This window comes from Antechinus flavipes, chromosome 2 (assembly GCF_016432865.1).
Source record: "Antechinus flavipes isolate AdamAnt ecotype Samford, QLD, Australia chromosome 2, AdamAnt_v2, whole genome shotgun sequence".
In the NCBI taxonomy this organism is placed as follows: Eukaryota; Metazoa; Chordata; class Mammalia; order Dasyuromorphia; family Dasyuridae; genus Antechinus; species Antechinus flavipes.
The window spans coordinates 373,512,783-373,794,141 of NC_067399.1; the positions used below are offsets into that span (position 1 = coordinate 373,512,783).

A 281,359-nucleotide genomic window follows, 5' to 3' on the forward strand; every position below is an offset into this window, starting at 1 on the left:
TATATTATATCTATTATATTTCCCGACTAAGCATAATACCTTGAACATAATAAACAACTAAATTGTTAAAGTGAATTTGAATTGAATAAAGTGCTTACTGTGAGAAATAAATACAGCTTTTTATGTGTGCACCTAATCTCTCCACTAGACTAAACTTTAATTGCTCTGAACCTATTTCCTCTACTATAGAATGGGATTAATCATATTTGCACCATATGTCTTCTAGAATTATTGTGAAGAATGTCCTTTTTAAGGAAACATAAACTGCCGTTGCTGTTGTTAATTCATCTTTGCATTCCCCAGAATTTCCAACCCAGTTTTTTGCAACCCATGGTTTTGCAAAATGACAGAAGCTCCATAAACCTTTGTTGATTTTGTTGAATTTAAAGTAAAGCACCAGCAGATGGCACCAAAGGTTAGCACTTATTTGGAATATTAAGTGGAGAAGTCCAACAATCCATTTCAAACCTGAGCCCTTCACTTGCAGTAAACAAAGATTCTCTTTGTTAGTGTATTTTCTTTTCTTTCATCCATGGTCTTTTCTCGCTCTTGTCATTTCTTCTTGTTTTCTTTGAAAGATTGTAATTTTTCTTCTTTTGTTCCTGCGTATTTCTACCACAGACAGAAAAGGGCCATCAAGATACTACTTTAGCTTATTCATTCATTTAGTCATTGGGAGGACAGTAATTTACTTATTTTGACAGTAATTTATTAAGTACCTTATTGTGTGTATACGATAAGAGGGACACAAAATTTGGAGATAAAAGGCGCTTGCTCTCATGAAGTTTGAGGAAAGGTACATAATACAAATATAATTATAATGCATAATTTTATGGGAATAGTGTATTGGAGAGGCACAAAATAAAGTGCTCTGTAAGGTCTTGAAATCTAGGGCTAGCTGAAAATATAGTAAACATTCTGAAGAATCCAGGAGTAATTTAAATATGAACATGGGGCAGCTAGGTGGCACAGTGGATAGAGCACCAGCCCTGAAATCAGGAGGACCTGAGTTCAAATGTGACCTCAGATATTTAATATTTCCTAGCTGTGTGACCCTGGGCAAGTTACTTAACCCAAATGCCTGGGGGCAGGGGGGAGTGAATATAAAGGATGCTTAGAATCTTTTACTATATCCATGAAGTCAGGGGTATGATTTTCCTCCTCCTTTCCTCCTTTACCCCCTACATTGAGAAGGCACATGTGAAGTTATACAAAACATTTCATAAAAATTATGTTGCAAAAGAAAACATAGTATTGGTCTACCTGCCATCTGGGGGAAAGAGGGGAAAAATTGGAACAAAAGGTTTTGCAAGGGTCAGTGCTAAAAAATTACCCATGCATATATCTTGTAAATAAAAAGCTATAATAATAATAATAAAAGAAAACATAGATTCCCCCCTAAAAATCCTTAAGAAAAATAAAAATTTTAAAAGTATGTTTCGATCTATATTCTAATACAATCAGTTCTTTCTCTAGATAGGGGTGGCATTTTTTCATCTTAAGTCCTTCAGAGTAATTTTGGATCATTGTATTGCTAAGAATAGCAAATTCATTCACAGCCAATCATACCACAATATTGATATTACTTTGTAACAATATATTTCACTTTGCATGAGTTTATGATGGGCTTTGAAGATTTTTATTTTTTTTATTTTTTTATTATAGCTTTTAATTTTACAAAACATATGCATGGGTAATTTTTCAACACTGACCCTTGCAAAACCTTCTGTTTCAAAATTTCCCCTCCTTTCCCCCACCCCTCCCCTAGATGGCAGGTAATCCAATACATGTTAAAATATATGTTAAATGCAATATATGTATGTGTGTGTGTGTATATATATATATGTTTATATATGCACACACACACATATACATACAGTTATCTTGCTGCACAAGAAAAATCAGATCTACAAAGAAAAAAAAAAAACCTGAGAAGGAAAACAAAAATGCAAGCAATAACAGAAAGAGTGAAAATGCTGTGGTCCACATTCAGTTCCCATAGTCCTCTCTCTGGGTATAGATGGCTCTCTTCATTACTGAACAACTGGAACTGATCTGAATCAATTGATTGTTGAAGAGAGCCATGTCCATCAGAATTGATCATTATATAGTCTTGTTGCCGTGTACAATGATCTCCTGTGTAACTTTGAATCAGTTCAAATGATGGGCTTCTACTCAGTTTCCAGTTTCTTGCCACTATGAAAAAGGCTGCCACAAACATTTTTGCACATATGGGTTCCTCTCCCTCTTTTAAGTTCTCTTTGGAATATAATCCCAATAGAAACACTGCTGGATCAAAGGGTATGCACAGTTTGATAACTTTTTGAGCATAGTTCCAAATTGCTCTCCAGAACGGTTGGATCCGTTCACAGTTCCACCAACAATGTATCAGTGTCCCAGTTTTCCCACATCCCCTCCAATATTTGTCATTATCTTTTCCTGTCATTCTAGCCAATCTTGACAGGTGTGTAGTGGTATCTCAGAGTTGTCTTAATTTGCATTTCTCGATCAATAGTGATTTGGAATACCTTTTCATATGGACTAGAAATAGTTTCAATTTCTTCATCTGAAAATTGTTTGTTCATATCCTTTGACCATTTATTAAATGGAGAATGGCTTGATTTCAATGAGGCCTTTATCAAAATCTTTGAATGTAAAAATGTTTTCCCATTTTATTGCTTTCTGAAGATTTTTCTAAGATCATTCTGCTCATCATTTTTTCCTCAGTAGTATTTTATTTTTCCAAATATACATAAATACAGTTTTTGACATCTACTTCGGTAAGATTTTGTGTTCTTAATTCTGCTCCCTCCCTCCTTTCCCCAAGACAGCAAACGTTCTGATTTAGATTAAACTTGTACAGTCTTTTCAAACATATTTCTATATTTGTCATGTAACACAAGAAAAAACAGACCCATGGAGGTTGGAGATGGGAGGGAAAGCACGAGAAAGAAAAAGCAAACATGCAAACAAAAAGGTGAAAATACTATGCTTAGGATCCACATTTAGTCGCCATAGTTATCTTTCTCTAGATATGGATGGCATTTTCCATCTCAAGTGTATTGGAATTGTCTTGAATCATTGCACTGCTGAGAAGAGCTAAGCTCAAGATCAAGATTATGTGGTGATCAACTGTGTTGGAAGAACATAATCCCATGGAGAAACATAAGGTTTTGCAAAAGCAAATGTTGAAAATTATTTTGAAAATAAAAAGCTTTAATTAAAAAAAAAAAAAAAAGAATGCACAGTTTTATAAGTGCTTTAGGCATAGTTTCAGATTGCTCTCCAAAATGGTTAGATCATTTCACAACTCTATCAACAATGCATTAATGTCCCAGTTTTCCCACATCCCTTCCAACATTTATCATTATCTTTTCCTATCATCTTAGCCAATCTGAGACATGTGAGTTGGTACTTCAGCTGCTTATCATTTCATATACAACAATGATATTCTATCACAATCGTATACTACAATTTATCCATCCATTCCCCAATTGATGAGCTTTCCTTAAATTTTCAGTTCTTTGCCCTGAGCAAAGAGCTGTTATGAATATTTTTAAACATATATGTCCTTTTCCTTTAAAAAAAAAAAATCTCTTTTGGGATATATGCTTAGTGGTGGTATTGTTAGGTCAAAAGGTATGTATGCATGATGTTATAGTGCTCTGGACATAATTCCAAATTGATCTACAGAATGGTTGAATGAGTTCACTACTCCATCAACAATGCATTAATATCTCATTTTTTCCTACATTCCCTCCAACATTGGTCATTTCCATTTTTCAATTTAACAGGTATCTCAGAATTGTTTTAATTTGCATTTTTCCAATCAATAATAAGTTAGAGCATTTTCTCATATGGTTATAGACAGCTTTGATTATTTCATCTGAAAACTATTCATATCTTTTAATCATTTATCAATTGGGAATGACTTATTTTTATACATTTGAGTCAGTTCTTTACATGTTTGAGAAATGAGGCCTTTTCAAAGAAACTTGCTTCAAACGTTTTTTCATATTTACTATTGTTAACTATATTTTCCTTCATACTATTTCCCCCTGTGTATTCTATTTCTCTCACCTTTTACCCTGATGCCCCTTAAAATGTTTTGCTTCTGACTATTCCCTATTCCAATCTGATCTCTCTTCTATCACAACTACCACTACCTCATCCCTTTCCCTGTCTACTTTCCTGTGGGGTAAGATAGATTTCTATACCCAATTGAGAGTGTATGTTATTACTTCTTTGTGCCAATTATGATGAGAGTAAAATTTACTTACTCCCTTTTGCCTCCCTCCTCTTCCCCTCTACTATAAAAGTTTTGTCTTGCATCTTTAATGTGAGATAATTTACCCCATTTTACCTCTCCCTTTTCCTTCTCCCAGTACATTCCTCTGTCACCCCTTAATTTTATTTTAGATATCATCCCTTCATATTCAACTCAAACCCACACTCTCTATCTATACTCATATATTAGGGCAGTATGTAATTGCCCTAATAAGAAAGTTCTTATGAGTAACAAGTATATTCCCATATAGAAAAGCAAATAATTAACCTTATTAAGTCCCTTATGATTTCCCTTTCTTGTTTATATTTCTCTTGAGTCTTATATTTCAAAGTCAAATTTTCTATTCATCTCTGAATGCTTGAAAGATCTCTTCTTCATTAAATATCTATTTTTTTCCCCTGAGGGATTTTACTAAGTTTTCCTAGGTAAGTGATTCTTGATTGTAATACCAGCTCCTTTGCTCTCTGGAATACTATATTCCAACACTCCAATCCTTAGAAGCTGCTAAATCTTGAATTATTCTCACTGTGGCTCCACAATACTGGTATTGTTTCTTTCTGGTTGCTTGCAATATTTTCTCCTTGACCTGGGAGTTCTTGAATTTGACTATAATATTCCTAGGAGTTTTCATTTTGGGATCATTTCCACAAGGCAATTAGTGGATTCTTTCCATTTCTATTTTACCCTCTGGTTCTAGAATATCAGGCTATCTTCCTTAATAATTTCTTAAAGATGATGTCTAGGCTCTTTTTTTGATCATGGCTTTCAGATTGTCCAATAATTTTAAAAATTATATCTCTTAGATCTATCTTCCAGATCAGCTGTTTTTCCAATGAGATATTTCACATTGTCTTCTATTTTTTTCATTCTTTTGGTTTTATATCTTGATTTCCACAAAGTCACTAACTTTCATTTGTTCAATTCTAATTTTTAGGGAATTACTTTTTCCAGGGAACCTTTGCACCTCTCTTTCCTTTTGGCCAATTCTACATTTTAAGGAGTTTTTTCTTCAGTTAATTTTTGTGCTTCTTTTTCCATTTGGCCAAATCTAATTTTTAAGGCATTCTTCTCCTCATTGATTTTTTTTTTTTTTACCTCTTTTACATGACTTAGGTTCTTAAGGTATTATTTTCTTCAGTTTTGTGTGTGCCTGTCTTTTACCAAACTGTTATCTCTTTTTTCATGATTTTCTAGCATCACTTATATTTTCCTTCCCAATTTTTCCTCTAACACTCTTACTTGATTTTCAAAATTTTCAAAAAAATTTTCAAATTCTCAAAAGCTTTTTCATAGCCTAAGACCAACTGATAATTTTCTTGGAGACTTTGGATGTAGATGTTTTGACTTTGTTATCTTCTTGTGTTTTGTGTGTGTTTTGAACTTCCCTGTCACGATAGTAACTTTTTATGGTCAGATTTTTTTTTCTGTTGTTTGGTCATTTTACTATCCTATTTTTTGACTTTTAACTCTTCATAAAAGTGAGGTTCTGTTTTCAGGGTGGAGAATGCACTGTTCCCAGGTTCAGGGATTTTGTGAAGCTGTTTTCAGAGGTAATTCTGGGGCCTATAAATTTTCAGTTCTTCCAAGGTGGTATAATCTAAACTAATCTAAGCAGAAGAGTTTACTATTCTCTTGCCTGTATTCTTGTGAGTGACCCCAAGCACTCTTGTCTGCTCTGGAATTATGAGGATGGTCCATGCTCCACTGTGGCTACGAGCTTTGGTTCCTCCTTGTGCCAGGACTCATCCCCAACCCCCCAGGACTTCAACCTGGATCCAAACATAATAATAGAATCCTGCCTCAGTACTAGCAAAGAAACCTCCTGTAATCTCTTTCTGACCCATTGCAATACATTGTATGCAAATATTTCTGACTAATGGTAGCCATGGTGGGCAGAAGGCCTATGAAGAGGAAAAAGTTGAAAAGGGAAGGAAAAAAGGGACACTTGATTAATTTATTGTTTGCGTAAAAGGAATAAAAGTTCTATTTAATAGATTTACAGTTTCGGATGCAATAATATTTTTTCCTATTCTACTATGTTTGGAAATGCTTGTTTGATTCTTAAGTTTAGAATATAAATAAATTCCAAATGAGTTCATGATTTGGACATAAAGGATGATATTATAAGCAAATTAGGAGAATAAGGGATAATCTACCTCTCAGATCTGTGGAGAAGGAAGGAATTTTTGGTCAAAGAACTAGAGAACATTATGAAATGCAAAATGGATAATTCTGACTATATTAAATTTAAAAGATTTGGTATAACAAAAATAATGTGGCCCAAATTAGAAGGGAAGCAGAAAACTGGGGGAAACTTTTTTATATCTAAGGGTTCTTATAATGTCTGGGCTACCTCTCTAGAGAGCCTCAGGATCAGTCAAAGTCCTTAGTAAAAATGTTCTTGGTTGGTTTTCTGGAGGTCTTGGGAGCAGCCTTTGTTTCAGTAGATTAATCACCACCAGAACAGTCAGGTGTTAAAAGTCCAGATCCTTTATTATCTCCTTCACAATCTAGTTTCCTTGCCTGGGGCCCAGCTAGCTTTCTTGAGAGCCTTTCAGACCAGCCTTGGTCTCAGTGGGGAAAGTGCAGGAGGACAGGCCTGCCACCACGATGGTGTGAGGTGGAGTGAATGTCTCTCCTTGGCTCCGAGAGCTTGAGCTCCCACCTCCAGTCCACTTGTCTTCTCTGGTCTCTGACCAAAGTCCCAGCTTATATACTCTGCACTGAGTATAAATCAATCATTATATTACTAGGAAACCATTATTTATTGTAAGATTAAATCAATCATACTGAACTAGAGAACTATTAAGTACCATGTTAAACTAGATAATCATTGTCTTTATCAGTTCCACTGACTTAACACCTTGTAAGAATCCTTGTTTTAAGTATAGAAGTTCTGGCTCATAGCATCTCCTGCTTTCTTTTGTTTTAGAACATAAGGTGGTCACACCCTCCCTGACTTCTCAAGGAGGTGAGAACCCAAAAAAAAGGAGGTGAAGTGAAGGAGGCAGGCAAGCTGCCACATGGCTTGCCAAATGTGAATGCTAGACTCTGGAGTCTGGAGTCCTCTCTCCTCATCATACTGCAGCCAAAAGACTCTGATCTCTCTCCTTCAACCCTCCCATCCTTGCCTACGATTACCTCCCCACCATCACATTCAGCAAGCTGCCAATTGTGAGGAGAACTATCACATCACCATATCATCTAAGTATATGTTTATAGAATCATTGTCTCACATTGAGTACATAATTAGCTTTAAGTGCTCTGCTATCTTAGATTCAAGTACACCTTTTCAGAGTTCTTATCCTCTACATGTTCTGATAAAGACCTCATTTTTAAAATGTATATAAAATTGACTCAAATTTATAAGAATAAGCCATTCTCCAATTAATAAATGGTCAAAAGATTTGAATAATTTTCAGATGAAGAAATTGAAACTATTTGTAGCCACATAAAAAGGTGCTCCAAATCACTACTGATCAGAGAAATGCAAATCAAGACAACTCTGAGATACCACTACACATCTGTCAGATTGGCTAAAATGATAGGAAAAGATAATGACGAATATTGGAGGGGATGTGGGAAAACTGGGACACTGATACATTGTTGGTGGAGTTGTGAATGGATCCCACCATTCTGGAGAGCAATTTGGAACTATGCTCAAAAAGTTATCAAACTATTCATACCCTTTGATCCAGCAGTGTTTCTATTGGGATTATATTCCAAAGAGAACTTAAAAGAGGGAGAGGAACCCATATGTGCAAAAATGTTTGTGGCAGCCCTTTTCATAGTAGCAAGAAACTGGAAACTGAGTGAATGCCCATCAATTGGAGAATGGCTGAATAAGTTATGGTATATAAATGCTATAGAATATTCTTGTTCTGTAAGAAACGACCAGCAGGATGATTTCAGAGAGCCTTTGGAGAAGCCTACATGAATTGATTTTAAGTGAAATGTGCAGAACCAGGAGATCATTATACATGGCAACAACAAGACCATATGATGATCAATTCTGACAGATATGGCTCTCTTCAACATTGAGATGATTTGAACCAGTTCCACTTGTGCAATGATGAAGAGAGCCATCTACACCCACAGAGAGAACCATGGGAACAGAGGGTGGAACACAGCATAGCATTCTCACTCTCTCTGTTGTTATTTGCATGCATTTTGTTTTTTTTCTCAGTTTTTCTTTTTCTTCCTTCTTTTTCTTGTGCAACTGGATGGCTGTGTGAATATGTATACACATATTGGATCTGGTATGTATTTTGGCATATTGGGCATATATTGGACTGCCTGCCAGGTGGGAGAGGGGATGGAGAGAAGAACGGGAAAATGCAGGGTCAATTTTGGAAAAATTACCCATACATATTTTTTGTGAATAAAAAGCCTTAATTAAAAAAAATATGTGCAGAAGAATTGCACATGTTTAACATATATTGGATCACTTGCTGTCTAGGGGTTGGAGTGAGGGGAACAGAGAAAAATTTGAAACACAAGATTTTGCAAGGGTAAATGTTGAAAACTATCATTGCATGTACTGTGAAAATAAAAGGCTAATTCAAACATTACTATGAAATGTCTCAGATAATAATTATGCTAACCTGATACTTTCAAATTCTGCAGACAAGCCACATTTTTAGCCATCTCCTGTAATAAAAATCATTCATTATATTAAGACATACAAACTTTCTGTTTTACCTTTGATTCAACTTGGTTCTCTTATGAATTGGACTTCTTTCAAACAAATAAAGAGTATAGAAATTTCATGTCTTTTTTTCTTTAGGAGTTCCTTCTCTCCTCTAATTTCTTTGCTTCTAAATAAAGTCTCTTTATCACAGTTTTTGACTAATGTTGAATTATTGATTTGGTTCTTTGTGCTATTGTAACTCCTTGCATTATCTTGATCTGTTGGAGTTTGCTTGTTGATTAAGGTTTTTCAATGATTTCTGACATAAATTTTTTGTTTCCAGAAAAAAGGCTATTATTTAAAAAATTAAAAAGGAATATATATAAATTTTTAAAAAGAAATTGAGATAGATGACCATCATTTGGGAAATGGACAAACAAGTTGTGATATATAATTGTAATGAAATACTACTGTGCTGTAAGAAATGATAAGCTGGTTGTTTTGGAAAAACATGAAAAGATTTGTATGAAATAATGAAAAGTGAAATGAGTAGAACTAAGAGAATGATGTGCATAGTTTGTAAGTAGTATCTTATTTTTCCAAATATATGGAAAGATAGTTTTCAACATTCACCTTTGCAAAATCTTGTGTTCCAAATTTTTCTCCCTCTGTTCCCCTCCCCCTTTCCTTAGACAGCAAGTAATACAATATATGTTAAACATGTGCAGTTCTTCTATACATATTTCCATATTTATCATGCTATGCAAGAAAAATCAGGAATGATATATATAATTAATGAGCAACATTATTCAAAGAATGACTGTGAACAACCAAGTTACACAATACTCCAATTGATGAGGTTTAGGTTTAGGGGACCAAAATGAAATTAGGGTTTCTGGTGGTCAGAGAGTTAAATGACAAGGGCTAGTGGCAGGTTTGGGGTTCAGGGAGCCAAATGGAGAGGTTTGGCTCCCCTGCACCCCCTTGGGATTCAGCACAAGAGTAGGGAGTTTTGGGGACTACCTTCTGGCATCGCAGAGGTTCTCTGTAAAGGAATTTACAGATCCGAAAACTTAGATTGATTAAAAGGGTTTATTGTGGGGATTGGAAGTAAGGTTAAAGTCTAGTTAGGGAAATATGTGAGGATAAAGAGAGGATGGCACTGGAAAAGAATATTATTTCAGTGGACAGATCTATGGAAAATGGAGTTTTGCACTGAGAATGCAGTTTTCAGTGGACAGAAAGTCCTGACAATAAAGGAAACTGCCAAGGTTCATCTGCAAAGACCTTAGTTGATGGAAGCTCATTATATTGCTTGTCTTGGTGGGGACTGGGAAATCCTAGCAGATCATCAGAATGGGGGCTGGGACAAGCAGAGCAGATCAGAACTCGTGGGGGCTGGGAGAGTCCAAGTTGGCTCAGATCCGGTGGGGGCTGGGACAAGTCCAGATCTCCTATTGGAATTGAAAGGGATGCTTTTGACCAGGATTTGTGAATCAAAGGCCCTGAATCCTGGACTGAAATGTCTCAGTCAGAAGGGGCTAGGAATCTGAAAGGAATCATAGATCAATAGGAAATACAGTTTCTTAAAGGGACCACAACCTGCTTCAAAATCAACTATAAAGGATCTATGAAGGATCCTGATATGAAGGAACTGATCAACAGAACCATATATAGTATGGTTTTACATATATTTATAAATCTTTCTCAAATAGTGACTGTCTCTAGTAGTGGATAGGGAGAGAGAAAGGGAGATAGTTTGGAACTTAAAATGTAACAAAAAATTAATAAAATTTTAAAAGTAACTGGAAAATGTTGTGGTGTCTTTTAAGGGCTCAAAGAATATGAACCCTTTGATCTCAGAAGTGAGATGAATGAGGTGGGAGATTCATAGAGTGTAAAAAGAGCTCTAGTTTATTATGCCATACAGCCTTGTTGATATACATTTTTGCAAGCATGACCAGTGCATGGACAGTAGATAATGCTCAGTCACCATTCAGAGAAGCAGCTTTGTGTATGCATGGTATCTGCCAATGGGAGGAGAGCCAATCCAGCAATCCAGCAGCTCGCTCACAGGTGAGAGGCCTTATTCAGGCATTCCTGTTCACATAGCCACTGGCTGTGACCCTCGACTTACATTTGTTCGCACGATCACAAATCAATGCTTCTTGCTCAAGAACAGTGTTTCTGCAATGTGGCAGAAAACTTAGTGTGCATCAAAGGTTGAGGTGGCCTCGGTACTCACTCTCAGCAGGGTCCATACCCTTGCAGGAAAATAGTTTTTTGTATATTGTATTTTTTAATAATTTGCCCTGTGTTATTTTTTTATACTATTTTAATTCTCCACTCTCCCCCACCCCTATACATGTCAAGACATTAATTTTTATAAGATTTTGAGTTCCAAATTTTTCTTCCTTCTCCTTTCCTGCCATCTTCCTAAAATGGTAGGTATTTTCATATAGATTATACATATGCTATCATGTAAAACATATTTCCATGTTAGTCATAATTGTGAAAAAAAATCAAAAGAAAAAACATGAAAAAAATGAAATGAAAAACATGCTTTCATCAGCATTCAGGCTCCATAGTTCTTTCTCTGGATGTGGATGGCATTTTCATTTGCATATCTTTTTTATTTGTCTTAGATCATTGTGCTGCTGAATAGAGCTAAGTAAATCATAGTTGATCATCATACAATGTTGGTAAGAGTTGTACAATATTTTCCTGATTCTGCTCATTTCACTTTACATTAGTTTGCACAAGTCTTTCCAGGTTTTTCTGAAATCTGCCAGAAATTTTCTGAAATAATCTGTTATTATACAATAGTATTCCATTCCATTACATATACCACAATGTGTTCAGCCATTTCCCAGTTGAAAGATATCCTCTCAATTTCCAATTTTTACCACCAGGAAAAAGATGACTTAATATTTTTATATATGTAAGTTCTTTTTTTCTTTTTCATGATCTTTTTGTGATACAGACCTAATTATAGTGTTGGATCAAATTGTATACAAAGTTTGTTTGCCTTTTAGACATAGTTTCAAACTGTTTTCCAGAATGTTTGGATCAGTTCACAATTTCATTAACAATGCATTACTGTCCTAATTTTCCCATATCTTCTTGAACATTTAACATTTTCCTTTTCTATCATATTAGCCAATTTGATAAGTGTACCTCAGAGTTGTTTTAATTTGCGTTTCTTTAATCAAATTGATTGAGAGAACTTCTTCATCTGCCTGTAGATAGTTTTGATTTCTTCATCTGAAGATTGCCTGTATATATTCTTTGATCATTTATCAATTGGGGAATTACTAATATTCTTATACATTTGACTCAATTCTCTTTATATTTTAGAAATGAAACCTTGATCACACCCACTTGCTGTAAAAATTGTTTCCCAGCTTTCTGCTTTCTTTCTAATCTTGTTTGCATTGATTTTGTTTGTGCAAAAGCTTTTTGATATAATATAATCAAAATTATCTATGTGACATTTTATAATGTTTTCTATAGCTTGTTGATCACGAATTCTTTCTTTCTCCATAGAGCTGTCAGTAGACTATTCCTTGCATTTCTAATTTGCTTCTGGTGTCACACTTTACATCTAAATCATGTATACATTTTGACTTTATCATGATATATGCTGTAAGATGTTTGTCTATACGTAATTTGTGCCCTATTGTTTTCTAGTTTTCCCAGAAATTTTTGTCAGAGAGTGAGTTTTTAATCCCAAATCCTGGCATGTTTGGGTTTATGAAACACAAGATTACTATGTTCATTTACTATTGTGTCTTGTGTACTTTATTTGCTCCACTGATCCACTGCTCTATTTCTTAGCCATTAGAATATAGTTTTGATAATTACTGCTTTGTTTGTTTAATATTTTATTTTTTAATTTTTTAAATTTTTAAATATTTTTCCAATTACATGTAAAATTGTTTTTTTAATTTGTTTTTAAAATGTTGAGTTTCAAATTCACTCTTCCTCCCTTTATAGCCCCACTTCCCCTATTAAGAAGGCACATGTGAAGTTATGCACATTTTCGTGAAAATCATGTTGTGAAAGAAAATATAGAGGTCACCTCCTCCAGGGAAAAAAAAACCCTCAAGAAAAATAAAGTTTTAAAAAAAAGTATTATTGACTCTGTATTCAGACACAATCAGTTCTTTCTCTGGGTATGGATAGCAATTTTCAGCATAAGTCCTTCAGATTTATTTTGGATCATTGTATTACTGAGAATAACAAAGTTATTCATAGCCAATCATCTTATGTTACTGTTGTTACTTTATACACAGTACATTTCACCTTGTATAAGCTCATGGAAGTCTTCCCATGTTTTTATGAGACATTCTGCTTATCATTTCTTATAAAACAACAGCATTCAATCATAATCACTTATCACAATTTATTCAGCCATTCCCCAGTTAATGGACATCCCTTCAATTCCCAATTCTTTACCCTGACATAAATATTTTTGTATATATAGATCCTTTTCATTTCCTTTTTTTCTTTTCTCTTTTGGGACACGTGCCTAATGGTGGTATTGTTAGATCAAAGGGTATGTGTGATTTTATAGCCCTTTGAATACAGTTATGATATAGTTTGAAATCTAGACTACTTTTCTTTGTAATTTTTTTCATTATTTTCCTTGTTATTCTTGATCTTTTGTTCTTCCAAATGAATTATGTTGCTATTTTTCCTAGCTCTGTAAAATAATTTTTGGTAGTTTGAGTGGTATGTCTAAATAAGTAAATTAACTTAGGTACAATTGTCATTTTTATTATATTGGCTCAACCTCCCCATAAATAATTGATATTTTCCTAATTGTTTAGATCTAACTTTATTTATGCAAAAATTGTTTTGTAATTGTGTTCACATAATTCTTGGATTTATCTTATCAGATAGATTCCCAAGTATTTTATATTGTTTACCATTATTTTATCTTTATCACGAATAAAATAATTTTTAACATTTATTTTTATAATATTTTGACTTTCTAATTTTTTCCTTCTTCCCTTTCTTCCATTCTATCTCTGCAAAGTGGCAAGCAATCTGATATATAGGTTATACACACACACACACACACACACACACACACACACGCAATCATGTAAACATATTTTTACATTAGTCATGTTATGAATAAAGAAACAGAATAAAAAGCAAGTACCAAAAAAAAAAAAAAAAAGACAATCCCAAAAGCAAAAATAGTAAACTTTGATCTGCATTCAGACTATATAGTTTTTTCTCTGGAGGGTAACATTTCCTAATATGTCTTTTGGAATTTTCTTGGATCATTGTGTTGCTGAGAAAAGCTGAGTTAATCATAGTTGATCATCCCACTATGTTGCTGTTACTGTGTACAATGTTCTTCTGGTTCTATACTCTTCACTCAGCTTCTTGTTTTTCAAGGTTTATCTGAACTCCACCTGCTCATCATTTCCTATAGCATAATAGTGTTCCATTGCATTCATATATCACAACTTGTTCAGTCATTCCCCAATTCATGGACATTCCCTCAATTTCCAGTTTTTTGCCACTACAAAAAGAGCTACTATAAATATTTTTTGTACATGTAGGTCATTTTCCCTTTTTTATGCTCTCTTTGGGATATAGACACGATAGTAGTATTGCTGAATCAAAGGAAATACACAGTTTTATTCCCTTTGGGCAATTCCAAATTGCTCTTTAGAATGATTGGATCAGTTCACTATTCCACCAACGATGTAGTTGTGTTCCAATTTTCAAGCAGTTTTTTAGTTGATTCTCTAGGACTCTCTAAATATAGCATTATGTCATCTGCAAAGAGTGATAGTTCTAATTTCTTCAATTTGTTTTTCTTCTCATTACTAAAGCTTATCTAGTACGATATTGAATAATAGTGGTGATAATAGGTATCCTTGTTTCACCCCTGATCTTATTGGGAAAGTTCCTAGCTTATCCCCATTAATAATGCTTGCTGATGGTTTTAGATATTATTTATCATTTTAAGAAAAGCTCCATTGATTCCTATGCTCTCTAGTATTTTTAATAGGACTGGATACTGTATTTTGTCAAAAACTTTTTCTGAATCTACTAAGATTATCATATTAATTCTTTTGATTTTGTTTTTGATGAGTTATTAAATTTTCTTAATTTGTTATTGCATTTTCCTGCATTCCTGGGATAAAACTTAGTTCGTTATAATATATAATCCTCCTGATAAATTATTGTAATTTCTTTGCTTGCATTAATTTAGTTTTTTGTAGTGATATTCATTAGGGAAATTGGTTTATAATTTTCTTTCTCTGTTTTGGCTCTCCTTGGTTTAGGTATTATCACCATAGTTGTTTGGTAGCACTCCTTCTTTGCTAATTTTTCCAAATAATTTATGTAGTATTGAAATTAATTGTTCTTTAAATGTTTGGTAGAATTCACTTGTAAATCCATCTGGCCCTAAAGATTTTTTCTATGGGAGTTCATTGATGGTTTGTTCAATTTCTTTCTCTAAAATGGGGTTATTTGAATCTGAGTAATTTATACTTTTGTAAATATTCATCCATTTCACTTAAATTGTCAAATTTTTTGGCATATAATTGAGCAAAATAGTTCCAAAATATTGCATTAATTTCCTCTTCATTAGTAGTGGATTCAACATTTTCATTTTTGATATTGGTATTTTGGTCTTTTTTTTTTTTAATCAAAATTTATCTATTTTGGTGGATTTTTTCAATTTTTTTTCTAATTTGGTAGTTAATTTAGGATTTTTAATTTGATCTTTTTCTAGCTTTTTTTTTTTTTTATTTGCATGCTCAATTCATTGTTCTGTTCTTCAACTCCTTATCTAATAGGATAGTTCTGGAGAAAGGGTTTTTTAAAGCTTAAAGTGCTATATAAAAGTGAACATGGGGATGCAATTATATAACTTAAAGGAAGGCAGAATAAATGTCTCTAGCTTCTTCTCTCCATCCTTCTTCAAGGAAACTAAATTCTGTGAGGAAAGAAAGCCAAAGATTGGGGCTAGAAGCTTAGCCATTCTGCTCTCCTCAGAGAGAGAAAAAGGTACCAGGCTAGAATTATATCTATTTCTTCTCTTAATTATTGTTGCTCTAGAATATGTAGTTTTCAAGTTTAAACTAATTTTCTGGTTGCTATTCATTAATGGGGAAAGGAAGATGCAAGCTTTATATCAAAGATTTGACTTTTCAGTTGTCTGATTCTTCCTGATTCCATTTGTGATTTTCTTGGCAAAGATACTGGAATGGTTTCTCATGTCCTTCTCCATCTTATTTTACAGATGAGAAACTGAGGCAAACATGATTCAGTTACTTGACCAGAGTTAAACTCTAAACACCTAAGCAATCTTGAGCCTGGTTCTGGGGATTTCTTTTTATTTGTTTCTCTTTTGAGTATAGATGATTGAGTAGCAGTCCTGAACTGTATGTTTCCAGCGTTGGGGGGAAGCCTTTTGAACTGGAGAGTTCTTGATGCTTAGTGCGGCTGCACTTTGGGAGGAGTACCCAGCAGTGAGATGAAGACTAAGCAATCTTCTTCCTGCTACTTCATCTTATATTCTAAGTTAAATCAGAAACTGAAAAATTATAGAGGAACTCAGTTCTATTAGACATAATTCTCTCTGACAAAAGAAAATCAAAGAACAACAGAAATAAGTTTCTCCAGTCACTCAAAAACGAAATAAAAATATGTCCAGAACAAACTAGAGGCTGGGTGAGGGACCTTACCAGGGTAGCTGGAAATACTCATGATAAACAGACCTCAGGCCAATGGGCACTGAAAAAGGATCCACAAAAGGGAAAATAAAAGTAAATAAAAGAAAATACTAAATAATGAAGAAATGCTATGTATTAAGAGAGCCAAAAAGAGGTAATCACTGATGAAAATAGCAATTCCACAATAATCATTAGCAGAGCTATAGAAAATAAATGTCTTTACTACAAGAAAGTATTTAGAAAAATTAGGTCAAGAGATTAAAAAAAAATGAAATTGAAATGGTAATAAGCAGTCTGGAGGGAAAAAATGGAAGCCTAATAAATAACAGTATGGAAGGTGGCAAATCTTTCCCAGCTAATAAACTCCCTGAAAAACAAAATGGAATAATCAAAATTCAATTATTGCAAGAAACAAGAAATATTACAAGTTAAAAGATTGACAAAATAAAATAAAATATAATTTATTAAAAACAAACAAACACAACAACTGGAGGGTGGGTTGAAGAAAGAAACTAAGAATTGCTAGACCATTTAAAATGACTGAGTAGGTGATCTTGAAGTCAACCTTGTGACTTGGAGATGCTGAGAGGTTCATTTATAGAAACCACAAATGAACAAAAGATTTAGAACCATATTTCAGGATATCCAAAATAAAACTGCCCTAGCCTATTAGAACCAGAGAACAAAGTGAAAATAAAAAGAATCCATTAATCACAATCTAAAAGAAATCCTGAGCTTAATGTACCCAGAAATTGCATAGTCAAATTGCAATTTCCAGGTCAAAGAAAAAGGGCTTCAAGCAGCCTGAAAGAGTTCAAACACTAAAGAACTGCACTCTAGGTCATATAAGTCTGCTATGCATTTTAAAATTGACACACTCTTCTTTCTTTTTTCATATTATCAAGAATCTTCTCCCACTCATCAAACCATTCCCCTACCTTCCCAAGTGGGGGGAAGACTTCAACCTCAATTGTAACAAGTTAATATAGTGATGTAAAATGGCCATTTTCAAAATTATAAGTTTCATTCTGCATGAAAATACCAGTATTTCCACTAATCTCCCAACAACTGTCATTTTACTTTTTTTTTTTAATCTTTGCCAATCAGATTAATATGAAATAGAACCTCAGAGTTGTATTTAACTTGCATTTAAAAAATTTTTCATATAGTTGTTGATAGCATTTCTTCTTTTGAGAACTGCCTATTCATGTTCTCTAAACATTTATCTCTAGGGAAATGACATTTGTAATTATATATTTGAATCAGTTCCCTACAAATCTTGGCTATCAAACATTATTAGACATTAAGCAGAGAAACAATTGTAAAGATTTTTTTCCCAGTGAACTTTTTCCCTTCTGATTTTAACTGCATTGATTTTGTCTATGGAAAAAATTTTCACTTTAACATAATCAAATTTGTTTATCTCTCCTAATATTTCTATCTCTTGTTTTATTAAGAAGTCTCCGTCTGTTGATAGATGTCATGGCTACCTCCTTCCAATCTCTTCTAATTTATTTATTTAACTATCTAAAGCATATATCCATTTGGAGGTTAATTATGATATACAGCATGAGATGTTAGTCTAAACCTAATTTCTGCCTAATTGCCTTCCAGTTTTCTCAGAACTTTTTTGTTGAATAGTCCATCTTTATCTCTGTAGTTGGTGTCTTTGGGTTAATCAAATACAATGTTACTATAATCATTTGCTTTGAAAATGTTTTTCCTCTATTGGATTATTTGCTGTCTAGGAAAGGAGAAAAATTTGGACACAAAGTTTTACAAGAGTGAATGTTAAAAACTATTTTTACATGTATTTTGAAAAATAAAAGCTTTTATTATTTTTTTAAAAGAAAGAAAATGTATTCTAAATTTGTGCCATTATTTTTTAGTCTGTACTAATTAATTTCAATGATTATTTCTCAGCAGTTTAAGATAAGATATTGCCATATCTCTTTCTTTCTTACTCTTACTCCCATTCTTAACCTTTAATTCCTCTAAATTAATTTCACAGAGGATTAAAACAAAAAAGACAAAGACAGTCCCTGACCAAAGGCAGCTTACTTTTTAATGGGGGCGATAACAAGCAAATAAATAAATGCAAAGCAAGCTATATAAAGGTTAAATATAAAATGGTTAACAAAGGAAAGGCACTAGAATTTAGAAGGCTTGGGGAAGGCTTCCCTTAGGAGTAAGATTTTAGTTGGGATTTAAGGAAGTCAGCGAGTCTGTAGTGAAAATGGAGAAGAGAGAATATTCCTGGTATAGGGAACAGCCAGAGAGAATGCCCAGAGCTGAGAGATTTGGAACATCCAGGAGGCCAGTGGTATGAAATCAAAGACTGGGGAATGCTAGGGTATAAGGTATAAGATTAGATAGATAAGACAGCTAAATTAGATTGTGATTTGTCCTTCTTCCTTGAAGAGAACCACTGACACCAGGAGGGTGATGTCTTGACTTGCAAGTGAATTAAATTTTAAAGGGGCTGGGCAGTGCAACTAAATTACACAGTAGACCCAGTAATAGGCCTGGAGTCAAGAAATTTCATCTTCCTGAGTTCAAATCTGACTTCAAATACTTACTAGCTATGTGACTCTGAGCAAGTCACTTAACCCTGTTTGCCTCAGTTCCTCATCTGTAAAAAAAGCTGGAGAAGAAAATGACAAATCATTCCGGTATCTCTGCCAAGAAAACCCCGAAAGGGGCCACAAAGTTTGAGAACTTGACTGAAAAACAACTCAGCAGAAGAGCTAGGCTATGAAGAGCTTTGATTGCCAAATAGAATATTTTATATTTTCTCCTGAAGGCAAGAGAAAGCCAAAAGCCAAAAAAAAAAAGAAGTACCTGAAGCAATCAAGAAAGGACTGAGTGACTTCAAATCCATCCTCAGACCCTTAACATTTCCTAGTTGTCCTGGCCACCCTAGTTGCCTCACCAAATGATAATAATAATAACAAATAAAATAAAAATTTAAAAGATGGATCAATAAGGGAAACCCAAGGCTGATAACTAGGAAATGATGATAAGGAGGATTTTCTTTTTTGGCTATTAATGCTGAATGTCCTATAGTGTCTCATTTTATTCTAATATCAGCCCTAAAATTCCTGGGGACTGGCTTGAATCAGACCTCAGCCAGAACACCAGATTTAAGGGGAAATTTTTCTGTTGCTATCATTGTTAATATTTTTTCACTAAATGCTTTTGCTTTGAACTAATTGTGTCTCAATGAATGGAATAAGAAGACCTGAATTCAAATGTGGTCTCAAGACACTTACTAGCTGTGTGATCTAGGTAAATGACTTAAGCCTGTTTGCCTCAGGCTTGTCATATGCAAAATACATTGGAGAACGAAATGATAAACCACCCCTGTATCTTTGAGAAGAAAACTTCAAATAGAATCACAAAGGGACACTACTGAAATAACTGGCCAACAACAAATTGTGTTCTCTGGCTAACTAATAAAGTAAAAATATTAGTGGGAGCTTGTGAGTAATAGCTTTTAGTGAGTGGATGTTTTTTGATGGGAAAATACATGAAAGGGGGGGAAAGGGGTGTCCCCAGGTGAAAATTCTTAGGAGACAGAGCTACTAGTGTACTATATCACCCAGCTTTTTACACTATACTTCATGACCTCATATGATGTTTGTATCCCCTTGATTCCCTGTGGTGATGAGGTTAGTGGCAAGCTGAGGATTGTTGAAATCTCCTCTGGGCAGCCTGCAGGTTCAAAGTGAAAGAATTCACTTATCCCGAATTATTAATTGCAAAAATGAAAGTTTATTGTTGGATAGAAACTAGTTTGCTAAGAGACTGACTTCTATAGTGGCAAAGTCCTATTAGGAAAATGGAGTCTGGCACTGAGAAGAGAATGCCTTCTCAGCGAGCAGGGTCCTAGCAAACTGCTTGGGCTTCTGCAAGGAGTGAGTTTAAGAAAACCTGTTATATGGGTAACTCATGGTGGGTAGCTGAGACAGTCTGAGATGATCAGACCAGGATTTCTCAAATGAAAGAGAATTTAGAATTTCAAAAGGATTAATGAGAGTTGATATCCCCTTGAATAGTGTTGCTTCTCTCATCCTAGGAGAATGGGTCCTCTCTCTAGACTCCTTGGAGCCTGGGAGATCCTGATTTCTGAGATCAAAAAGGGAATACAATTTTAATTTTAAAGGGAACACAGTTTCAATAAAGGGATCACAGTTTCAGAGTAATAATCTTAAAGGGAACACAGTTTCAGTAAAGGGAATAGCTTCCCTCTCACTTCACATATGGGCTCTCCTAACTGAATGTGGGGGGTCATAAAATTATGATTTGTCTTTTCTTTAAATTAATAGCATTATTTTTCTATTTTCAACATTCATCTTTGCAAAACCTTATATTTCAGTTTTTTTCTCTTTCTCCCACCTCTTCCCTCTCCTAGACAAGAAGCAATCTGATATAGGTTAAACATGTGCAATTCTTCTAAACATTTTAATCATGTTTTATTATCAGCAAATATTTGATTTACATACCTATATACCCAGATTGTGTAAAAATTTCTTGAGTGAAAAATCTCATGACAAGAGGGAAATTTTTTAAGAAGTCCTGGTCTAATGGATGTAGGGCTGGGTTTAAAATCAGGAAGACCTGGTTTAAATTTTCTCTTCAGATAAATATTAGCATTATGAAATTGACCATCACTTGACCTACTAATTTCCTAGGTAAGGGGAGAAGTGGCAAAAAAGATTGTTGAACGTCAGAGTTCCATAGCATGGAATGTCCTACACCAGTAAAAGAGAATAATATTTATTGAGAGCTAATTATATGTTCATATGACATTTCCTCTCACCTGATTGGCTTCCATATGAGACTAGATATTTATTACATGCCTACTATATGTGAAACCATGTAGAACTGAGAATGGAAATGTCATTATAACTAGCCCATAAGAGAAATGGCATTTCCTCTTTGTTACCTCTCTTTCTCTTGATCCAAGAATCTAGAATAAACCCCAAGAAACTAGTTCCCTATTTCCTGTCCTCTGTGTCCTATTCTGGTCCCTCAAGGACTAACAATATTCCTCAGGAAAAATTCTTTTGTGAATTCAAAAGTCCTAATATCCAAAGGGCATCCTCCAGTACAAAAGTTTCTTGAAGTCTATCCTTACTCCCACTCTATTTTTCTAGCTTTTCTCATGTTGTGGTTCCTTCACTGTTTTTACCAAGCTTCGTATAGTGGACAGTGCTCTGAATTTATGACTCTGCTACTTGTTTACCCAAAATTAAGAGCTTTCCCTGAACCTCAGCTGTAAATAAGTATAATAATTTCTAATAAGGAAACAACAGATAAGAAAATGTTACTCAAATGAAAACATGCAAATGAAAGATATTATCGAAATAGAGAGAATTTGAGAAGTGCCATTAATCTGCTGGACTGAGGCACTTTCCAATGTTCAAGTGAATTTTTGCTTGAGCTGAGCAATTATCCAGGTAACTAAGAAGAGCTTTATGAGGACTGGCTGTATTAACTAAGACACAGAGCGGCTTGATATACCAAACATCCTTTACAGCGACCAAGAGTAAAACCAGCTGGAAGTATATATCAGCTTTGAAGCAAACCCTGAAATATTTGGTGACTTGTGAACTTTAAGATCTTCCAAGATTTTCCTGACTGTAAGTTAAGGATCTCTTGGATACATCCTGATTTATGGTTTATGGAAACAACTTTATCTCCAGAGACTCCCTAACTTTGGTTATGGGACTCACAGTTTTTGCTCCTGTTTTTGGAGACATCTCCTTATCAAGCCTTGAATCCTGGTCTTCTTACCAACAAGAATACTTTCTGATTTGTGTATCAAAGAGCCTTAACTCTGACACCTAGAATTCCTCATCCCTTCACCCTCTCCCCTAGAAGATGGGGCCTTATTGACATTCCTTTCTAAGTCCATCTTTCCATCTTTTCCCCTTACCTTTATTTGTTTAAAAGGCATACATATTTTTCCCAGTCATCATCATCAAGTACCCATAAGCATGTATGGGTTCTCCCCCCCCCCCCACCCCGTTTAATAAAAACCTTTCTTTACTTTCCCAGGTACCATCTTCCTCTGGGGGGAATTAAGAGAAAAGGGAGAATTAAATCTTGACAACTAGTATTTGTGTTCTCTAGATATTTCCCCTTTTGAGGAAAGAGAGGTGTACATTTCCTCAAAAGAGCATCTGCTTCAGTTTATATCATAAACATGTATTCTTCCAGGTAAGCACTATGTGCACTGGCTTCTTATCAAAGGGTATGCTCCTGATTGGTCTTCAAATGACCCTTTGACTCGGAGTTGTTTCAAAAATGATCAAAAGTTGAGGCAGGAAAAGCCACACACTTAGGTAGACTATAAAAGTTTTACAAAAGGCCTGACTCCTTCTCTTTTCTATTCTACCTGGTTTGGGACACAAACTTCTCCTGAAGTTCCAACAAGAATTGAGAAGGGGATTTTCTAATGAGCACTTAAAGGAGTCTTTTTTTCTCCCTGTGGTAAAGGAAAAGAATAGCTATCTTTTAATAGCTATCTACTTTGTACACTGAGTATCTTTTCTAGAAGAGACTGTAATTCTACTTTGGAGAAAATCTCCCTACTCTTTTCCTATAAAATGCAAACTCCTCGAGGTCAGAAACGGATTCATTTTTATCTATGTTCCCAGTAGCCTAACACAGTCCTGGCATATAGCAGGCACTTAATAATACTGATTATTGGTTGATTGTCTACTTTTTCTCTACCCTAGGAAGGTTCAATTTCTTCCAGTCATTTCCTGCCAATTTTTTTTTCAAGTCTGTTTATATTTTTATAATAGTCTTTTACTCTTCACTATATACTATCCTCTTTCTTATGTCTTCGATAATTTTGGGATCCCTGTGAGAAATGAATGGACATTTGTTTTCCAGTTACAAAAACTAAATTGGAGAAAGGAAACTTAAATCAAAAAACTGAAACTTACAAGGATATCAAGGAATAATCAAGGGTGGAGTGTATCTTCCTCCAAAAGAATGTAAACTCCTTGGGGGCAAAGACTGACTTTTGTAATCAGTGGTGGTAACCTGAGATCTGAAAAGAATCTTTTGTTCTTTACCTTTAACTCTCCTCTGTTACCCTTCCCCCTTCTAGAATGGAAGCTCCTTGGGAGCAGGGACTGGCTATGTAATGAGGGTTGGAGATTCATGTCATGTAACTTCTGTAACATCTAATTAATGGGGAATCGGGAGAGGAATTTGTATTTCAGGGCAGGAAATAAAATGAAGCCTTTGGAGTCCCAAAGGTATGTAGGGACCCATTCTTGCCAGAATACAAAATGAATCTTTCCTGCATTCATCAGTGAGTCAATGGAATTCTTGGTTAGATATTTTGTTTCTTACGGGTCCCTGTCCAGAATTGGTTGGGGATGAATGGGATTGAATAGAAGGTAGAAAGGTATAATAGTATAGTGGATAGAATGCTGTATTTGGAATCAAAATCTTAGTTTCATTCTCGCTCCTGAACCTAAATAGTCGTGTGATTCTGGACAAGTCAATTAACCCGAGTTTCAGTTTCCTCTTCCATAAAATGGGAATAATAATATAAACTATTTTACAGGGTTGTTATTAGGATCAACTAAATGTATGTAAAGCAGTATATAAATGTTAACTATTATTAAAGATAAACAGACTTGTTTTCCAAATCCCAGAATATTATAACTAGGAGTACTTCTTGATATTAGAAGGATTATGTTTTAGAAAAAAGAAATAATACATTTTCTAGTATAGAATAAAAATAGGAAATTCACTATTTTGAGAGGTTATACAAATTAGAAATAGGAAAAGCTTCAAAAAAGATTTTGATAAGTTCATAGATGTTCTTCTATAATTGCAAAACTGTGAGATAATTATAATCTGACAAATGTAAATTGATTTGGTTTCCTCCTTTGCAAAATAGAGCTTAATAACGACAAGCCATTTCACAGGGTGAATACAAAGTATTATAAAGCTTTTTGACAGTATACTTTTGTTTGAATGATAGAATCAAAAACAACATTGAAACCTGTTAGATTCAAAAAAGATTTAAATATATTTCATAGATGTTCTTAGGACAACTTAAAGATCATAAAATCTTATTGTAATTTGACAAATCATATCATTTCATATTATGACGATGCTCTTCTCTGCAAAACAGGAATAAAACAATGCTAATCTATTCTATAGATTGTGTGCAGCCTAGCATGAGCTTCAGAGCAGTAGGACATTTGGACAACTACTTGATCTGGCATCAATGCCATTCTTTCCAGGAAGTCCTCCTGGTCAACTATAATTACCCTACCCCCTCATATTTCACACAGCATTTTGTACATCACCTTTAACTTACATACTGGGCTTAATTATATGTTCCAGCTATCTCTTCCTGTTTTGTTCCTTTTAAACTGTAAGTTCCCTGAGGTCAGGAACACTGTTTTATCTAAAACCTTTATACCTTGTACTTATGCCAAACACCAAGTCTGAACACAGACAATAAATAGTTGTTGGATTAGAACCAAGGGCCTTAAAAGCCTACAGGCTCCCACCAGACTTTCTGAGTAGAGGAGTAGAAGAAACTCATCCACCATTAATCAATTCAGTTTGATTCATTTCAATTCAATAAGCACTAAGCATTATACTTCCCTTTTTCCCTCTGATTTTCAAGATGTCCCCTTTAGCTTTTGCTAAAAGCTTTAGCTTTTGAAGCTATTGAGAGAAAACACTTAGAATATAGATGATTTGAGATAGGGCACAAGTATTTTTAATTGGGAGATGGGAAAAAAAACCTCAAAAGATATGCACTTGAAATCCTTTCCACATCCCCATCCCCCCATCCAAAAGCTGGCTAGCAGAACCGAACAAAAACACAAATTAAACTTGAAAATTACATGAGAATAGAATGTAAGGTCTATTTAGAATATAATCTGTGTGGCCAATTTTATGCAAATACATTCAGGCGTTCTCTGAAGGAGTTTTCACTTTAAGCATTGTCAGGCACCTAGGATTTTTACATACAGAACAAGTTTAATTGCTTTTTCTGTGGGTAGCAATTAAAATTCACTTATGTATTATCATTGTATTCAGTCTTAGCGTTTTCTTACTTCACGTAGCTCCTCCAAATATGTTAACACAGAAAAGAAATGGAACAGCCATTAGATATCATTTCCCAACTTGTCATTTTACAGGCAGGAAACAACATGTAGGAAGTTTTATAGGATAGATAACCCTTCCTTTCTTTCCTCAAATTCTATCAAACTCAGTTTTAGTTTTACATTTTAGTTCTATGTATCTATATTGTCTAAAATTATTTTTATTTATTTATTGGCTTTGGGGATAAATGCTTTAAAAATCTATTTGGAAAATCTTTTCAGATTGTAACTTTTTTATTCTTAATATCCACATCTATAAAATGGTGTACAATAAGGCTATCTGCCATATGTAGCACAGATATATCATTTTGTGACTTGAAAGGGGTCAGATAGCATTTTCTTTAATTCCCTCTCCCAGACTCCACCTTGAGACTTTAATTCCTGCCAGGAGGGAAAACAGGAGATTGAAGTCAGAAGCTCTTCTCAGAGAGAAAGAAAGGGTACCAAGTTAAAATTATACTTATCTGCTCCCTTAAATGTACACTAAAAAATTAGTGTAGTGGGTGAAAGATAAAATGCCTGAAGAAAACAAAGATTCTATCTTCCAAGTATATTGATTGATAAAATAATGCATGTCAATTGTCCAACAAATCAAAACCAGATCCTTTCCTCAACTTAGGGCTAGACCTCAAATACAGACTTATACATTGAAAACTACCTTAAATACAGAGAAGACAGACTTATACATTGAAAACAATTAATAAAATAAAAATAATTAATTAAAAGGAAAAATACAAAATTAAGAATCTGATTTCTATTTGGAAGAAAGATTAGAGACTTTCCAAATTGGGAGGAAGAGCAAGAACAGTGTAATTCCCTAAATTCAGTAAAAGATATGTGTCATTACATTACCCCAAGGATCAGTAAACAATGAAAGGAAGATGGAAATAATAGTTGATTGATCAGTATGGGATGAGTTTTCAGATAAAACACACGGGTTACCTGAGATATAAATTGTCAGAAAACTTGCAGCCATCTTTGTATCCTAAGTTTCTGATCAACATAAATAGCAGGTAGGAGTGGTCCAATTTCCCAGCTACACAGTATTAGTTTCAAACAGTAAAATAAAATTTACTCTGTTTCTATAATTGAGTAAAATTTTCTCACAGGATAGAATTTGGACTAGATTCATAATTAAATAGAAAGGGAACTGAGATAGCTCCAGAATTGAGCTGCAACATGGAGTCAGTTGCCACAATTAACTACTTGCTGTCCTAACCCTCTAATTTTCTCATTATTTGGAGGTGTGGTTTTCAGGTTCAAGATTAATTTCTGGATGCTGTTCAGTAATGGAGAAAGAAGGACTTGAGTTTTATATCCAAGGTTTGACACCCTTCCCATCAAATACCAGTTCCACAATGAATATACATAGTGGATAACAAAGAAACCCATTTATTCAAGTCAATAATAAAACTAAAATCCAATTATATATATATATATATATATATATATATATATACCAGACAATACAAAATGTCCCATTGGGGAATGTGGGGATTAAAATTACCCAACCTACAAGAAAAACTACTGAGGCAGAGCTCTGAGCCAATGGCACTTTATTAAAGGATTCATAGTTCCCCCTAATGAAGGGAACCTCAGATCTTCCTCATGATCTGAGATAGTCCCTTATTTCAAGACCTTAGTTTATAGGTTCGATACCTGTGAGGGATGTAGAAGACTCTTACCTAAAATGACTACTCAGAGATCACTCAGTAGAAGGCAGAAAAGTTGTTTATTGAAAACCTCTGGAGGATGAGCCATCCCATCAGGAGATAAGAAAGAGAAAGCTCGCGGTAGGAGGACTAAAGAAGTAGTAAAGATATATAGCTTTTATACAAGAAATTACATCACAAGTAAGAAGCATTGAGAAGGGGAGGGGGAGATTGGAATGGAAGGTTTCTGTTTCCCCGAAATCTCCTGATTTCTAGGAAACAGAAAGTCAGGCCTTCAGGCTTAAATAAGCAGATAGTGGTTTAGCTAATAGATTAAATATCGATAAATGTCAAATACCAATAAATGTCATCAGCTCAGGTTAAGTAAATATGTTTCTAGCTGGCCAAAGCTCAAGTTAATATGAGCCAGCACATATTATACAGGTCATGGGGGAAACACAGAAATAATAAAATACAGAAAAAGAATTCATACATTTCTGTAAGTTCTTCACCTTATCTCTATTCCCCACAACTCCCCCCTTCTAATAGGTAACTGATTTTTATCATATTTCTACGAAGAACTTACATACTGCTTAAAATCAGTTATCATATCTATACATTGCTTGTCAAGTTCACCATCAAGATCATCCCTCCCTAATACATTCCAGCCTTTTCTCTGAAGAATCATCATTTTAATAGCATCTCCTGTATGCAATATTTTGATAGGAATCATTGAACTATTTTGGTTACTAATGTAATTATACAGGGTAGACATAGTGGCAACAGGATAATACCACTGATTGCAATAAGTTCATACCATAAAAATTGCTTCCACCAACTATCTTAGAAACAGTTATCACAGAACAGATTGGCATTTGGCAAACATAAAAATACAAAGATAAATAAAGATGACAATCTAGGGAAACTGAAGCACAACATTACACACTCTCCTTCTGAATATTTGAATTATTGAATTACCTCCCCTAGATACCTGGGAGATCTTAGCACCATAATTTTGACCAATCCAATGTGAGGCAAATAAGTCAAAATGAAACTAGAAAATGCAAGGACTTATGGCAAGGACAAGTCTCTTCCTGACAACACCAGAATTATCAGCAGTACAAAGGCCCTCATCTCAGCCAGAGAATCCAATTTGAGATGGACAGTTCATTGTTTTAGGTGGTCTTCAGTCATTTGTGCACTTAACTCAGCTTCGGCTTATATAGGGAGTAGCAGTGCTCAAGACAGTCATGCTGCCCACTCAGAGGGGCACCCCACTCCAGGGGAGAAGGGTGAGGCTTGGAGTAGCTCCACCTGTCCCCACCCAGAGGGACATACAGGGCTGCTACTAGAATACAGATTTCTGAGCAGAGCTTTCAGAGCATGCACAGTTAGACCATGAAGCCAGGCAAACCCCAAACTTTAGAGGCTTGATCTCAAAACTACAATGTTTTTGAAAATGCTGAGATACCAATTTAAAAAACTGGGGTTACAGGGTTGAAGATTGCCAGTCCCAAGACAGGTGTATATATCTTGGAGATTTCCTAAAAACAAAATAGTCCCCAAACTGCCAGGGCAATTCCACAGAATAAGGGGTTTCAAAACTAAAGCATAGTAAAAAACAATAAAGGACTGCTTAAGGACTTCCAATTCAATCTGAACTGAAGATATAGGGGGTAGGGCAGAAGTACCTAAGGCAAAGTCAACAGAAAACTAAGGGTTCCCACTCTTTTAGGTATTTTGAGAAAAAGCCACCAGTTTCCCTAGTTCCCTATCTCTTCCTCTCCTTTTTTTTTTTCCTCATGGAAAGGAATCATCCAAAAAAAAAAGTAAATAGTCAAATAACCATCCACATATAAATCCCAAGAGTGAATTAAAGTTCCAAACATAACAGACTAGTACAGGAGTTTCCTAAAAAAATAAAATAAAATAAAATACCTCAAACAATTACATATTCTGAAGTGAAGATAGATATTATAAACATATTATAACTTCCTTAACAGCAACAGTTACCAATTTTAATAATTTCTGTCCCAAATCTTAAACATATAGTAATGTTTGCATTTTTTTCTAACTCTAGTTTTTCTAACTCTAGTAATAGAGGTGTAATTTTAACAATAATTCATCAACCACTTTCCCACTTCCCCCATATCAGTCCAATTTACATCAGGAGCACGGGTGATGGTCTCGATCTTAGTTGCTTCGGGCTGAGAAATGGGGGAAGTCTCTCAATCCATGTGGAGGGGGTGTGTGTGGTGTCATTCTACGCTTCAGATGGGCCAATCCATGTCTCAGAAGAGGTTCAATAATCTATAATTTGACCAAAATCTAGAACAACAAAAAACCAAATCTAACAAGGTTAGAACAGTCTGGAGCTGCAACAACATGTGGGGAGGCCAGTATAGATTGGCCAGCAGTTGCTATATGAAGGAACAAGTTTGCTTCACAGGACAAGCAGACAGCTATAGTCCCAATAAATAGCAGTTAGGTTTCACAGACCATTGTTAATTGTACTCTTATCATTCAGAAACATTTTAAAAACAAAACACAAATATCCAGTAACAGACAGATGACCAGGCTAAGTACTTATTTGTCTAAGTATTTAGGATATAATGATTACATATATAACCAAATCGGAAACAGTGAGGTATGACATACTTGAATTGCATTAACAATTCTTATTAACTATTGTTCTGATCATAGAAATCAGTCACAGGAGGAAAAAATGCAAGAACAAAACTATAACATAATATAAGCAGTTAAAACTCAATCTTCAGCACATCAGAGAGTGGAGTTTTAAAATAGCATTAATTACAAGTCCAAAGAATTTTATCTCCAAAGTTTCAGATAAATCCCAAATAGTTATTTACCATGACCTTATATCAGTAACAGTAAGAAATTTATCCCAGAAAATTCACACAATTCTTACATACCCAAGTAGATGCTGAATCTTGAGTAAATTGAATATTATACCAACCATTTTGCTTTTAAAATACCCAATACACAGAAAAATCCCAAACTACATATTGTTCACAACAAAAACATTTTCAAAAAGAAAAGGCAAAAATTATTATCCTTAGAGTCCCATTCAGATAATTGGCATCAATACAGTTAATTAAAACTTCCTATTTTCACATAAAAAGATTCTGAAAAGTTCTTGAAAACATCAATTAAGCTTTTTGAAATAACTCTTTCAAACTATATAACACATTTCTGATCATATTCTTTAATATTCATAAGCATTATGTATCTAAAGAAACAAATATTCAATCAATTAATATCTTGTAAGAGCAGCTTGTCTCTTTAAATAACCGTTTGTTTTCTTCAGCCAAAGGAACCAAGCGGCTGCCGCTTTCCACTGTTGCTCTGCTGCTCTCCCTCCTTCTCCCCTCCCCTCGCAAAAACACATCCCGTCTCACAGCCCTCTCTCTGTGACTACCCTTTCCAACCAGTTCCTTCTTTTTCCCTCTGATTTCTTCTTGAAATCATTTGCTTCTACTAATCAATCTTTCTTAAATCACCTTCATTCTCCTGTCCCATCTCTCTGTCTCTCTCCTACCAATGCCTACTTGCTCAAACCTTTTCCAAAATACTTCTGACTAGATATTCTATTTAAATTATTAATTGCTTTTGTAAATCAATGTCTTTTCCCTTGTCTTTAAATCATCTTTTTTTTTAAACTTTAAATTTCAAGATTCACAATTAATTTTGAATCAAATTTCATAAAACTTATAATATAGTTTACAAATTACCCAATACTTTTAAAAAGCAACATACCATTTAAATAGGGAGATACAAACACGAACTCCCCCATAAGGTAAGCTACTGCCATTTTGTTTAATAACCTATATTTCTAATTTAAAGTCCAACCAAATAATAAAAAAAGAAAAGTTTTTCTCTTCAGATGTAAAGGCCACAATATTCAAAAAAATTCTTAAGATTTTACACTCAAAATAAATCTAACATGTGCAAGGCAACAGTAAAATTATTTCCCCCAATTTCAATTTTATTTCAATTTCAAAATTATAGTACCTCTTTAAAATATAGTAAATTCCCAAAACTCTTAATCAAATATTACAAACAATTACCCAGTTTAGTCTTCTTAAACTTTCTGTTCTCTAATTCCATGAAGGAAAACTTATTAATAATGATTTTTCTTTCTTCTCCTGGAAAAAAAATTTTTTTTTTCTTTAGAAGTATGCCTAATTTTCCTACAGGTCCAACAGGTCAGAATGCCCGTGTTCAACTATTTACCTCTCTTACTCTATTTTTATTCCTCCCTTTCAATATCTGCAGTTTCTTATTTCCAGTCTTAAATTTTCCCATCTTAACACACACACCAATTTAAAGTTATTTTAAATTTAATCAGTAGTTTAGTTTGTGAAATTTCCTAAAATCTACCTAGATATTTCATTCAAAAGTCTTTTCTTCAGTAATCAGGAAAGAGTTAAGCACCAATCCTTGCTTTACCTTGAGAATTCTTTTCTCTGGCTGAGTCCTGATAACAGGCTCCTTGTTTATAGGAGTGATAGCCACTGTTCTTCTATTTTCTCAAAACTTTCCAAACTTTCAATCTATGTTTTTATTGTTTTTTTTTTTCCTTCTTTCCCCTTTCCTGCAAAGCCACTGCCAGAGACAGGGAGAGGAAAAGAAAAAAGATTTTCTTTTCTTGGGAAGCCCAAAACTAGTTCCCAACTTACATTCTGAAGCACTCTGAAAGAATACCACTTCCCACAATTCAACCTGATATTTTTCTAAGCCTGTAACACAGAGGCTGAATTCTTATCTCTTACGAGCTTGCTAATTTTTAACAAAAAACAAAAGTAATGCAAAGCAGACATACACACAGACATTCACAAAACTCTATTTTCACCTTTTACATACAGATTTAAGTCTGATATACCCAAATAGTCCTGGGATATACATCCTCCCAGTTTTCTTCCCTTTTATATCTGGGAAGTTCATTCTAGTCTTGAATTCTCTAGCTAACGTCCTGATACAAAGTTTTGGAGTGCTTCTATAGCACCTTGGACCCAATCCAGGTGTTGGCAGAGACCCTATGTTACCCTCACGCCCCAACAGCCATCCGAGAGCCTCCTTAGGAAAAGTCCTTTATTGTTGGGGTCAATAGCAGTCCACACCAAAAATAAATTTAAGAGGGCTAATCCCTCAGGGTCTCCCTCGACCCAGCCAATAAACCCCCAGACTTCCCAAGAGCTTTACCTCGAGAACATATATTTCTTTTCAGGCTGCAAATGCCGGCTATCAGGACTCTACTTCCTTCAATCTTCAATTCTGCGTTCCACTGAGTATCCCTGCCTCGGGTCATTGTCTAAGAGGGTAGGGAGACTGCTCACCTAGAGCCAGAGACCGTGGAGAAAACTACTCCGTGGGCGCCTGCCCCTGTTTGGGGTACACATAGCCGTCTCCCCCAAAGACCCCATCCCGGATGAGCCCCCAACTGTGAGGGATATAGAAGACCCTTACCCAAAATGACTACTCAGAGATCACTCAGTAGAAGGCAGAAAAGTTGTTTATTGAAAACCTCTGGAGGATGAGCCATCCCATCGCGAGATAAGAAAGAGAAAGCTCGTGGTAGGAGGACTAAAGAAGTAGTAAAGATACATAGCTTTTATACAAGAAATTACATCACAAGTAAGAGAGCATTGAGGAGGGGAGAGGGAGGCATCTAATTGATTGTTGCTATTAGGAGAGATTGGAATGGAAGGTTTCTGTTTCCCGGAAATCTCCTGATTTTTAGGAAACAGAAAGTCAGGCCTTCAGGCTTAATCAAGCAGACAGTGGTCCAGCTAATAGACTAAATATCGATAAATGTCAAATATCAATAAATGTCATCAGCTCAGGTTAAGTAAATATGTTTATAGCTGGCCAGGCTCAAGTTAATATGAGCCAGCACATATTATACAGGTCATAGGGGAGACACAGAAATAATAAAATACAGAAAAAGAATTCATACATTCCTGTAAGTTCTTCACCTTATCTCTATTCCCTACAATACCCAAATATGCAAAAGAAGCATGGTAAAATACAGAATCTCATTGGTTGATGGACCTTGTTTTTGAGGGCTAAGCACATATATCAGCAGGGATATCATAGGTTGGGTGAAGCATGAGGCAAATTCACTGACAAAGTGGTCATAAAGTGGTCACTTGCTCATATTGGACAAGAGAAAAAGTTCTGGAAGTATAAAAATAAATTGGAGGACTTTCCATGTCACCTTGGCCATAAAAGGCTTGATCACCATGCATAGGAAAAACCAGGGTAGAGGTCTCTGGTTACCTTCCTATGATTATACAGAACTTATAATCACTACTGAATGGGACCAGGTGGAAGATTTCTCAAAGTCTATGAGATGGAGTGGCTCAGACCCTAGGCCTAAGTTTTAGGAAATCACATGATCCCTATTCTCAGAGAGCTGTAGGGCAGAAAAGATAAGACCCTAGGACTAAGCTTCAGGAAGTTACATGACCCATAGGAAGTAGACAACACTGCTGACTATTGGTCAATAGTTACTTCCTTTTCAATCCATCCAATAAATACAAGTCTTTTGCTGTTTTAACCATCCACTATTTTCAGTTCTTCATGATTGGAAGATTGGAACTGAAGGGCTCTGAGTCTACTCAGCTGATGTGTTTGGACCTCTCCTTGCAAGGATTGAATAAATGCTTTCTGTTTGTATCTGAAGATGCCTCTGAGTAGTTAATTTGGGTAAGGATAGGATCTAGCATCCATCCCACCCACAACCCCTATAGAATCACAGTAAATTGATTAATACTGATTGGAATAGAGTAGGGGTCCAAATGAATAATTTCTCACAGGAGTGAGATATTAATTTTCACCAAGGAGAAAAGAATCCCATATCAGTTGGCTTTGGGACTTTGGAACTTTTGAGTTACAATAGTAATGATGCTGTTCAGAGAATTTTCAGGGTCCTTGTTAGCCACTGCCCAAATAAGCCAGCAAAAGTTTTGGACAAACAAGAAAACTGTAATTTATTTATCCATTCAAGTGGATACTTATTAGTAAATAATGAGCATTTATGTCTCACGGATCTGCAGATGATATATATGTTGCTCATATATATTATACATATATTAAATTATGCATTGGACACAAATATGTCATGTATATTTACAAATATATATATGTGAATGTGATGAGGTCTTCAGTGGCAAGCAGAGGAATTGATAAAAATTAATCCCTGAAGCAGGCAGGGAGAGCCAGAAATCAGTTTAGTTCCCTAGTCCTGTAATGCCAGAGAAACTGAGACAAGACAGAGATTAGTTTTTAATATTTTAATAGTGGAGAATTTGGTCTAGCCAGTTGAACAGGACTCATGTACAAAAGATTCAACCTTTTAATTAAGGCACAGACCTTTTATATGTTCTTTTAGCTACATAGGATATATGGCCTGAGTAAGGAAGATAAGGAGGGGGCAAGGATACTGAATGGGGGGCAAGCCATAATTTTAGGGAAGGATTATAACTTAGTCCTGACAGAATGGGGGTCAAAATAAGAATTGACCTAGAGCGGAAGATAGCTAGACAAGGGGCAATATCCAAAAGGAGGGGAAATCATCCCAGCAGGCATTTGAGATAAGCCATCTGGAGTTTTATGACTCTGTGGCATTTCAGGGCCTCCAGTCCTAATGGCAAGGAACAAAGGACTGGGGCTATAATGATTTTGTTCAGGGCATAATAATTCAGGGAAACTGAGGCATAATAGTCCCACCTTTGGGAAGGTGATCCAGTCTGAAATCCATGTCATGTCCAAATCCCTGGGATCTATTCTCTGTAGAGGTCTGGAGCAGTCTCACCTTGCCATACCCTGTCAGAAATCCCAGTCATGTACCTGCGGTTAAATTTTCCCTGTAAAATTTGCATATGGGTCATATACCAATCTTCTTTATCAGTCATTTAGCTAATCAGCATTTCTTAAATTTTACTATTCATCTTACTGGACAAGATAAGAGAATGGTGTCTTTTCTTGGAACTATTCTGTGATGTGAGTTTTCTTTTGTAATCATAATGTAGTTAGAGGGAAAGGGAGAGAGTCAAAGGAAATTGTGTCAAAAATGCATAACTCAGAATGAGAAAGAAATATAACAGTATTTTAGGATAAAAAATAAATTAGTTATGTTTTCTTCAAAATCCTTTTTCAACTATATATTTTACAGGGTTGTAGTAGAAAGAGAAAACTAGAACAAAATGAGATACTTGTGGACTATCTAACAATTAAGAAGAGAATGTTTACTTAACCATAGCACTGAAAGACTATTCAATACAGCACCAATTCATTTTTGTGTAGCTTCCCCCTCAGTACCTTTGGCATTGGTGATGGTGCATCAGTATGAATGGGAACTCCTGACTTGGTTTGCTGGCTTTTATATTCTGAGAAGGGAAGGGAACAGAAACTAGCATTTAAGCAACTACTATATGCCTAGTACTGTGCTAAACACTTTATAAATATTATCTCATTTGTCTCTCATAAATTCTATGGAGTAGATGCTATTATTATTTTCTTTTCACAGTGGAGATAAACAAAATTTTATGATTGTTGAAAGACAGGAATTTGAGATTTTTTTCAGCATCAATTTGACCACATTGATTGAAGTCAGTTGTGGAAGACTGAAATGGCAATAAGCAATAAGGTTCTCTAAGAAAGATAGATTGTGCTCCTTTACCTTCTTGGTGGGAAAGTTCTAAAGGTCTTCTAAAAGACATTTCACTACTTAAATCTTAGGCCTTTTAATAGACAACCTTGGGATATTGCCTGGAAAAAGCAGTATCTGAGGAGAAAAAGAAAAACTAAAAGACAAATATAGGAAAAAATACAATAAGAACTGTAATGATCAACTGAAGGTGTGACAGAATAGGACCATAGTTAATAGGCTTCCCCTTCTTATTTCAGAGGGATTGAATCTCAAGATTGTGACCATGATAGCCAGATGGTAGCTGAGACTTGGGTCTTTGCTGTTCACAGTAGGACTCCTGCTACTAAGTGCTCCTGCCCATTTCAGTGCCCATTCCGAGGGGCTCATGTCACTACCTTCTCTTACAACTGGGGCCCACACCATTTCCTGAAACCCTTGTTCAGGGTTCTGGCACAGAGGGAAAGTTCTCAGGCCCTGGCTTTAAGAGTTTCCGTTCCAGCTTGAAGAGGGGAGATGGAAAAGTCTGATCCCATTTCAGGTTGCTGAAGGAAAAATCTCTAGGGAGGCATAGAGGAGTGGAGAAATCATCCTGCTGGCTATTCTTCAGAAAGTTTCCTGATAGATAAGATCCCCCCACACTCTTTCTTGGGTGAGCTGAGTTATCTCATTCCCAATAAGAGAGCTTCTTCATTCTGTATTATTTCCTCTTTTGTTATGATTTGGATAAATTTCTTTGCTAATCTTTATGTGTGTTCATTGTGAAACTGGTATTTGGTGATCAATCCTTGGGTATAGATTTTAGGTTTCTTCCCTCTTCCCCCAAAATGACAAAAGGATCAGAAGTTAGCTCAAACCTGATCATAGTGCCCAGAAGAATAATATATAAGGTAGTAGAAGATAAACTTCTAGCCTAATATCCCCCTCTCTCTGAGGAAAGCAAAATGGCCTCCTATCCCAACTTCCTTCTTCCCCTCCTGGCAGGAATTAGAGAAAGGTAGGAGGAAAAGAAATGTCTATTCTGCCTCCTATGCTACACAACAGCGCTCACTACATGGAGCCTTACTATACGTATGATGCCCATTTTACTTTCCTATACATTTATTTAGCAAAACAACAAATATAGTGGAGTAAAAAATGTTTAAATAAGCTAGTCCCTATTCTTAAGAAGTTTATAGCCTAATAAGGGGAAAACATGCTAAGAAAGCTAGTTATGATACAAGACAGCTTATTATAGTGTATATTAGAGAGTTTTAATATCTTATTTGAGGTCTGAAATGTGAAGATCATTACCTACTGGGGCAAAGTTAGAAGGGTTTCTTGGAATAAGTAGCATATGAGTTTAGCTTTGAAGGCCAGGTAAGAAGGCAATAACTGTGTAGCCCATGGCTCACTGCCATCTAAGCTCTGGACTCACATGAATTTGGTCCAAATATTGGGGCAAAAAATAAAGACTTATTTGTTCAGTACATTGTCCTACCTAGAGTTTATTCTGGACAATCTTTAAAAATAGCTCATGTCTTAGTTTCTACAAATAAGAGAGTCTTTTTTATTTCATCTCTGGTAAATGTAAAAGATGTAAAGCACTTGCATGAACTCAAAAGGAGATACTGATAACATATAAAGCATTCATTTTAGTTCCTCATAGAAGGAATTGAATTTAGGAAAGCCATTAGGTCAGCATTTGTATCCTGGTGAATCCAAAGTTCTATCATATATATAGTCTTTCCCAGGCTCATACCATAGCCTGTTCTCCACTTGAAAGAAAAATATACTGTGGAGCTGCTAGATGGCACCCCTATTCCCAGCAAACCTATACTGTTTGAATAATTTACTTTTTTTCTAGCTAAAATGGTTGAATCAGCAGTACAGCACAGCTCCTATTACTCCAAGAAAGATTTTTTTTCTTTTAAAATACCAGAGTGAGTAAATTATCTAGCAGGAAAAAGTGCCTTCTGTGCCAGAGTTTGTGAACACTATGAAAGGGATACAGCCAAGAAAAGCCCTAGACTAGACATACAATGCATGGAAGGCTACCAGTGTGGGATACTTGAAGTCTGTAGCTATCTTATTTTGAATATTTCAAGGGCAGCAATCACATTGAGTTCTAAATCACATCACCTCCTAGTATTAAGAAAGTTAGTAGTTGGCTGGGCTAAGCTGCCCCTGATATTCTTGAAAATAGTGCTTGGTACTCAGAAGTAGCAGTTGCAGGACCATAGTTAACAAAAATGAGAACCAAACAAAGCCCTATTCTTCTCTGTTGAAGTGCTTAGAGCATGGTTGATACAAAATTCCAATTCAGAAGTAAAGCTATAAAAATAAGTAAACAGAAGATATCAGTGATTAAAAAAAAAAATCAATGATTAAGGGATGCTGAAAACACAAACCCAGAAGAAAATAAAACTCCACAACAACTAAAAGACAAACTTCAAACAAGAACAAAGTTTGGCCACAAGATTTAACAATATTTTTGAAAGACAGGTAGGAAAAGTTTAAAAATGATATTATAAATTAAATAAAAGCTCAAGAGAAAAGAATGGAAGGAGATTAAATACTAGAATATAAGAGTTTGTAAACTTTATCTAAGTAACAGATTCCCTGGAGATTCAAATGGACCAAACAAATGGCTTCATAAGAGAAAAAAAAAAAAACTAGAAATAAAGCAAAAGATAGAAAAAATAAAAGAATATATGAGAAAGTTATTGTCAAAAACAACTGATTTGGAAATGTATTACAGAGCAATCATTTAAGAATCAATAAACTAGTACCAAATAATACTCAATATTTGAATAGATTGAATTGCAAATTATTCCTGAAGAAAATAAAAAACAATTAAACTGCTGAAGGAATAGTCTGTACTTATGGCCGGGCTATGCCAATGTAATAAAAATGATAATACTATGAAAGTTAATTTATACTTTTAATGATATATCAAGCAAACTGTCAAAGGAATATTTTATAGAATTCAATATTATAATGACAAAATTCATTTGGAGGAACAAAAGATCTAGAATATCAAAGGAAATGAGGAAAAGAGATAGCTATGAAAGAAGAATAGCATTTCTAGATCTCAGACTATATTAAAGATCATATCACACACACACACAAACTAGAAGAGAAGCAAAACTTTCACAACTATCGACAAAAGATATGTTGTTTTTTGGTTTTGATTTTTGGTTTTTGCCTTTTACCTACTTTAGCAAGAGCTTGAAATAACTGCATCAAAACAAAAACAAAAGCATCTAAAATACATTTATAAATAATCTTTGAAAGTAGTGGGTAAACAAGTTCATTCTAGAAATGGATTATTCAGGGGGGTTAAAAATATTATATGTATTCATATGCATTTTGTTAAAAATAACACTCTTGACACTGAAAATCAGACATTAAGGAAATTTTATTAAAGAAAAATCTTAAGGAATCATCTTAAAGCTTCTGGACAAAAGTGGGCCCCACTCCTCTTCAGGAAGAGGGAACTCTAAGTACAGAAATGGGGGAACCTTTGTACCTGCTAGTGTGATACAGCTCCTCCTTTCAGAGGAGGGGTTGGTCCTTTTTATCCAGATTACAGTCTTTCTGGTATGCCCACTACTTTCCCCTTAATATGTATAAAACATGGCCCCCATCATACATCCCATGTTCAAAAATGGCAGAAAACTCCTCCTCTGGGGTGTGTTGTTTAATATTCAATTAGCCTATTAAGCAGGCACAGTAATGATTTGGTCAAGTCAGGTCATTGACCCCAACTAGTTTGGTCTGGATAGGCAATTATCTTAAATTTATGGTTTTCTCAAAACCACAAGACTCATTCTGATTGGCTGAATCCACCTGTGCCTTCCTAGCCCCCCAATTTCTTGTTTGCTCAAGGCTTCTATTGATCACTTAATTGTTCTGTGAATCCTAATCTACCTTAACCTCTCACATTCTGAAAATCTCTTGGAAGGTGGTACCCACTATCCCAATCCCACACTACCTCAATGCTTGTAACACTATGGAAACCCAACTTTTCAGCATTTTTCACACATTTTAACTATTTAACCTTTACTTTAAACCAAGGGTCCTCAAACTATGGCCTGTGGGCCAGATGCAGCAGCTGAGGATGTTTATCCCCCTCACCCAGGGCTATGAAGTTTCTTTATTTAAAGGCCCACAAAACAAAGTTTTTGTTTTTACTATAGTCAGGCCCTCCAACAGTCTGAGGGACAGTGAACTGGCCCCCTATTTAAAAAGTTTGAGGACCCCTATGGGAAAACCCTTACTTCCATTTAAACTCCAACGGCCTCTTATATGTTTATATGTTTACCTCCTACTTTTCTGGGCTCCTTACAAGTTATTTCCCTCCTACCGCTCAGGTTTATCTGATGTGACATTTTCAGTTCTATGTCTCTCAAGTGGCCATCTTCTGTAATGGGAAAACTTTTTCTTCTCACTTTGGCTTTTGGAATTCCTGTCTTCCTCAAAGACTCAGCTCAAGTGCCTATTTGTACCTGAAGCTTAAAAGATATAATGTTAACAATAACAACTATTGGAATCTTTACAAATTGCTAACTCATTAGAGTTGATAGATTATTGATCTGATCTTACAAGGAGATGTTTTGGGCTAGAACCTGAAACAAGGTACTAAGTAGAACTAATTGATACAATGCTTGTGTTCACACCTTTACTCATTGGAGTTCACACGTTTGGAAGATTTCAGGGTTTAGAGATATCTGAATTCACACCTCCCTTGAAGCTCTTAGGGCCAGAGAGCACTATGGGAGAAAACCCAGAATCCTGCTCTCTGATATATAAGAAGAAAGCAGAGGCCCAGTGACAAGAGTTCAGCTGAATTAGATTGGAGAGGAGCAGGCTGGGACAGACACAGAGCACTCTGGGAGATTGAGAGCCAGAAGCCCTCTCTCAGAGGCGAGAGAGATTCATTCCATTTTCCACTTGGGTGGCTGGTGGCTAAAGAAAGCAGAGGCAGAAGCAAAGGACAATCTGCAAGAGCTCTTGGAACCAAGCAGAGAGATAGGCCTCAACTAACTGGGCTATTTTGGAAGGAGAAAATAAACATTTGCATTTAATCACCTGGCTGCATTTTGAGGTGATTATTACTTTCAACTGCAACTAAGGCTGCCTCCAGAAAACCTCCCCAAGAAACCTGCCTTCTCCCAGAGACCCATCTAATATTTTAAAGAAGAAGATCACCACAAACAACAAAAAAGAATAGAAGCAATTATAAAAGATACAATAAATAATTTTGATTACATGAAATTGAAATGCATCTGCATAAATAAAATGAATGGATTTACAAAAAAAAAAAAAAGGAAATGATCCAATGGGGGAAAAAATCTATATCAAAAATTTTAAATAAGGGTCTGATATCTGAAATATAGACAATTAACATGCATGTGTGTGAATAATATAGACACTCAACATGCATGTGTGTGAACAAAACTCATTCCCAATTTTAAAGAGATCAAAGAATGTGAACAAAGAATTCTCAATAGTTGCAAATTATTGTTGTGGTTCATCTTTTGTTTTGAAGAGGACCAATGACATCACAAAGTAATGTCTTGACTTGCAGGTGAATTGGATTTAAGAGAAGCAGAGTTATACAAAGTAATCATCAAAATCTAGTGATAAAACAAAAGTCGGGACAATTGGCAATGGCCCAGGATGCAATGGATGACCTGATACATGACCAATTTATAAGTGCTCTACAGAGCTCGCTGCAGCTATCTTCATGGTTGCTGGAATAAATTGTTCTCATTAGTCCATTCTGCAGGTAGGGAAGTGAGGGGGGAAGTCTTCCCATGCTTGGAGTAAACAGCTTCCTAACTTTGTTATGAGTTTAAGGTCTATTGATTACCCTCAAAGTATTTTAGCTTGTATACTAAGAGAGTTTTACCAGGATATTTCATTTGCATATGAGCTTTTTGGAGCCACAGAAAGCAAGGTAGCACAGTGAATAGAGCACTGGAGTCAGGATGATTCATTTTCCTGGTTGCCTCAGTTTCCTCATCTATAAGCTAGAGAAGGAAATGGTAAACCATCTTTGCCAAGAAAACCCAAATTGAGTCATGAAGAGTTGGACATGACTGAAATAAGACTGAATAATATAAAAGAATGCTTCAAATCACTAATAATAAGAGAAATGCAAATCAAAACAACATTGAGGATTCACCTTATACCCAACAAATTGACAAAAGATGACAAAGAAAATAAGTAACTTTGATGTGTTGGGGAAAGTTGCTGTTGCATTGTTGTTTTAGCTGTAGAATCATTGCAGAACCTTTTAGGAAAAAAATTTGTAGTTATGCAAAAAAGGTGTCTAAAAAAGTCCATATCTTATAATCCAGAGTTCCAACTGCTGGACATAACTCTAGGAGGTCATTGACAAAACAGAGTCCCCATTTACAACAAAATATTTGTACCAGTCCGTGTGTGTGTGTGTGTGTGTGTGTGTGTTGATTGTACTTTGTTGTTGAAGAAGACAAAAATGACATTATTATGTTGAAGTCAAGATATAGTGTGTCTGAAGCAGACAATTTTTAAGACATCTTTTCTAGTGCATTCCTCATGCTAGAAGGTGAGCAAATAAAGGCCTACTCAAGCTGATTTCAGAAAAGTTTGGAAAGGCTTACATGAACTGATGCTGACTGAGTAAAGTGAGCAGAACAAAGAGAACGTTGTACAGAGAAACAAGAAGATTATGTGATGGACTTGGCTGTTTTCAACAATGAAATGTGTCAAGGCAGTTCCAATAGACTTGTAATGGAAAATGTATCCAAAGAGAGAACTATGGAGACCAAATGTAGAAGGAAGCATAGTGTTTTCATCTTTTATTGTTGTTGTTTGTTTCTTTCTTTCTCGTGTTTTTTTCCCTTCTGATCTGACTTTTCTTGTGCAACATGACAAATATGGAAATATGTTTAAAAGAATTGCACATATTAACCTATATCATTGCCATATGCCCCTCTTGGGAAGGAAAAAAAAAAGGAAGGATGAAGGAATGAAGGGAAAGAGAATAATTTGGAACACAAAACCTTATAAAAATGAATGTTGAAAACTATCTTGAAATATATTTGGGAAAATAAAATATTAGTGAGGTGGGGGAAAAAAGGCTGCTCAACCAGTTGACTGCAACTGTTCCTTCAGTCTAGTGAGATGATTCTATGGTCTGGACTGCCTTTGTGGGTTTATGACTCCCAGTGTGGCCAAACCTTAATTCTTTGTCACTTGCTTGTTGCCACAAGACTTTGAGGTAGGTAAAAATGGTAAGATGATATGAGTGAATCTCTTGATTCATACATAAATTGGAATTAAGTGAAGCATAATTGCATGAAGTTGAAATCATCAGTTCAGTCTCTCTTCCAGAATTATCAGAATCCAGGGACAATACAAATTCAAGATGACTGGTGATGGCCCATGAAACAGTACATGACTTGGGCATCTTCAATGTTTGATCAAGCTCTAAGCTCTTCACAGCCCTTCTTCAGCAGTTTTCATAGCCATTGGAACAAATTTTTCTGAACAGCTCATTTCCCTGGGGGAAGTCTTCATGAACCTCGGGTAGAAATTGCATTAACTTACCAATCAGTCTGAGATCCCTCAGTTCCCCTCAACCTGATTTATCCCAACTAACAAAATGGTTTACTAGGTTTGGCTGCTACATTTGCTACAGCTTCTTGGAGCCGCCATTGAGAGTTGGATGAGTCAGTTTGTCATCAAAAGTGGATGAACAGCTTTTAAAAAGGCTCAAAAGCCTTCACAGTAGAGGTATTTATCTTCCTTCCCTTTTATTGTGGTTGCAAAGAACTTAAAAAAAAATAGATGTTCGTCAATTAAGGAATAGCTAGACAAACCATGATACAGGTGTAGCAAGGCTTTTCTGTACAGGGTTAAATCATTTAAGATGGAAACACTGGTATGGGAGATAAAAGGAATTTGCTTCTGGGAGGAAACACCCTGAGTTTCCCCTATCATATGAAAGGGAAAAGGCTCTTTCCACTGGGGACATAGCCAGAGAGAACAATTTGAGGCTTTAAAATTACCAGACTGGAACAGTCTCTGACTTTCCAAGTATATTAAGGAGAAGGTTCTGTCTACCCATAACAAAGGTACAATGAACTAAAGTGTACCTTCCTCTTTTCCTTCTTTTAGGTCCTGTGGCCCTAAGCATCAGAGTCATTTGTCCTTTTCAGTTCTAGGTACAACTAGTGGAGTCCACAGACCTAGGAGTTGCTACCACTCCAAGGGAGAAACCTTCCTGGTACCGACACACAGAGCCATGGGCTTTAGACTTGGGATTTGGTAGGATTATACTATATAGGAAGTGAGTTAAACTATGAATCTAATTACCCTCCCATTCTTAAGAGTTGAGTAAAGTGGGAATTATACCTTCAGAAATGGAAAGCTGGGAATATTGCTTTGTAAAAGCTATTCTGACTGTTAAGTGGTTAAAGAGAATTGAGGGTTCAGGGGACCTCTAAATTTGGGGAAGCACTGTCATGAGGGAATGGCAGAGAGATTAGATACATTCATACTCTTTAAGGACACTAGAAAACCCTGGGGGAGGAGTGACATGTAATAGAACTAGCTCTCAGGCAGTGGAAGGCAGGATGTTCTCTGTTATATAGAATGTAATGTTCATTCAAATTAATTCATAACCTAAGTCTCTCTTATTTTTCCAGTCATCTTACACCTTACTTCCTGAGAAATACTTTTCAATCCAGTGATACTGGTTTCTTGGCCATTCCACAAACAAAACTCTCCATCTTTTGGCTCCAGGCAGTTTCTCTGGCAGTCTACCACACCTAGAATACCCTTCCTCCACTTGGAAAACTAACCTCCCTGGCTTCCCACTGTCTGCAGCAATTCTTTCCTACCCCTCTTCATTCCAGTGCTTTCCCTCTGTTGATTGTTTCCTATTTATCTCATATATAGCTTACTTGCATATTGTCTTCCCCATTAGATTGTTTCTTTTGCAATTAGCACTGTGTGGGACAAGACCACCGCTAAATAAAGTAAGGAGATTTCTCAAGGTAAAAGCAGAAAATAATTTTATTACGATCTTGTGAGAAAGGATGTCTCCCTTCCAACAAGCCAGTTAAGCAAGGAGAGGCAAGGCCCAGTTAACAGACAAGAATTATAGAGGCGCCTGGGCTAACACTCCCTATAGGCTGGATCTTTGTTCTGATTAGCCAGGATAAATGACCTCACATTCTAAGTCATAAATGAGGAAAAACTTCCAACCCAACATCTTTAGGATGACTAAATTACTTTATATGGGAGTTTCATTGCCAAGATGGCCCCAACTTCCTCTCCCAAAGAAAAGGTCCCAGTCCTTGTAAACCACGTGATCTCTGGAGAAAGAAACCCGGCCCTGGGGCACAGCCGACCTTCACCCAATTTTTAGAACACTATCTTGTGAGATAGCTTTCACAGTTCACTTAATTCAGCACTGTGCCTGGCACAGAGATAGGGCAGTTGATGTTTACTGACTGGCTAGGTCAGTAAACTTATGTATGGTGTAAGAAATTACAAATATGATGAACACAGTGAAGCATAAAAAGACTTAGATTGAACTAGTAATGCATAGGTAAATAAGCCCAAGAAAGATTACAATGAGTCACCACAAAACCATTGAAAATCAATGTTGCAAAATTATGAGGAAGCATAGCTCCAAAGAAAAAATTATGAGAAGACATTTTCTCCCACTCCTTTACAGAGATAAAAGGATCATGGGTGTGAATCACTCTAAATATTTTCGGATTTTTTCTTTTGATGTATTGGTTTGATTTTGTCAAATTTTTTTTGAGCCTTGGTTTTTTTTTTTTTTTTAATTAAAAAATATTTATTTTTATATGGGATGACTCAAAGAGGGAAAAGAGTATGGAAGTATATAAAATATATAAAAAGACAATTTTTATTTTCTATAGAAAGTATTTTTCTAGAAGTACTGAGAAATAATATTTCTCTATCTAGGAAAGTGAGTAGAGTAAAAGCTAAAATTTTTCCCAGGGAAATTAATTAAGAAGATAACCAAATTCCACCTAAATGAAATAACCCATCTAAAAGCAGTGTCCTGGTTTACATCCAAAGTTAAGATCACTGACCTTCAAGAAATTCTTTTCAGTTCTTAAGGAGTGTAATATGGGAAATAGAGTGGGTTAATATTCTAGAAGGATAAGTCTGAACTTACGTTTTAACATATTATGATCTTTTTCTTGTTCAAAATTTCTATAAATGCTGCTTAGAATTGTTTTGAAGCAGAGAGGTCATAGGAGACTGTTATTTTAGATATCTCTCTTCAAGATAGAAATGACTTGGATATAGTTTAATAACAAGTTAAATAAAATTTATTCTGGCTAACTTGAGCCAAAAAAAAAAGTACATATTAATACTATTTTTGTCTTCATCAAAGGAGAAAGATACAGGGGAAAATTTAAGTGATGTAAAAACAAAAGCTATTTGTGAAAGTTTTAAAGAATCACTAAACTATCTGAAAGCCATAACAAAAAAGAAAACCTAGATACATATCCAAAACCATAACTGAAAAACATCCCAAGTATTTTAAAGTAAAAATAGAAAAAAATCCACATTTCACCTCCAAAAAGATCCCTCAAAATGAAAATTCCCAAGGATGTCATATGAAAACATAGAGCTTTCAAGTTAAAAAGAAACGAAAAGCAATCACAAAGAGCTCAAATATCAAGGATCTTCAATGACCTACTATTATAATAGAGAGGAAAGTTTAAAATATAACATTCCAAAAGGCAAAACATAAAATGCTACAATCAAATAAACTTGTCCTATAAAAACAGAAAATATCAAACTATAAAGAAGATGATTTTTAAGCATTTCTGAGCAAAAGACTAAAGCCGAATAGAAAATTTTAAATGCAAACACAGTAATCAAGAGAATCTCAGAGAAGTAAATACATCTGAGTAATTAGAAGGGACTATACAATTATGAAGTCCTTATGTTCTCATGAAAAAGTACAAATATATGCTGTTTCAGAACTTTAAGATCATCAAAGGTCATATATTGATTGACCTCTGAAGATTGATTCCATCTCTCAATTTCATTCTTTTTTCACTGTCTGTCTCTCCTCAATTCTGCCTCCCAGTTTTGTTTTTTTTTTTAACTCAGCTCAAATCTCACTTTCTTCAAAAGGCTTTTCTTGGTTTCTCCTACACTTGACCCTGCTAATGCCTTTCCGTTTATATTATTAATATTATACATACATATGTTGTATGTACATAGTTATTTATGTATTGTTTCCTAAATTAGAATGTGAGCTTCTTGAACACCAGAACCATGTTTTTGGAGTTTTTGTATCTTAGTACTTAGCACAAGGATTTGCACATAGTAATTTCTTAATAATTACTTATTGATTAATTGACAAAGAGTGTAAGGTATTTATATTTTGTTTTTATGATTTTGAGGAAAGAAAAGGAGGTAGAGAAGGGAGTATAGTAGAGAGTAGAGGAGGAAGAACGGGGTGAAAGTTTCACATAAGGAGCAGACTATATAAACTTGGAAGAAAGGATGACTGGAGCAGATGTTTTGCTTTCATTTTACTTTCATTTCAATCTGAGAAAGGGAAAGCTGAATGTATACACACATAAAGTCTGATATTGAAATACATTAAACTCAGTGAGCAAATTGGTGGGAATAGGAAAAAGAAAGGTGGAGTGGCTTAAGAATGAGAGAAGAAAGATAAGATTAAAACTATATGATTTAAATATAAAGGGTGATATCTCAAGCAAATTAGTAGAACAAAGAATAGTTGGAAAAGGGAAGAATTTTTTTAACCCAGTAAGATATAGAGAGCATTAGAAGATATAAAATAGATAATTTTGATTCTATTAAATTTAAACATTTTTGCACAAACATTACCAATGAACCAAGATTAAAAGGAAAGCTGAAAGTCGGGAAACAGTTTTTATAGCAAATACCTGAGAAAGATCTCATTTCTCAAATATACAGAGAAAAGAGTCAAATTGCTCAAAAGATATAACAGGCAGTTTTCTGATGAGGAAATCAAAGCCATCTATATTCATATAAAAATGCTCTAAATCATTATTGATTAGAAAAATGCAAATTAAAACAATCTTGAGGTACCACTTCACACCTATCAGATTGGCTACTATGTTAGAAAAGGAAAATGATATATGTTGAAGAAGATGTGGGAAAACTGGGACACACTATCAAACCATTCTGGAAAAGAAGTTGGAACTATGCTCAAAGGGCAATCAAACTACATACTCTTTGAGCCAGCAGTGCCACTACTAAGTTTGAATGCCAAAGAGATCATTAAAAAGAGAAAAGGCGATACATATATAAAAATACTTACATATTTATAGCATTTCTTTTTGTGATGGCAAAGAACTGAAAATTGAGGAGATGCCCATCAGTTGGCAAAAGTATATGAATATAATAGAATGCTATTACCTTATAATAGCAGATTTTTAGAAAAAACCTGGAAAGACTAACAAGAACTAATGCAAAGTGAAGTGGAGGAGCAGAACCTGAAGAAGAGTTTACATAGTAACAGCAATCTTTTATGATGGTCAACTATGAATGACAGCTCTTTTTAGCAATACAATGATTCAAGATAATTCTAAAGGACTCATCATGAAAATTGCTATTTACATCCAGAGGAAGAACTAATAGATTTTGAATGTAGATTGAAGTATATTATCAATAAATGGGTAAGGCCTCAGTCAGACTGAGACCAGTTGAAGACCTGAGCTTAAAAAGTCAAGGTCCCCCATTTCATCCAGAACATCTCCAATCATCTTGATCTATATCTTGATCCTACATGACACTGAAAGTGAGGCAGATGACTTTGTGCAGCTCTCCCTTACTCAAATCAATACACTTGCATGTCATGGCATCACCTCCCTAATATCATGGTCCTCTTCAAAAAACAAAGGATAACAAATAACAATGTCACTATATTTTATGTGTGAATTTTTTCCTTTTGTTCTGTTTCTTTTTTCAAATAACTATTATGGAGATATGTTTTATGTGATTACTCATATACAATCTATATCAATTTGCTTTCCATTTTAGGGAGGAGTTAAGGGAAAGGGAAGGGAGAAAAATATTAAAAAGTGGAATGTAATTGGAAAAAACTAAAATACTTTTTTAAAAGTAAGATAGAATTTTTGGGAGATTAAGTAGAAAAAAAACAAACCTTAATTTTGGAGGGTGGTTGATGAAGATTTAAGAAAATAAAGATAAGAATCTGTGATTAGAATTTAGTTTAGGGGAAGAAAAAAGAAACAGTAAAATGGAAACAGATTGCTTTATAATTAGAGATCACTAGTGCAACATGTTTCCCTTTTCCAGCCTTCTTTGGAAAGATAAGGGTAGAAGGTAAAAAGAAAAAGGCATAAAAGAATTGAATGAAGGGATATATATAATTAATTATCACAACCAAGAATGTGAATCATATGAACTCACCTTTAAAAAGCAGAATAGATGCCTAAAGGGCTATCAAACTGTGTATATCCTTTGATCCAGCAGTGTTTCTACTAGGCTTGTATCCCAAAGAGAACATAAAAAAAGGGAAAAGGACTCACATGTGTAAAAATGTAGCAGCTCTTTTTTGTAGTGGCAAGGAACTGGAAATTGAGAAGATATCCATCATTTGGGGAATGGCTAAATCAGTTATGGTATATTAATTTAATAGAATATTATTGTTCTATAAGAAATGACCAGCAGGATGATTTCAGAAAGGCTTGGAGAGATTTACATGAACTGATGCTAAGTGAAGTGAGTAGAACTAAGAGAACATTGTACACAGCAACAAGAAGTTTATGTGATGATCAATTCTTTTTTTTTATTAAAGCTTTTTATTTTTCAAAACATATGCACAGATAATTCTTCAACATTAATCCTTGAAAAACCTTATGTTTCAATTTTTCCTCCCTTTCCCCTACCTTCTCCCATAGAGGGCAAGTAATCCAATATTTGTTAAACATGGTAGAAGTATATATGTTAAATCCAAAATATGTATACATACTTATACAATTATCTTGTTCCACAAGAAAGATCAAATCAAACTGGAAATAAAAATGAGAAAGAAAATAAGATGCAAGCAATCAACAACAAAAAGAGTGAAAATACTATATAGTTATTCACATTCAGTACCCACAGTGCTCCTCCTAGATGCAGATGGCTCTCTCCATGACAAATCTATTGGAGTTGGTCTGAATCACATCATTGAAAAGAGCCAAATCTATCACAGTTGATTATTACATAATCTTGTTCAGCCATTCCCCAACTAATGGACATTCTCTCTGTTTTAAATTCCTTGACACTAAAAAAAGGGCTGTTACATTTTTGTACATATCATTTCCCTCCCTTTTTTTAATTAAAATTTTTACTTTCAAAACATATGCATAGATAATTTTCAACATTCACCTTTGCAAAACCTTGTGATCTAAATTTTTTTCACTTCCTTCCCTCTAGCCACTAATCCAATCTATATGTTAAACATATGCAATTCTTCTACACATATTCCCACAATTATCATGCTGTACAAGAAAAATCAAATCAAAAAGGAAAAAAAATTATTATCTTTTCCTGTCATTTTAGTCAATCTTACTTGCATTGTTCTATCAATGGTGGTTTAGAGCATTTTGGAAAAAAGGAAATGTTAGGAAATTATGATATTCAAAATTTATTAGGGAAGAAGGAAAGAGAAAAGAAGGAAGGGAAGAAAAAGAAAGGAAGGAAAGAAGGAAGAAAGGAAGCAGAGAGGAAAGAAAGGAAGAAGAGAAGAAGAGATAGAAGGAGGAAGGGAGGAAAGAAGAAAAGAAGGAATGGAGGAAACATAAATTAAGTATGTGATACTAGGTCCTGTGTTAAGTACTGGGGATACAAAAACAAAAAGAAAAATGGTCACGTTTCTCAATGAGATTATATTCTCATTCTCTCTCTCTCTCTCTTTCTCTCAGAGGTTTTTATTTATAAAGCATATGCATGGGTAATTTTCCAACACTGACCCTTTTTTTTTTTAATTTTTATCACATTTTATTTTATTTTATTATTTTTTTTTTAAATTTTATTTTATTTAATAATAACTTTGTATTGACAGAATCCATGCCAGGGTAATTTTTTACAACATTATCCCTTGCACTCGCTTATGTTTCATTTTTTCCCTTCCCTCCCTTCACCCCCCCCCCAAGATGGCAAGCAGTCCTATATATATTAAATATGTTGCAGTATATCCTAGATACAATACATATTTGCAGAACCAAACAGTTCTCCTGTTGCACAGGGAGAATTGGATTCAGAAGGTAAAAATAACTCAGGAAGAAAATCAAAAATGCAAATAGTTCACATTCGTTTCCCAGTGTTCCTTCTTTGGGTGTAACTGTTTCTGTCCATCATTTATCCATTGAAACTCAGTTAGGTCTCTTTGTCATAGAAATCCACTTCCATCAGAAAACATCCTCATACAATATCGTTGTTGAAGTGTATAATGATCTCCTGGTTCTGCTCATCTCACTTAGCATCAGTTCATGTAGGTCTCTCCAAGCTTCTCTGTATTCATCCTGTTGGTCATTTCTTACAGAACAATAATATTCCATAACATTCATATACCACAATTTACTCAACCATTCTCCAATTGATGGGCATCCATTCATTTTCCAGTTTCTAGCCACTACAAACAGGGCTGCTACCAACATTTTGGCACATACAGGTCCCTTTCCTTTTTTTAGTATCTCTTTGGGGTATAAGCCCAATAGAAACACTGCTGGATCAAAGGGTATGCACAGTTTGATAACTTTTTGGGCATAATTCCAGATTGCTCTCCAGAATGGTCCAACACTGACCCTTGCAAAATCTTGTGTTCCAAATTTTCTCTTCCTTTCTTTTCCTTTTCTTCCTTTCTAATTCCCTCCCCTAGATAGCAGGTAATCTAATACATTTTAAATATGTTAAAATATATGTTAAATCCAACATATGTTTTTATACAATTTTATACAATTATCTTGCTGCACAAGAAAAATCAGATCAAGAAGGGGAAAAAAAAAAACTGAGAAAGAAAACAAAACGCAAGCAAACAACAGAAAGCATGAAAATACTATGTTGTGGTCCACATTCTGTTCTCACAGTCCTCTCTCTGAGTGTAGATGGCTCTCATCATCACAAGATCATTGGAACTGGCCTCAATCATCTCATTATTGAAAAGAGCCATTTCCATCAGAATTGATCATTATATAATCTTGTTACCACGTATAATGATCTCCTGGTTCTGCTCATTTCACTTAGCATCAGTTCATGTAAGAAGGAGATTATATTCTCATAGGAGAAGACCATTTACAAAAAGGGAAAGGGGAAAGAAGGGATAATGGTATCAATGGGGGGAAAGGCGCAGAGCAGGGCATGGTTTTAAAGTCCAGAAAGTCATAAGCAGAGCTGGAAAATAATGCAGATGAACTGGCCTGAGTCCCTCCACAGAAATGGAATCTCCAGGAGACACTTATCAATAGGAGGAGGTGAGTAGGATGCAGCCCCACCTAGAGATATTCCAACGTGAGAAGGTTACAAGGAATGTTGTATTTCTGGGAGGAAGGGTCCTAGGTGCTAAGAAAGTAAATGAAATGGACTATATTAGGTATTAAGTACAGATACAAAGGAGCAGCTAAGTGGCTAGAATGCTGGGCTGGGAACAAGAAACACTCCTCTTCCTGAGTTCAAATCCAGCCTTAGACATATACTAGCTGCGTTATTTTGGGCAAGTCACTTAACTCTGCTAGTTTCTTCATCTGTGAACCACTGCAGCACCTTTGTCAAGAAAACCATGATCACACACTAGGAAGGTTAATTGGGTAGCAGTGTAAAGGGAAAAGACTAGAAACAAGTGGACTAGATGGGATACTAATACAGAATACTAGGTAAGAATTATGACATTCTGGGTGTGGTTGGCAGAGAAAGAATGACACCTCTATGAAGTTACTCCCCGGAGAAGGGCACTCAGTTAAGCCTAGATGTCCCACCATCTGTGGAAGTCCCTCTTTTTCTTCCTACTGTGGGTAGCTTAAGTTTCCCCTATAAATCTGTCCATAGCTCATGCTATCTTTGCTGAGCCCCTTTGGGTCAGTCTACCATGGCACTCTACTTTGTGTTGTTTCTCCTCTAATCCTCCACTTTGTCTTATGGTGTCTTTCTCCTTATAGCTAACTTAACTCTTTTAGGATGCTAAATCTTTTTCAGGATTTAATTGCTAGTTAAGGACATGCCCCAACTTCATGGGTATTCCCTTTCTCCTAGTTAATTATAAGTTCCACTAGGGAACTTGCCTTTTCCATCATCAATTATTAAAACCCTTTCCTTATTATGTGATCTCCCAACCCTATTTCAAATTTACCATTCCTAGTATCTCTTCATTTTGTCTGTAACTTCTTCTCAATAAACCTACTTTTTGCCAAAGAGAATGGCCAGTGGGAATTCTTCATATGACCAAACTCCACCATCTGGTGCATATCATTCAGTATCTACAACCACAACATTTGATGCCTTCAAACACATCCAGAACAGACAATGTTATAAACACAAAGTGAATGGAAAGACATTGAGGAAGCAGAAATAAGGCTTGGCAACTGAGTAAATGTGGAATATAAAGGACATGGAGGAGACAAACAACAGTTGCAAGGTATATGGTCTGAGAGACTTGGAGAACAGATTTCAATAAAGTTTGATTTAATTCAGTTAAACAAATATTAGGAGCCTATTGAGTGCAAGGTACTATGGTGGGAGCTGAGGAAACAAGGTGAAAATGTGTGAGCTTACAACTTTCCAGAGAAAACTATATATGCAGAGGTAGATATTATATAAGATTAATATAAGGTACAGTACAATTCAATAAACAAGCATTTATTAAGTGTCTTCCCTGCATAAGGTGAGGAGCAATATGTTGTAATGGTTAGAGAGGTAGATAGAATTCGGGTGACCTGCTTTGAACACATCACAGCTACTGATCAAAGACAAGTCAATTTTCTAAGATTCTTAAGTTGCTTCCTATAAAGATACATATACAAAATATTTCACCAGAGAACATAGAAAAGGATTCATTTGGGGCTAAATTTTGAAAAGAGCTAGAGATTTCAGGAGTTTGAAGTGAGGAGGGAGAATATTCAAGGAAACTAAGTCATAGTTGAAAATCATAGAAGTGAGAGGCATTATATAATGTATGGGCAACAGCAATCAATCAACACGTTAAAAGATTACCATGGCCCAGGAATTATGCTAAGTACTAGGTATACAAAGGAAAATCAAGTAGTACTTCCCTCAAGAAGCACTATATTTTCATGGGAGACACAGAACATACAAATTAAAACATACAAGACAAAAACAGAGAAGATGAAAGATCATCTTAGAGTCAGAAGATCAGGAGGGGCCTGAAGGAGCTTATGTGTGAGTCAATTCAAATAAACGAGAAATTATTAAATATCTATTATGTGCCAGGCACTATGCTAAGCAAGGCAGAAAATGATTCCTGCCCTCCAAGGGCTCACAATCTAATGGAGCAGACAATATGCAAATAATTATTTATAAACACAATGTGTGTGCGAGATAAATTAGAGATGATCAACAGAAGGAAGGCAATGTTAAGGAGGAAACTGAAAAGAATTCTTATAAAAGGCAGGATTTTATCTGAAAGGAAGTCTGTCTCATTTATTTCTCAGGAAACCTGGGAAGCCAGGAGACAGATGAAGAAAGAGAGAATTCTACACATGGGTCAGGCAATAAGTATTTTATTAAGCACTTACTATGTGCCAGGCACTATACTAAATGCTGGGGATATAAAAATATTATCTAGTATTTTATAGCTCTTTAAAGTTTGCAAAGCATTTCACAAATGTTATCTCACTTGAGCCTAACAACAATTCAAGAAAGTAGTTGCTGTTGTTATCTTCATTTTACAGATAAAAAGGTTCTGATTCAGAACCTTTTGTCCAACGGTGTTTACACAACTAGTGTGTCTGAGATCTCATTTGAATTCAGATTTTCCTGCCTTTAGTCTAATGTTTTATCCATTGTCACTGAACAAAAAAGCATTCCCTTCTCTCAAGAAGTTTACTTCTTATGATAACACATAAAAGTGGAGTAGGAAAAGGGAAAGCATCTGAATGAAGAATCTGGGGAGTTACAAGTTCAGCTGGAAGAATTAAGCATGGGCAGTCCGGGGCCCAATCTCCAAAATAAAGGAAAACACCATTCCCCCAACAAAGGAACTCACCATTGGGAAAAGGATATCAACATGTTTCATGATAAGATTATTCCAGGCAGTGAGGGAAGTTCCAGGGTGAAAAGCAGTTAAGTTATGGTGCCAAAGTTCAGAAAAAGGGAGTCAGTGGAAAAAGTCAGATAAAAATTTCAGGGGAGTCAGGTGTCTTATTTGAGGAACAATCCAGTATTGATGGATCACAGACTACCTGAAGAGAAATATGGTTTAAAAGACTGGAAAGGTAGGAAGAAACCAAGTTATAAGAACTTTAATGTCAACCAAGGTTTTTACATCTTGGAGGCGATAGAGATAGAGATAGTAGAGGATACTAGAATTTATCCATTGGGAGTTTATCCACAGTCAAACCTTAACTTTAAGAAGCTCAATTTAAACAATTGAATGGAGAAAAAAAGGCATGTAGAGATTTGAGGAAGCCTTAAAGGGGGCAAAGGATTCTAAGAGGCAGCAGTTTGGAAAGAGAAAAGTCAATGAAAAGGTATGGAGAGAGTAAATGGAGTAATAAATCCAAGGAAAAGAAAGTGTGACTAAACAGTAGAATACATGAAGCAAAGTAAAATATAAGAAAAATGGAAAAGAATTGGAAAAGGTCAGATTGTAGAAAGCTTTAAATTCTAAACAGAGGGCTTTATATTTTATTCTAGAGATGATTAGGAGCTGCTGAAGCTTGTTGATTAGGGCAGAAAAGTGATCTGATCTGATCCCTGATTTAGGTAAAACTCTGGGTACTGTGGGGAGGATGGATTGAAGCAAGAGATGAGGCAGGAAGACCAATTAAATGGCTACAGCAATAGTGCAATTGAAAGGCTCTTAAGTGGGGCTATGTGAGTGGAGAAAAAGGATGGAAGAAATATTGTAGAGAAAAAAATGACAAGATTTGGTAACCTGTTGAATATTTGGAGTGAGAGGAGTTAAAGATGACATTGAGCTTTCAAACCTAGATGACTAAAATTATGATGTATCCTTAATACAATAGAAAAATTCAGAAGAAAAGATGAGTTGAGGGTCAGGGAGAAGATGGTAACTAGTTCTGCTTAGGATATATTCAATTTTGCTGAGTGAAGTGAGTAGAGTCAAGAGAACATTGTACACAGCAACAAGAAGATTATGCAATGATCAATTCTAATGGATGTGGCTCTTCTCAACAGTGATGTGGTTCAGGTCAATTCCAATGGACTTATGGAGAGAGCCATCTGCATCCAGAGAGAGAATTGTGGGGACTGAATGTGGATCACAATATAGTATTTTCACTTTTTTTTTTTTTGTTTTGCTTTTTGTTTTCTTTCTCTTTTCACCTTTTTGATTTGATTTTTCTTGTGCTGCAGGAAAATCGTGGAAATGTGTTGAATTGCATCTGTTTAACATATATTGAATTGCTTGCTGCCTAGGGGACGGGTGAGGAGAAGGGAGAGAAAAAAAATTTGGAACTCAAGCTTTTGCAAGGATGAATGGTGAAAACTATCTATGTGTGTATTTTGAAAATAAAAAGCTAAAAGAAAAGATATATCCAGTTTAAAATGCCTATGGGACATCCAGTTCAAAATGTTCAATGGACAGTTGGGGTTATGGGACTAGAGAGCCTAGAATTAGATAAACAGAACTAGAAATCATTTGCAAAGAGATGGTAATTGAACTAATGAGAGCTGAAAACAACACTAAAAGAGATGCTATAAAGAGAAAAGAGTAAAAAGAGGTCAAGTTAGACCTTGGGGGAAAATCCATATTCAAGTGGGTGTAACCTGAATGAAGATAAGGAAGATGCAAAGAAAAAGAAGTGGTCTCACTGATAGGTGAAACTGGAGAGGCTAGAGTCATAAAAACTCCGAAAGAAAGACACAGAAAAGCAAAAGTCCATCCCTTCCTAGAGGAGCTGGTAGTCTAATGGGGGAGACAAGTGATTACATACTAACGAGATATATACTGAATAGGAAATAATTAACCAGCAACTAAATGGCTTAGTGAATGGAGTGCAAGGGTCTGGAGTCAGGAAGACCTGACTCTGTGACCCTAGGCTGTCACTCTGCCTTAATCCTCTGGAGAAGGAAATAACAAATCACTCCAGTATCTTTGCCAAGAAAACCTCATGGACACTATGGTCCAGGGGATCATGAAGAATTGGACACAAGTGAACAACAACAATCAACAGAGGAAAGGCACTAGAATCAAGAGGGATTTCTGTTGAAGCTTTTTTGGGGATTTTAGCTGAGATTTGAAGGAAGTCAGGGGAGGCAAGAGGCAAGGAGGGAGAACATTCCAGGCATGGGGGACACTCAGTGAAAATGGCCAGAGTCCAGAAATAGAATGTTTTGTTCTAGGAACAGTGAGGAGGCCAGTGTCACTAGATTGTAGAGTACATTGTTTGGGGGAGAAGGGGAGGAAGGGAGAGGGAAGGTATGGTTAAAAGCTGAGAAACTGGAAAGGTCAGAGAACATTACAAAGTGCTTTGAATGCCAAACAGGATTTTATATTTCATCCTGAAAGTGATGGGAAGTTACTGATGTGCTAGTAAATGTTTTAACAACCAAGCTTTCTGAAAATACAGAATAGAAATTTACTTTTTAATCTGCCTTGCTATCATTTTCTCCATCACTTTCTTAAGCTTAAATAATCAACACAACAATAAATCAAGACCTGAGTGTAGTGTTTGCTGATTTATAAGATTTAACTGCTCTTACTGAAAATTTAACAATTGATTTCAGCATTCCTCTGAATCAGAAGTGTATGCATGGGAGCTGACCTTTAGAAGCAGGAGGGATATCTCCTCATCAGAGACCAAATGCAGGAGATTGGGGGAGATGATGTCAGCAACTATGCCAATTTGGTTGCAGCTTAATGTGGCTGGGGGAAATTATGGAGATAGATCAGTGTGGAAAGAGGATGAAACCCATTTGTTAAGGAATCTAAATGTCAAAACAGACGTGTTTATACTTTATCCAGAAGACAAAATGAGTCACCGAAGCTTTCTGAGCAGGGAAGGGACATGGTCATACTTGTGCTTTCCGAATATCAATTTGGTAGCTGTCTGGAAGATTAAAAAGGAGAGAAAGTGGAATCAGTAAAATAATCAGGAAATAATTGCAATAGTCCAGGTTAGAGTTGATAAGAGTCTTACCTAGAATGGTACTATATGACTGGAAAGAAAGATAGGGATTCAAGAGATTTTTTTTAATTATTAAAGCTTTTTATTTTTCAAAACATGCATAGACAATTCTTCAACATTAGTTCTTGCAAAACCTTGTGTTCCAATTTCCCACACCTTCCTCTGTGCCCTCCCCTAGATGGCAAGTAGTCCAACATATGTTAAATATTGTAGAAATATATGTTAAATCCAATATATGCATACATATTTATACAATTATCATGCCACACAAGAAAAATCAAATCAAAGCAGGTTTTAAAGAGAGAGAAGCAAAATAAAATGCAAACAAGCAACAACAAAAAGAGTGAAAATGCTACATTATGAGCCACATTCAGTTCCCATGTTTCTCTTTCTGTGTGTCAATGTCTGTCTTCATCACTGAACAATTGGATCTGGTTTAAATCATCTCACCATAACCATGTCCATTAGAATTGATCATTGTATAATCTTGTTGCCATGTATAATGATCTCCTGGTTCTGATCACTTCACTTAGAATCATTTCTTGTAAGTCTCTCCAAGCCTCTGAAATCATCATGCTGGCCATTTCTTATAGAACAATAATATTCCATTACATTCATATAACATATTCATATACCAATTCAGCCAATCTCCAACTGATGGGCATCCATTTAGTCTCCAGTTTCTAGCCACTACAAACGGGGCTGCCACAAACATTTTTGCACATTTGAGTCCTTTTCCCTCCTTTAAAATCGCTTTGGGATATAAGCCCAGTAGAAACACTGCTGGATCGAAGGGTATGTACAGTTTGATAACTTTTTAAGAACAGTTCCAAATTGCTCTCCAGAATGGTTAGATCCTCAAGAGATATTTTTAAGGTATATTTGGAAACTGATGGAAAATTGGGGGACTGAGGAAGAGCAAAGGATAACACAGAGGCTGTGATCTAGTTGATGAAGGATTGCTGAAAGTGGGGAAAGCATTTTTTATCTGGTTTGGAACAATCATCCTAGGCAAATTTGAGGAGGGAAGCAAGGATAAGTAAAAGACAAGCTTAATTTTAAGACATGTTGAATGAAAGTAATTATAGGGATTCTATAAAGTTAAACTGTTTACATTCCCATATAGGAAAATGATACATGTAACTCCTAAAAATTTTAACAGTATTAGGGCAGTATTATGCTGGAATGATCTCAAAAAAAAAAAATTAGGGGTGAGGAAGAAGGAAGCACTGAGAGAATGAGGAAGAGAGAAGTAAAAATGGGGAAATTTTCTCACATAAAAGAGGGGAAAATGAGGAGGAGGGGAGAGGGAGTCGAGAAGAAGGACAATGTCTAAACCTCATTCTCAATGGAATGGGTTCAAAGAGGGAAGAATATATACACACACACTCAGCTGTATGTATATATGTGTGTGTGTGTGTGTGTGTGTAATTTGCCCAATAGGGAAATAAGAGAGTAAGGGGATAAGAGATACAAGAGAGGGGATGATAAAAGGGAATGCAGATTAAGGGAGGCAATGGTCAGAAGCACGAGAAATCACCTCATATGTATCAGAAATGACAAATGTTGGAGGGGATGAGGGAAAATAGGTACATTAATAAGCTGTTGATAGAGTACTGAACTAGTCCAACCATTCTGGAGAACAATCTAGAACTATGTGCAGAGAGCTATAAAACTGCATATTCTTTGAACAGCAATACCATTGTATCCCTAAGAGATCAAAGAAAAATGGAAGGGACATATAGTAAACAAATAGCAGCATTTTTTGTGGTGGCAAAGAATTGGAAATTAGGGGGATGCTCATTAACTGGGAAAAGGCTGAACAAGTTGTGACATATGATTACGTTGGAATACTCTTGTGCTGTGGGAAATGATGAGGAGATAGTTTCAGGAAAACATAGTAAGACCTATTTGAATTGATGTAAAAGGAAGTGAGAACTGGAAAATAATTTTTTAAAGTTAATTTTTAATACATATTATTTTATGAATTATGTTGGGAGAGAAAAATCAGGGCAAAAGGGAAAAACCATAGAGAGATTTAAAAACAACAACAACAGAAAACCAGAAGTGAGCATAGAATGTGTTAATTTACATTCAGTCTCCTTAATTTTTTCTCTGGTTACAGATGTCATTTTCTGTCCAAAGTCTATTGGGAAGAGCCAAGCCTTTCACAGTTGATCACTACATATTCTTGCTGTTATTGTGCACAATGTATTCCTGGTTCTACTTATTTCACTTAGTATAAGGTCATGTAAATCTTTCCAGGCCTTTATGTAATCAGCTTATTCATGTTTTTAAAGAACAATTATATTCTGTTATCTTCTTCATGTACCACAACTTGTTCAGCCATTTCCCAATTGATGGGCATGCACTCCTTTTCTAATTCTTTGCTATCACAAAAAGCTGCTATAAACATTTTTGCACATGTGGGTCTTTTTTCCTGCTTTATGATTTCCTTGGGATATAGACTGAAGAACTGGGAAATCATTGTGCACAGTAACAGCAATGTTGGAAAGATGATCAGCTGTAAAAGACCTGTTTACTTTATCAATACAATGGTCCAAGACAATTCCAAGGTTGCGGGATTCATGATTTAAAAAAAAAAAAATGCTACCTACCTCCAAAGAGAAATTAATGAATTGAGTGCAGATTGAAATATAATTTTCTCACTTTTTTGTGATTCGGCTGATATGGAAATATTTCTGCATGCTTTCACATAAGCAGTTCATTTACTGTTTGCTTTCTCAGTGAGTGGGGGAGGGAGTGAATCTGAAACTTAAAAGAATGTTTAAAATATATATATATTTTAAAATAAATGAAGGTTTGTATTTTAAAATTTTATTTTTAGACATGTTGTTTGAGATGCCAGCTGGGCATTCAAGTGGAAATATTCATCTGCTGGAAATGGGAGTTCTGGGGAAAGATGGGGGTGGACATATAAACTTGGGAGGTCAGCTGCATGAAGGTGATAATTGAAGGCTTGGAAGTGGGTCAGATACTCCCAAAGAGTATGGAGGGTATTGTGCAATACCCACGTTTAAAAGATGGGAGGAAGAAGATGAGAGGGTAAAAAGAGACAGGATACTTAGAAGATTGGTGATGTGGGGAAAAACATTAGATTTGAAACCGAGGACCTGGGGTGGCCATAGGAAGTGAATTCCTTTTCCTGGGCCTCAGTTTCTTCATCTGTAAAATGGGGGCAAAGGGAACTAACCAAAAATCCAAGGTTCCTTCCAGTTCTAAATCTATTGAAGATTTGTGAGCAGAGGCGGGACAAGACTGACTGCCTGCGAGGAAGATTAATCTAACAGCAACGTTTTAGAGAGGTGGAGAGAAAAGAAGACAAGACGATTTGCGATTCGCGGGGAGGCATGGCAACAGCACAAACCAGCCCCTGCGGGCCCGACAGAGGCAGAGGCAGGACGCAGGAGGAGGCAGTTGCTCGACCTCGCTCAGCGCGCGCACCCCCGCTCTATCTTCTCCAGTCTTAGTAGCTGTCCTCGCGCCCGCGCGCAGTCAGTTGGGGTTTGGTTCGGTGGGCAGCCGAGAAGGAGAGGAAGATGGGATCACGCTAAGCCAGCACTACCCCGCCACCCCCACCCTAGCCCAACATCCCTTCTCCACCTCTTCCTCCATAGCCCGCAGTGGGGGAGGGGACTGAGGGGGAAAGGGACTGGGGGGGGGAGAGGGAGAAGGAGGAGATAGAAAAAACTAGGGTTTGGGCGGAGAAAAGGCGGAGCCTCGCTGCGGGGCGGGGGGTCCGCGCACCTCTGCGCACGCGCGGCGGGCCGCGGCGGTTGGGGAGGGCTCGAGAACTCTCTTCCGGAAGGTTCCGGAGGCTTCTGGAAAAGGCGCTGCTGAGGCGGGGAGTGCCCGACTCTATATAAGGAACAGGCGGGGGCGACCGCGCGCCAGTTTGCTCTTCTCTCCTCTTGCTGCCAGCTGAAGCCTTTGGGCTCCTGCTCTCGCCGTCACGGTAAGATCCCCGCGGCCCTCTACTCCCAGAACATGGACCTGGGCGTGGGCACACCGGTCCTTCCCGCGGCCGGGACTCCGCGAGGAGGGGGGCGGAAAACAACCCTGGGTTCGGGGTCGCCTAGGATGCCAGAGAAGAGGTCCCTGGCCTCCTTTCTCCCTTCAGGGCCGGAGGGCTCGGGGACAGACGTTGAGGACCCCCTCTTTTCCCTTCCCATCCCTTTTGCCCTCCCTCGCCTCCCCCACTGCTTTTACACCCTCCCCCATTTACTGTAATTTAAACAAGGCAAACGCCTCCGGACAATCTTGGGGGTTAGGGTAAAAAATGGTGGGGGTTGACTCCTCCAAATCCCAAGGAGGTTGCCCGAGGATTGGGGGGGCAGAGGAGCCTGGGGCGCGCCGCCGCCCCCGCCCGCGGGGCTGCTCTCGGGCGGGGCACCTGCGTCTGAGTCGGGGCTGGGGTAAGGGGGCGCTAGGAATATCTCTAAACTCAAGCCCTTTTTATAAATTAATGGGGGAGATGGGACTATTTACTGCGGATTTGCCTGATGATTTCCTTGTTAATAGATTGAGGTTGGGATCTTTGTGGAACGTGTGCTGTGCCTGGTCGTTCTTTATCCGATTCCCTCCCCCCACGTAATTTCATTCACCCCTCCCCCCATATTGTAAGCTTTAGGAAATGTGGAATTTAGGTTTAACCTCTTCCTATCTGTTCCCAAATTAACAGGTGCTTTAATCATTAGATACTTTAATGGAATGGGAGTGAATTCTTTATCACCATTTGAGAATTCAGGGTTTCTGTTTTATTTCTTTGCCCTAGCACTCTTTATAGAGGACAGATTATCTTAATGAGATGAGCCTTCTAGTGTTAATCTGGCTGGGGAGGTGGTAGTCTCTTAAATAAAGAATGAGATGCAATTGAATCAGTCAGCGTTCCCTGTTTGAAGTGTTCCCCGTGAAGCCTCAATTAAGTCATAATAACTTCGTTCCCAATGAATTAGTCTTAATTTTGTTTTCTACCATAGTCAGTAGTTTATTTCCTTTAATCTGTTAAGAAACCTGTATAAAAAAAATTCAAATTTAAAAATCTTTTAAAGTCATAGGCATTGGTGTTATTTTACTAACTGGTAACAATATTCTGTAGATGCCTGAGGAAACACAGACCCAGGACCAACCCATGGAGGAGGAGGAAGTGGAGACTTTTGCCTTTCAGGCAGAAATTGCTCAGTTGATGTCTTTAATCATTAATACATTCTACTCTAATAAAGAGATCTTTCTGAGAGAGCTAATTTCAAATTCATCTGATGTAAGTTTTTATTTTCTGTTTTTGAAATTGGATTTAGTTCCAGTATGGCTGTTTCAATTCATGGTTTAAATTTTTAAACCTTTTTCTTGATTAGGCCCTGGACAAAATCAGATACGAGAGTCTGACAGATCCAAGTAAACTAGACTCTGGCAAAGAGCTGAACATTAGTATCATTCCAAACAAAGATGATCGCACCCTTACCATTGTGGATACTGGTATTGGAATGACCAAAGCTGATTTGATCAACAATCTGGGTACAATAGCAAAGTCTGGAACCAAAGCTTTTATGGAAGCATTACAAGCTGGTGCAGATATCTCTATGATTGGTCAGTTTGGTGTTGGTTTTTATTCTGCCTATCTGGTTGCTGAGAAGGTGACTGTGATCACTAAACATAATGATGATGAACAATATGCCTGGGAGTCTTCAGCAGGAGGATCATTCACTGTCAGGACTGATATAGGTATGTACTTTGAGGCTTTTATTTTGTAAAATTTAAGACAAACTCAAAATAAGTAAATGGATCAATTTCTCTTATATGCAGAGAGGGAAAACATTCTGGAACCAGTGGCAAGAAGGGGATCAAAATCCCTCCTTTGAAACTATTTGACCGTGGGCAAATTAATTAGAATTTCAGCTATGAAATATGGGACATGACTGGACTTAAGTAGCTTTTTTGAAGTTTCTTCTGGCTAGATGTAAGATAATATGAGTGATAGTCTAAGAAATAAAAACTGAGTTTTGTAGCAAGAAAGCATTGGATATGTGCCCCATGACAAGTATGATTTCTTTCTCTAAAAGAACTACCTCAATATAATTTTTTATGGTAAATGCAATACTGTTACTTATTATAGTAGGTTAAGAAGAAAACCTTCATTAGAAATTTTGTGGTTAATACTCAAATGATGAAATTTCAACAAATAGCTTTTCAGCGCATTATATATTAAATGAGCTGCTTAATTGAATTGAGGTATTGTTTCACCAAGTATTAAAGGATTTTCAAAATCTATGAAAATAGCTCATTACTTCACTTAATGGGTTGAGATTAGAAAATTCTGAATCTGACATGTTTCACACATGCATTTTTTCCTTTTTCCAGGTGAACCTATGGGTCGTGGAACAAAAGTAATTCTGCATCTGAAAGAGGACCAAACTGAGTACTTGGAAGAAAGAAGAATAAAGGAAATTGTGAAGAAACATTCTCAATTTATTGGTTATCCAATTACACTTTTTGTAAGTTTTAAAATAATATAATTCCGAATTGAAATTCTCAGCTGATTAATGTATAGATTGTTGCTTGTTAACCCTTATTAACTAGCAGAGGTTGCAAAAAGGAGTGATATTTTATGAATTTTACTTTTTGTTTTGATAATTGCCTCTTATAATTTGTGTAATAAAAAGCTAAGACTTGTGATATTTACATAACTTGGTAGTTCTCTTAAAGCTTGTATTTTTCATTGTAGCTTATTCGTTCTCATACCGTAGTGTGTGCAGATAATATCTGTAAGTGGACCTGGGGCTGTTAGAAAATAGATATATTAAATATTTATAGCCAAAGAGTTGAGCCACTTTATTTCAGTACTTGATTGACAAGCTCCCTAAATAACTGTTGCAAGCATTAAAATAACCATTTGTACCTTCTTTTTGAAGGTGGAGAAAGAAAGGGATAAAGAAGTCAGTGATGATGAAGCAGAGGAAAAAGAAGAGAAACAGGAGAAGGAAAAAGAAGAAAAGGAGTCTGAAGACAAACCAGAGATAGAAGATGTTGGTTCTGATGAAGAAGAAGAAAAAAAAGATGGTGACAAGAAGAAGAAAAAGAAGATTAAAGAAAAATATATTGATCAAGAAGAGCTTAACAAAACAAAGCCAATCTGGACCAGAAATCCTGATGATATTACTAATGAGGAATATGGTGAATTCTATAAGAGCTTGACAAATGATTGGGAAGATCATTTAGCTGTGAAAGTAAGTTTTAATTAAATAATTTTCCCCAGGAATTAGTAATAGGCACTTAAGAAACAATTTATTTGTAGCTCTTGCATATACAGTATTTTAAGTATATACATGTAATATAAATGTGTAATATGTTTTACAATATGGAGCACAATGGTGGAGAAATTGAAAAAGATCTGTATGCACCTTAAATCGAAGAATTAGTTGTGTTTAGGTTCTGATGAAGCTTTTAAAAATTTGTTTTAGCACTTCTCAGTGGAAGGACAATTGGAATTCCGGGCCCTTCTCTTTGTTCCAAGACGTGCCCCCTTTGACCTGTTTGAAAATAGAAAGAAAAAGAACAACATCAAATTGTATGTGCGCAGGGTTTTCATCATGGATAACTGTGAAGAACTGATCCCTGAATATTTGAGTAAGTAAAAGGAGGGGAAAGGAAACAAATGATACTTTATCTCAGGTGCCAATTGATCTCACTACAACCCTTCTAGAGAGGTAGATAAACCACTTTTTACAAGATACTAAGGCAAGCAGACTAAGGTCACAACTATAAGGCTGTAAAGAACTCTTGAGGTCTTCAGGGAAGACCGCCTTAATGCTGTTTTATCTGTTAATTATCTTCTTTATTTTAAAATGTACATCTGCTTATTTAGAGGACATTGTGTTTGTCTCAGTATTTGTATTTTAAGGCTAATTATTGCAACTTGTTTCAGATTTCATCAGAGGAGTAGTGGACTCTGAAGATCTTCCTCTAAATATTTCACGTGAAATGCTGCAGCAAAGCAAGATTCTCAAAGTGATTAGGAAGAATTTGGTTAAAAAATGCTTGGAACTCTTCACTGAATTGGCAGAAGATAAAGAGAATTACAAAAAGTTTTATGAGCAGTTTTCTAAAAACATTAAGGTTAGTTAACTTTTTTGATCAGCTTATTCTTTCTGCTATTAAGCTTGAAAGTTTCTCAAGCTTTGTTTGTTTTTCCAGCTTGGAATACATGAAGACTCTCAGAACCGAAAGAAACTTTCAGAATTGTTGAGATACTATACTTCTGCTTCTGGTGATGAGATGGTTTCTCTTAAGGACTATTGCATGAGGATGAAGGAAAATCAAAACATATTTATTATATTACTGGTAATTCTGTTAACATTGCTATTTAACTTATTTTGTTTTTATAATCTGTTTTGGCAGCACTATCGTTGTTAATCTCTCAATAAGTTATTTCTCTCTTTGAGTAATTTAGGAAAAGAGATTCTTAATTGGAATTGAATTTTTTTTTTAAACTGATTTTTAAAGGCATTCTTGCCAAATCTGAATGACAAAATTCTAGTAGGCATTATTGTGAAGACTAGATTAGGATCAAGAGAAATTTGAACTGTTAGTGATGGATTAAACAAATGAGATTTAATAGGAAAAAATGTTTAAAAAACCACTCATTTAAAGAAATATAAGCTGGGAGTATATGCAAGGTGTGTGTAATAGGATTGAAGAAACAGGGAAGAATATTGCAGATTGAAAGTTTTGGGTATCAAAAATTTTAAATCCTAGTTAGTTCAGCATATACCACATTTTAGGGAAAATATCTGGAATACATCCAGAGGAATTGGATAAGTCAAAGTGGTGAAAGATTCAACCATATGACTTTAAAAATGAACATGCTCTAGCAGTTTTTATATAAGTGGACTGGACTGTTTTACTTGGGCTCTATTTTGCATACCTGGAAGTAATCAAAATATTTTTGAATAGCTTTTATCAGGCTTTTTCCCATTAATTACGGGAAGGGTCTTCATTAAAAGGCTGGTAGAAAGGGTGACTTTTAGTCAGTTTAAATGCCATAATGGTAAGATTCTAAAAATTGGAACAAAAGCATAGGAAATGAAAGCACAAACATGAGAACTAGAATATTCTATATCATGTATGAATTTGTTTTTTCAGGTGAAACTAAGGACCAAGTGGCTAATTCAGCTTTTGTTGAACGTCTTAGGAAGCATGGTTTAGAAGTAATATATATGATTGAACCTATTGACGAGTATTGTGTGCAACAGCTAAAGGAATTTGAGGGCAAGACTTTAGTGTCTGTAACCAAAGAGGGTTTGGAACTCCCAGAAGATGAAGATGAAAAAAAGAAGCAGGAGGAAAAAAAGGCAAAGTTTGAAAATCTTTGCAAAATTATGAAAGATATCCTGGAAAAAAAAGTTGAAAAGGTATGGAAGATCTGTTTACTTGAACATATAGCTATATTTATTAAACCTGAATTAGGATTGTGTTTAAAATAATGTGGTAGTCTCATAAGTTGTATAATATTAAAACTAAATGTCCTGAATGTTTTGTTTTCTAATTGGAAAATTTGACTTAAAATTTCAGGTTGTAGTATCAAACCGATTGGTTACTTCCCCATGCTGCATTGTCACAAGCACATATGGCTGGACAGCAAACATGGAAAGAATAATGAAGGCTCAGGCACTAAGAGATAACTCAACAATGGGTTACATGGCAGCAAAGAAACACTTGGAGATAAACCCTGACCATTCCATTATTGAAACTCTACGGCAAAAGGCAGAAGCTGACAAGAATGATAAATCAGTTAAAGATCTGGTCATCTTACTGTATGAAACTGCGCTGCTGTCTTCTGGGTTCAGTTTGGAAGATCCCCAGACGCACGCCAATCGAATCTATAGGATGATCAAACTTGGTCTCGGTAGGTTGATGAGGCTTGCAGGGGAGTGAATTACTCAAATTATAAAGATATTTAACAAGTTCTAAAATTGGGTTTTCTTTTTGACTTTTAAATAGGAATTGATGAGGATGATTCAACAACTGAAGAAACCAATGCAGCTATAACTGAGGAAATGCCACCTCTTGAAGGAGATGATGATACATCGCGCATGGAAGAAGTGGATTAAAAGCATTCCAATACACGAAACTAGCATGTTTCCTAGACTAGTCTGAATAAGTTATTTTGTATAAGGTGTTGAGAAAATACTTGATGTCTTCATTCCCTCTGATGTATATTTTCAGATATGTTCTCTTTATTTTTGTTAAATCACTTTTTAAAAAATGTATGGCATGAACATGCTATTTAAGGGGAAATTTAGGTTTCTTTTCCCTTCTAAGTATAATCAATACTGTGATACCTTAGACATACAAGCAAGAACTAGTAATCATTGTAGTTTACTTTGGTTTTATTTTAGGGAGGGAGAAACAATACCCTTAATATATGTCCAAATATTGTAATCTAATGTTAACTCACTAACACACTCTTGTGGTCTGATAACAGTATGTAGCTATCAGAAAGCCGAATAATGGAATTGAATTACTCCTTGGTCTCTAAAATACACTGTTTTTGAGGTATCTTTAAAATGTTTATAAAATTGTCTTTCTTTTATATACTTAAAAGAATTGAGTTGCATTCTATTCCATCCATTTTTTGCATGTATGAACCCTGAAGTCTAGGAAAATAAAGTGTTAACACCAAGAAACTGTGGGAGTAACCTTAGTTTTCCAAAGTTAGAGTTTTGAGTATATTTGTATCATACTGCATTCTTAAACTGAACAAATATGCATATCACATTTTAAAATTTCATTGGCAAAAATGAGGATATACTTGTGAGGTAAGAAGTAGTCAGATTGTTCTATTAAGAGATTGGAGTAAATAACTTTAAGCCCTTTGATGTGGAGTGTTCTGTTATTCCAAGCTCATAATAGAGTTCACACAAAAGCTGTAACTAGTTAAATCATCCTCCCTCCCCCTAAAAAAGCTTTATTTTGGTATTACTTGACAAGTATTGAAATTTAACACATTTGTTAAATTTGACTTGTCTATTTTTATAGCCCTAATGATGCTGTATATCATCATCTAAGTTACAGAACAATTTGTGCAGAAAGAAGGTATTTTATTTACTAAGTGGAAATGGATTATAAGAAATATGGTTCAATTTTAAGACATGGAGGGGAAATGGAATTTTTAGGGTTTCATTGAATCTTCTAATGACTTTAGGTTTATTTATGTTTAACACCAACACTAAATAGTAAATTAGAAGCAAAGTTAATTGCTACAATCTAGGGTTTGCATCTTTAGCGGTCTGAGGGACTAAAGTTAAAATTTGGGACTTTGTAGTAACATTCAGTCTATTGGTAATGCATTTTCTTTAGCACAACATGGTATACTTAAAGATTTGTATCTGAAGCCATGAATTAGTGTTTAAGGTGGGATTTTTTTTTTTAATAGCAATGAGTGCTAAAAGATTTTGTAGAGCTAAGCTAGTCTGATGGTTTATAAACCTGATAGTGGAATTGGGGCTTATATTATGTACAGAGAATACAGATGCAGGCAGAGTTCAGTATGATTCTGTTTTGGTTACTTACTCTACAGTGGAACCTTGACAGCATAAAAGGCATTAAACTTGAAAACAAATGCATCTGTCCATGTGACTTCTAACTGCTTAAAAAAATCTAAACTCAAAATAATTATAAAATCAGGTTCATTACTAAATTCCTTTGCTGAGTTTATATAGCCTATGATGAATAACATTAGCTTGGTGTCCAATATGAACCTTGATTAAGAAATTTATAAATACAACTTGAATTAAAGTAGTGGTATCTTAATTTTTACTGAAATATCTTTGATCACTTTGGTTTGTTTTTCGGCAAATAATTGCCTGTTACTTAGCTCTTGGTGCTTATAACTGCCCCATGAAAGGATTTACCCTTTTATTTGCAGATAAATATTAGGTGAGCTATTCAAACCTGAGCACTTTTAATGCATGTTGCTCACTCTTCGATGGGTCTGTCTTTCCATCTTTGCTTTATTCTATATTCTCTTGATGGGCAATCCTTCAGAACACTTCCGAGTCAGTTTATAAGCGTGTTCAAGGGTAAATGTAAGGGAGTAGATGATTTTTTAGTTTCTGTTCCAAAACTATTAAATGCAAACTTAACACTGATTTTTTAATTTGTTTTTAGTATGCTTTTTTTATGAATAACTGGGAAAAATCCATAGGAGATTTTTAAAAAATGTTGATCTTGGCCATATTTCCCTATGTTAGAAAAACTTAGTTTGAACTAATAGGGTAGATAATCCATAGCTGGGTGAAAAAATTTTGTCAACTTAATGCAAGATTAAATTGGGCTGCCAGAGAAATCAGAATTTGACCTTTTAGATCCATCCATTAGGGAAATATGCTGAATTAGTAAATTGGCTGTTGGGGAGAAGATCATCAAAAGATGGGTTAATTTCAGTAGACAGCTTTTGTACCTCGTAACTGAGCTCTTTACAAGATTATAAGACTTCATGTTTCCTGGTGTACACCTTAGCTTTCTTTACTCATTAGGATAAAAAATGCAAAACCTACTCCAAATTAAATACCAGGTTTAAAAACCATATCCAGAGCCTGAAAGGAAGGGGGGGGGAGGTGTATAGGGAAGGTGGTGGGAAATGGAACCTCTAGAAGCCATTATATATGATCAACTTGGATGAGGGAGACAATGCAGGAGACTAAATGAAAAGGTTGGAAGAGATGGGTGGTACTAATCTATAAAGGTAAGCTGAGAGTCCCCTGGTAAAATATGACCTTATCTGCCAAAAAAATTACTTTGGATTATAGTGTGAAGGGGGACCAAATGGAGGAAGGTGGAGCCAGGAAGACCTATTGCTCATGAGTTTTAAGTGAATAGAACATGATTACTCCTCTTTAAGGAATTTAAAAGAGGACAATCTAGAAAAATAAGCCAAGTATCCAGAAGGAAGTGACGAGATCAGACAGTGAAGATAATTTGGCAAAGGAGAGCAAAGAACGGAGATCAATGGGATAGAAAGGTCAAAGGTTTTAGTTGAGGGAACCTGATCACGATTTTAGAATTAGCACCCTAAATATATCCTACAGATCATTTAACTCTTATTCTGTGAGAGACTAAAGCTCAGACAAATATCTTGTTATTTAAAGCCAGATAAGGCAGAGACAGTTTCCAACCTATGTCTCTGTTTCAAGATATCAAAGGAATAGAATAACATTTCATGAAAAGGGAAATGATTGCTGAAATAAGGTTCTGGGGGAGGTTGGAGATGAATTAACATTAATATAGAACGTTTTAGAATTTACAAAACTTTGCATAAGTAATGTTTACATACAAACACTTTGATACTCAGAACCCTGAGTTCTTTTATTAAATTTCCCTGTTAAAACAGGACCAAAAATGATAGTGACCAGACAAGGGCACAACTATTTTGTGGTGGGATTGAGAGCTTTCTTGACTTCTAATTGTGACTCTGAATCACAATGCCTTTCAAAAAAGATTAGAACTAGAAAGCTACAGAGAAGCAAATTTTGATTCCCTAAAAATGAGTTATCTAAAAGAAGAGCTATCTTGACATATCACTGGTAGTCTTGATGCAGAAGCTGGATCATTTTTCTGGGTAAGTTGTAGGGAAATTCCTTTTCAAATACAATCTCTAGTAGATGGCTTCTGTGGTTCCTATTAACAGATTCTGTGATTCTATTTCTCAGAAGAGGAAAGAAAGGAAATAAAACTGAGGAGTAATGGAGGTGGAATTGAGGAATGTAATGGAATAAAGAGATGTAAATACTCGATAGGATTTTTAAAAATCACTTTTACAAACCATTGAAGTCCCAACTCTCAGTTTCTGGGATCATGTGATTTAGATGCACATAGGAAAAATTGAACATTTTAGTAGTCTACAAGTTCATTATGAGCCATTTTAGTGCAATATGGCAGACAAAATGTCATTCAACATTTCCTTATCGTGTACAAGACATTGCAAGATAGAAGATAAAAATGAGAATTCATCCACTGAAGGAACTTATATTTTTACCAAATTGGAAGATAAGGTAAAATCTGAAAAAAGTTTCCATTAAATGGTGGTTAGAAACCAAATTCAAAAGATTGAGGGGTGAATGGTTTAAGAGGAAGTGGAAATAGCTGAGTGTAACCTAAGTTTAGCACTAAAAGGTAGAAAACAATAGCTTAAAAGGAAAATGGGTCAAGTGAAAGGTTATGGTTTTTAAAAATGGGGAGGTATGATTTTAGGCAGTTCTGAAAAGTCATTAGGAAGAGACTGACACGAGAGAAAATAGGGAGGTCAAGCTTTTGGAAATTAAGAATGCTCCTTTCTCCTTGGCCCATCTCATACTCAAAAACGGGGATGAAGTAGCAGGGAATGATTAAATTTGACTTCAATTCCTGGCAAAATTTTTAAAAGTATTTTTAGACATAGTGAACATCTACAAAAGGAAGCAGCTTGGTTAAACATTGAAGAAGCTTACCATCCACTAATAGCCTGACTTTTTTCTTGCCATTGAACTTTTATGACTGGAAGAAAGGGTTCAGCTGTCTTTGCCTCACTTAAGTCTGATTCACGAGTCCAGATATCACCTGTGAGATCATTGATCCTCTTTGAAAATGAAGGACAAACAATAATAGCATGGTACAGATTACAATCTTGAAATTGCATGTGTTTAACATGTTGGATTGTTTGTTGTCTAGGGGAGGGGTTGGAGGGAGTAAGGGAGAAAAACTTGGAACACAGGGTTTTGCAAGGGTGAATGTTGAAAACTGCATGTATTTTGGAAATTAAAAACTTAAGATTACAATCTTTATAATGTAAAAACCATACATATAAATTTTTTTATTTAAAAAGTACTGAACTAATACATGGATCATATGAATTTATTTGTAGAAAATGACAGATTTATGATTTCAGTTTTGGACAAGTTCATCACCATAAGATTACAATCTTGACATAAGATGCCAGTTTATGTGATACAGCAACCAAAATAACCTAATGTGTTCTTGGGTTACATTAAGAGAGAAATTGTGTCCAGAATCATGGAGATGACAAGTTGCACTGAATATTCTATCAGGGGAGTCTAACTAGGATGGTCATACCAATGAATCTCATTCACAGGAACTGGAAATATTTAGTTTAGAGAAGAGAATATTTAAGTGAGAGAATAACAGCATGAGAATTAGGATAATCAATTATTCAAAAATTATGAAATGCCTGCTAAATGACAGATATTGTTTTAAGCAGTGGGGCTACAAAGAAAGGCAATAGACAATACTGCTTTCAAGAAGCTCAGTATTAAGAGGGAAGGCATTGTGCAAAAAAAAAAAAAAAAAAAAAGAAAAGAATAAATTAGGGGCAATCAAAATAGGGAAGGCATAGATTATCATATGAGAGAATGAATTGGATTTGATCTGCATGGTCCCAGGGAGCAGAATAATGAACACTGCATGAAAGTTGCTGAGAGACAATAGGTTTTGTACGTTAGGGAAGAAATACTAATAATTAGTTGTCCAAAATTGGAATGGGCTGCATTAAGAAGTCTTCTTATCAGAAAAGGTGAAATTAGATCATTCTTCTGGAAAGTTGTTCAGAGGATTCCTTTTCAAGCACAGTTTCTAGTAGATCTAGTAAATCTAGTTCTGTCCTCCTTATTAACTCCCCCCATCCCCCGAGGCAATTGGGGTTAAATAACTTGCCCAAGGTCACACAGCTAGGAAGTGTTAAGTGTCTGGAAGCCAGATTTGAAGTCAGGTCTTCCTGACTTCAGAGCTGGTGTTCTAGCCATTGTAGAACCTAGCTGCCCCCTCCCTTTTAACTCTTGAGAGTCTATGATGCTAGTTATCTCTCTTGACAGGAGGGAAAGAGTGTGGAGATAATACTAAGAAGTAGTGAGGAGAGGAGGAGATAACTTGAGGAATGAAATTTGATAAAGATTAATGTAAATAATTCTAGGACAATTATTTAATTTAACAATCAATTGACAAGCCTTGTCAAAAAAGGAAATGGGGTTAGAAGACTATAACCTTTTCTCTATGGAGTCATTGCTGCCTCTTTGTGATGACTGCTTTCACAATCTCTCCTAGAAGTTTCACTTACCAAGGGAATGCTGGATAATCCCCTTAAGAGATAATCAAGGTGATTCCTAATACACAGTTGGACTAAGTAGCCTGAGATTCTGTGTCTTTGATTATGGGTAAAAATACAGAGAGATTTAAAAAAAATTATTATGTCCTTTTATTTGCAAAACATATGCATGGATAATATTTCTTTTTTTTTTTTAAATAAGTTTTTATTGATAGAACCCATGCCAGGGTAATTTTTCACAGCATTATCCCTTGCACTCACTTCTGTTCCGATTTTTCCCCTCACTCCCTCTACCCCCTCCCCCAGATGGCAAACAGTCCTTTACATGAATAGGTTACAGTATATCATGGATAATATTTCAACATTGACCCTTGCAAAACTTTCTGTTCCAAATTTTCCTCTCCTTCCCTCCACCCCCTCCCCTAGATAACAGGCAGTCCAATACATGTTAAATATGTTAAAGTATATGTTAAATACAATAAATGTATACATATTTATACACATCTTGCTGCACAAGAAAAATCAGATCAAGAAGGAAGGAAAAAAACTGTGAAAGAAAACAAAAATGCAAGCAAACAATAATAGAAAGAATGAGAATGCTATGTTATGGTCCACACTCGTTTCCCACAGTACTTTCTCTGGGTGTAGATGCCTCTCTTCATTACTGGATAATTGGAACTGGCATCAATCTCCTCACTGTTGAAGAGAGCCACATCTATCAGGATTGATCATCGTATAATATTGTTGTTGCAGTGTATAATGATCTCCTGGTTCTGCTCATTTCACTTAGCATCAGTTCATGTAAGTCTCTCCAAGCCTCTCTCTGTATTCATTCTGCTGGTCATTTCTTACTGAACAATAATATTCCATAACATTCATATACCACAGTTTATTCAGCCATTCTCCAATTGATGGGCATCCACTCGATTTCCAGATTCTAGCCATTACAAACAGGGCTGCCACAAACATTTTGTCACATACAGGTCCCTTTCCCTTCTTTAATATCTTTTTGGGATATAAGCCCAGTAGTAACACTGCTGGATCAAAGGGTATGCACAGTTTGATAACTTTTTGAACATAGCTCCAAATTGCTCTTGAGAATGGTTGGATTTGATTATAATTCCACCAACAATGCATCAGTGTCCCAGTTTTCCCGCATCCCCTCCAACATTCATCATTATCTTAGCTAATTTGAGAGGTGTGTAGTGGTATCTCAAAGTTGTTTTAATTAATGCAGAAAGATTTTGAAGTATAGAGAACAGAAAATGAGGGACCTCATAACAAATGGCCTTGATTTTCTTAGGAAAGTAGTAGACTAGAGTAGTTGACAAGCTCATTCTATATGGAAGTAGGTGGGGGAAAGGGGGAAAAAAGGAGGTGAGGCTAATAGAAGGGAAGGAACAAGTAGTAGGGGAAACGGGTAAGAAAGTAGGAGCTGAAAAAGCAGAGGACAGATTGACGGAGGTGGTTAGAAGCAAAGCACTGGTGAGGAGAGAGGGAGAAAGGAGAGAGAAAAGTATAACTTGGGAAAAGTCAGATAGTGGGAAATACAGACTTAATAATTTTAACTATGCATGTGAATGAGACAAACTCTTCCATAAAATGGAAGCAGATAGCAGACTGGATTAAAAAACAGAATTTTAAAATATGTTGTTTACAAAAAACACATTTGAAGCAGATAGATACATACAGAGGAAAGGTAAAAGGCTGGAGTAGAATCTATTATATTTCAGCAGAAGTAAAAAAAAAAAAAAAAAAAAAAAAACCAGGGATAATGATCCTGATCTCAGATCAAACAGAAGCAAAAATAGACCTAATTAAAAGAGTTAAGGAAGGAAACTACATCCTGCTAAAGGGTAATAGATAATGAAGTAATATCAATACTAAACATATATGCACCAGGTAGTTTAAGCATCCAAATTCCTAGAGGAAAAGTTAAGAGCAAGAACTAGAAAGCAAAACTATACTAGGAAGGGATCTCAATGTCCTTCTTTTGGAACTAGATAAATTGAATCACTAAATAAACAAGAATAGTAGACATTTGGTCAGCACAGTGACTACTGGAGTCAAGAAAATCTGAGCTCAGATCTCAAATTTGGCTAGCTGTATGACCTTGAGCAAATCACTTAACCCTTTTTGTCTCAGTTTCCTCATCTGTGAAATGAGCTGGAGAAGGAGATCGCAAACCACTCCAGTATCTCTGCCAATTACATTCATAAAGAGTGGGATGTGACTAAAATGACTGAATAGCAATAAGATGTAGAACTCTTTCTCTCTGATTTTTGTTTTGCTGTTGACTTGAATAAATGTGTTCTATGAAATCCAACCATGAGGGGAGGTCCCAATTCAAGGGGCATAGAGTTCCTTTGTTAATCCTTGCTTTCTACCTCTAGATTCATGCTCATCTACTCACCCAAACCGGTTATCCAGTTTATGTCATAAGGAAAAGTACCACAAAGGGGTCCTGGTTGGTTTAGGGCCAGGGCAAACAAGCCTGAATTCTGGAAAGATTACCCTGGCAGCAAGCAGAGAATAATGAATCAATCACACTTTAATAAGGCACTGAGAGTAAGAGGCAGATAATTTTAGGACTTCACTAGGAAAGCTCAGGGAACTAGGATGGGAGAAGGGGGCAGATAGTTCAAAGAGACAGCAGAGTGGGATATTTAAGAGACAATGTAATTTCAGATTTTCTTAGAGAACTCTCAAGTAGTAATGGACTTGGAACAGTTGGAGAAGCGCTTTGAGGGACAGAGTTTTGAAGTCCCACTTCTCTGAGTGAGGTTTGAATGGGATTTGTGCTTTTAAGTGGGAATTCCCTTTTGTTTGTGGTGTTTTTCCCTCCAACAGCTCTTTGTACACATTAATAAGCCCTGAGTCTAGTCATTCTTCACCCAGTCTCCTACAAAAATCCTGAACTCTTAACAGGCTCACTCTCCTCTGCAGTCCTACTCCCCTGATCTTAGCCCTGAACACCAATTTTCTTCATCATCCTCATTCTTATAGCTCAGCTCCTAACATTGCTATAGCTAGCTTTTTTGCCTAGTGCTCAGCTTGATCACCATCTTTCATTCTCCAGCAAATGACACTTTTCATCTCCTCCACAGGACCAGTTTTCTAGCATCTGGCTGTTATGGAAAGATTATTCTAGAGCTGTGTCACCACTTGCTAGACAAGTCTATACCTCATAAATAGACCTGGCTAGAGTGTCTCCATTTCTTAAAAATCTGGACAATTGTGGTCTTTTAAAATTTATTTTTATTGAAATTTTTTTATTTTCAAAACATATGCAAGGATAATTTTTTCAACACCGACCCTTGAAAAACCTTGTGTTCCAGTTTTCATCCCACCCCTCACTCAAATGGCATGTAATTCAATATATATTAAACATAGTAAAACTATATATTAAATCCAAAATAGGCATACGTATTTATATAATTATCTTGCTGCACAAGAAAAATCAAATCAAAAAAATTTTTTTAAATGAGAAAGAAAATAAAATTCAAGCAAACCACAATAAAAAGAGTGAAATGCTATGTTATGCTCCACCCTCAATTTCCACAGTCCTATCTCTGGGTATAAATGGTTCTCATTATCACAAAATCATTGGAACTAGTTTGAATCCCCTTATTGTTGAAGAGAGCCATGTCAGACGATCAGAACTGATCATCGTATACTCTTATTGCCGTGTATAATAATTTCCTACTTCACTTCGAATCAGTTCATGTAAGTCTCTCCGGTCCTCTCTGAAATCATCCTGCTGATTCTTATAGAACAATAATATTCCATAATATCATAAATTAGTCAGCCATTCTCCAACTGATGGGCATCCAAGCAATTTCCAGTTTCTAGCCACTACGAAAAGGGCTGCCACAAATGTTTTTGCACATGTGCATCCCTTTTCCTCCTTTAAGATCTCTTTGGGTAGCAGTAATAACACAGCTGGGTCAGAGTATGCACAGTTTGATAGCTTTTTGAGTAGAGTTCCAAACTGCTCTCCAGAATGGTCTCCATTTTAAAAATACCAGTTTTTGTGCACTAACTACATTGTCAGTCCTGGTTCTCCCCCCTAAAAGGACCCCGGGGGATTGGGGGGGGGGGAAGAATGCTACGAGGAAGCTCCCCTCCTGCGCGGTTCAAACGCATGTTTCCAGTTTTATGCTGATTAGGTTTGTTGATTTATTTATTTACATATCAGGTATACTGATTTATTTGCTTTCCCTTCCCCCCAAAGCTCACTAGGTAGGTTTCTCCCCCGGTGTCCACACTTTCCGTAGCAAGGCAGGGAAATTCAAATTACTTTAGGGCTTCACTAAAGGTCCACACAAGGGAGGGGGGAGAAGAACTGGAAGCTTTTGGCACAGATATCTATGGTATGAGAGACAGATTTAAAATATCAACACAGATTTTGTTTCTTTAAAAAAAACAACCCAAAGATTATTATGGACAGAGCACAGATATTCACCAGATATCTATACGTACGCATCCGAGATCCTTCCTCCTGCTCCCTCTACCCCCAGCTCGCAGGAAGGATGGTGAAGTACCTATACACGTGATTCTGAGACCCCCTCATTGGATGGCCTTAATTTTCTCAGTGAAGTAGCTACCTTAGTTGGCTGTGAGAAAGAGAATGGAGAGAGGAAAAAAAGGTTAGAACCATTATTTTTCCAGAGGACTGATAATGAGATGTTGAATTGATTAAAAGACAGAATAGAACAGGTTATAGGTATGGAAGGAGGCATGTATTGGCAGATAAGATCGATGCCTTTATCGTGCATTAATGTATTTGTTTTGTTACAAGTTAATTTTATGGGGGAGGGGCATGGGAAATGACTGTGATATTTTTTAAAAAATCAACAAAATAATTTTTTAAAAACCCAGGTATTGTGGAAAAAATAAGTTATGAAGCTAATAAGTGCAGACTACAGGAATTTGTCCTTGAGAAATCGCAAAGTTCCTTTAATCACCCCAGATTTCTCCCTGAAACAAAGGTCAATCTTTTTCTCCCCTCCTGAATTTCAATATTCTGCCTGTTATTGCATGGCTATGAGTAATGGAAGACTGTGGAGGCGGAAGACGTCCCAACGAGATTAAGGTCCCCCTTGGTCGGTGTCGCGGGTTTGGCGAAAGAATTCGCTCACTCAGTTTGTCTCCGCGTTTTCCAGGAGCAAAGATTTAACCCCAGACTAATTCCGGGAAATTTAGCCCAGAGTCGGAATCAAGGAGATAACCGGGCTGTCTGTGGAAGCTGAAGTTCCAAGGGAAGCTAGCTAAGGGTCCCAATCGAGGAGATACTTTTGTAGGAAAGAGAAACAAAAGATTTGGTCGACATGCTAATATTATGGTGTGGAGGGACGAGGGAGGAATGGGCGGGGCAGTTCCCTCACTAAGAAGGGTCAGCTTTGCCTGTGGGACTCCCACAAGGCAGCCTTAGGGTGTCTTAGGAATTGCTGCGTTCTCACACCAAATCACTGCGCTCCCCCAAGAATTTTGTGTGATCCCCGTGGAGGGGTTGTGTGGTGGGTGGGAACAGGTCATGTAACACATTGCGATGACGAAGAAGAAAGGAGGTTTTTTAATATTGATCAAAATGTATAAAGCAAAAAGAAAACGAGGGAGGGATCACCAATGGTCAGTCTGTGAGGACTCCGCTGTCACAGTCATATTGTCCAGAGAAAGCTAAGAAAGCCCCAGCCTGTCGTATAGATCCCCATTTAGGCGGGACACAGGTCAGAGTCCCAAAGCAAAGGAAGGATTAAGTATTTACTATCTGCCAGGCACTGCTTATTATCTCATTGGAGAGAGCCATCTGCATCCAGAAACGGATTGTGGGGATTGGATGTGGATCACAGCATAATGTTTTCACCATTTTTGTTGTTTTTACTTGCTTTTTGTTTTCTTTCTCATTTTTTCCCCTTTTTTAGCCTGATTTTTCTTGTGCAGTATGATAATTGTGGAAATAGGTATAGAAGTGGGCATGTTTAACATGTATTGGATTATTTGCAGTCTAGGGGAAGGAGTGGGGGGAAGGGAGGGAGAAAATATTTGGAATAAGGTTTTGCGAGGATCAATGTTAAAAACTATCTTTGCATATATTTTGTCTTTTTTTTAATTTAAATTTTATTTTATTTAATAATAACTTTGTATTGACAGAATCCATGCCAGGGTAATTTTTTACAACATTATCCCTTGCACTCGCTTATGTTTCGATTTTTCTCCTCCCTCCCTCCCTCCACCCCCTCCCCCAAGATGGCAAGCAGTCCTATATATGTTAAATATGTTGCAGTATATCCTAGATACAATACATCTTTGCATATATTTTGAAAATAAAATGCTATTATTTAAAAAAATAAACAATATTCTCCAGGAGGAAAAAATGTCATTTGACCTTCACAACAACCTGTGGGAATTAAACTGAGGCGCACACAGAAGTTAAATGGTTTACAGCTGGTAAATACCTGAGGCTGAATTTGAACTCAAGTTTTCCTGACTCTCTGTAATCTTATCCACTGTGTCTCCTAGCCCTGAGTTCTGATCTACATCACCAGTAGTTGGGAATATTTACACTGATAAAATCATATATCCTTCTGACTCTTTGAGTATAAGGATTGCCAATTAGCAGGGATGACACAATTGAAATCATATACCATGAATGTGTAATGAATGGGTGAATTTGGTTTGATTTTATGCCTTTCCTAAACTGTTTTCAGCAGCTTGGGAACAAAAACTGAAAGATTGGCTGCTAGGACTTTAATAATAAAACGTAGTCATCATTTATTTAAGATTTGCAAAGCATTTTACAAATATGATTGATCCCATTTGATCCTCAAAACAACCCTGGGAAATAGATAGTATTATCTCCATTTTACAGATATGGAAACAGGCATACTTAGGATCAATGACTTGACTAGGGTCACACAATTAGTCCATTTCTGAAGCAAGATTTGAACTCAAATCTTCCTGACTTCATATTTAGCACTCTGCATTGTACCACATAACTACCTTATACTTACTCATAAATATAAGTTAAAAAGCTCACTTGCCTAAGTATGGGATGTGGCTGAGTCTGATACTCAAGAAAATGGCGAGGTTCAGAGGATGTTTTCTGGGTCCCTTTTGTGGCTGACCTTGCCACACAAGGTCATCAGTCAGCCTGCTCTGGAATAGTCACACCTAAGGCGTTAGCAGTTTGTGGCTGAGTCTTATGCATATGTATTTTTAGGGATTCACAATACAGGGGAACACAAACATAAATACACAGGTAACTTTCCTTATCAGTTTTCCACAACATTCCATTTCATCATTTTGATCAAATATTCAGCCCTAGAACCATTAAGGCTCAGCTCAGGAAAAGGACTCCAGATATGTTCAGGATCATTCTTTTTTTTTTTTTTAATGTGAAATTTTTATGTTTATTTTTTTTCCAAAACAGTTTTGTAAAAGCAAAATTGTAAAAACAATTTTTTAACATTTATTTTTTTAAATTTGAGTTCCAAATTCTCGCTAATCCCACAAATACAATCATGCAAAATTTCCATATTAGCCATGTTGTGAAAGAAAATATAAAAAAACCTCAAGAAAAATGAACATTTTTTCAAAGTATGTTTCAATCTGTATTATGGATAGAAACAGCAATAGCTACCTTTCTTCTCCCTCAGTTCAAGTGCTTTGCTTCCTTAATTGTAATCACAGGAAGGGGAAGAGGGGGAAGAGACTTGGTTTAAGAATAATTCCTGTATGATAATTGTGGAAATATGTATAGAAGAATTGGACATGTTTAACATATATTGAGTTGCTTGCTGTCTAGGAGAGGAAGTGGGGGGGAGGGAGAAAAAAGTTTGGAACACAAGGTTTTGCAGGGGTGAATGTTGAAAACTAAAAAGCTAAAAAATAAAATAAACATAAACATAAAAAATAAAAACAATTCCTGGGAAAATAAGAATTTGGGGCTAGAAGAGATCAGTCAACATTTATGAAGCATTACTATGTATCCAGGACTGTGCTGAATATAAGATTATTATGATCTTTTAGGTATTAGAAAATCCAATTTATTAATTAGGGAATGTTAATAAATTAAATTGCCCAGGACAAGGTAATGGTTCAGTTCTACATACTCTTTATTGCCAGGATCACATAGAGCACTCTGCTAGTATTTTCTACTGTTCTCCCACATAAGCTTTCTTTATTGTAATCAATCCCAGTCTTTTTTTTTTTTTAATTAAAAAATTTTTTTATTATAGCTTTTTATTTGCAAGATATATGAATGGGAAAAAAATGAAAAAAAAAGATATATGAATGGGTAATTTTTCAGCATTGATAATCGCAAGACCTTTTGTTCCAACTTTTCCTCTCCTTCCTCCCACCCCTTTCCCCAGATGGCAGGTTGACCAATACATGTTAAATATGTTGAAGTATAAGTTAAATACAATATGTGTACGCATATTCAAACAGTTATTTTGTTGTACAAAAAGAATCAGACTTTGAAATAATGTACAATTAACCTGTGAAGGAAATCAAAAGTGTAGGAGGACAAAAATAGAGGGATTGGGAATTCTATATAGTGGTTCATAGTCTTCTCCCAGAGTTCTTTTGCTGGGTGTAGCTGGTTCAGTTTATTACTGTTCTATTTGATTCATCTCATTGTTGAAGAGGGCCATGTCCATCAGAATTGATCATCATATAGTAATCAATCCCAGTCTTATCACTCTCTCTAGAATACAACACATATATTTCCTTTTAAAAAAATTAATGTTTTTTATTAAAAAACCATGTTAATCACCAATATAAACAACAACCAAATTTGCTTAGGAACCATTTACCCTCAATCAGTTTTAATTCATAACTTTTTCATGACTTTTTAAAGTCATCCCCTCTAGTATTCCATCAAGATTTTTTGATCCATTTATTTTCATTTACTTTTCTTCACATCTCAAGCAACTTGAAGACTGATAGGTTTGGATTTTTTGTTTATTTGTTTTTTTTTTTTTTTCTGAGCATGATTTTTGTTGAAGACATAGTAGGGAGCCAATAAATATTTGTTAAAGTTTGTTAAAATATTTGATAAATACTAGCCAACATCATCTTTTTTAAAAAAAATTTTAATAGCTTTTTAATTACAAGTTATATGCATGGGTAATTGACAGTTGCCAAACCTTTTGTTCCAATTTTTCCCCTCCTTCCTCCCACTCTCTCTCCAGATGGCAGGATGACCAATACATATTAAATATGTTAAAGTATAAATTAAATACAAAATAAGTATACATATCCAAACCATTATTTTGCTGTACAAAAAGAATCAGACTCTGAAATGTTGTACAATTAGCCTGTGAAGGAAATCAAAAATGCAGGTGGGCAAAAATATAGGGATTGGGAATTCGACATAATGGTTCTTAGTCATCTTGCAGAGTCTTTCGCTGGGTGTAGCTGGTTCAGTTCATTACTGCTCCATTGGAACTGATTTGGTTCATCTCATTGCTGAAGATGGCCAGGTCCATCAGAATTGATCATCATATATACTACAACATATCTAACATATATAGGACTGCTTGCCATCTAGGGGAGGGGGTGGAGGGAGGGAGGGGAAAAATTGGAACAGAAGCGAGTGCAAGGGATAATGTTGTAAAAAAAATCACCCTGGCAAGATTCTGTCAATATAAAGTTATTATTAAATTAAAAAAAAAAGAAGAATTGATCATCATATAGTATTGTTGTTGAAGTATATAATGATCTGGCCCTGCTCGTTTCACTTAACATCAATTCATGTAAGTCTCTCTAGGTCTTTCTGAAATCATTCTGTTGGTCATTTCTTACCGAACAATAATATTCCATATTCATATACCACAATTTATTCAGCCATTCTCCAGTTGATGGGCATCTGCTCAGTTTCTGGCCACTACAAACAGGGCTGCCACAAACATTTGGCACATACAGGTCCCTTTCCCTTCTTTAGTATCTCTTTGGGGTATAAGCCCAGTAGAAACACCAATGGATCAAAGAGTATGCACAGTTTGATAACTTTTTGAGGATAGTTCCAAATTACTCTCCAGAATGGTTTAGCCAACATCATCTTAAAGATGCAGCATTACATCTGAAAAGGATTTAAAATTGGCCTCATTTAATTTAGTTTTGATCCCTCATCAATAGGGAGCAACAGGGAATCATTGGCTGAATCAAGTTTCAATTCCTTTGCTGTTGTTATTCAGTCATTTTTCAGCCATTTCCAACTCTTCATGTACCCATTTGGTACTTTCTTAGCAAAGATACTGGAATGGTTCATCATTTAATTCTCCAGTTCATTTTACAGATAAAGAAATTGAGGCAAACTTGTCCAGGTCACACAGCTAGTAAATGTCTGAGGCCACTTTTGAACTTAGAGCTTCCTGACTTCAGGCGCTGTGCTCTATCCATCAGGCCATCTTAGTTGACTATATACAACCTTATCTCCCTCCATTCATAGGACCATCAATCTGAGTTGGAAAGGAGGACATCTGAAGTCATCTCATCATAGCTGATAATAATAGCTAATATTTACATAATGCTTTAGAGATTACAAAGTGATGTAGGTGACGGAGACATCAAAAGTTGAGGTTCAATCATGTAAAGAATTCACAATGACCATTCTCTTTTTTTCTATTTTTTATTGAAGCTTTTTATTTTCAAAACATATGCATAGATAATTTTCAACATTCATCTTTGCAAAATCTTGTGTTCCAAACTATTTTCTCCCTCCCTTCCCCCATCCCCATCCTCTGGATGGCAAGTAATACATTATATGTTAAACATTTACAATTCTTCTATACATATTTCCACAGCTATCCTGCTGCACAAGAAAAATCAGATCAAAAAAGGAAAAAAATTGAGAAAGAAAATAAAATGGAAGCAAATCACAATAACAAAAAAGAAAATATTATATTGTAATCCACAGTCCTTCTCTCTGGATGCAGATGCCTCACTTCATCACAAGCCCTTTGGAACTGGACAATGGCCATTCTCTTCGGTAAAAGGTAGATTTATTTAGGGAAGAGCTTGGTCTGGTACAAATAGCTATGCTATTCTTTGTAACAATTTGAGTATCCTAATTATCAAAGCTGCTTTGAAAGAAATTTCTCTTCTGTTACACTCATTGGGTCTCATATCTCAGGAGGGAATCTATCTACCTATACACATGTGATGTGGGTGATGTTGACACCAGATAATGGTAGGCACCAAAAGGTGGGATTTGATCATGTGAAGAATTTACAATGAACATTCTCTTTGGGAAAGGTAGATTTATTTAGATTTATTGAAATAGGTTTCAGGGGCAGCTGGATGGCTCAGTGGAAAGAGTACTAGCCCTGAAGTCAGGAGGATCTGAGTTCAAATCTGCTCTCAGACACTTAATACTTCCTAGCTGTGTGACCCTGGGCAAGTCACTTAACCCCAAGTGCCTCAGGGGAAAAAAAGTTTCAGACACAATGAAGGAATACAAAGAAATCAGGAATGGTAAATATGAAATAGAGTGGGAGAGCATATGGAATTTGTTTTTCAGTGGAACTCACAGTTATCCAGTGAAAAGAGAGTTCCCCATGACTCTCTTTTCACTGGATAACTGTGAGTTCCACTGAAAAACAAATGAAAAACCCATGAGGTTGGGCGTGCCCTTAGCTGGCAGGCTAAATCCTCAAAGGGACTGAGCACCCTGAAAAAGTTACTTTTAAGGAGCAGAAGTGGGATGGAAAGCATAGTGGAGTTAGGGGAGATACCGTATGGCATGGAGTAAGGGGAAAGATACCATAAAGTAGAGTGTCCTAGTGGACAGACCCAAAGAAGGGCAGCAGGTATGGATGGTCCAGTAGATTTTACAGGAAAAATTTAACCTCAGGGACATGACTGGGATTTGACAGGGCATGGCAAGATGAGACAGTTTGAGACCTTTATTGAGAGTGAGTCCCAGGGATTTCACATGACTTGGATTTCAGACTGAATGACCTCCCCAAAGGGTGGGACCAGGGAACTAAACTGATCTCTATCAGTGCCTTCTCCCTGCCTGCCTCAGTCCTTAGTTTTTCTTAGTCCAACATATCATTCAAGACCTCATCACAGAGCTCACCACAAACCAGTGAAATAGCTATTATTATATCTCCTTTAAAAAACAAAAAAAACAGACCGAGGGAGGATAAGTGTGACTAGCTCATGGTCACATAGCTTCTTAGTGTCTGAGACTCCAGGTGTAGCTGTTTACACTATAGTACCTAACACTTCCTAGTAACAGGACTATGGATCTAAACAGCTGAAAGGTCTGTGTCAAATGTCATCTAATTCAATCTCTTCAATTTTCAAATGAGGAAATTGAGGGGTCAACAGATCATAACTTGCCCATTGATTTCTCTTCCCCCTGTCCTATGATGCTTCTGCCTTAGTTTCCTTATCCGCACAATGTGGTTCTTGATATACTATGTACCTCAAAAGAATGTCATGGAGAAAGTGTTATGCCTCAGTTTTCCTGCCTCAGTTTCCCTGAAGTGTTCTGCCTCGGTTTCCCTGAATTGTTCTATCTCAGTCTCCCTGATGGCAACCCCCTTACTGGCCATCAGGATTGAGAAAATTAGGATGGGGAGCCCTGACCATTAGCATTCCAAAGAGTCATAAAACTGCAGATGGCTTATCTCAGATAGTTGGTTATCTTCTGCCTCAGCCATCCTGGCTCCTAGCGTCTTCCCAACTTATCAGAATTTATGATCCTCTTTTACCCCCAATCTGTCAGAACTGAATTTATGGTCCTTTCCTGGAACTTTCCACTCACCAGTGCTCTCTGACCTCTTGTCTTTGTTTCCCAGATCGCTAGAGCCCTATAAGAGTCTCTGGAATCCCTTGCTCATTGTTGGATGCTTTGCGACAAGAGTCCCATCCACTAGCTAGTTAAGCTGACTTAGCCAGTCCAAACTCTCCCTCTATTAAAATATTTAAAAAACTCTCTAATCTCTATCTTGCCTCAGTTTCTCCAGCATTACAAAAGTACTTTGTAAACTTTTGACATTATAAAAATATGAGTGAATGATTTCCTGCTTTATTAAATGGAAAGGATTTCATAAAGGAAGTGTTCTTTGTTCTCCAAGAGGATCAAAATGACATCACTGTGTTAGAGTTAGGTAAATATGTAGTAGTATCTACTATGTGCATAGTCCTGTGTTTTTAAATAAAAAGATGGGCTAAACATGATGTTCTGCATAGTGTAGCAGCCTTTCTATTGATGAGAAGTCCCTGAGAAGTCAGCTGCCCCAAAAGAAATCAGAAAAGATTAGAAAAATTATCTCATGGTTCTCTGTCTCTGGGAGGCAACATATTATCCTGGGATTCCAAAATATTAGAATGAGAAAGTAACTCAAAAGTCACCTAGTCCAATCATACCTGAATAAGAATGCCCCCTACAATATTCCCAAGAAATAGTTGAACTTGAAGACATCCTTTGAGGGGGGAAACCACTTTTAGGCAGCCCCTTCCACTTTGGAACTTCCCTATTTGTTAAGAATTCAGTTCAATTCTACATTAGTTAAGCAGCTACCATCTGCCAGAGACTTCTAATGCCTAGAAATGCTGTTGGTGGTAGCTGTGGTAGTAGTGATGGTGCTTAATATTTTTTGGGGGAGGCAATTTAATAATTTTATTAACAAGACCAACAGGTTATTTAAAAAGATAGTCATCTGACCATTTCTTTTAGACAAACACTTCATCAAGGGTTTCTTGGGACTTATGAGGGGAGACAATGTGAGAGGAAAAATGGAAAAATGGACGACACTTGACAAAAATCAAAGGGGACAGTTTAGTCCTTCATTTTGAAGATGACCATGACTTTAGGGAAGCAATGTCAATGATAATCAAGTGAGTTGGATTTAAGTGAGAGAGCTATGTGAAATCACCATCCTCATTTTCTCCTCTGGAACCACTTGGGTCCTACGGCAAGAACTGGACCAGGATGACTGGAGATTCATGGTGCAGTAGAACTTGGCTAAAGACTTTAACAGATCTTACTTTGACTAAGGCAATTCTCCACTCAGTGATAAAGGTTAGGTAAGAAAGAAATAAGGCAACCAGTGGCCCTTTTACCTCGGCAAAACAAAAAACAATCTGAGAGGGGAAGACTCTGAAGATTTCTGGTTCAAAGAGAAACAAGTACTATTTACATGCTGTGAGGAAGACATGGCTCAAAGAAAGACTAAAAGGGCCTGGGACCTTTTGTGGCATCTAGAAAGGCTAGAAAAACAACAGTGGAACAGTCTGTGGCCTCAAAGAACCTACATCCTATTAGTCTTTTCCTGGAACTAAAATCTGCCCTTGTAGTAAGAGCAATATCATAACTCTTCCCCCCATTCCAGTTTGGCTTGTTTCCTCTTAAAAGGTAAGGAGATCTTCCTTTTGACCTGGTTGCCTCAGGGACTAAAGGCTCCTCCTCATCTCTTTATACAAAGCAGCCACGATGAATACAAGCATTCTCTGATGCTCAGCTGGTAGATCACCAGGGTTGCCCGACACTGGTTTCTCCCTCATAGGATATCAGTTCAGACAAAGAAGCTTCAATCAACTCAAGGTATCTTCAGTATCTATCCTTATGTCACATCCTTCTCTTGTTATGGCTAAATAAACCTTTTTTTTTTGTTAATTGTTGGGTGACTAAGGAAAGTCTTACTTTGTTCCAAGAGTGAACCTAGACTCCCAGGAAAATAGCTTGAGTCAGGTCCAGCCCAGTATAGAAGCACCCAGGGATCCTAGCTCTCCTCTTTCCAGTCCGGCAAAAATGAATTGAATTACTTTTTCACAAGACACACTCAAAAATACTTGAAGTCAGCTGGCATGCTTCCCCTAATTTTCCTCTTCTTTGGATTACAGACCACCAGTTCTTTTAAATGATCCCCCATATGAAAAAAAACACTGGCCCAGAAGTATCTTTTTCCCACGAAGAGTTCCCAGTTTTGTTCTCACATAGTCTGTCCTAAATAAGCCTGGCTCCAAAGAGAGCTCTTCTCACAATAGACTTCTGTCCTAAAGTAGAGCTCAGGAAACAATTTCTTGCATCTTAGGTTTTACTTAATCTAGTTGAACTCAAAAGTGCTTAATTGAGTCCATTATAAAAAATTATTCACTGCACAAAATAGAAGAAGTTTAAGACAGCTATGTTTTTTTTTCCACCATATGCTTAAAACAAAAGACTCACACTCAAGCATGGATATATTCTTTTTTTAAAAAATGTATTTTATTATAGCTTTTTATTTATAAAACATGCATGGATAACTTTTCAACATTGACCTTTGCAAAACCTTCTGTTCCAAATTTTCCCCTCCTTTCCCCCAATTCCTCCCCTAGATGGCAGGTAGTCCAATACATGTTAAATATGTTTAAATATATGTTAATTCCAATATATGTATACATGTTTATACAGTTATCTTGCTGTACAAGAAAAATTGGATCTTGAAAGAAAAAAAAAACCTGAGAAGGAAAACAAAAACACAAACAAACAATAACAGAAAGAGTGAAAATGCTATATTGTGGTCCACACTCAGTTCCATAGTCCTCTCTCTGAGCATAGAAGGCTCTTTTCGTGACTGAACAATTGGAACTGATTTGAATTATCTCATTGTTGAAGAGAGCCATGTCCATCAGAATATAGCCTCATATAGTCTTGTTGTTGCCAGGTATAATGATCTCCTGGTTCTACTCATTCATCAGTTCACATTAGTCTCTCCAGGCCTCTCTGAAATTATCCTGGTCATTTCTTATAGAACAATAATATTCCATAACATTCATATACCATAACTTATTCAGCCAGTCTCCAATTGATGAGCATCCACTCAGTTTCCAGTTTCTGGCCACTAGAAAAAGGGCTGCCACAAACATTTTTGCACATGTGGTTCCCTTTCCCTTCTTTAAGATCTCTTTGGGATATCCCAATAGAAAATCCCAATAGAAACATTTGATAACTTTTTGAGCATAGTTCCAAACTGCTCTCCAGAATGGTTTGATCCACTCACAGTTTCACCAACAATGCATCAGTGTCCCAGTTTTCCCGCATCCCCTCCAACATTCATCATTTATCTTTTTCTGTTATCTTAGCCAATCTGAGAGGTGTATAGTAGTATCTCAGAGTTGTCTTGATTTACATTTCTCTGATCAATAGTGATTTGGAACACTCTTTCATATGACTAGAAATAGTTTCAATTTCATCCTCTGAAAATTGTCTGTTCATATCCTTTGACCATTTATCATTTGGAGAATGGCTTGAATTCTTATAAACTTGAGTCAATTCTCTATATATTTTAGAAATGAGGCCTTTATCAGAATCTTTGAATGTAAAAATGTTTTCCCAGTTTATTGCTTCCCTTCTAATCGTGTCTGCATTAGTTTTGTTTGTATAAAAACTTTCTAACTTAATATAATGACCTCTAGTTCTTCTTTGGTCACAAATTCCTTCCTCTTCCACAGGTCAGAGAGGTAAACTATCCTATGTTCTTCTAATTTATTTATAATATCATTCTTTATGTCTGGATCATGAACCTATTTTGACCTTACCTTGGTATACAGTGTTAGGTGTGGGTCAGTGCCTAGTTTCTGCCACACTAGCTTCCAGTTTTTCCAGCAGTTTTTCTCAAATAAGAATTCTTATCCCAAAAGCTGGCATCTTTGGGTTTATCAAACACTAGATTGCTATAGTTATTGACTATTTTGTTCTGTGAACCTAACCTATTCCACTGGATCAATTAGTCTATTTCTTAGCTAGTACCAAATGGTTTTGATGAACACTGCTTTATAATATAGTTTTAGATCTGATAAGCATGGGTATATTCTTAAAACATAAAATGGTATCCCATAATTCCTATTACATTCTCCTAGGAAGTTGATACTTATGTAAGGATGTGACCAACTAGGTAAATCAAACATGTTATCCCATCTCACTTAAAGTAAACAAATCAGATTTTCTGATATTTTAATAAGAATATATCAACCAACCAATCTTTCTCCCAACTTGGCCAGATAAATGCCTTTTGAGCTTCAAAGAAGGTGGAGGATTTTGGACTTCACATTTTTTCATAAATATTTTGATATTACCATTCCCCTAGTAGGAGTTTTCTGTTTCAGAAGTCAAGAACAAATTGGACAGAGATTCTCAGTGCTTCAGAGCCCAGTAAAGAAGCTAGTTTTCTTAAGTGGAAATTTTTTAGTATTCCATGAAAGGGAAAAAAGGATTTTCAGTCTTTCAGATGCTGAGTTACCTCTTTACCCTATGTACTTTCTAAACTTGAGCCTACTTTCTCTGGGCTCTGTATGCTCTATATGTGTCTTCCTCTTGATTCCTCACCAGTTTCTAAATGTTCTCAAAATGTGGCAGCTAGAACTGAATATACTACTCCAAATGGGCAAGGGAAAAATTAAACTATCATCACCATTGTTCTGGAAATGATGACTGTGTGACTATTAATTTGCAGAGTATCAAGGACTCACAGTCCTTTCCTAAGAAGTGAAGCTATGTTATAAGCAGAGAGAAACACTTTACAGCCAATATTGCTTCTTGTTATAGTCATAGAGTAAATGCCAATTAGGCAATTTTCCCTAACCTTCACCTGAACTTATTGCCATTAGCCAAGCAGGATTGATTTTTCTTTTCTTTCTGTGGGAAGAGAAATTTGTTTAAAATTATTTGCTGTAATTTAGAAAGCTTTTATTCCCTCCTCTAGCCTTCAAGGTCAGAAAATGTTTGAAAATGTGATTGCTTTCCCATTTTATTTAGAAGGGACTATTTCTTAACGCAACTAGGAAGCGCAGCTCAGGAAGCAATGCTTTTGTGTGTCATAGGCTATTAATAGCAACATCAAAAGTATAACAAGGATTTGATTCTGTTATTTCAGCATTAACTGGTTGACACTGAAATATTTATTGTCTGTAAAATGTTTGACTTCTTGTAGCATTCATTGACAACTTATTATATAAAAGGAGAAAACATGGAATATGGATTAAAAAGAAAAAATTCCTAATGTGAATTAAGAGATGCTTCTTCTGAAACCCCACAGATGTTAAGTCTTCTCTTCACTGGGGCATCCTATTAAAAAATAGTCTGTTGGTAGATGGAGCTTACCAACAGTAAAGGGTATATAATCAGACTGAAAAAATAATCAGTCAACAAATATTATGTGCCAGACACAGTACTAAGCAATAGATATACAAAGAAAGGCAAAGAACCTATTCCTTGCTTCATGCAGTATACATTTTAATGAAGGAGGTGATGTGTAAACTCTAGCCAGATTGTGAAAAGCATTAATGCCAAAAGGAGGAGTTTTTATTTGATACTAAAGGTAATAGGGAACCACTGGAGTTTATTGACTGGGGAAGTTACCTAGTCAGATCTGTAGTTTAGTAATATTTAGTAACATTATTTGCATCTAGGTAAAGAATGGATTAGAGTGGAGAGAGATTTGAAGCACTCTTTTGAGTCTAAAGATGGTAGAAGAGGGATTGAACTAGGTGATATGCCTGAAGACAAAGGAATAGAAGTTGGAAATTGACAGAATTGACAGTTAATTGGATTTGAAGAATATGAGAAAGTGCGAAGCTGAGAATGACTCTAAGGTTGCAAACTTGAGTGACTGGAAAAATGATGATATTTTAAACAGAAAAATAGGAAAAGGAAGAGGTTTGGGTTTGAATGGAAGGAGGGCCCATTAGTGCTATAATACTAGTTGTGAGCAAGAAAGTATAAATATATTTTTATATCTTAAAATAAAGTATATATAGGACATTCTGTAAAGTTCATTTGGTATTTAGTGGTGGCATTTTTTCTACTTGTTAATTATTTTAGGTATTTTTATCACTGTGTCATGTCTTTTCCTCCATCAGAGAAGAGTGGCCTTGTCTGACCAATTGCTTCATTCAGGTATCAGGTCTTCCCTCCTTTCCCCCAATACTATCTTACTTTTCCAAATACACGTAAAAATAATTTTTCAACATACATTTTGTAAAACTTTGTCTTCTTAATTTTTCTCTCTCTCCCTCCTGGACTTAACTTCCTCTTCCCCAAAACAGCATGCAATCTGATATATATTATACATATACAATCATTTGAAACATTTCTATATTTGTCATGTTGTGCAAGAAAAATCAGATAAAGGGGAAAAAGAACCAAGAAAAATAAAACTAACAAAAAGATAAAAATACTATGCTTTGATTTACATTCAGTCTCCATAGTTCTTTCTGGATGTGATTGGCATTTTCTATCCCAAGATTATGGGAATTGCCTTGAATCATCTCATGTTGAAAAGAGCCATATCCAGCACAGTTGATCATTAATCTTCTTGTCAAAAAAGTTAGCAGGGATAGGAAATAAAAAAGATATAAAGAAACATAATAACTATAATTAGGAATAGAATTTATTAGAAAAAAAAGTAGGGGTAGTAATCATTGATCTCAAAGTAACAGTTAAAGATTCAATCAAGAGAGAAATCTGTATGTCAGCCATATTAATATTGTTTTAGATGGAATATGTATGTGTATATGCATATGTATATATATGTGTCTTTATGTGTGTATAAATGTATATATGCGTGAATTTAGATATATGTGTGTGTGGTATATGTATATAGATATAGATATCCATGCTTGATTATAGCTTGCTTGGGAAAGCGGGGGAAGAGGAGAAAAAGGGGGAAAAGAATAAAATAAAAAGTGCACAGCAGAGAACAACAACCAAAAAAAAAAAAAACAAACCCTACAAGGAAGCAAAGAAAAGATGAACAGTTATTGTTTTAGAAAGGAAGCCTTTCTTTTCAACAATGAGATGATTCACACCAGTTTCAATGATCTTGTGATGAAAATTATTCTGGAGATTTTTTCTTAGGGAGTCAGCTTGTTCAATTTCTTTTTCTAAAATGGGACTATTTAAATAATTTATTTCCTTTCCTTTTAATCTGGGTAATCTATATTTTTGTAACTATTCATCCATTTCACTTAGATTATCAGATTTATTGGCATACCATTGGACAAAATAGCTCCTAATTATTGTTTTAATTTCTTCTTTTCATTTTTGACATGACAATTTGATTTTCTTCTTTACGTTTTGTTTTTTTTCATAAAACTGTTAATTTTGTTTATTCAATAGCTTTCTTTCATTTTATTAATGTTCCTTTTTATTTTCAGAATTTCAAATTTGGTATTTAATTGGGGTTTTAAAATTTGTTCTTTTTCTAGCTGTTTTAGTTGCATGCCCAATTTATTGATCTTTCCTTTCTCTATTTTATTCAAGTAAACAACTAGAGATATAAATTTCCCCTAATAATACTTTGACTGCATCTGATAAATTTTAGTATATTGAATCATTCTTGCCATTTTCTTCGGTGAAATTATCAATTGTTTACATGATTTGTTGTTTTATCTACTCATTCTTTAGGATTAGATTATTTGGTTTCCAATTAATTTTTGGTCTATTTTTATTGCGTCATGTTTCTTTCTGGCTGCTTGCAATATTTTCTTCTTGATCTGATAATTTTGGAGTTGAGCTACTATATTTCTTGGAGTTTTCATTTTGGGATTTCTTTTGGGAGGTGACTGGTGGATTCTTTCAGTGGCTGTTTTACCCTCTGATTTTAGGATATGGTAGTTTTCCTTGATGATTTCTTGACAAATGTTGCCTAGGCTCTTTTTTTAAATTATGATTTTCAGATAGTCCAGTAATTCTTAGATTGCCACTTCTGGATCTATTTTCCAGGTCAGTTGTTTTTCCAATGAGGTATTTTAAAACATTTTCTTCAATTTTTCCATTTTTAAAAAATTTTGTTTGACTGATTCTTAATGTCCCTTTTAGTCATTCACTTTCATTGTTTCAGTTCTAATTTTTTGTGAATTATTTTCTTGAGTTAACTTTTTTATCTCCTTTTGAATTTGGCCAATTGAATTTTTTCCTTGATAATTTATTAAAATATAATGTCTAAGGTCTTTATTTGATCATGACTTTTAAGGATTCCAATAATTGGCCAATTGAATTTTTAAATGAGTTGTTTTGTTTATTGGATTTTTTTTTTCCCATTTCATCAATTCTATTATTTAGGGAGTCATTCTCTTTTTCCATTTCACCAATTCTGGTTTCAAGGAGTTGTTTTCTTTTTCCATTTCACCAAATCTATTTTTAAGAAGTGGTTTTCTTCAGTATATATATATTTTTCGATTTCACCAATTGTATTTTTTAAAGAGTTATTTTCTTCAGACAATTTCTGTGTTTCCTTTTCCAAAGCTTTCATTTCCTTTCCCCATTTTTCTTCTAACTCTCTTTTAAGATTATTTTTTAATTCTTCCAGAAGAGCTTTTTGAATTGGAAACTAAGTCATATCCACCTTAGAAGCTTCGTCTGGAGGTATTTTGCCTTTAGTGTCCATAGGGTTAGAGGTCTGTTCTTCCCTGCCTCCATAATAGCAATCTATGATCAAACCTCTTTTTGATTTTTTTTTTTTTTGCTCATTTATAAAGGTTGACATCTGCTCTTAGCATAAAGAAGAAATTTTCTGAAGCTTCTTCAAGGTAGACAGACAGAGGTTTTGTGCTGTCCTGGGACTATTTCTTCAAAACTTAGGCATGGATAATTTTTCAACATTGATCCTTGCAAAACTTTGTGTTCCAAATTTCTTCCCCATCCCCTCCTTTAGATGGCAAGTAATCCAATATATGTTAAACATTATTCTATACACATTTCTATGATTATTGTGCTGCACAAAAAAAAATCAGATCAAATTGGGAAAAAATGAGAAAGAAAACAAAATGTGAACAAACAACAACAAGAGTGAAAATACTATGTTGTGATCCATATTCCTCTCTCTGGGTGTAGATGGCTCTCTTCATTAGAAGACCATTGGAGCTGGCCTGAATGATCTCATTGGTGAAAAGAGCTATGTCCATCAGAATTGATTATAGTATAATCTTGTTGTTGCTATGTACAATGATCTCCTGGTCCTGCTCATTTCACTTAGCATCAGTTCATGTAAGTCTCTCCAGGCCTTTCTGAAATCATCCTGCTGGCCATTTCTTACAGAACAATAATATTCCCTAACATTCATATACCATAACTTATTTAGCCACTCTCCAGTTGATGGGCATCCACTCAATTTCCAGTTTCTGGCCACTACAAAAAGGGCTGCCACAAACATTCTTGCATATACAAGTCCCTTTCCCTTCTTTAAGATCTCTTTGGGGTATAAGCCCAGTAGAAACACTGCTGGATCAAAGAGTATGCACAGTTTGATAACTTTTTGGACACAGTTCCCTATTGCCCTCCAGATGGTTGAAACATACTACTAGAGTCTCCCACTAGGAACTAGCATGACAACATAGCATTTGCACTCTTTTTGTTTTGTTTGCTCACATTTTATTTTCTTTCTCATTTTTTCTTTTTGATTTGATTTTTCTTGTGCAGCAAAGATAATTATATAAATATATATGCATATATTGGATTTAACATATTTTTTACTATGTTTAGGGAAGGACTTAGGGGGAAGGGGTAGAAAAATTGGAACACAAGGTTTTGCAAGGGTTAATGTTGAAAAATTATCCATGCAGATGTTTTGAAAATTAAAAAGCTTTAATTTTTAAAAATTAATTAATTAATTGGGGGTGGGGTGGGTGGAAGAGCTTTCCACTAGAATCCCTGTGTGGGTCCTCTCAGCCCTTGGTCTCCCTGCAATGAGACAGATCCCATTTGAGACAGACCTTTCCTGAAGTTCTTCCAAAATATCTTCTGCTGGAAATTTGTTACACTTCAAATATTTGTGAGTTCTATCACCCTGAAATCTGTTCAGAGGCTTAATCTGGTGTTGATTCTGAGGGAGGCCAGGAAGAGCTAAGGCAAAGTCCTGTCTACTCTCTGCCATCTTGGCTGTTCCTATTTCTTCATTTTTGAAGAGGACTGATGACATCATGGATACTATCTTGACTTGTGAATAAATTGGATTTAAATGAGCCAGGGTTGTGCAAAATTGTCAGCCTCACTCTCTTTCAGAGTCATTTTGAAGTTTGGTGGCAAGAAAAAAAGCCAGGGATGCAGTGGATGACCTTGAAGTCTCTGATGTCTGACCAAGTTTTAAATACTCCATTGTCTGCTTCAGCTGCCTTCATGTCCATGAAAACACATTGTTCTCATTTCTGTCAGGAAGGTCTTCACATGCCTGGGAAGCCATCTCCCTAATTCACCAACAGGTTTGAGGCCTGTCACTTACCCTCAGCCTGCTTTAGTTTCTCTTATGAAACACTCTGGTGTGGCCACTGAGCATACTACGGTTTCTTAGAGCCACATATCTGATAGAGTGACTACAACCGACAAGTGTATTTGTCCAATTGTTAAGCATTTATCATTACAGTCCTGTGTGGGGTTGAACAAATAAATCAATCAACAAATCAATAATTTCCTAAAAAGTAGTTTTATAAAAATGAAATAGGCTGTGTCAGGAGATAAGGACTTCACCATCACTTAGAAGCATTTAAGCAGATTTTAGAAAGATTATGGTAGGGATTCTGCTTCAAGCATATGTTGGGCAAATTACCCTTTGAATTCCTGATAACTCTGAGATTCTGTGATTTTGCTTATTAAAGCTAATTTTGAAAAAAATAATTGACCCGAATAAAATAAGAAACTCATCAAAAATATTTGCATTGAATTGTGTGATCCAAAGGGTATTATTTTCCCTCTTATTTGAAGAGCAACATTTCAATGCTTCACATTGCTTTGGTAAGTGGAAATAAAGACTGCTCCCAAATGGTTTTGCCAATTTGTATAACATTAATCAGATTTTGCAGGAAATTGTCCAGTATTTGTAAAAGGACACAAAAAATTTCTTTTAACAAATTATTAAAGTTTTTTATTTTAAAAACACATGCAAGGATAATTTTAAACATTGATCCTTGTATAGCCACCTTGTGTTTCAAATTTTCCCCTCCTTCTCCCACCCTCTCCCCTAGATGGCAAATAATCTAATATATATTATACATGTTAAAATACATATAAATCCAGAATATGTAAACATATTTGTACAATTATTTTGCTGCACAAAAATGATCAAATTAAAAAGGAAAGAAAATGGGTAAGAAAACAAAATGCAAATGAACAACAAACAAAAAGAGTGAAAATGTAATGTAGTGATCCACACAGTTCCCACAGGCCTCTCTCTCAGTACAGATGGCTCTCTTCATCACAAGATCATTGGAATTGGCCTCAATCATCTCGTTGTTGGAAGCCACATCCATCTGAATTGATCATCATATGGTCTTCTTGTTGCCATATACAATGACCTCCCAGTTCTGCTCATTTCACTTAGCATCAGTTCATGTAAGTCTCTCCAGGCCTCTCTGAAATCATCCTGGTGGTCATTTCTTATAGAACAATAACATTCCATAAGATTCATATACCATGATTTATTTAGCCATTCCCCAGTTGATGGGCATGCACTCAGTTTCTAGTTTCTTTCTATTACAAGGGCTATGACAAACATTTCTGCACATGTGGGACCCTTTCCCTCCTTTAAGATCTCTTTGGGATATAAGCCCAGTAGAAACACTGCTGGATCAAAGGGTATGCACAGTTTGATAACTTTTTGATCATATTTCCAAACTGTTCTCCAGAATGGTTGGATCCATTCACAATTCCACCAACAATGTATCAGTGTTCCAGTTTTCCCGTACCTCCTCCAACATTTATCATTATCTTTTCCTGTCATTAGCCAATCTGAGAGGTGTGTAGTGGTATCTCAGAGTTGTCTTAATTTGCATTTCTCTAATTAATAGTATTTATACCACCTTCTCATATGATTAAAAATGATTTTTATTTCTTCATCTAAAAATTGTCTGTTCATATCCTTTGACCATTTAATAATTGGAGAATGGCTTGAATTCTTATAAATTTGAGTCAATTTTATATTTTAGAAGTGAGGCCTTTATCAGAACCCTTAATGTAAAAATGTTTTACCAATTAATTACTTTCCTTCTAATCTTGTCTGCATTAATTTACACAAAAAATCTTTAGGAAATTTCTGAAGAGAACTTTTAGCTTAAATGACTTAGCATTTGGAAGGAGAAGATTAGAGATAGGGAGGGTGGGGAGATATTAATATTCCATATACCTTAATTACTCAACTTCTGGCCCAGGACTTGCTGAGATAACAAAACTTGGAAGATACTTTTAAAACTGTAACTGTCACTGGTGATGTAACACAAAGTTTACACCATTCAAACCATACAAGTATTTTCTGTTCCCAAGACATAAAAACTTTCAAGGGACATATACAATACAGAATTAATTGAGAAAAACATAGGGAGAACCAAATCTTTAGAGACACACTATTCTGCCACTGAAATCTCTCTCTCTCTCTCTCTCTCTCTCTCTCTCTCTCTCTCTCTCTCTCTCTCTCTCTCTCTCTCTCTCTCTTTCTCTCTTTCTCTCCTCTCTCTGTCTCTGTCTTTCTGTCTGCCTCTGTCTCTTTCTCTCTCTCTCCATTTTATTTTCACTCCAACTACTTTGTGATTTCTGTATAACCTGCCAGCCTATTACAGACTCATACTCAGAGGCTCAGGCTCTCCCTTCTGTCTGTAGACAATCTCAGCATGGGAATGAGGTTCATGAGGTTCATGATGTTCATATCCTCGTTATGACCAGTGGCATTAGCTGCTGCCTTGCTGGCCTCATACTTCAACTGGCCTACTAATCTAACTCTGGTCTAATATGCTTTCCTTGTCTGTCTCCAAGAAATAGTAACTGAAGAGTTTCCAGCCGATGCCCCACTTCCCTCGAGAATCATCAGCACAGAGATAATAATTTAATCCATGGAAGTTGGTTGATGAGGTCACTGAGTAAAGTAGAATAGATGAAGAAGAGAAGAGGACCGGATAGAACCCTGAGGAACACCAACAGTTAGAAGGTGTGATCTGGAGGAGGATCCAGGAGAAGGTAGATTGGCAGAGCGAGAACCAGGAGAGAGTACTGTCCTAAAACTCTAGAGAGAAGAGATTATCAGGGAAAGGAGACAAATGAATGAATGAATGGGAAAGAGAATAATGAATTGTGTCAGAGGCTACAGAGAGATTAAGTAGAATGAAGACTAAGAAAAGAGAGTTGGATTTTGAGACTGAGACAATTAGTAATTGTGGACAGAATAATTTAAGTGAAATGCTAAGGATCAAAATCAAAGGGATTAAGAAGAGAGTGAGAGGAGAGAAAGTGAATTCACTTATGGTAGATGGTCTTTTTGAGGAACCTAGCTAGAAAGGGAAGAAGAAAAACAGGATGATAGTAGTGATGGAAGGGTCAAGTAAGGGGTTTTTCAAGATGAGAAAGACAAGGGCATGTTTGTAGATAGCAGAATGATCTAGTTGACAGAGAGAAATTAAAAGTAAATGGGAGGTGTGTGGGGATGACAGAGAGGGTGATTCATTAAAGAAGACAAGATGGAATGGGATCATTTGAACAATTAAAGGGATTAATCTTGGTGTATGGTCACTTCATCATATGAAAAAAGATAAAGGAGGAGAATGTTTCACAAGACTCCTAAAAGGAGTTGGGGAAGAAGAGAGAAAAAGGCAAATGGCTTCATTTTTTTTCCTGTAAAATATAAGCTGAGAAGGGGAAGAGAGAAAAGATATGAAAAGGTTTGGAAAAGCTACGTGGGGTAGTGAGTTGATAATGGGGGTGTTGTGGAGATTGTCTAGCAGTAGTGAGGAACCAGTTGAAGTTATGTAACATAAGTTTGTAAATGAAGGCCATCAGAAAGCTGTATCAAGGTCTTAAGTTCACAGCTTGAGTCTTGCCCCACCCCGAGTGAATTAAGTCCTGACTTTGTTGCCTTTTCCTGACTCACACTGTGGGGTAGAAAGTGAGGAGAGTTATTGCATCCCACCCCCTAGTGGCAAGGTCCTAAAGGTCTTCTAAAGTAGTGGTGTCAAACAAATAGAAATGAGGACCCCTAAACAATACATAAGGATCCATAAGTCCCATATTGACTTAGAAAACTTTAATATTATCTATCAGGGTTTTTTATATTTTTATTTATTTTGTTAAATATTCCCCAGTTATATTTTAATCTGGTTTGGGCCACACTCAGGAGTGTTGTTTGATATCACTATCTGGAAGACTTGCCACAATTTAAATGCTTTTAGAGTGTTTACTTGGATTTCCTCCCTGGTCTAGGCAATACTAGAGGGAAAGAGGAAAAAATATATACCTTTACCCAAAATTATCATAAAGAAAAAGATGAAAAATGTAGAAGAAAACATAAACCAAAAATCCTACTTATTTCCTCCTTAAAAGGACTGCATCTCAGCTCTCAATAATCAATCCATCTGTAACGGATGTTGGCAAAGCTTTGGATTTCACAGTAGGTCCCCAAATGCACGTCAGTAATAATGAGTCACAGCTTTACCAGGAATAGCAGGGACACAGCACAAAAGATGATGATGTGTTCAGCACAATCAACAATTCATCATGTATTAGGGACATCTCTAATAAAGCGTCTGAGTCCATAAAACTCTTGCATGAAATATGTTGATGCTGAAGTGATAGCAGCAAAACAAAAGATTTTTTTTTTTAATTCCTTGACTTTCCAACCGAAACCTCCCCTTCCCTGAGAGCCAGGTCAGGGAAATTATATGAAAATTCTGTCTTCTTAGAGGCCTTTTCATGGGATAGAGTTAAATAAAGATACTTCACCTCCAGAGACTTTGAATTACCAAGTCACTGAGGGGATTCCCTTTCCCCCAAATAAAAACTCATCCACCATAGTTATGTAGTGATAGTTTTATTCCCCCTTTCTATTAAAAATCAATGTACCTCTCAAAAGTAGAAATCGTTGGTCCCTTAAACCCTTTCTGGGAAGGAGTTGTCCAAACTATCCCAGAATAAAGGAAGTCTACCAATTGGGAGGGACTTGAATTATTTCTCAGAGTGCAAAGAGGGCAAAGACCTTGAAGGTCAAGGCAACTCTGCCTTGTAGGAAAAATAAGGAAGGGTCACAGAGGCTAAACCAAAACTGCAAATAGTTCTTTTCTTGTCAAATAAGTCTTCCTGGAGACTGGATCTCAGAAACAATTGAACTGGAGAGCCATTCCTCTTCCTAGGATGCTATTGACAGGATAGTCTTGAGAAGGAGGCTGGACACCTGACCTAGGCAGTCCTGTGCAGAATGATGCAATTGCTGATTAGTAGAGATGACAAATCTCTTTCCCTGAGATGGGAGATGGGAGAGCACAATTTTTTCCTAGTTGATGACAGGTTGAGGACAACTTGGGTTAGGTGAGTGCTGCAGCCGGCCCAAGAAGTGTAGCTGGGCAGGACTAGCTGCCTTGTCCTTAGGGATATATATGGTCCAGTGCCCAATACAATATGGGATGACCACTCCAATGACACAGTGGCAACAGACCCACACACCAACCTATGCTGTTCTTGTAATGATTCCAACAGGATTGTGTAGCCTGTGATGTTAACATGCCCCCCAAATAAGTCTGAAATAAGAGGCATTGTCAAAATTTCTTCATCGGTCCCGATCTCTGATGGTCCAGTTCTGTGCCCCGCAGGGACTAGATCATTTGGCTAGATTCAAGGCCACAAATTAGGAATCCGTATACATATAAATCTCTGTCCCATCCCTCCAGGCTTTCTCACTTGCTAGCCATTCAGCTTGGAGGCCTTCCTAGGAACCCTTTCCTTAAGGTATCTTCTATTACTGGATTAATAACTGCTAAAGACCAGTTACATATGCTTCCCTCGTAGTGACTGATGCCATCAGCAAATGAGGCAAAGTATCATTCTTCAGGAGCTGTATTCTTGTTGGTGAGAGCTCATTTGAATAGCAGAGGAAGCAAGGTATCCAGAGCCTAGATGGTAGTTTATGGCATAATTGCCACCTCTTTGTGATGGTCACTAAAACTAAATCACCAATTCCATTAGCTGTCTATTAGTTTTCCTGGAAGATGTTTGAAAGAAAAAGGCTCTATCTCTAGTCTCTGGATGCTTTGAACATCCAGAGTTTCAAATTAAACTTTCAGTTTAATTGTTGTGACAATCCAACTTCTGAAGAATTTCTAAGGACATAGCTAAGGAATTCTCTTAAGGCATTTCTATCAAGAGAACCTACAAATTTCAGGTTCAAATGCCCTGAAAGCCCAGGGGAAGAATCTTGTTGGGTTTTTTTTCAGGTTTATATATACATTCATTTTTTACATCTTTCCATATGAGTCATATTGGGAGAGAAAAATCAGAACAAAAAAGAAAAACTATGAGAAAGGAAAAAAAAGGTGAAAATTGTAGAGGGCAAGAACTGAAACAAGGATACTTATAATAAGTATTAACTCAATGTAACTGATGAGATGAGTACATTTCACACATATCAGAATGCTGTAATGATGTAATTGTAATAGGGTATTTAAGGGCTGAGAGAATTGGGAACAGGGTCAGTCAGTCAGAGTGAACAGACTTGAAGGAGACAGACTGTGAAAATAAAGCCTTTAGACTCTATTCCTGACTATCCTGCTGAGACCAACGTCTGTCCGGAAGACCTCCAGAAAGCTAGCCCGGATATTACAGAAAATAGTGTGCACTGATGCACATTCAGTCTTCATAGGTCTCTCTCTGAATGTAAATGGCATTTTCCATCCAAGATTTATTGGAATTGCTTTGGATCACTGAATTGCTGAGAACCAAGTCTAATCAGCTGATCATCACACAATCTTGTTGCTGTATACAATGTTTTCCTGGTTCTACTTGCTTCACTCAGCCTCAGTTCATGTAAATATTTCTAGGTTTTTCTAATAAGTTTTTATTTTCAAAATACATGCAAAATACTTTTTAACATTCATTTTTGCAAAACCTTGTATTCCAAATTTTTTTCTTTCCCTTTTTTCACTTCCCCACCTCAGACAGCAAGTAATCAAATTTAGGTTAAACATGTATCTAGGCTTTTCTAAAATCAGCTTGTTTGTCATTTTTTACAGAACAATAATATGCTATTACATTTATATACAATAATTTATTCATTCCCCAACTGATGGGCATTCACTCAATTTCCAGTTCCTTGCCACTACAAAAAGGGATGCTACAAACATTTTTATATTTGTGGGTCCTTTTCCCTCTTTTATGATCTCTGGGATAAAAACTCAGTAATGGTATTGCTGGATTAAAGGATATGCACAGTTTTATAATACTTGAGGAATACTTCTAAATAGTTTTCCAGAATGGTTGGGTCCATTTACAATTCTACCCATAATACATTAGTGTCCCAGTTTTCTCACAATCCCAGGAAAGGAATCTTTAGAATCAGGTAAGTCCTAATCATCACCAACTTGGATCCTTTAGACAGAGCTCAGGAGAAAAATAAATACAGAGACAAGTCCTCCTCTCATCCCTTCTAATCAAACTAGTCTATGGAGAGATGGAAGTCATTTTAGACATCTAGCCTTGTTCCTTATCTCTCCTTCACTCCCATAGCCAATTATTTGACAAGTCTTATTTTTCAGTTTGACAGATCTCTCAAATCCATCCTTTTCATTCAAACAGCTATGACACTCATTTAGGCCTACTCCCTATCCCCTCCCCTGGATGGTTCCAATAATCCTGATCCCTGGTTCCAATCACTCCTCTCTGCAATCCATCCTCCAAGAAACTGTCAAATGATTCTTCCTAAGGCACAAATCTGATTCTGTAACTCTCTTGATTAAAAATTATCAGTGGTTCTCCCTAATTGATAAATGGCCAAAGGATATGAACAGATAATTTTCAGATGAAAAAATTAAAACCATCTTAGTAACATGAAAAAATGCTCTATACCACCACTATTAATTTGAGGAGTGCAAATTAAAACAACTCAGAGGTACCATCTCACACTCATCAGATTGGCTAAAATGACAGGAAAAGATGATTAATATTGGAGGGAACGTGGGAAAACTGAGACACTAATGCATTGTTGGTGGAGTTGTAAACTGATACAACCATTCTGCAGAGCAATTTGGAAGTTTGTTTGAAGGACTATAGAACTGTATATACCCTTTGATGCAACAGTGCCACTACTAGGTCTGTAGCCAAAGAAATCATAAAAGAGGGAAAAGGATTCACATGTGCAAAAATATTTGTAACATCTCTTTTTGTGGTAGCAGAGCATTGGAAAATGAGTGGATGCCCATCAATTGGGGAATAGTTAAATGAGTTGTGGTATATGAAAGTAACAGAATATTACTGTTCTATAAGAAATGATAAACAGGCTGATTTTAGTAAAGCCTAGAAATATTTCCATGAACTGATCCTGCATGAAGCAAGCAGAATCAGCAAAACATTCTACACAGCAACAGCAAGAATGTATGATGATTAATTATTGTAGACTTGGCTACTCTCAGCAATTTAGTGATCCAAGACAATTCTAATACTTTTGATGGAAAATCCAAAGAGAAAAAAATATAGAAATTGAATGAAGATTGAAACATACTATGTTCACCATTTTTTCTTCTGTTTCTTTTTCTCGTGGTTTTTCTCAATTGTTCTGATTTTTTTTCTTCTAACTTGACATATATGGGAATAGGGGAAGGAAGGAATTTATATGTATAACCTAAAAAAATTTTAAAAAATTATTAGTGGCTCCCAAATTGCAAAATCAATTTAATTCAGTTCAATTCAATAAGTATTTATTAAGCATCTACTAAGGAGAAGATGGTGGAGTAGGCCAGTAAATTTCAAGCTCTCCAGATTTCCCCCACAAATAGAACAAAATTCTCAGGGTTAACATAGGCTGGTGAAAAATCAAGAAGATCTGGGGCATGGAGCAGCTAGGTGACACGTGGAGAGATCACCAGCCCTGAAGTGAGGAGGACCTGAGTTCAAATCTGACCTTAGACACTTAACACTTCCTAGCTATGTGACCCTGGGCAACTCACTTAACCCCAATTGTCTCAGCAAAAAGAAGAAGATGACGACTTGGGGCAGAACTGGGGCCCTTCAAGATTCAGCCCTAGAAGATCCACAGGATGACCCCAGACCTGGGGCTAATTGAGTTTGGCTGGAACCTCAGCAGGAATCACAAAGACTTTCATCTCCCCAGACAGCTGAGGAGTCCGGGGTCTGAGTCCTGGAAAATTGAGTGAACCTTGACTTATTAAAAGCACCAGGCCCTGCTATGCTGCAGAAATGCAGTCCTGGGTGAGAAGGAATCAGCACTAAATGAATGCAGAAGCAGTGAGGCAGAAATGATACTGTCTTCCAGCACTTGCAGGAGGGTGAAGGAAACTCTTGGCTGAGGGTTCCAGGTCAGAAGGGAGAACTGAAGTGAAGCTAGAGATACCATTCCCCCACCCTATGCTTGGAAGTGCTAATTCTAGTACTTCCCATTAGAAAAAAAAAAAAAAAAAGCTGGCAAAGAAGAAAGAACCCAACCATAGAAACTTATTATGAGAACTGGGAAAACTGGGATTCACCTTCAGAGGAGGACACTGAAATAAAATGAGCTTCTATCCCAAAGAGTAACATTAAATGGCTCCTTGCCCAGAGAGAATTCATAGAAGAATTCAAAAAAGAATTTAAAAATCAAATGAGAGATATTGAAGGAAAAAAACCCATCTAAATAAAAACAGGAACATTATGAAAAAAAGTTAAACAACTAGAAAAGGAGATATGGAGTTTCAAAGTTGAAAGTTATTCTTTAAAAATTAGATTTGGGGAAGGGAAGTCAGTGAGACCAAGAAATAACAAAAGAGATTATAAAGAAAAAAAAAAAACAGAATGTGAAACATCTTATAAGAAAAACAAATTAACAAATTTGTTAACAATTAAGAACAAATTAAGAAGAGAAAATATAAGAATAATTGAACTACTTGAAAGTTGTGACCAAAAAATAAGAACTGTGACATAATAATGCAAGAAATAATCCAAGAAAAAAGTAGAAATAGAAAAAAATCCACTTATCACCACCTCAATGAGATCCTTTGTGGAAAATACATAGGAATATTATTGCCAAATTTCAAAACCCCTAGATTAAAAAGAAACAAAAAATATTTCAAAAACAGTGGAGCTACAATTAGAATTGTATAGGACTTAGCAGCAGCTATACTAAAAGACCACAGGTCCTAGAATCATATCCACTGGCAATCAAAAGAACTAGCTCTGCAACCAAAAATGTCATATTCAGCAAAACTATACATAATATTGAAAGAGAAAAAAATGTACATTCAATGAACTCGAAGATTTTCAACCAAACCCTAACTTTTTAAAATTTAACATATTTTTATGTTAAAGAGCCAATATCAAAGATCAATTTCAAGGAATTTAACTGTTCAAATTGTTTCTTTTTTTAATATGAAAAACATATATCATATGTTTAAGATTTACATTAACAAAGTAGCTCAAAAGAAAAATTGGGACAGAATTAAAGTAAAAATATTAATTATATTATACAAATGGGGTGCAGAGGAAGAATAGACACAGAAGCAATAGAGGAGGGACGAGGGCTCTTAGTTCTGAAAACTTACTCACATAAAAAATGGGTTAAATAGGTAACATTACATATATACCACGAAGGGATAGCATCCTCCAAATATATAAGGGGTGATAGGTGGATGGATGGGGAAGCAACGGTGCCAGAAGAATTCAAGGGAAAGAGCCATGGTTGGAGGGAGGTTAAGTAATAGCAAGGCAAGTTAAGGAGCAGAATTAAAACAGAATCAGTAAGGATAGGAAAGATATGTGTATGTTTATGTGTGTGTGGGAGGGCAGGGAATGTGTGTGTGTGTATGTGTGTGTGTATAAATATATCTATATATGTATACATAAATATATCCTTTCTTAACTATAGCCTCCTTAGGAGTGGATGAAAGGAGAAAAAAAAGAAGTAAAAAGAGATATGTAAAAAAAGTAAAAAGAAAGTAAAAAAAAAAAATTTACAAGGAAGTAAAGAAAAGAACACTCCTGAATATAAGTTCTTCTACTAATATATATACTTTCTTGATCTGGTAATTTGTTGTTATATATTTTGAATCCTCCTTGATGTTCTAATAGGCACATGACGATTTTTTGTTTTATTGTTTTGTATTCTTTTTCTGTTTTTCTTTCTTACTCTTTTTTAAATTAAAAAAAAAAAAAGAAACCATCAAAAAAAATTAACATAATAACTGGTTATTTTTCTCTCAAAAGAAAAGATCACAATTTGATTAGAGACGAAATTAAATGCATCTAATTAAATAAATATTTTTATGACTAAATTTAGCAATTGTTTTTCAAACCAATTTTCATATTTAAACATAGGCTATGCTTATTTATACCTACAAATCAATATTTAGTATTTTGTTTAAATTGATAGATTAAATAAAATTTTAAAACATTTTGTGCTAAAATAAAAAAAATCTACTAATTTCCAGTCCCTATGCTAGGCTGGAGATAGTTAAAGATGAAAACAGTTCCTTGCCTTCAAGGTGGTTTTATTGTATTGGGAGAAAATGACATGTATGTATTTAAGCATTTAAAAAACATATGCAAATTAATCTTGGTAAAACAGGAGAGAAGAATAACAAATAGGAGAATCATGACATAACTCATATAACAGATGGCAATTGAACTGAGCCTAAATGGAAGGTAGGAATGTCAAGAGGTAGAGGAAAGAAAGGAGAAAATTCCAAATATATGTGATAGCCAATGAAAAAGTCATGTGTTATAGGCTACGCCTGATTCAGGCCAGAACAATAGTTCAAATTTGAGACTGAATTGAAAAGAGATAGTTACATGTTCAAAAAGTTATCAAACTGTGCATACCCTTTGACCCAGCAGTGTCTCAGGGCCTGTATCCCAAAAAGATCCTAAAGGAGGGAAAGGGACCCACATGTGCAAAAATGTTTGTGGCAGCCCTCTTTGTAGTGGTCAGAAACTGGAAACTGAATGGATGCCCATCAATTGGAGAATGCCTGAATATGTTATTACCATAACATGAATGTAATGGAATATTATTGTTCTATAAGAAATGACCAGCAGGATGATTTCAGAGAGGCCTGGAGAGACTTACATGAACTGATGCTGAGTGAAATGAGCAGGAGATCATTATACAAGGAAACAAGACTATACAGCGATCAATTCTGATGGATGTGGCTCTGTTCAACAAAGAATTGATCCAGACCAGTTCCAATTGTTCAGTGATGAAGAGAGCCATCTACATTCAGAGAGAGGACTGTGGGAACTGAGTGTGGAACACAACATAGCATTCTCACTCTCTGCATTGTTTGCTTGCATTTTTGTTTTCCTTCTCAGGTTTTTTTTTTTCTTTCTAGATCAGATTTTTCTTGTGCAGCAAGATAATTGTATGAATATGTATACATATATTGGATTTAACATATATTTTAACGTGTATAGGAATACCTGCCATCTAGGGGAAGGGGGGAGGAAGGAGGAGAAAATTTGGAACAGAAGGTTTTGCAAGGGTCAGTGTTGAAAAATTACCTGTGCATGTTTTCTAAAAACAAAGCTATAATTAAAAGAAAAGAAAAGAGATAGTTACAAGAGAGATCTACTTAGTCATTAATAGGAAATGAATACTCAAAAGGGCAATGGCATTGATTCAATTGGACATAATTACCTGCCTTTGTATTGGCCACTCTGTTCTGCAGTCTTAAGTCTGAAGGAAGAGTAAATCATTCCTAATGCCCTAACATTTTTGTACTTTGGCCCCAGGAAGCTACGTCACTGGCCCTAAACTATGTCCTCCTCACTTCTTCAGTATCTCAATCAGGTTCTGAAGATGATTTTGATATTTATTTTAATGGAATTAAAAATTTTCTTTTTCATTCTTTTTGTTCCTTGATGCCTCATGGAATCACTAACTTTCACTTGTACAATTCTAATTTTTAAGAAATTATTTTTTTTTAATGAGCTTTTATGTCTCCTTTCCATTTGGCCAATTCTACTTTTTGTATTTAATATTATTTTTTTCCCAGTTACATGTAAAACATTTTTTCATTTGTTTTTAAAACTTCGGGTTCCAGATTCTCTTTCTTCTTCCTTACCTCTACATGAAGTTATGCAACATATTTTCATAAAAGTCAAAAATTGTAAAAGAAAGCAATTCTACTTTTTAAGGAGTTCTTCTCTTCAGTGGATTTTTGTGCCTCTTGCCATTTGGACTATCTGTTTTTTAAAGTATTGTTTTCTTGTTTGTCTCCTTTGCCATGCTGTTTATATATATATTTTTCATTATTTTCTTGCCTTGCATCACACTCATTTCTTTTCTTCCTTTCCTTTCTGCATTTCACATTTGCTTTTTAAAATCCTTTTTGAGCTTTTACAGGAATCCTTTTTGGACCTGAAACCAATTTAATTTCCCTTTGAGGCTATGGATGTAGCTGTTTTTACACTGTTGTCTTCTGGGTTTGTGTTTTGATTTTCCCTGTTCACTATAGTAACTTTTTATGGTCAGGTTCTTTTGTTGCTTGTTTATTTTCCCAACCTATTTCTTAATTTAAATTTTTTATATTAAAAGTGGGTTCTACACATCCAGCCATTCTGGAGAGCAATTTGGAACAATGCTCAAAAAGTTATCAAACTGTGCATACCCTTTGACCCAGCAGTGTTTCTACTGGGCTTCTACCCCAAAGAGATACTAAAGAAGGGAAAGGGACCTGTATGTGCCAAAATGTTTGTGGCAGCCCTGTTTGTAGTGGCTAGAAGCTGGAAAATGAATGGATGCCCATCAATTGGAAAATGGTTGAGTAAATTGTGGTATATGAACGTTATGGAATATTATTGTTCTGTAAGGAATGACCAGCAGGAGGAATACAGAGAGGACTGGAGAGACTTACATGAACTGATGCTGAGTGAAATGAGCAGAACCAGGAGATCATTATATACCTCAACAATGATACTGTTTGAGGATGTATTCTGATGGAAGTGGATTTCTTCGATAAAGAGCTAATTCAGTTTCAATTGATCAAAGATGGACAGAAGCAGCTACACCCAAAGAAAGAACACTGGGAGATGAATATAAACCGCTTGCATTTTTGTTTTTCTTCCCGGGGTATTTATACCTTCTGAATTCAATTCTCCCTGTGCAACAAGAAAACTGTTCAGTTCTGCACACATATATTGTATCTAGGATATACTGCAACCCATTCAACATGTAAAGGACTGTTTGCCATCTGGGGAAGGGGTGAAGGGAGGGAGAGGAAAAATCGGAACAGAAGTGAATGCAAGGGATAATGCTGTAAAAAATTACCCTGGCATGCGTTCTATTAATAAAAAGTTATTTAAAAAAAAAAAAGAAAGCAATTCTACTTTTTAAGGAGTTCTTCTCTTCAGTGGATTTTTGTGCCTCTTGCCATTTGGACTATCTGTTTTTTAAAGTATTATTTTCTTTAGCATTTTTGTCTCCTTTGCCATGCTGTTTATATATATATATATTTCATTATTTTCTTGCATTGCATCACACTCATTTCTTTTCTCCCTTTCCTTTCTGCATCTCACATTTGCTTTTTAAAATCCTTTTTGAGCTTTTACAGAAATCCTTTTTGGACCTGAAACCAATTTAATTTTCCTTTGAGGATATGGATGTAGCTGTTTTTACATTGTTGTCTTCTGTGTTTGTGTTTTGATTTTCCTTGTTCACTATAGTAACTTTTTATGGTCAGGTTCTTTTGTTGCTTGTTTATTTTCCCAACCTATTTCTTAATTTAAATTTTTTATATTAAAAGTGGGTTCTACACATCCAGCCATTCTATCAATAAAAAGTTATTAAAAAAATTAAAAGAGGGTTCTACTTCTGAGGTGCAAGGGTCATTGTCTCAAGTTTCAGGTTTTTCATGCTGCTGTTTTCATAGTTAGTTCTAGGGATCTCTAAGTTTTCAGTTCTTCTAGGGTGGTATGATCTAGCAGGGGTCCTCAAACTATGACCCACGGGCCAGATGCGGCAGCTGAGGACGATTATCCCCCTCACCCAGGGCTATAAGTTTCTTTATTTAAAGGCCCACAAAACAAAGTTTTTGTTTTTACTATAGTCCAGCCCTCCAACAGTCTTGAGGGACAGTAAACTGGTCCCCTATTTAAAAAGTTTGAGGACCCCTGATCTAAGGAAAGGTGTAGTCATTGCTCTCCTGGCAATGTGAGCAACCACAAATACTCTTTTCCTCTTTAGAATTGTATGCAGCCTCCCTGTCTCTACTAGTGCTATTCCTAGTCCCAGGATTGCTACCCAGAATCTAGTATTGGCAATAAAATAAAGTCTTGCTTCCAGTGTTAGCAAAGGTTCCACTGAAATCTCCTTCGGCCCTGTTTTCTAACCCCCTTATTTAGTCTATGGGCTAAGAGATCTAGAAACTACTTCTGCCAATTCAGTCACCTTCAAGACCTGCTATTGGCTTGCTAGGTTCAGTCTGTGCTGGACTGTGCTCCATTCTCACCCCAGTGAGAGGCCTTTCCTGCTGACCTTCTGTAAAGTTCTCTTGGTTCAGGTTTTCTTGGGGTCTCTTGGGGTTTCAGTTCAGTAATCACCACAATAATAGCCAGGGATTAAAGTCCAAATCCTTTATTATCTCCTTGCCTGGGGCCCAATTAGCTTTCTTAGAGACCTGTCTCTCTCCTTGGTTCCCAGAGCTTGAGCTTCTGCCTCCTTCTCTGCCCTCTGAACCTCTCAGAATGAATCCTGGCCGAGACTCCTAGTTTATGTCTCTACACTGAGTATACACCAATCATTATATCACTAGGAAACCATTATTTGTTGTAGGATTAAACCAATCATACCAAACCATGCTAAACTAGATAACCATTGTCTCCTCAATTCCACTTAGTACCTTGTAAGCATCCTTGTTTCAAGTTCAGAATTCTGGCCCATGACAACCTTCTAAGTCGTCTTGGATTGAAAAATAGTTTCACCCCATCCCTTTGTTGGTTCTGATGCTTCAGAATTCATTTTGAGGTGTTAATTTAATACTTGAAGGGGAATTTGGGAGAGCTCAGGCAAAGTCCCTGCCCTTATTGGGTCATCTTGGTTCTTCCCATTCCAACATTTTTTAATGAAAAACTGGCCCAGCTTGTCTGAGGTAGTCTTAGAATATTGCTCCTACCACAGCATGGAGTAGGAGCTAGAATGTTACGTATAAGGAACAATGAAAAGGCAAAAATGGCAGGAATGTATAGTAGTGTGAAAATAGATAAAATAATAGGTTGGAGCCAATTTGTGAAGGGCTTTAAATGCTAAAGAGACCTTATAGTTTGCCTTATAGGAATAAAAAAGAAACTGCTGGAAGAGGAGTGGTAATATGGTACAGACTGTCCCCCTAAAGAGTCTATAAATAACACAAAATTAAAATGAAAAACAAGGGTGGAAAAGAACTCAGGGAAAAAGCATGATGAGCTCAGAGGAATTCAGCCATGGAAAATGTAGAAATGGATGGCCTGAGTGCCTTCCTTTAATGGAAGTTTTGGAAGAAGTACTTCACTTTCCATACTCTTATCAGAGAGGAGTGACCCCAGGGACAGAGTACACTTGACAAAATGCGAATTTCAAGGCCAAAGTAGTCTTGCTAAATGAAGAGGGTCCCAGAGAATAATGTTCATAATTTCTTAGAAAACTTAGACTCATGCTTTTGATTATTTCTGCTTTAGCTTTCTATTTAGTAAGTATTGTGTTATTATTGTTATTGTTTTTGTCATCTTATTTAGGAAATAGTTCATGTTTAAAAGTTAATGGGGTCATTGTGATTAAATGGAAAGCACCCCTGGGGACTCAGAAGCTTCATTAAAGTGAATTTATACATTATTTTCAGATTGAAATTACTATTAAAATTCTGAGAGTGAGTACTTGTAGTGAAGTCATCCCTTTCTGGGGATCACCCAGATATGCCAACAAAGGTACAGATTGGTCAAGTGAAGAAGTCTTATACTAGGAAAAGAGAAAATCTAAAGAAAGTTGAGGATTAGTGCTATGCTTACTCCCTACTTCAAAAAGAAAGAAATATGTTCTGACTACACCCTACACTATTCAACCCTTGCTAAGCATGGCAGCTCTTCCTAGTCAATATCTTTTTAGTCCCATTGGATAGAAATGAGATGATCCTAGATCACTAGGTGGGGTTGGCAGAGAAAGCCTTAAATTCTGATAGGATTACTCCCAGAAGCATGCAGGGAAGGGCACTGATGGGGATCAGCTCAACCTTAGAGTCCCACTCTCTGTGGAGGTCTTAGATAATCCCACCTTACTACATCTAATCAGAAAGCCAAGTTATGATGTCAAACCCTCAAGGTTAAATTTCCCCTATAAATCTATCCATGATTTGTTTGTTTGTTTGTTTGTTTGCAAATTCCTTTTGTGTCTTTGTTCCCATCCCCTCTCCCATCCCACATGGTGTCTTCCTCCTTGTTACAGCTAATTCTTTTCGGGTGCTAAACTCCTCTCTGGATTCAGCTTGCCAGTCAATGATGTATCCCTACCACATGACATATTCATTTTCTCCTAGTTAATTGTGAATTCCTCTAGGGAACTTGTCTTTTCCACTGTCAATTGTTAAACCTCTTTCCTTGCTAACTACATGCTCTCCCAAATTTCATATTTACCACTCCTGGTGATGTGGTTGTGGTACCAAATAATGTAGTTTGTAGGCACCAGATGATGTGATTTAGGGGAGCACCAAATGTTGGGGTTCAGGCATGTGATGAATTCACAATGGCCATTCTCTTTGGCAAAAGGTGGATTTATTTAGGAGAAGAGATTACAGACACAATGAACAGTAAAGTAGGCACCAGGAATGGTAAATATTAAATAGATTTGGGAGAGCACCTAGCAAGGAAAAAAGTTTTAATAATGATGATGGAAAAGACAAGTTCCCTAGTGGAACTCACTAAGGGAACACCTCACAAGGTTGGGGCATGCCTTTAGCTGGTTAGCACCCTAGATAGCTGTTAAGGAGAAAGACAACAAAGTATGGTGGGGGTTGAGAGGAGAGAAACCATGTAGTATGGAGGAGAGGTGAAGAGAAAAACACCAGGAATCAGAGCTACTGTTCCAAAAGGGTTCAGCAAAGATGGTGTGGACCATAGGCAGATTAATCGGGGAAATTTGACCTCAGGGACATGACTGGGATTTCTGACAGATCACAGCAAGAACGAACACACACAGAAACATACACACACACACACACACACACACACAGAGGGAACCTCTGCTGAGGGTGGGACCAACTGATTCCTATCAGGGTCCTGCCCCAGGGAAAACTGTTCCATCAATATTTCATTCTTTCTCTGTCAACCACACCCAGGATCTCATCACTGGTACCTATTTGACCTCTTCATTTTGTCTATATTTTCTTCTCTTACATTGGCAAGGAGAAAGACCCTTGTGAGTTCTTCACATGTGAATTGTTACTAAACCTCATTATTTGATGATGAACCTCAACATTTGGTACAAATTGCTCTCTTTAATCTCATCAGCGATATTCTTCAGTCACTTCCCTTACTCCATGGAGCATGCTTATGTAAGGATGGGTATGTCATAATGGGGTTTTCTGGAGAGGGGTAAAGCATATTGCTGGGGACCCTCAAGCTTTACCATTAGAAAGACACTCTTAGAATACTCAGGAAAATTGTAGTACCATTCTCTGGGGAGCCAGGGCAGAGGGAGAGTTATTCTAGACCACGTGACTGTGTTGGAGATCTTTGCTTCCTAGCATCTCTCGCTGGTCAACTCATCAGCTTTTTTTAGCCTGAGCAGCAGAAGGAAAATCCCATATCCCATTTACCCTGTTTTGAATCTTTTGTACCAAAATTATGAATCAAGAATCATTGTGATTCTTTTCTCTTTGGCTGAACCCCCAGCTAACGACAAAACCCTAGTGTGATCTCAGACCAAGATTTAGAAACTGTCTTGTTTATCTCTCAGTACTACAAGCTACTCACTGCCCTCCAGTCCCTACTTCCACCCCCACTCCCACCCCCACTCCCATTCCTATTAGCCTTCAAAGCCTTTCTAGTTATAAAGAGCGAGCCACTCAAATCACCAACCAGTTATGACAGGTCATAATTTACTGTGAAAACCAGAAATTATGAATAACTCAAAGAAAGAAATTATAGAAATGCTGGCCAGCTGCAGGCAGAGTTGGAGATGGACAAGGGGGGGAAGGGTGGGAATTAAACCTTGTTTGTCCTTTAGCTGATGTCGGTTCTCGTAGTTCCAGCTAAATCTTTTCTCTGTGGATTTGAATAGGCAGTGGAGAGTGGGGATACTGCCCTTAACCTGCATTCAAAATTCCTCTCTCAGTCTCTGTCCCCCTGCAAAGCCACCGGGCCAAGGTGGCTCTCTTCCCCCTAAATCCCAGACTCTGCTCCTTTGCCTCAGGATCCTCCCCTCCCCTCCCCCTATTCAGTACCTACTCTCCTCATTCTCCAATTCACAATCCTGAAAGTCCAAATTCAACTTTTAACCTTGGGGTTTTCAACTGCCCTGTAGAGTGCCAGAGGCACTTGAATCACACAATTTCCCTCATTTTACTTTACTTTCTAATTAAAACGCTACCCAAACAAACAAAACAGTTAATAAGAGTTAAATGAAGGATGGATTTGTATATACTAGGGGCAGAACAGAAAAGGCTGGACCCTGCCTAGAGTAGTAGCAACAGTACAATGCTCCAGGGACTTTGGGAGGGGGAAAGGGAGTCCTCTTTGAAGTATTTTCCTGCTTTGGGAAGAGAAAACCTAAATAAACCCTAGAGTGGTGACTCGATCTGAAGTGCATAGGCCTTTGGGAAAGGTAAGGTTCACCTTAGAGATGAGATTCTTGATTTCCTAAAAATCCGAAACTTCTTCTGAGGGTATTTGAAGGGGGAAAGGTGTTGTCTATTATAGAGTTCTCTGGAAGGTCCCCAAAGATGGAAGGCCACTCTCAAGAGAAAGATAATTGTTTTGATTTATCCTCAAGGCCTTTTCTGTTGACTGAAATAAAGTATCATATATATGCGATATTTTTGGGAGCTTAAGTATGAGAGTTAAGGGACCTTTTCTCTCTGTCTCCTCTCTGTCTCTGTTTGTCTCTCTGTCTCTGTCTCTGTCTCTGTCTCTGTCTCTGTCTCTGTCTCTGTCTCTGTCTCTGTCTCTGTCTCTCTCTCTCTCTCTCTGTGTGTGTGTGTGTGTGTTTTCTAGAGATCTAGACAGGAGCCAAGTTTTTTGGTTCCCAGGAGAAGCACTGTGTGGGAGCATGAGCCAGAGACTTGCAAATCTCCATGCCTGAACCTGGTCCATGTAAACGCAGAGTTTTTTTTTTTTTTTTTGCAGTGGTAATGAGTGGTTGGTTATATACATACCTTCTTAAAAAAAAAAAAAAAAAGGCAATAAGGGCCAGGCAGCCATCCCTAGCTCACTTAAACATGGCTTGTAGCTGATGTAAATATACTTCCTTTCATGATCAAGGCATTTTCTTGCAGGATAATTTGTAGCATCATAATCTGTTGTCATAGTAATAATATGACATCAGTCAGACAAACTAGATTTATGAGAACATTGTAAAAATAACAAGCTCTTAATACATTGAACCAGGTCTGGGAAATAAAATGGAGGTCATATTCAGAAGGTAAGTCTAGAGCCATTATATAATAGAACTGGTGGTTGTTAGAACAGTTTCTGGGAAAGAAGACTTTATTCTCAGTTTTTATGGATAAATATGATCTGATTCTTTCCTTAACAAATGGACCTGTTGCTCCTGTGATTAGAGGGGAGAAGAGCCCAGTGGTTAGAAATCTTTGAAAAAAGAAATAATTTGTCTCCTACTGGGCTGAATTCCCAATTTCCAGTATAAAATACTATTGCCTAAAAGTGTTTTCTAGTCTTTGGGAGGCCAAGAAAAAGCAATTGATGATTGGGCATACCTTTCTTCCTCCCTGCATAAGTAATAGAATGATTGATTTGAGTCATTAATGAGAGAAAGACCCTAACATTGAGAAAAATGCTACCTTTTGCAGTCTTCTTTAATTTTTTTTTCCTACTTAAAAAATGAATTCCTTTTGTGATTTTTTTTTACATCACAATTATTTCCTCATATATTCCCTTCAGCTTTTGAACTTCGATAAAACAAAAACAAACTTAAACAACAACAAAAGACCCAAAGCCACCAAATTAGACATTCTGCGTGCACCTCTAGTACCTCATCTTTCTAGCCATAGGATAGAACACCTCCTGTTCTCTGGAGCCAAGACTCTTTGGCATTTGCCTTTTTGTCATGTTTTCATCTACATTATTGCAACCATTATAAAGAATGTCTTGTTAGTGTTGTTTTCATGTGCATCACTTCTTACAGTCTTCTCAAATTTGTCCTGATTCCTCATATTTCTCATTGCTTTTGGTATAATAATATTTTATTGGGCACTCACCTGCTTCCCACTTTCTTGGTGATGGTTGCTTTTTTTTAGGTACCACAAAAAGAACTATAAAATTTTTGTTTTTATCTTAGATCTTTTCTTCATCTCCTTGTAGTACATGCCCAGGAGGAGACTTGCTGGGTCAAAGGATATGAACAGTGTAATGAATTTTCTCTCATAATTCCATTCCTCCCCATCCTTCACTAGAATAGTTAGCACAAATCACATGCCCCATCCCCACACCCCATAAGTGTGCTGCTTTATTTGCTCAATACCTCACCAACAGGAAGTATTTCCATTTAAAAAAAAAAATAACCTCAAAGGTGTTTTAATGTGTATTTCTTTTATTACTAATGATTTTGAACTTTTTTGAATCATTTTAATTTTTCTTTGTGAAAAGTATTTGTTCATATCCTTTTGATCATTTCTCTATTGAGGAACGTCATTTCTGTATTTCCTCATCTTGACTTTGGATCAGATGGTTGCCAAAGTGCCTCTTGCTCCAGATAAGCTAGAATGCTAGAGCATTTTTCTTCTCATCTAACTAAGTTTGATGAAACGGTGTAAACACTATCCTGTGCCTCATTTCTCCCCTGGAAAGTTTATCTAACTGGGGAGGGCGGAGGAAAGACTTAGAGAAAGGAAAAACTTAACTATAATAATTAAGGTACTTGCCTTCCCTGTGGGCAAAAATGCCTCAAACGGCCTCCTCTAACTTCCTGGAGGGGAGAGACTAAGTTAAACTTAAATAATGCATAACTGATTTGATTAAAAACATCATTGTATATTGAAATATATATCAAGAATCCTTGACTGACTCTTCAAGGCTTAATTCATTAATATTTTATTTTTTTCCAATTACATGTAAACAATTTTAATCTTTGTTTCAATCTTTGTTGAATTCCAGATTATTCCATGCTCCCTCCCTTCTCCCCTCATTGAGAAAGGCAAGTAATTTGATAAAGATTAACATATGTTTAGTCATGCAAAACCCTGTAAGGCTGAACTCATGAACTACCTAACACTGGAAGTTTTTCATAGCATAAAAGCCAGAAGAGACCTGGGGAAACCCCCCAGAGAAAAAAAACTGAGACCTGGAGAGGTTTCAAGACTTGAGTCCAGGTTCACTCCTTCCATTGTCATGTTTCCTCCCATTTCCCCTTAATTGATTCTCAATCGATCTATAACTATGGATTGAGTTCATAAAATATGCCAAGCAGTTTGCTCAACTTTAGTCATAAATTCAAGAATACAACAATCCCTTCTCTCAAGAATCTTGCAAAAGGGTAGACAAATAAATATATGCAGAAGAAATTTTTAAAACTTAATACTGAGTAATTAAAAACAAGTTAATTTGGAAGGAGGAACACAAACAACAGAAGGAACCAGCAATAGTTTCACATATTTATTTTTATATTGTTCTCATCCCAGGAGAAGGTAAACTCCTAAAGCAGAGGAATATATTATCCTTTTTTTTAGTCTTTGTAACCTCAGTGCCTGGTTCATAAACAGGGCTTAATAAATGCTTTTTGGGTAGGTTGGATTGGTCAGGGTCTTTAATTGCCCAGCAGGGCTGAGTTCCCACACCTGTTCTCTCCTCCTCTTATCTCTGCCCTAAATCCCACCTGTTCTCTTCTGGGGAGGAGGAGGAGTAAGGGAAGAGAAGAAAGGGAGGGGAGAGAGGGAGAAAAGGAGTACAGTTTAGAAGAGAGAACAGGAGAAAGAGGAGGAGCCAGTTTGCAGGACTGCACTCCTAAGGACTCTGACCCAATGATGGAGAGGACAGCTGAGGGCAGGAGAAAGAAGAGGAGACCAGGATGCTACAGGAGGGTTTGGAGGCCACCAGGTCCAGGTAGCTGAATTTGGAGGGGTGGAGTGTCTTTCTGAGCAAGGACTTCTCCTCTGCCCCAGGGACAAGATAGAAAACTCTTCTTATTCCATCTTGCCTAATTTGCAAGGGCTAGAGGCTTGAACTCAGCCTTCCAGTCCAAGAAGATGCTCTGCTTACAATGAGGGAAGAAATTTCTTCATAGACACTTAGACATCTTTGAGGGTTCCCTTCCATCTCTAGGTCATTTGAATGCATGTTTATATATGCGTTTGTCTGACTGAATAGAGACAAAATCTGCTTTCCTCCTGAAAATAATTAAGGAACTGTATATAGTCTTCTCTCTCCAACAAACCAGGTGAACCAATAGCTCCCTCCCACCACCCACTCTAACCAGTTGACTTTCTCAAGGTGTACAAGTAACTTTTGGGTAAGGTTCCTTCACAGCTATCACTTCTAATCTCGGGAAATTGTGAATTCCAAATTGGTCATCAATAATAAATCTCCTACTTGTCCATGCTGTACATCCTCCACATTTATTTACCAATTATTATGTATAGGAGGTACTCATGAGTTTTGCTTTTTTTCCCATTAGCAGACACATGCGATCTGATGGATTCAGATAAAAGCCCAGATTTTGTGGAGAAATTGGCTCACAAGTACAAGGTAAAAAAACCCAAACATCTTTTTCTGAGGTGGTGGGAGGGTTTTTTGGGGTCAAAACTAGTCTTTATATATAATTATAGGATCACAGGTGAGAGGAGGGACATTGGAAATCATCAAATTCAACTCCCTCAGTTTACAGATGAGGAAGCAAACACAGAGGGATTAAGTGACTTGCCCAGGATCATACAGTTTTGTAAGCATTGGAAGTGGGATTTGAGATCTTGAAAATCTTTCCTTCCTCTGCTTGTTTTTGAAATGGGAGTCAATTTTGCAGCAAATGTGAATTATTTTGAAATCCTGCATAGTTCCATTTGGAAACCTTATCACTTGATCCAAATTAGACATACTGATTTCTAGTGTTAAAGTTCTCTATTAGATAGCCTTCCCCCATTTAAAATGTAAGGGGCTCATGCTTACTTTTGGTTTTGTCCAGGAAATATGAAATAGTATTCACTAGACTCTATTTTAAACCAAGAAATTATAAAGTTGCAGTTACCTAGTTACCTTTGAAAAGATCAATTTTAACATTGACTATTGGAACCACAAAAGTAACTATAAGATTACATTTTCAACCAAGTAATGCTTTGAAAGCCATTTTAAAGAAAAACAAAAATCATATTTCCATTATTATTGGAATATGTAGAGAATTTATGAGAAGGAAAAGTATGTCTATTCCACGGGGTATAGACCTTGGATCTGTAAACTTTTTTTTTTGGTTGTTGTTAGGAAGGGTATGTCAATATAATTCGCCTCCATTTTCTTTTAAACATTTAAAAATATTTTTTGAGAAGGGGTTCATAGTCCTTCCAGAGAGGAACATGACACTAACAAGGTGAAGAAACCCTGATCTGGTCAATCACAGCCAGATTGATCAACCAAGTATTTGTTTTAGTTTGAATTTTATAAACTTCTCTTTTTCTTTTAAAGCAAAAATGCAAAATCGAGTCAAGTACTGATTCTGAATCTGAGATCAATACAGAGGTAATGTCCTTGTCTTGACTGTCTTGTCCACAGCTCTTTTCTTCTTTTTGTGTTCTACTGGCCAGAAGATTTTTCTCTGATTTCCTGATTCTTTCTCCTCATCAAATAAAGGAGCAGAATGGCTCTCAAATTTTTTACTGATTCTAGTGCTCTGATATTTAAATTAAATGTCATAATTTTTTTTATTTTTCCACTTTTGCCAATAAATATTTAAATATTTTCATCCCCTCCTTCCTCAAAGCTTTTCTTATAATATAATTTCCTTTATCTTTCTAGGCATCTAATAGTTCTTTCCCCCCTCTATCTTATTTTGTTTTGGTTTTTGGTTTGGATGTGTACTCTCAGCCACACAACTTACTAATTATCATTGTAGTTCTGATACTGTTCAGAACTTCATAGTCTTGGTTTACTGGGGCGCAGGAGAGATTTAGTGACTTCTTCTATTTTCTCCTAGAAAGTTTATATTCTTCATGACTTTACAGTTCCATGAATGGGTTTGATCCATATGGTAAATCCAATTTGGTTCCTAAAATCCATGAAAACTAATTCACATAGCAATATTTTCCATGGATGTGTAGGCTGGAGTTGATTTTTCATGTGCATAAATAAAGAGCTATGTATGGAAAAAAAAAAAAACAAACCAGTTACACATGATTGAGTCAAACTTTCTGAGCTCCAATAAATCTACCGTTTTCTTGTAGGTGGAGGTGAGAAGGAAGCAAAGCTGGAACAAGTCTACTCATGCATGCAAACTTAGCATATATAATTCCTATTGTTAAGGTGTAATTACATAGGGACTCCCAGGTTTGGGGAGAGGTCTAAGGGATGTGTAAACTAAGTAAAGGCGATCCTAACGTCAGTCATTGTTGGATTAGCAGTTATTTAATTTACCCTCTTAGTCTGTCGCTTCTTTCTGCTGGATAACATTTAAAAATAGAAATACTACATATTGTCTAGAGTTTTACTTAGAAATAAAAGAAAATGTTCGTTATTCTTTGCAATCGCTTTGAAAATATTTCCATGTTATATAAATGAGTTATTTTTCTGCACAAACATTCCTAGCTACTTGGAACTTTTGGGGGGAAGGGACTATCTGAAGTATTTTTTTCTCTAATGTGGACTCTCTGGGTTTTGGCTATGACATTCTTGGGTCTTTTGTTTTTTGAGTTTATTTTAGAAAGGAATTGATTTTTAAATTTCACTTTGCCTTCTGGCTCTATATATTAGAATAGTTTTTATTTATGATTTCTTAGAATATAATGTTCAGGTTTCTTTTTTAAAAAAAAATTTTTTTTAGAGATTCCAGTGATTTTTAATATCTCTTCTTGACCTGTTTTGTAGGCCAGTTATACTTGATAAGCATATACTTTACATTTTGAAAAAAAAATTCAATCTTTTGGATTCTTTCCTTCAAGAGTCATTGATTTCTCTGTGATCTATTGCCATTTTCAGGAAAATTATTTGGGTAAGGGTTATCATACTAAGCCATTTATTTTCCTTCCAGTAACTTCTAGAGCTTTTCATATTTTATTTCTTGCTGCATTTTTTCTTAGTTACCTACAAAGTCTTGGCAGAAAATCCTTTTTTTTTTTTTCCCTTCAGTTTCTGTTTGTAATTGTTGTGGAGTTTTTTGGTTAAGTTTTGGAGTTTCTCTGAACCTATTACCTTTCTTTGGCCTTTTTAGAGTGAAAAGTAACATTTGTTTTTAAATGAGCTTTTAATTGATGTTATTTATTTTTATATCACTATAATTTCTCAGTTAAGTAAAAGTATCTCTGGCTGGATTTGAATTTGGGAAAATGCCTTCCTTATCTCAAGGTACTATGTCTATCCACTATGCCATCTAGCTACCCATTATCCCTATTAGATATTTCAAAACTATATATAGTTCATCATCTCATTTTTTTTAGGCTCAGAAGAAAACAAAATCTTTTTTTAAAAAAAATATTTTATTTAAAAAAGAAAAAAGAAAAACAAAAGGAATCCTAAACAAAATAAAATAAATTTTCCTATATGCCCAGCAGAACATCAGGGAGGAGCCAAAATATATAACAATAAATTAACAGTTCAAGAAAGTACATATATTAGTAGAAGAAATTATATTCATGAATGTCCATCTTTTCTTTACTTCCTTGTAAATTATTTCATTTTCTGCTGTGCACCTTTTTTACTTTATTTTTTCCCCCTTCATCTCCCTACTCTACTCTCAAGCAGGCTACAGTTAAGAAAGGATATATTTATGCATATATATGTAGTTTCTCTCCCTCCCCCACATAACTTTCCTATCCATGTTGATTCTTGGCTTTGCTTTTGCTTCTTAACTTGCCTTGCTATTACTTAACCTCCCCTGACCCAAGGATTCCTCCCTTGTCTTCTTCCCTCACCTTTGCCTCTCCATCCGCTCATCCCTCCCTCCTTATTTCTTTAGATTTTGGAGGGTGCTATACCTTTCATGGTATATAGATATTTAACACATTTCTGATGTGAATAGGTTTTTAAAACTTTCTCCCCTCTCTGATGCCTCTTTGTCAATTCTTCCTCTGTATCTCATTTATATATCATAATTACTAATTTTATCTTAATTCTGCCCCAATCTTTCTTTTGAGCTATCCTGTTGTTGATGTTAATCTTAAACATATGGTATACATTTCCTATGTATTAAAAAAACCCAATTTGTCCATGTTTAAGTTCCTTGAAATTGATCTTTGATATTGGCCCTTATATGTTAAATTTTCTATTAAGTTCAAATTTAGTTGATAGAAAGTCCTGAAAATTTGAAGTTCATTGAATGTTTACTTTTTCCTGTTCAATATTATAGGTAATTTTTCTGGATATGATATTTTTGACTGCAGGCCTAGTTCTTTTGATTGTCAGTTGATATGATTCCAGGACCTGTGGTCTTCTATTATTGCTGCTAAGTCCTGTACAAATAGAACTGTATTTCTGAATTTTTTTCCCTTTATTTCTTGCAAAATTTTCTCTTTGATCTGGGGGTTTTGAAATTTGGCAATAATATTCCTATGTGTTTCCTACAAAGGATCTTGTTGAGGTGGTGATTTTTTCTATCACTCCAAGACAGTTTTTCTTGTATTACTTCTTGCTTTGTTGTGTCAAGATTCTTTTTTTGATAATAACTTTCAGGCAGTCCAATTATTCTTATATTTTATCCACTTGATCTGTTCTCCAGATCTTTCATTTTTCTTATAAGATGATTCATATTTTGTTCTATCTTTTCATTCTTTATAATCTGTTGTTTTGTTATGTTGTGGTCTCTCATAGCTTCACTAACTTCCCCTTGCCCAATTCTAATTTTCAAAGAATTATTTTCATCTTTAAGACTCTGTATCTCCTTTTCTAGTTGGTTAACTTTTTTTTCTTAATCTTGTTTTTCTTGGATGGTTTTTAGCTTCAGTTTTAGTTTTTCTACAAATGTGTCTCATTTGATTTCTAAATTCTTTTTTGAGTTCTTCTGAAGATGAACCCCAGTCTTCTTTGTTCTATGGTGGAAGATTCTTCCTTTTTGCCAGTTCATCATTTTTTTTTTTTTTTTAAATAAGAAGTATTAGTGTAAGTACCTCTGATCAAGGGTAAGGGGATGGTATCTCTAGCTTCACTTGCCTTCTCCTCTCTGAACTGGAACCCCAAACCACTCTCCTGAAAGTGCCCGTGGTGTCCCTGCCCCTCTGCCTCTGTACTTACCAGGTGCTGGTTCCTTCTCACTCAGGGCCTTGTTCCTGTAGCACAGCTGGGGCTGGCATTCTTTATTAGCCAAGGTTCCCTTGGTCTTCCCAGATTCAAACTCTGACTCCATCAGCTATCTAGGAGGTGAAAGTTTCTGTGGTTCCTCCTGAGGCTTATACCAGAGCTCCCCACTTGGTGTTTGTTCTGAGGTAGTCTGGAGGTTTTTGCACTTCAACAGAGCTAATTTTGGCCCTGGGTCTTTCTTTAGATCTTGTAGAAACCCTGTTTTTGCCACAAGTTTTCTTGATTTTTCCCCAGTCTAAGTTCACCCTGAGGTGCAAATTTGTTTTATTTGTGGGGAAAATCTGGAGAGCTTGAAATTTACCAACCTATTCTACCATCTTCCCAGAATCATCCCCCCAATCAGGTCCCTCTTGCCAGGTTCTTTTTTTTGCCCTTTACCATATTCCCTCCCATTTTTTGGGCAGCTTGTTCCTTCATTCCTCTCTTCTTTCTATCTATTTAACCTCTCCCTATGTACCAATTTCTTTCCTATTACCTGCAAATAAAGCTTACAAATGAAAATCTGTCATCATTAAAAAGCTTCTATTAATTTCCCCAAACTTTCCTTTCATATATTACCTTTTATTAGTAGGAAAAATTGGTTCCAAAATCAGAAAAATCTGGTTCAAATCCTGCCTTTTGTTCATGTTGACTGACTACTGGGCAAATCACTTAACTTTTTTGTTCTGTAGACAACACTATAAGACTATAGGTTTCTGCTAAAGTTGCCAACCTATACTAATAGAGATATTTCCTCACCTGGGAGTTCCTGATACCAATGAAACTCCAAGGTTGAGTCTCTTTCCTTATTTTATGACCAGAAAAAACAGTGTAGCATAATCCACATCCAGTGGACATCATTAAAAGTGGTACTGTGCAAGAGAAACAAGAATGAGCCAAGTGAATATCAAATTTTCTCATCTCTGTATACTTTCTTGTTCTGGTTCACAAATATCCTTCTGCATCATGGGAGTTGCAGTATTTCTGGTCTGGCTCTCCCTTCATACTGGAAAAAAGTCTGAATTTTTTCTTTTTCTTGTATGGGGTCTTTACAGTAGTTAAAAAAATGTTCATATTATACAATACTACACATATATTTTATGCATTTTTAAGTTTCTGAACTTTTTCCTATGTTGTCTTCTGGCTTTCATTTTGCAGCTTCTGCAAAACTTCCCCAAAATTCCCATTTAATTTTTTATGCCAATCTGTAATGTATTAAAACCACAATGGAGAAAGTCACAATGTGGAAGGGTATAACTGTAATTTAAAAAGTATTCAATGACTTTTTCCTTTGGTATAAGTCTGGAAGCTAATTTCAGAGCATTCAAAATAAATAAAAAATACATTTTCTTCCTGTCTAGAAATTTGCCTAATTAGCTAAAAGTGCTTAGAATGAACTATATCCATAATCTAATATCCATGGAAAACATGTTTTAAAAGGAAATAAACTTTGTGTAGTATGTTTGTAATTGGAGTATTTTTCTTACAGGGCACCTTCACGCGAAGATTCTTTAAAAAAGCAAGTGACATGAAACTTCAAGTAGGTTTGTGTTTGTGATAAAGTTTCTTTCCTACTGGTTCCCATTCCCCCTCCTTTATGTGTATGTATACGTTTGTGGTGTTGTACTTGTGTGTCTTAGTAAGAATGGTGTGCGTATTGTGGGTTCCCCTGGTCAAGTAAACTCAAACAGTGGTGGTTAAGGGGATCTCTTCTAACCTGGAAAGAGGTCTGGAGTAGAGGATACCTGAGATAGATCCTTACCTCTTATTTTGTTCTTGGAAAAAAACATGATATTTTCTGGTGACAGAGCACTAGAGAACTTGATAGTCTGCAACAGTGGAATGAATCTGAGAAGATAACATTTAATAGAGATAAATGTAAAGTTCCTATACTTGGGTTTATGAACCCATCTTACCCTAGTTAGCAACATAAGGAAGTTTTGCATAGACAGTTTTTCAGGTGAAAGGAAGGACCTAAGTTTTCTCTTGGTATGAGTTGAAATTCAGAGGGCGACATAGCAGCTTGTAAAGCTAATGGGATCATAGGCTACATTAATGGAAGTATGATTCCCAGAACAAAGGAAGTTCTGCTCCTCTATTTTGGGTAGGCCCCCTATATAGTGTGATACCATGTTATGGGAAAGCTATTGACATGAAGGAGCATGTCTGGAGGAGGCAATCAGGATAGAGAAGGCTAGAAACTTTGTCATACAACAAATTGGTTGAAAGATCAAGGGATATTAATTTAGAGTAAAGACTTGCGGGGGAAAGGTAGGAGTAAAAGGGAGACATCATGTTGTCTTCACGTAGTTGAAAGACTGCCATGCAGAAGAGGAATTTGTTCTACTTTATTTCAAAGGACAGAACTAGAAACCATGGATGTTCATTGCTAAAATTCCAATTTGAACACTAACTTTCTAACGATTAGAATTGTGCAACATCATATCACTGATAGTGGAGGCTAGATGACTACTTTTCAGGGATGACATAGGTGCGACTTTACCTGTTTCAGATAAAGGTTTAGATAGACAATAGTTGAGGGGCCCCGTTCCAACTCTGAGATTCTTTGATTTTAAAAATTAAGTCCCAAAAATATGGAAAATGGGGAGTATCTCTATCCAGAGAACTTGACTTTTAGGAGATCTCAAGCCACTTTTCTAATGCTTTATTATAAAGCTACCTTGTGGTATTTTCTTTTTGACACTATTTTTTAATGAAGTAAAAAAAAAATAAAAATCCACCTTCCCGAACCATGGCTGATCAAAGGCAGGACAGGCGTAGCTGCATCCGTGAAGCATTCAGTGTTATCAACACCAGGGTTGGCATCAAGAAGAAACAAAGAAAAATGCTCCATCGTTTTAAGGTGCTGCTCCTACTGCTTAAAATCCTTTTCTCTCCTGTAAAAATGGGGCTCTCTGTGGCTGGGGTTGGAATTTGGGGGGCAATGATATATGAGAATAGAAATCCCTAAATTTTGAGTCTTCCTGGAAGCATTGCTCTAAAGAGCTTTTGGTTCCTTCCTCACAAATCTTGTTTTCTCTTTCAAAATTTCGTGAGGATTTCCAGTCCCAAGTGCTTATGATGCCCCAAGAAGTTGTTAAATTTCTTGTTACTTGTAGTTCCCTTATCTCCTGATTTCTTTCATCTAAAGAAAAAGAAATAAAAATATAGATTTCTTGACAGTGTGATATAATGCAAAGAATACCGGTTTACTAGTTAAGAGAGCTGGATTCTGTTCCTTACCCTGATGTGTGTGACCTTCACCAAATCAAAAATTGTTTCTAAGCCTTTGGTTACTCACCTCTAAGGAGGCTGAATCAGGCTATTTCTAAGGTCATTTCTGGCTCTAAAAGTCTGTGATTCATAAAATTCTAAAATTCTTTATTGAGAATGAAATCAGACCACAGACCAGCTTCAGTACAGAATATATACTTATTTTTTAAGTCTGTCAAAGTGTTCAAAAATGCTCCCACCTAAGACTTTGTTTTTTTTTGACACGATACTTAGGTTTAAGTTTTTAAATCTCTAAGAAATGCTTTGTCGGAGACATTCCCCTAGAGCTTACAAGTCCCTAAAATACTTTTCTCTAATTACCCTGGGTTGGCCCCATTTTTTGGTGGGGGCCCTAAGCACCACAGATAATTGTGTGGGAGGAGGCCATTCCCTGATCTCCCTCTCCTTTCTTGGGCCCTGGCTTGTGCAGCAGTAGTTTTGAATACTAAGGTGCTGGAAGTCTTTCTTGATAGTAAAGAGTGTTCAAGCCTCTTTTTTTCCAGGGCGATCACAAAAAGAATCGCATGGAATTTGCAGAAGGTATCATAAGAGAGGTAGGTTGACTTAGATCTAAAAAATTGACAGCATCTTAGAGTACTTACTCTATTTAAGTATTAGATAAATGGTGTAGTGTTAGCCTATGTTAATTTGAGATAATTAGGTATATAACTGGATAAGAAATGGCAATGTTAATGGAAAATATTTTGCTTTCTCTAATGGTTCCCTCCCCTATCATCCTGGGAAAATTTTGGAAGAACTTTAATCTGGTGATTGGGATATAAATTTGGAAGTCCTAGGTAAAGATAAGGCAAGTCCTAATATGGGTACCAGAGGTCTTTCCTGAGCCTGAGTTTTCTCATCTATAATAGGAGAATCTTGGATTAGAAGAACTCTTTCACTTCTAAAATTTTATAAAGATTTCTCTACCTTGTGATTTATGGCTCCATCATCTTTCCCTCTCTTTTCTAAGTATTTCAAGTCTCCTAAAATGTACTTTTGTAGCCATGTCTTCCATTTTTCCATTTGGATGAAACTCTCTCCAAATGTCTCAGTACTATGAGACTCAGTCAAAAGGGCAAAGCAATGGTAGCAGAACCTGAAGAAGTTAGGAGTTAAAAGCAGAACCAGAGTTTCATGCTTGGTACATCAGAGTCACTTCAATCTTGCCTTCAGAACTCTTCCACCTACAAGGGGAACTGGACTTGGCAACTAGTTGCCTCACTTGGAGTCAGGGTCCCATTAAGATGATCTTCGTCTTCTTCTCATGGCATTTCCCTTCCTGGTCTTATCTTTTCTTCCCTCCTCATTGTTAATTATCCCTTAGAGATTTTTCTAGCAACCTCCTTTCCTCAAGTGAAAGAAATGGGCCAAATCCTATTATGGTTGTAGCTTTCAGAACAGTCTGCTTTCCCTTTTCTTTGAGAGGTTTACTTTCTGCAGGTATATAGGGAGGAAACAGTCAAATATAGGACAACTAGTTTGACATATTTTACTTACTTTGGCAACTAGAGGGAGAAGAAAACTTTTTTTGATCTTTCGTTATACCTGGTTGCTATGGAAACTACTTTTAGGGCATCAGGAGGATGTTTTCATGATCTTTGATAATATTTTGAAGAAATCTCATTTTGGGAACTAGTCAACCCGATAGTATTATTTTTTTAATTAAAAAAGAAATATGGCTAATAGAGTATGTTGGAATTCAAAATATATATATATAGAATTTTACAATTAGTTCAGCTGCTTTGGAAAAATAAAAAATATAATAATTAACATGAGATGATTTTGAACACGGACAGGAAGTGATTGGGTACAAGTACTTGTTTATATAATCAAAACACAATGAATAAACTTTTCAGATATCTCTTTGTACTAAAATCCCTTCCTTTCCCCATTTTGAGTTAAAATAGTGCTATTCACATATAATCAGTTTTTAGCTTTAACTGGACCTTGTAGGTTATTGATATCTGTATTTGTTTTGTAGGAAGATGACATATTAGACACTATTCTTTATCAACTAAAGACATTTCTACTTTGAATGTAATACATTATTGAAGCTCTACAAATTCATTTATCCACGGATATTTGTGGATTTGTAGATTGACAGATGGAACATAACATATACATATATATTTTGTGTGTGTATACATATATATTATATATGCCATAGTCTCTATGTAGATGCTATGGTGCTATGAATATGTTTGTTTATTTCTTTTCTTACGGGGGGGGGAGGGAATATTATATCAAAATAATATTTTCAAAAATTTAAACTACTAACCTTGGGAACAGATGTTAAATAATTATAATACTTGTGAGTTCAGTAAAAGCCATTTTGGGTACCATCTGTTAGCAAAGTTAACCAATTATATGGAATGTAGTGTTTTTTTTTAATCCACCTGTGTATCAAACTGTATACACAGCACGGTATGACCCAGCCAGAGAAAAGCTAAGGAAGAATAAATAGAAAATTGCAGTACTTATATGAAAAGGAAAACACAGCTACTAGCAAGTCATCCATAGTTCACTGGTCCATGAGGTTGTGTTATAGTGCCATCTCCTGGTTAAGGATGAGAAGGAGAAGATTTAAAATATATATATATATCTCTCTCTCTCCAGATAATGGGTCTCATTCATGTCTCATTACTTGTCCAATCCAAACAGTTCCTGAATTGGTGGCAAAAGCCACAAAGTTAAACCATTAAATTTGAGAGTAGATCACATGCACAATCTGCTTAACTGACAGTAAATGTCAGATGTTTGTTCATTCATTACTATTTCAACTTTTAAAACTTTTAGTGTTTCCTTGATTTATTTTCCTTCTACAATGTAACATGAAAGTGGCTTCTCTAATAAATACTTCCCCCCTAGATCTGTGAAGGAAACAAGTGATACAAAATCCTAGAAGTCTCATCTCCATAAAAAGATGCTGGACACATAAATTTGATACGTGGCCTATTTTGAATTGATATAGAAAAAGACAGATATATGGTTGACACTCGGCCTTGGCACAGGTTAAATTATACCAATCATAGTGACATCATTTAGATTTCCCTGGTGTGATGATCAGTTTTGCTCTATTGCATTTTTTAACTGAATAGGCAAAACTGATGAAAAAAGTTGGCCACGTCAATGATATTGAAAGAAACTATTTGTACCTATGGGTAGTTTCATAAAAATTTTGATGTGGCTAGAAACTGACTTTTCAAAATAATTTTGTTATCATAGTTTTTAGATCCTTATGATGGTGACTCTGAAGATGTACCAAATCTTTCAGACTGCAGCTTGAATAATTGTTCCCTTGGGGACATAAGCTGCAATGGAGTTTCAAATTCACTGAACTCACGTATCCCAGAAGAGGTTGCTATTGAAGAACCTACCTTTCTGAAAAATCCAGAACTTGCCAAATGTACCAGTTGGACTTCTCCAACGTTAGAAACAAATGATGTGTACATGCAGCCAATGAGTGAATTGAAATTGCCAATAGAGATCATCAGTCAAGAGGTGAGAGATTGTTCAACAAGACTTTCAGAGCCAGCTGGATTGTCTGTGGATTCTAGAATAGTTACTCAGGTACAGGGGCCGAGGTTAGAACATTCCTGGTTCATGAATATTGATCCTCCTAAACCTGTAAAACACTTGGAAAACGTAGGAAGAGTGCCCTTGCAACCTGCCAGGCTCTTGTATGATAAGGACATTAAGTTGTATAAACCATCACTGTTCAAGAGAAAACTGGAACTACCACATTCAGAGTGTGAAAAAATTAAAAGAAAGAAACAGCATATGGCATAAGCTAAGGTAAGTTGCTTTCTCTCATTCACTGAATTCTAAAGTAATTTAGGAAAACATGATTCTCATCCGATTCTTACAAAAAGTCACTGAAGTAAATTGTTCCATGATGGACTTCACATGCTTTACCTTGAGTCTTTAGTGTGACTTTTAAAACCATATTGTCGTAATTCCCCATGGATTCATTTTCATTTGGCTTGCTCTGAATCTGATTCTATTTTTGCTATCCATACGTGAAGTTTCACATATGTGTATTCATATGTGAAAGACACACATGTATAAATTATATAAATACACATATATAAATCTGTTATTTACCCCCAATAAATCTACACACACATCTATACTACACATCTCTGTGTAGATATATAAAAACACAGGCACATATGCTATGTATATACTTGTATATGCACATGTGGGCACACAAGTAAATGTATATCACACACACACATATATAAAACGGTTACATATATACACAAGTAAGTTATGATACACATACACAACATATATACACTGTTGTTATGTGCCTAACATATATGGACACACTATGAAGCAGCCTGGATACATTGCCTTAGAGCCAGAAAGACTTGCCTTTGAACCTTGCTTTGATATATCCTGGCTGTGAGTCGTAGGCAAATACTTAACTTTTCAGGGCCTGATAGACATCTCTTTGATGTCCTGAATTAGTAGAGGAATTCTTTATCCTGGAGCTCCTTATGTAATGACATTCCAGGCCTTCCTTGTCCCCAGCCCTGTGTGTGAATAAGAGATGCTATATATTGCATGTGGGTGTATTTCATAGAAAAGTACTAGATTTGAAGTCAGAGAACTTGAGATAAAATCTTGTTTCTCTGTGACTTGACAAGCTTCTCTTGATCTCAGTTTCCTCCTTTATAAAATTATAAAAAGACTGGACTAAATTGTGTTTTGGGGGGCTTTAAATTAATATTCCCCTCTGTGTGTCTATGAATGATTTGAAATACGTCATTTTTCCTTGAAGTCCTCCTTTGCCATGTTATGGTTATACAGAGATGATTCCACGCTCTGGAGAGCGTGGCTAGATCACATGAAGCTGAGAAAGCTTTGAGGGTGGATCTGATGATGGTGTCAGGATCAGCTCAGCTGAGTGCAAAGTAGAAGGTTTTGTCATTACAAAATGAGCCATCAAACAAAGAACTTTTTGGCCCCAGAAATTTATTGAAATCATCCACTGAAGCAAAAAAGTCTTGACCATTTTTTGAACTTTTTGATAGCCTGTGAAGCATATAAATCCTTTCTCTTTTCAGAATAATATTTTTAAACATTAATTTAAAGCAGAATAAAATACTTTGATAATAAACTTGCTTGTACTGAAATATGGTTAGCCAAGTATTAAATTTACCAAGTTCATAGACAGCCCCCTTCAAACATTCTTCATAAACCCTTTAGGGGTCTATGGAGTCTGCATTGGTCAGGGAAATGCTCATGTCAAATCACAGACTTTTTTTTTTTAAGCATTGATCAATAGGTTACTCACTTGACTAACTGAAATCAGAAAGTATTATAGAAAGTTATTGCGCATTCCAGTCTCTCTAGAAACAGTGAAACCTAAATCAGATGTCACTAGACTAATTCAGAGAGACTAGAGTCAAGTTTAAATGATAAAATATTTTTAAAAAATTTTTTAGTGGCAGCTAGGTGGCGCAGGGAATAAAGCACCATCCCTGAAGTCAGGAGGACCTGAGTTCAAATGATCTCAGACACTTAATACTTCTTAGCCGTGTGACCCTGGGCAAGTCACCCCCAATTGCCTCAGCAATAAATGAAATAAAATAAAAATATCATTTTGGCATATTCAACAACAAAATTAATAAAGTTTAATATCAGTCTCTACTGTTAAGAATGGATAAGAATTTTATTTTATTTAATTTATTATTATTATTTTTAAAATAACTTTTTATTGATAGAATCCATGCCAGGGTAATTTTTTACAGCATTATCCCTTCCTTGCATTCACTTTTGTTCCGATTTTTCCCCTCCCTCCCTCCACCCCTTCCCCCAGATGGCAAGCAGTCCTTTACATGTTGAATAGGTTACAGTATATCCTAGATATAATATATGTGTATAGAACCGAACAGTTCTCTTGTTGCACAGGGAGAATTGAATTCAGAAGGTATAAATAACCCGGGAAGAAAAACAAAAATGCAAGCAGTTTATATTCATTTCCCAGTGTTCTTTCTTTGGGTGTAGCTGCTTCTGTCCATCTTTGATCAATTAAAGCTCTCTTTATCAAAGAGATCCACTTCCATCAGAATACATCCTCATACAATATCGTTGTCGAAGTGTATAATGATCTCCTGGTTCTGCTCATTTCACTTAGCATCAGTTCATGTAAGTCTCGCCAGTCCTCTCTGTATTCATCCTGCTGGTCATTTCTTACAGAACAATAATATTCCATAACATTCATATACCACAATTTACTCAACCGTTCTCCAATTGATGGGTATATCCAAGGAATGGATAAGAATTTTAAACCATGGATAAGAATGTGAGAAAGCAATCCTGTACTTTTAAAAAAAATTCCTCAATTATTTAATTTATGCTTCTTTTTTATAAAGTGACTGTTAACCTGGATCAATTGGGCTGAAAGTTTATTTTTTGTTTATCACAGATTGTTTGTTAATCAATAAAATCTGAAATAATGTACTTTTGTCATCTCTCTCCCCTTTTCCCTCCTATTTCCTTCCCTACCTGTAATGTTTTGCTATGATAAACAAGCTTATAGTAGCCTGGTCAGTAAAGTGAGTGTTCTGTTTCCTTTCACAGCTGCATCTGAGACTCAAGTTTTCATCACTGAGTTCAGTGACTGGCTTTTTGCTGGTTTCAAGAACAACCAACTTCTCAAGAAGTGCCAATAAAATGAAGCCAATGAAAATGAGTTGTGTAAATTTTTTAAGGAGCTGGGTAGAAGAATGGAGGTATTGACAGATACAAGGGTATGCATGGTCTCATTTGGGGATTCTGATGCTTTTATTCACAAATTACCCCAACGATAAAAAAAGGATAACTGAGATTGATGTTTAATGTGATTCTGAGATTCAGGAGAGAATAGACTAAAAGGAGCAGAGACTGAATTGGAAAAGAGACATTAGAGCTAGGAAAACTGGGAGGCAGAGAGATTAGAAATCATCAACTAGAGTGAGGAAAACCTAAGTACAAATTTGACCTTAGACACCTCTTAGCTGTGTGAGCCTGGAAAAATCACTTAACTATTCAATTTCCTTTACTGTAAAATGAGGATAATAATAGCACTTATTTCCCATGGTGATTGTAAAGATTAAATAAAAATAGTATGCACTTAATAAATGCTTTTTTCATTACCTCTCAAGTAACTAACCTGAGCTCTCAAATACTAAATAGCAAAAACAAGATTTGATCCTATATCTGCTGACTTTTCACCATATCACACAGCTTCTCCCTAATACATAGTTAAAGGGAGGGAGTAGGATTAGAACTGCCTCAGTCCAGTGTGATCTATTTTATTTGTTCTTTTCATAAAACCAGCTTCCTAGTCTTTATTAATCTTTTTAGCCTTTCAATTTTGTGAAATATTTTTTTTTCAGGATTTTATTTGTTATCTAATTGGTCTAGTTCATTGATTTTCTTCTTTATTGATATGTTTTTAGAGATATAAAATTTCCCTAAATAGTACTTTGATGATTACATCATATAAATTTTGCTATTAGTCTCATTCTTTAGGATTAGATTATTTAGTTTTCAATTAATTTTTAATTTTGTCTCTAAAGCCCTTTATTGAATGTATTTTTTTTTTGCATTATTGTCCAGAATAGTAGGTATACTTGATATTTCTGCTTTTCTGCATTTGTTTGTGAAGTTTTTGTGCCCTAATACTACATGGTCAATTTTTGTAAAAGTGCCATATGGAGCAGAGAAGAAAGTATATGTTTTTTTCTTTTTTTTTTTTTTTTTACATTTTTTAAATATACAAAACATATGCATTTCAACAATGACCCTTGCAAAAACTTCTGTTTCAACTTTTCTCCTCCTTTCCTCCACCTTCTCCCCTAGATGACAGGTAGTCCCATACATGTTAAATATGTTAAAGTATGTGTTAAATACAACATATGTATACATGATTTATACAGTTATCTTGCTGCAACAAGAAAGATCGAATTTAGAAAGAAGGTAAAAATAACCTGAGAAGAAAAAACAAAAATGCAAGCAAACAATAACAGAAAGAATGGAAATTCTATGTAGGTGTCCATACTCATTTCCCAGTATATATTCTTTTAAAATTTCAATTAAATATAATCTTTAGAGGTTTATCATATCTAACTTTCCTAAAATTCTATTTATCTCCATAACTCTTTTCTTATTTTTTTTGATGGTTGGATTTATTTAGATCTCTGAGAAGGTCTCCACTAGTATAGTTTTTATTTTCTCCTATAATTAATATAATTATATATGAATATTATATAATATAAATAATATAATTCAACTTTTTTCTTCAAGAATTTGATACTAGACCATTTGATCAATGTTTTTGGTATTGATATTAATTCATTATCTATGGAACCTTAAAAATTAGAAAAAAACCTTTTTATTTTCAAAACATATGCATAGATAATTTTAAATATTTACCCTTGCAAAACCTTGTATTCCAAATTTTTGTTCTCTGCCTTCCCCCTAATCTTCTCCCCTAGACAGCAAGTAATCCAATATATATATTAAACTTGTGAGATTCTTCTATACATATTTCCACAATTATTATGCTGCATAAGAAAAATCTGATCAAAAAAAAAGGAAAAAAAGAATGAGAAAAAACAAAATACAGGCAAAGAAGAACAAGAAAGGTGAAAATACAATGTTGTAATCCACATTCAATTTCCATAGTCTTCTATGGGTGTAGATAGCTCTCTCTATAAGTCCAGTGGAACTGGCCTGGATCACCTTACTGTTGAAAAGAGCCATGTCTTCACAGTTAAAGGTTCTGATAAAGGCCTCATTTCTAAAATATATAGAGAATTGACGCAAATTTATAAGAAATCAAGCCATTCTCCAATTGATGGACATCCACTCAGTTTCCAGTTTCTAGCCACTACAAAATGGGCTGCCACAAACATTTTTGCACATGTGAGTCCCTTTCTCTCCTTTATGATCTCTTTGGGATATAAGCCCACTAGAAACACTGCTGGGTCAAAGGATACGCACAGTTTGATAGCCTTTGGGCATAGTTCCAAATTGCTTTGGTTACATCAGTTCACAGTTCCACCAACAATGCATCAGTGTCCCAGTTTTCCCACATTCCCTCCAACATTCATCATTACCTTTTCTTGTCATATTAGCCTATCTGAGAAAGGTACAAGGGGTGGTACCTCCGAGTTGTCTTAATTTGCATTTCTGCAATCAAAAGTGATTTAGAGTATTTTTTCATATGACTAGAAATGGTTTTAATTTATCAGAAAATTGTCTTTCTTATCCTTTGACCATTTATCTATTGGAGAATGACTTATATTCTTATAAATTTGAGTCAATTTTCTATATATTTTAGAAATGAGGCCTTTATCAGAACTCTTGGATATAAAGCTTTTTTCCCCCAGTTTTCTGCTTCTCTTTTAATCTTGTCTGCATTAGTTTTGTTTGTACAAACCTTTTTATGATTTCTCATTTAGATTTACTTTTTATGCTTTCATTTTTTATGTTTCATTGTCAAATTTTCTACTTGGCTCTGGTCTTTTCATAAGGAATACTTGAAAATCCTCTTTTATTAAATATTCATTTCCCTCCTGTAGTAGGATTATGCTGACTTTTGCTGGGCAGGTTATTTTTAGTTGTAAATCCTAGCTTCTTTGCCTTCAAGAATATCATTATTCCAAGCCACTCAAATAAAAACCCCACACTCAATTTCTTTATTATAATAGCTGTTAAATCTTGTGTAATCCTGACTGTGGGTCACTATTATCTAATTTCTTTCTAGTCACTTGCAGAAGTTTCTCCTTCACTTGGGAGTTCTGAAATTTAGCTATAACATTCCTAGGAATTTTCATTTTTAGAATCTCTTTCAGGAGGTGAGCAGTTGTTTCTTTCGACTTTTACTTTGCCCCTCTGGGTCTAAGTTATTTTAACATAGTTTATAATTTTTTGAATTATGATGTAAGCTCTCTTTATGATAATGGCCTTCAGATCATCTAATAATTCTTAAATGACCTCCCCTTAATCTGTTTTCTAGTCATTTGTTTTTCTTATGTTTCCCGTTTTCTATTTTTACAGTCTTTTGACATTGTTTCATTGCTTCTTGATGTTTCATGATTCATGAGCTTCCACAAATTCAATTCTGATTTTTAAGCAATTATTTTCTTCAGTGAGGTTTTTAGATCTTTCCTACCATTTGGGCAATTCTAAGGAGTTATTTTCAGTATTTTTTGGCTGTTAATTTTCTTTTCATAATTTTTATGCATAGCTCTCATTTCTTTAATTTTTCTTCTATCACTCTTCATTTTATTGAAAAAAAATATTTTTGCTTCTTTATCTCTTCTAGGAGCTTTTGTTGGCTTGTTTATAATCTGAAATTTTTTCCTTAAAATTTTTTTTATTCTTTTTAACATTTTTCTCAATATTTTATTTTTTCAAATACAACATACAGTTTTCAACATTCATTTTTGTAAGACTTTTTGTTCCAAAATTTTTTCACTTTCTTGCCTTCCCTTCTCCAAGACAGCAAGCAATTCGATGTTAAGTATGTGCAATCCTCTTAAGTATATTTCCATATTTGTTATGTTAGTATATTTCCATATTTGTTATGTTGTACAAGAAAAATCATACCAAAAGGAAAAAACAACATGAGAAAGAAAACAAACCGAAAAGGTGAAAATATACTTTGATTCACATTCAATCTCCATAGAGTTTTCTCTCTCTGGAGAAGATGGCATTTTTCATCCCGAGTCTTCCCATCTGTATTTTTATTTGAAGATTTACTTGTAGGTATTCTCAAATGGCACATATGGGGCAATGTAAAGGCAGAATCAACAGGTCTTGGAATGAAACAAATTAGGCAATAATCTTGTAAAGCTTTGAGAGCCAGGGTCCAAGCCAGAATTTCTAATCTGGCAGCACAACCTTGATAAGTAATTGAGAGAATTCTAATTTACTAAGTCTCAACAGCCAAAATGACAAGTTCCAAAGCAAGGGAGTGACTTTCCATTGTTTATGCTGAACTCAAAGTGATGGTGATAAATGCTGTGTAGAAGTTAAGTTTGAGGTCACTATTCTTAGAGACCCATATGCTGTGGGGCTATTCCTGTGGAACTATTGGGAGGTCACCTAGTACGATCGTTATCTCCAGTAGCATCTCCCCACCTCATCCTCCCCTTAACTCTTAATTATATTTAATTTAATTTTTTATATTATTTTATTATAACTTAACTATTATTCCTGGGCATTTAGTCACATTGTAAGACCTGTTGCATTCAAACTGCTGCAAATCATTTTATTGTGATCTCTGTGACTGATGTATATAAGGTTATAATTTTGCTTTATAGCAATTTTGTAAGTGTTGTCCTTCACTGAGAAATTTAAATATTGTTTGCTATAGCATATATACGTGTGTTCAATATACTTATGTACATGCATAGATACATACAAATATGTATAGTCGATTCTTGCTATTCATCAATTCCACATTTGTGAATTTGCCTCCTTGCTAAGATTTATTTGTTTCAAATTGATTTCAAAATCAATTCTTGCAACACTTTTGCAATCATCCATGCACAGGACAGAGAAAAATTTGACTAACCTGACATGCATGTTTCTGGCTGAGGCTGAACAAGGTAATATTTTGCTTTGAGTTTTCATTCTGTAAATAAGTGTCTTTTCCCAATCAAATGCCATGTTTTTCTCATTTTTATGTTTTTACTTGGAGACTTCATTGTTTAAAATGGCCCGCAGATGTCTTGTTTTCCTAAGTATACAAGAAAGCTGTGATATGCCTTACAGGAAGTTATAATGCTGTTGGCTTTGAGTTCAATGTGGTACATCCAGAAAAAGGAAGAAAAAATTTGCCCATCTCAACAGGAAACTGCTTTGGAAAGTGTTAAAGTAAATGCTGTGCCAGAGACTCACAGGAACCTTATCCTGTATCTCCCCTAGGGAGCAATGGTTTGGAATCCGCTAATTCAGCATTTGCTGAGACTTCATAGATCAACTACCATGCATGGTGAAAATAAATTCTGTCTGTTTGCACATATTTATATACATAAGCAAAGATTTACACATAACCATATTAAGTAAGAACTTTTATTACTCTGTTGGGATATTTGTGGATTCTGAATTGGCATTTCGCATGTGAATCCTTAGGGGAGAAAATCATCCTATAAGCACCTTCAGGAGACTTTTCATCCCTCACCCAAAGTCATTCTTCTGTCATTTGCCAGATAATTTAAGAGACAACTCCCTGAAGCTTTTTAGCCACATGACACTTGATGCACATATTCTAAGTACTGCAGCTGCTTGTTTCTTGGCTTTTAGCCCCCCAAACTGGCTGGTTTTAATTTTACCCCATAATAACTCCATTAAGTGTCCATCTGGACCCAGCCAGCCTCATAGCACCTCGCATCTTAGATGAGATCCTCAATAGTCTTGTTAGCTAACTTCCCTGAGTAAATCGGAAAGTGTTTCATTCTCATTTCCCTCAACAAAGTGCAGACTTGAAAGCAGAGGAAACAGCATCTTGTTCCCTACAATTACCCTTCCAGAGGGAACATCTCTAACACAATCATTTAATGGAATTTTTCGAATACAACAGGGAAAGCGGGGAACTCATTACCCACACTGAGCACAGATGTGGAGAACCATGGCATCCTCCTTCCTTCACCAAATCTCCTGAGCTCCAAGGTGCTGGTATGAAGAACCCCCTCCCCCCCCTCTGCCCCCTTTGTTGTTTTGTGCATAGGCCTTTTCCCCTTAGCATGGGTGCTGGATGATTACTAGTGATTAACAAGAACCTGGGAGAAGTATATGAACTGATGAAGTGAGCCGAGTTCATGACATTGTAAAGAAAAACAACCGAGTTAAGACTTTACTCCAGAAAACTGATCGGAGTCAAGCTTTCTACTTCTTGGCCGATAGGTGATAGACAAGGGGTATAGAAGATGTGTATTTTCAGACATGGCCCAATGGGTAGATGTTTGGCTCGACTATTCCTAGTTGTTACAAAGGAAAACTTTACTGGGGGTTAGGGCTAATTATGGAGAGAAATAATGGAATAACCATGGTGATATCAAATTAGAAAAGACAGCCAAAGAAGCATAAAGATGTTTGGAAAAGGCTATAAATAGGGCAGTGTTAACATTAGCATGTTCAATTTGAAATATGAAATCACATAGACTGCAGGGATCCTCAAACTTTTAAAATAGGGGCCAGTTCACTGTCCCTCAGACTGTTGGAGGGTTGAACTATAGTAAAAACACGTTTTGTGGGCCTTTAAATAAAGAAACTTCATAGCCCTGGGTGAGAGAGATAAATGTCCTCAGCTGCTGCATCTGGCCTGTGGGATCTCTGCATAGAGCTTGCTTTTTAAGGTATATCTAGTCTTTTCGGTACGGGAAGATGTTCACTTGTTGATCTTTATAATAACAGAATTAGGAAAATGTATTAAGAGCAGGGATCGGGCGACTGAGATTAAAGAAATCTGACATTAAAAGTCGTAATTGTGAAATTTGACAAATGAAAGAGGTATAAAGCTCATATAAAGGGTCCCAGTCTGCTCAGTGAAGGGTAGGATTCTCAAGTGCTGGGAGTGGAAGTAGGGCTGAAGACAAACAAATGAGGATCAGAAGCCAGGGGAATCAGTGAAGGAGTCAGAAATTGTAGGCTAGGGTATTAAGCCACATTGAGGATCAAGGTGTGATTACATACCTTAAATTTCCGGTTGATAAGTCTTCCAGATTTTTTTAATCTCCTATGTGGGGTCTTAAGCCCTGGGTCAGAAGCAGAGATGGTAGAGGTTCCTCCAAGGAATTTGAAAGATTTGAAGGTTAGGAAAAAGTAGGTTGGGAATAAGGGATAAAGAACCATAGTTAAGGAATCACTGAAGTGGCTTAATTGAATCTCTGCTGAGCCTTTTGGAAGTGTGCTTTTCTGGTTACTGTTTTATGAGGTGTTCTTGATCAGTCTTGTACCTGTCACCCTCCCAGGTGTTTTTACAAATGAGTTTATGCTGGATGCTATCTCTGTGTGAACAGATTAAGGGCAGATTCTAGGCTTTTTAGCAGTTGATGTATATTGTTGAACTTCCTTTAAAAAAAAGCTGTAATTGTTGATGCCTGTTCTTTTATCCATTTCCCCGTTTTTTGGGTGTTGGTAACTAGTTTAACTAGTCAGTTTGAACTTAATTGCACACCAAAACTTGGGCAAGACAATCAGGGTTAAGAGTCACAGAGCTAGTGTCAAATGTCTGTGGCCCCAGGGGCTGATGCCACCCTTTTCAAACTTTCTCGGATCTTCGCTTTAATGAGGCGGCAATCTGACTCTACCCAGACATCACACAGTGATAAATGGTTGTTTGCTGTCTGACTTTTGTGATGAGGTGCTTCTCCCGTCTAGCACTTCCCCACTTTTGACAGGATACTTTTATATCCTCTTCAAGCCTTTGGGCATTTTATGTTTTAAACCACAGACATTTTCCCCAAACTTTATTTTGCTGTCCTCTCTTGTGTATACCTTTGTATTAAAGTCACTGAACATGTTTAATTTGGAAGCTGCGACTCTTCATGCGAAAGAATCATTCTCTGTATCCATGTTGGCATATTAAAATTAGCTGCAGCTTTAAAATGGTCTTGAAAATGCCAGATGACTGGCCTAGATGTTGTGGAACTGTCTCACCTCCTCACAGAATGGATGACAGCAGTGGGATCTGAACCCAATTTTCCTGACTCCAAAGGTAATGCTCTTTTCTACCATGTGACCTTGGGTCACCTTCCAGTTCCACTGTCCAACTGGAATACAGGCACTCATTCTGAGGAGCTTAACCTTCATTTAAAAGTGTGCCGGACGGGAGGCCCTCATCATGACCCCCACTGAAAAGGACCCGACTCTGCTCCCAGCAGATGCTAACACTGGCACAGAGATATCAACAAAGAGTCTTGACTAAGAGTCATGCTTGAAAACTTTATTTCCCAATATAAAACAACCCACATCTCCAAACCACTGTTTCCTTTTGCCTTCTCACTGTCTACGCCTCAGATGCACTCACTCAACTTCCAGTCTCCCATTACCCACTTGCACAAATCCCTCTTCATACAATCCATAACCCTCTGAACACAATGTAAGCATGAAAAACAGTATTTCTGATGCCCACCAGGACACAAATCATGAGTAAGATGCCAATGGGAGTTTATTCTGTGCACAAGACTGCCACTCCACGCTCATAGAAGCTCCGAGGGTCTTCTTTTGTAGCAATTTCAAAGTCCACAGTAAAGATGAGATCTGCCCGAGTGAAGTTCAGATACACAGGTAAGGTGACCTGCAGGAGAGAGCAAACACACAACAAAGAGCTCAGTGCTCAAGGCAAAAACGCTTCAATCAAATGAGCAGTTAGATAATATAATTGTCCATGACTACTCTGAAGGACTTATAAAAAACCCTATCCATACCATACCCAGAGAAGGAATTGATTGGACTGTGTCTGAAAACAGATTGAAGCATTCTCATTCTCAACTTTTCTTGTAAGTTTTTATTTTCTTTAGGGTGGGAGACTTATGTTTTCTTTCACAACTTTGATTTATGGCAATATTCTGCATAATTTCACATGTGATTTCTTTATTGTGGATGGGGATATGGGAGAAAACCTAGAACTCAAAATTTTAAAAACAAATGTAAGAAAAAAAATTTTTTTGAATATAATTGGGAAAAATAATAAAAAACCAACCAACAAACAAGCAGAACTGAACAATGATAGAATGCTTGGTTCATGAAAAGATCAGTTGAAGAACAAAGCTGAAAACATTCTAGTTTTAGAGGTCTTACATAAGACAGAAAACTTCCCCACTGAGGACACTGCCGGATTAAAGCCAGCAGCCAAGGCCCCAAACCACCTGCTGCTCCAATTCTTCTTCAGAGTTAATGGGCTAAATGCTGGTTCTGTCCAATCATTAGGACTCCAAAGCACCATTATCATCAACCCCTGCCCTTTCCACCAAAAAGTAACCACATGGACTAAAGTGGGGGACGGTGAGGCCTATGGAGTAGGGAAAGTATGTTTATAGAACACAGGGATATGAAGCTCCATGAAAAAACATTCACAAATTAAAAGAAAGGAGCACACCAATCAGAGAGATGATAAAATCTCTAGAAGCATAGCCTCCTCACCCTGCCCCAAAATCAGGCAAAGCTTAACTCACCACATTTGCTTTTTTCTCTGCATTTGTCTGCTTGATCCAACGTAGCTGAGTAATAGGAAGTATGGTTGAAATTGCATTAGAGAGAGACAATTTGTTATTGTTGCATGTGGCTCCCTGAAGCTTCAAACCTACAAGAAACATTCAACAAAAAAACAAAAAGTGAACAGAGAATCTATCACAGTTAACACCTATCCTCCCCAGAGATTTTCATAGACTGTTAAAAGGGAAAATTTTGTAGAAACAGATCATTAAGTCTATTTGTTTAGCATAAAAGTTAGATAAATATAAACCTCAACAACTAGCAGCCTTTGTGGCTCTCAAGTCACCATCTCAATTATAACTGTGCCCACACCAAACCCCTAATCTGGACCAAGAACAGGCAGGACCAGAAGCTCACCTGTGACTCCAAAACTGCAGGCGTCGAGCACAGCATTCTGGGCAGTTGTGACATTGACTTCCAGGCAAAGCTCCTCCAGAGACCAGCTGTTTGCTTGGGCTACATACTGTCTGGTGGCTGTAATATAAGCCTCTGGAACAAATAGGCCACCAAGGCACACATGGATGTTCTATCCCCCAAAGAAAAAGGAGCTTTTAGGTCATGTATGTGAAAATGGAAATCTTTCTCTTTTCAAACCAAAGGTCTCTCAGCACAAATGCTGAGGTGATATCAGACTTCCCACAAGCACACACTGAGTTTGTCTCACAATGAAAAATCAAGCCAACTTCTTGATCCTAAGAGATCACATTTAATGTCCACTTGGCAGTCTCTGCTAATTGCAAATGATTTGCTATAAACCTGCCAAACTATGTGCCCCAATAAAGTCTGATTCCTCCCTTAATGTCAGTCTAGAGCAGCTGCTGACAACTCCTGGATTTCCAATGAAAAATCTAATTTCAATTAGAGGAAGTACCTTTAATTCTTTTGCCCCGCCAGATGCAGCTGCCAGTGAAATATTCTGAAGCTGTTTAATTCGTTCACTGAAGTCTGAAACCCACTGAATAACTGTCATACCAGCAGGCACTGTGTAGTGGGACCAACTCCGAGGTAAGATACCTGCAATAGGAGAATATGAATACTCAGGACAGTTTTAACACCTTGCCAGTTCAAAAGCTGGATAAGTTTTGTAAAAATCTTTTCCTCTCAGTTGGGACAGGTTCCATTCTAACAACTGAGACTCATAATAACTACCATTTTTAAAGTCACCAAACCTTTTACAAATAATTTGAACTAGCAAACAGATTTATCCAAAAGTTCCTGGGATGGATGCCTGGATCTAGAATATTTTGATTCAAGGAACCAATCCAGTGTTTTTGAATACTACTCACGTAGACAAAAGAATGATTTTAATTATCCTGTATCCTGTAGGGAATTCTATTCCCAAAGCAACTGAAAACAGTGATCATTTTCTGGCTGGAAGTTCAGGGCTGGTATATTCCCAAACAGAAAAGATCAATTCAGATGTTTTAAAAGTGTATTAATATTTTCATCTTATTTTTCCCTCTCTGCCTAAACTCCCAACCAACCAACCAACTTAAAAAAAAAAAAAGTCCAATCTACATTATGTAAAAGGACACTGGTAACACAGCTGATGGAAGTATTTCAAGGTCCTATGATTTCAGCAATATGCTTCCCTTACTAATGTAGAACTCACTAACCCCACGCTATCTCAGAGTCATCAGCTGATGAGAAGAATTTCTGACTGAGCTAGTCTGGCTCTCAAGGAATAGGTATGTACACAGTCTGTCACTGGGTCTTTACCAGAAGCCTTCCCAGCTTTGTATTGCCTGCCCCAGATCTTGTGTTCCCCTGGCACAAAGAGTCTCCTCCAGTTATGATGGATTTTGATAGAGGAAAACATAAAAATCTAGCCTCAGGCCACTTTTCCTCTGAAATGGACAAGAATTTCCTTTCAGTTCTTTGCATCTAAAGGTACCATTAATACTTATGACCAACATTCTTTAACAGGACTGATTTAAAAAGTAACCTGGCAGAGGGTTGGGAAGAACCCAGACCAGGGACCTTTTACTCCAGGACAGCAGAAAAGGAGCAGATGGATTGAGCTTTGGGGCTACACAAGGAAACAGGGTAATGAAGAGTCAGTTCTGAAAAGAGAATCTTCCGGACATTTACTTATACTGGTAGGAAGCCAGTGTAGCTTTGTCCCTTTTCTTCTGAAGCCCTGTTTCAGGGCAGAGAGATGTTTTCTAACATCTCAGAGCTGGAAAGGCATAAATCTGACCTAAACTAAGAATTTTCTCTATCACATCATGAATAAATTTTCATCTAGGCTTTGTTTAAAGGCCTCTCTCATAAAAGCAGGTTTATTAGAAAAAAAAATCATTTTTTGATTGCTTTTAATTATATAAATTTTCTTGTAATTATGTAGAATTTCTATGATCCCTATTAAATGACATTCTTACTGTCACTCTAGTCTGCTGATATTTTTTTAGATGTGGCTGCCACCCAACACATTAGCTGCTTCTCTCAACTTTTGTGTTTTCAGCAAATCTGAACAGGGTATTAGAGAAACCTAGGACAAATCTCTGTGGCAGTCTGTTAAAGATGTCCCTCTCTAAGTTGCTGCCGCTACTCCTCTCAATGTGTTCTCTGTCGGCCAGTTATTCAACTACTTCACAATCCACTTAGTTATGTCATCAACTAGCTTACATCTTTTCCTCTCACACTAACAAGTGTAACAGAAGAAATTGTCAGATATCTAAGTGGTAGTTATTCAGATTACTATTAAGGAGATACCTACCACATACTGCTGCTGTAGAAAAACTTGAGTTATTTAAAAATGTGTGTAACCTAAACCCCTGGAATATAACCAGTTGATCAACTGGATCTGATTTTTGTAAGGAAACTTAACTGTTAACCTCTACTGCAAAAAGTCAAAATAGGATTAAGAATCCTTTATTAGAATCCTCTTGGAGTGAATCAGGCTCCAGTGAAGGAGCTCATGTGCCACGTGCAACAAGAAGCCTTTTCAGCTATGCAATGTTTCCTCCTTAATTATCTTCTATTTCCATTTCCATATCGGTGTTATATCCCACAAAAAACTGTTCTCATTTTGTCTTTGTATTCACAGAGCTGAGACTGGCACCCTGCAACACAGTAATAACTAACATTATACAGAATTTTAAAAGTTTGCAAAGTGCTTTACACATTTTAAAGTAACTCCATGAAGTGTTATTATTAGTCACACTTTATAGATGAGTAAATTGAGGCTAAGAGCAGTGAAATAACTTGCCCAGGGTCACAAAGCTAGTAACATCTAAGGTATGATTTGAATTCAGTCTTCCCAACTCCAAGTCCATTGCTCTACTCCGCGTGTCACCTTGTAGGCATTTACAAGAAGCAACTCTAATTTGGCTTACAGTTGGCCAAAGATTTTTGGCCAAAATCTTTAATATTTGGCCTGTCACTATGGCACTATTGGCCTGCTATTATGGAACAAAAGAACCTGAGACTCCATGAGTCTAACCCTTGGGAACAGACCAACCTGGTCTGTACCCAGCAAGAACCAAATGTTTCATTGTAAAGATGAAGCTTATTTTCAAACATTTTATGCTAGCCCAGCAACTGGACCTGTTATTATTCATCATTCATTTACAGAGCCCTTCAGTAGTTTGAAGATCAGCAATCCCTTAGTGCCAAATCAGTCTGACTATAGCCTTCAATCGAACTATGAGTCACCCAGGTAGTGAGACCATTATATAACAAGGAAGCAAAAACCATACCTTTTACCAGTTCGTTTATAAGCGTCCGTAGATAGTTGGTTTGCTTCTTTTTTCCTTCACACACCTGAACCACATCAGCAAGATCCTGACGGACATCTTGGAGTAACTTGGCCCCCATTTTCACTTCTCTTTCAAAGAATCTGAACAGAGGGTCCTAAATTTAAAATGAAATTAAAGATAAATTGAAGGGAATAATATTTTCTTTCCTAAATCCAATCAGAATACTACAGGATTACATATGCTCCCTGGAATTACTTAGCCTTTACCTTGCATACACTTCACATTTATTTATGTTTGTATGTTGTTTCTTTGAGGGGAAGCGACAGTTTTGTTTTTTAGTCTTGTACGCTCAATACCTAACCTGGTCCATTATAAACTCACTGATTACTGAAGAAGCATCACTGCATTGCCCTTGGTTCCTGAAGCACATGCTTAGAACATTCTCTTCTCAGTGTAGGTGGGCCCATGAGAGTTGATTCCCTCCAGGCAGGGGGATATCACCAAACCAGAGAGATTAGAGGAATATGTCTGTTATGACAGATTTGTTTTGCAAATGGAGTAGCTGGAATGTAAATGGTGGCTGGAATAACTACTAGCTAAGCTTGATGAACAAACAAATGCAGAGATGTATGGGGGAGATATATTTGCTGTTCTGCTGCATAAAGGATAAACTTCTGAATATTGTGCTTGTTAAATGAAATGTGAAATGGAATGACATATATGTATCCATACATAATCTGGAAATTTGAATTTCTAAACCAGATTGAGCATAAACTGGACAAGAGTTTATAAAGATTGCTGTAATCAGATGTTTTTACTAAAGAAATACTGGATGCTCTCATTGCCTCTTCTGGAATACATGTTTTGGGATAGCTAGAAGGTGCAGTGGATAGAGCACCAGCCCAAGTATCAGGAGGATCTGAGTTCAAATTCATCTTCATGTACTTAACACTTCCTAGCTATGTAACCCCAAACAAGTCATTTAACCTCACCTGCCTCGCCAAAAAAAAAAGGTCAGAACATATGCTGCCCTTTCTTACACAATAAGATAAAAGCTATAAAGGCTTTAAAAAAAAAAAAAGAGTATAAATGTATCATAAAATGAATCAAATCATCTGTCCCATGACTTATTCTCTGGATGATGTTCTAGTAAGACAGACAACTGGTTTTTCTACACAAAGGTGGCTTAGTTCTCACCCAGAAAAGGTATGCTATAGTTTTCTTTTTAGATACCACTTGGAAAAATGATTGAAAAGAATGTCTTGACTGCATAACTATATAACTTGATTGTATGTTAACATATCAAATTACTTGCTTTCTAAATGACAGGAGGGAATTTGTAATTCAAAATTAAAAAGAAACTGAATGTTAAAATTATTAAGTGAATTGAGGGAAAAATAAAAGATCAGATTATAAAACAAAAAGACATGCCTTAATGTTTTCTACAGTTCGCTTCAGGTGATTCAGAGTCAATGGTATAAGATGCAGCCAGTTGGATGCAGTGGTATGGAGAGTTCTCATCCAAGCTGGGCGGCCATCAGAAGTGGAATCTGTCCGAGTCTTTTTCTCTGTTTCTGCATAAGCCAGGTCATCTTCATCCTCCAACATCTGCATCTTCAACATTTTACTGATCATGTCAATGCCTAAGTCAAACATACATTCGTTTAAAGGTGGCAAGGAGTGTAAATTTTTAAAAAAAGATAAACTATCTAAAACATGTTTACTTTAAAAAAACAAATCTGAAACTAGGTTAACAATAAACCTAAATGGAATAGTTTGGGTAAGAACGAAATAGTTGCTTTTATGTAACAGGAATGACTAAATTTTATATCTGACTTCATCACTTGAAAAAATGTAGTTTAAATAGCAAATAAATTACTGATAAACAGTGTGGACCACCCCTTCACCTTTATCAGAATCTCTTTTGAATTATTTATGTATGTGTCTTTCTACCATATTAGATCATAGACTACTTGAGTGCAGGATCTGCTGCCTTTCAGAGGCATGTATCCAAACCACGACATTACATGGTTATAACTCACACTGTCAGAAAGAATCCAGAAAAAAATGGTTAAGATGATTAAAGTCTGAGATAAGAAGGTGAAGAATTTTTTCACAGAGTTGTATTTTCATCATTGCGGTCAGTCGAGAAAAATAGATTTGGCAAGTTAAGAGTTGATTAAAGAGAAAAGAATCTATTTTTGGACCATGTATTAAAATGTAGAACTGGAAGGCTATTATTAAGTCAGGGTATTAACAATGATTGGTAAGAATATATTTGCTTTGGGTCCTACAAAATTTACCAAAACAGTTTTAAATTGAAAAAAAAGTAGTAAGGGAAAAACTGCCTGTGTAGTTCTAGTTGTGAAACTACTCAGAAATTCATTAAAAGTAGAAATCTAACAAAGAAGTCTGTAAAAAATCCCATTCCATGAAGAAATGTGCAATACATGGTGGAGATCCTAAAACAAAAAGGCAAATTTGACTATATGAAGTACTTCCGACATTTGACAGGACTAGACATATGACCAGAATTCAAAGGAAGAAGAGACAAGATACCCTGAGTGGTGAGAAGGACTTTCTCAGCATTATTCGGTAAGCCAAGCCATGAAGGTGTCTGGGTATCTGGAAGCAGTTCAACCCATTGTACAAATTCCTCTCGTCTGGAAAAAAACCCACAATAAAACATAAAATATATAGACACCAAATTCATAAGTGTCATCATTATGTACGTGACTCTAAGTATTTTATATAAACTGAGTTAGACCTTGCATGGCAAAACATCAAGGCAGGCAGAAGAGAAAGCTACATTCTTGTCAGAAAACAAGTAATCCCTGCTATAAATGAAGTTTAAATGAAAGTGTTTGAATACCTAATGCCATCTGGCATTTGAATGTCTTTGTGCCCATCAACCTTGCTGGCCAGTTTAAATTCACTATCAAAGCTTTTAGTTGTAAATAAACGTTCCAGGAAAGTATTCAGTAAACGCTGGTCAAATTCATTATCAACACGCCCTCCATAAATGGACTGTGCCATCAGTGTCTTCAGAGCTGACCATGGGATTTTATCAGGAGAAATGTTCTGTCGGCCCTAGGGAGAGATAATAATCTATGTCACAAATTCAAGAACAAAGGACAGATGGACAAAATTTGGATTTTGATTCTAAGAAACCCCCAAAATGTTTCTGTTATTACTATGGGGTAACACACAGAATATGTCCCATTTTCATCATAATTTCTTACTAATCTAAATGGCTCCACAAGGCAACAGATGATTAGAAAGAAACAACTTGCCTTTGCTGTATCATCAAGCCACGTATCCACTGTATCACAGGCAGAGCGTAAATCAGATTCTCCAAATTCATACTTCTTGGACCATCCCAGGGGTGCATATCTCAAGCGTTCTTGGATGATGGCATGGAACCAGGCCAGCAGGAAATACAAGCGGGCACGTTCATTGGGAGACTAAAGAAGCCACCAAGAAAAGAAAAAATAACCATAAAATGGCTCTAACTTCTAAACAATTAACAATAATCCAGTCCTCCCCTCCTCCCTATTCCTTCAAACACAAGTCCCTGCTATGTGCACATAAAGGGAAAATTTCCCTACAGATCATATATTGACTCAGAAAACCACAAATTGGCATTATCTATACTGTTTTTTTTATACTGTACTTTAAACTTATTTTTTATCTATTTTGCTAGACATTTCCCCAATTTTAATTTGGGCAGCAAGTTTGAGACCTCTTATCTATTACAAAGCCCTGCCTAATATATTTCTCCTTTATAATGTTTCCAAAAAAAACAACTAGTTTTTATTTTAAACACTAATGAAGACCTAACTCTATACTTTTACAGAGTAGACCATAATCTCTGGCCCCAGCTCTTCCTTATATTAAGCCACAATCTGCTTTCCTCTAATTTTTACTAATTATCTCCTTTTGTATAAACACATAGTAAGTCTAACCATTGTATTCCATAATGTATTTCTGCTAAATTTTCCCTTCTCTAGGCTAAACATTTTCTAGCTCTTTTAACAAGTTCTCATAAAACAGCTTAGGTGGCAATAAATAGAGGGCTAAACCTGGAATCGGAAAGACTTGGATTCAAATCCAGCTTGCCAGACACTTAGTAGCTGGGTGTCCCTGCATAAGTCACTTAACCTCTGTTTGCCTCAGTTCTCTCATCTGTAAAATGGGGATAATAACAGCATTTGTCTTCCAGGATTGTTCTAAAGATAAAATGATATTTACAAAGTACTCTGAAAATTTTAAAGCCTTACATGAATGCTAATATTATTGTAATAAGACAATTTCAAGTCCTTTACCATCCTTTGGATCTGCTCTGATTTTGTAATGTCCCTCCTATAATGTGTTGCTCAGAGGATACCAGGATAAAGTATAGCGGGATTACTCCCTCACTTAGGACACTATACTTCTAATCACTTCCTGGCTCTGTGTGTGAGCGCATGCATCTATAAGTCTAAAAAATTCAGAGTAAGATCTAGTAACATGGTTAGAAACCTGGTTCCTAATGGTAGAAGAATACAGAAATATATTGAAAACAAAATAATATGTAAGAATTTCTGGGCAGATGATGAGCGTCAGGAGTAGAAAGACTTGAGTTCCAGCCTCCTCTATGACACATACTGGTTAAATGACCATGAGCAAAACATTTAACCTCAGTATTCTAGGTCATTCCTTAAGATTATTAGTTACAGAGAAAATGCCTAATTGCACTGGTTGGGGGTGGGAGTGAGTATGCTCTGCCTTAGCTGGGACATACCTATTCTAATGAAATCTTGAGCCTAGTCCCTATACTCATACCCTATTGGAACGTAAACAAAATTAATAAATTAAGAAACTGATCACTGAGGCCATTATCTCCTTTCCTTTAAAATCCTACTTAATGATCAATTATTGATTTATTAATACAATTAGATTTTAATCATTCATCTGGATATTTCATTTCCAAAATGAATATAATGTTTAATAGCATAGCAATGGTCAAACTAAACACAGGCATTTACTTTTCTAGGAAATATCTAGCCATCTATGCCCTGTGGAATCCTTAGCAGCAACATATCTCATTCAGAGAAGGAAGGTAATGCTGACATAGCTAGCAATTTTTATATATATATGTATGTATATACACACGCATACACACACAGTCTGTATAGATGTGTACATGAATGTATGCTTGGCTGGTTTTATGAAGAGTTTCATTTCTGAGGCATTAATTAAATTAATATATAGTCACATGACTTCTATCTTTTCTAACCAGAGTATAGGTTTGTTCTGATCTCTTAGCCTTCAAAGAACTCATCCATAAAGAAATGCAGTACCAACCATCTCTGTTGGTGCTATGGCTACTTTCTGTGAAAAGTAGGAGAACAGATTATGGGAGTATTCCCCTGTGAGATACTAGTTTTCTGCCACAATCCCTGAATCTACTTCTTTTGCTTTGTTATACTGCTTGAAATTTTACCAACTAGATATTACTGGAATTATCAATCCTGTCACATGTTAATATAAATTAGGGTCACTACGATTACTTTACTTTAACTAACAAAAAATCTATCTAAAATTCTTATTTGGGTGGGGAGGGGAGAGAATTCTGGGAACATCAGATTTTAGCAGATGGGTACTATGAAGTAGAAGAGGTGGGTGGAATTAAGGATGGTGCTTTATTAAAGAAAGGGGCAAGAAACTTACCCTTCTTACATTACATAATTCTCTCTTCCCAGGACTAAGAAAGTTAGGCTGATATCATTAAATCTACAGTTTGGCTATGGCGCAATTATAAGACTATAATAAGGGACTTCTCGTCAACTACAGCACTATTTCCACAGACAGTAAATGACTAAGAAATGACCCTTGGGGACACAACTTGTTCCTCAGTTGGGGACAGTCTATCTCCCAGGATGGGTTATGTCAATAAACATTTACCTTTGGAATCTGCACAGAAAAGAATATAGAGCACTATTATTTACCTTGCATATTCTTGACACAGGAATACTGCTGAAGGTCCTCAGCATGTTGGCTTTTACACCAGGAGGAGGCTCAAATACAAAGATGCGTCCAGCACGAAGCAAGTTTACAGGCACCTGAGGAAGAATGTGGCCCTTGTATCAACTCTCATGTTTCTTCATGTATAAATCCAATGCCCAGACCCCAAAAGCCCCAAACCAGAGTGTTTGTATGAAAGCCTGTACTAAACCAGCATTTAAGAAGAGTATACTAAGGCAGCATTTTCAGTCTTTACCTTAGGATTAATCTCCATTGTGAGGAAGAGTCTAAAACAAGCATGGGGCTGCAGAGAATGAAGCTTCTTTTCCAGCTGCATCAGCCATCCTGGGGCCAGATGGACATTTTTCAGCATCACCCACCTAGAGAAAACAAGTGGAGGCACTCCATCATATTTTACACCATGACCCGCAGTGTTTGAACACTGAGATTTTCAATTGGGGAAAAAAAATTAATCACCTACCTGCCAGACTTGACTGCTGTGTTTATTGCTTTATCGGCTTGATTAAAACCTTCAGCAGAGCCTACAAATAGAAAGAAATGGAAAGTTGCATTCAGTTTTTAGGCCCCAATATGTAGTGCTATGACTTCTTGAAAGATAGCCAAGAATTCTCACCAATTGCAATGGATGTAATCTGGGTGTTCTGTTCAGCTGCAAGATCTTCCACATGTCCACTGGCATCATAACCAGGCACAGAACACATCAGGACAGGGGTATTTGGCTTTACCTATAAAAAAAAGAAATATTCAATATGATAAAAATATGGATAAAAACAGAAACTACACCTATCTTTCTTTATATCCTTAAACATATGGGGATGGGAGAAGAAAGGGCATATGGTGAACAAGAATATATGGTAATTCTTTCTTCACTGGAAATTAAAATGCTATCAGAATAAGCCCAGAGAGATTTCACAAAAGTCCTATGGGAATAGTTTACTCAGAATACACAAGAGACCAAATACACTGATGAAGCCAAAGAAGCACTGAATTGGGACTCAGGGAACTTCAGCATGTCATTTAGCTTGACCTTGCTTAGAGTCTTCAGAGACAGGGAGGAGCTCCTCCTCTATCTCCTGCCAATGTTCTGTTCTGACCTTTACTCAATGAGCTATTACTGAAATGTGCCTCCTGGCAACTTCTGCCAACCGGTCTCAGATCTGCCCCTGATCAAAGTCCTTTACATAGGTGACAACTTACTACAACCTGTGTTCCCACACGTGTTCTCTTTTCCCGACCTGAGCATCTCCACTTCCTTCAATGGCTCTCTCTTAGCTTAAGTTCCCTCACAATCCCAGTCACTCTATTCTGGATGCATGCTAGGTTTTCCATGTGCCCAGATGCCCAGAACTGAACATAAGGTAACATATGACGGGGATCCCTAACCATTTTATTTTTTGTTATTGTTCAGTCATGCCCAATTCTTTGTGACTCCATCTGGGATTTTCTTGGCAAAAATACTGGAGTGGTTTTTGCCATTTCCCTCTGCAGTTCATTTCCTAGATGAGGAAATTGAGGCAAACAGAGTTACACTGTTAGGAAATAGTCTGAAGTCACATTTGAATTCAGGAAGAGGAGGCTTCTGGACTCCAGGACCCCATTCGTTGTAAAAATCCTGATTTATTTCTCAATTGCATTGCTGTCCAAATGAGAGAAAACTACTGTCTGAGTAGGATAAAGTGTTACTTCCTAATGTTTCTCAAGTGCTTTGCATTTTTCAAAACCTGGTTTGTATTACCTCAGTGTCCACAATGTGTGTCAGATCTAATGGCTGTTCCATGATGGACATGAAGGATTCACCCAGATTTGTGGAAACAAACATATGGGCCATGGCTAGAAGACGATCAGGGCGGAAAGCCTGGATCAGCAGGAGGCGGTGAATGGCTTGGCCAATGGGGGCTGAAATGAAGAAAAGTCATTATGGGAATGCAAAGGCAACAATAACTCAATTTCATTCAATATATTAGGAATGTGACTTCCCACAGATTTCCCTTTTGTTTTTCATATTTGATGACCGAGACTCAGAATAGAAATTTGGATTTATTTTCTTCCATTGCTCTGATATTTTCAGAATTAGAATCTTAGAATTAGAAGAGACCCTAAGAAGTAACAGAGTGCAATCAGATATCAAGAATCCCAGATGCAACTTCTCACATAGGTTGCTGGCCAAGTTCTGGTTTGAGGCGGCCCAGCTTGTCTCTCCACCTCTACAATTTTCAACAAGATCTTAGCTTGCCACTCAGAACAAATCCATTTCTCTTCTATATAAATCTTCCTCCTTGAAGATGTTACTCCCATACCAATATCCTTATCTACCTTTTCTCCAAGAGAGCCCCGCTTTAGCTGAGGTTTTTGCACATGAACATGAGGCCAAGCCCTTCACCTTTCAACTAGGCTGTCCTTTTCTAGATTCCCGCCAGTATATTAATTAAAATGTAATACCCAGGGTTTTTTTTTTTTTTTAAACAAAACAATCTAGTGTATTTTTGACTCAAGGGAGCAAAGTAACATTCTCTCCTCTCTCATTTTGAATTCTGTTCCTATCTTAGGGTAGTCGAAGGTGGTTTTAGTTTTCTGGGTTTCATATCACATACCTAACTCAAAGCCTCCCGATCTTTTTCGTGGGCCCACATCCCACTCATTTTAAAGCTTATCTTCTTAAAAGCAAGTTTAAGACTTTGTCCCTATTATATTTCATCTTAATCTGAAAAGTATGCTTTTATCCAAGTTAGTGGATTTTTATTATTTACAATTTGTATCAAGGATAGGTCTCTGGAATAGTCTGCTAGAGATTCTCCTCCAAAATGATGTGAACCATTAACAACTACTCTGAGTACAGCCATGAATCTTTTCTCATTTGGAATATCAAATAACAGCATTATCATTGAACCTCCATTTTCCCCACTAGGCCATCAGATTGTTGATTGTCTTTTTGAAAGAAAAGATTGAAAAATGACTTCTGAAAAATCTACTTTAACTTTTATAACAATAGCCTTCCTATATCCTATCTACCTATCTAGTGACAACTGTCACAAAAAGGAAATGAGTTAATCTGACATGATTTGTTCTTAATGAGACCCAGCTGGCTCTGAGATCAGAATTTCTGTTCTTGAAGTTATCATTTATAATATAGTCTCTATTTTCATCAGTAAAAGAAATAAAGTTCAAGTGATAAATGACAGAAAATGATAGTGAAAGGGCTATGAGAAATAAGCACATTAATGATGGAACTCAATGAGTAACATTTTGGCCAACAATTTGGAAGTGCTTGAATCCCTTTGATGAAGGGATATTGCTACTAGGTCAATATTCCAAAGAGATCAAAGAATAGGAAAAGGACTTATGATATATGCAAATATTGATAGCAATTCTTTTTGTGGAGGAAGAAACTTTTGGAAGGTGACTGTCAAACTGGAGAATGGATGAAAAATTTATGGCATATTATGCTGTAAGAAATAATGAAGGACAGTTTCAGAGACAATTGGGAAAATCTGTACTAATTGATTCAGAATGAAGAAAGCAGCAGTAGAACAATTTACATGACGACTAAATTATAAAAATAAACAACTTAAAAGACCCAAGAAATCTGAAAAAAAGCAATGATTAACCACTATTCTAAAGGATCTAGGATGAAGAAGCTATTATCTGACAGATGGACAAATATTTTGTGGATAATGGCCAATGTGAGATTTTTCTTGACTTGATTTGCTCTTCCTTCCAAACTACCTTATGTTTAAATTTATATTTACGGCATATGCATACACACTTATTTCCCCATCAGAATATAAGTGCCCTGAGAGCAGAGAGAATTTCATTCTTTATACTTATATTTTCAGTGCCTTGTATATAAAAGATGCTTTGAAAATGCTTGTTGATTGACAGATATATATTGGGAAGTCTCTATTGTCTTCTAGACATAAGTTTTGGGACTTCCTACTATTACTATTAGGATAACAAAGAGTTAACATCATTAGGGAACCAACTTGGATGCTAATCTCTTCTGGACTTTACTCAATGAGCTGAGAGTAGCTGTCAATCTACTATTCTTAGAGGACGAGTAGCAGCTTCTTCTTGAGATGGTCCAATTCCCTCCCTTTGTCAAGAAGAAATTAAGATCTACTATCTCTAAGCATTCACTGATCTTTTCCTCTCTCTTGTGTGTCATACAAGGTCAGGATTTCTCACTGCTTCCCTGAATCCTTTCTTAAACCTCATCTGTTTTCAGTGAATCCTTCCCACTGATCTTTTAAGGATATTCCCATCTCCCCAATATTATGAGAAGTGCCTCTTTGCTTTCTTTAGAAGGAAAATAAGCCTATACTTTGAAATCAGATGATAGTTACCAAGCCCTGGAAGAAAAAAATCCTAAAAAACATTTTATGCATGCTGAAATGTAAACATAGACATCCCCTGCTTTTTTTAAGTATCCTGAAAGCTTTGTCTTACTTGCTAGTAGCTCTTGGGGTCAACAGTTGCTACAACAAAATTCCATGGAGTTGATAATCTCTTTATCCTAAAAGCACATTAATAGCATAGGTATAATCTCTTAAACTTAAAATTTCCACACTGCTGATTCTTTGATAGTTTATTTGCTTCTTGCTCCTGCCTGGGAAATCATTAGGTAACTTCAATTTCTTGAGCGATCTCTTCAAGAAACAAGATTAAGCTTGATTGGAAAATCAAAACAACTGTAGTCTAGGGATCAGTTCTCAATAAATTATGATTATAAGAGAAAAACTTGAGTTTAAACTCACTGGCAGGTTTTTCTTCACTCCAGAGGTATGGCACAGTCTGCTCTGGGGAGCTGCTGTCTAACCAAATGCAGAATTGCTGTAACAGAAATATTTAACACATTACCATTATGCAAAGAAAACACATTAAAAAGTATTAAGATATTTTTTGACGGTTATATGTTGAAAGCCCAAGTCAAGATTCCACAACTATAATTTATGCTGTTTTATAGGCTCAATTCCTCATATTCAGTTTTCTGGGACAAGATCTGTCTTCTTCATAATTAACTATTAATTAAAACACTTACCTCATCAGCTTGAACTTTTGCAACTATATCTTTAAATGCAGGAAGGCAGCTCAGTCTCATCATTGCTTCTGTCTGTTCTACAGTCAATCCATTTATTTTGGGAACAACACCAGTGCTAAGTACGATTTCTTTCCCTCTCAAGAAGTGCTGGAATTCAGCATCATAGGTAGGCTCCCTGAATGTGAAACAACTCAGTTTTCTTATTTGCATATTCACTATTACTAAAATTAATAGAACCAAAATAATGCTTGGTCATGGAATAAATACAAATTACAGCAGAAATCCAACAAATTAACATAAGAAAAACACAGTTATTTTCCTTTTTTTCTACTCCTATAATAAATTGCAAAAGATTACACATTGTTTGCTTCACAAAGGCCTGGAAATTCCAGCCATATTTTCTACTCAGTATCAAGAATAGGGATTAAATATAGAGCAAGCATTCAGTAAGTATTTGTTTAGTAAATGAAAACGTATCTAGTTCTTTGCCCATTGGTGAATCTGAACAAGGAAAAAAAATTTACCCAACAGTGCCCTTCAGTTTAATTCTTGCTAAAAGCATTGCAAAGGTGATATGATCTTGATGTAGCATGCCTCTGGCCACTCTGTTAAAAGCCACCTGTTAACAGAAGAGATAGATGTTGATGTACTCAAAGAAAAACCAATGAATCAATTATTTCCCCTGGAGTAAACAAATTTCACAAGCAACAGCAAGCTTTTTTTTTTTTTTTTGCATGAAAAATATATAATCTGGTTCTTACCTGGAAGAGATCTTTGGTAATGATTGAGAGACGCTGAGTATGATCAGTAATGCTCTTTAAGTTTGGATTCTCATATAAAACATTGTGATAAATATCCAGGAAAAACTGAAGGGAATACTGATATAAGAAGTGTATCTGAAAAGAAATAATTTAGCCAGTTAGACATATTTTTTTGTAAAGCAAATAACTAGAAAATTTTTAAAAATCCATCAATTTTTAAGTAGAATTTTTCTCAAGTGATTGTTTCTTTTCTCTACTTTCCAAATAACAGTGAAAACACAGTAGAAACAAAAACTCTTCTTGACACTGGAGCTGGTTACCAGCAAACTAGTCCAAGAAGATAAAAACTCTTGATGACCTTACAATTGGTCTATAACTACAGGTCTTATAGGTCTCAAAAATTTTACTGTAGTATTTATACCAAATACCAAAATGAGCTTAAAATAGACATAACAAATATTCAAACATCACAATGTTCTTAAAAATTAGAAGAGAATCTCTTGTAGACATTTAGTTAAGGGAAATGCTTGCAAACAAGGAATAGAGACATTCACAAAAAATAAATCATTTCGATTACATAAAATTGGAAGGCTTTTTGAACTATTTTTTAAAAGAATCTACTATTCAAGATATGAAGGTGTATAAAGGCAGAACCATTTTATAATAGATAAGTGGTCAAAGAATATAAATAACCAGTTTTCTTTTTCTTTTCTTGGTGAGGCAATTAGGATTAAGTAATTTACCCAGGGTCATACAGCTAAGAAGTGTTAAGTGTCTGAAGCTGTATGTGAACTCAGGTCCTCCCATCTCCAGGCCTAATGCTCTATCCATTGTACCACCTAGCTGCCCCAAGTAACTAGCTTTCAAAACAACTACAAAATATTATTCCACATGAAAGATTATGCCAAATCACTAAGATTAATGGAAATACAAAGCAACCTTAAAATAATCAAGCAATATTTGATGAATGATAAAAAGACAAGCATGGTAGATCTATGAATAGGCCCAACATTATGTTAATGAAGTAAACACAATGTCCACATAATCATCTATGTGCCAAGTACTGTACTAAGCAATGGGAAAAAAAGAGACAAAAGACAGTCAGATAGTCCTTGTTCTCGCAGAACTTACACAAAAATATACAAAGCACATTATATACACGGAAAACAGGAAATAATTAAACAAATGCAAGTCCTGAAATTAGGAGTTGGGAAAGGCTTTCTGTGTCTTTGTGTGTAAAGGTGGGATTTTAATTGTAACTTAAATGAAGCCAGGGAGTCAGTAGTTGGAATGGAAGCTGGAGAAAACATTCCAGGCACAGGGAAAACCAGGAGGCCAATGCCACTAAATCCAAATATCACTACTAGGTATTTACCCTAAGTAAGTCAAAGAAGGATACTGTGTGTGTGTGTGTGTGTGTGTGCGCGCGCGCGCGCGCACGCGCTTCACAAAATTCCTCATTTCCTTCAAGACACGGCTCATGTAGCAAACCTCCTTTCTTTCCTAAGCCCCCAAACTAGTTTTCCTTTCTTGGCGACCTCATACAAATTTACCTTATTTCTCTTCTATTCCTACTGTAGATCCTTATACATAACTGTAAATATCATCTCCCCAAGAGTAAGAATTATTTTATTTGCTTGTTTCTGTAACTCTAGCTCCAAGCACACATCGGGAGCTTAAAAATGTTTGATTATTAATTGATGAATTACTTGGCACATGAGGCATAAAGCCAGTCAAACCAAGTTTGGAAAAGCAACAAACTTTAAGATTTGAGCTCCAAAGCAATGGTTTAAATTACATAAATTCTGAAAAGGTTAAAAACAAAAATTTTAGAACTAAGGGAAAGTCTCAGTATCTTTTACCTGTTTCAATGACTCCATGGTAAAATAAATACTGCTACAGGCAGTAGAAAGTGGTAGATACTGCTGGGAAACAGTTTCAACTTCTTGCATAACTATGTCAGTTTCTTCTACTTTTCGAGTGACCTCTGCCGCTTCCTTCTTCAGATTCTCCAAGGTAGTAATGATGGTATCATCATCCAAAATACGTCCCTTAACCTCATTAAGAGCTTGCAGCAGAGACTTTTCTAACTGACGTAGACGCAACTGGAATTCACCTTTAAAACAAACAAATAAAAAACAACTTTAGCTACAGTAATGAAATTCAGTCAATCTCTCACCAGACATTTATACAAGAAAGTCAGGGAAGGCTTCATAAAGACACTATCTGATGAAAATCAAGTTCAAGATTTTATACTCTGAGAATCAATGTAAGCCAACGAAAGGTTCTTGTTTTTTAAACAGAGGATTAAATACAACCAAAGACTTGAGCAATGCTATTAAAGATTAGAGAAGCGGTTATTCATAAGTAAGAAAATGATAACAATAGTTTTAAATAAGAAAAAAAGAAGACCTGAATTAGCATGGCATATTAGTGGGAGACTAACAAATGATTGGTTGGGGTGAGGGGGTGGGGAGCTGGTAAGAAGAATCATAGCTGATGTTACAAGTGTTACCATCAACAGAAATACAGATGTTAGGAAAAGGAATAGCTGTTCAGTTCTAGACATGATGAAGTTTTGAGGTGTTAAGTTGCAATACCTTTTCAGTACACATTATCAGTATTTTTTTGGCCTAGGATAACAGGGATAAGGAGAAGCTTAAGAATCAATGACAGAATTAAGGAAGCATGTAAAGAAAATAAAGGAGCCCAAATGGACTTGAAGATTAAAATGACCTGAAATGATATGGGACAAAAGGAAATGTAAAAATAACATCCTTCTATTTTAGTTGTCAACTTTATAATAGACAAAGAGAAAGGTCAAAGGGAACTGGTGGCCACTGACAAAAGAATAATGATGTGCACAATTTCTAGTACTAAATTTCACTGGATAACACCTACTGCTAAAAGGAAAGTAAGCTTATTATGTCATATCTGCATTTACTCTCAGTCTACAATAACTGCATAGTAAAGAACATTGTAGCTATTTAAAAGGGAAAAACAAACCTTTCCTGAGGTCTACTCCTTTTCTGAGAGCAAATAAGGATTAACAGAAGCATCCATTATTATTCTCGCCTGTTCTAGGTGAACTAGCTGCTGCTTTGGAAGCATCAGTAAGTTACTACAGACCAAAACAGAAGGTAAACAATCCCTGGTATAGGATTACAACCTTACTAAAAGGCTAGGTGACTCATTCTCCAGAAGCTGTAATTATGTCTCCATGAGTGTACTCAACTAGGGAATTCTTAAGAGTGGATTAAGTGTTAATATCCAGGTTATAGCTCACTGTGAGTCAAGCCCTGCAATGGGGAGAAGCAGCTACATATCCTGGCTCTCATTCCTTGGGAGTTTTGCAGAATGACATCTACCTTTTCTTCTATCAAAGTTTAAGTTCCCTAGACATGTGTGACAAAACCGGAGATGCTGAACTTCCTCAACCTTCTAGTCTTATTGTGGTTCAGTTGCTTCTGTCATACCTGACACTCTTCATGACCCAGTTTGAGGTTTTCTTAGCAAAGGTACTGTAGTGATTTCCCATTTCCTTCTCCAGCTCATTTTACAGAAGAGGAAGTGAGGCAAACAGGGTAAAATGACTTATCAGGGTCACACTGCTAGCAAATATGCGAGGTCAGATTTGAGCTCAAGAAGATGAATCTTCTTGACTCCAGGGCAACACTCTACTTACTGTATCATCTAGCTGGCCTTCCTCAACCTTCTAACTTTCACCAAATAAACTTCTATACATTTTTCTCAGACTTCATTTTAGCTTATTGTTAGATTTGGAAACATACCTTGAAGTTTAAGGAGATCAGAACGCTTTTCATCCACATCAGGTCTCTCAGCTTTAAGAACCTCATTCAGACACTGACTCTGTAAACTGCTTCGAGTTACTGTAAAGTTCACAAATGTCACACGGGAACAGAGATCTGGTGGGAATTCAACCTATAAAAAGAGATAATGGAATACATTCTGCCTTGTATTCAATGCCAATACCCTAAAACTTGATAGATTTTTATTCATGGTTTGTCTCCTTCCTTACTGTTGGGTCTCTGGTAGACAGGAAGATGACAAATGATGGAGACAAGTCTATATCCTGATCGCCAAGGGTGATCAGTACTCTTCCACCGGTCCTGCGGACTTCACGGTTCAGCACTGGATTCAAAACTGGGTCATAGCTCTCCACATCCTAAATATGAATTTAAATTTAAATACCAAATAAAACACCTTTCACAATTAGCATCAATTAAATGGTGACTTTAAGAACAAATAGATGCTTTCAATAGTTAGGATAAACATTTACAATCACATAGCAGCTGAGAGCTTTTCAGATAGGTTTTTCAACTGAATCTATAATGAGATTTATTTTTGCACTATTTTTCATAAAGTTATAATTTCTAAGTTTTATCTTCTCTAAAGTGATTCACTATTTCTAAGTGAAGCTTCAGAGTTCTCAAATTATAAAAATTCCTTTTTTCATATTAGTTCACAATTTCTAAAAAATCATATATGGACCTAAAGCAGAGGTTATTAATCTAGGATTCATGAACTTAAAAATTATTTTTGGTATTTTAACCTTGATTTTGAAGAATTCCTTGATTTTACTGGATTTCCAAAGAGTTCATACATGCAAAAAGCCTGGTATGAATACACTTGAGAGAACAAAAAATTTTGTGGAATTTAACTACACACCTGGACAAGAAGGGGGTTACCAAATCTCAGTGCACTTTCTAAATTCTTTCTGAAGGCATCATCCAAAAAGCTTGTTCGAGTAATTTTCCGATCTTTATACTCATTCATAATAAATTCTGTGGCTTGTCCAGAAGGATCAATGATTAATGGATATCTACAATCACATAATAAAGTGTCAGCTTAACAAAAACAACAACAAAACCCATTCTAAGTTGGGAAAAAAGTATCACAAACTAATGCTAAGTTTTTGATGAACTCTGTGAACATACATATTACCATCATTTAGACAAAAGAAAAAAAAAGTTTCACAATAGCGTACTCCTATAGCTTCTGTTATAAACAATGTCAGGTTTGCAAAGATCAAATAGTCAAATATCAGAAATATTTATTAAGAAAATGGATCTCTGATCTTATCAATAAAGAATTCTCTCCAATGATGCAGATTGGGATCCATCCATTCCTCTCCATTCCCGATGTTCTCCCTAAAGTCACTATACCACCATTTGTGCCAAAAGCCCTCCTCTCTCCCAATATATCACACACCAGGGCAGCACCTGAGGAGTCTGACCATCCATCTGTTTGTTATTAGACCATAATGATCAGTTGTTATGAATGGGAAACACTTTGTTATAAAAGAATTCATAAGATAGTACTTTGTTCTGTCTAGCAAGTGAAATGTCCTTTCATAATCAACAAAAAATAAGTACTATGGTATCTTTTATGTTCTATATGTGCAGACCTGTGGTAAATATCACTTGTGAAAAGGTTATCATTCTCTATTAATACCCTCATTGGGAGAAAGAACACTGGGAAACTGTTTGTATTTTTGTTTTTCTTCCTAGGTTATTTTTACCTTCTGAATCCAATTCTTCTTGTGCAACAAGAGAACTGTTCAGTTCTGCACACATATTTTGTATCTAGAAAATACTGTCACATATTTAACATGTATAGGACTGCTTGCCATCTGGGGGAGGGGATGAAGGGAAGGAGGGGGAAAGTCGGAATAGAAGTTGAGTGCAAGGGATAATATTGTAAAAAATTACCCAGGCATGGGTTCTGTCAATAAAAAGTTATAATCATTATTAATATATATATATACATATATATATATAAATAAAATTTAAAAAATTAAAAAAAAAAAAGGAATCTCTCTTCCAATTGGACTTGTATAGGATAAGGTAGAATACAGTATGCCTATAAAATATTACATTGAGCTCATTTGTTATTGATAATCAGAGGATTATTGAGCAGAGCCACGTCTATTTTTGCATCTATTAAGGGATATTATATGATCATAACAAATGCACTAAGGTCACTTTATTGGATAGAGAGAGCTTTTAAGGTAGTTTTACTCTGTGGAAGGAAAAACTTTTTAACAAATAAAAAAGTCAACAGAAAAAAAAATCCTCATTGGAGATGGGTTTTTCTCCTTTCAAATTTATCCCCTAAACTGTTGCCAAAGTCCTGACTTTCCAAAATACAGATTTATACAATTATACAATTGATATTATACATACATTACACACACACACACACACACACACACACAAACTGAAGTTAAATTTAAAATAAATCTAATACCAGATATAAATTAATTTGAAATATTATAATAAGAAATTTTATTAAGAAGGCATCTCTTCACAAAACTGTGCTGCCTGAGAACATTACAATTCTACATTTTAGTCCTCAGTGCAACAAGACTTATTTCTTCTTAATTAATCCTTCATTTCACTACCAAAACATCTCTTGTCTTCCCAAGATAACTCCCACATCTTTCCTCACAAGGTTCTTTACCTTGTCATGGTTTAAGTACTATCTACTTTACTGAGAAAGCTAAAGACATTTGCTATGGGGTTTCTCTTCTCCTCTTTTCTTCATCTCCAAGTCCCTTGATAACATCTCTTACTGTCTCCTTCTCTTCTACAGTCTTGGATGAGGCAGTCCTTTTTGCTAAGGGCCAGCCCTTCTGTAAGTTTCCTTGATGCCATTTCCTGCCGCATGTTCTCTCTCTTTTTTTTGCCGAGGACAATTAGGGTTAAGTGACTTGCCCAGAGTCACACAGTTAGGAAATGTTAAGTGTCTGAGGTCAGATTTGAACTCAAGTCCTCCTGACTTCAGGACTCGCGCTCTATCCATTGTGTCACCTAGATGCCCCCTCGCGTGTTCTTTTTACGGTAATTCCCATCCCCTTTCTCATCCTCAATTTTTTCCTATCTCTTGGTAACTTTCCCACTGCCTCTGCATATGTCCAAGTCTCTCTTATCTTTTGAAATCCACATCTTTCACATTCCTCCCCTTCTCTATTCAAACAGATACCACCTCTCACCCAGATTATTGCTACCTAAAAGTTCTCCTTGTCTTGTGTCTTTCCCCTTTCAAATTCATCTCCTAAACTGTTGCCAAAGTCCTGACTTTTCCATGAGGGCAGATCTGGCCATGTCACTTTCTTAGTCAATAAATGTCATCAGCTCCCTACTGCCTCTAGACCTTGAAAATCCTTTGCAACTAATCTCAAACTGCTTTTCCAATTTCATTACATGCTAATTCTCCTTCCCCAAGTTCCACCAAACTAGCATTACTACTCATACTTGGTACTTTACCTCCTGCCTACCTTTCCAAGCCCAAGATGCCTGAGATCCCTCCTTGCCTCTGTCTATTAGAATCCTTCACTTTCTTCAACTATCACATTCTACACAGTCATTCTTGATCTGCTCTCTAAATTACATCTTATTTACTTTACAAATACTCTGTATATATCACTTTGAAAAAGAGAGCTTAAAACACAAATTATATTTCAAAGCCTAATCACCTTCATTCATTGCTGCAGGTAAGTTCCATTTTTTCTCATCCCTATCTCACTAAAAAAGAAAAACACTGGTCACTTTGCTGGAGACTTTGCTCTAGAAGAAAGAATTCTGATTTTTATAACATTCCCCAATACTTCTCAGAGAAGAGAGGGGAGTTTGAAAATTCACTAATAGTGAGATTAAAAATGACCAAAACATAAACACTTTAATTGTTCTTTGAAGGAATTAGGTTTGAGTTTCCTTTAAACATACCTATTAAACCGTTTAAGCATGATTGCATTTTCAGTGCACAGATCATCTGCAGGTAATGAACTTGCTTGCCAGCGAAGCCGTTCATCAGCATTTGAAAGATATTCTGTTCTTGCAATATCTGTACGGAACTGAAATAGTAAGTCTTCGTTATTTTTCCTTCATTTAAACTCTTTTGCACAAAATTCTACAGTTGTTTTTGCAAAAGCCAACCAAATATTCAGTTTGGTCTTACACTTTTAACACTAGAATATAAGCCTCCTCCCAGGATTTCTACCTGTATATTTGCTTGCTGTAAGTGATGGGACCAAGTAGTAAATAAGTTTTGACGCATCTGTTGGTCAAAATAGCCAGCATAAGCAATGAAGGCAGCAGACAACAGACAATCTCCTGCAATCGTTGACATTTGGTTTTTGAAGGTTTCACTTGTTTTCTCCCAGCGTTCACGCTCAGCAGATAAACTCTTAAGAAGAGCAGTACTTCGGTTTACCTAAAGTTAAAGCATACAATTTAATTAAAACCAAATGCTGCATTTATAGTTGAGTTATTTATCCAAAAACAGTTAGAAATACTCCAGGTATCTAATATTTCTACTCTCACAAAATGCATTAGCATTAATTAATGCTAGGCATTAAAAAAATCCTGTTGAATATATAGTCATATGAAAAAATGCTCTAAAACAATATTGACTAGAGAAATGCAAATCAAAACAACTTGGACGTATAATCTCACACCTTTCAGATTGGCTAAGATGACAGGAAAACGTAATGATGAATGTTGGAAGGGATGTGGGAAAACATGGGCACTAAATGCATTGCTGGAGTTGTGAACTGATCTAACTATTCTGGAGAACAATTTGGAATTATGCCCAAAGGGCTATAAAAGTGTGCACACCCTTTGAACCAGCAGTGTCATTACTGGCTCTGTATCCCAAGGAAATCATAAAGGAGGGAAAAGGACCCACATGGGCAAAAATGTTTTCAGTAGCTTTTTTTGTGGTAGCAAAGAAATAGAAAAGAAGTGCATGCCCATCAACTGGAGAATAGCTGAACAAGGTGTGGCAAAGGAAGGTAATGAAATATTATAAAAAATGATGAACAAGCTAATTACAGAAAAGTCTGAAAGATTTACATGAACTAATACTGAGTGAAACAAGCAGAAACCAGGATACACTGTACACAATAACAGCAAGAATGTGCGATGATCAACTATGAAAGACTTGATTTTTCTCAGTAGTTCAGTGATCCAAAGCAATCCCAATAGACTTTGGATAGAAAATGCCATTTGCATCCAGAAAAAGGAACTACGGAGATGGAATGTAGATCAACACATGCTATGTTCGTCACTTCTTTTTTCTGTTTTTTTTTTTTTTTTCCTCTCCCAAACCCTTTTGTTGATTTTTCTCCAGCATGATTCATAAAGCAATGTGTATCAAAAATAAACTAAAGGTGTCTGGAAAAAATGGAATGAGAATCAACGTAAGGGTTAGCAGTAATATGTTACCTTTGCTTCCACAGCAGCAAGATCTGCTTTAATTGCCTGGGCCTCAGAGATCAACACAGCATACTCCTCCTTGTACCGAGCAATGCTAGCTTCTAGATCCCGTATCATCTGTTCAACCTCATTAGCTTTCTGCTGGTTGTCTTTAGCATCATCTTCCAGTTTCTGCAACTCATTCCGCAAGGGCTCTACTCGCTTTAGCATGTCTGCATAGTTAAGCTGTTAAACAAACAAAAATTGATCAATATTTACAGATAGTTTAAGGAATCTCCAATTCACTAGATTTCACACATAAATACTTTCACATATGGTTTTTCCACATGGCACTAATTACCTGTGCAATTGCCCATTTAACCATAGGACCACAAGCCAAAGATGCTCTGTTTACAATTTCATAATTGTAACTTGGGTTTGACATATAATTCTTCTTCATCTTTTCCCTTATGGCATCACTGCAAAAGAATTATTCTCATTAGTATAAAAATAAAGAGAAGAGTAGGTCAAATCTCTTTGGGACTTAGTTCTTCAAAGTATAAAAAGTTCTACTTCAAAGTCTCTACAGTATTTCTATACATTACCCCAAATGACCACTGAAGACAAAACTAAAACCAATACCTTAGTTCTTCAATATTAAAGTTGACAATGCTGCTGATGAAATTATCTCTGAGAATAACTGGTCTGATCTTTTTCCAATCATTAGTTTCCTCACCCAACAGAAGACAGATTGACTCTAAAGCCAGTTTTACTGCAGCAGGAGGGTTGGCCATTGCTCTTACTTCAACAAGATGCTGCTTCCTTATAGAGCTCACAGCTATTTGTGGGGGATGAAAACAGCATTCAGCATGCAGGAGGTTAAGGAATTATAATACTACTGCTGGGAACATCCGAAAGAAATTTCAGTTCTTCACTCAAGAAAAAATTTGCCTAACAAGATATCCATCTGATAAAATATGGTGTCTTTTAGCAAACACCACCAAAAAGTACTTATAAAGCAGGTGACTATTATAGTTAATTAGGATTTCTGCTAAATATAAGAAATTCCATTGCCAAATTTAAATTCTTCCTCCCAGATAAAGACAATGATCTTCAAATATGTTATGAACAATTTCTTTCAATTCCCAGCAGTAGCACTGTACATTCATTTAATCACCTGATCTCCTCAGCAGAAAAGTTTACAATAGTTGGTATGAAGTTTTCCCTCATAATGATGGAACGTATCTGTTTCCAGTCAGTGGTGCTTTCACCCAACAGCAGACAGATGGACTCTAGGGCCAGCTTCACCGCTGCAGGGGGATTTGCCATAGAGCGGACCTCTACCAGGTGTTGCTTCTTTATTGATTTTACAGCTAAAAGACAGCAGTCAAACCAGTTGGAGCAGAAGGAGTAGAGAAAGTATTGATTGGGGAGAGGGGAAAAGAAAGATCGAGTACAAACATAGTAAGATAGGAATAACAATCACCACCTGAAGCTTTGAGCATTCTTTAAAAATTCATGCTATGGCTAAGATCTGCTAGACTAATGTAAGATTTGGCAGATATCCTAGGGCTTTAGCTCTTCTAAATTCCAATCAATAGAAATATAATTTTATCATACAGAATGCAAACTAACTAGATTTAATTACCAATGTGAAGCACAGTACTCCTGCAAAATTTACTGAAGCAAAGTTACATACCAGATGGACAGAAGTTATTTATCATTCACAATGACAATCCTAATGACATTTGAAAAAGACTAATAATAACATAGTAAAACCCTCTTATTCACATATTATCTGTATGTTTTATTTTGTACCTTCTAGCCCAATTTTCCCATTCCTTTTAGTAATTGATTCCTTGAAAAACAATAATGAAGAGAGTTTCACTATGCTAGATACCATCACCAAAGAATAAAATCTGTTCATCCATATAAAATAATTTTCTTAAAAATAAACAAAAAAACTAGAGAATTTTAAACAATGAAAGTTTTATACAGCTTGAAGGAAAGATGCAAATTAGAAAAAAAAGAGAGCCCAACATTGTTCGTAATTTTCAAGTGATAGGAGAATAATGATGGGATTTAAAATTCTAAAACAATGGCCAAATCTTACATCAACTGAACTGTATAACTTCCTGTTGTGTTCAGGATAGAATTAGATCTCATTCTGAATAAAAGTGGCAATAAACATTTAAATAAATTTATCATATTTCCAAAGGTTGAGGAGCCACTGCCTCCAAAGAATCCATATAGGAAGTTAACATTATATAAGGCATTAAATGAAAGGCCTTAGAATCTGAATCTTTTATCTTAAAGAATGAAAAAGGTATAAAAACTCAAGGTTTTATTATTAGAAACAATAAAACCTGATGGCAGGAAAAGAATGAAACAGAAAATTCTAAGATTGAAAATGAATTATAGAGGGGTCAGGGAGAGATATTTTGCTAACATATTTATTTTGCAGATGGAAAGATTAATTTTGGCAGAGTTAGGGAGGGGAAGAGAAGTGAGAAGAAATGACTGCTGTCTCTACTTACATTTAAAGTACTGAATGTTTTAGTATTGCTTATGAAATGGCACTGTGTATTTCAATACAATGCATTAACACAAGGATGCCATGTAAATGAAACACACAAACAGCTAAAACAAATAAGACTTAAATCTCTAATATATATATAAATACCTATATAATAACATTTGTCAATTTCAATTTCTGACCTGGAAGAGATAAATTTTTAACTCAACTATTTGAACCTCTCTGGACCTCAGTTAACTGACCCATAAATATGAGAGATTTGCCCAGTATCCCATAGTGACTTAGGGGCAGAATCAGGAGGAGTTTCCAGCTCTCACAACTAATTAGCCCTTTGCTCTTTCTTCTGGTACCCTAATTACTTTTTCCTTATGAAATAAGATAGGCAATGTATGGACTATACTTTGAGATGAGTACAACGCCTCTTTTATGACCTTTTGTTTTTACAGATCATCCTATTTTGTTCTTAGAAAAGTGTAGGAAAAAAATCTCCCTTGGCAGTGTGTCTCACCTCCTGGACATTATCTCAGAGAAAGTCAAGTTTGATAGCCCTGAACTTGAAAGCTCTTTTCCTGAAAGTTCAGCCCTTAGTTTTACACACGTACCGTTCTGTGCTTCAATGACAGCAGGCTCGACTTTATCTAGATCTTCCTTTACGCTCATCTGCTTGTCAGCAATCACTTCCTGCTGCTTGTGCAACTGTTCCTGAATTTCTTGGCTCATAACCTATAAAGAAATAGTAATTTGAGAGTCACATACTGGCTCCTAAATATTCAGTATTTGGAGGTAAGGGGGAAGAAGGAAACAAAAAAAATCCCTAGCTTTCTAAAATTTAGGCAAAGACAACATAGCAACCTTTTTCTTTTCTGCTTCTTGCTGATCTTTCACCATCTTCTTCAGCTTGTCATTAGCAGCAGCATTCTTTACTTCCAGCTCCTGGCTTTTTATCCTCAAGTCCCGACGCAGTTCCTCCACCTACAGTCACAGGACAGAGAATGTAGTATGGTTAGCTACCTTTACCTCCCCTCACTGCTCTTTCTCCCCACCCTTGTTCCCCTCCTTTCACATCAAATTCGAAACAAGCCATATTTTTAAAAATACCTGGTCAACCGTTTCTTTGATTTTTCTAAGGCCAACATTCAAATGCATCTGCTGTTCTTCCAGTTCACTGCGCTTTTCATTGAAGAGATTAGCATAATGATTGATGAAGTCTAAATAATGACGAGGTGTGATTGCCATAGTTCTGCCTCCTCGTTTTGCTAAACGAGCATTAGCCTTTAAAATGAAAGATATAAAAAAGCATAAAGAGGGAGTAAACAGAGTCAAATTCCAAAAGGAAAACACTGATTAGTTTAAGAAGATTTCTGTTCAAAAGTATGCAGGGTGCCATATGGCTAAAAATGAAGGCAAGGGTATGAAGCAGATTTAATTGGAATGGACTCTGTGAATGAAATACTGGTCAGGGCACAGAATTCTCTTACTCATGAAAAAAAAAAAAAACTTTAAAAATTTAAAATATGTCATGAACTGTAATGTTCCACGTATTGTTTTCTACTAGCACCTGAGCTCCCTAAGGAGGACTATTTCACTTTCCTATATGGATCACCCTTTTTTTTTTTAGCACAGAATGCACTTAATATAGGCTTATTCATTCATCATAACTCTTTCCTACGATTAAACTGATTTTACCAAGCCAGAAAACATGAATAACTTTTAAATATCTTGAACAGTCCAGATTTAAAAAATGATTTAAATTGGGCTTGTATTTATGGGACTGCTTTCTGTATTTTTAATATTCAAATTCTAATTGCATTAAGTCTTTTACTTCTTAAAGAAAATTAAAACAGTTTAGATAAAGTTGATGAAGTATACAACTTTTAAGCCAAATTCTCAGGTGGAAATATTTATAAATATTACATTACTTATAGAAAAGATCTTAATTTTTTTGTGTGATTTTTATATGTGATGAAAAGGAGTGGGGTAGAAAGGAGATAACTTCATAGTTAAAATTCTATGTATAACAACTAATGTCCCTCGACATATATTCCTGTGTTTTATATATATAGCAAGGAATGAAACAGTTCCATTTTGATCCTTAATTCTCTAATATTTTACATGGTCAAATAGTGTGACAATAATTCAAGCATTGCTTTTGTATTAATGAAAAGCATTTCATTATAATTTAATTATATGATAATTTTGATTACAAAGAATATTAAACATTTAAAAGAAAAATAATTCTTCACCTTAGTAAGAATATGCTTCACACTAATGATTTTCTACAATATATTCTTGAATTGAAAAGGGGTGACACCAATCAGGTTTAAGTTTGTCAAAGGTCTGAGTGGAAAAAAATTACCTGATGAAGAGTCTGATGAACAAATACACAACTATTCACAATGGCTTCCCGGTGGGATGGAGGCTGTGGTAATTTATCATAAACAACTGGCATATAATCTGGTACAATGTAATTTGGCTTCTCAAGGTCCATTTTACTAGTGAATTCTTTGCCAACTTGATACAGGGCTTCAGTAGACCAGTCCCCAAACCAGTTGAGCACACACCTAAAAAAGACAAAGTATTATGTCTTTCCACATAACAGCATTTTCTCTGGTAAATCAGGAACCTTTGTGACTTTGTGTGAGGCAGAAAGTGATAGTGCATCAGTTTACCTATTGAAAAGAGCGGGTGAAGTAGCTGCTCTGTCTTTCAGTCCCTCAGAAGATGGATTCATGGTAAATACAACATGGAGATTGCGAATAACTTGGCTAGTGAACCATTTGTATAATTCTTCATGTGAATCCAGCATTAAGCCTTCTTTCTGAGCACCCTCTTTACACTGGGTCATAAGGGTGGCGTACTCATCTCCTTCAAAGAGACCAGGAACCTGAGTGGAAAAATCAATCACATTTTAAAAAAATCTGTTGATTACCAGATTGGTTAATTCAATGTGTTATTTAATTACCTCTCCATTGGCAAGGAGGGTGTTCATTCGCTCTAGGAACCCAGAATCCAGTACATTGGACTCATCCATAATGAATGCTATCTTCTCATTTTTACAACCAGAACGTCTCAATACAGTTCTAAGATCTTCATCAAAATCTTCACCAGTGTACTTTCTATGGACCTATAAGATTAACAAGATAAAATTACTTTATGACATTGGATCTTATTCTTCTGTTATGTTAGTAACTTAAGTAATATTAAATCCATACGCTTTTGGTGGTATAAAGGGACATCAGGTTGTACTTACCTTGATCTGATAGACACTTAAACCATTCATCCAGGCAACAAATCTGGAAAGAGTTGTCTTTCCTGCGCCACTAACTCCAATAAGTAGCAAATGACCTTGAGGCTGACGGAAGATTCTGAAAAATATTAAAGAAGGATTTGCTTTGTTTTGCTCTTTTTTTTTTTTTTTAAAGTAAATTACAGCACCTGTTCTCACATCAGTAATGACAGCATTATACCTACCGGTCAATCCTGAGGACATGATCCAAAACTTCATTAAATAGCACAAGAGGCACATCAAGTTCTTCTTCATAGAACACTTTCAACCTAGCTTTGACATAATCTCTTAACTCTTCTTGATCCACTGGGATGTAATCCTACCAAAAAAATCCCAAACAAAAACAAAATCCAAATCAATCAATTTCCACAGCTATATTTAACTTAAGAAAATCCATGTCAAGAGGGGTAAAATGAGATTTCAGAAGGAGAATTTAATTGAGATTTGAGATATTAAATACTTAAGTTTTAAGGGTTGCATATGAAAAGAATGCAAACATGCTTGGGGTCAAAAGTAACTTTTCTATCCTTAAAAACTTAAAAATATTTAAAAGACTATGATAGGCAATTAAAAGGTCATTATTTTATAATTTATGGCCAATTTCATAGGATTGTGGACAAAACTAAACAACATTTGTAAAAGTATTTTTAAAGTTGTTACATGATACACAAATGTAAGGTACACTGATATCATTAGTGAAGTATCTTAACAGATAAAGAAAAGATGAAAATCAATATGATTTAGAGAAGTCCTATCAATTTAGATAACAACTGTACTAAACTGACAAAATCCAGGCTGTTTTATTGATGACTTGTACAACTGTAGCTAAGATTCACCCATAAAACAAAATTCTCTATTAAAAAAATATGTACAGCACTGATTATAAGCTACAGATTTCATATAAATCAGATTTGGGGTGAAAAAAATACTGCCTCTGTTCACATTAAGAACAAAAACTCCATGTAATTCTGGAAGTAACGTCAGTAATTCTTAATATTATATAAAAGAGAAAGCAATACTACTGTCTTAGATAAGTGAGAAAAAAAAGAAACAATTCCATCCCATTCCACTAACATCAGACATCTACTCTGCAAAATGCATTGTGGATACAAAGACAAAACTCAATAAAACTCAACAGTTCAAAATGCTTGCTTCCTACTTTACAATTTCTCATTCTCTGCCTGAGATTATTCTAACTATAAATACCTATTGTAAAATCAGCTCCATTTAAGAACTGTATAAAATTTAGAGGTCATAAAGGGACAATAGAAAAGGTAACATTATTAATGAAACAATTTAGAATTGGGTTACCTTTGACAGCCAGTTGCTATATAAGATGGGCCTGCTCATGGCTTTTTCTTTGTCAATATTAGGGAAGTGCTTTAAAGCTACCATATCAATATTTTCATCAGTCCAACGTCTTTCTTCATCTTCCACAAGTCTGTTTTTAAGGAAAAGAATAAACAGCAGCATAGAAGTTAAAGGGTCTAACTAATACAAATGTTGCACCTATAATTAACACAGTATTTTATGTGCTATTGGAATAAATTCTGGAAGGCCTATGGGAGAACAGGCACATTGATTTACTGTTGAAAGAACTGTGACTTGGTTTAGTCATTCTGAAGAACATTTTAGATCTATGTTCGTGAAGTTATTAATTATGGATTCTCTTTGATCCAGCAATAACACTACTAAGACTAAACTCTTAAGGAGATGAAAGAAAGAGAAAAAAAATCCTAACTGTACAAAAGGGTTTAAAGCAGGTCCTTTTGTGAAGGCAAAAATCTGGAACCCAAAAGAGTGCCTGTCAATCGGGGAATGATTGAACTATAGTTCAAGAAATGTGCTTTGAGAAAACAAAGTGGAACTAAATGATACAGTGGATAGAAGTTGGCCTTGGAATCAGGAAGACTCAGCTCCTTGAGTTCAAATTGGCCTTACACACTTAGTATCTGTGTGAAATTTTGGACAGAGTGAACAATGATGGTGACACAAAGCTGGAAAGGATAACAAACATATTGAATGACAGAACTGATCTACACACATTTGTTAAGTAAAAATTTTCTGGGGCCTTACCACAAGTTAGGCTGGTCTTCAGACAATTCAAAAGAGCTTTTGGGCCTATTTATCAGACTTTAACAATTAATTGGAGTAACCATGAGGAGGAAATGGAGCACTTCTGCAGAGGTTGATGCACTTAAGTATCATTGTGTAACACTGTCTGTTTCACATTGCACTACTAGATTATAAGGTCCACAAGGGAAGACAATTGATTTTACAAAAAAATCCCCCCAAGCACCCAGTACTTGGGTGCATGCATTGTTGAACTGAACTTTATCAGAACCCCAGGTCTAATGGGCCAGATGAGATGATAATTAAGGTGACCACAGGAATCAACTAGTATTTACTGAAAGCATGCTGTGTGCTAGGCATTGTGCTAAGCACTGGGAAGAAGGATCAAGATAGTTCACGTGAGCAAAAGTTTTCTTTCATTTAAATTATCACAAATTCCTCCTCATGGGCCTCAGATGGTGAAAAATACTTAAAGAATATTGAGTTACCCATTGTGCACTGTGCTGGTGGAATTGTGTGATGATCAACTGTTATGGACTAGTCTCTTGTAAGCAATGTGGTGGCCCAGGACAATTACAATAGACTTGGGATGGAAGATGCCATCTCTATTCAGATGAGACTGAATGTGGGCTGAAGCCTAGTGTTTTTACCTTTTTTTTTGTTTGTTTGCTTTTTCTTTCTTACGGTTTTTCCCCTTTTGGTCTGGTTTTTCTGGCACATGACAAATATGAAATTATGTCTGAAAGGATTGTACATTTATAATTGGATGTATATGTACATTGGATAGCTTGCTGTCTGGGAGAGGGAGAAAAAATTTGAAATACAAAATCTCACAGAAGTAAATATTGACAGCTACTATATTTGCATGTTTGGAAAGACAATATTGTTGAGGGAAAAAAAAAGAATGTGAGTTATCAATATTGAAAGCTGACTATACTGTGGTTAACTTTCATTTCAGAGGACAAAAATTTCAAATTAAGTTCTATTTTCAAACATTTCAATTTCCTTACCTGTCTTGGAAGAGACGGAGAGCTTCATGTGCCCAAATTCGAATAAGTCCTTCCACAGGTAAAGTCTCCAAGGGTCTTAAGGCTTCAAAAATACCCCTTACCCATCGGGTCATTTCACGGGGTGAATAGATATAATGAGGCTGTGTGTCCTGAGTGAATCTCTCCTGTAAAATTTCAAAAATTTAAAAGTTTATGTATGAATATTTTACTATAAGATATCAAGGACAGAGATCATAAGATTCCTGATCATTATTTATCCCAAATTCCCAGCATTTAGTGCAATATGTTTTGGATGTTGGAGATATTCAACACAAATTTGCTGAATCAAAAATTAAAACTTACATGCATGCAAAATGAAATTATTTTATATAAACATACATGCATATGCACAAAGTATGTAAAAGGTCTCAGAAAAAAAATCTAGTCTAAAAAAGCATCAACCAGAAAGATGATTTTTTAAAAATTTAACTATTAGAGAAAAACTTGGTAGCAAATTTAGATGAAAAGTACCTGAGACATTGTATAGAATTCAACCATTGCAGCTGTTAGAGGTTCTGCATATGTTCGAAGAGATGGAATGAGTCTCAGCATTGCTCGGTTAAATGTACCATATATCTGAGTTAGTGATGCAGGTCCTGGATAATCCACATATACTACAGGTACATGGCGCAAAAATCTGGTGAAAGCACAAACCATTTTAAATAGGAAATCTCATCTGAAAACCAAATTAACCATTCAATCACATCCAACAAGCATTTACTTTTCTGTTTTGGTCCAAATCAATGATGCTTAATCTTTACTTGAAAGTTAGATTTGCTAGATCTGGGAAGGAACTGACTAAAATTTAAAAAGCATTACTGATCTCTATAGTCAATGCCAGATTTCAAATTTCATGAAAATGTTGGTTTGGTTCAAAGGGCAAAATAAAGTGGTATCAAATCAATACAGACTGCTAAGAAGGTAAGGTATATTAATTTAAGAATAAAATTATGTTTCCTAGAAAAACAAAAAGGACAAGAAAGGTAGGGAGAATGTTTATGAATTAGAATGAGTCCTAAAACTAAAGAGCTGAAAAGGTACACTGCCCTTTTTCATATATAGGGAAATGAAGTGCTCTCCCCCCCATAGGGAAATCACTTGTCCAAGGTCACTTGGCAGAACTAGACTAAGAATTGAGATTCCATAACGAAAGTGTGAATACTACCTACAAGTAGATTTGTACTAAAATATGCTACCTCTTTTAAAAAACTATCTTTTATAATTAAATTTGGATTTTATTTGTATAGTTTAAATTACAAGTAATGTTGGGTTTGTGCTAAAACTGTAAAATGTACAAAGGTATTACCTGTGTGAGAGTGGTTTTCTTCCAGGATCAGTAGGTGGATTACAAGCTCCAACAAACTGAATCCTCTCCAATTTCACCCATGTTTGATCAGATGTTCGGTAGAATCCTCCATGTTCTACCATCTAAAGGACAAAAATAGGAATGTGAAAGATGACAACCAGAGAATCTTAGAATTGGAAAGATAATTAAAAAATAGTAGAGAAATACTCTCATATAAGATAAAAAATCTTTTCCCCCTGTAATTCTTTAATGAAGAATTGAGGGTCGTGGAGAATTGAAGGATGATGGGAGATGCAATTTATAACTTAAAAGAAATCCTCAACAACACCCCCCAAAACAGGTTGTCCAAACTCTTCTTGAAGAGAAACAGTGAAGCAGAAATTATCACATCAATAGGAATGGTTACTCCACTCACAGATAGCTCTAATTTTAAAGTGATTTTCCTTACACAAAGTCTAACCTTTATCACTTCCATATGTTGCTCCTAGTGCTGCCTTCTGGTACCAAGAACAAATCTTATACTTCCTTTTACTTGAAAATGAAGATATTCTCTAGAAGTTTTCTCTTCCCAAGGATAAATACCCTCAATTCCTTCAATAGCTCCTCATCCAGAGTTCTCTCAAAGCCTTTTTTATTCTGTTTGCACAACACAGCCTATATCCTTCCTAAACTATGGCTTCCAATAGGTAAACTCAACATATGATGTGAAAAGGCAAAGTACAGGGAAACTATTACTACCCTCAGTGTGTATAGATTGGTCTTGTTGAGGCAATCTAGGACGTTAGCTTTTTGAGTTGGATTTTTTTTTTCCCTTGTCACATTATTCTCTTGACTTACATGAAATTCGTAGTCCAATAAAATCCTCAGATCTTTCTCAAAGAATTGTTATCTAGATCCAGTCATGCTTATTCCAACACAGATGAAGTTGATTTTCTGAACTTAAGCATTATAACTTTAGATTTGTCCTAGTTGGCCCAACATGCTAACTTTTTCAGTAAGGACTCAATTACCTAAAATGGATTAACCATTCTCTTATGCTTCTTCAAGTAAACTGCAAATCTGAGAAGTATGCCAGCTTTTTCATCTAAATTTTTGATAGATCTAAGAACTGTACCTTGGGGGTACTCTCCTAGAGACTGCCCTAAAAGCTGACTTTAATCTATGACTATTCTTTTTATCTGTCATTAAACTAGTTTCACAGTAACCTAATTAAATGACTATCAAGCCCATATCCTTTGTTCACCAGGATAACATGGGACACTATATCAGAAATGACAGATTCAATTAATTTATGCTTATTTTAAAGTATACAAACCTGTCTGATAAATGATATAACCCTCTGTGTTCCATATTTGTCCATATCTGGCAAGTTGATTTCATCACAAAACAAAACCAACCATTTTCCAAGTTGGACAGGGGCCAACACCACTCCATTTGGTGTACGCCTGTATTCACAATAGTGATCAAAGGTTTTTAGAAGGAGCTCAGGAGTCGTAGCACTTGAGAAATTAAGCCCAACAACCTAGAAAAATGAGGGGAGGAAATATTTTAATGTGGGTACTGGATTTTAAGTCTATGGCACCTCAGGTGACATGTTGTTTTTTCTTTTACCTCCATATCAGGCAAAGCCCTGAGAGCACTAAAGAGAGTCATAGTCTTTCCAGAACCTGGTGGCCCACACAAGACTAAAGGCTTATGCTCTGCAAGCCAGGTATACAAAAGTGCTTCATGACGGACTGTGTCTAAGGTTGGTACGACAACATCAGGAGCAGCAACCTTGTGTGTCTCTACTTCAATCTGAGGAACCTTGGATTGCCATGGTGCCCATTCACCAGTAATAGAAACCTATTAAAACAAGAAATATTAGGTTAGCATAGTTCCTCAAATCAAATAGTTTGTTTATAATCAAGTACACTAAAACTTTCAATAAGAATCAAAGCATTTAGAACTAAGAAGGACGTTAAAGATGATGTAAGGCAACTCTCATAATTTATAGATGAGGAAACTGTCTATTCAACTAATAAGTGGCAGAGCTTGAACCCAATTCTTCTGATCTAAATCCTTCTATTAAATGACGCAAGAGCCATGGATTCACTCTTTAGTACTCACATTTCTTGCTTTCCTTCAATATCAACAAATGAAAATCAAAGTTCTCACCATTCTTTAAAAAAATAAACTTTAAATTTACTGTAAAGATATTTGGGGAGTAAATCAAACTTTTCAGCCAACGAACATTAAACAGAACTGTGGGTTTTGAAATAAATTGTAAAAGACCAGACCCTCCAAGCACTTACTTCATAATCAATTATGGGTATATTAGGTGCAGTAGGCAATGGCACAGTAGTAATTCTTCTGATGTATTCACCCAGCTCAGCTCTCATTTTCAGACGACTATCTCCAGATAAAGACCACAAGATAGCATAAACCAAGTATCGCTGTTGGAAAAGGAATTATAATTTATTTTTCTACAAATTACAAAGTAAGAGATGAAGTATCCAGCTATAGTATACGCTCATCCTTTACAATCCATCTTACTAAAATAGCAGACTGCCCTCTAATTTTGGGGGTTAGTTCAACTTCAATAACTTAAATTACCTGAATATAGCGTTCTAGTTGATCTATCTGCATGGGAAAGTCAGGATGGTTTGCATTGTACTGGGCAACATTTCGGCAGGCCTGATGCAACATGGAGAAAAGGGAGCCAAGACATCGTAACCGAGTGAGGTCCATGATATGTTCCAACTTGAAAGCATGCTCGAGTGCCTTAGTAACCAATCCATTAGATGTGAAGTATGGTTGCATGATTGTTGCTGCATCTCTCTGGATCTATAAGTAGAAAATTAATGATTATTATCAATAGCCTACAAACTTTTTTTTGAACCACCAATTACAAGAAGAGTAGATCCCACGGCCATGATTAAAAAAATTTGGTGTACAAATGTTTACACAGTTAACACTTGAGTTCTGAACTACCTATTAAATAAGTGTTCTTAACTTGGGTTCCATGACCATTTTAAATAAACACATTTTGATATAATCGATTTCTTTTATAATCATATATATTTTGCATGTCCAAAAAAAACCAGTATTGTGAACTTCATCCTAGAAGCAGTCCTTCAAACTCTAGGAATATTCTTAAATATCTGCTGTTACTGTCTTCATTTCTGAAATATCTTCTATATTTACTGTAATTCTAAATCCTACCTGTAACATTGGTGAAGCAGCTTCTTCACCTTCATCCTCTTTTCCCTTTCGTCTACGTTGGGCTTCATCTTCACCTTCATCAATGGGATGCTTCGCAGTCTGGCCAGAAAGTTATTGAATATCATATCAGTACTCAGAACATCTTCACTAAACCAGACCATTCCACATCTTGATACTGTGGCCAGTGTTGCATATTTCAAATCTTGTACTTCAAACATAATTCTAACCTAGAAAGAAAACAAGCAGTAGATTTGGTGCTATGCAGCTAAAAATCAAATCTATATCTATACACCATTTATTTATTATATATCTATTTATAAAAGTGTCATAGAAATAAAGGACTCAACACAAGCTAGTTTCCACAACCAGAATATTCACCTACATTTTCTATCTATCTTAGGAATTCTTTATACAACTGCAAACTGGAGGCAGAGAAGGTTTTAATGTTTGTATACTTAGTCAAGAAAATTTCTGATAGTAGACTCTGCATAAGAATGACTGGGCTTTTAATTTCATTAGCATAGGTTTTCAAACAATATAAGGCAAGACTTTTTTCTGCTCATCCATCAGATCATTATTTTTACAGGCCTATAATAAATATCCATTTTCATACCTGGGTCATTAGCATATCAAATTGTAAAAGGCACAATATGGACACATTCTTATTACTTTCTTCTCTTCAACATGGCTTTTACTACCGAAAGAAACAAAATTAAAAACCAAGAATTGTGACTGATCAAAATTTTTTTCAGTTTCGAGTCCTACTCATAAAAATAGCTACTGAAATAATACCACTAGGGCTACTAAAAATACCTTCTCAACCTTTTCTAATAGTGCCCAACTGAATTTCAGTTAAGATAGTAACAGAAGAATATTTAGCAACAAAAATGTAAAAGAACACCATTTACATTGGGTGGAAGACTGAGGCGCTCTCCATTTGGCAAAGTTAGTAGTTTATTGTCATCTAGTACAGAGTTTAAATTCTCAACCCACTCAGGATCAACATCTCCATCAAAGATAATCCATTGGCGTTTCTGTAGTTCACCTCTTACATTATCGATGATTCTGAATTCAAAGAAAATATTATATAAAAATCTGGTTAAGAAAGAATTGCAATAAAAGTTTTTCCTACTCTCTTCTAGGGTTGAGATATTAATGAAATTACAGTACAAAAGTTGGGAGTGCTTCCTGTCTATTCAAACTTGTAACAAACAGTTTTCTGAGACTATATCTTTAGTTGTAAAATTAGGGATAATATATTTTTAACAAGATGATTATAAAACTGTGAGCATCTGCTACTGCTACAATTATTACTACTATTACAATTTAGCACAAGAAATAAGATTGTTAATTAATCTTGAATACAGAATCTATTCATGGAAATATAGGTCAAAACCTTAACTTACTTTCTGAGAACATGTGTGAATAACCCGTCTGTCCATTCTCGAGTATTTGGATCTAGGGTACCATAAAGATGATCCTTGCTGATTGCTTTAGGATCAATGATGTGTGCTACCCCTTCTACCCCTTCTAATCTTTCTAGCGCTTTCAGGAGAACTCTCCAAGCCATACTCTTTCCACTTCCTGAAGGCCCCACCATCATTAAACCATGATTTATTTGGGTTATCTGATAGAGCTGAAGAACCTACAAAAAGAAAAGAAACAAAAAACCTTATACCCTTTAATATTTTATACATCCAAAAGAAATCTATCCTAGATTTATCTCTTTTATATGGTCATTGTGTACTAAGAATTTGGTCCAGTGAACTTTACAAATAAATTTATAGAAATATATTCAACATTTATTAACATAATCCATGGCCAACAGTTTCTTATGAGTTAAGAGAAAGTAGGAATGTTTATAGCATGTGATTCTTCTTGTAACAGAGAACAATTTATCACATGGGTGCCCAGTGTCCAAGGCAGAATAGTAAACTAGATGGACCACAAGATTATCTTTATATAACAATTCTTACACATTTATAGGATGATGATGCAAATAGTGAAAGTTTTTCTAAATCTATACCAAAATGGCCTCCTCTTCCAACTTCTGAGTTTACCTTTTCAACCCACATTCCACCAACTTCTTCTCCATCACCGTATGTCAGGTACATTTCCTGACAAACTTTCTTGAGCTCTTCTCGTAATGCTGTCATCTCACCACGATGGTACTGGACCCCAGGAAATACATCAGAGAGAAGACTAAAGAGCAAAGGAATATCTTCTGCTACAAGCTTTGGTACCATTGTTTCACAGACACTCTGAATTAGAATCTAAGTAAAAATAATAGATTAAAAGTTTCAGAGGAAAGGAAAAAAAATCTATCATAATCCTTTATATTTATCAGCTAAAAATCCACATTACCATAGCGTCTCTAATGTGTTTGGTTTAAGAATTAGGAGAATGCATTTCTAAAATATTCAATTGATTCAAATTTATAGTAGTTCAAGCCATTCTTCAATTGATATGAAGGTCAAAGGATATGAACAATTTTCAGATGAAAAAATTGAAACTATTTGTAGCCACATGAAAAGGTGCTCCAAATCACTACTGATCAGAGAAATGCAAATTAAGACATCTCTGAGATAGTACTACACACCTGTCAGATTGGCTAAGATGACAGGAAAAGATAATGATGAAAGTTGGAGGGAATGTGGGAAAACTGGGACACTGATGCATTGTTGATGGAACTGTGAACGGATCCAACCATGCTAGAGAGCAGTTTGGAACTATGGTCAAAAAGTTATCAAACTGTGTATACCCTTTGACCCAGCAAAGTTTCTGGTGGGCCTATATCCCAAAGAGTTCTTAAAGGAGGGAAAAGGACCTAAATGTGCAGAAATGTTTGTGGCAGCTCTTTCTGTAGTGGCAAGAAACTGGAAACTGAAGGGATGCCCATCAATTGGAGAATGGCTGAATAAGTTATGGTATATGAATGTTATGGAATATTATTGTTCTGTAAGAAACGACCAGCAGGATGATTTTAGAGAGGCTTGGAGAGACCTACATGAACTGATGCTGAGTGAAATAAGCAGACCAGGAGATCATTATATACAGCAATAACAAGACTAAATGATGATTAATTCTGATGGACAGGGCTCTCTTCAACAATAAGATGAATGAGATGATTCAAACCAGTTCCATTTGTTCAGTGATGAAGAGAGCCATCTACACCCAGAGAGAGAACACAACATAGCATTCTCATTCTCTCTGTTGTTATTTGCTTGCAATTTGTTTTTTTTTCCCCTCAGTTTTTCTTTTTCTTCCTTCTTAATCTGATTTTTTTTGTTCAACCAGATAGCTATAAAAATATGTATATACATATTGGATCTAACATGTATTTCAACATATTTAACAAGTAATGGACTATCTGCCAGATGGGGGAGGTGGTGAGGGAAAGAAGGGGAAATTTTGCAACAAAAGGTAATTCAAGAGTCAATGTTGGAAAAATTACCCATGCACATGCTTTGTAAATAAAAAGCTTTAATTAAAAAAAATAATAATTAGGAGAACAGGCAGCTAGGTGGCACCATGGATAGAGCACCAGCCTTGAAGTTAGGAGAATCTGAGATCAAATGTGATCTCAGACACTTAATACTTCCTGCCTGTGTGACCCTGAGCGACTCACTTCACCCCAATTGCCTCATCAAAAAAAAAAAAAAAAATTAGGAGAAGACACAGTTCAATTTCATCAATTCAACTTAACTTATAATGCCTGCTCTAAATAAAATCATTTTAGCAGGGGAATCCAGAAAGGTACACAATAATAAAGATAAGATATAACAAATGCAACGAAGCATAAAGTAGAAGAGTTAAAGAATTCAGTTGGAAGAATATACGTGGAAGGCAAGAGATTTGTGGCATTAAAGATGCCACTTTGCCTCCAAGCAAAAGGAGTAGCACTAACCAAAAAAAAAAAAAAAGTAAAAAAATGAGTCAATGAAAATGAAAAGTACATGTTCAAGGAACACTGAACAAATAAATTTGACTATAATTTTAATTCTAGTCTAAGGAGTTTGCACTTATTCAGTCAAGAATATGAAATGTGTACAGGATTGGCACTGTGCTCCAGAAAAATCAATCTTTCACAAATGAGGAGAGGATAGATAAAGAAAAACAAAACGGAGTCAGGGAAACCTACATACAAGACTACTATAATATTTACAGACAAATAACAGAATTGTAAAATATGGGCCACTCACATTCAGTCAATTCAACAAATATTTATCAAGTTTAAATTGGAAGTAGTACATAAAAGCTTGATGGAGGAGATAGAGATTTTAGTTAGACTTTAACAGGCAGAAAATGGAAAGGGAGATCTGGATTAAGATGAGAGAAAAGGATATCTATATAGACACCCAGACTTGTTTGAAAATAATGAGTGAGAGAATAATCTGGGATCCCTTTTTGGGCTGGGACCAAATCATTGAGGATACTGAACATCAGGTAAAAGAGACTGAACTTTCACCAATAGGCAATAAGGAATTACTTCTAGTGTTTTACTAGAATGAAGACAATTAAACTATGGAAAAAAGTAACCTGGGAAAAAACCAGATAGGATGGACTGAAGGAAAGAGACAAGCAGAAACATTAATTATTACAAGAGTAAAAACAAGATGGAATGAGATAAATTAAAATGAGGACAATAATAACATTTACAAGGTAATCTGGGGGATTAAATGAGACAATAGTTACAAAGTATTCTGCAAACCTCGAAGTGTATATAATACTTTTTCAGTTGTTATTACTGCTATGATTATGAGGGACGCAAGAGGCTGGTGGCATTGAGAAAAGGAGACGGACTACATAGTTTAGAAGTGACAAAGCAAAGAGGTTTTTGAGCTTAACTGTTCTGAATGGGTGATAGTAAGGGGAGTGACATCATTAACAGAAAAAATGACGTCAGGATGAGTAAAGTAGTTTTGTGGAAAAAACTAGAAGAATGCTACTTTGGAAGTAGTACGATTACAGGACATTCAGAAAGATGTATAACAGGCAATTAAAGAAGAAGTTGAAGTTTAATGAGAGGCTGAGGCTATGGAAAAGTATTGTATGAGTGCATGAGATCATGAATGGAGACAGTACAGAAAAAGAAGAGAGATGAAGCCTGAGAAAATAACCACATAAGTCAAGACAACTTTTAAAATAATATCATCAGTATCTGTATAGGAGTTGTATATACCTCTTGTTCTGGTAGATTTTCAGCAATTTCCCCTTCATCGACTACTTCACCACGTTCTTCTTTTTCTCTTTTTATTTTCTGTATTCTCTCTCTCTTCACATTACCTGCACTTACCAATACACTCTTCAAAGCTCGAAGACCAAAATCATAATGACTTTGAGAGGAAAGCTGTTCATCACACAGTCTAAAAAGTGGGGGGAAAAATTTTTTTACTAAATAATTACAAATCTAAAAAAAATTTATGTTTAATGTTTTAAAAAATCCCAGACTTTTGTCTAAGAAATGTGATTGTGGATGACTGTTACTCACTTAAAGAATGGTACAATCTTGTTGGCAAGTACTTCAGCAGTACGGAAGCCCTGGGAATACAACATGACCTGTGCAATCAATTGGCGATCTGGCTTTGTCATTGCCAGACTTCGGAATAATTTCTTCAAGTTGTCTGGGAGGTTTGATCTGCCCGCATAGCCAGGATTCATGGTGATAAAGATAGCCATATCTGGGCTCACTTTGACTTGTTTGTTCAACAACTCACAAGTAATAGGTGCAGAAGCTAAAATTTAACAACAGGACTTTAATTTTTCAGTAGATTAAAAAAAAAAAAAGACCCTTCATTAATAGTATCTTAAATCCAAAGCAGGAAACCCTCAAATAAAAGCTAAACTTTAAACAATAATAGAAATGAGATAATTCTGATGGGGCCCTTTGCTCCCGGAGTTCTGTAGCTACATCTTCATTCCTATACTATGGTGGCATCCTTATCCCTTTACTGCTAACCATATCTGCTGGGTGAAACCCTACCCAAACTTCCAGTTCAAATGTCACCCTTTCCATGAATCTTTCCCTGCCTTCCCTGGTCAAAAATTATCTTTCCTTCCCTTCCTCTAACTTCACTTAACACACTGTACTTTGCTTATAAATTTCTCAGTATATTGCATACAACACATAAAGGTGATAGATTGGCTCATTTTACTAACATTTTTCTTCCTTTCAATTTTTGCTGTTTTAAGAATAATGTCTCACTGTGTAAGGGACAAGATATTCCTTTTTGAAAGATTAAAAAAATAGAAAAAATGGACTTGACCTACTTGCAGTAAAACACACTGAGAGTTGCAAGAGACCAAAACACAGATATGAGAACCCAAAGAGCAATATAGGTCTGAGGTCTTTTAGTATCAAGAAGCAAATGTTCTTATCTTTAATAGATCATTATAATTGTACCACCGGGATATAAATGATGGTCATAAATCATCATTGAGAGGTTAAATTATCTTTATATATAGACATGTGAATATGTATACATACATATGTATTTATTTTATATTTATATTATTTCAAGGGAAAAAGGGATTTAACCAGTAACAAAGTCTTACTTTTATCATAGTTTGGATTAGAATGTTCTCGTAGGGCCTCCTGAATGCACTGAACCTGTTGGGACACAGCAGAAAGCATGCGCTCCTCTAATCTGTTGAACTCATCAAAGCAGCCCCAAGCACCTACTTGACAAAGTCCCACAAAGATACGCCCCATTGCCTAAAAAAGAGAAAGAATCATTGGATAAGTAAAAAAGCTCAGTTTTAAGATGGACATATTCCTGGATTCCCTTACTACCTAATAAAAATTTTAAAACTACCACTTAAATATTTCTTCACTTAAACTGAATTAAAAAAAAAATTCCAAATCCTTAAGCTATAGTTGCTTAGCCTTTCTTAAATGGGAATATATGAAATTTCCAAGTTCAATAATTGTCAAATATTTGAGCGAAATGCTAAATGCATCTGATCTGGGTAAAGTCCTGAATGGTCAGGATACCAACAAAGGAGTCACCTGGTCTAATTTTAGGTAGCTTCCATTCTAGAATTATAACTGGCAAGGTCACAATAGGGCATTAAGTTAAAAGAGATAAAAAAAAATCTTACATCCATTGAACTATCCATAATTTCTAAAATTATGCATTATGATTGTGAATCTAATAACATGAAATCTCCCAAATGATATTTTTCAGGAATCAAATATATAATTTACACACACACACACAGTTATAGTTATATAATACCAAAAAAAAAATTTCTATTTACCTGGAAATCAAATGTTTCATCACAGTTAAAAACAAGAACAAATCGCCCAAGCTGATGTCCAAGAGCTTTGACAGATTCCGTTTTGCCAGTGCCAGCAGGACCTAACATTTGAAGAGAGGAACAATTAGGACCCCAATTCAGACTATTACCACAATATCCTTTACCAATTTTCATGAAATGCTGAAATACTTTTTTCCACTAGAGAATGGTGCTGGATTTGGAACTTAGAAGATGAATCAGTTTCATCAGCTAAGTGATTGAGTTACTTCTGTTCCTAAGTCTATTTTTTCCTCTGTAACCACAGACAGTGGAGAGCTATGAGAAAAGTGCTTTTGTGAACCTTAATATACCAAATTAACATGAATTCAATCACAGTAATACTGATCTGAAATTATAACTCACCAAATGGAGATCCTCCAAGTCTTGCTTCCAAGGCTTGTGTCATTGTCAAATAGCAGCGGTCAGTAAGTGGAGTTTGTACCAATTTATCTTGAACACCAAGGTACTCAAAACCATAGTTAAACTTGGCATTAGCCATTTGAATAGACAGTTGTTGCAACACATCAGTTTGCTTAGGATCAAAGTAGAATCTCATCTGGCTAAGCCATTCAAAGGATTTAGAGTTGTCAATCTTGCTTTTAAGTAGGGATCTTGTAACATCTCTCTGGTGAACTAACTCTGTAATCTAAAGACAGACAGTAGAGTAAGAAAACAATTTATCACTAACTAAAGTAATGCATTATGTTCTTCACATTTTGGGGATGGAGTAGTTGTTAAGATTCAATTTAAATATTATTTCAAAGACTTTTGTAGATTACACAGGGCTACCTACTACTAATAACAGATTAAGTAGTTAGATTTTGGGACCTGGATTAAGGAAGACTTAAATTCAAAGGTGACCTCAGATATTTATTTAGGTGGGCAAGTCACTTAATCTTTATTTGCCTCAATTTTTTCATCTGTAAAATGGTAATAATAATAGTACCTATTTCCAGAGTTGTTGTGAGGCTAGAATGAGATAACATTTATAAAGTACTTTCCAAACTTTGAAATATTATGTAAACGCTAGTGATTATTATTATTATTACTAAGAATTTTCTATTAAAGATGCAAAACAGGGGTAGCTAGGTATCTCAATGGATAGAGCACCAGCCCTGAAGTAAAATCTGGTCTCAGACATAACACTTCCTAGCTGTGTGACCCTGGGCAAGTCACTTAACCCCAATTGCCTCAACCAGGGAAAAAAAATAATAAAGATGCAAAACAGAAATTTCTGCAAGGGGATTACAACTCATATATTAGTTTTTAGTTCTGGTAAATATACTACAAATATGTTCCATACCTAAATCAGGCTAAGCCCCAGCAAGTAAGCCTCTAAGTATGTGAACCCCTTTATTTTTAATAAGGCAATTCTTCCCCACAACTCTCAGTCCCTCAAATATCACTGCAGCCACCTTCTTATGAAGAAAGCATTAAGAATGAGTAGATAAAAATTCCTTTACTCATTGAACATTTATTAAACTCTTGCAATGTATGAAGCACTATGCTAGATCTTAAGAAAAAAAAAAAATCAAGTTTAATAAGCCAAAATCCCTCTCTTTCAAAGAGCTTAGTAAATGAAAAAATGGCAGCAATTATATAATAAACATAGCATGACATATGGATTAGACTTGCTAAATAAAATGTTATGAGAAGCCCAAGGGAGAGTTTATAAGTAACTAGGAAAAATCAGATAAGGCTGGAAGTGATGTTTAAGCTAAACTTTAAAGGATGAGTAGGATTTCACCTAGGGCAATTCCCAGAACTCACACACTCCTCCAACAGAGTATCTATCTTTCAGCTGGCTCTGATCTCAATTTTTACTGATAGCTTACAGACTTTCTATCTAGAATCCCCTCTCTTTTAAAATGATAAATATGAACACATTTCAGATTCATTTTCTTTACAGTCATGACTTCAGCTGTAAAATCAGGGCACAACACTTACCAAATGTTCCAATTTTCTTCTGCGCAATGGGGGCTGTTCCATTAGCACTGAGTCAGCCAAAACATTCAATGTGACCTCAACATTGGTCAGCACAGATTGTAGAGGAGTTGGTGAATCACCATCACTCCCACCTCCAATAGTGGTCAGTGCAGATTCTACATTTTCAGACCAAGCTATCTGGGCTGACAAAACAACAAGCTGGGCCTGAAAAGTAATTGTAAAGTACAAGTTTTCAAAACCAGTAAATACACCTTTCCTTAGGGATATATAGTCAAATAAATCTGCAATTCAAGTTACCTGGTACTTGTCAATCCAAGTGATATAGGTATTAGGATCAATTGAAGTTGCCTTGCCAAAGATTTCTACTTCTGTAACAGATTCAGCAAGAAGTTTAGCTAGAGTAACTCTCATTTCTTTTTCCACCAGTGTGAGCCATTCATTGATTTTGGGATGTTCTGTGATTGACACAGGAGTTTTAAACATGACCTGAAATAATTAAATAAAAAAAAACTCTGAAACCTGTAGAAATTTAAAGTGTTATTCCCCATGCCATGAAATTAAACTTTTGTCTACCTCTTCTCCTTCACGTGAAGAAATTCCCAAGACGATGGAGTTATCTTCATTTAAAATGATACTAGAAACTCCAGCAAACATTTTTTTGAAGTGTTTCTGCAATTTGGCCACATTCTTGCTGTTTCCAATTATCTCAAGCAAATCTTCATCACCAACAAAGTAGAACCTAGAAATGATAAAAGAATTATTTTAAGCTGCTCAAGTAAAATTAGAATATAAATACACAAACATTCATTTTATGGTTAAATCTTAAGCATATTAAACTGGATCCTCAAGCCAGAATTGGATTCAACTCAGGCTAAATTTCCTTTAATTCCTAGCTTAAACAGCTGTTTACTCCCTTTTCTTCTTCAATACTAAGAGATAACATTCAAAAATGAGTAAGAGTAATATTAAATAAAGATGAAGTTATTAATTAATCCTATTCATAAGTAGATACATATGGAAGGTTTCTTTGAGTAAAAAGAATTTAGATTACAGAATGTCAGGCCATTCATTTAACTTCAGGAATTCTTTTAGGCCTAGGTTGCCTAGAGCTGGGATAGCAAGTTGGTTGGATTGGTGAGCATGTTATGGGCTATCTATCATCTCTCAAGAAAAGCTAGAACCATTTTGGTAGGAACTAGAAGGAACTGAAGCTAGAAATGTTGGTCTTTACTCTCCCATGTCATCCCCATCCTCCACCCCACTAACACTTTCCCCTTAATTTTAAAAGTAGGAAAATTTAACAATATTTTTAAAAAAAATTTAAATTAGCTTTAAAAATGAAAGTTAGCTCTAAGTTGCTTTGCAGCTTTTCACTTATGCTTTCCCCTTAACTGCATTTTTCTGTGAATCAAAAGTCCCATTAAAATTCAGTTATTCTACAATAACAGAATGCTTGTCAGATGCAGTCTCTTTATCAGTTGCTTTAGTTTAACTGTTTTTTACTTTGTTACAAGGAAGGGTTCAATTCTAGAAATGGGGGGGGAGGAAGTTGGGGGAAGGGGAGAGAAAAAAGAAAGAAAGTACACATATATACAAAAATGATAGATATGAAAACAAAAGATATTAATAAGACAGTTTAAAATGTAAATTAAATAAGTTTCTACCCTGGGTATATAACAACCGACACTCAAAGAAGAAAGGGGCTTCTATATATTGTCTGTTCCCACTCCACTCCCTCCCCACCCCCCCTTTCCCCACTACCTTAGGCAGGGCAAGTAACTAAACTACCCAGGGGAAGTACAGACTAATCTTCTTAAGTATCTTCAGAGAGACTGATATATATTTAAAGTATATCTAGCCACATTATGATATTAATATATAATATCAATGGTTTTTAATAGAATGTCGATAATTTTACTACACAGAAAGATGTTTATATTCAACCAGTCCTATTTTAAGTAGATTTCTTCTGGGCTGGTCTTCTTTAAATATTAAATAAAAATTTAATTAAAATAAAACATTAAATATAATTAATTAAATTTTAATTTAATTTTTAAAAAATTAAATAAAATTAAATTACAATAAAAATTCAAACTTAATTTCTTAATTTTAATTGCAGTTAAAACATTTTTCTATTCCAGAAAATTTATATATGCTACACAAGTTATTCCTATTGTGCGAATACCTCTAAAGAAAAAAAGTGTATAACTGTCACCCATAACAATGAAGCTATATAACTCTCCATTATTATTTTATTAAGGCTAATAATCTTGGCATAATAATAATATAAGCCACCCCATCATCCAATGCCCATATTATACAGAGTTAAGGGTGTTGGGAATTGATTTACAATAGATGCTCAGGATCTCTATGTATCTTTGGGGTCTGTCTGAGTTTGTGTTTTTTTTTTTTTTAAGATGGCCTACATTAGCTTATGGTAAAACCAGATCTCCACAGTTACCCTAGGTATTTCAAGGATTCACTGAAGAAATTTATAGGTTGCTCTACTGGGTGAGTACCCAGTAGAGGAATTTTGCTACAGGAGAGTTTAGTTTCTCATTTGAAGGTAACTTCCAATAGAGCCCATATTTCTGTTAGAGGAGATCCATGTGCCTTGGGAGCATATTTGGCCTGCACTTTTCCTTTTGAGTGGATTTTGTTTTTCCTTTTGCCCTTTATCTGTTAGTGTTATTTAGATGTATATTTTATTTAAATTTTATTCTTTCTTCTTTTGGGGAAGGTTAACTGATAAACACCAAGACAGGTGAGGGTAACCCATGAGAATTATGTAAAATATTGTGTAATGAATTATTCAGAGGTGAATATAATATCTAGACCCACCAGCACAGCAAGGCTATGCACTCACAAAAGACTGTCAAAAGAACTGTTTTGCATAGATTTTGTTGGGTCTTAGTATATGGAATGAAGGTGATTAATAAAAATTATGGTGTATGAACCTTACTGAGATTCTTAGTAGATTACAATCAAGAGGATAGATACTGCTTCAGTTGTATTCCCATATTCCCAAAGAACCATAAAGAATTAAGAAGATGAAATGGGGGAAATACAGTTAGCAATAGTAACTGCAGAAAGAATTTTAAAGTAAGTTTCTTTTATTCATAAGGCCTCATTTCTCAAACACAAAAGGAACTAAATCAAATTTATAAAAAATAAGAGCCATGCCCCAATTGATAAATGATCCAAAGATATGATCTGTGCCCGAAGGACTATAAATTCATGCATAGCCTTTGACCTAATAACACTACTACAAAGCATTAATACCAAAAGAAATTTAAAAAAAAGGAAAATGACCTATGTATGCAAAAAATATTCATAGCAGCTCCCTTCTAGAGCAAAAAAAGAATAGAAACTGAGGAGATGCCCATCAATTGGGGAATGGTTCAATAACATGGGTATGTGTTTGTGATGGAATATTATTGTTCTCTAGGAAATGATGAGCAGGATGCTCTCAGAAAAAAAAAAAAAAAAAAAAAAACAGCTGGAAATTCCTCCATGAACTCAAGCAAAGTGTTCTGGGATGATCAGCTGTAAATGACTTTGCTATTCCACAATACAATGATTCACAACTAATCTGAAGGACTTATGAAAAATCCTATCCATACCCAGAGAAGGAATTGATTTTGTCTCAACACAAATTGAAGCATTCTTTCTTTTTCTTTCTTTTTTTAAACTTCATTTTCCTTGAGGATTTTTATTCTTATTAGGGTGGGAGATCTATGTTTTCTTTTGTAACATGACTTTAATGAAAATGTTTTGTATAACTTCATATATGGTTTTCCATATTGTGGGTGAGGATAAGGAAGAGAACCTAGAACTCAAAAAATTTAAAAACAAATGTAAAAAACAATGTTTTAAGTATAAGTAAGAAAAATATTAAATAAAAAAAAGAGTTAGGGTATATAGACCAAGATGACAAAAAGTACCCTAGTTTGATTTGATGAGACAAGTACTTAATTAGATAAGAGGCAGAGCAGGGGTAATCAGAACACATGGTTAACGAGTACCCCCCAATCAAAAGTAACTTGATAAGAAGATATGGGCTTTTCTTGGAAAAGGATGTCTTCTATGGAGCTAGCCATATGCCCTGAAACCTTGATAAGACAAAGGGAACTTTTAATTTAGCCTAGGGTCAAATTCAGCCTCTCTTTGGAGGTATTAGCCTCCCCATAACCTAGAAGGATGAGTTGTGATCCTCCCTGCCTTTTAAAATTTATTATTAATTGTTACAACTTGAATTCAGATGCCTAGTAATGGAGACCTGGCTGACTTGGGTTCAAGTCACTTTAACCTCTCAGTGCTCCAGATAAAAGAAGTCAAACTCAAATAGAAATGGAACCTTGCTGGGTGCATACTGATCATCTCTATTTTACTGTATTTGTTGTTGTTGTTAATCCTTCCCCAAATACATTTTAATCTAGTTCTAGTTTTTTTCTAGTGGCAAATCTGATACCCCTGCTCTAGGCAACTAAGACCACAAATCACAGAGAAGATACCATACTATATCCCACAGAGAGGCTCCTTCCCCCCCATCACTATTCTACTAAGATTTATATGTTTCTCTTTGCCCACAGACAATTGGGCAGACAATACTGGCAGCATTAACCCCATTTTGTAGCTGGAAAAACAGGCTCAGAGAAATTAAATGACTTGTTTATGGTCAAAGCAGAGCCCAAAGTCAGACCCAGTTTCCTGACTGTGCATTTCTTCAGATTGTTTCCCTCCTAATATCTTTTACTAAGCTAACTGTTCAAGAGTTTAATGAAGTTGATAGGAAAGTCTGAAGTTATTTATCAGCAATTCGTAGCATTCAATTGATAAATAAAATTGAACAAACATGTAGTATAGAAAATGGTAAACAAATAACAAATGATTATCAATGAAAGATGAAACATAGCTGATATTAAATTATGTTATAAGACTTGTCAAAAATTTAATACCTTGGGAAGGATGATCTCTCTCTTTCCAGATATTCTCCTAATGCTTTTTGGATCTTTCCAAGCAAGTCTGCCAGCCTCTCCAAAGACCTCTGCACACCCTGAATATTCAGAACATCCATAACAAGGGGGGATTTTGATACCTTTTTCATTAGTGCCAAAAACTCTGTACTGATGCTAAAAGTGCAATGAAAAAAATAAATTAGTTTGTTTTTTTAAAATAAAAGCTTAAGATGAGGTCAAGAATAACTATTTCTATGTCTTCATTTTGAGGAATCGTGATTTCAAAACACACCTTTGGAATCTTTGGGTTTCCACTGGCAGAAGGTGCTTAATATCAGCACTGCCTGTAAAGATGCCTTCAAGATAGACCCAGCGTCTCTGAACATCAATCCACACATCAAAGAGAGCCATTATTCGATTCAGCTTGTCTTCCCAGCTCAAAGCATCCTCCTCAAAAACCTAATTATAAAAAAGTAGCAGGGAATTAATTGCTAACCTTCAGAATTCCACCCACATTCCCACCTAGCAGTCTCTCTGATAGTTGCATGGTAATTTAGAATTCATTCTTAAATGTTAAAAGTTCCACTCATTATTATGGACTCAAATTTAATAGGCCTCTAATCAAAAGTTCAAAACAATGAGGATCAATAGTTATGTGAAAATGTGGCTGGTGAAACGATAAAACTGGGGCAAAATAATAAGGTACCTTGTAATATGGAGATAACTTCATGGCAGAGACGCTATTGATATGTTCTTTGACTTTGTTGAAAAGGTCATCCCATCCACGAATCAGGCGACACTTATTCTGATAGTTAACCAAATCTAATTCATAGGTATTCCACACTTCTCTAATCTGAATTTAAATGACAAAGGAATATCAGTATTTGAGTATTCAGCTTCATGAGTATTAAAAAGTTAGGAAGATTTAAGAAAAGATATAATTGTTTGTTATTGTCTGTTGCAAAATGTCAAAATTATGCTTCCCACCTCACTATCCCTGTCATAGGATATATTTAGTAAATACTGAATATTTTCTAACTCTATAATTCACCATATCACGCCATTGCTAGAAGCTTAATGTTGCATTTGATTTGGTTTTGTATCTTACAAAGCCCTACATATATATATATAACCTCATTTAATCCTAGTTACTCTATAAATTGATTAGTACAAAGGTTCCTGTCTTAGAGATGCGGAAATATGCTCCAAGAAATTGCAATTTGCCTAAGGTCACATAGCGAATATGCAAGAGACCAGATTCCAAGTTAGAATTTATGGCTCCAAATCCATAGTACCATATTATCATCATACTGAACAGAAGCCTTCCAATTTTAATGTTTACCTGTTTCAAAAATTCTTCCAAAGCCATTTCCCCTTGTGCTACAAGTAGGACATCTTTGACAACGGCTTCATTTTTCTGCAGGTCAACATCCCAGATCTGGCCAAGGGTCAATTCAGATACAACCCAATTAACATGAAGTCTCTTCATCAGTTGCTTCCAATGACGATCTTTAAGCGCCTCCGATTTCAATTCAATCACCAACATGTTGATCTACGACAATACATTTACCCATGAATATAAGCTTCTAATACATTCACCCATGAACATAAGCTTCTAACACAATTTACTGCAATTAAGAAAATTAAAGTGGTACCTACTTTCATGTAGCCTTTAAGAAGTCTCTGAACAAATTCATACGAAGCATATTGCCGTAAACGTGCAGGGAAGTTTTTTAGCTGGTTCAAAAGAGCATCTAAATTTTGTCGAAGCTAAGAGAAAAAAAGTTAAGTTGTTTTTTAGCTAATCAACAAACCCCTTTATGTGACAATGGTAAAGTGATTCTCTATAAAACTTTTACACACTATTATTACTGAATTCTAAGTTTTAAATTAGTTTTAATAAGCATCTAAATAACCAAATTTAGTCTACAGAACATAAATTACATTTTGCTAACATTCAATATCATTTAAGTCCTTAAATAAGTCTTAGGCTGAATCTGTTGCACAAAATTACACAGGGATATACAGTTAAAAGAAATATACCTTTCGTGGTTGTACTGAAACCCAGGGTTGCTCCTTCATTTGATCAATTTGCTCCCAGACTTTAGAAAGTTCAGACCAAACACCTTTGAGATCTTGTAACTCTTCCAAAGCCACCTATTATGAAAGAAGCAATTCTATTTAAGGGACAGAAAACAAAAGTCTCTCCATAGTGGATAGTGATAAAAATATGTAGTTTATACCTGCACACGTTCCTCACTGCCACTGAGAAGCCCTGTATCTGTGAGCTCCAGAGCTTCTTTGGCCTTGGCACATTTTTCACGATCATCCTTGAGTCTCCCAAACTTTCCTTCATAGATAGTAAGTGCCTGAAGAGCCTCCTCTGGGCGAAGATTGCCCTAAAATAGGTTATGCCAAAATGAAAATAAATGCAACGCTAAGGCTCAGGGTAGAAAGTTAACATTTGTTGCTTGGAAATTTGAATACTTACAAATAAAATCAATCATTTTAAAATGTGCTCCTGAAAGTAATAAGTCCAGAGAGACTTCACTTTACTCTAAACAAATATCTATTTATTTGTGCCTTCTTGTTTAAGATAAAAAATGTACTTAAAACACACAAATAGAAAGAATATAAAATATCTAAGTAGGTTCAACAAGGTGCTATATTTAGCCTCTAGGAGAAAGTAGAGTTAAATTTATATACAAAAAATTTAAGTAAAAGATTATCAAGAAGTAATGGGCTATCTTTAATATGCTTTTAAAAATTTGGGGACTTAAAAAATAAATTCTGTATACAAGAATTGTTAAGTAAAGTATTAGAGGGAATGAGTAAGGAATAATTTTTCTTACCTAAAATACCATTTTTTGAATATAATGACTATAGCTACTGTACACTTTTCTTCCATCTTTTTGAAATGATTGTGTAAGACTAAGAAAAACATTCCCATTTTTCTCAATTAAGAATACAAGTTAAAAATTTTAATTTACAATGTAAATCTTTAAAATTCCTGAATAGCAAGGTAATATATTTTTAAACTCATGTCCAGAATTATAGATATTCATGACTACACTTTCTGCCAACTCCCTCCACTACCATTCTGTTGCATCTTATGAGTTTCAGTATTTGGGTTAATATCCTTCAAATACTCTGGACTTCCAGTTAATTAATCTCCTCTAATTTTTATCTCTACTCAAACTCATCCAACAACATGGATAGTTGTTGGAATCCTTACAAAGTGTTAAGTCATTAGAGTTGATAGAGACAATAATTATCTAATTTAGCATGGTTCAGTATGATTGATCTGATCCTAGGAGGAGATGTTATGAGCCAGAATTTGAAACAACATACTAAATAGAACTGATAGAAACAATGCTTGTGTTCACACCTTTAGAGAGCTCATATAAGCAAGAAGCTCTTAGGGCCAGAGAGCACTCTGGGAGGAAACCCATAATCCCACTCTTGGATCCCACAATCCCACTCTCGGAGAAGGAGCATAAATAAAGCTTCAGTGAGCCAGTCGAGTTAGTTCAGGAGAAGCCCTCTCTCAGAAGTGCAACCAGTTTCATTCATCCCACCGTGGTGGCTTGCCTCCTGCACTTCCCCCACTGAGACGAAGGCTGGTCTGAAAGGCTCTCCAGAAAACTCAGCCCCAGGCAAAGAGACAAGACTTGGAAGGAGCACTGGGAGATTGAGAGCCAGAAGCCCTCTCTCAGAGGCAAGAGAGATTCATTCCAACTTTCACCTTGGTGCTGGCTGGAGATATTTGGAATGGTGGCTGGCCTTCTGCACTTCCCCCACTGAGACCAAAGCTGGTCTGAAAGGCTCTCCAGAAAGCTGCCCAGCCCCAGGCAAGGAGACAAGAGATTCACTCCATTTTCCACCTTTGTGTTGGCTATAGGCTGAAGGACAAACCTTTGGATTTGGAGACATTCGGAGGGAGCTCTTGGAACCAAGCAGAAAGATAGGCCTCTAAGAAATACTAACCAGGCTATTTTGGAGGAAGCAATAAAAGATCTGAACTTTTATCACCTGGCTGCGTTTGGAGTAATTATTACTTTTAACCGAAACTAAGGTTGCCTCCAGAAAACCTCCCCAAGAAACCTGCTCCCAGAGAGAACCATTATATTTTAAAGAAGAAGAACACCACAGATAGTCACATCTTACACCTTATCATATAAGACTATCTATGATTTTGAAGTCTGAAATTCCTTTCCCTTATCATAAATGCTCCCTTTCCTCCTACCACTTTAATGCCAATCTTCTCCAACTCTAGGTTGCTTGCCTTCTATTCCTGGATGCAATGCAACAAGCTGCTAAAGGAAGAAGCCCCAAAGCTACAAGGACTGGCTTTGTTTCCTAATCTCAATTAGGCTCTCAGTGATGCAACATACTTTTTTTAGTTGATTATCATACTACCTGAAGCAATTATTAAAAAATTTTCATCTCTCCTCAGGCAGAGCTCTAACATATCTCCCAACCCTCCACCAGCAAATGACTTTACCTCCAAGATAATGAAAGCTATCTCTTAATGGCATTTTTAATCTCCATAATTCCATGCCTGAAAACATTTCTACATTATTCTTTAATCTTTCCTCTTTTGCTATATAGGCTCAGAAAATGCAATGTCTTCTCTCTTTGCCAAAGTTACTCATTCCACATATATTCTTGATCACAGACCTTTCTTTCTCTTCTCAAATCTGTCCCATCAAATATTCCCTTTCTCTTTCTCTATTGGTTCTTTCTTCATTTTTTATCCACATATTCACCCTTTTGCCATTCTCTACAAAACACTCACTTGATATTCTACCAACATGCAAGCTATCAACACATATTTAATTCTCCCCATCCACTGCTAAACTCCTTAAGAGAGAAGATGCAACAATGACTGTCTCATTTTTCTCAGCTCTCTGACATCTAGATTCCAGTCCCTACCACTCCATACAAACTGTTTCTCAAAAGCTAATAAGGGTATCTTTAAATGGCCTATTTTTGATTCTTATCTTCCTTAATCTTTCTTTAACTTACCAGCCGGGACCTTCTCCTAGACACTCTCTGAACTCAAATTTTGCACTTCAGGTCCCACAGATTGGTCATTTAAATCCTATATCTCTATTACCTCTTCTTTCATCTTCATTAACATAGATATCACCTGAAGTCCAGGGCCTTTGGACTTGATCATTTATTACTATTTATTACTATAGTAATAAATTCACATAGTAAACATTAATTAAATGGATTTTTATTTATTTTCATTCATTCATTGGCCTTGATTGGTATCTATTCCAAAATTCTTTGCCTTTTCCAATCTCTTCTCCATAGCTGCCAAAATGATTTTTTAAAAATATAATAACTTTTTATTGACAGAACCCATGCCAGGGTAATTTTTTTTTTTTTACAACATTATCCTTTGCACTCGCTTCTGTTCCAATTTTTCCCCTTCCTCCCTCCACCCCCTCCCCTAGATAGCAAGCAGTCCTATATATGTTAAATATGTTGCAGTATATCCTAGATACAATATATGTTTGCAGAACCGAACAGTTCTCTTAGTTGCACAGGGAGAATTGGATTCAGAAGGTAAAAATAACCCGGGAAGAAAAACAAAAATGCAAATAGTTTACATTAATTTCCCAGTGTTCTTTCCTTGGGTGTAGCTGCTTCTGTCCATCATTTATCAACTGAAGCTAGGTTAGGTTTCTTTATCAAAGAAATCCACTTTCATCAGAATACATCCTCATACAGTATCATTGCTGAAGTGTATAATGATCTCCTGGTTCTGCTCATTTCACTTAGCATCAGTTCATGTAAGACTTTCCAAGCCCCTCTGTATTCATCCTGCTGGTCATTTCTTACAGAACAATAATATTCAATAACATTCATATACCACAATTTACCCAACCATTCTCCAACTGATGGGCATCCATTCAATTTCCAGTTTCTAGCCACTACAAACAGGGCTGCCACAAACATTTTGGCACATACAGGTCCCTTTCCCTTCTTTAGTACAAAATGATTTTTCTAAAACACAGGTCTGAACATGTAATTTCCCTATTTAAACTTTACAAATTCCAGTTTAGCACAGAAAACCCTTTATAATCTGGCCCTGGTCTACTTTTTTTTTTTTTTTTTAACTTCACTATATCTATTACTCCCTGTCATGTACTCTTGGTCCAGGCAAATTAACTTCTTCACTGTGCAACACATTCTTTCCACCATCTTTCAACTCAATATACTTTTGCATAGAGTGTGCCTTCTCCTTCCCCCAGATCATGCCCTCTTCAGTCTGATTTTTAGAATCTTTACTTAAGGATAAATCTTTAGCCTGGAAAGATTTACATGAACTGATGGCTGAGTGAAACAAGTAGAACCAGGAATACATTGAACACAATAACAGCAAGAATGTGTGATGATTAATGATTAACTATGAAACAACTTTTTAGCAATTCAGTAATCCAAAGTAATCCCAAAAGACTTCAGACAGAAAATGCCATTTGCAGACAGAAAAAGAACTAAGGAGATTGAATGTAAATCAACACATGCTATGCTCACTTCTTTTTTCTGTTTTTTTTTTTTGTTTTTTGTTTTTTTTTTTTAATCTCTCCTATGGTTTTTCCCTTTTGTTCTGATTTTTCTCTTAAAACATGATTCATAAAGTAATGTGTATTAAAAATAAATTTACTAGAAAATAATAAATCTTTAATATTAAACCTCTTGAATTTTTATTTTCCTTTAAAGCTCATCTCAAGCATCATCTTTTTTTTTTTTTTTTGCTGAGGCAATTGAAATTAAGTGATTTGCCCAGGGTCACACAGCTAGGAAGTGTTCAGTGTCTGAGGGCAAATTTGAACTCAGGTCCTCCTAATTTCAAGGTTGGTGTTCTATCCATTGCACCACCTAGCTGTCCCCTAAAGCATCATCTCTTAGATGAAGTTTTCCTGATCCCCCTTACTGATAAATACGTGACCTCCACCCCCCTCAATGTTCTATTTATTTTGCACATATTTGTAGATGCTATCTGTCATTTCTCCCCACAGACCTGGAGGGCAAGGACTACTTTATTTTTGTCTTTTGTCTGCTCTATTAGGGACTTAATATTGTCAATAACTTGTCAATAAAACAGGGTCTAGTACAGCACATAATCAGTAGCACGGCAGATAAAGTGCCAGGAAGATCTGAATTCAAATCTGGCTTCAGACACTTACTAGCTATATAACCCTAGGCAAGTCATTTAATGCCATTTGCCTCAGTTTCCTCATCTGTAAAATGATCTGGAAAAGAAAATAGCAAACCATTCCAGTATCTTTGTCAAGAAAATTCCAAAACAGGCCACAGAAAATGAGATACGACTGAACAAAGTGCATGTAATGGGTGCTTGATAAATATAGCATGGCTGAACTGAAATGCTGGTTGGTTGACTAGCTGAACTGTAATAACTAATAAAGTATTAAGTGAAGCCTAATACTTAAAGCTATCAAAAGTCTGAATTAGACAATCTCTAAGGTTCTTTCCAGTGCTAATGTTCAATTAAGGTGTTATAATTTTTCTAAGCTCTAATGAAAGGTGACTCACTTTCTCCACTTCTCTTTAATCCCATTTGTCCCCTGAAAATAAGGACCAGAGGTTTAAAAGCTCACAGTTTTCAATTGAAGTAAAAGGTATATCCAAGAGATGATTTTCAAATTTCCCTCATGGAGCTACCTATCACCTTTTTCTCTAGGTTTCTCCTAGGGGTAGAATTAGCTTCAGTACACAAAGCAGCTTTTGGATATAGAAGCTTTACATATTGTATAGAAAATCATAATGTGAAATTTTACCCCATGCTTATAAGGAATTTAGAAAACACTTGGACCACCAATTTCAATTGTTTACTTTAAATAACCCTTTTCTACAGTAGTAAAAGTAGCCAGCTAAAAGGAATAAAAAACAAGAACATGCAATTTAGGTATGTGCAGGGCTTATGCCAGCCATATACTGAGGATTAACTTTAACAGAGGGGAAGATGACAGCTGAGTGGGCCTGAGAAAGGAAGAAGGGTCATGGAGAGTGGAAAAAAAAGAAGGGATGGCTTATCAAATATAAAGTCATGTATTCCTGAAGAAATTTGGCATTTTAGGTAGTGCTATACAATGCAAGCCTATTTTCCACAAGGGGCTAGATGGAGATAAGTGGTTCAATAAAATATTTTGATAAATCTAGGTTTCTACTCTAAACGGGCACATGCTTACACACATACACACACACGACTTACAGTAACAGGTTTTGTTTTTTCCCAATCTGTGAGTAAATCTGTTGTTCGGCTCTCCACTGCTCTATCCTCTTGGACAATCTTCATCTGGAGGTTGGCCACTTGTTGCTGAATGGCAGAGTCTTTGCGACGCATGATATCATTGAATGCTCCCCATTCTCCTTCAATATTATCAATGTATAACCATGATGGAGGAAACTGGAACCTTTGCTTTTCAAGCAAGCGCTGGCCATTGCGGTAAAGCTTTTAATTTAAGAAACAAAGATCATCATGTACTTCTTGAAATATAAATAATATCTTTAGTACAACAGATGCACATGACCACACAGTTTAAACCAAGATAAAGGATATCTTTTATGACTTTAATCTTAATTCCCATAGTTTAACCAACCATTCACTATTGGTGGTCTTGACCAAATGATCATAGATTTCCTTGATATTGACTACGTTAAAGGGTATTTGAAAACTGTATATTGGCCTCCCTCTTATTTTAAACCTCAAGAATATTTGTATTTGATTATTTTACTATCAACAACTACAGTAAAAATGGCCAATTCTAAGAAAATCCTTAATAATTGAACTTACATCCTCAAAAAATAGCTGAGATAAATTACAGAAATAACTTTCAATAAAGATAAATATTGTTGGTCTGTCTTATAAAAATTAAACTATTCTCATGCAGCCATGAACCACCTTACCTCAACTTGTTTCTCAAACTGCTTGATCTTCCGTTTTAAAGACTGAACATATGTTATAAATGTCACAGCATCAGATGTGCTAGCTGTATCCACAGAATGTTGTTCTAATTCTTGTCGAGACTGTTAAAAAAAAAGTACAGTAATTTCAATATGAAAACAAAGTTATGTATGTAGACTAATCAATATTACAAAAATTACATCTTACCTTTGAGATCTGTGAATGAAATTCTGACATGTTTGTCCCCAGCATTTGTCCAAACTTACTGAGGACCTCTTTATGCCAAGAATCATACTTCAAATTCACCTTAGATTGTACCTGTTAAGAGAATAAGATTATAACATTTAGCTTTGTTTTAGAAGTTTATGTTTCAGTTACATTTTATACAAAATAAATTTGGTCTTTTGTGAATTGTCCCCAGCTTTTCAATAATACAACTTACCTTGCCATAATCTATAACTACTGGTCCAAACTCTTTCTTAGTTTCTGCATTGTCAAAAGTTCCTCTGGCTTTTCTGATTTGAACCAAGAGAGCTTGCCATTTATTCAGATCTTCTCCAAGTCTATTGTAGATGTTCTCAGCCTGCATATCCCATAAACACTGATACTGAAGCCAAACCTGGAAATATAGAAAATGACTAATTAATATTGTTAAAAATGTTCAGAAACTAGAAAAAAACAGAATAGCACTGGGACCAAAGAGTTGGCTTTGGAAGCACAAAGACATGAGTTCTAATTATTCCCTGACAATAAATGGCTCTGGTCACTTAAATCTCTCAGTGCTATAGACAATGTTCTAAGATTCTAAGTTGCAGAAATGTGCCAACCTGCAGTAGTGCAGAGTTTCTTTACATGAGAGGTGCCCTATACCAGTAAAGCATAGGTCCAGATCCTATCCACACTTGGAGAAAAGTATCCAAATCCCATTCTCTTTTTCCATAAAGAGAGTTTCCAACGCATGATAACTGTGAATGCTATCCATTATTCTTCAATATTGTTGTTGATGTGTAAACCAAAATGGAGGAAACTAGAACTTCTGCTTTTCAAGTGTGAAAATTTCTTCTTGTAACACAGATGATTTTTGAAATACAACAGATACTTATAATGCTCTCAATTTCATAGCTTAAATCAAGTTAAAGTCTATTACTGACTCTATTCATATTCCACATGAATCTATCAATTTTTAACAGAAAACATGGAAACCTCACTCTTTAGTCTTAAAATGTTCAGATTTGGGGAAGCAAAGTTTAAATTGTTTATAGCTAACCTAAGAAAATACCCCATTCCTAAGATGGATTTAAATATAAATATTTCTAAACAAGCCAATCATTATATATATATAAAATGTTCATCTTCATATTTGTGAGACAAAACTTAAGATAGGGAGTGGATTTTTAAAAAATGAAAATACTTTTGAACTGCATATTTTTAGGGCTTATTATAAAAGCTCGAGAAAATTGAACCAGAGTTCTATTTATTTATTTATTTATTTATTTTTTGGACCCAGAGTTTTAAATAAAGGCTATTACCTTGACATACTGCTCAACTTCAGTCACAATGCCTACAACTGCAGAATAAGCCTCTTCAAGAGCAACAGGACCATCAGGCATCCTTGTTAAAGCATTCCTGTAGAACTTTTCTTCTTCAGACAATTCATAATGTACACCCACCTAATAAAAAAGGAACCTCTGAGTACAAGCCAAATGTATAAAAAACAGTGTTGAGCTCCTCAAAGTCCACATTGCATCTATGATATATTAACTGGGAAAATAACAATTAGGATGCCAAGTTTACGTACTACAAATCACCATATAGTACAACTCAATTCTCGCTAACAAGATTTATATCAAATTAAGAAAATATGGTATGATGTACTGGATTACTTAAGTATACAACAGATAAACTCAATGTTTGATTAAAAAAAAATTATTCCTGGCAAAGAGTTGAAACAAATTAATAAGCCTTACTAATACTTCAGGCAAAATGATACAATTCAAAATGATTGATAAAATTTGAGTAACAGTTAAGAAAAAAAGAATCTGATAGGACTTCCTAGCTAAATTAAATTCCATGAATGTAAAGACGTTTGAATTTTTAATGTCTACCAATGTCTTAGCAGAGAGCAACAGTGAAACACATAATTAGTTTTAAAATGTCAATTTTGAAAGTATATATATCACAATATCAGCTACCACTTACTTTTTTAGATCATTATTATGTATTATGTATTAAACAATATGTGTGATTAAAGAAAACAAAAACCCTAAAAAAGAGTTCCTAAAAGTATTTTTTTTTTAAAAAGAGATGTTTAAAAGTTAATGTTAATCTGGGATTTTGGGGACAATCTCTTGCCCAGAGGCAGGCAATTGGATGAGATAAGATTATAAAATATATTTCTCATTAAAATAAGGGATCTAATTAGTAACAAACTTCCAAAACAAAAACAAAAAACAAAACTAAGGAGGGCAAAGCTGGTAACTCCAAATGTTTATTTGGTAATGGACAAATTTGACAATGTCAAGAAACATCAGCATTAACTGGATTACTTTCCTCCTCTAATCTTCTCTCTAGTCTTCAAAGATTTGCTGGTTTAACTCCAATTACAAACTAGTCCACAAAACTGATGAGTAAACTCAAAAACAGTCTAGCAACACTTAAGTGAAGACCAATTCAAACTCAAAATCACAATAAGTTTCAAATGCATATATGACATAGATCTATAAAAGCACATCACAAATAAATTACAATAGAGGGAATAAGATTCCTTTGGCAACTGTAGATTAAGAAAATGGTTCACCAAACAAGAGAGGATCATGGGATATCAACAACTTGGCACATATTAAGAATTTAATATTTGTTTATATGATAATTCTAATTACAAAAAAATGAAAAGCTTTTGCACAAACAAAATCAACAGTTGAAATTGGAAGGAAAAATTAACTGGGGGAAAAATTTTTGCAAATACATCTGATAAAGGTATATCTAAGTTATATGGGGATCTGACTCAATATATTAAACTATTCCTCAATTGATAAGTGGTCAAACAATAGTAACAGACATACTATCAACAATTATATGAAAATATTCTCTAAAACATTAAGAAAAATACAAATTAAAATTGTAAAGTTCCATCTTATTATCATATTGGTAAAGATGACAAAAAGGAAAATGATAATTGTTTGGAGGTTTTGTAGGAAGATAGGCATGCTAATGCTCTGCTGACAGAACTGTGAACTGGTCCAGCTATTTTAGAAAGCAGTGTAGAACTGCACCCCAAAAGTCCCTAAACTCTATATACTCTCAAACTGTGATACTACTATTGAGCTTATATTCTAAAGATGCTAAATAAAGGACCTATACATACCAAAAATATTTATAACAGTTCTTTTAATATGGCAAGAAATTGGAAATTAAAAAGATGCCTATCAATTGAGAAATGGCTGAATAAATATTAATACAGGAAAGTAATGGATTATTGTGCTATAAAAACATAATGAAAGACAAGGTTTCAGAGAAACCTGGGAAACCTTAAATTGATGCAATATGAAGTGAGCAAAACCCAGGATAACAACAGGATAGCAAAAATAATGTAAATAAAAACTTTCAAACATGTTACTTATCTTGTGACAAATGAACAATAGAATCAAAGTATATAATAAGAAATAAGTTTTTGAAGATGGCTAATGTGTGAACTTGTTTTGTTTTGAATGTATTTACTTGCTCCAATGATTGTGTCTTTCTTTTTGAGGGGAAAGGGTTAGGGGATAAGAAAAAATTTTTGCAGGAAAAAAAAAAGAAATGAAAGAAAAGAGGGTCAGTGAAACACTATAAAAAATACAAAAAAGTTCAGAAGGAAACAGAGAAGCAAAAAAAGTCTGACAGTAACAAGAATTTATTATATAGGTTTTTAAAAAGTCCTCTGTACATAATACTTTTTTCTATCTTACTTTATATAAGGAAATGTTCTTTTCTGATGTGTTCATTAAATTTAAAATAAAAAAAGTTAAAGATTCGGAGAAACCTAAGAAGACTTTTGTGAAGTGAGCTGAAGTAGAGCTATTTACACAATAACTGTAACATTGTAAAAAACAAAACAAACCAAATTCCCCCCACCCCCCCAAAAAAAAAACCTATGAAAGACTTAAGAACTCTGATAAATGTAATGAATAATTAAGAAACAAGAAAAATGACTCATGTTTCCCATATCTTGACAGAGAAATGATTCCCTACAAGTATAGAATGAGATGTTTTCAAGACATGGCCAATGCATGGAGACATTGCTTGACTATGCTTAGCTGTTATAAGGGGGAGATTTTAAAAATATTTTTTATATTTGGACAGGAAAATGCTAGAGATAGGAATTTCAAAATAATAGAAGAAAGACAAGAGCACTAATGGAACATAGAAAAAAAGGAGATTCAGAGAGACACAGAGAAGGAAGACAGCATTGGAACTGAGATGTTTAATTTCTCATGTACTTAAAAAAACATTCTGTGCAGATCTACAGAAAGAATTGTGTAACAGGCTTTTTTTGAGAGGGAGAACATCATAGGAATCTTTTGACCAGTGGCTAATTCATATTAAGTCAGTTATAGGATAAAATAGTTAAGAACCATTGTTATTAAAGTGCTTACCTGATACCTCTGACTCTGAATCCTGGGAAGTGAAAGTATTATTGTCTTCCAGGAAAACATTTCTTGATAGAGCTTGTATCTGCATTCTTCAATTGGTGGATTCAAATAAATCACCTGATTGGTTATTCTTAATTCATGAACAACATTCTGGAAAAATAAATTGCCAATTAAGTAACATGAAGTTATACATACAAACATAAACCCCTCCCTTCTCTGAATTTTATAACATGTTAAGTCAGAATGCCAAAACTTGTTTTCTATTAGATAGAATCTTACTTTTTTCTCTAATTCTAATTCTCATTTCATGCTGTTGGGTTGTTTGTAATGCTTAGAAATGTTTTAATGTTTGGAAAGTATTTTCTTCACAACAACTCTGAAAAGATTATGCAAGTTATTATTTTCAAAATAAAAATGAGAAGCCCAAGGCTTAGAAAGGTTAAATAACTTGTTTATTGTTATAATACAATTAGGTGTAGGAACCTAGATTTGAACATAGTGATTCTGACCAAATCTAGTTCTCATTCCTCTGCCCACACTGCTCGAATACAGAAAAATTTACCAGGTAGGAAAAAAGGAAGTAGATTTATTTTGAATATTTCTGACTATCTGAGTAGAATTATTTTTCTTTTTTTTATTATAACTTTTTATTGACAGAACATATGCCTGGGTAATTTTTTACAACATTATCCCTTGCACTCACTTCTGTTCCAACTTTTCCATTCCCTCCCTCCATCCCCTCCCCTAGATGGCAAACAGTCTTATACATATTAAATATGTTATAGTATATCCTAGATATAATATATGTGTGCAAAACCAAACAATTCTCTTGGTGCACAGGGAGAAATGGATTCAGAAGGTAAAAATAACCTGGGAAGAAAAACAAAAATGCAAATAGTTTACACTCATTTCCCAGTGTTCCTTCTCTGGGTGTAGCTGCTTCTGTCCATCATTGATCAATTGGAACCGAGTTAGATCTACTCTTTGTCAAAGATAACCACTTCCATTAGAATACATCCTCATATAGTATCATTGTTGAAGTATATAATGATCTCCTGGTTCTGCTCATTTCACTAAGTATCACTTCATGTAAGTCTCTCCAAGCTTCTTTGTATTTATCCTGCTGGTCAGTTCTTTTTTTCTTTTTTTTAAATTATAACTTTTTATTGACAGATCCCATGCCTGGGTAATTTTTTTTTTTTTTTACCACATTATCCCTTGCACTCACTTCAGTTCCGATTTTTCCCCTCCCTCCCTACACCCCCTCCCCCAAATGGCAAGTAATCCTACACAAGTTAAATATGTCACAGTGTAGCCTAGATACAATCTATGTATGCAGAACCGAACAGTTCTCTTGTTGCACATAGAATTATTTTTCTAAATTAAAACTAAACTAAGGTTTGCAATGGTTCCTACTAATAAGAATAATTGGTAGGCAAAAGATATGTAGGATAAGAAAGAACAGAAAAGTATTGTGGGAGCTCTACTTACTATTTTATCTTTAATTTATTATTCTGCCTTTAAAAATGCTAAACCAGTAACAAAGATTCTCTGAAAAATGCTGGGTGAGTCATCGACTTTTAAGCCTTTTAAGTTCTTGAAGAATATCTACTTATTATTTGCTAAGTCACACCTGGTGCATGAAGAAGATATTGAATGAGATTTATCAATTAAAAGTCTCAGAAGGCTGCCCTGATCCTGGGATACTTACTTTAATCTTAGGCTCGCCACCTGGTTTGTGACTAACTTGAGGGGCATCTGTATCCATGTCAACTTCAGCTTTATCATCAGCCTGTCCAAGAAGAACTTGGGTCCAAGCCCTCAGGCCAGCTTGCAAACGAACACCTAATATTCTTTCAATCTAAAGAAAAAGAAATGCTATTAACCAAGAAATTTTTTTATCCCACCTCCTCTTTTTCACCACACAATCTTCCAAAAGCACAAACAATCCTATGCATTTTACCTGTGAAAGGGATGCCTCTACTGATTTTTATTAATTGCCTCTACTTCCTCTTTTTCCTCACTCTTCAACTTATCTGACTTCTGATCTCATCATTCAACCAAAATGGCTGTCTATGAAAGTACTTTAACATGTCTTAATTTTTACATTCAAAGATCTTTTTTCTTTATCTTTCTTGAATTCTCTGCAGAACATATAACACTGCTTATACCCATCTCTACCCCCATCATCTTGGATGTTCTGTCTCCTCTGTTTTCATGGCACAACTGTCTCCTAGATCATCTCCTACCTGTTTCATCACTGATTCATCATCTATATTCTGTCCCTACCTGTGAGGATACCCTAAGCTTCTGACCTGTGTCTTCTCTTTTTTATATTTACTATCTCTTGATAATTATATCATCTCTTACATAATTACATCAAGGACAAATTATCTTCCAGGCAGATCAGTCAGTCAGTGAAGATCTGAGGATCTCTATATGTCCAATGCTAGTCTCTCTACCAACTATCTATTCTCTTTTCAATATCAGCATCCCAACAAGCATTATGACTGCAACATGTCTAAAACAGAACTCATCATCCATCTTACAAATCCCGTGTTTCTTTTTAATTTCCCACTATTGTCAAGGAGAAAACTATTCTCCAATTCTCCCAGACTTGTAACTCTAGGCATTATCCTCCATTCTTTACCCCACACAGCCAATCAGTTACCAAACTTTGTATTTTAAGTTCACTGACATCTCTCAGATGCAGCTTATTTTTTATACATTCCACCTTATTTCAGGCTCTTATCTCTCACCTAGATTAACTAATGCAACAGTCTCCTAATTGATCCCCTTGCCTCAAGCATCTTAATTGGAATTTGTTTTTAGGACACCAATGCCCTACAATAAGAAGCTGGGAGCCAGTAAGCATCAGGTGAAACAAGTTTTTTAAACTTAAAAATGCAGAAGTGAAAGCCAGGACCTCTCAGAGCTTGTAAATGTGTCTAAAAACTCAAAAACAGATTAGTTATTATAAAACCTTGACAAAAAAGGAAAAAATGTTGAGAGAAAAAGGAATATAATAGATCCTAGTCTAAATGGCTGGTTTCATTTAGACCTGACTTAACACCTCATGATACTTAGTAGAAATTCTTTGCTTCTCAAACAATCTCCCCAAGCCAATCTCATTTCCAATTCCCTGAATCTATCAATAGCTTAATCCTTTATAGAGTGGAAATTCAAATGCTTAAAGGAAGCAGTATCATCAAGCCCAGAAGACCTCTTTTCTTATCTGAGATCCTCAGACAACCGTCAACAATCATTTATTAAGCACATAAGTGCCAAAGATTGTGCTAAAGGTACAAAGTAAAACAAAAACAATCTCTACCCTCATGGTGCTCATTTTCAAATGGGGGGGAGATACTAGCTGTAAGAGGAAGATAGTGGCAGGAAAAGGCTTCCAGAAGAAAGTGGGATTTTAGTTGAGACTTGGAAGGAAGGCAGGAGAACATGGGGACAGCCAGTGAAAATGCATGGGGTTGGGAGATGAAAGGTTTTGTCTAAGAACAAGGAGGCCAGTATCCCTGGAAAATAAGAGCACATGGAGAGGAATATAGTATAAAAAAGACTGGAAAGATAGGAAGGAACTGAATTATGAAGGGTTTTTTTGTTTTGTTTTGTTTTGAAGCCAAACAGGATTTTCTTACTTGATACTGGAAGTAATAGGAAGCCATTGGAATTTATTGAATGGAAAAGTGCAGGAGGCCTTGGGGAGGGGGATGCGACATGGTTGGACCTTCCCTATAGGAAAATCACTTTGATAGTTGAATGGGTGAACCACAGTTAAGAAAGAGATCAACTAATAGATGTAGAGGCATGTAGTGATGAAGGCTTATGCCAGGGTAGTAGTAGTATCAGAAAAGGGGACATATACAAGAGATAATATAAAGGTAGAAACAATAAAATTTGGCAACAGATTATGGAAAGTGAGAGTAAGAAGGTGGGACCTTGTAGTCTCTCATGTACAAATGTATTATAATTTCTGTATCAATTTAAGTATCTGTTTTTATTTCTGCTAGATAATAAATGCAGTTAGAAAGGTTTGATTTTATTTCTCTTTATAACTCTCCCACCTTAGAATAAGTGCCTATATAAATGTTTGTTAAATAAAATTGTCAGCCCTGTCCATTATGCCCCACCAACTGAGCTACCTGCAAGCAAACACCCTACACACAAGCATATCCCCTCACACATAATCACATAGAACTTAAAGAAAGGAGGGTATTGAGGGAGATCAAGGAAATGCTTTTTCTGTTTCACTTTGTTATATTTGAAAGTCCACCAATTAGCTGAATTAACAAAAATCCTCTTCTAAACAACATGTGCTTCAAAAGCATCTGCATTAATTAGTTCTATCAAAGAGTTTCCTTTTTGACACTCGGAACTGGTAATAATGAGGACATGGGTACTTTTGATTTTGGAGTAGGAGGAAAAAACAACCTTAGAATCCTTGAGATAAGAGTGCCACTCTGAGATGCAGACAGATTGGAAGCTCCAAGAGAAGATGAGTATAGAAAGGGAAATAGAAGGGTCTACAAATAAAAATTCCTTAATTTTGAAGTTTTACTCTATACCCAAGAAAGATGAAAAACTTTTCCTACCCTCCTCCTTCCACCTCTTATGTAAGATGAACCTCTGCAACTCAAAAATAGTATTAGTTAATTTCATTAGAAATTAAATGAGAATTTTGAAGCTAGTCTTGGAATTTACCATTTCCCTTTGCCTTTATAAGATTCTACTGGAAATGATGGCCTACATTCTTCTTTCAAGAAATATTCCAAATTTCCAATTTATAAAATTACATTTTAGAATATAACTCAATACTAAGCTGGGCACTGCTTTGATTAACCTTAGAAAAGGAAATTATTGCTACCTTCCTCAATGAAAAAAACAATTATAAGGAGACTCCTAGTACCATCCCTTACCTCCATGTCAAGTTTGTTGACCCAAATGGGTAAATTGGAATAGGAATGAAGATTCAAATCATCCACAGCTTTCTGGACTCTGTTCAAGATCTCAGAGAAAGTTTTGTGATCATACATACAAGTTTCTAAGGACCGAACTTCAAGGTCAATTTTTTCCTCAATAATAAGCAGATCATCCACCTGTAAAGCATTAAATATTATATTTAAGCCATTATTTAAGTTTGTTGCAACAATATCAATTTGTCCACTTTACCCCTAGTTATCTGAGTAATTTTGGGGGGGGGGTTATAATGAAAGAAAGAAAAGAACCAAATACTCGGGGAGGTTAATTTCAATTTCTGATGATACACCTTCAATTTCAGAGCTAGATTTGTATGAAAACACATTTATCATCAAGTTAATATCCTTAAATAGTTTGAGTAAAGAGAATTTTCCTTCCACTGTTCAATTTTCAGCGTTAAGTATGGCTAAAACCAATCCTAAAACACTGAATTTGTTTATCTTCGGTGGAAATTAATTATCAAAGTTATAAAACATTGTAGCTATTTTGTCTATTAAAATATCTAATGCATAACCAGAATACTCAACAAAGGAACAGGAACGAAGATAAATTGTAGATTCCTTAGTAGGTGGGACTCCCTGCTAAGGAAATTTCCCTTACCAATGTACAACAGTACCTTCTCTGAAACTTGTGGTCTTAGTGAGCTGCCCTGAGTGTGGAGAAGTTAAGTGACTTGCTCAGGGTCATCCAAGCCAGTATATATCAAAGACCAGATCTGAGCCCAGCTTTTCCTGGTTTGGAGCTGGCTATCTATCTACTACCAGATTACCTATCTCTACTCTTAACACATACGAAATTCCATGGATTTTATGGCATGGCAATATGAAATCCCATGGATTTTATGGAATGGTGATAATATTTTAAATCCTTTTCAAATTATTTTTAAGATAAAACAAACCTTTTCTTGAAAATTGAACACGGTCTCTGCCAGCCGCTGAACATATGGGTCAAGTTTGTATGATTCCCATACCAGGGCAATGCCTTCTCCAATCAGCGCCTGTACTTCTTTCTTTAAGCCAGCCACCAAAAGGGAAATGGTATTGCGTTCTTCCACTTTTTCACAGGTCCGCTCATATGTACGAACACTTTCAATCAGAGAGATAGCAAATGGATAAAGTTGGTTTGCCTGATGAGCCTTGTTCACAATTGCCAGTGGAACACGAAAACCAAGCCACTTGAGATTTCGAACTTCTTTTGAAAGTGTAATGATCTCAGGAAGGAAGTTAACTTTTAGTTTAAGAACATTTCCACTTCGGCCTCTAACTCGAGTGCTTTCAATGGTGAAAATACGACCAGAAACGCCAAGGTTACGCTGTTGCACCTTCCTTGCCCAATCATCAAATATTTCTTGAGTGTTAAGCTTCATGCGGAAACTATCTCCATCCTGTTTGAGCTTCTGACCTTCAACATGATTCTCCCAACCTTTGCCCAGGACATCTTCAACCCGCTTCATGTAGGCAGTAAGTTGTCTATCAATCTGTTTAGCCCAGATAATGGACCCAGATACTGGAGGCAAATCACGAACATGACTCATTTTACAGGCTTGACTTTGGGGATACTGAACCTTGAATTTGTCATGAAGAGATTCAATGTCATCTTTGACACGCTGGATTAGCTGTGTTTGATATTCACGAATGGCACCACGAATGTGAGGCCTGACAAACAGGGCATTGAATCTGGAGAAGATTCTGAACATTTCATTCGCATTCTTTGCTGTACCAAGTTGATCCCTAAGGCGAGCAGTGATTCGGGTTTCTACTCTGTCAATTCTCTCATCGTATCTCTTCATCGCAGCCTCCCAAGCTTCTGTACCTTCTTTAGAAACATCTAGCCCATCTACTTCCTTGACATTCTCATAAGCAAGGTTTACTTCTTCAATAGCATTAGCATCAGCAGCATCAAAAAGAACTTCAGCTACTTTCATATCTGGGGGTTCAGGCACATCTCCTTGACTCTGTTGGGCAACAGCAGTGACCTAAAGAGGAAATGGGAAGCAAAAAACATTTAAAAGGTCTGAATTTCACTCAGCATGGGCACTACATTGCATTATGTATTGCATAGAAAGATACTATCATGTATATTTCATCTTAATTCAATCATTTCATTACCACAGCACAAACAATAACACGAAAAAGAGTTACTATAAAAAGAAAATTCCTCTGCTTGTAATCCAGAACAAACCTGTACTTTCAATATTTAGTTTTTCATTATCCTTTTGGTAAATCTGAATTATATATTTCCGCTATAAAGTATATACTGAAGATAGGTCTTTTGCTCAATAGCAGTTCTAAATGGTTCTAGTTATTTTGGGGGGGAAAAGTGTTCCTGTATTTTAATACTAAATTTCTTTACTTTTCTTTTTTGCTGAGGCAATTGGGATTAAGTGACTTGCCCAGGGTCACACAGCTAGGAAGAATTAAGTGTCTCAGACCACATTTGAACTCAGTCCTCCTGACTTCAGGGCTGGTGCTCTCTTCACTGTACCACCTAGCTAACCCTAATGTTAGATTTCTATAATAATTTCTTAACCTACCAATTATATCTGTATACAAACTATCACCAAAACCATCATTTATACCATGGTTTAGGAAAGATTAAACTGATTATAAAACAAGAATAATTGCAAAGGATACTTTCAAATTTGCAGTATAAACTTAATAGGTGAAAATAGTTTAACATTTTGACATTAAATCAGATGTCTACAAGTTAAGAAAAAAAAAGTAATTTTTCTTAATGTCAATCAACAATTTCTTGTTGATCTGACATGTACTAATCCCTACAGTAAATGCTAAAATCCCTGATCTACAGATTATAATCTAGCTAAACACCTGAAAAATGTGACCCACTATTTAGCATTATAAAGCAATTTTTAAAAAGCATACTAATTGTCATTGCAAGACTTAGTACAACAGAACATTAAGTACTTAAATATTTGAATGTTTACAAGTAGAAAGTGAAATCACTTGGGGGATATTCCCAGAAGGTAAGCTTTTAACTAGATTTTGGATTGCTGGAAAAGCAGGAAACAAAAATAGACTCAGAAGATATAAGGCAAGGATGTGCATGATAGACAATGCAAGAAAATCTACCTATGCCATGAAGTAATGAATGATGAGATTGATTTGACTGGAAGAAATGTGAATTGGGGGAGAAAAAGAGAGAGAAAAGGAAGCAAGGAAAAAAAAAATACCCAACAGAAGAGATGAGAAAACATACTTCCTTCCTCTCTTTGGAGGAATATGGAACAATGTATATGCTGTCATACATGAGTCATGTGTTGGATGTTTTTACTAAATTGTCTTTTCTTCTCCTTTTTTATTCTCTGCTACAGGGGAGGGTCTTTGGAGAAGAGGGGAAGGAGGAATGTAGTAGTAGTTGATGTTGATAAAAAGTTGTTATCAATTAAAAAAAAAACAAACACCTTTGTGTTTAAGTGTATTCTAGCAACCAGATTATAATATAGGCAAATCATGAATAATAAGGAGAAAAAAACGCTTCCAGTGATCTGGTATTAGAACCTTACTTGTGGTCTGAGCACTCGAACAATGACAGCTCTCAGCTGCTCATGCTGGCGCCTGAATTTCCTCATTTGGTCAAGGCGGGCCTGAAGTTTTCTGTGTGCGGGATTGATCCTCCATACCATCTTCAGGTTTTCTTCTCTTTTTCTCTTAACAATGTCTCTCAGCAGCACTTGTAATTTCTCATACTCATCATCCCATGTCTGAAAAACTTCAAAGCAAGCGACCATGACCTAGCAGGGCATAAAGAAGAGTGGAAATATTTTTAAAACAAGCTTCTTTTCTATCTTCCTGAAGAACTGTTTATCACAACATTAAGACTTACCTTTTCAAATTCTTCATATGCCACATGCATGAGTTTTCTTGTCCCCAATACTTTGAGTAGCTGAGAACTCAGGTCTCTTGAAATGGCCTCCACCAGACGCAAGGCCCTCTGAATAGGGTATTTTGTATTTCTGATTTTTCTCAAGTGGGTAAAAATTGCAACCAAAGCCTGCCTTATTTTGTCAAGCTCAGTAGCGGATAGCAAATCATTCAGAGGAAAATCTTTCATCAGAGGATTATAATCATTTACAGTTTCTAAAGCTTGTTTCAAACCTAGAATATAAAAGAGAAAAGTTAATCATTTTCTTATATCTATTGTGAACTAATTTTTTTTCTTTTGCTGAGGCAATTGGGGTTAAGTGACTTGCCCAGGGACACACAGCTAGGAAGTGTTAAGTGTCTGAGATCATATTTGAACTCAAATATATATAAAATGTCATTATAAATTGTTGACTGACATTAAAAATTAAAAAATATAAAAATAGAGGGCTAGTCCTCTATCCACTGCACCACTTAGTGCCACCACTATTATAGCAGAAGTCAGAATATCAGGGATCAAGTCCTGATTTTCAATTTACATAATCCCTAGGCCAAGAAGCACAGCACATCATTAATTTTGCCAAAAATCATTAGTACTAACCATTATAACTAAACAAAAACAAAAACCTAAATCAAACATTCTCAAGTTAGATTTTAGAACTTTTTTTTTTTTACCTGTATCTGTATCAAAGCTGACTGTTGCATGAAAACGTTTGCCATGTTTCAAGATATCCAGAGTTAAAAGAACCTCTGGGCTTTCACGCTTTTCCTGAATACGGTACAAAGCACGTTCCAAATTTAGCCAAAAACTTATTTCCTGTAAGGCAGTTCCTGATGCTGGATCTCGGTCAAGTTTGGTCACCTTTAAAGACAAATATTAGGTTAATCAATTAAAAAACAAACTATTAAACAAGCATATAGTATGTAGCAGGCACTATTCTAGGTGCTGGGGATACAATGACAAAAACCAAACATTTCTTGCCCTCTAAGAGGTTATGTTCTATAAGGAAAGAAAATATGTACAAATAAGCACAAACAAATCTAACAGAAAAGATTTTTAAAAATACTATTGCGTTAACTAACCAAAGGATATGAACAATTTTCAGATGATGAAATTAAATCCATCTATAGTCACATGGAAAAAATGCTCTAAATCACTATTAAAGAAATGCAAATTAAAAACAAATTAAATCACTTCACACTCTGGCAATTATCTGATAGAAAAAGATAAGGGATAAGTAAGGGATAGAGGGGATGTGGGAAAACAGGGACACTAATATATTACTAGTGGAATTGTGAAATAATCCAATCTTTCTAGAGAGCAATCTGGAACTATCCCCAAAGGGCTATCAAACTGTGTATATCCTTTGACCCAGCAGTGCCACTACTAGCTCTGTATTCCAAGGAAATCATTAAAGAGGGAAAAGGACCCACATGTGCAAAAATGTTTGTAGTAGCTCTTTTTGTGGTAGCAAAGAGTTGGAAAATGAGTAGATGCCCATCAATTGGAGAAATGCTGAATATGTTATGGTATGTGAAAATAATAGAATATTATTGTTCTATAAAAAGCTAACAAACTAATTTTAGAAAGGATTGGAAAGATTTGCAAGAACTGATGCTAAGTGAAACAAGCAGAATCAGAAATACATTGTACACAGTAACAGCCAGATTGTGTAATGATCAACTATAAAAGACTTGGTTCTTCTCAGTGATTTAAAGCAATCCCAATAAACTTTGGAAGGAAAACACTATTTGCATATCCAGAGAGAACTATGAAGACTAAATGTAAATCAATACATGCTTTAGTCACTTCTCCAGCCCTCCTTCCCTCCCCCCTCCCATTTTTCCTTTTTGTACTGATTTGTCTTCCCCAACAGGATTCATGAGGAAATTTTTAAAAAAGCAAATGTACCTATAAAACCAGAAAAAAATAAATTAAAAAAAGTAAAACAAAAATACTATCACATGATCAACTATAAGACTATGCTCTTCTCAGCAATATAGTGATCCAAGCCAATTTCAATAGACTTGGAATGAAAAATGTTATCAATATTCAGAGAAAGAACTATGGAGACTGAATGCAGACTGAGGCATATTATTTCTGTTTTTGCTTTTTTCTTTTTTTGTGGTTTTCCCCTTTTGTTCTGATTTTTCTTTCACAATATGATTAATATAGAAATAGGATTAAAATGATTATATATGTATAACCTGTATCAGATTGCTTACTGTCTTAGGGAGAGAGAAAATAAGACAATATCTGGAATATTGTGCTCAGTTCTCGCTATCAGTTTAAGAAGGACATTAATATATTAGGTTGCAAAGTAGATAAAGAGTGCCAGCTATGGAGACAGGAAGCCCTGAGTTCAAATTTGGCCTCAGTATTTATTATGTATATGACTGAGCACATCACTCTGACTGCCTCAGTTTTTTCATCTGTGAAATAGGAATAATAGTAATACCTACTTTCTAAGGTTGTTGTGTGATAATAAAGGAAAAGCACTTGGTACAGTGTCTGGAACAGTAGACAATATATATGTAAGCTATTATCACTATTATGATGTAAAATGTCTTCTGTCCATACCACAGGACTGGTTGAAGGAACTAGGATATTTAGCCTAGAGAAAACATCCCTAGTTCCTTCAACCAGTTCTATGGTATGGACAGAAAACATTTTACATCATAATAGTAGGAGGTATAAAAGCTGTCATCAAATATTTAAAAGACTGTCACATAGAAAAAATTTTACATTTGTTTACTGGTTTCAAAGGAAAAAAACTAGGAGCAAAGGGCAGAAAAGGAAAAGAGGCAAAAACGGATTTAATGTTCAGGAAAAGCTTCCTGATAACTTAGTGTAAAGGTATTCATAAGTGGAATGGGCTGCCTCAGGGGACAGTAGGTTCCTTTTCACGGGAAGCCTCAAATGGCTTCCTTTCTAGTCAAATGTTCAATGAGAGGCTAGATAAGCATTTGCCTGACCTCTTGAAGTAGAGATTCTTTTGGATAGGTGTTTAACTAGATGCTGCTGATGTCTCTTACAATTCTGAATTTCCACATAATTAAAGGTTATCACTTTTTAAAACAATTCCTCAAACATCCTAAACAAATCATTGTTTACTTTTACTATTTCAAATATAAACCATCAAGTTCACCTAAAGTCTAAAGTAATCCTCAATATTAGCATTAATAATACTTTATTTCCCCCAATTATATGTAAAGATAGCTTTTAACATTCATTTTTTGTTAAGATTTTGAGTTCCAAATTTTCCTGCCTTCCTTCCTCCTCCCAAAGAAAACAAGCAATCAGATAAAGGTTAGTATTAATATTTTCTTTTGGAGAAGGGTAAGAGAAAAATGTAAACCTTGTCTCCCATGAAGATCTCAAACTACAGTTTATAGAGGAAACATTTTAGATGTTCATTCCCTCACTTCTTACTTTCTGAATTTCTCGTATCCAACGATTGACTCCAGACTGCAGCTGATTTAAAAAAGTTGGATCTTCAACCTTATCTCCGAAGTCTGTAACCTTTGGCTTTTCTCCACGTTCATAGCACTGTTTAGCAACATTTGTAATGATTGGATGAATTGGTAAACTAATTTCTGGAATTTCAATATTCTGCTGCAAATGAAGAAGGCCCATCTCAAGTTCTGCAATTTTTTTCTCAACTGAAGGAGCCATTTTATCACCATCTCTGAAAAATAGGAAATTCCTTAAAATCAAAACATGCTGAAAGTCTATTTGTAGTTTATATAATTTTCTGCCTCTTTGTAATAGGTAGTATTATTTACATGTAACAATATTTGCAATTAGCTTAATATTTCAAACAAATCAAAGATTTTTACCTATCTGCTTTGCCAGACTCTCTGATGTAGGACTTAAAAAATGGAGCCACTGCATTGCTAATGAAGGAATGTAATGTCTCATATGGAGAATCTTCACTCAGTGTCAGAACTCGAAGCTGGGAAGATACTGGTTTGTCAGCATCGATTACTGGAGTACGTTTAATGAATGCAAGACTGAAAAGGAAATAGAAGAAAATATATATCTTTAATCACATTTCAATTTAGTTAAACATAACAACCATTCCCAGTAAATAAATACTTTAAACATATGAACAGATAATTCTCAAAATAAAGAATAAAGGCTATAACAACCACATAAAAAAAATGCTCTAAATTACTGGTTATAAAGTAAAATGTAAATTAAAACTCTTTAGTCTCCCCCCATCCCCATACACATCAGATTAGCAAAGCTGACAAAAAGAAAACTAATGGTTGTTCGAGGGAATGTAGGAAGAGGGGTACAGTAATGCACTGCTCATGAGGCTGAAAAGTGGTTCAACTGCTTCAGAAAACAATTAGAATCTATGCCCCAAGAATTACTAAACTGTACATATCCTTTGACCCAGTGACACCATAAATTGGCAAATATCCCTAAGAGAGCAAAGAATGGCAGAAAAGACCCATACACGTAAAAATATTAACTGATGTAGAGTTAAAAGGGAAGAATAGGAGAATAATTCATACAACAGTAGCAAAAAGAAAAATAACTCTGAAAGACTTAATGCTGAATAATGCACTGACCAAATATGAATAAAGAGGAATAATGTTTCACCATCTTGACATAAATCTAACAGACGAGAAATACAGAGTAAGACATACTTTTGGACAGTATCAACATGTAGAATGTGGATTTTTTTTTTCTTTGACCATTTTTTATTTGTTACAAAGGAGGGCTTTTGTTGCCAAGGAGGTAAGGGAGTTATAGGCATAAAGAATTAGTGTCTGATGCCAACCATCCCTCCCCCCCCCAACAATACACTTAAAAATTCCCAAAAGAGAGACAAAAGTTCAGAAAGGAAACCAAAAAAACTCAGCATTGTTCATGAACTGTGTTAAATTTAACATATAATTTTAAAAACCACTAACAGAGCCAATATAATTTTTTTCTGCTCTTTTGAGTATGAAAATATCATGCTTTTTTACACATTTATCAGTTTATAATTTTAAAAGAACAATTAAAAAATCAACATATAAGTCAGCTAAAAGATCAGTACTGAGTTATCCTGTCAGAAAGGCATGTATTTTGAGTGTCTTCTACTAAAAGATGATGATTTCCTTAAACTTCTCCCTCCCCATCTATAGACTAATGGCGTTTTGTGCACTCTCTGACAAGGATTACCAGCAGTGATCATGAAACAGAACAATGTTAACTGTGCCATAAGACTCATGATCTGGGTCTTAAACTATCTTAAACTATCAGTACTGTGATTTTTAAGAGGCAGCTAGATAGCACAAGGGATAGAAGGCTGGGCCTAGAATTAGGAAGACCTGAATTCAAATCCAGTCTTAAAACACTTATGAGCTGTATCATATAATCTCTATTTGCCTCAGTTTCCTCTATAAAATAAGGGTAATAATAGCACCTGCTTCTCAGGGTTTTTAAGAGGATGAAATGAGATCATATTTATAAAGTGCTTAATATGGTACCTGATACACAGTAGATGCTTAATAAATGCTGCTTTAAACATTATTATTACAGCTTTTAAAGCACTTCATTTAACCTGTTACATCAATTTGAAACATTAATTCACAATAAAAGGAATCAAATGTCATCTTTATTACGCATACTGATTTCAGTGATGCACTGAAGATCGCATTAACCAGAAAATACTGTGAATGAAATCTGAGTTTCTCAACTCTCAGGCCAGCCACATATCTGTATGTACCACATACATTTTATTTTAAGGATTCAATGCTATGTCAATACACAGTCATTTAATATAGGGCCTACACAATAGAACCTAGAAAATCAGTTTTGCAACTAGTCTTATTATTTTGTTATACTCATCTTAAGGTGTAAATGTGACTATCAATAGTCTATCAATAATCAATAACCTTCTTTCCCTTGAGTGAACTGAACCTTTAGCATTATAATGAAGAATAGTATCATTCCATCTACAACCAACCAGCAGCTGGAAGAGTCAATTAAGCCAGAGTCAACTAGGTACCTGAAAAGTAGAGAAAGGAGGTAACATCACCACTATCACCTTGCCAAGACCCCATCTGAAAGTCCCATGAATAGCAGCACCCTCTCAAGCCCCCTGGCTATATTTACAAGCTCAATCCTATCGATAGTCATCCAAAGAAGCAATCTCAGTAAAAACATATACCGGAAATATTTCTGCCAACACTGATGTTTCTACTTTCTTAGCAGCTATAGTTACTAAAGAACTGGAAAAAATTATTCACTCTAAATTTTTTAGTACTATTAAGTTGTTTAACATTAAAACTGGATATAATTTTGTTAATTAAAAAATGAAATTAAAGATACCAACCATATCTCTCCTCTACACCTAGCCAAACTACCATCCAGACCACTAAGTCTTACCATCTTTCTTGCCACCAGATTGCCAGCCTTGTCCAACCTATATGTGTTATCTCTCTCATTAGAAAGAACATGAAGACTGGGTCTACTATAAATTTGTGTCACATCATCTCAACTGGGCCTTCTTGACTACTCTGCAGCCTCTGAGATTATTGATTATCCTCTTCTTGATATGCTTTTCTCTCTAGGTTTCTACATATCTACTGCTTCTCATCCTACCTGACTGTTCCTTCTCCTTCTCCTTTGAAGATTCACTTCAGTCAGGTCACATTTGAGGATGGGGAATATCTTCCTAGGGCAGGGCTTTGTTTTTGGTTTTCTCCCACTATTTTATTTCACCTGGTGATCGCATTAGCTCCCACAGACCCAACTATTAGTTCTATGCAGATATTATGAGATCTATTCAGTTCTAACCTGTTTCTTGACCTCCAATCTCAGCTTCCAACAGCTTTTTGGATATTCTGAACTTGAGGTCCGTATACATCTAAAACTCAACATGTCCAAAACTGAACTCATTATATAGTTTTTCTCACCCCCCCAAAACTCCCCTCTTCATAACTTCTCTGCTGTTAAGTACATTACCATCCTCCCAATCACCCAGGCTTGCTACCCAAGGATCATCTATAACTGCCCACTCTTTCTCAACAACCCCCCTTCCTCCATCATTTAATTTGTAGCCAAGTCCTGTCCATTTTACTTTTGCTACATATCTTGGATATACCTTCTATTCTTCCCTCATTAGCTCAAACATGGACTATACCTCAATAACTGCGGGTGGGTCTCCAAGTCTCAAATTTCTCACCATTCCAGTACATTCTCTACTCAGCTACTGAATTTTCTCCACAGCACAAATTTGATTGTCACCCTCCCCGTCCAATGAACTCCAGTGGCTCCTCATCACCTTCAAGTTCAAATATAAAATTCTCTTTCTGATACTTTCATTACAATTTCCTCCATTTCCAAGCTTTTTACAACTTATTCTCCCCACTCCATCCCCTTTCCCCACACAAACACACACACTCTGAGATTTAGTAACTTTACCTTTTTTTTTATTCTTTGAATAAGATACCCCAAATTCCAGACTCCAGGTATTTTCATTGTCTGTCCCCATCTGTAGAATGCCTTTTCTTATCATCTCCATTTCCTGTACTTCAAGTTCCAGCTGACATTTTACCTTCTATGAAAAGCTTTTCCTAATTCTTCAATTCTACTATCTTCCCTCTAGGATTATTTCCAGTTCATCCTCCATACATAGTTGATTGCATGTTGTCATTCCTTTAGTCTCAACTCCTTGAAAGTAAGAACTGTCTCGTCTTTCTTTGTACCCTTAGCGCTAATCAAAATGCAATGTTTAATAAGTGCTTATTGACAAAAATGACTTTAAAACAGATTATCTCAGTTTTCTATTTGTATAACTAGGGCTAAGTAATAAACTTAGAGCTTTAAACATAATAAAACACTTAATAAGCACCTTTTAATTCCATTTTAACTTTTACTACTCACCTATTGGATTTAAGTCCATAATGAATGTCAATGTTGATATTATAGGAAATAAATTCTTTTTCCTCTTCACCTTCATCACCAACATCCTCTACAAAGCAAAACCAAAAGTTTTTTGTTTTTTATTTTTTAAAAAAAGATTGATCAGATTTCCCCCCTCCCCTCCCAGTTTTGGTTAGCATTTATAGACTATTAATTTTGGGCTTACAGTTTAAGTTTCTAGGCAATCTTAAAAAAAAAAAAAAAAAGCCATTTGCCAGAAAATTTTCACATAAATGACCTAAGTTTTATGACCTTAATAAAGAATACTTACCCTAAGAAAGCTTAAATTCACTTGTTGCTGTTCAGCCATTTTAGTCATGTCTGACTCTTAGTGATGACATATGGGGTTTTCTTTGCAAAGATACTGGAGTGATTTGCCATTTCCTTCTCCAGCTTATTTTATATATGGGAAAATGAGCAAAAAGGATTAAGTGACTTGCACAGAGTCACACAGCTAGTAAGTGTTAAATTCAGTATGGAGGCTAATAATAGACTAAAAGATAGCTAACTAAAGCTACAAATAAATTCTTTTTATGACAATATATAAAAGCAAAAATTATCTATAGAGTTCTCTCTAATTATTTATAAAATCACAGACTTTTTAGACAGTAAGACTTTAAAAATCTAGCTCTACTTTCCCATTTAACATGTGAGGAAACTAACATGTATGAAAAGTTCACGAGTATATTATCTGAAAGCTACTTTCTTCATTAATCTTGACATAAAATAAGAGAAAGGTGCACAGAGAACTTTAAATCTTTGATATTTATTAGGCACCTACTTATGTGCTAGGCATTGTGTTAAGGGCTTTATAAATATGATCTCATTTGATCTGCTCTGATTTGATATGATCTCATTTGATTTGAGGGCAGTTAAGTGGCACAGTGAATAGTTAGGAAGACTCATGTCCATGAGTTCAAATCTTGCTTCAGACATTTACCAGCTATGTGATATGAGCATATGTGTTTCTTAACTGATCTGGCCAGAGGAAAACTCTGAAAAATATAAACCCCCCCCTTTTTTTTGGGCAAAGCTCTGGGGTTAAGACAATTACTTTGGGGATGGAAGGTGGGGGAGAGTACATTACGAAGAGTGATCACACAAAACAGCAAATAATTTTAACAAACTTAATCCAAAAGGCAGAGGTCAGAGTTGCAGGCTACTGCAACCCAGGATCAAAGGTTCCCATGTTGTACTGGGAGAAGGGCCAATCCCTTCTAGATAACTTCTGAATATTGAAATGCTTTCATTACTCTGAGTGCAGATTAAAGTATACTTTCTCCACTTCCTTTAGGCTTCTTGTTTTTTTATTTCATTTTTATGTAATGTCTAACATGGAAATAGATTTGCATGATTTAATATATATAAAATTGATGTTATATTTTTTATCTTCTCAAGGAAAGGAGAGGAGTAAGGAGGAGGGATAAAATTTGGAACTCAAAAAAAAAGTTAAATGCATGTCATAAATAAATAAATGGGGGGAGAGGATGCTTTCATTGAACTCCAAGCATAGCACACATTCCATAAGTCATTATAAGTGCTGATGCAATGAGATAGTTAATGTAGACATAAGATATTTCATAACAGAGAAGCCATGTATTATTCTAAGGGACAGAAAGATGACTTTGGAATCAGTAAGACCTGATACATAATGACTGGGGGAGCCCATGTAAGCCAGTCACTTCATCTCAGTGTTTCAGTCAACTTTTCAAACTGTAGTGCATATGTAGATTTATTTTGTTGGAGGGCAGCAAAAAATATAGGTATAGATATAGGACTCCCAATATTCTTGGAAGAAACACAGGTCAAAAAATATCACCTCAAAATAAATGATGCAGGAAGAGGTCAATACAACAACATAACTAATCAACAAAGCATGTTCTCAAACATGAATGAAGAAAAAGACATATTTCAGCTTCTTTGGCATTCCCTACTTATTATAGAATGGGAAATAAAAAACAGCCTACATGACATAAAAAAAATTGAACATATATCACCTTTTTTCAGCATCAAAAAGCATCCTTCTCAGAAATAAATACAACAAAATACCTTTTCTAAATGTCATTGATTCAATTTATTCAAGAATATGAATTTATATAATTCTATGCCACTATTTAAAAAAGTATCTTGAATAAATAGCTTATATATAGAATAGACAGCTTAAAACAAGCATTTTCTTGTTAAGATGAGAGCAAGTCCACATATCTGTATCTAAGTGCAGTGTGTTTCTGACCACTTGAAAACATCATTCAGAAAACTGACATTTCTATTTTAAGTAAGGTTTTATTATCTATATTAAAAGATCTACAGACCAAGATAACCACATGTTACATTTTTAAAATTTGGTTCCAAAAGAAAATTTGGTTTACCACTATTCAAGCATACAATCTTTGTGTTTCCCTATGTTTTTCAAAAGAAACAAATAAACAAACAAAAAACCTTTTTGACTAGCTATATAAATAAAAACTTGGAGAAAACAAGCAACTCAAACTTGGTCTCAAGCTAAAACTTTCCATTCCAACGATTTCTAATTTTATGGCAACATTACAATTAAAGAAGACAAAAAGAAACAAGACTCACAAAAGTAATGAGTCATTGGAGTGTCAGGAATTCTTATACTTCCGCATTAAGACTACTGCAATGCAGCATAAAAATCCGCCCAATGACATAATCTCCAAAGTCAACACATACTGATTTCCTTATGTATTGTAAGTTATATTTCTTAAATTTATTCACTTATGAAAGCCCTGACTTGCTATATGAAAAATAATAGCTTATTATGCATACATTGGATAGAATTAATTCTTCATTGTTTATGAATTGTGAAATTTTGAATTTTAAGCATTTCTAACAATTCTGGAGTTTCACTTAAAATTTCTCAAATTTTGAAGCCCACCTAGGTTTTTTACCCGTTTTGAGCACAGTTTCAAAGTAAACAACACTGACTAAAGACTAGAAGAGACAAATATACTTCAGTAAGAGTGCTCAATGAGAGGGTCTTAGACCATTAGGTTTGGGTCCATTTATCCCAAATGTGTGAATCAGGACAAATCTCTTAACCTTTTTTTATCTCAGTTTCCTGAAATGATGGTAGATAGACTTAGATTATTTACCTCACAAGACAGTTCTGAAGTTCAAATTACATGATGCATGTGAAGCACTTTATAATCCAAATATTAGTGTGAGCTACATTATTGCTTTCTCAGAAATCAGTTTCAAAGGGCGGAGAAGGTGGGCAGAGAGACAATAGATGTTACCTCAAGGACAAGTATGCAATTAATCTTTACACTAGCACACTCCAAAAAGTATTCTATGAAAGCTCTACCTATATAAATATAATTATACATATTTCCATCAAAGTCATTAAACAGTGTTAAGCAATATTGACTCATTTTATAATAATTAAACTGAAGGCCAGAGTATATCATCTGCTTAAGTAAACAAATAGAAGAGCAAAAACCAAAACAAAACAAAACAAAAAAAACCCCAAAAAACCAAACAAAGTCAAACACTGAATGTGATGTTGCCCATTAGTCAGAACATTCCAATACCATCTAGATTAGCACTATTTTAAAATCTACTTGGTAACAACTACTTCTCTAGTTACTGGCAAACCAGGCAGAAGATGACAGGTTGCGTTTAGACACTAGAATCTGGACTTGGAATCAGTTCAAATATTGACTTAGAATGAGCTGTGCAACACTGAGAAAATCACCTGATTTTGCTCAGCCCCAATCTTCTACTCTGTAATAAGAGTATCTCACAGATTTGTTGGCAAGGTCAAATGAAATAATCCAGGGTGTCCCAAAAGTCTTAGTGTGTTTGAAAGCTTTTAATATCAAAAAACTACACTAAGACTTTGGGAATACCCTCTATATGGAAAATACTTGGCAAATCTTTAAAAAGCACCGTAACAATTAATTAGTATGTAGTGATTAAGGGGGTCTTAAGGTCAAATCCAATCCTCTGAGTTTACAGATAAGGAAACTGAGGCCCAAAGAGGTTAAGTCAACTAATACTGTTTGAGGTGGGATTCGGACTCCCAAGTTCAAGTTCTGTCACAGACCTGCTTCAAAGGTAATAAAGCCAAACTGGTTTCAGAGATTACAATGACTCATGATGTAAGTTTCCTTTTATTAAATTCTAAGATTTAGTTTCCAGGGACACTGTACAAAAAATGAATTAATAAAGTACTTCAAATGTTTTATAATTTCTGACATTATCTTGTGAAAAGGGTGAATTCCTGCCCCCACTGCACTAAGTAATAACTGAAACAAAGAGAAAGAAGGTGGGTAACCTAAAGGATATTATTTCCTAACAAAGACAAGTGTTAAAATAGGGATAAATAACCTACAGGTATATTACAAATTGGAACTATTTACCTAATTTCCATATATTTACTTTGCCTACCAGTTACTTTTATTATATATTAAAACCTGGAGTTAGGAGGGATTCTGGATAGTTAATTCAACCTCTTAACTTTAGGGATGGGGAAGCTGTGGTCTGGGGAGTTTAACTGACTTTTAAGGGACAGCCCTTCTCTCACTCACATTGGCCCAGAAAAATGAAATATCTTATTAAAGATCTCAAAGGCAATTAGTTTTAAATGCCTTAAAGTTGCAGAAATAGAATTTGACCCGATCTTCAAACCTCAAACCCAGTGGCAGTTACCCTATTTCCTTATGCACCTGATTTCCTATGTATTTCCTATTTTCTCCCACAATCTTTTCCTGTCCACAAACCAAGTCTCTTTCCCATCTATACTCATGAAATTCTACTAATTAAAAACATTCACTTTCCTCAATCACACTATACATCTATTTGAGATTTTTCTTTCAAAGTTTTCCTTGTCTTCTTTCTTTTCCTAATCTTTTTGTTTTTACTTTCAAATTCAAATCTAAGTCTCTAAGAATAGCTATGGTCAGCAAAAGGTATGAGATCCTAGATACACAGATGGCAGATGAAAAGTTGTTGAAAATGCTCGGGGACAGCCCCCAGCTTCTTCAACTCTAAGCTTTTATCTTTCAATACGCTAGATTCTTAACAGACATGAAATCTAAGAAATGTTGATATCCTGACACCATCAGGATGAAGTCTGAAGTACTGATGACTTCAAAGTAATAAGGAAATTGAGAGTGAGAGAAAGTACAATGACTTATGGGTGAGTCAGGATTCAGATTCAGGTCTGCCTGTGATTCTTGGTCTAACCTCCATGTAAAGCTGTCTTTAAGGAGAATAGAACGACTCCAAATTTCAGATATTCAGATAAGGTCTGATATTTAACTAATGATAAAATCCGGGACTAAGAATTCTAATTATCTAATTTGCAGCCCAATATTCTATTAATGGAACACAGTACTGATGTTGGAATCATTGACTCCATTAGGGCTATTGCTCTTCTGAAATCAAAGCTGTCCCAAGATATCTTTGTTTATTCACACCTTTTTGGATTCTCCCCTGCTTTCCTGCCTGTTCTATCCTAGCATCAATACTCTCAGCTTTTGGGTCTTTTCTCACCAGACCTGCTATGTCCAAAGAACCTTAATAAAAAAATTTTTTAAAATAAAGAAACAGATTAACTTTTCCTTTTTCATTAGGATTACTAGACAAGAAATGATCTATATCTTCTATACTTAGGTCTTAGCAAAGCATTTGATAAAGCTTTATGAAAAAGCATTATGAAAAAATTATAACACATAATTGATTTAGAGAAATTACAAGTGACCAGAACCAAAAGTAATCATCAATGGGTCAATGTCAACTTGAAGGGAGTTTTCTAGTTGAGTGGTCCAGAGAATTATACTTGGTCATATATTATTCAAAATTTTTATTTCTGAATGAAGATATAAAAGGTATACTTACTGCATGTACAAATGACATAAAGCTAGGAAAAGATAACTAAGAAGTTAGGTTGACAGGCTTCAAGAATATCTCAAAAGTTAAGGATGAATGAACTTAATACAAGGAAATTTAAAAGGAATAAACAAAATTCTATATTTGGGTTCTAAAAAACAAACTACTTTTATAAGTATAGGATAGAGAAGTTGTACTTTAGACAACAATTTTTATGAAAATTACTTTTCAATTTTAGTAGACTACAAATTAAGCTAATGCTATGGCATGGTAGACAACAAAAAAATTTATTGTAAACTTTACTAAATTAGGTAAAAGATTCACAGAAAACTAAATAAGAGTTCCACTATATTCTGCTATGGTCAGACTGCATCAGAAGAACTCTGCTGAATTCAGGACCTAACTTTATGAAATATGGACAAGCTGAATTCATTCAGAAGTGGGCATCAGGATGCAAGAAGCAAAGATTGGTTAAAAAACTGGAGACGTTAAACCTAGAGAAGACCTGGAAACACGATAACATCTTCAAATATCTTAAGTTTTTCTTCCAGCAGGATCTGAATTGTTCTGCTTGATCTTAGTTGCTAGATCAAGACACAATGGGTAGAATAGCTGATATAGTCTTAATGACAGAAAAAATATCTTAAACCACTGAAGCAGTCTTCAAAAGGAGAATGTGAGGAAATAATGAGATTCGATTCACTGAAGATTCCCAAGCAGAGGAGTGTTTGATCAGCCATATTACAGGGATCAAAATCTATCTCTCTCAGATAATGACTTGTACTGGATAGTCTCGAATTTCCTCCCAACTCTTAAGAATCTGCGAAATCTCAGATTCAAAGTATCAAAGCAGTGTTTCATCAAAAGAAACAGCTTAAATCTTTTAACTTCTAAAAAAAGATATAAAAATAAAATTGTATTGCTCTTTTGTGACTTAATAATGACACATTTCAACAAAATAAAAGCAATTTAAACAAATCAATGTTGGCAGTCTCTAGTTGATTTGAACTAGTATGACTTTGTTTGCATACTAAAAAACCCTGGATTTTCAAATTCTTATTGCAATGAAAAGGTAAAACCCAATTTAAAAATGAGTTCTAAAAAGAAATAGGACATAATAAAGCCCTTAGATAATATTAATATATTACACTGTTTCACACTACCAGTAACTTTAAGCTTATTTCAGTACTTCAAAAGACTTATTTCATCCATATAAGTAGGCATTCCCTCCCTCTATCACTAGTGTATACTTGAGAGGGCATTTCCAAAAAGTTGCTATAGTCATCTTTAAGCCTCCCTTTAAAAAAAAAAAAATTTACCTAAAGACCCTAGCATCTGTAGTCTGTCTCAATTTACTAGTCCTTGAACATAGTTGCCAACCTGTGGGATCTATGATTTCAACTTTGTAGCAAAAATCCAATGAGGAAATTCCTCTTAACATTGAGAATCAGCAACCATTCTGCAATTTACAGCATTGAGAGCAAAGTGCTTTACACATATGATAGGATTTCATGAAAGTTTCAGGCTCCTATGAAGTACAGATACTAAAGTTACTATTATCCTCCTTTTATGGATAAGGAAATCCAGATTCAGAAAGGTTAAGAAACATGTCCAACAGGGCTATTAAGTTACAAAGGTAGAATATGAAGAGAGATCTACTCTGTTGCCTTTTTGGATAATCGTGTTAGTTACACCATGATGAGGCACTGTGCAGTCCAGTGAAAGAAATCTAAGCTAATAGGTTTACAACAAAGACTAGTGAATTTTTGTTTCTAAATATCAATTTAAATTCAATCTTTGTTTAGATCTCAGTATGTGGGGGGAAAAAAACCAAATTATATCTACAGTAGGAGTTAACAAAAATTTAGCTATTTTTAAAGATCAAAAAAGTGAGATTTCATTTTTAAATATTTGAGACACTGAACCAGTGAAAAATTGCAAGTCATTATGGAGTTGATATAAAAGTTGGAATGCTCGTTTTTCCTGAAAGGGGGTAGAATGAAGTGAATAGGAAGATCACTTTAAATCTGTACCAGAAGGGATACTGCAGAAAATATTTTTAGGGGGAAAAAAAAATCAGTATTTCCATAACACAAAAAATGGACACAATTCAAATAAAGATGAGCTCTAATTGTGATGTTATAGCAGTTAGAATTTAGAAAATTAGGTTGATCAAAAGCTTGATTAAGAGTTGATTAACATCAAACAAGACATCAGAGGACAAAATTCTTTCTATTTAGGGTTATAAGTAGATACAATAATTTCTTTAGGAGTGCAACCATGATTTCAAAATAATTCACTATTATCATACAAGTTATGAAAACTATGCATAAAAAAGGTAATGTGATAAACCAAAGTATTCTGTTTTATTAAAAAAAAAAAAAAGAAGCATAGTATGACTTGCAATCTGAGTTCTGTCTTAATGATAATCTAGCAGTAACTGATAACTTTTAAAGCATCAAGATGAAATTCTTGAAACCACACAAGCTTTACACTGAGAAAACCTGGTTTTGCTTTTTGGAGATACAAGTTTTTGTAGAATATGGTAGCGATGAGAATAGCTAGTTCAGTCAAAAGAGTAAGTGACATTTACATCCATGTCAAAGTTTGTCAAATATTTTAAACTAACAATTCTGGGTGGGAAATTGAAGATCAAAGATTTATGTGATTTGCCAGGTCACCAGGAAGCAAAAGTGTTCTGAACCCAGGTCTCTCTTGAATCCAAGCTAAGCATACTGCTAGGGAGAATATGGGTTGATTCTAATCTTTTCTGGTCATTAATATGTGACCTTAGATGGACAAGGAGGTTCCCTACTTTGAGTCTCAGTTTGTCCATCTGTAAAATAAAGGGGTTGAAGTGAACGATCTTTGAATCGAACTGATATCATAGATCCTAGGATGTAAAAGATTCTTCGTCTCTCAAGGTTAGCTTCGGACTGAATATAATTCTTCAGATCCTGGGATTCCTTCCTAATCCTACTCCCATTGGAAAAGGGAAACTAAAGCTGGCAGAGACTCAAACTCCAACCTAACAAGAAGAGGCTCCACCCAACACGGCCATTTTGAGAGTTTAGAGGAAAGACAATGACCCCAGTCTCCTCCCTCCATCAGATGACTGGCTTTAGCGTAGATGCCTCTGAAGTCAGTCGATCTGGACCCCACAGATTAGGGCTTCGGAATCAGACTCGGGGGAAGTCTGGGCTGGAAAGGACCTGGGGGAAAGCACGTTCTGGTCCCCCCCTCACTGACAGACGGGGTAACCCGGGCTACAAAAATTGATGAACGCTTTCTTCCCTCCCTCCTCCGAGCTGGGGATGGGGATGGCATGGCCAGGGTGCCCCTTCGCGGGATGCGGGCTCCGCCTATCCCCTAGGAGCTGCCCCCAGCGCCCCGCCCTACCGTGGGTGGGTGGGGTCGGAGGGTTGCAGGTTTGGAGGGAGGAAAGGAAGGACAAACTCCCCCAGCCATCCCAGCTCCTGAGGCGCTGGCGGGAGTAGAGCTGGGGATCGGGCAGCCCCCCGGGGTGGGACGGGGTGGGGTGGGGTGGGGCGGGGCGCGGCACCTTTGAGCGTGGACCTCTCTACCAGGACGGTGTGGACCTGCGGGTCGGAGAGAAACTTGCGCATCTGCTCGAGGGCGCTCTTCTCCTCCAGGGCCGCCTCCAGCGCGGCTGGGGCCTCGCCGCCATCTTCTAGCAGTAGCGGCACTAGCTTGCGCAGGTGTTTCTGCAGCACGGCCACGTCCGCCACGTTCTGCACCGCCGACACCTCCAGGCCGGCCGAGCCATCCTCGCCGCCGCCGCCCCCGGACTCCGACATGGGGCCGCTGCCGCTGCCGCTGCCGCGGAGAGAGTGTATGGGAGGTGAGAGAGGAGTGCGTGTATGATCAGGAGAGAAAGCTGAGCGTGAAGATATCGGTGCCGGGGAAACTGGCGAGAGCCAGAGAGAAGAACGGGTCTGGCCGAGCGACTCAGACTCAGTGGACAACCCCACCGGCCGACAGCGAAACAGACAGACCGGGGCGCGGAGGCAAGACTCCGCCCTAAGTAGCGCCCATCACGAGACCCGTGCGCCGGCGGTCCCGCCGCACTGATTCCTGGGATTTGTAGTTCACAGGCCTCTAGAGAAAAAAGAGACAAGAGGCAAAAAAGAATTGGGAGCGATTAAAAGAAGATGATTATGATGATACTGGTAGTCCTTTAAAGTTTACAGACATCTTTGCATATGCTCGGTGCCTAGACTATATGCTTAATAAGTACTTTTTGGATTGGCATGAATTGTTTGATCTTCTTGACAGCCTGCGACTTAAATGATATTATGGTTCCCATTTTACTAGTGAGGACCGAAAGAGGCCAGGTGCTTTGTCTAAAGTCACATGGATAGTGAAAGACAGAGGCAGGATTCGAACCCGCATCATCCGATTCTCCAGAGGATAACATATGGAATTTCAAAATGGAGTAGTGCTATTTTAGATGTATTGAGATTGATGCTCCTTGAGCAGTTGGTGATACAGTTTAGAAAGGGGATAATGGTTAGAGGGCAGAAGCTTTTCTTTTTACATCCCTAGCACTTAACATAGTGTCTTGCACAAAGTAGGTTCTCAATAAATGCTTGCTGAATTAACTTGAATTGATGCCTCAATTAGGCAGTCATGTGCATAGTCTTGAAAATAAACTTTAGGAAGAAATGAAATTATCAGTTTGCCTAGTGGTATGCTACTAGACTTAGAATCCGGAAAACTATAGTTCCAAGCTTAACTCAGGTCCTTACTAGCTGTAAGAGCCCTCCAAATCTGTCTACAGAAGAACGACATTTTTTCCCCTTCATTTACAATAATACCTGTAATACCATTCTCTCAGTCCCCCAGTCTGAAACTCTGGAGATATCCTGTATTTCTAATTCTTTCTCTCACCTCTCCCATCCAAGCTGTTGACAAGACCTGTCAATTGCACCTTTGTGACATTTCTTATATATCCCCTCTCCTATCCTCCAATACTGCCATCACTCAGGTACAAACCCTCATTACTTGATACCTGGACTATTGCAATAGGCTGCTAGTGGGGTCAACCTGCCTCAAGCCTCTCCCTACTCTAATCCATCTTCCATTCAGTCATTAAAATGATTTTCTTAAAATGCAGGTCCTATTCTATTTAATAAATTCCAGTGGCTTTCTGTTACCTTGAGGATCAAATACAAAATGCTCTGTTTGGCATTCAAAGCCTTTCATAACCTAACCCCCTCCTACCTTTTCAGTTTTTCTTATACCTTACTCATCAACATGTAAATCCTCTATCTCTGAGTTTTGGGTATTTTCTCTGGCTGTCCTCCATACCTGGAAAACTCTCCTTCCTCTACTCAGACTGCTGATCTCCCTGGACTTAAAGGAAGTCCCAATTAAAAGCCCATCTTCTACAAGATATCCTCCTCAACTTCTCTTCATTTCGGGATCTTCTGGAATTACATTAATTATTTGAACCTGGATAGGTGGAAGGATAGTTGTGTCTTCAACATAAAAAAGCAAGTTGGGAGAAAAGGATGATGACAATTTGTTGTTGGTATGTTCTCCATAGGTTTAGATATGTTGTAAAAAAAAGATGAAGGATCTTATAATCAAGGCCTTCAGTTTCTTTAATAAAATAGGAGTGTATATATAAGCAATATAGGGAGGTGAAAGGCTTGAGGAAAGAGGCTTGGACCAGTCCCTTTTAGGGAGCTTCACAGAAAGTTAATAGGAAGACTGGAATGGAGCAGTGAGGGCCTGGTTGTGTGGGGAAGAGAGAAATCTCCTAATTTCAGTCTCAGTGAAATGTTGCATTGCTGCCTCTGTAGGTGACTAAGCATTTCAGTACCCAAGTCCAGTAAGGAAATATCTTGACACAAAGACATCTGCAGGCCCTGTATGAATCAGCAAGAACTGTTTTAACCAGCAGGCTCTCCAATGTCTGAGGAAATGCTTCAGCTCTGCAGTCTGGCAGGAATTCCACATGGGGGGAAAACAGCAGCTCCTTATAGAGCTGCTTCTGTAGAGATTGTGTACACTGACCTTGATAAGTCAGCAACAAGGGGAAATGCATAGTTAGCTTTAAAATACTTTACTTAAAAACTTAAATAAAAGCATTACTGATTTTTTATTGTAGAAATTCCAGTAAAGTAGAAAGATTTCTGAAACTAAGGAAAGATCCAGGGTTTGAACCCCACTTGTATAGATTCCTCTAACTTCCTTAAGCCTGTTTCTTTATTTGTAAAATGAAAACACTAAAATCTTTGGTATTTTACCTCATTTGAGGATCAAATAAAGTAATGATTCCAAAATGTTTTGCAAATCTTATTATTATTGCTGTACTTCATGGCTGAAGAGATCCTCCCTCTAATGAGGTTTAGGTTTTGGAGTTCCCTTTGTCAGGAAACCAAATGACGAGGTCTAGATTTAGGGAACCAAAATGAGATTAGGGTTCCTGGTGGTCAGAGAGTTAAATGATAAGGTCTAGTGGCAGGTTTGGTGTTCAGGGAGCCAAATGGAGAGGTTTGGCTCCCCTAAATTCTCTGTAAAGGAATTTACAGACCCAAAAAGGCTAGACTGATAAAAGAAGTTTGTTATTGGCATTGGGAAGTCAGCTTTACTATGCAAGAATAGAAAAGCGGAATTCCTCAGTGGAGGAATTCTGGCAGAGAGGCAGAGAGAAATCCTGACAGAGAGGTATAACATTTTTTCACATGTAGGTCCCTTTTCCTCCTCAAAGGTACATGTTAACAAACATAGAGAAATATTAAACAATAATCCATTATACTTAGTTGTGAAGACCAAGTTAGCACCCTGGATACTTTAGAATCAGCCGGAGTCAGGATAAGCAAAAGTCCTTGGTCTTTATTCTTGGTCGAAGTGAGAGGAATGGACACAGGAAGCTCCACACTTCTCTTCTTCCTCTCCCGCCCAGAAGTAATTCGGACTTGTCTTACTCCACCCTCTAATCCCTCCTATAATTCTCTGTATACACCAACAGATAGAGCCAGCACAGAATAGTGGGGCAGGCCATTTTCCAAGCATATGCTAATAGAGTATTGTCCAATAAGTAATTAGCCTTAAGTGCTCGGTTGTCTTACCCCAGTGCATGAACTCAAGAGTTTCAGCCCTTTACATCTCCCACTTTCTTTGTTTTAGAACATAGGTGGTCACGCCATCCCTGACTTTTCAGGAAAGGAGGTGAAAACACCAAAAAGGAGGTGATCATGCCCCCCCCCCCAGACTTCTTAGGAAGGGAGGTGAAAGCACTAAAAAGGAGATGATCACGCCCTCCCCGACATCTCAGGAAGAGAGATGAAAAGCATCAAAGAGAAGTGGGGATTGCTAGCGGGTTTCTGGGCTGAAGGGTCTTATTAGAAACAGGTATGCCCAAACCCATCAGCATGGGAGGTATTACACAAGCACATAGCAATAGCGCACAGGCTATTAGTGATGATTCTCCCCACAGCCAGTGCAGGCTCAATGTGGTGTAACAAACATGAATTGTACATACAAGTAGTGATATAACAAACAATATAAATCAACATGGTGTTGTAAAAGATTTCCAGAAGTCCTAGAAGAAGGGTATGTAAACAACAGTCACAAATACACCTTCTTCAGCAGCCAAAAGATAGTTCAAAACCAATCTATTGTCCATTGCTTCACCTGTCAGGGAATCCAATGATCCCCACAAGTTTTTCAAGTCCTGCAACAGTCTTTTTATGTATTAGGGAATCCAATGATTCCAGCAGATTTTGAAGTCCTGCAACAGTCTTATCATTTCTCAGAGAATCCAATGATCCCTGAGGGTTTTTAAGTCCTACAACAATCTTTTCATGTCTCAGAGATTCCAGTGATTCCCAAGGTTTTGAAATCCAACAATTTTTGATGTCCATGAGTCAAATACCATAACTGCCAGGCTCTTTCAGTGGTGGGCACAGTCAGCAACGGAACCACCTGATGTTTCTTGGGTCTTCTCCTTCATTTCAAGGGTCTGCTCCATCTCTCTGCGATGGATAAGACAAATACGGCTCGTTGGTACCCGTCTGATTCCTTCTCCATCTGTAGACATACAAGTAAACCCTCTCCCTAAAGCAGTTAGCCTATCTTGTCCCTTCCATTCACCACTTTCTGGGTTTCTCCACATCACCTGGCGATTATCTAAAGATAGTAGAGCTGCTCGTACTGGACACTGCCCTTCTGGTGGGTTATAAAACCTGTCTGTTGGAGCCAGTGCATCTCTGTCAAAAATCAAGAAGTTAATAGTATAAAGAGCTAGATTTAGAAGTTCTCTAGGGTTACCTGTGGCTCCCCCTTTCTTTCTTTTTGGAGGAGTGTCTTAATGTCTCTGTTTCTCCTCTCTACTATTGCCTGTCCTTGAGGATTAAAGGGTATGCCAGTGGTGTGAAAATCTTATACTGTGCACAAAACTGTGCAAAATGTTTAGAAGTATATGCAGGTCCATTATCTGTTTTTATTGCATGTGGTAAACCCACAATTGCAAATGCTTAGATAAGGAATTCAGTGACCACTTGGACTGTCTCTTTTGCTGCTGGTATTGCGCAAAAGTGAATCCTGAAAAGGTGTCTACCACAACATGGATAAAAGACAGACGACCAAAAGATTTATAATGGGTCACATCCATTTGCCAAATTTCATTGGGTTTCAAACCACGAGGGTTCTTCCCTGGAGGCAGTGTAGGAGCATGGAAAGCAAGGCAAGCTGTACAGGCTTTTACTATGCTCCTAGCTTCCTCTCTTGTTATTCCAAATTGCAAACATAAAGCTCAAGCAGCCTGATAATATTTAGAATGAGATTCCTGGGCTTCTTGAGATAAAGGAGTATTGGCCAACATAGTTAGAAGGCTATCTGCCTTTGAATTACCATCAAAAATAGGACTTGGAAGTCCACTATGAGAGTGGACATGCAAGATATAAATCTTACCTGAATGCTTTCTCACTTGCTCTTGAAGTTCCTTAAAGAGCTAATATATATTAGATGCTACAAATTTTATTTGGGCTGTGGCAATTCTTTGTACCACACCTACTGAATAGGCCGAATCAGATATTATATTTATATCTCCTGGATAATAAGTAAGAGTTAGAATGATTGTATACAATTCATTCTGTTAAGTGGACTGAAAAAGAGTTCTGACTACTCTCTTTATAGTTAAGTCATGAGAAAATATAGCACAAATGTTATGTTTGGATGCATCTATAAAAATAGTTGGTCCTTTAAGAGGAACCTTAGAAACTTTTTCTTCAAAAATCCATTGCCAATTATGTAATAGCCAGCTTATCTTTAATGGAGACCAATGTGTAAAATTTGGAGTTGTGGCCAAAAAAATTTGCCACTCTTGGATGGTTTCACACTATACATTAATTTGTGCATTGGTATAAAAGGTATATATCTTGTCAGGTCTTATCCCAGATAATTGTACTACTTTCTTAATGGCCTTTAATAAAATTCTAGCCACAGGCACTGGGTAAGGAGTAAGGCTTTGTTCTGGTTGTGCTGGGGGGTACACCCACTCTATCACACTGTGTCCTTGATGAAGGACTTCTGTGGATGCCTCTTTTGTAGTAAAAACTGATATTTCCAAAGGTTTTTGAGTAGCTAAACTACATTGGATAAAACCAGTTCAACCTCTCTCAAAACCTCTTGTACTTCTTTTGTAAGCTAGCGTGGTGAGTTTATAGCACTGTCTCCCCTTAAAATGTCATATAATGATTACAATTGATAGGTAGTCAAGCCCAACACTGGACAAATCCATTGGATATCTCCTATCAATTTCTGAAAATCATTTAAGGTTTTTAGCTTCTCTGTTCTCCAGAAAAGTTTTTGTACCTGTAAGCACCTTAGGGTATACTTCATATCTTAAATATTGAAAAGGAGCATGTCTTTGAATTTTTTCTGTAGCCATATGCAATTTGTAGTTCCTTAATGTTTCTATGGTCTTTTGTAGACATGCTTTTCTAACATTTGCTCCTCAGGTGCACACCCCAAGATATCATCCATATAATGTAACAATAAAACTTTTGGAAATGCTTTTCTTACTGGAGTAAGAGTAGCAGCAACATACATTTGGCACGTAGTGGGGCTATTTTTCATTTCCTCTGGCAAAACTGTCCATTCATATCTTTTATAAGGTTCAGCTAAATTAACACTGGGCACTGAAAAGGCAAATCTTTTCATATCCTCCTTATCCAAAGGGATAGAATAGAAACAATTCTTAACGTCTATAACCCAAAGAGGCCTTTCTCTAGGCAACTGAATAGGAGATGGAAGTCCAGGCTGAAGAGTTCCCATAGTTTCCATCTGTTCATTTACCTTTCTTAAATCAGTCAACATCCTCCATTTTCCAGATTTCTTTCTTACAGAAATACAGGGGAATTCCAAGGATTTAGAGAAGGTTGTAAGTGTCCTTGGCCAAGTTGCTCCTGTACTATATCTAATAAGGCTTGAATTTTATCACTTAGCTAAGGGCCACTGTTCTATCCACACTGGTGTATCAGTTTTCCACTGAATGGGAAGAGGCGAGAGTGCAAACAGGCCTTCAACAGCAGCCCTGCCTAAAAAACCCAGTACTTAATTATAATCCTAACTGTTGTAAGATGCCTCTTCCCCATAGACTGATGAGGATTTTTTCAACTACAAAATGAGTAAAAACTCCTGTTTCACTTTCAAATATCCACCTCAAAGGGGTAGCACTAACTTCAGATGCTATTGATCCTCCTATGCCAGATATATAGGTGTCTGCCGTAATTTTGGCCAATGACTGGACCAACTGCCACCTCTAATGATGATTATGATCTGCATCTGTGCTACCAACCCTTCTAATGGTATGCCATTTACATAGATAGTGAGCATAGGATGGTCAGCTGTAATGGCTGCAGTTTAGAATATTCCTGGATTCTGTTGCTGGGAGTCAAAATCTGGGTAAATATCACCAAATTGCCTATTAGGAGTCTGTATCACTAAACCTGATGCTACCACTTCTCCTGGTTGATAAGTCATACATTGTCTACCTGTATTAGTGACTGGGATATTAGTTACACATTACCCAGTTTCCTAAATCAGTATATGGATGGACACTGTTTTTTAAGCACTCTCAGGAGGTGAAATGGTCAAGCTGACTGTGCCTGGAAGCAAAGGATCCATAGCCTGGACAGGGACAGATTTCACCTCTCCAGGGGATATCTCAGTAGTCCTACCTGCATTCATCTCTATTCTCTCCAATCTATTTCTCCCATCAGGTTGATTCTTGGTTGATTGATCATATAATCCCTTTCTCCCATCAGATTGCTTCTCAGCTGATTGATCATGTTGCAATACTGAACTTCTAGAGACTCTCTAGGTGTAACATCATTTGTCATCATTTCCGAAGTGTTTTTGACCTGGGGCCCTGGAGTTGAGCCCCACTTCCCATTTCCCTGAGCCATTCTAATTCTGATAACCCAATGGAATCCTCTGTTGCATTTTGGACATAGGATTTTGGAACTTGATTGATATTGAGCTTTCAAATACCCGATTTTCCCACATTGAAAGCATTGACAAGTCTCTCTGAAAGTCCATTGCCAAAAAGGATCCTGTCTTCCTATGTTCGGATCTTGGGAGTCTGCATCATAGCCTAGGGAGAAAAGCTATTTGTACCCACTGTAGCACAGCGTCTTATGATCTCATCTAAAGGAGCATCCTTGTGTAGTCCTAGTATAATTACTCTACAAACCTCATTAGCATTTTATTTATCAAGTTGTCTTATAATTTTTGTTGCTACATTTTCACCAATAGTTCATATGACAGCTCTCTGCAGATGTCCTACAAAATCAGCAAAAAGTTCATTTGAACCTTGTGCTAATTTCACAGCATAGATGTGGGTGCCTCATACTTTGATAGCAGCAGAAGCAATTTGCTCAGGTGCTGTCAAAGAGTAATCTGTGCTAAACTGTCTTCATAAGGACCTACACCTGTTCGTTGGTCAGAGGTGACTCCAGGTTGCCTATTTCAATGGGCTTGTATTCTACAGAGTTCACCATACTCAGAAAGCCACAACAAGTTTTGTCCAAGTTCTAAACATGCCCTTGCTATATATTTCCAATCACTAGAGGTTAAAACTTGAAAAGCCAATTTCTCTAATAACATCTTAAGATGAAGTAAACCCATAAAGAGTGCAAGCCTTTTTCAGATCTCTGATAACTTCCAGATTAAACAGAGTGTATTTTCTTTTTTCTTGACCTGAAGAGTCAAACTCTTCAATCACAGGGTACATTTCTATTCTCAAATCAGATGTATCCTGCCCTTCCTATTTGGTTTTAATTAGTGCTCTTTGTAATTGTGTCATAGGGGTGGACAAAGCTGCTGCATTGGTGGTGTTGATGGTGTCACTGCCCCTCCCACTCCTCCTCCTCCCTTAAAAGTGAAATTGAGGGAGGATGTTCAAGAGATGGGGAATGCCCTAAGGGTGCCTGCTGGGGTGTAACTAAACTGTGAAAGTGAGAAGCACCATACCCCTTAAGTTCATCAGCACTCTGTTCTTGTCCAATTCTCTCTGCCTTTTAGTTGCTTTGTCAGTACCATCCACCCTCCTCCTCCTCTTTCTCTTCGTACTTCTTTCTCTGGCTATTCTCCTTAGAACTTTTCTTTTTTTTTTTTCTTTTCTTTTCTTTTCTTTTTTTTTTTTTTTTTTTTTTTAAAGAACTTGTGGGATTCTTTAAAGCAAATTGCATTATATTGTACATAAGGAATGTTTCTTCAGGAATTGAATCAGGACCCATAGCCTCATAATATTCAATTAGTTGCTCTCCCACTAGTTCCCACATATCTGGCTCTAATTTTTCTTCCTTAGATAGCCAAGGAGACATGCATTCGAATATATTATATAATCCAGTGATCTGCTTCCAAATTACCAAAAAACCTTGCATCTTTATTAACCTAACTCTGCAGTCTACATACTTCCCTTGGGGTAGGGGATGCTCTGTTCTTAGTATCTGCCCCATTTCAGCTAAAAAACGAAAGTGACTAGTTTAGCCCTTACCAAAATTTCCTGCTTATCTATTTTTGTACTCACCTTATTTCTGGGTCTCAGGGACTTCTCCACTGAACTCGGCCTATCTGCTGAGATACACCTATCTCGGTCTATGTCAGTGGAGCTGCTTTGTGCCCTGCTTTGCAAGGTCCTGTGTTTCTAGGGCCCATTCAAGAGTTTCAGCCCTTTACACTTAACACTCTTCTAAAAAGGTAAATACAATTTTGTAAGACTGCTGAACAAATTTTTCACATTTATCTCAGATCTCAATCAGTTGGTCATTAAACATTTATCATCCAGATATGTGCCAGAAACTCTCTGTAGGGTATACAAAAAGAGGCAAAAGACAGTCCCTGCCCTCAAGGAGTTCACAATCTAATGGGAGAGGCAGAAAGCAAATAAATGTGTACAAACAAGATACAGGAAAAATAGAAAATAACTAATGTAAAGAAACACTAGAATTAAAAGGGAATGGGAAGACATCTTGTAGAAGATGAGATTTTTAGCTAGGGTTTGAAGGAAGGCAAGGGAGCCAAGAAGTAGAGATGAGAAGGGAGAACATTTCTGGCATGAGGGAAAAGACAGAGAAAATGCTTTAAGCCAAGAGATGGAGCATCTTGTTCCTAGAACAGCAAGAAATCTAGTATCACTGGATAGAGGAGTTTGTGATTTTTCATGGTGGAGTAAAGACAAAAAAAAAATCATTTTGGTGGCTGAAAGGAGGATGAATTGTAGTGAAAAATCTGAGGCAGTCAAACTTACTGGCAAGCTCTTACAAATAGTCCAAGCACAAGCAGATGAGAGATCTCTCCAGGGTGGTGTTAGGGCAACATCCAAAGAGAGAGAAGGGGCACAGTTAAGAGATACTTCAAGGATGAATACAGAGAGGCTTTGAGAGACCTACATGAACTGATGCTAAGTGAAATGAGCAGAACCAGAAGATCATTATACACTTCGACAACGATATTGTATGAGGATGTATTCTGATAGAAGTGGATTTCTTTGACAAAGAGACTTAACTGAGTTTCAATGGATAAATGATGGACAGAAACAGCTACACCCAAAGAAAGAACACTGGGAAACAAATATGAACTATTTGCATTTTTGATTTTCTTCCCGAGTTATTTTTACCTTCTGAATCCAATTCTCCCTGTGCAACAAGAGAACTGTTCGGTTCTGCAAACATATATTGTATCTAGGATATACTGCAACATATCTAACATATATAGGACTGCTTGCCATCTTGGGGAGAGGGTGGAGGGAGGAAGGGGAAAAATTGAAACATAAGCGAGTGCAAGGGATAATGTTGTAAAAAATTACCCTGGCATGGATTCTGTCAATATAAAGTTATTATTAAATAAAATTAAAAAAAAAAAGAGAGAGAGAGATACTACAAAAATAGCAACAGATGGGATGTATGAGTAGGAGATATTGAAGACTCCGGGATAACTTCTAGGGTGTGAGCCTGAAGGACTGAGGTGATATTTCTCTCCACAGTAATAGGGAAGGGAGACTGGGGAAAGATTTAGGGAGAAAGATAATTCTTTTTTGGACATGTTGAATCTAAGATGTTTACTGGTTATTCAGTGTAAGATGTCTGAAAGATAAGTGGAGATATGGAGATTGGAAGTCAGCAGATAGATAAGAATTCAAAGTTGGCTTCAGAAACTCATTAGTTGTGTGACTGCAGCAAGTCATTTAACTAATTTTCTGTTTTCTTCAGTTACTTCAATTGTAAAATGGGGGTAATAATAGTAGCTACCTCCTTGAGTTGTTGAGAGATTGAAATGAGATAATATTTGCAAAGTGTTTAGCACAATGCCTAGCACTTAGTAAGCACTATGAATAAGTTAATTGTAAGGAAGAGGAGGAACAGGATGGAAGAAAAAGGAGAGGGAGGAGAAAAAAAGAAGGATACAAGTCATTTTACTCCTCCTCGCCTGAGTTTTTTCATCTAGAAAATGAGGGGATTGGATTTCAAGCTCTAAATCCAATTCAATCTAATTCTATTAAGTAAACATCTGCTTATGTGTAAAATATTTCTCTGGGTGCTAGCAATATAAATACAAAATGAAAAATAACTCCTGTTCTCAAAGAGCTTTCTTTCTTCTAGAGCAGTGTTTCCCAAACTTTTGACATATGTGTACCCCTTCTATAATTTCCATAATGCTGAGTACTCCTTGTCAAAAAAATGGATGTATTTTAATAACAATCAAAATATATTTATTTTTTCTTTTTTTGGTACATACACAAAATAATAATAAACAAAAAATAAAATTATTCATAATAAAACATAAATCCATGCCAGAAGGTTTGTCGCATGCTGGAAGAAGAGCAATTATTGGAATTGGCCTCAGACGGATTCTTGAAAAATAAACAGAAGGAGTATCACACTTTGGGAAACAGTGTTTTAGAGAATACAAGAGAAGAATCACCCATTGGTGATCTAGAGGAGTGTGTATCCCAAGCATATGACAAGAACAAATAGTTCCAACAGCCAGGGTGATTGAAGCAGGCATTGTAGAGTGCTTAGAGCTTGATATGACACTGAAAATCATCATCTACTGCATTCTGGGCCATCCCTAATCCTCCTGACTTTTGTCTTGTCACTGAATTTCAATGATTCAATGAGTCAACAAAGTTGACTATGTGCAATTCTGCCTCTCAAATCCAATTCTTGCAAATGAAAATATCACTCATTGATATGTCATTGGTCTTCAGAAATGAAGGACAGACAAGATAGCAAGATAGTAGTTTTGAGAATCAGTATTAGCACATGGCATCCATGAAATCCATGGCAGCCAATCACTAAGATCATCAATATCATCAAGTGAAGTAGTATAGAGATGAAGAGGGCCCAGGACAGAATTTGAGGGACACCTACAATTAGAGCAAAGCTTCTTAAAAGCTTCACAATCCCATATAGGATCATGTAACTAAATATTTATATACTTAGGATCTCATAAAAATTTCTCCTGTAAAAAAGGCTTGTAAGTGGAAAAAAAATTTAAAGTCCTGAATTAGAGAGCATTATCTGAATGAGAATCTAGTAAAGAAGATGAAAAATAACATAATTTGATAGGTAGGAGAATCAGATGAGATTTGTGTCCTGAAAATCTAGAGAGAAGAGAATAATTAGGAGAAGAAACTTACAGAGAAATCAAGGAGAAAAGGGAGAACATTTTTGATGGAATAATAAGATCAGAAGCTATATTCTAAGGCGAGTAAAGAAAAGAGTAAAAGGAGAGAAAGGAGAGGCATTTATCATGGATGGATTTTTCTGAAATGTTTAGCTTCAAAGGACAGAAGAGAAATAGGATGATGATTAGCAGGGGTGGAAAGATCAAATGAGGTTTTATTGAGGATCGATGAGACATGGTCATGTTTGTAGGCAGTAGGGAATAAAACTTCAAGTAGAAATTGAAATTAGAGTAAAGGATGATAGCGGGAACAGTCTCCTGGAGAAAATAGGATGGAATGGGATCACTTGAACAAGTAACTTAGCCTTGTTAAAGAGTAAGAACACTTCATTAGATTAAACAGGGGTTGTAATGTACTCTGGTTTGGTTTTTTGGGGGTCTCTGGGAGCAGCCTTCTTTTCAGCTCAGTAATCACAAGAGTAGCCAGGGGTTAAAGTCCAAATCCTTTATTGTCTCTTTCAAAGTCTTGTCTCCTTTCCTGGGGCCTGGTTAGCTTTCTTATAGTCCAGATTCTTTATTATCTCCTTCCTGGGGCTGGGCAGCTTTCTGGAGAACCTTTCAGACAGGCCTCGGTCTCAGTAGAGAAATGCAGGAGGAGAGCCTGCCACGAGTGTCCTGACTGAAGATCGAATGAATGTCTGTCCTTGGTTGTGAGAGCTTGAGCTCCCGCCTGTCTTCTCTGCCTTCTGAAAGTTTCTCTTCTGTGGCTCTTAGTCCCTGCTTATATGCTCCACACTGAGTATAAACCAGTCATTATACCACTAAGAAACCATTATTTGTTGTAAGATTAAATCAATCATACTGAACTTAGAAAACACCATGCTAAACTAAATAACCATTGTCTTTATTAATTCCACTGACTTAACACCTTGTAAGAATCCTTGTTTCAGAGTTCTGGCCCATAACAAGGGGTAAAGGAAGAGATAGTGGCAAAAGGCACCTGAATAACAGGAGATAAGAAATCGGGCAGAAGAAGATGTTCATGCCAAATAGCCTCAATTTTTTTTTCAATTAAATATGAAGCAAGGATATCAGTTGAGAAGATAAGGGGAGGGGAAACCATGGGAGTTTTGAGAAGGGAAGAAGAAGTTTAGGAGAACCCGTGTGGAAATTGGGATAATAAGTTGAGAAGAGAGATATAGTAGGATTGCTTAGCAATAGTGAGAGCCCAGTTGAGATTGTGTTATAAATTTGTAGTGACCCAATAAGAACAGTTGTGTGATTTTCTCTACCTTCATTCAGTAGCATGGGTATGGCCCCAAGGTGGCAAATGGTGGGAGTGACTCAAGACTGAGACTTGGCAGAGTATAATCATTGATATGGTTAGGGGGCTGGAGATTGAAAAGAAGAGGACAGTATAGAATTGAATTGAATCACCAAGGTGCCAAGATATGGAAAATATGAGAGAATAGATAATGTAGGGGGGATAGCCTGGGTATGGATTGAAAAGTCTAGGGATTTGAGGTCATGATACTGATGAAGAGTAGCATTTTATAAGGGAAGGCAAAAAGAAATATGAAAAATCAACAGGTTATGGTCAGATAAGGGGATTTCAAAATTTTTGAACATGGAGATCTTATGTTTGTGGGTAATAACATTGTGATCAAGGATATGGCCATCGTTAGGGTGGCTGAGGTGGAATACCTCATAGGAAGTGAGTAGACTGAGGAACTAAGAAATTAGGCTGTTTGAGATAGACTATGTTGAAGTCTTCTAATGTAAAGATAAGCATTAGGAAGGAGAAAAAAATTGTGAATTATGTACTGAATTCATTGAGGAAGAAAAGGGGATGATCTGGGGGGGGTGTCTGTGGACAATTGCTACTAAGATTTTGAATAGTAGGTATGAATAGTATGAAACATAAAGGAAGAGAAGTTTCTGAATGTTGGAGGTAAGGAGAGAACCTGAAAATGATTGTGAGAAGTAAGGAGTATTACAACTCTTCCTCTTTGACCATTCAGCCAAGGAGAATGAGGAAAGGTAAAACTAGTACTAGAAAAGATGGACAGATAGACTGTGTCATCTATGGGGAGCCAGCTTTCAGCAATAGCTAGTAGATGAAAAGATTTAGGATAAAGGAAAGTTTGTTAGCTAAATTAAAAAAGATTATTGATTATTCTTTTACTTTTGTTGTTGGTTTCTAAAATTCTTAACATGTCATTTGTAGTTTTTTCTGTCTATTAATTTATGAATGTTAAACTACATGCTTAACTCTTTAAAATTATTTTGCATTAGTATAATTCTTGTATATCAGAAGTTTTTGGAAACCTCTATTGCTCCCATCCAGATGACATGGGAAAGGATGGAAGAATGGAAGGGATGGTCATGTTTGTAGGCAGTAGGGTATAAGACTCCAGGAAAAAATTGAAATTAGAGTAAAGGATGACAGAGGAGCATTCTGCTGGAGAAGATAAGATGGAATGGGATCACTTGAACAAGTAAGGGGTTAGCTTTGTTAAAGAGTATCATATCTTCTCCAAGGACAGCTCTCCTAACAAACATACAAATTCAAAAAAAAATTAATAGGAACACTTAAGTTTCATTGAAAATAATATTACTACCTTTAAGTTAGGGCTTATTAAACTTTTTCCACTTGTGCCCCTTTTCATCCAAGAATTTTTCGCATGAAGCTAGGAATGTGGATTTATAAGGTATACAAATCAAACATTTAATGATAAGTCATAATTTTGCTACCCCTCCACATTGTTATGTCAACAGTAATTTTCCCTAAAATGATTCGTAAAACTTTTATATTTAATTACAAAGATTTTATGAATGCTGTCTTGGAAAGGGAATTGGTCAGGGGAAGTAGCTGGTGTTTGTACGAGATTGCTTGCCTACTAAGCTCTTCTCTACTTTTAGCAGGTGCTAGTCATCTTGCTGCTGTTTGCTGATTGATTGTATCTTGCTTGGAGATGCTCACTGTCCTTTAACTACTATGATTCCCTTATTGGCTGTGCTTCCAACTCTCCAGACTTTGATACTCTCACTCCACTCCCTCCTCACCCAGGAATTTCTTTCTGCAACTGAGGTTTTCTCACTCTGGAACATCCCTTGGCCATGCTGATCTCCTTATCCTATTGGTAAGTTCCTTTCAGGAGCCTCCATTTTGGTGATAGGCCCATGCTGGCCACCATTTATTCCTCTCCTAGCTATACTACTGACTCTCCACAATCTTCCATCAAGCTCTTATAGAGTACCTTTTCTCTTCATTCTCACCCACTCATCTGCCCCTTACTTTTCTTTTCTTTTTTTAATTAAAGCTTTTTTATTTTTCAAAACATTTGCATGGACAATTCTTCAACATTAGCCCTTGCAAAACTTTGTTTCCAATTTCCCCTACCTTCCCCTGAGCCCTCCTCTAGATGGCAAGTAGTCCAATATGTGTTGAACATGGTAGAAATATATGTTAAATCCAATATATGCATACATATTTATACAATTATTGTGCTGCAGAAGAAAAATCAAATCAAATCAGCAAAAAAAAAAAAAAGAGAAAAACAAAATAAAATGCAAGCAAACAAAAAGAGTGAGAATGCTATGTTATGAACCACACTCAGTTCTCACAGTCCTCTCTATGGGTGTAGATAGCTCTCTTCATTACTGAACAATTGGTACTGGTTAGAATCATCTCATTGTTGGAAGGAGCCACATCTATCAGAATTGATCATCATAAAATCTTGTTGTTGCCGTGTACAATGATCTCCTAGTTCTGCTCACTTCATTTAGCGTCAGTTCATGTAAGTCTCTCCAGGCCTCTCTGAAATCATCCTGCTGGTCGTTTCTTATAGAACAATAATATTCCATAATATTTAGATACCATAATTTATTCAGCCATTCTTCAATTGATGGGCATCCACTCAATTTTCAGTTTCTGGCTACTACAAAAAGGGCTGCCACAAATATTTTTGCACATGTGAGTCCCTTTCCCTCCTTTAAGATCTCTTTGGGATATAATCCCAGTAGAAATGCTGCTGGGTCAAAAAGTATGCACAGTTGATAACTTTTGGAGCATAATTCCAAACTGCTCTTTAGAATGGTTGGATCCGTTCACAGTTCCACCAACAACATATCAATGTCCTAGTTTTCCCACATTCCCTCCAACAATCATCATTATCTTTTCCTATTATCTCAGCCAATCTAAGAGGTAGAGATATCTCAGAGTTGTCTTCATTTGCATTTTTCTGATCAATAGTGATTTAGAGCACCTTTTCATATAACTAGAAATAGTTTCAATTTCTTCACCTGAAAATTGTCTGTTCATATTCTTTGACTATCAATTGAAGAATCTGCCCCTTACTTTTCAACTCCTTATTGTGATATTCCTCCATTACAGTGGATAATACAGACTAATTTGGCTCTTAGAAAGTCAGGTATGCTACACTTCAGAAGGGTTTTCTGATACCTTAAAAGGACTGAGAGGTGTCTAGGCTTTCTGCCAGTGCTCTGACTCCCTGCTGTGGTGCTCTCCTTCAGTTGTAGGGGGTAGTCTCCTTGAACCTGGAGTTCTACTTAGTCAATTAAGATTCATAGTAGCTTTTACCTAGAAATATTTACTTTTGAAGGTTTAATAATAATTATACAAATTTATTCCTTCAATATGTGGGAGTCTTAATCTTCCTCCCCTTCCACTTATATCACTTCAGTTTCTGGGGAGAGAAAGAGAATGAAATTCATATTTTATCTAGGTTCCTATTGTGAAAAATGCTGAAAAGTTGGCTTTCCACTGTATTGGTAGTGTGGAATAGTTCCCCTGACCAAGAGATTTTCAAAACAATTTGGTGATCAATAGAAGCCTTGAGCAAACAAGAAATTGGGGGAGTAGGGTGGGGAGTGCCTAGAAAGATGCAGGTGGATTCAACCAATTAGAAAGTGTCTTGTGGTTTTGAGAAAACCACAAAGTTAAGATAATAGCTCACCCAACCCAAACTAATTGGGGTCAATGACCTGACTTGACCAAAACACCATTCCTGCTTATTAATAGGTTAATTGAATATTAAACAACACACCTCAGAAGAGGAGTTTTCTGCCATTTTTGAACATGGGATGAATGATGGGGGGGGCATGTTTTATACATATTAAGGGGAAACATGTAGTGGGCATATAAGAAAGAGTGTAACCTGGATAAAAAGGACCAATCCCTTCTCTGAAGGGAGGAGCTGCATCACATGAGCAAGTATAAAGGTTTTCTCATTTCGGTACTTAAGGTTCCCTCTTCCCGAAGAGGAGTGGGACCTGCTTCTGGCCAGAAACATTGAGATAATTCCTTAAGATTCTTCTTTAACAAATTTTCTTTGATATCTGATTTTCAGTGTCAACAGTGTTATTTTTAACACTATAGCGCACAGTCCCAATTTCAAATCCCAAATCTCTCTCTGAGTTGAGTCCCAGGCACCCTGGCTTTTCAGAGGTTCCATGCTGAACTGGCTGGTTATACCACTCCATCTGTAATCCTGGCCCCAGGTTGCTATGTCTCCAACCCTAAGTCTCAAGAAGGTTACCTTTGCCACTTGAAACTGAGAAAACCACATAGAACACTTTTTTGACACACTTTTCAGAGCTGAAACAAATGGAGAAAAGACCAAGATCCTTCCCCTTTCACTCATTAAGTTCATAGCATCAGTGCTGTGCATGAAAGAGGGTGGTCCTGATTTTTTTTCCAATCAACTTAAATGGAACTGTTAAAAATTAATATACACATATAATCTAAAAATAATAAAAGTTAAATAAAATTGAAAAAAGTTAAAGGGTGGAGGAAAAGAACTAAGGGCTCAGATGACTTAGTCTTGCCAGTTTTAGAGATAAAAGTCTCTAGACTCTAGACTAGGAAAAAAAGATAAAAATCACTTCAATTTTAGGAGATTGGGAAGTGCTCCATAGGCTCCTCAAAATGGACCTCCGTTATTGGAACTGGGTAAATAATGTAAAAGTTTATATTTGTATTCCTGAACTTAGTGCATTTCCTGGCATATAATAAGCACCCAATGTTTGTTGCCTGACTTGATTGCCTTTTTTTCTTTTTATAGTATTTTATTTTTCCAAATACAAGCAAAGCTAGTTTTCTTTTTTTCTGCTATTTATTTACAAGATATATGCATGGGTAATTTTTCAGCATTGACAATAGCAAAACCTTTTGTTCCAATTTTTCCCCTCCTTCCCCAGATGGCAGGTTGACCAATACATGTTAAATGATAAGTTAAATACAATATATGCATACATGTCCATATAGTTATGCAAAGATAGTTTTCAATAGTCACCTCTGTAAAACTTCCAAATTTCCAAATTTGTTCCAAATTTCTCTCTCCCTTTTTTACTTCCTCCCTCCCCAAGACAGCAAGCAATCTGAGGTAGATTAAATATGTGCAATTCTTCTAAATATATTTCCATATTTGTCATGCTGTGCAAGAAAAATCAAAAGGGATAAAAACATGAAAAAGAAAAATTAAACAACAAAATAAAAAAGATGAAAATATTGATTCACATTCAGTCTCTAGTTTTCTCTCTGGATGTAGATGGCTTTTTCCTTCATGTCTATTGAAATTGTCCTGAATCACTTCATTGTTGAGAAAAGCCAAATCCTACTGATACATTGTTGGTGGAACTGTGAATGGATCCAACCATTCTGCAGAGCAGTTTGGAAGTATGTCAAAAAGTTATCCTTTGATCTAGCAGCATTTCTATTGAGCTTATTTTCCAAAGAGTTCTTAAAGGAGGGAAAGGGATGTACATGTGCAAAAATGTTTGTGGCAGCTCTTTTTGTAGTGGCTAGAAACTAGAAACCGAGTGGATGCCCATCAATTGGAGAATGGGTGAATAAGTTATGGTATATGAATGCTATGGAATACTGTTGTTCTGTAAGAAACAATCAGCAGGGCCGAGCGAATATAATAAAGATGACAATACTCCCTAAACTAATCTATCTATTTAGTGCTATACCAATCAGACTTTCAAGAAAATATTTTAATGATTTAGAAAAAATAACAGCAAAATTCATATGGAACAATAAAAAGTCGAGAATCTCAAGGGAATTAATGAAAAAAAATCAAATGAAGGTGGTCTAGCTGTACCTGATCTAAAATTATATTATAAAGCAGCAGTCACCAAAACCATTTGGTATTGGCTAAGAAATAGATTAGTTGATCAGTGGAAAAGGTTAGGTTCACAAGACAGAATAGTCAACTATAGCAATCTAGTGTTTGACAAACCCAAAGATTCTAACTTTTGGGATAAGATTTCATTATTTGATAAAAACTGCTGGGATAACTGGAAATTAGTATGGCAGAAATTAGTCATGGACCCACACTTAACACCATATACCAAGATAAGATCAAAATGGGTCCATGACCTAGGCATAAAGAATGAGATTATAAATAAATTAGAGGAACATAGGATAGTTTATCTCTCAGACTTATGGAGGAGAAAGAAATTTGTGACCAAAGATGAACTAGAGACCATTACTGATCACAAAATAGAAAATTTTGATTATATCAAATTAAAAAGCCTTTGTACAAACAGAACGAATGCAAACAAGATTAGTAGGGAAGCAACAAACTGGGAAAACATCTTTACAATTAAAGATTCTGATAAAGGCCTCATTTCCAAAATATATAGAGAACTGACTCAAATTTATAAAAAATCAAGCCATTCTCCAATTGATAAATGGTCAAAGGATATGAACAGACAATTTTCAGATGATGAAATTGAAACTATTACCACTCACATGAAAGAGTGTTCCAAATCACTCTTGATCAGAGAAATGCAAATTAAGACAACTCTGAGATATCATTACACACCTGTCAGATTGGCTAAGATGACAGGAAAAAATAATGATGAATGTTGGAGGGGATGCGGGAAAACGGGGACACTGATGCATTGTTGGTGGAGTTGTGAACGAATCCAACCATTCTGGAGAGCAATCTGGAATTATGCCCAAAAAGTTATCAAACTGTGCTGTAACAGCTGACCGGCCTATGCTCACGATCGATATAAATGGCCTACCATTGGAAGGATTGGTAGACACAGGTGCAGATCGTACAGTTATTAGAGGTGCCAATTGGCCCAGTCACTGGCCAAAGATTAAAGCAGACACCTATATGTCTGGAGTAGGAGGATCAATAGCAGCTGAAGTTAGTGCTGCCCCTATGAGATGGACTTTTGAAGGCAAAACAGGAGTTTTTACTCCTTTTATAGTTGAAAAACTCCCCATCAATCTGTGGGGAAGATACGTTTTACAACAATTAGGGTTAAAAATGAGTACTTTGGTTTTTTAAGCAGGGCTGCTGTTGAAGGCCTGCCAACACTTTCACCTGTTCCTATCCAATGGAAAACTGATACACCAGTGTGGATAGAACAGTGGCCCTTAGGTAGCGATAAAATTCAGGCCTTATTAGATATAGTACAGGAACAGCTTGAACAAGGACATTTACAACCTTCTCTAAGTCCTTGGAATTCCCCAGTGTTCGTTGTAAAAAAGAAATCAGGGAAATGGAGGATGCTCACTGATTTAAGAAAAGTGAATGAACAGATGGAAACTATGGGTACTCTTCAGCCTGGACTTCCATCTCCTACTCAATTGCCTAGAGAGTGGCCTCTTTGGGTCATCGATATTAAGGATTGTTTCTATTCTATCCCTCTGGATAAGGAGGATATGAAAAGATTTGCCTTTTCAGTGCCCAGCGTTAACTTAGCTGAGCCTTATAAAAGATATGAATGGACAGTTTTGCCACAGGGAATGAAAAACAGCCCCACTATGTGTCAAATGTATGTTGCTGCTGCTCTTGCTCCAATAAGAAAAGCATTTCCAAAAGTTATGCTATTACATTATATGGATGATATATTGGGATGTGCACCTGAGGAACAAATGCTAGAAGCATGTCTACAAAAGACCATAGAAACACTAAGATACTACAAATTATACATAGCTGAAGAGAAAATTCAAAGACATGCTCCTTTTCAATATTTAGGATATGAAGTATACCCTAAGGTACTTATAGTACAAAAACTGTCCTTAAGAACAGAGAAGCTAAACACCTTAAATGATTTTCAGAAATTGATAGGAGATATCCAATGGATGCGACCAGTGTTAGGCTTGACTACCTATCAGTTACAACCATTATATGATATTTTAAGGGGAGACAGTGCTTTAAATTCACCACGCCAGCTTACAAAAGAAGCTCAAGAGGCTTTGAGAGAAGTTGAACTGGCTTTATCCAATGTGGTTGAGAGAGTCACTCAAAAACCCTTGGAAATAACAGTCTTTGCCACAGAAGAGGCACCCACAGCAGTCCTTCATCAAGGAGACAGTGTGATAGAGTGGGTGAACCTCCCAGCACAACCAGAACGAAGCCTTACTCCTTACCCAGTGCTTGTGGCTAGAATTTTGTTAAAGGCCATTAAGCGAGCAGTACAATTATCTGGGGCAAGACCTGATAAGATATACACCTTTTACACCAATACACAAATTAATGTGTGTTGTGAGACCATCCCAGAGTGGCAAATTTTATTAGCCATGGCTCCTAATTTTATACATGGGTCTCCATTAAAGATAACCAGACTTTTACATAATTGGCGATGGATTCTTGAAGAAAAAGTTTCTAAAGTTCCTCTTAAAGGACCAACTATCTTTACAGATGCATCCAAACACAATATTTGTGCTGTATACTCTCATGACTTAACTATAAAGAGAGTAGTCAGAACTCCTTTTCAGTCCACTCAGCAGAATGAATTATATGCAATCATGTTAGCTCTCACTTATTACCCAGGAGACATAAATATAATGTCTGATTCAGCCTATTCAGTAGGTGTGGTACAAAGAATTGCCACAGCCCAAATAAAATTTGCAGCTTCTAATATATATCAGCTCTTTAAGGAACTTCAGGAGCAAGTGAGAAAACATCCAGGTAAGATTTATATCTTGCATGTCCACTCACATAGTGGACTCCCAGGCCCTATTTTTGATGGGAATTCAAAGGCAGATAGCCTTTTAACTATGTTAGCCAGTACACCTTTATTTCAGGAGGCCCAGGAATCCCATTCTAAATACCATCAGGCTGCTCGAGCTTTGCATTTACAATTTGGGATTACGAAAGAGGAAGCTAGGAGCATAGTAAAAAGCTGTACAGCTTGCCTTCCTTTCCACGCTCCTACACTGCCTCCAGGGAAGAATCCTCGTGGTTTGAGACCCAATGAAATCTGGCAAATGGATGTGACCCATTATACATCTTTCGGTCATCTGTCTTTTATCCATGTTGTGGTAGACAACTTTTCAGGATTCACTTTTGCCATACCAGCAGCAAAAGAGACAGCCCGAGTGGTCACTGAATTCCTCATGCAAGCATTTGCCATTATGGGTGTGCCACAAGCAATAAAAACAGACAATGGTCCTGCATACACCTCCAAACATTTTGCACACTTTTGTGCACAGTATAAGATTTTACACACCACTGGCATACCCTTTAATCCTCAAGGACAGGCAATAGTAGAGAGGAGAAACAGAGACATTAAGACGCTCCTCCAAAAACAAAAGAAAGGGGGAGTCACAGGTAACCCTAGAGAACTACTAAATCTAGCTCTTTATACTATTAACTTCTTGATTTTTGACAAAGATGCACTGGCTCCGGCAGACAGGTTTTATAACCCACCGGAAGGGCAGTGTCCAGTGCGAGCAGCTCCACTATCTTTAGATAATCGCCAGGTGATGTGGAGAGACCCAGAAAGTGGTGAATGGAAGGGACCAGATAGGCTAACTGCTTGGGGGAGAGGGTTTGCTTGTATCTCTACAGGTGGAGAAGGAATCAGATGGGTGCCAACGAGCCGTATTCGCCTTGTCCATCGCAGAGAGACGGAGCAGACCCTTGAAACAAAGGAGAAGACCCAAGAAACATCGGGTGGTTCTGTTGCTGATTGTGCTCACCATTGAAAGAGTGTGGCAGTTATGGCGTTTGACTCATGGACATAGAAAATCATTGGACTTCAAAACCCTCAGAAATCATTGGATTCTCTGAGACATAAGATTATTGTAGGACTTGAAAGCCTTCAGGAATCATTGGATTTTCTGAGAAATGATAAGACTGTTACAGGACTTCAAAATCTGCTGGAATCATTGGATTCCCTAAGACATAAAAAGACTTTTGCTGGACTTCAAAAACTTGGGGGGATCATTGGATTCCCTGATATGTGAAGCAATGGACAATAGACTGGTTTTGGACTATCTCTTGACTGCTGAAGAGGTGTATGTGTGACTGCTGTTTACATACTCTCCTTCTAGGACTTCTGGCAATCTTTTACAACACAATGTTGATTTATATTGTTATACCGTTACTTGGGTGTATAATTCATGTTTGTTACACCACATCAAGCCTGCACTGACTGTGGGGAGAGTCATCACTAATAGTCTCGGCGTTGTTGCTATGTGCTATGTGCTATGTGTTCCCATGCTGATGGGTTTGTGCATAATAAGACCCTTGAGCCCAGAAACCTGCTAGCAACCCCCACTTCCCTCCATCTCCCTTCCTGAGATGTCAGGGAGGGTGTGATTATCTCCTTTTTAGTGCTTTCACCTCCCTTCCTGAGAAGTCAGGGGGGTCGTGATCACCTCCTTTTCGGTGCTTTCACCTCCTTTCCTGAGAAATCAGGGAGGGTGTGATCACCTCCCCCTGGGGGCTCTGACCTCCCTGAAGAGTCAGGGATGGCATGATCACCTGTGTTCTAAAACAAAAGAAAGCAGGAGATGTAATGGGCTGAGGCTTGAGTTGATGCACTGAGGTCCCAAGCACATGAGGCTAAATAGTAATTGGACCATACTCTACTAATATATAAGCTTGGAGAAAGAATGGCCCCCACCCACTCTTTGTGCAAGTCCTGATGTGTTGTATAGGAAATGACGATTTTGGTGGGTGGAGGCAGGGGAGTGGAAAAGGAAGGGGAGGAGAGACTTTTGGGATTGCCATTGCCACGGTTGGCTCGGTTCGCGTCTCTCTCTCTCTTACCTGGCTTCCTGTCGCAACTGCCTATATTTGCTATCGCAATCTTTCTCATACCCTTTGATCCAGCAGTGTTTCTATTGGGCTTATACCCCAAAGAGATACTAAAAAAGGGAAAGGGACCTGTATGTGCCAAAATGTTTGTAGCAGCCCTGTTTGTAGTGGCTAGAAACTGGAAAATGAATGGATGCCCATCAATTGGAGAATGGCTGGGTAAATTGTGGTATATGAATGTTATGGAATATTATTGCTCTGTAAGGAATGACCAGCAGGATGAATACAGAGAGGACTGGCGAGACTTACATGAACTGATGCTAAGTGAAATGAGCAGAACCAGGAGATCATTATACACTTTGACAATGATATTGTATGAGGACATATTTTGATGGAAGTGGATTTCTTTGACAAAGAGACCTAACTGAGTTTCAATTGATAAATGACGGACAAAAGCAGCTACACCCAAAGAAAGAACACTGGGAAACGAATGTGAACTATCTGCATTTTTGTTTTTCTTCCCGGGTTATTTATACCTTCTGAATCCAATTCTCCCTATGCAACAAGAAAACTGTTCGGTTCTGCACACATATATTGTATCTAGGATATACTGTAATCTATTTAACATGTAAAGGACTGCTTGCCATCTAGGGGAGGGGGTGGAGGGAGGGAGGGGAAAAAAAATTGGAACAGAAACGAGTGCAAAGGATAATGTTGTAAAAAAAAAAAAAATTACCCTGGCATGGATTCTGTCAATATAAAATAATTATTAAATAAAAATTAAAAACAAAAACAAAAACACTGGGAAACGAATGTGAACTATTTGCATTTTTGATTTTCTTCCCGAGTTATTTTTACCTTCTGAATCCAATTCTCCCTGTGCAACAGGAGAACTGTTCGGTTCTGCAAATATGTATTGTATCTAGGATATACTGCAACATATTTAACATATATAGAACTGCTTGCCATCTTGGGGGGGGGTGGAGGGAGGGAGGGAAAAAAACGAAACATAAGCGAGTGCAAGGGATAATGTTGTAAAAAATTACCCTGGCATGGATTCTGTCAATACAAAGTTATTATTAAATAAAATAAAATTAAAATAAAAAAAATAAGAAACGATCAGCAGGATGATTTCAGAGAGGTCTGGAGAGACCTACATGAACTGACGCTAAGTGAAATGAGCAGAACCAGGAAATCATTATACATGACAACAAGAAGACTATATGACAGTAAATTCTGATGGATGTGGCTCTCTTCAACAATGAGAGGATTCAAAACAGTTCCACTTGTTTGGTGATGGAGAGCCATATACACCCAGAAAGAGGACCGTATAGGACAACATAGAATTCTCACTCTCTCTGTTATTTGCTTGCATTTTGTTTTCTTTCTCAGTTTTTTTTCTTCTTGATCTGATTTTTCTTGTGCAGCAAGAAAACTGTTATAAATATGTATACATATATCGGATTTAACATGTATTTCAACATATTTAACATGTATTGGACTATTCGTCATGCTGTGCAAGAAAAATCAAAAGGGATAAAAACATGAAAAAGAAAAATGAAACAAGCAAACAAAACAAAAAAGATGAAAATACTGATTCACATTTAGTCTCTCATTTTTTCTCGGGATGTAGATGGCTTCTTCCATCATGTCTATTGAAATTGTCCTGAATCACTTCATTGTTGAGAAAAGCCAAGTCCAACTGATATATTGTTGGTGGAACTGTGAATGGATCAAACCATTCTGGAGAACAGTTTGGAAGTATGCTCAAAAAGTTATCCTTTGATCTAGCAGCATTTCTACTGAGCTTATTTTCCAAAGAGATGAGTGAATAAGTTATGGTATATGAATGCTATATATTCATATTTCAAATTCCCTATTTTTCTATGACCAAAATTGTTTGAGAAATTCCACTCTTTTCCATTTCATGGCAGATTCAATACAAAACTTCAATCAAATCATATTCTTTAATGTTCTTGAAACTTAGCTAATGGTTTCCATTTTAAGAATAACTTTCCATACTGTATAGCAAGTGTTTTTTCACCCTCTAGTGGTAGAAAAGAATATTTTTTTTCTGCTATAGAACTGCTGTGTATTGTACAGTCAATTTAAAATCTCTTCACCTCCTAATAAATCTAAACAATTACCAGCTTGATCTTCATAAAGCATCATTTTGAGCATTCAGTAGAATGGAAGTTCCAAATGTTATATATTTTGCTTTGTCTCTGAATACTTGGTTCTTTGCACAGTGTTCAAACAAATATAAAAACTTGAATATATTAGGTTTCAAAATGTTGGAAAAAATCATTCCCCTTCCATAGTTTCACAGGAAAGTGGGGAAACATATATGAACTGATAGGTGAAATGAACAGAACCAGGAAAACATTGTATGCAGTAACATATAAAGTACACAGCAACACTTTTTCTCAATAGTATTTTATTTTTCCAAATACATATATTGTTTTCAACATTCATTTTTATAAGATTTCAATTTCCAAATTTTTTCTCCCTCCCTTATGAAGCTTCCCCCTCCTTAAGACAGCAAGCAATCTGATGTTATACCTGTACAATTATTTTACACATATTCTCATATTTGCCATGTTGTGCAGAAAGCAAAAACAAAAACAAAAACAAAACCCAGACCAAAAGGGAAAAAAAAAATCGAAAGAAAAAACAAAAGGTAAAAATATATTATGCTTTGATCCATGTTCAGTGGCCATAGTTCTCTTTCTGGGTATGGATGGCATTTTCTATCCTATCTATTGGAATTATATTGGATCATTATCTTGCTGAGAAGAGCAATCATATAATATTGCTGTTATTGTGTACAGTGTCCTCCTGGTTCTGCTCAATTTACTAAGCATTAGTTTATATAAGTCTTTGCAGGATTTCCTGAAATTAGTCTGATCATCATTTCTTATATTTCATTACATTTACATACCACAACTTATTCAGTCATTCACTAAATGAGGGGCATCTATTCATACAGATAATATTATAACAATAATGCACAGTGAAAGACTTAGCTACTCTGATTAATACAATGATCCACAACAATTCCAAAGGATTCATGATGAAAAATGCTATGTATCTTCAGATATTTTTTCTAAGAGTACAGATTCAAGCATATTTTTTTCACTTCATTTTTCTTATTCTTCTCCCCACCAACATGGCTAATAGAAAAATGTTTTATATGGTTTTATATATATAGTGGTTATCATATTGCTTGCCTTCTCAATGGGTATGGAAGGGGCTGGAGAGAAGGAAACGAATGATTAAAAAGATGAATATTAAAAATAAATAATACATTCTGAAATCAGGATCTTGAAACTGGCACAAGTTCTGAATAGATTCTCTGAGACATTCTGGCTCTCCAGTGCCCTTTCTGCAGAAAGGAGTGGAGTGGCAAGGATGGAGTAGCAATGGTCAGGGGCACTGAGAAATATTTTTGGGTCTGAGCAGGTGGGAGACTTGAGTCCAAATTCTTTATCTCCCACTCACTACCTGTATGACCTAGGGGCAAATCGTTGGAATTTCCTGGGAGCACATTTTTTATTAGATGTGAGAATTTGGATCATTTGACAGCTAAAGATCCCTCTTCTGCTGTTGGATCCTAGATCCTTCTATGACTTTTCAGAATTCTCTTAAGTTTCTCCCTCTTGCCTCTCCTTTGGAAAGCAATTTATTATTATCATTATCATTAACAGTAGCAGTAATAACTTGACAGGCATTTATTAAGTGCTTCTTGTATGCCAGGCACTGTTCTGTGCTGTCTTTGCTTGCCTAGAACGCGATCTGACAAATGACCGAGGAGCACAAGAGAGGACAGTTGCTCTGCGATATTTCTCCTCCCCTCATCTGCAGCGAGTCTCTGAAGAAACCTCAGGGTCATTTTCGCCTGGTATTACCTTACCGTTCCAATGCGGCGGGAATCAGCCAATCCCGCTACGCCAGCACTCTCGGCTTCCTCTTCTCTTCCAACTACAACTCCCAGCAGCCCTGGCTTCAATTCAGAGGACTCCCGACTCAGTTGCCTAGCAATCCCGCCTTGGCATCCCCTGCCTCCAACACTTCCTCCAGACACTCAACCTCGCACTTCTAATGCTTTCCCTGTTTTTTCTCCCCGAGACTCCGCCTAGCGGAGCGGTCGGTCTGCGCTGGACTGAGCTCCTTTGGTTCCCAGCCCCATTGGTTCACTCGTGGCGTATTGGGCCCCACCCCCAGGGAAAGCGAAGGCGTAGTACGCAGCTGGACTGCTTTGCTGTGCCTATCCTCTGCTGCAGCTGTGATATCATTAGAGCTAACCCCAGCTAAGGGGAAAAAAAACAAACTTATTTTCTCCTAAGTTTCAGGAAAAGCTGATGGCTTCAGCTTTTTAGGAGCGCCGCAGTGCGTCCCCCAGTCTTTGAACAATTTCCTTGGAGTGTTACAAAGTGTTACAAGCAATCTCAGCTAGGGAATCGTGGACATGTTACATATATGCTATGCAAAAAATGAACACATCAGGACTTTCGCGCGCGCACACGTACATACACACATACACACACAAACACATACGAGGGTAAAGGATGCAACATATCGAACTTTCAACGCCTGCCTCAAGTCTGGTGCATAGTTGGCATTTAATAAGGAAAGGCTGTGCCAGCTGATTGAGTGAAGGTAACAGCTGGTACTCCCATGTTTAATGTGAAGGTGCAAGTAAGGTTTTTCTTGTAAGTGTAATAATCCCTGCCCTTATGCTCCCTCCTATTTTTCTCTCCCTAGCAATATCAGCTCTTAGAAAAGGATTTAACTTCTGACTTTTGGCAGAGTGGCAGGATTGGACTTAGGAGAGAGCCTTATACTAAATGGACTCTGCCATTTAGTAGCTTTGTGCCCTTGGACACCTTTTTGAAGTTTTCTATTAAGAAGGAAGTGCTTTGAAAATTGTAAAGTATTTTGTACATTTGAATCAACAGTAACAATAATTATTTAAAGTTTCATAAACATGATACTTCCCCTTCTTTGTTACAGATAACTGCTCCACACTTATATGGACCAAAAAAAAAAAAAAATTATCATCTATTGGCTTGTTATATCCTTCTATTGATGACTCTGGGAAGCCAACTTGCGACAAACTCTCACTGGGCCTGTGCCCAAAGACTTTTTAGTTTGATAGAATGCTCATTAGAATCTAATTGAATTTGTGCTTCACTAATATAGCCTTTGACTTTCCACAGTAGGATCAAACAATGGAATAGAACTTAAAAGAATGATTTCATTGGTATTTTACTGGAAATTCCTGGTGAGGATACTCCCTCTATTTTGTTCTACTGTTTAGGATGTTAGAAACAGTTAGAGAGTTGCTTTGGGCCTAAAAAGAGTAAGTGTCCTTGTCCAAAATAACAAAAGAGGATTTAAAATTGATCTTTAACCCTGGTTTTCCAGACTTCAAGCCAGCTTTCAATCAGCTACAACAAGCAAAACTTTTGTAATTTGATTAACTAATTCTTTAGTTAGATGATTCTTTGTAATCCCATCTGGGATTTTCTTGAGTTTTTTTGCAGATGAGGAAACTGAGGCAAACAGGACTAAGTAACTTGTCTAGGGCTACACAGGTAGTAAGTGTCTGAGGCTGGATTTTGAATTCAGGAAGATGATATTCCTGACACCAGACATAAGTACTTTAAATTTAGCTGTCTGCAGTCCTTAGATTAGGGTGAATACAAATCAATGGATTATCTTTCTTTGATGAATATGATTTTTTCCTCTCTACTGTTCTTAAACCATTGCATTTATTTATTTATTGCTGAGGCAATTGGGGTTAAGTGATTTGTCCAGGATCATACATCTAGGAAGTGTTAAGTGTCTGAAATCAAATTTGAACTCAGGTTGTCCTGACTTCAGGGTTGGTACTCTATCCACTGCACCCCATTGTATTTATTTTTAATTAATGAGTTTTGAGGGGGTTTTTTCTTTCTTTTTAAAAAAAATATATCACAACCATTTTCTCAATTAAAATGCCTAAAGGTGCTTCTCAGTTTTCTGTCTAGAACTCTCTTCTCTTACACTCTCATGGTAACCTCATCAATTTCCAAGAGCTTAATTAATTATCAGCTTTATTCAATTGGCTCACAGATCTGCATAGGCTCTTCCCTAAACATCATTTCATGTACCCAATTCCCTTCTGGTTATTTCAGACTTGATGTCTGAATCAAGACAAGAATGTCCAGAAATATAAACATGCCTCCAAATGAACTCATTATCTCACAAATCCTCTCTGCTTTCAAACTTCTCTTATTTCTATAAAAAAATTACCATCCTTTTAGTATCCAAGATTTGTGACCTCAGCAATATTCTTGACTGCTCTTCCATTTTATATATCTGAGTCAGCTGCTAAAACTTGCCATTTCTGATGTTACATTATGTCTCTCTTCCCTCCCACAGATGACTATCACCTGTCTCTTAAATTACTGCTTCTCAGTTCTCCCTGCCTCAAACTTGCCTCAAACACACAGCAGTCAAAGTGATTTTCTTTAAGTCCAGATCTGAACATGTTAGCCAATCAACTCTCTAATAGCTCTAGAAAAAGGACTCTAATGGCAGCAGGACAATCCATCCTGGACATGTCCCCACTCTGGGACTTGACCTCCCAGATTAACACATCCCTAGCTAGAATTGCTATTTCATGATGGGCCCCAGTCATATTCATTTGTATGAAGTGTTCAGGGAGGACTAGCACCCTCTTTATGTTAGAGTTCTTTTGCTCATCTACCTTTGGTAGATTTTCACCTGGACTCTCACTTCTGGCTCTAAGAAGCTATAACATAAGCACTGGCCACACCCTGGTAAACCACCCATCTGCCAAGGGCTAAATCAGGTTGAGGGCAACTGAGAAGTCTCAAATCTCATGAGTAGAATATCTATCCCAAGCATAAGATTTTTCCTTATGGAACGGGTAGATGAAAACAATTTGTTCCAATGGCCATGAAAGTTGTGAGCAATTATTACTTGGTTAGACATTGAAGATGGCCTGGGACCATTGCCAGTTGTCCTGACTTGCCATTGGACTTTGATGACTCTGGAAATTGGGGCCGATGACTCTGGATAATTTTGCTTTAGTTAAATCCAATCAATACATGAGTCAAGACATCATCCCACGATGTCATTAATTTTTTTCCCCCCTGAAGTAATTGGGGTTAAGTAACTTGCCCAGGATCACACAGCCAGGAAGTGTTAAGTGTCTGAGGCCAGATTTGAACTCTGGTCCTCCTGACTTCAGAGCTGGAGCTCTATCCACTACGCCACCTAGCTGTCCCCATTAATCTTTTTTTCTTTTGTGAGACAACTGGGATCTTAGGGTCCCACAGCTAGGAAATATTGTCTGAAGCTGAATTTGAATTCAGGTCCTCCTGACTCTAGGGCTAGTGCTCTATCCACTGCGCAATCTAACTGCCCCTGTCATTGGTCTTCTTAAGGCAACTAATAGCTCAACTGACTCTCCTGCTTGCCTCAGCAGCAGTTTTGCTTTCCTGATCTGTTTCTCCTTTATATTCTGTCTTCCTACATTAGAATATAAATTCCTGTTGAATAGAGATCATTTCAGTTTTCTTGTATCTGATTCCCAATACTTAGCTTAATAATTATCTGTGAAGGCATCTTTATACCCTCCCTCTCTCCCCCTTCCCACCCCCCGCCCATGACAGAAAACTTCCTTTTCAGTATTGTCAATATGGCATTTTGAATCAAGGGTTGTGTCTGGGTTTATAAATCAAAAGTCACTCTGTTGCTCATTTTTCTGAAAAGATGTTCTGACAACAGCTTGGGGGATGGGTGATTTATTTTTCTAGCCATGTGCATTCAAAATAACTTGAGGATAGTTGGGTGTCAGTGTTTCTGATAATGAGGTATCCCCAAATAGAACCAAAATAATACCTTTATCTAGGGCCTAGAAAACGCTGTAGTTCACTTAATGACATTACTATTTCTGGTGATATTAGCCAAAGAATAAGAAAAAGGTGGGTCATTTTTCTTTCTTTTTTTTTTTTTTTTGAATTATAATTATTTATTGCTAAGTTTAAATATAGATTGTCATATATAAATCAAAACATGCCCTCCCTCTGCATAGACCTGCAAATGAAACTTTGAATTCTACAATTACTTGCTTTAAATATTTAATTTTACTTTCACTTCAAAGCAGTTCTGCTTGTCATGTTACTAGCTGGATAATTAAACTTTCCTTATGTTAATTTAAAATATTACAAAAGTCCTTTAAAACATCATCATCATTATTATATATTTTAAATTAACTCCACCTTCCATTAACTTCCCTTTCTTCCTCCCAATAAAAAATACAAAGGGGCAGGGGATGAAGGAGTTTAACACAATCAAAAGTAATCTAGAGTGGCCATATTTAAAAATGTATGAACATACATACATTTTTTATCTTCTGTCTAAAGAATGTCACACCTGGAGGGGAAGACACCTCCAGGTCTTCTGGAGACATGGTGTTTTGACTGCATCCATTAGTTTCAAAGTTGTTTCTCTTTCTAATTTTTTTGTTGTACCACTTTAAATTGTTCTGATTATTTCACTTTGCATCAGTTTATACTATTCAAGATTCTATGAAATCACTTCATCATTTCCTATGATGGAATAATATTCCATTACATTTATATATGCATATAAATACTGCTTTAACCATTTCCCAATTGTCTAAAAGTCTACATAAAATACTTAAATATTCTGTCTTTGACTTTTTAATTCCCACATCAGAAACAAGAAATGTTTTTCTTATGACTCTTACTCTCCCAGTATGTTGATGGACCTGTTGCTCCCTGTTCCCACTATTTCCCATTTGAGTTTGGTATACTTGTAACATGAGTCATTTCAAAAAAAAAAAAAAAAAAAAAAAAAAAAAAAAAAAAAAAAAGGCAACCAATCTGCAATGTGCTTACCTCTCTTTGTACAAACTTCAAGGCTGCCTTCTTTTCCTAGGACTACAATACAATGGCTTTCACACAACAGAAAAGGTGGAGTCCTGTGATTTTAACAAGGCAAAGGCATAGTTTGTGAGGCCTAAGAACCAGTTTAGGAGGCTAGAACATGTAACATGGAATTGTTTCTAATCTATAATTATCTTGGGCTACAAAAATATCACCTATGTGGGTTGGGCTGAAAAATGCTAGCTCAAGGGATTTCACTAGCAAAGATCTTGGAAGATCTTTGTGAATAAACTATGGGACAGACTGCTGTTTTTTCTAGATTTTGAGCCTGTATGTCCCATTTTGCAAATTTGGGACTGCTTGCATAGCATAGATAAGAGCCCTTGATTGTGATGCTGTCTCCATGGGATTATGCCTCAGTGCTGTGTTTAATTGACTCATGGAACTCATTCTAGTAATCTCTTAGCCTAGGGTATTTTATGGGTTTCCCAGGTAGTGGAAATTCCATTAACATTCTTTCCAGTGAAAAACCAGATTTTGAGAGTGTAGGAATTCTAGAGGTGAATAGCCTATATAAATGACATGTTGCTTTTTAATTTATCTATTACCTAATAAAATAGCTGATTTAAATCATTAGCAAGTGATTTCCACGCTACTAGAGTTCTTTGACTCTAATAATTAGTGTAGCTGATGTAGACTGAAACAATCTATAATTCTCATCGTTGAGAATGGCAGATTAGGATTTCTTAGAGCAAGGATTTTAGATCCTTCCATGCAGATTCTCAATGGCTCTTCACAATAATAAAAGAATTATCTCCTTTCCTACTCCCTTGCCTCTGCTCTCCCTCCCCTCTAATTGTAAAGAGAGATTGTGACACACAGATCTCACAGAAAGTGGCAAAATTAATAAACTCAAGTTCCTTAGACTGAACTAGACCGAGTTCCCGAGACTATGAAATACTGGAATAATATTTAATACTTCAAGAGAGCAGCAATGGCATCAGCCCAGATCTTCCCTCCAGCGTATGCAGAGTCCAGCTTTTTAACATCAAGTCTGAAGTCAAGAAATAGGTTGGAAGAATGAGCAAACAAATAAATAAAAATCACCCCACCACAATGAACAACTATGGTAACAGGGATGCTTAAGATACCAAGATCAAAACAATTACAAATAAAAGCTTTGACATAAATCCATCTAGAATTTCCTGAAGAAGAAAAAAGAGTTAAAAAAATTAAAAGAATTTTTATAAATTAAGTATAGGAAGTAAAAGTTCAGAAACAAAGGAGTTATAGAACAAAGAATTGGAAAGGGAATCAACAGCTTTGCATAAGAAGTACAAAATTTTGCCCTAACATCAAATTCCCTATAAAATTAGAATAGATTAGATAAAAGTTAATGAGAGCATGAGATAATGAAAAATGTTAAAACAAAATCAAAAGACTAAAAAAAATGAGAAGAAAATTTAGGTTATTTGATAGCTAAAAGAACATACAAAAGAGAAAAAAATTATCTGAAAGCCATGAACAACAAAAAAAAAGTCTAGAGATTCTTTTTCAAGAAAGGATAAAAGAGAAGTGCCTAGACTTCTTGGAACATGATGGCAAAATGGAAATAGAAAGAACTAATCATCTCCTGAAGAGAACTGAAAACAAAAACTCTTCAGAACATCATAACCCAAATCTAGATCTTCCAGATAAAAGAAAAAAATATTGCAAGTGACCAGAAAGAATTAAAGCACCAAGGAGTCACAGTAAGAATTATGTTTTTGCAGTGACCATTAAAAATGGAATATATTTCAGAAGGCAAAGGATACATGACTTATCTAACCACATATGAGAGAAATGAATTGTTTTTTTTAAAAATTATTTTACTGTGGATACTCTTTGATCCAGCAGTGTTTCTTCTGGGCTTATATCTCAAAGAAATCTTAAAGAAGGGACCTGTATGCGCACAAATGTTTGTGGCAGGTCTCTTTGTAGAGGCCAGAAATTGGAAACTTGAGTGAATGCCTATCAATTGAAGAATGGCTGAATAAACTGCAGCATATGAATATTATGGAATATTATTGTATGCTAAGAAATGACCAGCAGGATGATTTCAGAAAGGCCTGGAGAGACTTACATGAACTGATGCTGAGTGAAATGAGCAGAACCAGGAGATCATTATATACTTCTACAACAATACTATATGATGATCAATTCTGATGGACATGGCCCTCTCCAGCAATGAGATGAACCAAATCAATTCCAATAGAGCAGTAATGAATTGAACCAGCTACCCCCCAGTGAACTCTGGGAGATGACTATGAACCATTATATAGAATTCCCAATCCCTATATTTTTGTCCGCCTATATTTTTGCTTTCCTTCACAGGCTAATAGTACACTATTTCAAAGTCTGATTCTTTTTGTACAGCAAAATAACTGTTTGGACATGTATACTTATATTATATTTAATTTATATTTTAACATATTTAACATGTATTGCTCAACCTGCCATCTGGAGAGAGGGGATGGGGGGAAGGATGGAAAAAATTAGAACAAAAGGTTTGGCAATTGTCAATGCTGTAAAATTACCCATGCATATAACTTGTAAATAAAAAGCTATAATAAAAAAATATTTTAGAGGGGCAGCTAGGTGGCATAGTAGATAGAACACATGCCCTGAAGTCAGGAGGACCTGAGTTCAAATCTGGTCTTAGATACACCTGTGTGACCCTGGGCAAGTCACTTAACCCCAATTGCCTCAGCAAAAACAAAACAAAACAAAACAAAAAACATATATGTTAATATTTTCTTCCAGTTACACTTAAAACAATTTTAAAATATTTGTTTTTAAAACTTTTGAGTTCTAGATTTTCTCCCAACCCCAGTATCCATCAAGAAACCACATGTGAAGTTATGTAAAACATTTCCATAAAAGTCAAATTGTGAGAAAAGATAGATCTCCCATCCTAAAAACTGTAAAACAAAACAACAAACACTTAAGACGACACAATCAAGTGCCTTCTCTGGATATGGATAGGATTTTTCACCATAAATCCTTCAAGAATAGCAACGTCATTTATAATTGATCATCCCAGAACATTGCTATTACTTTGTATATAGTACATTTCACTTTGCTTGAATTCATGGAAAACTTTTTAGATTTTTTTTCTGAGAACATGCTGCTCATCATTTCTCATAGAATAATAATATTCCATCACAATTACATGCCACAATTTATTCACCTATTACCCAATTGATGGGTAGTCTCTCAATTTATAATATTTTTGCTCTGAAAAGAGTGCTACAAATATTTTTGCACATATCAGTTCTGGAAAAATGGATTTTTAATGAAATAGACGACTTTCATATATTCCTGATAAAAATACCTAGCATGACAGAGAGACTTTGAAGTGCAAATAAAGGAATTAAGAATTAAGTCCTAAGCAGTACAAACTTTAATATTGCACAAAAATATTTATAGCTCTTTTAGAGGCAGTAAAGAATTGGAAACTGAGAGGGTGCTCATCAACTGGTAATCAACAAATAATGGTATATGAATGTGATGTTTTTGCTTTTGTGCTTTATGAAGGGGATGGTTTCTGGAAAACCTGAAGAGACCTGTATAAACTGGTTCAGAATGAAATCAGCAGTAGAGGAAAACAATTCAAAAAATTATTTGATTTAATCAACTAAAGTCTACCTTCTCACCTCCCACTTTACTCTCACCCTCTTACCTCACTGAGAACACGAGAAAAACAAAATCTATTGCAAATGTATAGTTAATCCAAACAAATTTCCACATTGGCTTTGTCCAAAATGTCTCATTCTTCATTGAGAAAAGCACAATTGTATTCTATCAATAACATTTAAAACTTGTTTACCCTTTTCCCAATTTATGAGCATTTCCTCAGATACCCATTATTTGCTACTTCAAAGTTCAGCATCTCTAAGTTTCCTTAAGACTAAATTTTCTCTTATTCTTTGCTTTAGTTGTTCACTTGTGTCCAATTCTTCCTGATCTATATAAGGTTTTCTTGGCAAAGACACTATTAGAGTGGTTTGCCATTTTCTTCTATTTTTACAGATGAGGAAACTGAGGTAAACAGGATTGCCCAGAATCATATAGCTGGTATCTGAGGCTAAATTTGACCTTGGTCTTCCCGATTCCAGGCCTAGGGCTCTGTCCCTCCTTTAAATTCTCCTATCCTTTCTTCCCACTCCTTTCCTTCCTATTTCTCTTCTGAGTGAAATTTGTTTCAGTCTCCCACTGTTTGTTTCTGGTCACTTGCAAAAAATAACATTTTTTTTCGAGCAGTTTAGATGAGAGGTTGAAGAGCAGGCCACTTTCTCCTTCTTACAAATCTTTCTGCTTGTGCAACCTTGATGAGGTTTAGGTTTTGGGGTTCCCTTTAGTAGGGTCTAGATTTAGGGAACCAAAATGAGATTACAGATCCTGGTGATCAGGGAGTTAAATGATAAGGTCTAGGGGCAGGTTCGGGGTTCAGGGAATCAAATGGAGAGGTTTGGCTCCCCTGTACACCCTTGGGATTTGGTGCAACGGTAGGAAGTTTTGGGGACCCCTTTCTGGCAGTGCAGAGATTCTCTGTAAAAGAATTTACAGACCCAAAAACCTAGATTGATAAAAGAGATTTAATTACAGGGACTGGGAAGTAAGGTTAGAAATCCTGATAGAGAGGCATCAAGTCTGGTTAGGGAGATAAGTGAGGATAAAGTGAGGATGACACTGGAAAAGAATATTATCCAGTGGGCAGAGGCTCCTTGGCATAGTATGGCAGAGCCTAGCATGGCATGTTTGGAACCTCTGCAAAGAAGATTTTAGATGGGCTCTTTTATAATAGGAGTTTTGGCTACAAGCTGAAGGGGGCTCATGGGTGGAGTCAAGTTGGCTCATCTACTCACAGGGTTTCAGCTGGAGCTGGAATTTGAATAGAATTCTATGAGTTTCTTCAATTCAATAGGATTGGAATTCCTTTTGCTAGATAACAGAATGAAATTGTCTTGTTTCCCTCCGGTGGGGTTCCTCACTGAGGTAAAGTTGAAGATTTTCTCCTTTAAAGAGTTGTAGAATTTCAGGGTCCCTTCTTCAACCTGACTGTTAAGTTCCCCTAACCTGTCTTTCCTTTCCTATTCTTAAGATCATCAAGATATAACAGAACCATTCCCAGACTTTAGTTTAGACTTCCAGTTTTAGAGAGCAGTTCTAGTTGGACCGTTAAATCTGAGGCTTATAGGATGTATAGTTGCAAAATGTCTAACAGGCAGCTAGTCACACAGCACTTGAGCACGGGAAAGCACAGCTGAACAGAGATTTGGGAGTGATCTACAGAGATACCTAAAAACCAGGGAGCTGTGATCAATAATTAATATGTACATAATACTTCATGATTTGCAAAATGCTTTGCATACATGATCTCTTGTGAATGTGAAGAGATAGACCAAGGGTCTAGACCAAAGCCCTGGGGAACACTATTGATAAGGGAAGAGGACACAAATAAAGATTTAGCAAAGGAGACTGAATAGCTGCCAGTAAGGTAGAAGCGAAAAAGGACAGTGTTCTGAAAATCCAGGGAGAATATATGGGGGTGGGATGATCAACAATGCCTAAAGCCCAAAGATTAAACATAAATTTTTGAGAAAAGGACACCAGATTTGGCAAGTAAGAGGGTGCTTATAATAACAGCTAACATTTATGAGTTTTACATATTATCAAATTTGAATTCTATTCAACCACTGATTAAGGGCCTATTAGATGCAAGATTCTGGCACTGACACTGCAGAGGGCAAGATTTAAGTTCAAAGTAAGAATTCCTATTAGGTTCAAATTTGCTTTCTTACTCATTAGATACTATGTAGCATTGATCGTAGAAGGAGGGAAAACTTGGACCTCAAAATTCAGGAGGAACTTAAGACTCTATGTTACATAGATGATCAAAGTTCCATTAGCACTATCCTTCCTTCACGAATGGACATTCTTCTAGCTGATGGCATGTACTTTAGTGGCCTTGTCAGCTTGATGGCAAAATGGGTAGAGTTCTGGCCCTGGAGCAGCACAATCCTAGTTCAAATCTAGCCTCAGACATTTATTAACTGTGTGAGGAAGTGAGTTACTTAACTATATTGCAAAATGGAAATACCTACCTTACAGAGCTGTGAGAATCAAATGAGAGATTTGTAAAGAATTTAGCAGTGCCTGGCATATAGTAAATGCTTTTCCCCAAAAATGTGAATGTTGCTTCCTTCTCTTCTTCCATGCCTTCATTATTCATAAGTGAATTTTAGTCAAGCAGAGTATGAAGAGGTAGATCAAAGAGCCATTTCTAAATGGCTAGATCCCAGTGGATAAGAAACCTAAACTATTCAATTCTACTTTTGAGATTCCATCTAGGGAGAATGATCTCTGGACTGGCTATTAGAAAATGAAAACTCAAGTGCGTAAGATAGGTACCTATCAATGAATTCAAACCACTAACTCTGGCCTTAATATATTCTAGAACATTGAAGAACAGGCGATGTGATTGCCAGTTGCTTTCAATAACCTTTGAAGTCATAAAGAGAGGTACCAAAGGCCCAGAGAAAAGCAAATTTCCCTATTTTCCAAAAAGGGAAGAAAGTTAAGTCTCCATCATCAATGAGCTTGACTTCTATTCTTGGGAGAAGTTACAGATTATAAAGAGAAGTTTTTTCAGCACTTAGAAGGGTAAACTGAAATAACTAAAAGTAATATGACTGACTTCAAGAACAAACAAAACTCATTATCTTAATTTTTTTTCTTTTTAACAGATTAACTAGAATGGTAGAACACAGATGATTTACATTTTGATAAAACATTTGACAGTCTCATGCTAGCCTTGTGAACAGCACAGAGGGAGATAGGATATATACAAAATAGTAAAGTTAGTAGTATTGGAATGTATTGAATTGATGGAACCCAACAGTCATAAATTGACTTATATAGGCCACCAACCCTGAAGTCAAGAGGACCTGAGTTCAAATTTGATCTCAGTCATTTAACACTTCCTAGATGTGTGACTTTGGACAAGTCACTTAACCCCAGCTGCCTCAGCAAAAAACTCCCAAAACATCATAGGCTAAATTTAAAAAGAAATTTATCAGGATAAATGTAAAGTTTTACATTTGGGTTTAAAAAGTTTCCCACAAGTATCTAGAAGAAGGTGTGGCTAAGCAACATTTTTTTTTTTTTTTTTTGAAAAAGATCTGGGAGTTTTTAGTGGACTCATAAAGGGCAATGTTATTACTATCCAAGACTGCTTTGAGAAATGGCAATCAGGACAAAAGCAGTCATAGTTTCACTGTTATATTATTATAAGGTCACATGTCAGATCACCTTTAGAAAAGTTTTTAGTTCTAGGCATTATGTTTTAGAAAGAATATAGATGGGGCATAGTGCAACTACAAAAGAGCAAACAGATTTGGTGATGAATCTGGACCATTTATCATACATAGATTAGTTGAAGGAGTTGAAGGGTGCTGTAGATGAAATACCTACAAGTATTTGAAAAAGAAAAATATAAGATTTGTTTTGTTTGTCCTAAGAGGGCAGAATTTGGGATAATAAAGCTGCAGAGACAGATTTAGGCTTGAAGAAAAAACTAACAAAAATCCTTTTCTAAAGTGGGATGGGATGCCTTCTCTTGTCAGAGATTTTCAGGCATCAACTAGAAAATTACTGGTTGTTTTAACATTTTTGGTGAGGTATGGGTTAGATGGACTAGACCTCCTTTATAATCCTTCACAGCTTAGATTCTGTAATTAGTAGTACCTTGAGAAACAACATTGTCTACACTTTTAAATTTCTTGAGAGCAAGGTCATTTTATCATCAGGTCCCAATGCAGGACTTTCATGCAAAATAAGTGCTTAGTAAATGTTGACTTAATTGGAAAATATTTTCAATTCTGTTGTTTCACATTTTCTATTAAAAGCAAGGCTATGTAATGTTCAAGGCCAATTATTCAAATGAAATTTTTAATTCTGCTAGATTCTATTACCAAAATGTTTCATTGTTTAGCTCATCCTAAAACATGTTTCTTCCTCTATTTGCTGAAAACAGATTCAAGGGATTATTTCCCAATCTTAACTGTTAGAGGTTTGTGGGTATTTAATGCAGCCTATGATATTGATTCATCACCACTCTGATTTCAAGAAAACAACTCAATGACAAAGACTCCTAAAAAACCTATGTGTGACTACATAATAATAAAATAATAGTATAATATTGTGTCAAAAAGGGAATTCTGGAAACATTTTGGACAAATTTTTGACTGGTGTTCCTGGATCAAGAAGTAGCCAATTTCTATCATATATACCTTACATGATTTCATTGTAGTTTGTATTTTACATATAGGGTACCTACCTGTATCATCAAGTATACAGACCTTTTGATCTGAAGATTTAAATTTAAGTTTCTAAAAGATGATCATCTTCTTCCTCTTGCACCTAATAGATATTTAACATCCATTAACATTTTTTAATATTAACATTCTAATTAAAATTTTCTAGGGTCAAATTATCTTCAGTAGAGAATTGATATTTTCCCCCTCAGCATTTTGATGCATTATTAATATTAGAGTGCTACTAGAAACACTCTAAGGAAAAGTTTCTGGCAAGCTAATGTTTTTTCTTTCTTCTTGTACTCACCCCCTCTTCCCCTCTGTCTCCTCCTCAATAGACAAGAGATATACACATCCCACTTCACTTAATGTTTTATTAATTTTGGGTGTGTGTGTTCAGTGAAAGTGAACATTGCCCATTTAACATCTCTCTGGAATAATGATAAACAGTACCTAATTCACTTTAAAGAGAACAAGCTGTTTGATCCTGAAGATAGTGAAAATGGGTTAGCTTCTTGAGGTGGTTAGCTTATTTCTACTTCAAATACAGTTTGAAAAAGAAATTTGTTTTTTCTTTTTGTTCTCTTCTAAGAACCACCACTATCTTCTACAAATCAGTTTTCAATCACTCAAAAGGTTATCTAAAAAGTTCTCCTCTCTGGAGATGCTTCATTCCTATATTAGTTCTAAAAATTCAAGCATTTTGTTAATTGCTTTCAAAGTACTTTTTTCCATTGAATATTTTGGGAAGCCTTTTAGTCGGTATTTTTCTGACAACTGTAAGAGACGCAGGTAGGTAACTAATTTGCTCATGGAATTTTATGAATCTTGTACTCAACTCAAGTGATGAGCAAAAAAAATTTTTTTGAAATGAGGTTATTGAAAAGGCAGTGATTTAACAGTAAACTTTTCTTTCCATATTTTCCATTTTGCCTTTTAGTTCCATTCCAGGTTCTACAACAAAAATCATCAGTTAAGATTTGATAGAATCTATTATGAAGTAAGAAGATGTTTCTCCTTTATTAGGGACTATTATGAGAAGTATCTTATAATAAAGGTCATTCCCAGTGTGAAACTTTGTGGTCCTTTAGGAGGAATTGTACCAAAAATAGCTTTGTGATATTTATGTAATTGGAAAGGAGCAGAACCTGGTAGAGATAAATTTGAATATAGATAGATGTCTTTACCACAAAACTGAAGAAATAGTAAGAATTTGAGATCCATTGAAAAAGGTGGATTTTGTGGTTCTGCTAAATTACTATGGAAGTCAACAGGAAAATGGTTTTATAAAATATTTATTTGCTTAGAGACAGCTTATCATGATGCACATTTTAGAGGAGAACATGAAAGTTTGAAATTCATGTCTCTGGGATAAGAATCTCTCTTTTTTTTGCAGACCTCACTGCCTTTTTCCCACATGGGTATTTTGGCTGAGGTTCTATGATTCTTCCAATAATGCACTACTTTAAAATAAAGAACCTGTCCTTATTTTTTTAGTTAACAGGAATAAGCAAAAGACAAGCAAGTGATTCTTTTGATTCTTATTTGAGTAATGCACTTAGCTATTAAAAAAAAAAAAAAAAAACCAATACCACAAAGTTTAAAGGCTAAACCCAGGTTCAGCAACTAGCGTGATTCT

The 281,359-nt window shown here is 36.0% G+C and overlaps 3 protein-coding genes across 6 annotated transcripts; 2 read left to right on the forward strand and 1 right to left on the reverse strand.

Moving 5' to 3' along the window:
• Positions 1 to 62,311: 62,311 nt before the first annotated feature.
• Positions 62,312 to 69,169, forward strand: HSP90AA1 (heat shock protein 90 alpha family class A member 1). Its single transcript, XM_051978349.1, is given in 12 exon segments — positions 62,312 to 62,442; positions 63,586 to 63,747; positions 63,842 to 64,208; positions 64,845 to 64,978; positions 65,396 to 65,710; positions 65,945 to 66,110; positions 66,409 to 66,599; positions 66,678 to 66,804; positions 66,807 to 66,824; positions 67,626 to 67,894; positions 68,055 to 68,388; positions 68,484 to 69,169. Coding segments are annotated over 11 exon segments (2,193 nt in total). The 5' UTR covers positions 62,312 to 62,442; the 3' UTR covers positions 68,594 to 69,169.
• A 48,862-nt stretch (positions 69,170 to 118,031) lies between these two features.
• LOC127549898 (uncharacterized) lies at positions 118,032 to 136,097 on the forward strand. 4 transcript variants are annotated; one of them, XR_007950743.1, is made up of 8 exons: positions 118,032 to 118,121; positions 121,329 to 121,399; positions 122,327 to 122,380; positions 127,614 to 127,664; positions 128,844 to 128,987; positions 129,828 to 129,951; positions 132,623 to 133,192; positions 135,989 to 136,097. XR_007950743.1 is itself a non-coding variant. In XM_051978351.1 (8 exons), the coding sequence occupies exons 5-7, from the start codon at positions 128,877 to 128,879 to the stop codon at positions 133,184 to 133,186; spliced, it is 726 nt and encodes a 241-aa protein (XP_051834311.1). In that variant the 5' UTR covers positions 118,032 to 118,121; positions 121,329 to 121,399; positions 122,327 to 122,380; positions 127,614 to 127,668; positions 128,844 to 128,876; the 3' UTR covers positions 133,187 to 133,192; positions 135,989 to 136,097. The 4 variants fall into 4 exon arrangements, 2 of the variants coding, with proteins under 2 accessions (XP_051834311.1, XP_051834310.1); XR_007950744.1 differs by having other exon boundaries at positions 129,831 to 129,951; XM_051978351.1 differs by having other exon boundaries at positions 127,614 to 127,668; positions 129,901 to 129,951.
• An 8,235-nt stretch (positions 136,098 to 144,332) lies between these two features.
• Positions 144,333 to 240,526, reverse strand: DYNC1H1 (dynein cytoplasmic 1 heavy chain 1). Its single transcript, XM_051978352.1, is given in 79 exon segments — positions 144,333 to 144,701; positions 145,579 to 145,706; positions 145,976 to 146,144; positions 146,490 to 146,632; positions 149,320 to 149,473; positions 150,751 to 150,962; positions 151,879 to 151,982; positions 152,192 to 152,409; positions 152,613 to 152,783; positions 155,310 to 155,423; positions 155,582 to 155,705; positions 155,807 to 155,867; positions 155,960 to 156,071; positions 157,082 to 157,242; positions 160,098 to 160,173; positions 160,382 to 160,556; positions 160,906 to 161,000; positions 161,143 to 161,277; positions 163,005 to 163,258; positions 164,934 to 165,084; positions 165,182 to 165,328; positions 165,832 to 165,985; positions 168,891 to 169,018; positions 169,165 to 169,377; positions 170,391 to 170,606; positions 170,722 to 170,839; positions 171,538 to 171,733; positions 173,499 to 173,619; positions 173,749 to 173,868; positions 173,995 to 174,168; positions 175,253 to 175,457; positions 175,566 to 175,780; positions 175,859 to 176,020; positions 176,147 to 176,261; positions 176,368 to 176,501; positions 177,494 to 177,623; positions 179,266 to 179,429; positions 179,776 to 179,941; positions 180,611 to 180,732; positions 181,926 to 182,132; positions 182,222 to 182,455; positions 182,905 to 183,045; positions 183,206 to 183,436; positions 183,815 to 183,897; positions 183,900 to 184,041; positions 184,723 to 184,879; positions 185,221 to 185,459; positions 185,875 to 186,087; positions 188,997 to 189,180; positions 189,306 to 189,549; positions 190,370 to 190,529; positions 191,075 to 191,175; positions 191,477 to 191,759; positions 193,061 to 193,264; positions 193,358 to 193,546; positions 193,634 to 193,799; positions 198,019 to 198,192; positions 198,311 to 198,477; positions 198,725 to 198,871; positions 199,361 to 199,570; positions 199,678 to 199,788; positions 200,062 to 200,175; positions 200,262 to 200,417; positions 206,267 to 206,506; positions 206,962 to 207,081; positions 207,167 to 207,277; positions 207,402 to 207,578; positions 208,489 to 208,629; positions 211,594 to 211,740; positions 213,302 to 213,451; positions 216,519 to 216,698; positions 217,478 to 218,554; positions 220,103 to 220,330; positions 220,423 to 220,694; positions 221,136 to 221,322; positions 223,894 to 224,149; positions 224,301 to 224,474; positions 228,349 to 228,436; positions 237,803 to 240,526. Coding segments are annotated over 79 exon segments (13,947 nt in total). The 5' UTR covers positions 238,059 to 240,526; the 3' UTR covers positions 144,333 to 144,572.
• Between the last annotated feature and the right edge of the window lie 40,833 nt (positions 240,527 to 281,359).

Bases quoted from the DNA above. Each gene is read 5' to 3' on its own strand.
- LOC127549898 (XM_051978351.1), top strand. From the start codon at position 128,877: ATGGCTGATCAAAGGCAGGACAGGCGTAGCTGCATCCGTGAAGCATTC. The intron at 128,988-129,900 runs GTGCTGCTCCTA...CTTTTTTTCCAG, and splicing joins AAATGCTCCATCGTTTTAAG to GGCGATCACAAAAAGAATCG. The intron at 129,952-132,622 runs GTAGGTTGACTT...TTGTTATCATAG, and splicing joins CAGAAGGTATCATAAGAGAG to TTTTTAGATCCTTATGATGG.